This window comes from Sturnira hondurensis, unplaced genomic scaffold, assembly GCF_014824575.4.
Source record: "Sturnira hondurensis isolate 20B ecotype Veracruz unplaced genomic scaffold, ASM1482457v3 Scaffold0015509, whole genome shotgun sequence".
NCBI classification, from domain to species: domain Eukaryota; kingdom Metazoa; phylum Chordata; class Mammalia; order Chiroptera; family Phyllostomidae; genus Sturnira; species Sturnira hondurensis.
In genome coordinates this window covers 9,827,428-10,115,785 of record NW_028088140.1, presented here as the reverse complement: position 1 = coordinate 10,115,785, position 288,358 = coordinate 9,827,428, and the positions used below count along the sequence as shown (strand labels likewise).

General features: G+C 46.0%; 4 protein-coding genes and 2 pseudogenes across 11 annotated transcripts in view; 4 read left to right on the top strand and 2 right to left on the bottom strand.

The window, feature by feature from the left end:
• Positions 1–26,296: 26,296 nt before the first annotated feature.
• SLC6A13 (solute carrier family 6 member 13) lies at positions 26,297–60,833 on the top strand. Its single transcript, XM_037064750.1, has 15 exons — positions 26,297–26,358; positions 28,804–29,010; positions 39,648–39,782; positions 42,269–42,409; positions 45,629–45,713; positions 46,379–46,511; positions 47,371–47,505; positions 53,602–53,705; positions 54,564–54,688; positions 56,965–57,077; positions 57,405–57,542; positions 58,290–58,392; positions 58,874–58,974; positions 59,917–60,087; positions 60,385–60,833. The coding sequence occupies exons 2-15, from the start codon at positions 28,809–28,811 to the stop codon at positions 60,505–60,507; spliced, it is 1,809 nt and encodes a 602-aa protein (XP_036920645.1). The 5' UTR covers positions 26,297–26,358; positions 28,804–28,808; the 3' UTR covers positions 60,508–60,833.
• Positions 32,910–34,745, bottom strand: LOC118999882 (zinc finger CCCH domain-containing protein 14-like; annotated as a pseudogene).
• A 9,899-nt stretch (positions 60,834–70,732) lies between the features above and the next one.
• On the top strand, positions 70,733–90,827 carry SLC6A12 (solute carrier family 6 member 12). 2 transcript variants are annotated; one of them, XM_037064749.1, is made up of 14 exons: positions 70,733–71,006; positions 75,295–75,429; positions 78,441–78,581; positions 78,890–78,977; positions 79,938–80,070; positions 82,257–82,391; positions 83,744–83,847; positions 84,190–84,314; positions 84,843–84,955; positions 85,491–85,628; positions 86,384–86,465; positions 87,900–88,000; positions 88,485–88,655; positions 89,868–90,827. In XM_037064749.1, exons 1-14 carry the CDS (start codon positions 70,793–70,795, stop codon positions 90,009–90,011), a joined length of 1,824 nt encoding a protein of 607 aa, XP_036920644.1. In that variant the 5' UTR covers positions 70,733–70,792; the 3' UTR covers positions 90,012–90,827. The 2 variants fall into 2 exon arrangements, with proteins under 2 accessions (XP_036920644.1, XP_036920643.1); XM_037064748.1 differs by having other exon boundaries at positions 86,363–86,465.
• Positions 80,320–81,958, top strand: LOC118999881 (60S ribosomal protein L7-like; annotated as a pseudogene).
• A 10,519-nt stretch (positions 90,828–101,346) lies between the features above and the next one.
• IQSEC3 (IQ motif and Sec7 domain ArfGEF 3) lies at positions 101,347–224,052 on the bottom strand. 5 transcript variants are annotated; one of them, XR_005069210.1, is made up of 15 exons: positions 223,377–224,052; positions 180,855–180,938; positions 160,500–160,779; positions 147,513–148,657; positions 144,962–145,123; positions 122,596–122,718; positions 121,924–122,090; positions 118,132–118,271; positions 115,779–115,904; positions 113,713–113,812; positions 113,407–113,568; positions 110,358–110,450; positions 108,350–108,399; positions 107,234–108,266; positions 104,844–104,906 (listed from the first exon to the last, which is right to left on the bottom strand). XR_005069210.1 is itself a non-coding variant. In XM_037064746.1 (14 exons), the coding sequence occupies exons 1-14, from the start codon at positions 223,937–223,939 to the stop codon at positions 104,477–104,479; spliced, it is 3,642 nt and encodes a 1,213-aa protein (XP_036920641.1). In that variant the 5' UTR covers positions 223,940–224,052; the 3' UTR covers positions 101,347–104,476. The 5 variants fall into 5 exon arrangements, 2 of the variants coding, with proteins under 2 accessions (XP_036920641.1, XP_036920642.1); XR_005069209.1 differs by having other exon boundaries at positions 104,860–104,923; XM_037064746.1 differs by lacking the exon at positions 107,234–108,266 and having other exon boundaries at positions 101,347–104,923.
• Positions 224,053–277,468: 53,416 nt separating this feature from the next.
• The window catches only part of WASHC1 (WASH complex subunit 1), a 15,671-nt gene continuing 4,781 nt past the window's right edge, over positions 277,469–288,358 (top strand). For 2 of the 3 annotated variants that reach the window (XM_037064743.1, XM_037064744.1), the window contains exon 1: positions 280,923–281,076. In XM_037064743.1, coding sequence (XP_036920638.1) covers positions 280,928–281,076 — 149 coding nt within the window. In that variant the 5' untranslated portion in view covers positions 280,923–280,927. Of the gene's footprint in view, positions 277,586–280,922; positions 281,077–284,843; positions 284,901–288,358 lie in introns of those variants that run through there. The other variant, XM_037064745.1, reaches the window with a different exon arrangement.

The window sequence follows — 288,358 nt, the reverse complement described above, 5'->3', positions numbered from 1 at the left end:
TTTTTGGTCCATTTTCTTGAAAAAGTTATTTCCAACCTTTCACTTTTAGGCTGTGGTGGTCTTTTGACTTGAGGTTGGTCTCTTGTAGGCAGCATGTTTGTGGGTCATGCTTTCTTATCCATTCAGCTATTCTATGTCTTTTAATTGGTGCATTTAGTCCATTTATGTTTAATGTTTTTATTGATAGGGACTTATTCATTGCCATTTATGTACCTGTGTTCCTCTCCGTCTCTCACTTTTCCTTCCTTTCCTTAAAGCAGCCCTTTTAGTAATTCTTGCAGAGCTGGTTTGGTGGAGGCATATTCTTTTAGACTTCTTTTGTCTTGGAAGCTCTTTATTTGCCCTTCTATCTTGATTGAGAGCCTTGCTGGGTAAAGTAGCCTTGGTTGCAGGCCTCTGGTTCTCATTACTTGAAATATTTCTTGCCATTCTCTTCTTTCTTGGAATGTTTCCATTGAGAAGTCCGTAGCTAACCTTATTGGGACTCCCTTGTATGTTACTTCCTTTTTCTCCCTTGCTGCCTTTAGGATTCTCACTTTGTCTTGGAGTTTTGCCATTTTATTGATGATGTGTCTTGCAGTATGCCTCTTTAGGTTCCATCTGATTGGGACTCTGTGATTCCTGGATTCGTGTGACTTTATCTCTTTCTAAATAGGAAAATTTTCCATTATTACTCTTTCAAGTAGGTTTTCTATCCCTTGTTCTTCTTCTTCTCTTTCTGGTATTCCTATTATTCAGATATTATTACGTTTCATATTGTCTTGCATTTCTCTTAAACCCTCCTTATACTTTCTGATTCTCTTTTTCATTGCTTGCTCCGTCTGGGAAATTCTTTCTACCCTGTCCTCTAGCTCACTTATGCAGCGTTCCGTCTCATTGATCCTACTTTTCATACCTTCTACTGTGTCCTTCATTTCAGAAATTGTATTCTTCATTTCCTCTTGGCCTTTGCTGATGGTTTCTATTTCCTTTTTCATGTTGATATAGTTTGCGGAGAGTTCATTGTAGCTCCCCTATAGTTTCTGGTAGCTCATTGTAAGCTCTTTGAATTTCCTGATAATCAGTGCTTTGAATTCAATATCTGATAGTTGACTTGCCTCTATTTCATCTAACATTCTTTCAGAAACTTCCTCCTTTTCTTTCATTTGGGGATTGTTTCTTTGTCTTCCCATTGTTTGTGATGCTTTTCTTGTTGGTCTCAGCTTCTTAAATTGATCTGTTCTGGTTCCCTGGGTTTATGGTGTGAACTTCTCTGGTAGGATACCTGTGAAATTCAGTGGTGCAGTCTCCTGCAGGTATCTTAGTGTTCTCCACTTCCACCTAATCCTCTTACTGGTTTCCAGCGGGTCAAACCTTTTCTTCTGGTCTCACTAGCTGCAGCGGCCTGAGGGGCTATTAGTGTGGCCTTCCTCACTTCTTGGTGAACTCAACCGGTCTCGCCAGTGCCCTCAAGATCCAGACTGGCACCGCTCTCCAGCGCCCCACTGAGAGCAGATTTTCCCCCAGGATTCCCAGTCCTGGCCTGGCGTGAGGGCGCACGCTCCCAGCCAGGCTTTCCTGTTCTCTCAGGCTTAGGCATGGACCTTTCCCACTGCTATGGCAGAATGCAGAGGGCAACTCACAATTCTCCCAAGTCGCCAACCATGGCCTGACTCCTGGCATTTTTCAGTCTGCGCAGGCTAGGTAGGGAGGGAGATGATGACTGGCTCTCTTCCAGGGGCCTTACTAGCAGCCCGAGGCTCCCCGAGACTGTGGCAGAGCTGGCTCAGGCCCTGTGCTATAGGGAACGCATGGGCGACTCTCAATTATCCCAACCCGGCAACCACAGCATGACTCCACAGGTTATCAGAGCTCTCTGGTTTGCTTCCTAATGCCACTCCTCTCTCTGCCACTATAGGCAAACCAGTCTCTCCCGGTGTTTTCCAATCTGTGCCCTGCTGGATAGGAAGGGTGCTATTGACTGGCTCTCTCCCAGTGTCATTGTTGCCTGCCCTCGGCTCCCAGAGACCAAGGCGGCCCGGCCGGGGCCCTGGCGGCCCTGGGCCCGGGGCCCAGATGGAGGGCCTGCAGCCTCTGCGCTCTTCCCTCATACCTTGTTGACCTGTGGTCATCTCCTCTCTTCACCGTCTGGTCATTCGGTGTCCGCTACACTTTCTGGAGTCCTACCTTCCTATATGCTGGGTCCCTGTTGGCTATCTGCTGCGCTCCTCCGCAGATCAGCCCAGTTTTTCTCCGGCACGTGGAGGGAAGCGAAATCCTTTGTCCTACTTTGCCACCATCTTCCCAGCCCCACCACCCCCAAAGTTTGTATTTTTTTAAGTTCTATATGTGTGTGTCTGTGTTGCATACTTTGTTTTAAAAAAATTTTAGGATGTTAGTAGTGGTTAAATCTAAATGATGGAAATTCTGTCATTATTTGGTGTCTTCTTTCAACCAATTTGAATATTTTATGCTTTCTAACATTGATGCATACTGTTATTGTGGAACAATTTAAAATAAAACTATTTGGGAAAATCCATGGGGTTCCAGTTGAAGCAACAGTTTTTTCCCTGACAAGTGTATGTAGTTCCCTTCTCACAAAGCAGCATGCCTTGTAGGTAGATGTGCACAGAGCCAGGACGAAGGCAGATAGCTTCCCAGGCCTTTCTGACACACAATTTGAGGTCAGCCTCTCTAGCCAGGTCAGAGGTGAAAAAGGATGTGACCAGGTTCATCATACCATTATTCTGGCTTCACCCTTTAGTAAAAATTCAAGGAGAGCTTTCCTGCTATGGGGGAGGGGGAGATCATCAAGAGGGTCCACCTTACCTAGGAGGGTGACTGAAGCTGCCTCTAGGAAGGGCTGAGTGTTTCTTAGCAACTCAAAGCTCTGGAATAGTAAATCCCCTAACAACTGAGTTTTGTGTGTGCTCGCCTGAGGAGTCAAAGAGGATTGGTGATCACTGGGGAAGGGGTCTGCTAGGAACTCGCTAAAGACCTGCTTGTAGCCATGTCTCTCTCACTCTGTCCAGAAGCAGCACTGTTTTCTGTCTTCAGTCAGCTTAAATCATTTGAACACTCAGACATTCCAGTCTCCACCCAAATAGTGGACTGAGCAGAAGGTTCATAAGGAGAATTCTGCTCCTTGATACAAACATGATAGGAGAGGAAACAACTGATGGAGTCAGGAGACCCAGGTTTGAATACTGGCCTGACACTGGCTTCAGTTTACTCATCTGGAGAGTTTAAATAAAACCTGCCCAACCTCTTTTGCATGACTGCAAGGATCTGATGGTAGAATGGATGTAGAAGTGCTAAGTGAACTGTAAAGTGCTCTATCTATGTAAGGAATTCAAATTCATAATATTAGAATTACTCATGTTAGTTCCCAACTGCCTTGCTTAGCCCTTACATGTTTACTTTTCAACAAGGACTCCTGAAGTCACACAAGCCACAGATCCTTAGCACCCAGGCAACTGATCTAAAGCCCTGAATACTCCTGCCTCTATCTTATCCTGCCATCTCTAGGCAGAAGGCCTTTATCCCACTGCCATCTACTCCCCTTTCATGATGTCCTTAGCCTCTGAAGGCAGAGATTGGGATGCTAGGAGGATCAGATATGGAGAACCAGGGGCCATCACCCCAAATGTCGGTTGCCAGAGTTTCCTTTTTTATTTTTACAGATAACACACATTTTTATTTGTGATAGTAAAGTGAGAAGAAAAGTATCTTTGCTACATTTATTGATATAATCAAATCATGTAAAAACAGTCCTTTGACAAGTCCCATTGACTCTTCCCCATTTCTCTTACAACCTAATTCTGCTGTCTAGGTTCTTACTTAATCATTTCTTATAAGGAAATGATGAAGTTGCTGATGCCTCACCTGCCTGCAGCCACTGCTTTGCCACAACACCTTAGCTCTTACCATCATCTCAGGTGGGTTGCAAGAGTTTTCTGATGATAAAGAATGAGAATCAAGGAAAGGAAAGATGATGTCTCCTGTCAGCCCTCTCCTCTTTACTCACCTAGCTTGTCACTGAGTCCCTAATGTCAATCTGTGACCTGACTTCCTCAAAGACTCTCACTCACCAGGTACTTGCATGTTTCTTCCAATATGTGGATGTGATCACTGAAGTTGGTATCCTGGAATATCTATGTCAATGCTGGCCAGCCTATCACTTTGTTCCATTCAGGCAGGGCCCTTCCACAGGCCTGTGGGACAGAAACAAGGAAATCCTCAAATCCTCACTTCTATAACTCTGCAGAGCCAGGCCAGAGGCTAAGTGGAAGACCCCAAGTGAAGGTAGACCCCCAAGGGGTTTGGTGGGGGATCAATAGCTGGGATCAGGTGAAACATGGGGCCTTGTCCATGTGAAGGTATGTAAACAGCTTCAAGGAGCAGATCCATATTAGGATAAGAGTGGTGGCACCAGAGAGAGAGTAAAGGTGCTCAGATCCAGTCCAGGGAATGGGACCAAAGAGGTGGACAATGAATGCAGACCCCAGACTTGGCTCATGAAAGGGAACTAAAGGGAAGGAGCTAATCTCTAGCAAGAAAATGTTGAATCACGCTGAGGTTGGCAGGACAGAGGATGCTAGTGCCTCAATTTCATCAGTGTTGTCCTGCAAGCTGAGCAGCAGCAGGACTAAGAAGCTGTTATCTCTTTTTGGAGGGTAGATCCAGGCTTGGATTCTTTAACTTGACTAGTATGTGGCTCAGGACAGAGGTGGCTGAGAAACTCACCTCATCCTTTTTCTGCCATGAAGAGGGAAATAGAGGTTAAAAGGCTTTGGTTTCTCTCTGGCCTTGCCTGACCTGGCTTCCATACTCCCCACATTTCATCCGTCATGTTCAAAGGACACTGATGCCATTGTATTTGCCTACTGGAAATATAACAGGACTTGTGTAGCTCAGGAAATCTCTTCAGTCCCCTAGAGCTAATGAGCCAGTTTCTTAAGGCACAGTGCTAGGGAAACTGAGATTAAAATTTCAATTCCACCACAAACGGTATTTACAATCTGTAACTTCATTTTCTTAGGGGATTTACCTCAAGAATGCCAAATTAAAAAAAACACATAGAATTATCTTAGTTATGCTGTGAATAAAATTGTTTAAATCTATATTAGCCTTAAGTCTATAAATAATTTTATGTAGAGTAATAATTGTATGTATTAATAAATAATTTTATAAATATATAATTGAATATAATTCTTTAAATCTGTATTAACAATGATCACAAACAGTTACACTTTGTACACTTTCAAGAGTATATTACATATTAATTGAAAAAATATTAATTGAGCACCTATCATGAACTGGGCACAGTACTAAATAACAGGCATGATAGGACAAGACAGTCTCTGAATTTGTAGGATATAAAAAGCAGACATTTTAACAAGTTAAATATACACTTTGTCATCTTTTACACAGAACACATAATGGCTAAATAGAGAGGTGATTCAATGGTAGTACTTTAATTTAAAAGATGAGGAGCTAAGATGGTGGTGGAGTAGGGGGAAATAACACTCACTTCCTCCCGGGGAAAACTGAAGTTACAACTAAATTATAGAACAATTAATCTGAATAACCAGCTGAAGACTAGCTGACTAAGAGTCTTATAATCAGTGATTTACAAAGGAGAATGATGGGAAGGGCTGAATTACAGAAAGGGCTGGCCCTGTGCCCACACACAGAAGTTGAGAATATGAAGGGATATCTCACCTATAAAGGTAAACTCTTAGGAGTGAGGGGGTCTCAACCCTCCACCAGCTCCCCAGAAACAGAGATGGGAAGAGAAACCCACCTAACATCTGGCTGTCAAAATTGGCAGGGATTTTATCCATAAGGAGAGAAGGGATTTTGCCAGAAACCCAGGCATCCTCTTAACAGGTCAGCACAAATAGAAAATCTTAAAAACAGCAGGAGAAAAGCAATCAGTTATCTACAAGAGAGCTCCCATATGATTGTCAGCTGGCTTATTAATAGAAACTTTGCAGGTCAGAAGGGACTGGCAAGAAATATTCAAAGTGAGGAAAATCAGGGACCTACAAATCAAAACTACTCCACTCAGGAAGGCCAATTTAAAATTGAAGGGGAAATAAGAAACTTCCCAGACAAGAAAAATCTCAAGGGGTTTATTACCACCAAAACAATATTATAAGAAATGTTAGAGAGACTTCTGTAAGAAGAAGGGAGGAAAAAAAGAGAAGCAGAATTATAAAAAATTAAATGACAGTAAATACATACCTATAAAAAATGGTACCACCCCTAACTGAGAATGTGACCAAGAAGGAGCATAAAAAACTGGCTCTGGGATCTGGGAATAGTTGGTGGCACTGAGTGGGGGCATCTGAATGGTGTTCATATCAGGGCAGCTTAAGGATGTGCCTGTTTATTTCAAGAAAGTTCCTAAGTAGATGTGTTCAGAATATATCATGGGCACAAATGGATTCTTAGATTTTATTTTCCCAGTTAACTCCATTGCCCCACACTGCCTTTGTCCCAGCTGCTTTCTCTGAAATCTGTTTCTTGCTGTGCATTAGTCCTGCCAGCACAGAGCTTTAGTGGAGGCCTTGAGGTTAGCACCGTGTTATACCGGACATATTAGCAGAGCTGGGCCCTCCAAATCAGTCACCAGAACACCTTCAAGGAAGAGCTAATTTCTGTCCTTCACAGAGTATTCCGAAATGGTGGAAGACTTCCAAACTCTTTTTATGAAGTCAGCATCATCCTAATCCCAAAACCAGATGAAGACACAGCAAAGAAAGATAACTTTAAGCCAATATTGCTGATGAACATAGATGCTAAAATGTTCAACAAAGTCCTGGCAAACTGCACCCAACAATACATTAAAAAGATCATAAAACATGAAAAAAGGAATTCATCCCAGGGATGCAAAGATGGTACAGTATTTGCAAATCAATAAATGTAATACATCATATAAAGAAAAGCAAAGACAAAAATCACATAATCATAACAATAGATGCAGAAAATGCATTTGATAGGGTACACCATTCATTTATGATAAAAACACTTATCAGAGTGAGAATAGAGGGGGCATTCCTCAACATAATAAAGGATAGACTATATACAAGAGACCTACAAACAACGTAATACTCAGAGGGCAAAAACTTAAATCTTTTCCACTAAGATGAGGAACAAGACAAGGTTGTCCACTTTCATCACTTCTATTCAACATAGTATTGGAAGTTTTAGCCACAGTGATCAGACAAGAAAAAGAAATAAAAGGCATCCAAATCGGAAAAGAGGAAACAAAACTGTCATTGTTTGCAGATAACATCATAGGGTACATAAAAAATCCTATAAACTGACAAAAAAATGCTCAACCTAATAAATGAATTTGGCAAAACAGCAGGAAAACAAAGTGAATATTCAGAAATAAAAGGCATTTTTGTATAACAATGAAACGTCAGAAGTAGAAATCTACGGAAAAAATTCTATTTAATATAGCAACAAGAAAAACAAAATACCTAGGAATAAACCTAACCAAACAGGTAAAAAGACCTGTACTCAAAAAACTACACAACAACAAAGAAAGAAATCAAGGAAGACACAAACAAATGGAAACACATACCATGTTCATGAACTGGAAAAATTAACACCACCAAAATGTCCATACTACCCCCCAAAATTTACAGACTCCGTGTAATATCTCTTTTTTTTCTCCAATTTTTTTATTTAATTATTTTTCAAGTACAGTTTTCTGTCTATTCCTCCCATCCCATCCCGCCCCCAAGCTCCCCCCTCCCTCCCATGTCCACCCTTCTCAGTTGTTGTCCATGTATCCTTTATATAGGTTCCTCTAAATCCCTCCCTTATTTCCCCTGAAATTCCCTCCCCTCTCCCCTCTGGTCACTGTCAGCCTGTTCTCTATTTCAGTGTCTTTGGTTGTATTTTGCTTGCTTGTTTGTTTTGTTGTTTAGCTTCCTGTTAAAGGTGAGATCATATGGTATTTGTCCTTCAACATCTGGCTTATTTCACTCAGCATAATGCTTTCCAGTTCCATCCATGTTGTTGCAAAAGGTAGGAGCTCCTTCTTTCTTTCTGCAGCATAAAATTCCATTGTGTATATGTACCATAGTTTTTTGATCCATTCATTTACTGACGGGCACCTAGGTTGCTTCCAGCTCTTGGCTATTGTAAATTGTGCTGCTATGAACATTGGGGTGCATAGGTTCTTTGGGATTGGTGTTTTAGGGTTCTTAGGATACAATCCCAGCAGTGGAATTGCTGGGTCAAAAGGCAAGTCCAATTTTAGTTTTCTGAGAAAATTCCATACTGTTTTCCATAATGGTTGTACCAGTCTGCAATCCCACCAACAGTGGACCAGAGTCCCCTTTTCCCCACACCCTCTCCAACATTTGTTGTTTATTGCTTTGTTTATGATAGCCATTCTCACCGGTGTAAAGTGGTATCTCATTGTAGTTTTAATTTGCATCTCTCTGATAGCTAGTGATATTGAGCATCTTTTCATGTGTCTCTGGATCCTCTGTATGTCCTCCTTGCAGAAGTGTCTGTTCAAGTCCTTTCCCCATTTTTTAATTGGGTTAGTTGTCTTCTTAGAGTGAAGTCGTGTGAGTTCTTTGTATATTTTGGAGATTAAACCTTTGTCTGAGGTATCATTGGCAAATATGTTTTCCCATACAGTTGGTTGTCTTTTTATTTTAATGCTGTTTTCTTTAGCTGCGCAGAAGCTTTTTATTTTGATGAGATCCCATTTGTTTATTCTTTCCTTTATAGTCCTTGCTCTAGAGGACATATCAGTAAAAAAGTTGCTGTATGAAATATTTGAGATGTTCTTGCCAATGTTCTCCTCTAGGACTTTAATGGTGTCACGGCTTATATTTAAGTCTTTTATCCACCTTGAATTTATTTTGGTGTATGATGTAAGTTGATGCTCGAGTTTCATTTTTTTGCATGTAGCTGCCCAGTTCTCCCAACACCATTTGTTGAAGAGGCTATCTTTACCCCATTTTATGTTACTGCCCCCTTTGTCAAATATTAATTGACTGTAGAGAGTTGGGTTTATTTCTGGGTTCTCTATTCTGTTCCATTGGTCTATGTGCCTGTTTTTATGCCAGTACCAGGCTGTTTTGATTACAGTGGCCTTATAATACAGCTTGATATCAGGTATTGTGATCCCTCCTACTTTGTTCTTCTTTCTCAACATTGCAGCTGCTATTTGGGGTCTTTTATGGTTCCACATAAATTTTTGAAGTGTTTGTTCTATGTCTGTGAAATATGCCATTGGTACTTTAATAGGTATTGCATTGAATCTGTAAATTGCTTTGGGTAGTATGGACATTTTGATGATGTTAATTCTTCCAATCCATGATCAGTGTAATATCTCTTAAAGTACCAATGGCATATTTCACAGACATAGAATAAACACGTCAAAAAAAATTATGGAACCATAAACAACCCCCAATAGCTGCTGCAATTTTGAGCAAGAAGAGCAAAGTAGAAGGGATCACAAAACCTGATACCAAACTGTATTACAAGGCCACTGTAATCAAAACAGCCTGGTCCTAGCATAAAACCAGGCACATAGACCAATGAAATAAAACAGAGAGTCTGGAAATACAACCAAGTGTCGAAGGTCAATTAATATTTGACAAATGGGACAGGAACATTAAATGGAGTAAAAATAGCTTCTTCAACAAATCGTGTTGTGAGAGCTGGAGAGCAATGTGCAAAAAAATGAAACTCAAGCATCAACTTACACCATACACAAACATAAATTTAAGTTGGATAAAAGATTTAAATATGAGTCATGACACGATTAAAGTCCTAGAGCAGAACATAGGCAGGAAAATCTCAAACATTTCACACAGCAGTATTTTCAATGATACATCTCAAAGAGCAAGGGACATAAAGCAAAAGATAAACAAAAGGGATCTCATCAAAATAAAAAGCTTCTGCACAGCTAAAGAAAACAGTATTAAAATAGAAAGAAAACCAAACATATGGGAAAATATATTTGTCAGTGATATCTCAGAAAAGGGTTTAATCTCCAAAATATATAAAGAACTCACATGATTCCACTCTAAGAAGACAAGCAACCCAATTTAAAAATGGGGAAAGGACTTGAAAAGACACTTCTCCAAGAACATACAGAGCACCTAGAGACACATGAAAAGATGCTCAGTATCGCTAGCTATCAGAGAGATGCAAAATAAAACCACAATGAGGTACCACCTCACACCAGTCAGAATGGCCATTATAAACAAAGCAACAAATGTTTGAGAGGTTTTAGCGAAAAGGGAACCCTAGTGCACTGTTGGTAGGATTGCAGACTGATACAACTACAATGAAAAACAGTATGAAATTTTCTCAAAAAAAATGGACCTGCTTTCAAATCCAGTAATTCTACTGCTACGATTATATGCTAAGCACCCTGACACACCAATCCGAAAGAACCTATGCACTCTAATGTTCATAGCAGCACAATTTACAATAGCCAAGAGCTGGAACCAACCTAGGTGACTATCAGTAAATGAATAGATAAAAAAACTATGGTACACTTACACAATGGAATTTTATGCAGCAGAAAGAAAGAAGGAGCTCCTACCCTTTGCAACAGCATGAATGGAGCTGAAAAGCATTAAGCTAAGGGAAATAAGCCAGATGGCAAAATACCATATGATACCACCCTTAACAGGAATCTAAACAACAACAAAAAACAAACAAACAAACAAGCAAAATATAACCAAAAACACTGAAATAGAGAACAGGCTGACAGTGTCCAGAGGAGCAAGAGGAGGAAATTTTAGGGGAAAGGGGGAAGGGTTTACGAAAACAAGTATAAAAGACACAGGGACAAAAATTAGGAGATTTGGAAATGGGAGGGAGGGGAAGGGCTGAGTAGGTGGGGTGGGAAGAAAGTAAAAGACAGAACCTGTACTTGAACAACAACTAAAATAAAAATAATTCTAAAAATTATGCTACATTTGTACAATGGAATTCTATGTACCTCCTATATAGGAGAGCTCCTACCCCTTGCAAAAGCATGGATGGAACTAGAAAGCATTATGCTAAGTGAAATAACACAGGCGGTGAAACACAAATACCAAATATGCACACCTTTAACAGGAAACTAATCAACAAAATAAATGAACAAGCAAAATGTAATCAAAGACACTGTAGTTGCAAACAGGATGTAATTGTCAACAAATGCATAAGACCGTGTGACCTTAAAAGTAGAATACCTTCCATGGTACAGTTCCTTGCAAAAAATTTATCCTGTGGAAAATAATGAGGAAGCTAAGACATGCATGTACTGTGCAGTACCTGACTAGGATAAAACAGTTGTGAATGTCAGCATGAAAATGAGATGAGCAAACTACTTCCTGTAACCAAGTAAATTTCTCTCCAAAGAAACAGTTGTGAATTGTTGGAACCCTTCTAAATTGCTTGGGTATGAGCATGTTTCTTACAAAGCCTGTTTTAGTCAAACTCTATCTGATGTGTAGAATGTAAGGCAAGAAACTCATTTCAGTAGAACAAATACTGAATGCTATTTCCAGTATCATAGACTTTCCTAGCACTTCTGTTGCAGTATTTTTGTGAAGGGTCAATTTTCCTGGTAAGAATTGCAGCAAAAAACCTACCAAACCACTTTTGTCCCAACATATGAATGCTTTTCTTTTCACTATGCCATCTGTGAAAAGAAAAACTTCTAACCCACAGTTTCCTCCAATCCATTCCTTCTAAGAGAAAACCATAGCCTAACTATGAAATGTAAGTATGCTGTACTACATAAAATGGCATCTAAAGACTTATGAATGTTAAGTGAAAGTAAAATCAAAGATAAACATTGGGAGCTCCACGTGTATTCTCTCTGATTACATAGTAGTGCAGAGAAACTAACCTTCAAATTGAATGAAGAATCAATATTTCATACAAAGAGGGTTTCCAACAAATGCCATCTACACTAATTTGGACAGTGAAAGAGCAACTTAAAGCACTATTTCTTTCTTAAATGTCTCAGTGGGTTCGTATGACCATGTCACTTAAAAAGTAGAAAAGCTTCTACATACAATTTAATCCAAAGTGGTCTTTCTTGTAGAAAATAACGAGGAAGCTAAGACATGCACGTAGTGTGTAGTTCTTGACTTGGACAAAACAGTTTGTGAATGCAACAATGAAAATGAGACGAATGATCTACTACCTGTAACCAGGTGAATTTCATTCCAATGACACATTTATGAATTGTTGGAACCATTTGAAATCACTTGGGAATGGGCATGTTTCTTCCAAAGCTTGTTTTAGCTAAACTCTGATGTTTTTCCAAAGGTAAGGCAAGGAACTCATTCCAGTAGAACAGAAACAGAATGTCGTTTCCGGTAACATAGACTTTTCTAGCGCTTTTGTTGAAGTATTTTTGTGCATTGTCATTTTCCTGATAAGTATTGCACCAAAAGAACTACCAAACCACTTTTTCCCAACATATGAATGCTTGCATAGAATTATGCCATGTGTGAAACTGAAGAAACTTCTAATACATAGTTTCCTGCAAAGCATTCTTTCTAGAAGAAAATCATAGAGTAACTAAGAAATGTAAGTATGCTGTACGACATAAACTGAACTCTACAGATTTGTGAGTGTTAACCAAATGTAAATCTATAGGTACACGTTGGGGGCTCCACATGTATTCCCTGTGATTACACAGTAGGGCAGAGCCTACACTCTTTCAAATCACACACACAAAAAATACTTCGTACAAAGTGGGTTTTCAACAAATGCCATCTACATGAAGTTGTACAGTGAAACTGCAACTGAATTCACTTTTTCTCCCTGAAATGTGTCAACAGATGCATAAGACTTTGTTAGTCTAAAAGTAGGATAGATTCCAAGCTACAGTCTTCTCTGAAGTAGTCATTCTTGTAGGGAAAAAAATGAGGAAGCTAAGACAAGCATGTACTGTGTAGTCCTGGACTTGGACAAAACAGTTTGTGAATGTCACAATGAAAATGAGATGAATGATCTACTAGCCGTAACCGAGTGAATTTCTCTCCAATGAACAGCTATGATTTGTCTGAACCTTTGAAAATTCCTTGGCAAGGGGCATGATTCTTCCAAAGCCTCATTTAGGCAAACATTGTCTGATGTGTCTCCAAAGGTAAGGCAAGAAACTCATTCCAGTAGAACAGAAAGTGAATGCTTTTTCCAGAAACATGGACTATCCCAGCGTTTTTTTTTAAGTATTTTTGTGCAGTGTCACTTTCCTGGTAAGTGTTGCACCAAAATATCTACCAAACCACTTTTGTCCCAACATATGAATGCTTGCATAGTACTATGCCATCTGTGAAATAGGAGAAACTTCTAACCTGTAGTTTTCTCAAAATCATTCTTTATAGGGGAAAATTATAGAATAACTAAGAAATGTAAGTATGTTGTACTACATAAACTGGCCTCTAGAGATTTGTAAGTGTTAACTAAATGTAAAGCTAAAGGTACACGTTGGGGGCTCCACATGTATTCACTCTCATTAGACACTAGTTCAGAGCCTATACTTTTTCAAATCACAAACAGAAAACAATATTTAGTAAGCAGAGGGCTTCAAACCAATGACAACACGAAGTTGCATAGTAAAAAAGCAACTGAAATCACCATTTCTTTCTGAAATGTGTCAACGGATGCATAAGACAATGTCACTTTAAAAGTAGAATAAATTCCAAGCTACAGTCTCCTCCAAAGTAGTCTTTCTTGTTAAACAAAACAAAACAAAACAAAACAAAAATTAAGAAGCTAAGACAAGCATGTATTGTGTAGTTCTTGACTTGGAAAAAACACTTTTTGAATGTGACAATGAATACGAGACGAACTATTGACTACCTGTCACCAAGTGAGTTTCTTTCCAAGGAACAATTATGATTTGTTGAAACCCTTGGAAATTCCTTGGGAATGGGGATGATTTTTCCAAAGTATCATTTAGGGAAACTTTGTCTGATGGGTTTCCAAAGGTAAGGAAATGAACTCATTAAAGTAGAGCATAAACTGAGAACTTTTTCTGAAAACAAAAACTTTCCGAGTGTTTTTGTTGAAGTATTTTTATGCAGTGTCACTTTACTGGTAAGTATAGTAAAAAAAAAAAAAAGATCTACCAAACAAATCACTTATGTCCCAACATATGAATTCTTGCAGAGGACTGTATCATCTGTGAAATAGAAGAACCTTCTAACCCATAGTTTCCTCCATAGCATTCTTTCTAGGGAAAACTCATAGAGAAACTAAGAAATGCAAGTATGTTCTATTGGGTAAACTAACCTCTACAGACTTGTGAGTGTTAAGTGAATGTTAAACTAAAGGTACACGTTGCGGGCTCCATGGGCATTCCATATGATTACACAGTAGTGCTGAGATTTCAGTCCTCTAAATCACAAAGGGGAACAATATTTCATACGAAGTGGGTTTTCAGCAAATGTCATCTATACTGCTCATCATCATATTAGTGTTCTCATTTGAGTAGAACATAAAATGATAATTGTCTCAGATAATGCCATCTCTTTTCAGCACTCGGTTGAAGAATCTTCCTAACATATCAATTTTGTAGAGTGAGTGAGAAAGAAGCAGCTACTGCATTTCTTTATTGATAGCCAATAGGTGAACGCTAGCTTAGGACTATGTAATATTTGAATAACAAGAAGCTTCTGGGGATAACAAGAGATTTCCCGTGTGTCTTTTTTTCCAAGAGAAAAGCATATCCTGATTGAGACATGCAAGTGCAGTCTACGATGTGCTTTGGACACAACAGTGTTGTGACCGCCGCAATGAATGTGAAACGAATGGTCGACATTCTGTCATCTAGTTCATTTTTCTTGGATAAAACAGCAAAGGATTGTTGGAACCCTTAAAAACATGCTGAAAAGACACTGTTTTAATACAACTGGTTCTGAGCAAACAACTTTGGCAGTGTTTATATGTCCAGCACTATAGACTCATTTGAGAAAAGCTGAAGGGAATGAGGTTTCTGATCATACAAAGTGCATTTACCACTTCTGCTGAAGTATTCCTGAAAGGTCCCTTTCCTGGTAGTTGGAGAGTGTAAGAGCAGCTAAAATCATGTTTCCCTTCTGAAACGTGTCACCGGATGCCTAAGACCATGTCACCTTTAGGGTAGAATAGCTTCCACAGTAAGGTTTCCTCCAAAGCATTTTTTCTTCCAGAAAAGAGCGAGGAAGCTAAGACATGCATGTACTGTGCAGTACCTGACTTGGAAAGAACAGTTGGTGAATGTCTAAATGAAAAGGAGATGAACAGTTCACTTCTTTTAACCTAGTGAGTTTCTCTCTGTTGGAAACATTATGAATTATTGGAAACGTTCAAAATCACTTGGGAATGAGCACGTTCCTTACAAAGCCTGTCTTAGGCAATCTCTGTCTGAATTGTTTCCAAGTGCAATGCAAGGAACTCATTTTAGAAGTACACAAACACAATGCTCTTCCCATAACTTAGACTTTCCTGGCGCTTCTGTTCAAGTGTTTTTCTGCAGTGTCACATTTCTGGTAAATATTACACCATTAGATCTACAAAACCACTTGTGTCCCAACATATAGATGCTTCCATAGGAGCATGCTTTCTGTGAAATAGAGGAAATTTCTAACCCATATTTTCCACCAATGGATTTTTTTTTTCTAGGAGAAAATTGTAGCCTACCTGAGAAAAGTAAGTTTGCTGTACTACATAAATTGGCCTCTACAGGTTTGTGAGTGTTAAGTGAATGTAAAAATGAAGGTACACATTGCAGGCTCCATGGGCATTCCATGTAAATACACAATTAGTGCTGAGATTTCAGTTCCCCCAATCACAAGAAGGAGTAATATTTCATTCGAAGTGCATTTTTAACAAATGCCATCTACCCTGTTCATAATCATATTAGTGTTCTCATTTGAATAGAAGATGAAATGGGAGGTGCATCAGATTGGGCCATCTCTTTTCAGCCCTCGGATACAGAATCTTCCTATCATTTTTGTGGGGCAAGTGAGAAAGAATCAGCTACAGAATTTCATTTTGATAGCCAATTGGTGAAGGCTAGCATAGGAGTATGAGATATTTGAATGACAAGAAGTTTTTAGAATAAAGTTTTCTCATGTGTTTCTCTTCCATAAGAAAAGCATAGCCCAATTAAGACATGCAAGTAAGATGTGCTTTGGACAAAACAGTTTTGTGATGGTTGAAATGAGTGTGAAACAGATGGTCAATTTTCTGTCACCTAGTTCATTTTCCTTGGAGAAAAGAGCTAAGAATTGTTGGAACCCTTGGAAATCATACAGGAAAGACAATGTTTCAATACAACTGGTTCTGATAAAAAAAACACTTTGGCAGTGTTTATAAGTACAGGACAATAGTCTTTTTTGGGACAAGCTAATGGGAGTGATGTTTCTGATCATGCAGAGTGCATTTTTCACTTCTGCTCAAGTATTCCTAAATCGTCACTTTCTTACTAAGTTGGGGAATATAGAAAGAGCACCTAAAATCACGTTTTCTTTATGAAGTGTGTCAACAGATGCGTAAGACCATGTCACTTTTTTAAAAAATGCTTTTAAAAAATTTTAAAAAGATTTTATTCATTTATCTTAGAGGGAAAGGGAAGGAGAGAGAGAGGAATATCAATGTATGGTTGCCTCTTGTATGTCCTCTGCTGGGAACTGGGAACTGGCCTGCAACCCAGGCATGTGCCCTGACTGGGAATTGAACCGCGATCGTGTGGTTCACAGGTCCGCGCTCAATCCACTGAGCTACATCAGCGAGGGCTGCATGTCACTTTTAAAACTGAAGAGCATCCATGGTGAGGTTCCCTCCAAAGCATTCTTTCTTGTAGAAAATGACGAGGAAGCTAAGACATTCATGTACTGTGCAGTACCCAACTTGGAGAAAACAGTTTGTGAATGTCAAAATGAAAAGGAGACAAACAGTTTACTTCCTTTAAGCAAGTGAGTTTCTGTCTGTTGGAACCATTATAAATTGTTGGAAACCTTCGAAATCACCTGGGAATGAGTACATTCTTTACTGAATTGTTTTGAAGTGTAATGCAAGGAACTCATTTTAGAAGTACACAAATACAGTGCTCGTCCCATAATGCAGACTTCCCTGATGCTTCTGCTCAAGTGTTTTTATGCAGTGTCACATTTGGTAAATATTACACCATTAGATCTACAAAACCACTTGTGTCCCAACATATGAATGCTTCCATAGGAGCATGCTTTCTGTGAAATAGAGGAAACTTCTAACCCATCATTTTTTCCAATGCATTTTTTTCTAGGAGCAAATCGTAGCCTACCTGAGAAAAGTAAGTTTGCTGTACTCCATAAATAGGCCTCTACAGGTGTGTGAGTGTTAAGTGAATGTAAAAGTGAAGGTACACTTTGAGAGCTTGATGGACATTCCATCTGATTACACCGTCAGTGCTGAGAATTCAGCCCCCCAAATAACAAGAAGGAGCAATATTTCATACACAGTGCATTTTTAACAAATGCCATCTACCCTGTTCATCATCATTTTAGTGTTCTTATTTGATTACAAGATGAAATGGGAGGTCTATCAGACTGAGCCATCGATTTTCACTCCTTGGTTAAAGAATCTTCCTATGAGTTTTGTGGGGTGAGTTAGAAAAAAATCAGCTAGTGAATTTCTTTTGATATGCAACTGGCGAAGGCTAGCATAGGAGTATGAGATATTGGAATGACAAGAAGTTTCTAGAATAAAGTTTTCTCTTGTGTTTCTTTTCCAAGATGAAAGCATATCCCAGTTAAGACATGCAAGTAAGACGTGCTCTGGACAAAACAGTATTGTGATGATTGAAATGAGTGTGAAACAAAAGGTCTATTTTCTGACACCTAGTTCATTTTCCTTAAAAAAAAGAAAAGAATTTTTGGAACCATTCAAAATCATGCTGGGAAGACACTGTTTTAATACAACTGATTCTGAGCAGACAATTTTGGCAGTGTTTGTAAGTCTAGGACAATAGTCTCATTTCAGACAAGCTAAAGGGAATTATGTTTCTGATCATGCAGGGTGCATTTTTCACTTTGGCTCAAGTATTCCTGAATTGTCACTTTCTAACTAAGTCGGAGAGTAGAGAAAGAGCACCTAAAATCACGTCCTTTTTCTGAAATGTGTCAACAGATGCATAAGACCATGTCACTTTTAAAGTAGAAGAGCTTCCACTGTAAGATTCTCTCCAAAGCATTCTTTCTTGTAGAAAATAATGAGGAAGCTAAGACATGCATGTACTGTGCAGTACCTGACAAGGACAAAACAGTGTGTGAATGTCAAAATGAAAAGGAGATGAACAGTTCATTTCTTTTAAGCAAGTAAATTTCTCTTTCTTAGAACCATTATGAATTGTTGGAAACCTTCGAAATCACTCGGGAATGAGCAAGTTCCTTACCAAGCCTGTTTTAGGTAAATTCTGTCTGAATTGTTTCCGAGTGTAATGCAAGGAACTCCTTTTAGAAGTACATGACCACAATGCTCTTCCCATAACTTAGACTTTCCTGGCGCTTCTGTTCAAGTGTTTTTCTGCAGTGTCACATTTCTGGTAAATACTACGCCATAAGATCTACCAAAGCACTGTGTCCCAACATATGAATGATTCCATAGGAGCAAGCTATCTGTGAAATAGAGGATACTCCTAAACCATAGTTTTCTCCAATGCATTTTTTTCCTAAGATAAAATCATAGCCTAACTGAGAAATGTAAGTTTGCTGTACTACATAAGTCGGCTTCTACATGTTTGTGAGCATTAAGTGAATGTAAAGCTAATGATACACGTTGTGGGCTTAATGGGCATTCCATCTGATTACACAGTAGTGCTGAGCTGTCAGTCCTCCATATCACAAGGGGGAACAATATTTCATGTGAAGCGGGTTTTCAGCAAATGCCATCTACACTGTTCATCATCATATTAGTGTTCTCATTTGAGTAGAAGATGAAATGAGAGGTGTATCTTATAGGACCATCTCTTTTCAGCCCTCAGTCAAAGAGTCTTTCTAACATATCAATTTTGTGGAGTGAGTTAGAAAGAATCAGCTACTTAATTTCTTTATTGATAGCCAATTGGTAAAGGCTGGCATAGGAGTATGAGATATTTGAATGACAAGAATCTTCTAGGGTAGAGTTTTCTCTTCCAAGAAAAAAGCATCTCCCAATTAAGACATGCAAGTAAGACCTGCTTTGGACAAAACAGTTTTTTGATGGTTCAAATGAATGTGAAACAAACTGTCAATTTTCTGTCACCTAGTTCATTTTCCTTGGAAAAAAGAGAAAAGAATTATTGGAACCCTCCGAAATCCCGCTAGAAAGACATGGTTTCAATACAACTGGTTCTGAGCAAACAACTTTGGCAGTTTTTATAAGTTCAGGATAATAGTCTCATTTCAGAAATGAAGGGAATGATGTTTCTGATCATGCAGAGTGCATTTATCACATCTGCTGAAGTATTCCTGAAATGTCACTTTCTTAGTATTTGAAGACTTAAAGAGCAGCTATACTCACGTTTTCTTCCTGAAATGTGTCAACAGATGCATAAGACCATGTCACCTATAAAGTGGAATAGCTTCCATTTTAAGGTTTCCTCTAAAGCATTCTTTCTTGTACAAAATAATGAGGAAGCTAAGACATGCATGTTCTGTGCAGTACCTGACTTGGACAAAACAGTTTGTGAATGTCAAAATGAAAAGGAGACGCACAGTGTACTTCCTTTAAGCAAGTGAATTTCTCTCTGTTTGAAACATTAAAAATGAAAAAAACCTTCCATTTTGTGTAGCTCCTGGGAGCTCTTTTCAAGTTGCTAGATGGGATGTTTTCTGACTCATGAATTGCTGAATAAAGCCAATTAGATCTTCAAATTCACTCAGTTGAATTTTGTTGTTGTTGTTGTTGTTGTTGTTTGACAAGCTCTAGCTCTTGGAGATTGAAGAAAATAACGAATTTAAATGTTTCAAGTATCTGCTGAGTGGACCGAATACTAAAAGGGTTTTTACTACTTTCAGGAGATGACACTGTACAGTTTTTAAAAAGCTTCCATCCTAGTGGTGCTAGGTCTGGATTATAATCACTATCAAAATTGAGAAAGTAATAATTTTTGAAGGACTACTGTTGCTGGGAGAAAGAATCATGGGCAGGCCAAATAGATGGGGAGTGATCAAACCAACCCTTTTTTTCCCATTACAGCCTGAGGTCAGCTGTAAAAGAGTCAGAGCTAAAATGAAACAGAAAGTTGATCCAGTCTTACCTCCTTTTTACACACAACACTGAGGACTAGAAAGGGGAATCGATCAAGGTTATGAGTCAGATGAAGGTTATATCCAGGACTAGAATTTGGGAGTCCTGCCTACCTTGCCATCCATTTTTCCCCTATCACACTGAAATTTGCACTTGCCGCATTCTCCATTTATGCCCCTTCTTTTTGGCACCCACCCCACCCACCATGGCCACATAGCAGATCAGCCTATTCCAATAATCTCTTCTTTAGACTTTTGCCTCTTAGTCGGCTAGTGAGTTTGTAGAGTCCTTCAATTGCTGAGCTTCTTGGTTGGTGAAAACCCCAAGAATTCAGTCAGCAAATGCAGAGCTATCGTGGACAGGAGCCCATCACTGGCCCTTCCAAGTAGAAGCATGAGCATCTGGGTACTCTAGCCTGACAGGGTTGCTAAGAACCTGGAGAGAGGGCATCCAGGAGGAGCAGCGGGCGCAGTAGGTAAGGCAAGAGGTAAGAACTCTTCAGAAAGATGAAAGGATTTGTGATCATTTATTTATCTTGGAGAAAGAGACACTGAGGGTGGCTTTTAAAAGAGTGTCAAAGACGAGATCATTGTAGTCCACCTCCCCTGAGGACAACATGAAAAATCAGCAACAGCAAGGGCACATAGGCTACTGAGGTTTTCAACTTTAGCTGCCCATTAGAGTCACCCAGGGAGTTTTTCTTCTCCAAAGATTGAAATTGTTCTTTTTAGATACTGTCACCCTGCCCTAATCCCTCACCACAGCTCTGAGTTACAGTGTCAGGACATAGGAGCCCTGTGGAGAATTTCTCAGTTCACTCAGAGCCCCTGATCACTGTTAATCAGCCAGTGCTTCCTGCTGAAACTAGTTATATAAATGTTGCAAACTCTCCTCTCTCTGTACTCTGAGAATCAGGCAAGAAATCAGACAAACAGGGGTCAGAAGAAACTGGACACAATGGGAAAAGAATGATAATTAACTTTCCGGAATTAGAGAGAAAAGGTATGATTTTCCTCCCTCATTGACAAGGGAGGGCAGAGTATTCTGTATGGGTTGGAGGTGGTCGAGGGGCAGGGGGCAGTGACTGTAGAATACATCCTAATAGGAAGGAGAGGCTTCTCATTAGGTTTTAAAAATATTCTTCAGGTCTGATGAACTTTTCAGTGAAAGTAACATTTTTCTTGTCATTTCATTACTCACCTCTTTCCTAAGGTTATATTTCATCTCACCTGCCAGCCCTAGCTCAAATAAACACAGTGCTAGAGCCAGGCTTGTTATTATTTTCTTGCTCCCCCACCCCCCACTGCCACACTCCCAGAGTTAAAGTACAGCATGGTAGTTACAAATAATGGACTTTAGAATCCTAAGAGTCTAAGTGCAAGTTTTGGCTCTACCATTTTCTAGTTATGTACCTTACGGAAGTCATTTAATTATCTCTAAGACTGTGTTTCTCATCTTTAGAGCATAAAATGGGATGGTGCATGTAGGGCACTTAGCACAGTGCCCAGCATGTTGAAGTTCTTAATAAACATTAGTAATGGTGATGATCGATGGTATTAATATTCTTTGTCATAAGTTTTATTTAAGACCTTGGGCTTATACAATTTAGGCTAATTATCCTACCTGAAATGAAACACAGCAGAAGAGTCAGCAAAGTTTTCAGTAACGCCTATGGTTCCTGAGTGTAATATTCCTACACGTTGCACGGCAAGGTCAAGTACTTTGACTGCAATAGTCAGGGAGGAAACCATAATCCTTTTTTTTTTACTTTATATTTTAATTTTAGAATTACAGAAATCTTGCAAAAACTGTACAGTTTCCATATATCCTATACCTAGCTTCCCCTATTGTTAACATTTACATAATGACAGTGCAATTGTCAGAACCAGGAAATTAACATTGGCTGAGTACTATTAAACTAAAGACCTTGTTTAAGTTTTACTAGTTTTCACACTAGTGTCCCTTTTCACCCTAGATAGGGTGTTCTAGCACCCACCCTATCTAGGATCCTAAACACAATCCCATGTGCATTCAGTTTTTATTTCCCCTTAGTCTCCTGTAGTCTAAAAATGTTCCTGCCCTAGTTGGTGTGGCTCTGGGCTGTGAACCAAGGGTCTCCATTTCAATTCCCAGTCAGGATACATGCCTGAGTTGTGGGCCAGGTCAGGTCCTCAGTGGGGGGATGTGCAAGAGGCAATCGCACATTAATGTTTCTTTCCCTCTCTCTCTTTCCCTTCTCCTATCTCTAAAAATAAATAAATAAAATATTAAAAATAAAAATTAAAATGTTCCTCAATCTCCTTGTTTCTCATAACTTTGATGCTTTTGAAGTGGAGCGATCAGTTATTTTGTCCAATGTCCTTCACTCTGGGTTTGTCACATGTTTTCTCATGACTGTACTAATCTTTTTCTTTTCTCAAAACACCACAGAAATTTTGTTGTGTTTTCCTTAGTACATCATCTCATAAAGTTCATGAGATATTAATGTTCTATTACTGATGATGTTGACTTTGGTCACTTAGTTAATGTGGTTTCTGCCTGAAATCTCTACTTGGGAAGTTACTATCTTTCTATACTTAATAAATATTCTGGGGGAGATGGTTTGAGACTATGTATATTCTGTTCCTCCTCAAACTTTCATCCACTAATTTTAGTATTCACCAGTGAATCTTGTTTACAACAATTACTACAGTGGTATTTGTCTAATGGTGACATTTTTGTTTTTAAGTTTACTATTTGTTATTTATTTATTTTTAAAGTATATTTTATTGATTATGCTATTATGGTTGTCCCTTTTTTCTCCTTTGTACCCCCCTCTTCCCTGCACTCCCCTCCCCCCAACACCCCCGCCTACTTAGTTCCTGTCCATGGGTTATACATGTAACTTTTTTTGCTTTTTCATTTCCTATACTATTCTTAAGCACCTCTATTTTGTACCTACCATTTATGCCTCTTATTCCCTGTACATTTTCCCTCATTCTCCCTCCTCTCTCTCCCCACTGATAATCCTCCATGTGATCTCCATTTCTGTGATTCTGTTCCTGTTGTAGTTGTTTGCTTGGTTTTTGTTTTTGTTTTTAGGTTCAGCTGTTGATAGTTGTGAGTTTTTGTCATTTTATGGTTCATAGTTTTGATGTTCTTTTTCTTAGATAAGTCCCTTTAACATTTCGTATAATAAGGGCTTGGTGATGATGAACTCCTTGAATTTGACCTTATCCGAGAAGCACTTTATCTGCCCTTCCATTCTAAATAAAATCTTTGCTTGAGAGTAATCTTGGATGTAGGTCCTTGCTTTTCATGACTTTAATGGTGATTTTCTATTTCTTTCCTTATACATTTATTAATTAAATTCTAGTGTACAGAAAACTATTTATTTATTTATATTAGCAAAACTCATGAGTGTATTTTATTCTTTGGATTATAATCCAGTACTATCATTATTCATTTCATTGCTGAAATTGTTCCAGTTTTAGAAAACCATAGTTTGTCGTTTAGTTTATTATTTCACTTGTTCCTGTATTTTCTTTCACTGTGATATTTGAAAAGAGATCAAAAAGGTCAACAGGTTTCTCTTACCTGAGATTCAGCAGAACTGTGCCTATTGATGTAAATGTCTCCAGAGGAAAGAACCCACAGCTGTCTAAACCAACCCATTCCAATGTTGAAACTAATGTTGCTCAGAAATATTCTTTTTGAAATGAATCATGCCTCTTCAGTTGTTCCACTCCCAGGAGAGGCAAAAACTTGCTGGGAGAGTACATCATGGCGTACGGCCATTTAAACATGCCCGGGTTAATTGGACAGGAACCATTTTATAGCCTGCCCTTTCCATGGCTCCCTTCGTTTCACACATATGTTTGGGGGGCACAGCCTTCAGTTACCCTTACTAACAATCTCCAATGAGCCTTAAAACTTATGCAGCCTCTTAAATAAGAACTCTCGAATATTGATGCTGTTATGACCTGTTTCCAGGTTTCCAGAGTCTACACCCAAGAGACCAAAGAATGATGGTGGCATGAGGTGGATATAAGGCTTGTCCTGTCTGATTGTGCTAAACTTCAGACAAGGAGCCATGATGAACTGTACTAACACTCACCCACCAATGTTTCTCAGACTTTTAAAAACTGTGGCCAGTCTACGCAGGGCAAAACACTTACCACATCCACTTCTGTGTTACAGAGAAAAAAGAAATTGGGGATAACAAGTATTTGGAGAGAAATAAAATAACAATCAAAATAGTAATTTGGCATCACTTACATAAAAAACAGTAAGATCAATAGGTAAAACCAAACATTCCTTAATATAAGAGCAGCAACTCAAAACCAACCCCGGGCGGGTCCTGATGGTGCCTGCTGATCACCAGGGCTTCCCTGGAAACTGGAGATCCCAGCTGTTGGCATGCAGGGACCTGTAAGGGGCTGGGCACCATCACTGAAGGCTGTATGGTGCCCCAACTTCTTAGACCACTGAATCTGAGTCCTCAGTTATCTGGTAATTTCAGAGTACAAGTACCAGAGTTTCCAGTGGTTAGTAGCTCAATTAATAGGTCGTTAATAAGTAAGCTAGACTTTTTTGAATGAATTTGTGGCATCTCTCAGAGGATCCTTTTGGTCTATTGCTCTATTTCGCACAATTAAATTGGATGTATGGATTGTTAGGAGGGGAGAGGAAAAGGGGCAGCTGAAACATGGGAATAGTAAGTTCCACCAAGCCCCCTGCTTTTATTCCCTAGAGATAAATGAGGGATGAGAGACGGAAACTCCCTTATACTCTCTGCTTTACCCTCCTTTCTGCTCTTCTTGGTCCTTTCAGGAGAGTCGTCCTTATCCCATTTAGTCAGCTGCTCCACCCCCACTCTCACCCTCCACCCTGTGATTTATTCATACTGTCTGTCCTGAGCCCAGCTTTGCTCTGGGTTGCCCATCCCCTTCAAGGAAACTCCCTTGCTCATAGTGAATAATTCCTTAAGGATAAATAATAGCTTCCTTTTGGGGGCTTGCTCTGTATTAGGCCCTTTACGTATAGTACATATTATCTCCCACAACTTCACACAGCCTTGCAAGATAAGGAATAATCTACTATTTTTGTAGATGAGACAACAAGACTTGTAAAAGTTGAGCACCTTGCTCAAGACCACATACAGGAAGGTGGCAGAAACAGGACTCACTAATCCCTGCCTGGACTTGCTGGCTTCAAAGCTGAAGCATCTTTCCACTGTGTTGCACTTTGGCCAGTGGATTCTGCCCCAGGCCCTCCAACCCGACTTCAGCCAGAATGAATGATCCTCACTGCAGCTGCCTTCTGGGCCCCCTGACTACCTCCACCCCCTCTTCACGTCCAATTTCTTGCTTAGGGTGGGTTAGGGCTTTGCCTTGTTTTAAACATCGGCACATCCCTTTCCTTGTTGGTTTAAAAGCATTTAAAAATTAGTTCTAGCACATTATTTAAGAAGTCAAATAATACTGAAGCTTAAAAATCAGATGAAAAATGTCTCTTTACTTCATCTCCTGACTCCAACCATCCTCTCCAAATGTAAGGACTGTGAACCATTTGGTGAATTTTTTTTTCAGGCTTTTCTATATGTATATAAATATATGTGTGTGCTTAGGAAGTTTTTCTGACTTCTTAGAGTTCCATAATCTACGTATCTTTATTTTAAACCATTGCCCATTCCAAACTGTAAACTGCAGAAGGTAAGATAAATGCATTTTAAGTTGATTTACACAGACCTGACCAAAGAAACACATCTTCTTGATGGATTTATGGGAACACTTGAGTTGGATGAAAGGGTGGAAGGCAGGATGCCTCAGGAGAGCCTGAGGTCACTAAGAGGGAAGAGTATGTTAGCTGCAGGGAGGAGAGTGTGCTACGAATAAGCTTACTGGCTTGACCTGCCAGGGCACACACATTCCCAGGGCTGTGAAATCACTCACATGTGAGTTGTCTGTGTCACCTAGGGGAGGGAGTGGGGGTGGCTGGAGGGCGGAATGTGGGCTGGGCCAAGTTTAGGATTACAATTGCCCGGTGGCCTGGGAACAGCACTTTAAATAGCCAGCACCTCCCTCTTCCCTCTTAGATAATTCTTCTTCCCCTTCCTAGACTGGACCTCTGGTAGCAACTTCAAAGAAGGTTGGTAACATTTTCTTCTTTTCTTTTTCTGTTTGGTGGGGTCCATAGGATTTACAATCAAAGGATATTTTGATGCTCTCCTAGAAAATGTCTCTGACACTTATGTGTGTATATACAAAGAGTATACACTCTTTTCTTTACTCTGTGAAACTTCAGTGGCTGTTGACTTAAGGGGCCATGTGATTTGGAGAAAGGGTATCCTAGATTGAGAGGGAAGACATCTGGGGTAAATCTAAGAAAATGAAGGTTTTCTTTGTAAAATGAGAAAAGATCAATGTTGACATGATTGAGTAAAAATAAAATTTGAATGCATGTGATTCTACTAAGTGATTTCATATATATATATATACATAGTCACTTAACCCTTATAGCTAAGTATGTCCTATCAATTCTCACTTTCACAGATGAGCAAACTAATAATTGCTTTCAAAGCAATTATTTTTTCTGAAGTCAGGCAGTGAGTAGCATGGCACAAAGCAAAATCTGGTCAGGTTTGTGTGACTCTATGCCTCATGTCCTTTCAGCTGCATGGTGCTGCTCCTGAGAAGCGGTACTCTGATGAGGCCAAGGACCCCAACAGGATAGGGGTAGTGTTTCTCATGGGGTCTTGGAGGATGAAAAAGTGAAGGGAGATGGTATTCCGTCATTGGAAGACATCCATCAGATGCTAAAGGGAGGTCCAGAATCAGCACAAAACATCGGAAAACCTTCTCTAAAGGACTGAGAAATCTTCTTGGAATCAGCTGCTTGTTTTTGTTTTTGTTTTCCTTCTTAGCCCACAAACAATCTTTGGAGTCCATTCCCTAATTTATCAGCTAAGCCAAGGTGCCTACTCTGCCCTGACATTCTGCATCCCTCCGGTAGCTCAGCTAGGAAGGAAGAGCCCCAGAAGAGTCTGTGCCCAGATGGGGCTCCTGCTGAGTAAATTCTGTTAACAGGAGTTTTTCTTCAGGTGTAGACAAGAGTTTACTTGCCCACTATCCTGGAACAGGGGCCACTGTATACAATCAGGGGAGAGTCATTAGAAGATGCTTATATTGGACATGCTGATAAACCTAGGGAGCCAATGTAATCAAGGGGGAGCCAATGTAATCAAGGGATACAATGGTAAAAACAGGCACAGAGTGAGTTCAAGTCCTGGCAGTGCCATTTGTTAGCTGTATAGCAGCAGACGTTATTTAATCTCTCTGAGCCTCGGTCTCTTCATTTACAAAGCAGAGGTAATACTGCTTACATCTCAGGGTCTTCGTGTAGATCAAATGAAATAAATGTATGTAAAATGTTTAGTCCAGAATGAACATCCATTGTCACTCACTAAATGTGAGCCACATCCAATCTTACCCTCAAGCCCATGGGAGTCCAGAATAGGGCAGCGAAGGGTTTAGAATGTTCTTTATTCATTTTGTGTTGTCTTCTCTACTGTAACAGTTTCCTACATATGTCATCAGCAAAAAAGAAAAGAGTCCTGAATTCGTCTTTCTCTTACGATGATTTAAGCGAGAGTCAGAGGAAGTAGCTGGAAGGCTCAGCTCATCTATTCAGAGCTCCTGGCCCCACTCAACCTCTCTCATTGCTTTGGAAGGAGTTTTTGAAAAACTGGCTTTTATTTTCATATTATAAAATAAAACATATTCTTTGATAAATATGTCAAAATATAGACAAGAAAATATTTCTATATTCCAGACAGTGAGAGAAAAACATTTTGCTGAATATCCTACTCTTTCAGTGCATATAAATATAAAATATTTTCCCAGCATAATTGTATTGTATGTCCTGTTGTACACCTGTTTTCACATCTGAGGAACCCCATTTCATTCAGTATGCTTTCTTCTGCAACGCAGTTCTTATTGATTGTATAGTAGTCCATGGTAGGTATGTGCCATAATTTATTAATCTATTTGTCACTTATGAACATTTCTAATTTTTTTGTCGTTATAAGCAATGAACATTTTCAAGCCCAAATCTTTACCCACAGTCACAATTATTTCCTTAGAATAAATTCCTGCAATGGAAATTGATGGTTTTGAGGTATTATTAAAATCCCATCCTTTCAGGGGTCCCCAGCATACAGAATGGAGAAACTGAAGCACAAGCTACTACGGGCATGGCTAATTGTATGGTGTCAGAGAATTTAGGCAATCCAAGCCTGTGGGAATTCTTCCATGTCCACAACCCCAACCCAAGTGAACATGCGTAGTGGACACAACATCTGTACTTCAGTATCAATCCTTCTCCCTGAAACTGGAAAGGAACATGTTTTCAGCAGCGGTCACCCAGCCTTTACCAATAAGACATGCTAAGGAGGACCAGAGCCTGTAGACAAGGGAACAGGAGTTCACTACCTTTCAGTGCATTCATTCCTGTGGACATTTCCTTGTGAAGGACAGAGGAGGGCTGCCCTTCCAGAGTTCCCAGCAGTGACAGAGTGTCCTGCTTGTTTTCCAGGTGGGATGGATAGCCAAGTCTCGGGCACAGCCAGTAATGGAGAAACAAAGCCAGTGTACCCAGTCATGGGGAAGATGGAGGAAGGTGCCACCCTGGAACGGGGGCACTGGAACAACAAGATGGAGTTTTTGCTGTCTGTGGCCGGGGAGATCATTGGGCTGGGCAATGTCTGGAGGTTTCCCTATCTCTGCTACAAAAATGGGGGAGGTGAGGGCCACTGCACCAACCACCAGCCCTTAGAAGGAGGATGCCTCCATGTCCTGCACTTACCCCCCCCACCCCCCGAGGAGTCCCGCAGACACAGAGAATGCTGAAATTGGAAAGACCCTTCATTAGAAGGCATTAAGTACAACACTGCAGGAGACCAAGACCTAGACAGATCACATTATTTTCCCAGGGGGTTTTCTATTGCAGCATGACATCACAGAAATGTGAGTACAGGCTTGAGACCAGATGGACCAGAGTTTGGATTCTGGCTCTGCTATGTACTCTCTGTGTAATATTGGGTGAGTTGCTTGACGCCTCACAGCCTCAACTGCTACTCTTTTAAATTGAGATAGTAATGCCTGCCTGTCACAGATGTTGTAAGGATTAGAAGTAATGTATGTTAAATGCTTAATAAATGGTAGCTATGTAGAAAATGATATTGATATCAAACTGTCCTGTGGTCTGAAGATTCCTTAGCTATGGACTTGTGTCTTCCTCCTGTTCTCTGGTACTATGGCATTCCCTAAGCTGTTCACTGCCTAGCCCCGCCAGTATCATCAACTTCAATACCAGTGGTGCTTTTTTTACACATCTCCCACTGAGCATGTGTGTGTGGAGCATTAGATCTAACTCTTTACTTGAGCTCCAGTTCTTTGTTGGCTTCTCATTCCCCTCCAGTCTCTCCCCTGGGGTAACTCTGCTACCCCGACAGCAGTGGTGGTCCTTTTCCTGCACTTACTTTCAAGGAGTCCCAGATCATTGCTGTGGGAAGCTCCAGAAGGCTTTCTCAGGAACGAAAAGTTTGGCTGAGCAGTGGGTTAGGAAGATCTCCTTGGCGGTTGGGCTCCCAGGTCTGGTTTTGAAGCGAGGCTGCAGTCAAGGCTGGAGGAAGGAGAAACAAAGGGGCAGGTCACTGGGGAAAATGCTGAAGGGAGTGGTAATTCTATGGGCCACAGGTAAAATGCAGAATACCCTAATGCAACATCTCCCCCTTTCTACATAAAAATTTTTATTGATTGACTTGAGAAAAAGAGAAAGATCAATTTTTATTAAAGATTTTATTTATTTGTTTTTAGAGACAGGGGAAGAAAGGAAGAGAGAGAGAGAAACATTAGGTGAGAGAAACATCCACCATTTGCTTCTCACATGCATCCCTGCTGGGACTGGACACACAACCCAGGCATGCACCCTGATCAGGAATCGAATCTGCAACCTTTTGCTTTGCAGGATGACAGATCCATGTCATCCCAATCCATGCAGATCAGGGCAAAACACTTTTTTTGTTGTTGTTTGTTCCACTTATGCGTTCATGGGCAAATCTCCCCTTTTGAGGAGGGGGGTGGGTAGAAGCCTCCAAAATGCATCAGGCTCATCTCACAATGGTTATAGAGTGAGAGAAAACCTACAATTCAGAGTGGAGGTAGGAGGAATTGAGGAGAGCACAGAGAGGTGCTCTGAGCCCATAGTGTTATTCTCGGGATTGTGGTAATTGGGGATTATCTCTAGGATTGGAGGTTAACTTGTGTTTTTCCAGAGGGGTAGGAAGGGCTTTCCCTCTGGGAGTTTCTGGCCAGCAGCCCCAAATCACAGAACTTTGTTCAGGCTGCACTGTGAAGGAAGAGGGAAGTCTTTCTACTTTTGAGCTAGCTCTGGACACCCCACATGCTTATTTAGGAATTTATGCATGAATACTTTCCCTTCAGAGAATTGGGTGGAGGGTTGGGCTGGTGGTAGGAGAAGGAGGAGTCTGGGGCCTAAGCTGGCCACTGAGACTCTGTACCTGGAACCTACTAACCAGCTTAGGGCCTCACATGGCAGAAAGCTTAGGTAGTGAGATTTCTCTAAGCCTCTCCGGAATTGGGTAAAAGTTGGCCTGGGAATTAGCAGGAATGGCATGAAGACGTGGGAGACAGTAGAGTGATTTCCAGGTCTAGAGCAAAGCCACTAGGCTGAAGAAGGAAAAGTAAAAGGCATAGTGACAAGAGCAGCAGAGTCTAGAGTTTGGGTGGGACAAAGACCTGAGATGTTGATGTAAGTCTGAGAGTCATTAGACTTTGATGGCATAAGAAAATAGAGCAGGACTTTTAAAGATCTTATAGAAGAGGAGGAACCAACAAAAGAGACACAGGAGGGGAAACCAGTAAAGGAGGAGGAAAATCAAGAAAGTGAAGTGTTGGGGACAAGTAAAGCAATGCTCACAGGGAAGAGGGAGCAAGAACTAACCAAATGGCACAGATAGCTTAAGAAAGATGAGAAATGAGAGTTGGTTATTGGATTTGGCAGTGCAGAGGTCACTGGTGACTTTGTCAGAACAGTTACAGTGGAGTGTGGGGGCAAAGGCTGGTTGCAGTGGGCTTAAGAGCTTAGGAGAGAAAAGAATCAGAAATAGGAAATATGGGCTTCTTAGGCAAAACTCAGTAGTAGGTGAAGTTTGTCTGCTCTCTGTAGCTCCCCCTCCTTGGAGAAGTAAGCCAGTATGAGCACTGCATGGTGGTATCTGTGCACCCCTGTGTCTGGCAGTGGGGGAGTGGGTCCCTGCTGATGGAGTTTCTGAGAAGCTGCACATTTAAAAAAAATTCTCACCTAAGGATATATTTATTGATTTTTTGAGGGAGACAGATATTGATTGATTACCTCCCATATGTGCCCTGACTGAAGATCGACCCTGCAAACTTCTGGTATATAGGATGATGCTCCAAGCAACTGAGCCACTTGGCCAGGGCTGAGAAACTGCACATTTGAATTATTTCCCCAGCTTTCCACCCTCAACTTCCTGGAGGGAGAAGAAAACATTATTTTCCCCCAAGGCTTGTCCCATTAGAACTCCAGCCTCAGGGATGCGGAGACTCTGGATAACCTGAGGCTGTGGGGTAAGTGGTAGGAGAGGATTCTGGCAACACAATTTGAATCTGCCGGGGGGGAATTTAAAAGACTTGCCTACCAATCTCAGTTCAGACAAAAGCAAATCATCTGCCAGCCATTTTATACTTAATTTCTAAGTCCAGGATGCTGAAAACCAGAGATAGATGTTGCCTATGCTGAGACTCTTGTTTTTGCAAGTCATAGACCACCAGCTGGAGACCACCTCATGTGAGGACAGGTGCTCCCTTCTTCCTTGCCCCACTTCCCACCCTCTTTCCTTCTCAACTTCAGTCTCTGAACACCCAGATCCTGGCTCCTTGGATCCTGGCTGCCAGTAGACTAAGTTGTTCAACACCTAAAATACCTAGGACTGGAGATTCCTCATGAGGCTACAGTAGAATGTACCACAGCTGGACCTCAAAGAGCTTGGGCTCTCAGAGCAGAAGGGCTGTGGGGGAAAGGAAACAACAAAGTTACCTCAGCTCTAACTGTAGGGAGAAAGAGCATGGGGACACCCCTGTGAAGGGGACTGAATGACAGCTGGCGTCAGGGAACACTATTTTCCTTGATGCTGTTAGTAGGTAATTAAGAACAAAAAGAAACAAGGAGTCCTTTTCTTCCAAAAGAGTAATAGTAGTATGTGGTAATTTGGCACCATTTTGAGTTAAGTACTTAACGCCGGGTACTGGATAGATTAGTGTTGGTTACAGCATCCACAGATGTACATTCATCATTGTGTTGTTCCTGTGGACTGTCATCAGTTTCTGCCTTTTAAAATGTCACCTGGAACATTACAGGTGACACCACAGAGTGTTTCTGAGAAGGGCGGCAGAAGAATGACGCCTTTCTAGGATGGACATGTGGCCTCTCCCATCCCATGGGGAAGAATGCCAGAGCATTGTAGAACCTAGGGAAGGAGATGAACATGGTGGGTATGGGGGAGCAGCAGGTAACTGAACACCAGCTTCCATCTCCAGGACTAACTCCATCTTTTAATGGTGGTGTTGGGGGCTTGGGGGGAAGAGAGGCAGAGTGTCTCACAGGATTCCCCAGTCTGCACTTGAGTCCCTCTTATACTCCACCTTGCCCCACCCTTCTCCACTTTTAGGGCCAGGGGTTCTATCTGGTGGGTATGGACCATATCCCTGTGGCAGGCTGCCCAGGGGCTCAAGGCTGCAGAGGGGCAGGGTAGCAGAACTGACCGCAGAACCCACAGCAGTTAAGCATTGGATTGGCCTATTGGGAAAAAGCAGATAGGATAAAGATGGAGAGGAAGGGCTTGTGCTGGGCTTAAAACTCATAGGTCTTGTACACTGAGCGCTAAAGCTCCAATGTTTCGAATGATAGAAAGGACATTCCATCCTCTTACAAGCAGGAAAGCAATAGCTGAGCTGACTACCAGAAGATAGTGTTGGTGTCTTAACTGGTTTTGGAGACAGTATTGCAGTTCTACTCATCTGAGTGAAGGGACAATGATCTGGCTGAGTACGTTTTGCATCACACTTACAATTTGGATGAACAAACAAACATTTTTTTCAGCAAATTTGCAATTGGAGAAGGCTTTGCAGGGGGAAACAAGGTGATGCTCAGCACGTTCATCCCCATTTTTGCGAGCAGGCCAGTACTGGCAGAGCTCCAGAAGTGTCTCTGGTTTCTGTGCTTAACTCAGTTCACAGGTCTCAGCCTGACAGATCTGCAGTTTGTGCTGTCCCTGAGCAGTCTGCAGCCTGATGACCAGTGCCTCTGCTGAGTTCCTTGACCGTTTTTTTTTTCTGTTATCTCCTTTTGTCTCTTCTTCTTGATGGGGAACTTATTCTAGAGATCCTGCTTTGCCATGGACCATTTTTCTCAGCAGTTCTTGAGAAGTTTGAGTTCTGGGAGCAATTGAAGTGTCTGTTTCTGTGAGACTGTAGAATAGTTAGTTGTTTTTGTGATTCTTGAGCTTCAGATAGAGCTTTCAAAATTAGGTTGTTGTGAGCTTGTTTAGAAGGAGAAGGTGAGTTGCTGGCCAGTGTGGCTCAGTAGGTGGGAGCATCTTCCTATATCCAGAGGGTTGCAGGTTTGATTCCCAGTCAGGGCACATACCTGGGTTTTGGGTCCCATCCCTGTTCCAGCATGTGTGATCCCAGGTCTGAGCACGTATGGGAGGTGGTAACCAGTTGATGTTTCTCTCACACATTAATGTTTCTCTCTCTCTCTTCCTTCCTCTCAAGAAGTAGTGAAAAAATGTCTTCAATGAGGATTTTTTTTAAATTCTTTTTTAAAAGAAGGAATAGCAAAGACTTCCTTTCTGGCTTTGCTGTCTCTGACAGGTTGTTGGAGATGCTTCCTGTTACCGGGCTCGCCACCATCATCTTCCTCCTCCTCTTCTCTGTGACTGATTTTTTTTTTTACTCTAATAATTGAACTTTCCACAGGCAACCTTCTCTTCTGAAACCTTTCTTTCTCAATACTCACTTTTTTTCTGTAGAAGCAACCGTAGGTCTCTTCTAAGCTGTTAAGCACTTCTGGTTCAAACGAATGTCCTGCTTCACACACCCGGCTGTTCTGCATACTGAGTTCCTTGGCAGCATGAAGACTGTCTTGCTGCTATTGAAATTGCAACCTGTTTAAATAAACACCACTCTCTGCAGTTTGACTTGCAGGTGGTCAACAAATTTCAGTAGAAGGGTGAGAAGAAGAACCACACGTAAGTGTCACTGTAGGTATTTCTGAGATAAGGGGTTCTCCTGCGTAAAACTGATGTCTTCATCAGTGAGATCATCTAGTTCTGGCTCAATACCTGTCACATCTTCAGAGGCTGCTGGCTCCCTCAGAGGTTTTACTGTTGGCATCAGTCAGGTTGCAGCTCCATCATTGTAAGTCTGTCTGACATTGCTCCTGTGAACTGGAAGAAACCCTGGACTCTCTTTTCTCAGGTCTCATGCTAGAAACTGCAAGGGGTGGCACTGTAGCTTCCTGCCTTCTTTCATCTCCCCACAGAAACTGTTTTTGTCTGAAGGCATGTTGCTGTCAAATATGTTGGTATCAGACTTTAGACTTGAAGAGTTAGCAAGGTTCATCTAATACACCATGAAGCCATATGGTGAATCAAATCATGTTGTTCTCCAGAAACAGGGACAGGCCCTCTGTCATTTGGTCCTGACTATTCTTTTTTTTAACATTTTATTTATTTATCTTTAGAGGGGAAGGGAAGGAGAGAAGGAGAGAAATAACAATGTATGGTTGCCTCTCGTGAGTCCCCTGCTGGGAACTGGCCTGCAACCCAGGCATGTGCCCTGACTGGGAATCGAACCGCGATCGTGTGGTTCACAGGCCCACACTCAATCCACTGAGCTACACCAGCCAGGGCTTGGTCCTGACTATTCTTGTTGGCCACCATCACCATAACGTGGCCAGAAAGTTCTTCAGTGAACCATGGCAGAAGCAACTGCCAGAAAGCCCAAAACATTCCATATGCAAAATAATTCAACACAAGTTCCTAATTTTTGCAATTTCCCCTTCATGGCACTTTGAACCTTGGGGCGGTTGTCAATGCCACTCTCCATGGCTCCCTGTCAGGCGGCCAAGGTGCTTCTCTTGCCCAGCCCAGAGCTGGCTTGAGGCCCCCAGCCCCATGGCCACAGCTACCACCACTTCTGGCTCTATTGTTCTCAACAGTCTCGGGAAGAGCAGAAATTTTCAGTTTTGGGGAAGTCTAGTTTAATCTATTTACTCTTCTATGAATCATGTTTTTGGTGTCACATGAAAGAAATTTTTTTCTAGAAGTTTTATAGTTTTAGGTTTTACATTTGGGTCTCTGATTCATTTCAGGTCATAACTTTTGTGTATAATGAAGGTATGGATTAAAGTTAATTTTTGAAAAGAGATTTATTCATTTATTTTTTATTGAGAGGGGAAAGAAGGGAGTAGCAGGAGAGAAACATTGATGTTGGAGAGAAACATGGATCAGTTGCCTCTTGTATGTGTCCTGGTTGGGTACTGAACCAGCAGCCGAGGCATGTGCCCTGACTGGGAATCAAACTGCGATCTTTTGCTTCACAGGCCCACATTCAATCCCCTGAGCTACACTAGTCAGGGCTGAATTTATCATTTTTTTGTTGCTAGTGTATGGGAGTACAATAGATTTTCATAGGCTGATCTTGTATCCTAAAAACTTACTAAACTGACTTATTGGTTCTAGTAGCTCTTTGGTACATTTCAAAGTATTTTTCTTTTCCTTTCTTTTTAAAAACAACTTTATTGAGATATGACTGACACACAATAAGCTATACATATTTGCTGTATACAGCTTGGTGAGTTTAAAAGTAATATCTATCACCTCCAAAAGTTTCTGTCTGCCCTCTTCAGTTGTGTGTGTGTGTGTGTGTGCAATGACAACACAACATAAAATTTGCCTTCTTGGTAAGTTTTTAAGGAAACGATAAAATAGTGTTACTGCAGGCACTGTGGCACACAGTAGATCTCTAAAACTTACTCATTTTGCATGGCTGAAACTTTTGACCAATGCCTGCCTCTCTGTTTCCCCCTTTCACAGCTTCTGGTAACCACCATTCTGCTCTTTGCTTCTACGAGTTTGACTACTTTAGATTTCAAAGGACTTTATACATAGACTATCATGCCATTTGAGAATAAAGCAGTTTTAGTTCTTTTTCAATCAGAATAACTTTTAATTTCTTCCTTGATTTGTTTTTGCCTTGGCTAGAATCAATATTTATAGAAACAATGTTAAATAAAAGTGGTAAAAATTAACACCTTTTTCTTGCTCTTGATCTTAGGACTTAAGCAGTCTTTCACCATTAAGCATGTGTTATGTGCGGGTTTTTTGTAGATGCCCTTTATCAGGTTGAGGATGTTCCCTTCTATTCATCATGCAGTGAGAGTTTTTTGTTTTTTACAGTAATGACCATTAGATTTATTAATATTATAAATTACTTTAATTGTTTTTTTGAGTGTTAAAACAGCCTTGTATTCCTGGGTTAAACTGCAATACAAAATGTGTTATTCCTTTTATATATTATTAGATTTGATTTTCTAAAGTTTTGTTTAGAATTCTAAAATCTATGCTCATGTAAGACATTGGTGTGTAGTTTTCCTTTCTTGTAATGTCTTTGTCTGCTTTTGTTATCAGGATAATGCTGGCTTCATAGAATGAAATGGGAAGCATTTCTTCCTTTTAAATTTTCTGGAAGAATTTGTATAGAATTGGTGTTTTTTCTTTGTTAAATGTTTGGAGAATTCACTAGTGAAGTCACTTGGGCCTGGAGTTTTCCTTCAGAGAAGATTTTAAACAACAACCAAAAAATTTTCTCTAATAGAAATAAGGCTATTGAGATGATCTATGTCTTCTTGAGTAAGCTTTGGTAGTTTGTATTTTTTTAGAAATTTTACCTAAATTATTACATTTATTGACATAAAGTTACTCATACTTTCTTATTATCCTTTTAGTACCTATTGAATCTGTACTGATGGTACCTTATTCATTTGTCATACAGGTAATTTGTGTCTCCTAGAAGTTTATCAATTTTATTGATTATCTCAAAGAATCAGCTTTTTTCCCCTTCATCTTCTCTATAGCTTTTGTTTTCTATTTCATTAATTTCCACTCTGATTCTTATTATTTCCTTCAACTTACTTTGACTTTCATTTACTATTATTTTTGTCAAGATGGAAGCTGAAATTATTGATTTGAGACTTTTATTTTATAATAACATTTGATGCTATAAATTCTCTAAGTACTGCTTTAGTGTTATCCCACAAGTTTTGATATGTTGTGTTTTCATTTCATTTGATTTAAATATTTTCTTATTTCTGTTTTGATTATCTCTTTGTTACTTGAGTTATATATAAGTGTATTACCTAATTTCTAAATATTGGAAAATATTCCGAGCGTATTTGTGTTATTTATTCCTAATTTAGAGAACATACTTTGTATGACTTGAATCCTTTGAAACTTATTGAGATTTATTTTGTGGTCCAGAGTGTGGTCTCTCTTGGTAAATATTTCAGGTTTACTTGGAAATCATGTATATTCTGCTGTTGTTGGGTATAGTTTTTTATAAATGTCAAGAAGGTCAAGTTGGTGGGTATGGTTTTCAAATACTTTTATGTACTTATTTATTTTCTATCTACTTATTTTGTCAGTTATTTAGAGAGAGATATTGAAATGTTAGACTTTAATTAGAGATTTAACTGTTTTTCTCTGCAGTTCTAGCATTTTTGCTTTATATATTTTGAAGCTCTGTTACTAGGCACATGTGCATTTAGAATTGTTATGTCCTCTTGTCGACCTCTTCATCATAATGAAATGACCTTCTTTACCTGTGGTAATATCCTTTGCTCCAAACTCTACACTGTGTTATATTAATACAAACACTCCAGCTTTCTTCTGGTGAGTATTAGCATGGCAAAGTTTTTCCTATCCTTTTACTTTTAACCTATTCATGTCTTGATATTTAAAGTGCATTTCCTCTAAGCAGCATATAGCTGACTCTTGCTAGTTTTTTTTTTAATTTTTATTATTGTTCAAACCAATCTGACAATCTCTATCTTTTATTTGGGATATTTAGATTACTTACATTTAAATGTGGTTATCCAACTTCTCCAAGGACATACAGAGGACCCATAGATATGTGAAATAATGATCAGCATCACTAGCCATCAGAGAGATGCAAATTAAAACCACAATGACATATCCCTTCACACCAGTCAGAATGGCCATCATAAGCAAATAAGAAAAGGGAACCCTAGTGCACTGTTGGTGGGAATGCAGACTAGTGCAGCCGCTGGGGAAAACAGTATGGAATTTCCTCAGAAAACTAAAAATGGAATTACCTTTTGACCCAGCATTTCCACTGCTGGGAATATACCCTAAGAACCTTGAAACACCAATTCAAAAGAACCTATGCACCCCTATGTTCATAGTAGCACTAATTACAATAGCCAAGTGCTGGAAACAGCCTAAGTGCCAATCAGTAAATGAGTGGACAAAAAATCTGTGGTATATTTACACAATGGAATACTACACAGCAGAAAAAAAGAAGGAGCTCCTACCCTTCACAACAGCATGGATGGAACTGGAGAGTATTGTGCTAAGTGAAATAAGCCAGGGAGCAAAAGACAAATAACGTATGATCTCACCTACAAGAGGAAACTAATGAACAAAATACACAAACTAGCAAAATAGAAAGGGGACATGGAAACAAGGAACAGACTGACAGTGATGAGAGGAGGGTCACTCTGTGAACTCCCCTGTCTACTTTCCCAGCAGATAAAAATCCTTGGTGGGAACAATGCTAGCACTTCTAGCATCAGTAGACTTGTCTCATCCAATGATTGTGAAAACAAAATCAGAACAAATTACTAAAGAAAAATGTGATTGCTCTAATACTAAGAGCAATCATTTCCTCAAAAAGAGTTATAGTCTATGGGTTGTGTTAATGCTCCTAGATAGCCATTATTCAATTAGCTCATTGTTATTGTCACGAGTTATATGTTATTTAGGCAATAATTGATGCTTGATGAAGAACAAACCTTGGTAGGTATATACTGAAACTTCACAGTGAAAAAAAAAAAGAACTGGTTAGGTTCTAGGTGACTTGGTGACTCTTGATCTGTGATGTGGTTCCAGACATCTGGACAGAAGCCCCCTGCAGTTTTTCATGACCCCCACCCCAGGATTCTGAGGGGCAGTATGGGGTAGAAATGGGAAAAGACAACTGTGGACTGTGAGGAGGCTAGTGCCAGGTAATGGACAGCCTGTTTCCCACCCGCAGGTGCTTTTTTCATCCCCTACCTCATCTTCCTTTTCACCTGTGGCATTCCTATCTTCCTCTTGGAGACAGCACTGGGCCAGTACACAAGCCAGGGAAGCATCACAGCCTGGAGGAAGATCTGCCCCATCTTTGAGGGTGAGTAGCTGTGTGCCTGATTCCAGGGTATCTGCACTTGGGATTATAGACCTTACTTGATTGGGTGGTTTAGCAGTCATGCTGATTGAGATAAGACTCTGTCTTTATGTTAAACCTTCCATTTATGAGCCCAATACTGAGTTAATCACCCAGTCAGTCCATCAAAGAATAGAGAAGTTGGTGATCAGGGTGGGTCAAAGGCTTTAGGTTAAATAAATTGAGTGCAAAACTATTTTAGCTATATATTTTAAAAATATATAACAATGATTTTGTATTTTCAAAATATATTTAATCAATTATAAAGCATTTTAAAGAATTTTAAGTGAAAAAAGTATCATTAATAATTCTACCATCTTGATACAACAGCTATAAATTTAGGGTGTTTTAGTTCAAGATTTTTTCTATGTAAGATTTTCTTAAGTTTGTATTTTGAAATGATTATATATTCATAGGAAGTTGCAAAAATAGTACAGAAAGGTCATGTGTGCCTTTCACTCAATTTCTCCCAATGGTAATATCTTACATAACTATGGAATAGTATCACCACCTGGAAATTGACATTGGTACTATCATCCATAGAACTTACTCAGATTTCACCACTTTCCCTTGCACTCATGTGTATAATTCTCTGTGTGTGAATTTGTGTGACCACCACCGCAATCAAGACACAGAACTGTTCTGTCACCCAAATATCTCTGCCATGCTAGCCTCTGTAGTTACACTACCCCTCCCCGCTGGCCCTACCTCTGGCAACCACTAAGCTGTTTTCTACCTCTATAATTTTGTCATTTGGGGAATGTTATATAGATGGAAACATACAAAATATAATCATTAGAAGTTGGCTTTTGCACTCAGCCTGATGCCCTTGAGGTTCATCCATCCTGTTCTGGTGTCAACAGTGCATTCCTTCGCTCCGTTGAGCACTACTCCATAGTGCAGATAGGTCACGGTTTACTTAACCATCCACCCATGAAGGGTATTCGGATTGTTTAAAATTTGAGGGGTTTATTTCATTCTTTCTGTCTCGATGGGGTTACATATCTATTAATATGGAATATACATAGTTCATATCCCTGTTTTACAGTTAGCATTATTTTCCATCTGCTACGCAATTATTTAATGATTATATAAACTTCGATCAAGTAGTTATATCATAATTTACTTAACTCTTTGTTTTTTGGATTTTTTCTTATGTTCAAGTACTTATAAAATTGTTATATTCTGCTATTATGTATATTTGTTGAGATAGACTCCCCCTGCCTTTTTGGAATTTTTTTTAAGTTGGGGACATAAAATTCTTTCTTTTTTGCTTTTATTTATTTTATTTTTAATTTTTTTATTTAATTATTTTTCAAGTACAGTTTTCTGTTTATTACTCTCATCCCATTAGAAATTATTTCTTTGGCACAAATTTGCAGGATTAGGATCACTGGATCGAATGAATGATCAAATTGATGTCTTTTGATCAGTATGGATTATTAAATTATCCTGAGGAGCCCTGAGCAGTGTGGCTCAGTGGACTGAGTACTGTCCCACAAAGCTAGAAGCTGCTGGTTCCATTCCCAGTCAGGGCATATGACTTTCGATTTTAGTCTGGGCACGTATGAGAGGCAACCGATGGATGTTTGTCTCTCACATTGATGTCTCTCTCCCTCTCTTCCTACCTCCCTTCCTCTCTCTCTAAAAATAAACTTAAAAAATAAAATAAAATAAATTGTCCCATAAAAGTGTTTTACTGACTTACAATGTCACTAGACTTAAGTAAGCATCTTCTCCTTCTGTCTTTAACAACTCTGAGTTATGTGTGGTTCCCAAAACTTGTCTGATATTGGAACTACCTGGGGACCTTCAAAAACATCCTGAGGTTTGAGATTTAATTGGTCTGAGCTCTGGTCCAGGCTTTGAAAGTTTAAAAACATCCTCAGGTGTTTCTAATGTGAAGACAGTTTAAAATTTATTGAGTTATATTATTTGTAAAAAGTTTCACTCAGGCTGTCAGCGTAGAATGGTACCTCATTATTGTTTCATTTTGCGCACCTGAAATTAATCATTAGGGAGGCTCCATTTGTATTTTCTCCTATGTGAATTTTCTTTCCTGCTCTTAACATGTGGTTTTATATTTCAGAAATATATCAGAATACATTCAGGGAACATTTAAGTCTTGGAATCTTGGAGGTAGTCTGCACATTTTAAAAATAACGTTGGGTTAGAACTTCCAGAACCTGGTCAGGATGACATACACAGGGAGCAGGCTAGGGCTGCAGGAGGCTGGGAGAAAGGTCCCCTCCCAACCTGGGAAGGGCTGTGGGAGCATGCAGCACACTGCCTGCTGCGGAGATAGAGGTCAGAGCCAGCGCCCAGGCTCCAGCACTTCTTGTTTTAAGACACCGACTGTGGAGCACAAACCGTCTCCTAAGCAGGGGCGGGTAGTGTGTGGGAGAAATCTGTCTGTTGTTCCTAGCTCAGCCTGCCCGTTACCCTTGTAGGCATCGGCTATGCCTCCCAGATGATCCTCATGTTCCTCAACACCTACTACATCATTGTCCTGGCCTGGGCCCTCTTCTACCTCTTTAGCAGCTTCACCATCGACCTTCCCTGGGGAAGCTGCCGCCACAAGTGGAATACAGGTGAGGTCACCTTGGAGTTCATTTCCTCCTGCTGCTCTGCCGCATGCGCCAGGACTGGGATTGTCCCTGTGTCTCAGGCAACCAACTTCCCAGCCATCATTTAGGACTCACTAGAAATGTGCCCAGTGAATTGTGGAGGTCTTACACCAGATAAGAGTGAGATTTCACCAGCATCACAGGCAAAATGTCAAAGATTTTTTTAAAACTGTATTCAATACATGTATTATGAATTCATGTATTATGCAGATAGAACTAACTGTTTATGTAGTTTAGATATTTATTTATTCCAGTTTGAAATAGTGTTACTTTGACATAATATATATATATATATATATATATATATATATATATTGTTTGTTCATTTTTTTGCTTCTCATGCCTTCTCTCTGATACTATTTTAGGTCTTTCCAACTCACAACTCATCTGGATTTAACCAGGGAATAAGCTGTCTCGTATGTCATCAATATCATTTGTAATAGCAGTTAATTTTCTCCTGTGCCTGTAGGACTAGAGGAGCCACCTGTGGCAGTAGAACTGCTGAGTCTAACACACTGAAGCAACAAAAACTTGAAAATACCTGGGGTAGCACTATCCCAGAGAACTTTCTGTGATGCTGTGCTCTCTGAAATGGTAGCCAACGTGTGGTTATGAAGCACTTGAAATGTGGCTAGTTCATGTGAAGATCTGAATTTTTAAAATTTGTGTTTAATTTTAATTAATTCAAACACAAAGAGCCACATGTGGCTGGTGGCCACCCTTTGGACAGCGCAGATGAAGAGCATACTGGACATACGTCCTGTTGGGGTCTCAGCACCACGCCTTGTGCTCATGGCCCACTTACCTCTCAGGGCCCATCAGTGAGGCCCTACCTGTGCCAGGATTGACTTTTCCTATTCAAACAAGTCACTCAGTTCTTGGCTGGAGTCTGAGCCTTTTGCTGGCCAGGGAGGTGCATTTCATCAATGGTTAGCCTCATACTAAAGGCCCCTCTTGCCTCCAAACTTTATGCTCCCTTTCCAGGCATTCCCTGGCTGATCTATGACACCATTTTTAAAATGATAAGTGAAACCTTGGAGGTACTTCCCCTGCCACCCCAAGGTTCATTAGGTTCTTGGCAATACCTGTGCTGACCCCTGGCCCTGCTGTGGCACCTACACGTTTTTTGTCTGTTTGTCAGTCTGGTTTTCCCACATATCAGCAAGAGCTTGAAGGCAGAAAAGATGTTTCTACCTCTATAGCCTTTGTGCCTAGCACAGTGGTGGCTATGTCATAAGCACTCAAAAATATTTGTTGGATGAATCAAGTTTTAAAAATGTTACATTCTAATATTTTCTTTATATATTTTTCTTCCCTCGCTTCCATTCTTCATCATTTCCTTCCTTCCTTCCTTCCTTCCTTCCATCTACAGGCACTGAAATCACCCTTGACAACCAGCTTGTCAGATGGTGATTTTATCAGACCTCAGTGGAGTTCCTCTTGTAAAACTGTGAGGCTTCAGTGGCACAGGACTTTTGCTTCAGCCTGACTCTAGGTTGATTGGGGCGGGGTTATCTCTGAGATGATTCCGAGGCAAATGCATTCCCAAGTCTTTTGCTTTGTGACATTTTGGACATTTCTCCTAGTGATTCAGGTTTTACTCTGAGCCTAGCATCTTGAGTTGCTTAGGGCATCCTGTCTTGTCAACATGAAACACTTTTCTTGGTGTGCTGAAGCTTCAAGGAAAGTGCCATATCATTCAACAGATATTGCTGAGCTCCAACTCTGCCAGGCTCTGTTCTAAGAACCTGGGATGTGGTAACACAGAAAAGTGAAGGTCCCTGCCTGCATGGAGTTGTCATTCTAGTGACAGGAGAGAGAACATACACAAAATTAAATGAGTAACAGGTGTCATGTTAGAAGAAAACATATGCTCTGGAGAAAAATAAAACAAGGAGGAGGTTTGGGGAGTTTTGGCGGGGTATAATTTTAAATGGGTCATCAGCAAAGGCTTTGCTGAGATGACATGAGTAATGCTGTGAAGGAGGGTAGGGAGTGAGCCCCTGAGACACCGGGAGACAGACACTGGGTAGAAGGGATACCCAGCCAAAGGCCCTGAGACACCAGAGCCTGTAGCACCCAGGGACCAGGTAGGGGTCCATGTGGCTGGAGCAGGTGAGTAAGGAGCAGGGGGAGGTGAGGCCAGAGGTGAATAGGGCCTGGGAGGTGATTATAGGGGTTTTGGCTTTTTCTGTCTTAGTGAGATGGGAAACTCATCAGAGAGTTTTGCACTGGGGTGTGACACAGAACATGACTTAAATTTTAACCATATCACTCTAACTGCTGTGTGGAGAACTGGCTAGGGAGGCAAAAATAGAGAATGGAAGTCCGTTGGGGCGACCAGAGATGATGTTGATCTGCCCCTGGTGGTGGTGGCGATGATGAGAAAGGTCCGATTCTTCATATTTTAAAGATAGAGCATACCCAACTCACTGGACTGGATTCTAGCCCTCCTTTGCTTCGTCACTTATAGGCCAAGACAGGCCATTGCTAAGCAGGCTCACTCTCTTCATGTACACAATGGGGAAAACTCTAGCTGTCCTAATATTTTTGAATAGTATTTTACCTATAAAATGTGAAAAACACTGTGAACATTCTTTGTAAAACTCCAAAGTCATGTTCAGGTAACTAAGAGCCACTATTTACTGAGTACTTTCCAGACATGTTTGCACTTAATCCCCTATCAGTCCTACCAATGGACATTCTGTCTATTTCAGACATGGGGGTGTGAGGCTCAGAGAAACTCACAGGGAATAACTGTAGAGGCAGGATGCCAGGCAGAGTGTTCTTGACCCTGTCCCTTTGCTCTTCAGCAACTTGGCTACGGAACTTCCTTAGGAGGAAGCCTCCTTAGGAGGCTTATCATTCCTCAAAGGTGGTGACTTTATACGCAAGTTACCCGGAAATATTCTAATACTTTGAGGCAGATGCCATGCAGAGCATCTTTCCTGATGTCATCTGATCATCTTTAACGAGAATATGTCCTCAAACACTCAGAAACTGATGAATAAAAGCATATGGGAGAGGGTGACGTAGGTCTGTTGAGGCTGTGTGTTTAAGGATGTTTTGTATAGACAACTTCAGCCCAGTCCCTTCCAGAAACCTTACTCCCATTCTGAAATTTCACACCAAGTACTGGCTAATAATTTTTCTCTTGCTTCCTTCCCTGGGACCCATGAGTAGAGCACTGTGTGGAGTTCCAGAGGATCAATGGCTCCCTGAATGTGACCTCTGAGAATGCCACCTCTCCTGTCATTGAGTTCTGGGAGTAAGTGAGGCCTGTTTTTTATCCCACTGTGGGCTGTGCCCTGGAAAGAGGGGTGTGGGGGCGGGTCCCTGCAGTGGTAACTCTCAGTGGATAACAAGGGAAGAATTTCTGTTGCCTTCTTTGGTGGCCCTGTCTCTGAAGGGGCTTTTTTCTGTGGTACCCATATTCGTGGTTAGTGCAGAACTGATTTCAGAGATGAGAATTTGGCAGCTCTCCTGCCTTTCCTCACCACGTGCCCACTCACATGTTAGTGCACATGCATGCATGTCCACACACCTAACTACCCTCTTCAGCTGCATGGACATTGTCTCTTATCTTCCCTTCCCCCCAATACTGATCCTAATCTAGGACATGACTCCCAATATCAAAATATCCTAAAACCCTGGTTGAGAAAATAAGTGTTTGCACCTCTTTCTCTAGGATAAATTGGTACTCAGCCTCCCAGAGCAAACTTACCTGGGAACAGTTCATATTTGCCTCACTTTACACCTACCCCTATCTCTGGGCAAAGGAGAGCCTCATGGGTTCGGGCGAAAAGAGCTGACAAACCTTTGGATGAGAGCCTGCAGGCAGAGCTCCGCTGCCTGAGACTGACACTGGACACTCGAGCTATGAAATGGAGGCTGGCAGCAAGAGCGGAGCCCAGCCCAACCTTCTCTTCCTAGGAGGCGGGTCCTGAAGATCTCTGATGGCATCCAGCACCTGGGGGCCCTGCGCTGGGAACTAGCTGTGTGCCTCTTGCTTGCCTGGGTCATCTGCTACTTCTGCATCTGGAAGGGGGTCAAGTCCACGGGCAAGGTTCATGTTGGAAAGCTCCTGGCCCTCCCATCCCAGGACTCCCTACTCTCACTGGGGGTACAGTCCCCTGGGAGTTCCCTAAGCTGTAGCCTGGTCAGTGGGAGGGAATGACCCAACAAAGACTCCCTTGATCCTGTGCCTCTCCTGGGTTCCATCTCAAATTCTTCTGGTCTTTGGGGAAATCAAAAGGAGGAGAGTGAGAGTGGGAGAGGGAAAGAGAGAGAATGGACACTTCTAGAGGACTTTAATCTTGAAATATACCACATATGGGGGCATATTGCAAAATGAACACAGTTCATAGCTCCCTAGTTCATTCAACACTTCTTTGAGAAAAAAATTTCGTCCAAACCATCAGTCGCAAAATGACTCCTAGTCAATCCAAGAAGCTGGGGGGCTTTGCCTAGAGTGTATGAGGTGTTAAGAGGGCATTCCGAGTCCTCCTGGACTCTTGCCTTGGAGGCCTCTGAAAAGGCTTCCTTCCTAATCGGGTTGCCTGGTCACACTGAGCTTGTAAGCCCTGTGCAGACAGGGATCAAGTGTTGCAGGTCTTTGCGTACCCAACAACACTTGCCATAATTCCAAGCACAGCTGTAGGGAGAATGCCTAAGTCCATTCAGTCGCTCAACAAATATTTATTGGCTATGTGTCAGGGGAGGGTGAGCCCTTCGGGCTGAGGGCTCACAGCACAGGGGAGGCAGGACTGAACAGCAGCTGGGCTGTGAAGGCTGGAGCAGACAGGGAAGGGGGGGTGCAGAGGGGAGGTGCTCTCCTGCGGTGGGGAGCTCCTGCCCCTGCCAAGTCTCAGGCCCCCTCCCTCCTGACTCACAAGTTTCTTATTTCTCATCTGCCCCTTGGCCAGGTGGTGTACTTCACAGCCACATTTCCTTACCTCATGCTGGTGGTCCTGTTAATTCGAGGGGTGACACTGCCGGGAGCAGCCCAAGGGATTCAGTTTTACCTGTACCCAAACCTCACACGCCTGTGGGATCCCCAGGTAAGAAGCAAGCCACAGACAAGGTCTGTCACATGGCTTTGGAGGTGCTTGGGCTACAGACCTTCCCTGTGCTCTTGTGCCATCACTGAGGGAGTGTCTCAGACATCTGTTAGCCACAGTTTGCAGTCCCTTCCTTGCTCACAGCTGCCAGGAAAGCCGGGGGGCCCTGAGGCCTAGTAATATTTCCCAGGGGCAGTAAATTCATCACTAACAGCCTTTATTCAGAGGCTGGATGCTTTTCCCCACATCTACTCATGCCCTTTTGCATTTTTTCCCTGGCAATCTTATCTTACACCTAGCTTCTTCTCTATTTCTTAACCTTCCACCAGACACCACTTGGTCCCCCTCTGTCAGGAGGCCCATTCCTAGGCCCAGTTCCCTAGCCCCTGCCAGCACCAGCTGGGCTGGGTTGAGTTTCCTGCCAGTTGTCCAGAGGCCCCAGCCTCTTCCCACCCCTCAGCCAGCTTCTGGGTGCCCCTCTCAAGGAGCTGGCAGTGCTGCTTGCTGACTGGAGGGATTTGCAAGGCAGGGCTTGAGAGAAGAAGCTACTACCTTTGACAGGTTTCTTATCTTCTGGTTGGCAGCCATTTTGAAAGCTGGCAAAGCCAGGAGGTGTCAAGGGATGGGGAGCATGGCTCAGCCCCCCATGGAGCCCCTAAGATGTGTTACCCAGCCCCGGGCCCTGCCTCTGCCTCCCTTTGTGCTGGAGAAGGTTCTCTGTCTACAGCCAGGGGTACTAAGGAGACTGTGGGTGGAAGGTGCCCACGACAGAGAAGATGAGCAAGTGGATAGCTGTGCAAACATTTTAAATAGTAAAGTACCAGCACAGTCACTGAAATTACTGAGATGGAGCAAGAGAAAAGAGAATGGCTCACACGTCCACGGTCCCTCAGAGGCCAGGACTCAGCAGAGGCAATGGTTCCCCTTTGTGCCGAATTTGGGGTTATTGAGAAGCTCAATTATTCTCAGTCTCCCATCCTGAGATTCTACCAGGGCTGCCAGGGCTCCTGCCATTAGAAACATCCTCATGGAGTCAAGTAGCCTTGTGTCCTGGATGTGTCTCCGTGATCTTCTAGTGGGACATGAGCTTACCTTTCTCCCCTCCCATTGCTTAGATATAACAGTGAGACAGGTTGCTGCTGCGTCATCTCCATGTGGGGCACAGGGTTATAGTCAGGCTTTGATGTCAAACTGTAGAGCCATAGCCATTGGAGCTAAAGGGCTCCAGAGGTCACCCAGTGTGAACTCCTCATTGCACAGATGTGCAAATGAGGCCCAAGGTCTCACAGCAAGTGGCAGGCCAAACAAAGGGTATTTTTATTTTATGAACCATAAACCCTTTGGCTTATCTGGAACCAATAGGTTGTGGTGGAGAGGTAGTAAGCAGGAATTGTGGGGCAGCAGAGATGAGGGAAGGCTCTGAAGACAGGGGCAGAGTTTGATGTGGCTGCCCTGTATAAAAGGGAGCACTGTGGTTCTGGAGCCGCAGGGCTGTGAACCAGTGTGTGGCTAAGCCACAAAGCCTGGAGGGGTCAGGCTGGGAAGGGGCAGGGGGAGGGGCTGGGGCTGAGAGACAGGCAGGTAGGCTGAGAGACAAAAAGGAGAGAGGGTCCGGTATTTCTGGAACTGATGTATGGACTCTGTGATCAATGCCTTGTTTGTCCTGACTAGTGATTTATAGCTAACAACTAGTGAGTGTTTATGGTGTCCCTGGCACCAAGAGGTTTTACTTTGTTAGTTCAGCTCATCCTCACAGCAGATCAATGAGATATGCTTATGTTGTAGATAAGAAAAGTAAGGCCTAGAGAAATTAAAGAATTTTCCATCCTCACACCCCTACCTGGAAGCCGGGTCTCGACGATAACAAATTCCGCACTTTACGATCTCTTAACGTCAAAGTCCCCACCTGTATGTGTCCTCCAGCAAATATAAAGTTGGTGGTCCAGACGGCTTTCAACTCTGAGAGTTAATAAGGCCATAGTTCTATGTCTGGGTTACTGCAGGGAATAGACGTCTTTTAAACCCCCCTCCAGGACACCGACCTTCCAGCCGCAGCCAGCTGTCAGCTGTGCAGAGAGTATGTCTTCCAGGTCCCCTGAGGCTGTGGCAAGGATGACTGTGTTTCAAAAGCCGGGCTCTTTTTTATAAATTTAGATTTATTTAATTATTGTTCAAGTACAGTTTTCTGTCTTATATTCCCAACCCTGCCCACGCCCCACCCCCACCCCCGTGCTTTCAAGCTGCCTGCCTCATTAGCCGCCTGGTCCTGGTCCCATGCTGAAGAGAGACTTTTGTTGCTTGTGAGCAGAGCAACCCCTGCGAGGTGGGCTGCCCAGGCCAGAGCACTAATTGATGTCGTTGGTGCTTAAGAGAGGTGCAAAATTTGTGCTAACCAACATGAAGACCAAAGACATCTCTCTGGCAAAGACTCAGTGTGAGAGTAGGGAGCCTGGCAGAGACAACGCTGGGTTATCTGGTTTCCTCTTCTTTTTTTGCCAGCCTTTCTGGATACCAGGTGGCTCACTGCCTGTGCTTGTGTCCCCTGGGCTTGTCTCTCACACACAGGGAATAGCCACGGGAGACTCAGGGCTGCACCAGCACAGTGCGTGCTTTGTTCTGGCACTCAGGTCTTTCCCTTTGCCTGTCCTACGGTGCTTTGGCAGGTTGGTAAGGGCAGGGGCTGGGGTGGGGTGTCCAAAGAGCCTTTGTTGGGACTTTTAAATCTCTATTCTTCATTAGAATCTCTAAGCTATTCTAATGAAGGGTTTATTTAGGGAGGAGGTTGGCACTACTAGTGAGAATGAGTCTTTTGATTTAGATACTGTGCATTGAAATCTGTGGGACATCATCATCACTGAGGGTTGCTTTTTAAAATAACCCAGAAACCAACAGCAGCAATAGCTGACACACTGGTCATGTGCTTGTCATTTGCCTGGCACTCCACTCAGTGCGTGACACAGTGTAACCTTCCACTGACCCCGGGAATCAGGGGTCAGCCTCATTTTACAGATGGAGAAACTGGAGCTGAGACGACTGAAGAAATTTGTCCCAAACCGTAAAACCAGCCTGGGAGGGAGTTTGGGTTTCATCCTGAGTAGTCTTTTGGAGTCTGCAGTCTTAGTCACCATGACATTCATTTTCCAAAGAATATGAATTATTTAAGAGTTTTAAGGGCTGTTTTTCATAATTACTCTAGAAAGTGGGATAGGAAACTAACATTTAGCTATGTGTTAGGCATTTTACATACACTATTTTATTTATTCTTATACCCGTTTTTCCTGATGAGAAAAGTAAGGTTCAGAGAGGTTAAGTGACTTGCCTAAGATCACACAGCTAGTAATTAAGAGTTAGTCATTGGACCCACTTCATGTTGACTCTAAAGCCCAGGTTTTCTTCATTACACACTATGCCTTCCTAAATACAGCAAATGTAATAATCTTTGGGGTCGGACTCAGAGTTGAAAATGTCTTTCCTGGAACTTCTAGAATTCTGTGCCCCCAGAGAATTATTTTTTGTCCACATTCCACCAAGTGTTTTTCACACTCGTCTTCTGCCTCAGCCAAAGACACATTGGAGCTTCATTCCAGAAATCAGGGTTCCTGGCGAGGGCAGGGTCTCCTGCTGTGGGAAAAGGACCACTTGCTCTGTTGGTTCCTTCAGCCCTTCCTCTGACCCTGTTCCCACCCGCTAATCCCAGCAGGCTTGTCAGGCAGCAGCTGTACAGAGAGCTGGCCTTGCCAAGCTCCCAGTGAGGGGGCTTCAGTCAGAGGCATCACATCTGACCCTGGTCCCCTGAACTCCCAGCCTCCCTGCTGGGTTTTTCTCTGTTCTTACTCCCCTCTCCTACCAACTCAGTCTTAGTCAGGCCCCCTCGGGGTGAGGCAAACTGCCACACCACAATTTTTCTTCCCAAGCCCAAAACTGTATGAACACAGGACTTGTGCACCCCTGCCAGCATGTGGGCACTCAACAGCTTTCCTGGCGGTGCATGGGAGTGTGGTCCAGCTGCACCCTGTGTGCTGGCAGGTGCACAGAGGGAACGTGGGGCTTGGGAGAGGATGCAGAGAGCCCCCAGGCAGATGAGCTCTGCTCCCAGACTCCTATCTCTGGACCCCGGAGCAAGTCCCTGCCGAGCAGGCTCAGAGCTGCTTGTAACTTGCTGAGTGAGCAGGAAGGAAACTAGAAGAGAGTGACCTTCAGACCAGAGGTCAGTGAGTTTTCCTGAGATGACCATACATACAGTAGTATCTGTGGCAAAGTTTTGGGAGAAAAAATTATTTAAAACACCTCCTTGAGCTGTTGTGGCATCACACCGAATTTTGTAAATGTCCCCATTCTTGTTGGCAAGTTCTTTTCATTCCTACCCTATCCTTCTTCGGAAATAAATCCTGATGACCCCTCCCTTTCCCATTATAATTTCCCTCAAGTTTAAAAAAAATCCCCACTCTGCGTGCTATTTCTTGCTGGCTGCCCTCTTCTGGGTGTGCCCTTATCCTTGGTGGCAGCTTCTGCCTCACAGAATTCCTTGGGGATGAAAGTCACGGTAAGCAGAAGGGACAGGAGGCTGGAGACATTCTGCCCCTTTCCTCTCTTCTCCCTGCTCTTTTCCGGTTCCTGCAGGCAGGGGGATATAACAAGAAGAGTGAGGGCCCCGGTAGGTTTGTGACGCCAGCTGGCGGGGCTGGCGGGCAGAAATCCACACCTGACTGTTCAGTAGGGTTGGCCAGGAAGCTCTGAACATGATACAGATTTCTGGGTTCTCCTTTAGCTCTAGAGATTCAGTATCTCAACTAGGGATGCTGGGGGAGGAATGCATGAGATTGTGATGTAGCCAGCTTGTCGGCTGTCCCTGAGGCCCACAGTAATGCTGAGCAGGGTGAGTGTGAGGTGAGACAGCAGGTGAGGCTGAGGGTGGTGGCCATGGTGAGGGAGGCCAGGAGAGACAAGAAGGGACTTAGGAGCTCTGGACAGCCCGAAGCTGAGGCTTTGGTGTGTGGGAGGCATTGGGAGCCCGATATTGGTGAAAGGAAAGTGGGCACCTATGTGGGGGCTCCTGGGATGGAGCCAGGCAAGAGACAGGGGAACACAGGAATGTTGGACAATGGCTGCCCATGCCTGCACCGAGAGCTCGGGGCTCCTCGTAGAGCTCACATCCTCCAGAGGCAGAACGCTTGGGATGGTGCAGAGCCCCAGGACCCCACTTCCTGCTGATCTACCGGGTCGCTAGTCCTGTTTGCCTTGATGTTCTTTCTCTTCCGGATGTTATTCTAGCTGTTAAACCTAAATCATAACAGGCACAGCCTGGGTCGGCAGCTGAGATAATAACAGTAACAACCACAACCTACGTTTAGCAGGAGAGCTCTTCCCCCAAGGAGTACAAAGACCTTTCCCCATGCATTTCTGACCCTCCTCCCCACTTTTTGTGAGCGGAGGATTACTCTTCCTGTTTTCGGACAGAGGGTTGTGAGGCACGAGGGGCAAAGCTACAAGCGGTGACAGCACTGACAAGGACCCATACCCCTGGAGATCCTGCCTCTGGATTTCTTCCAAATTGGCAAACTGGTCTCACCAAGAGAGCCCAGGCCAGGAGAGAGTGGAGGCAGAACCCGGGCTTTGTTTCCTTGATAACATGGGGCTAGGCCGGGCTTGGTTCTAGAGCGTCCTCCTTTCGCTCACCCTCCTCCACTACGGGCCCTTTAGTCGTGGTCGCATGCCTAACACCGAGAGACCCCGGGAGGGGTGAGGGAGGGGTGAGGGAGGGGTGAGGGAGGGGTGAGAGAGGCCAGGAGAGACAAGAAGGGTCTTAGGAGCTCTGGACAGCCTGAAGCTGAGTCTTTGGTGTGTGGGAGGCATTGGGAACCCGATATTGGTGAAAGGAAAGTGGGCACTTATGTGGGGGCTCCTGGGATGGAGCCAGGCAAGGTTTAGGGTCCCTGGGAGTAGTGCTCTCGGGGGTGGCAGGGGGGCTGCACAGGCTGAGGGCAAGGTTCTTTCCGAAGCGAACCAGAGCCCGGCTCTGCCACGGGCCTGTGTGCCCCCACAGAACCCAGGTGCCTGGCTCCTGCGGTGCGGCTTTCCTGCCTTTTCCCTGTGTAGGTGTGGATGGACGCGGGCACCCAGATCTTCTTCTCCTTCGCCATCTGTGTCGGCTGCCTCACAGCCCTGAGCAGCTACAACAAGTTCCACAACAACTGCTACAGGTGACTGGGGGCCTGAGCCAGGAAGTGCCTTTCTGCAGCACCCCAGGCGTGTGGGGTCCAGGGTGAGGTGGAGGGAGCATGGCTCAGGGATTCGCTCACCCTGCCCTTCACTCCAGGGCTACCAATTGCTGGAAGGGGCCCACCACAGCACAGGCAAACAGTTGGTTGGGGAAGCAGCGCGGGGTTGGGGGTGGGGGCCATGGGGGGCAGCCTGGGACCTGGCTAATGTAGAGCAATCTGACTCAGGAGTGCGAGCAAGCCTGGGGAGTAAGCAGCCATGTCATGTGGTGGGGCCTCAGGTTTGCCCGGCAAACACCGACTCCTCGCCCGCCCATTTTCCTTCACCCCTCCCTCGCTGGTGTCCCCTCCCCATGGTTCCCTTGGCCTACCAGGTTCATATCAGAGAACTTAGGCCAATTTTAATGTTAGTCCAAAGTGTCATATCATACCTTTTGGAATCAAGTTTAGGTAACTAAGAACTATTGGTTGCTTGGAATTATCCAGGCCTGCATCCTGGACATTAGCACGCCACACGGAACTGTGTCAGAGTGATGGTGTCCCAAAGGTGTGCTGCGATATGGTGGGGGCGGGGAGGCTGTGTGGCAGTTTGTAATTTTTAGATAGTATTTCACTTCTTCAGAGCCTCATTCTTTTAGGAAGAGCTGGATTTATTCCAAGTCTGAGCTAGTGGAGTCTGGAGGCAGAACCATCCCTGAGTGCTCATCCTTACTCCGCCAGGCAGCCGCCTCTGACCTGTCTGCTGTGAGGGGCAGGGCTGCCCTGGGGCTGCTGATCGCGGGTGGAGACACTGCAGCCCTTGCTGACCTGCCTGTTTCCACCTCCCCACCGCCCCCGCAGGGACTGCATGGCCCTCTGTTTCCTCAACAGTGGCACCAGCTTTGTGGCTGGGTTTGCCATCTTCTCCATCCTGGGCTTCATGTCCCAAGAGCAGGGGGTGCCCATCTCCCAGGTGGCCGAGTCAGGTGAGTGTGGGGCTGGCCCAAGGGTGTGGGTCCTGTGAGCTTCGAACCTTCCCCAGCTGGCTTCCGGGGTGTCTTTCTACTGCTGCCTTCACTCTTAGGGAGTTGCTTTTCAGTGGATGTCCCCCAGGAAGACCTGGGGGAGGACTTAAAAACAGCAATTCGAGCTTCAAAGGGAGAGTGGGGATTAGTGAAGTTTTGTTCCCACCCCAATGTTCTTAGGCCGCCAACGTTACCGAGTTCATGTTTCCCCCTCCAGAAATAGTTTAGGCATATATGAGAAAAACACACACACATGGATAGACATACACATTCATTTATACATAGGTACATATTTCTATTTCTTACCGCCTTTTTTAAAAAAGGTTTTATTTATTTATAGACAGAGGGGGAGGGAACGAGAAAGAGAGGGAGAGAAACATCAATGTGTGGTTGTCTCTCGCACACTGCTACTGGGGACCTGGCCCGCAACCCAGGCCTGTGCCCTGACTGGAAATCAAACCTGTAACCCTTTGGTTCACGGGCCAGCACTGAGTCCACTGAGCCACACCATCCAGGGCTCTTGCTCCCTTTTTAAAGACCAATTGATAACATAATATATATACTGTTCTGTACCTTGACTTGTTTTGTTCACTTTATTGTTTTTTAAGTTTTTTTAGAGAGAGGGCAAGGGAGGGAAAATGAGAAGTTGACAAACATTAATGTGTGAGAGAAACATTGATTGGTTGCCTCTCTCATGCCCTCAGCCAGGGACCTGGCCCACAACCAGGCATGTGCCCTCACAGGGAATCTAACTGGTGGCTTTTGGGATGCAGGATGCTGCCCAGCCTCCCAAGCCACATCAGTCAGGGCGTCTTGCTCATTGTAATATGTATCTCAGAGATAAGTTTATATTGGCTCATAGAGTTTCCTCCTGTTTTAAGTGAGTGCTTTTCCACCGTGCAATCTTGTTGCTTCCTTTAAATACAATCAGGGACTGGAGTCATCGCTAGGTAAGCTGTGCATGTTTCTCTTGCTCTTCTCCTGTTCTCACAGACCATCCACTTGTACTCTGTAGCAAGGCAACTTTTTATCGTAGCATTCACAAGCTGACCCTCACTATGCGGAGTGCCAAGCACTGGGCAACTGGCATCGCTGACTCATTGAAAGTGATACTATTTCACTTTTATTAAGCACTTACTATATGCCAGGTACTGTGCAGAGCATTCTACCTATGTCATACGATGGACAACTGTGAAGCAGGTGCTGGTCCCATCCACACCTTACCAGTGTGGAGAGTGTGGCTTTAAGAGGTAAAGGACTGCCCTGGCTGGTGTAGCTCAGTGGATTGAGTGTGGGCCTGCGAACCAGAGGATCGTGGTTCGATTCCCAGTCAGGGCACATGCCTGGGTTGCAGGCTGCTTCCCGGTGGGGGACTCATAAGAGGTAACCATACATTGATGTTCTCTCCCTCTCTCCTTCCCTTCCCCTCTAAAGATAAATAAATAAAATTTTTAAAAAATAATAAAAGGACTGTTGAAGGTCTCAGAGTCACACCTTTTTCTCTTTTTTCAAAGGAAGGTTCATATGGCTGAACCCAGGTGCTGGCATGTGAATCTGTTCCTGCTATTTTAAGCCAGCTGAGAGGAACATTAATTTATTTGAGAGACTGAGTGTCAGAGATATTCTGAAATTAATGCCAGAATAAGCATTCTGGCATTCACAGGCTGTAGGGTGACAGGAAGGGCCCCAGGGCAGAGGTGGCCAACCGGTAGCCCTAGGTACCACCCAGTCTTGGGGGTATTTTCTTTGGAACCATCTCCTCTGTAGAAACCACACGGTGAACGCGCAGTTGGCGGAGGAGCGTGCTGGTGCCAGTCAGGCCCTACCACTCCCCACTCTGCCCTGGGCCAGCTGCACAAAAGTACACAAGGGTCCCTGAGTTCTTTTTCAGTTTGAAACCTCTGGTTTGGGGCAGTAGATCTGGAGAGTGAGATTGGAAGATTTGGAGTAGAACTCAGAGAAATGTGGGTGATATAACCCTTTCTGTTTTCCAAGGCCCTTTATACACACAGCCTATAGGTTCTATTCCTGCCAATGAGAGAATTGTGGGTGGTGTCCTGGAAATTCGGGATCAGGGAGAGGTTTGGGTGGCTTCTCCTGGGTGAGGGTGGTGGTGTGATAGGAACGTTGGGCTGGAGTTTCTCCACCTCCACTTGCTCCACGGCGCCATGCTGGGGGCACACATGGCCTGCAGTGAGGCCAGGCACTGGATTGTGTGCCTCTGCTTTCTGCTGCAGGCCCTGGCCTGGCTTTCATTGCCTACCCCCGGGCAGTGGTGATGCTGCCCTTCTCGACTCTCTGGGCCTGCTGCTTCTTCTTCATGATAATCCTCCTGGGACTGGATAGCCAGGTATCAAGAGGTGACCACTCAGAGGCTGAGAGATGGGTGGGTGTGTGGGAGCTGGGGGAGGGGGAGCCATGGGTGTGAGGTTTATCTCGATGCCCTGACGGACCTTAAAACAATTGGGGACCAGGAAAATGTCAGGCGTGAATGCCCTTCCAGGAACCATGAGGAGCTTTGGAGGGTGGGTCCAGACCTAACTGGGCAAGGGCAGCACTGGGTGGCTTTAGACAGGGAGCCTGGCAGGGCCGAGCCCAGGAGCAGCAGGCCAGAGCTAGCTGGTGGGGCTGATTCTGGGAGCTTACCTCCCTCCAACCCTTTTGTCCTGTCATTCAGTTCGTGTGCGTAGAGAGCCTGGTGACAGCGCTGGTGGACATGTACCCCTGGGTGTTCCGTAAGAAGAACCGGAGGGAGGCCCTCATTCTGGGAGTGTCTGTCGTCTGCTTCCTTGTTGGGCTGGTCATGGTCACGGAGGTGAGGATCTGGGAGGCTCGAAGGTGAGGACTGAGAGAGGAGGCAGAGTGAGGTGGACAGCTGCCACCTGTCAGGTGGAGAAGGCTGCTGTAGCTTTGGGGCACTGGAGCCAGTTCCTGTCCCAACTGCAAGAAGTACAAAACAGGCAAGTGCCTCCCTAGCCTTTGGGAATTGACCACCTACTTCTGGGGCTGGGCAAGGGGTAACTCATCTCCATGTTAAACTAAGAGGTATGGAAAGGATAGTCTCTGGGCGAGAAAAACTGCCTCTCCAGCAAGATCTCGTAATTTTCTAGGCAGCTGCACCAGGTTCCAGGGATAAACTTCAAAGGGAGAAGGGGAGCCCTGGGGATGGGTGATATTCTGTGTGATGTCTCAAAAGGGAAGGCGGTGGTTGGGGCTTATCATCTTGGTGACACAATAGCAGTGACAGTCCTAGCTGCATCTTGGCCAAAAAAGTACATATTATGTCTTGGATTTCTGTGTCAGTCTCTAAATGTTCTCAGGGACAATCCAGTCATCACTAGCTATTTCATCTATCATCCATTCAGAAACAATAAAAAAATAGTTATTGCCTCCTATCTGCCTAGTGCCTTACAGCTTACAAACTACCTTCTCTTCTAGTATCTGTCTTCAGTAATCTCACCAACTCCGTTCTACACCCTGAGGGTGTGGAGCTGGCCAGCAAGCGGATAAATGTGTCTGTTTCCTCTGAATAAAGTTCTGTTTTTTATTTCCTCCCCGGCAGGGCGGTATGTACGTGTTTCAGATCTTTGACTACTATGCAGCCAGCGGCATGTGCCTCCTGTTTGTGGCCATCTTCGAGTCCCTCTGTGTGGCTTGGGTCTATGGTGAGTGACTCTCCTGAACCCTGTTACTCACCTCTGTCCCAGGGCCCTTAGACAAAAAAGAGATGTCCACTGCTCACACCCACCTTTTCTTGGGACTTCTCCCTTACCCAGCCTCAAAAATCTCAAGAATCTGAAATTGCTACCATTGAAAGAGCCCTCTACAGGTTGCCTCACCTACCCTCCCAGACATGGTTGCACCTTGACCACCGCAGGTGGTCCCATGCCCTGTCCTATCTAAGCCTTTTCAACTCATAACAGCCTTCATAATCAGAAAGGCAGTGCCTCTGCTGCCCACTGGCATCGACACCCCTGAATCCCAGGGAAGAGCTTTCTTCCAGCCAGGATCTGTAAAGACAACCATGATATCTTCTGCTCATGGGCCCTTGCCTGCCCGGTCTGCATGGGGCCCATCCAGATACTTTGGGCGCTAACCGATGTCTTTTGTCTCCCTTCCTTCCTTCCTTCCTTCTCTTCGTGGTAGGAGCTGGGCGCTTCTATGACAACATTGAAGATATGATTGGGTACAGGCCTTGGCCTCTTATCAAATATTGTTGGCTCTTCTTCACACCGGCCGTGTGCACAGTAAGATAACCTTCAGGGAGGGAAGCCAGGTGAAGGGGTAGAGAGATAGTGGGGCAGGAGGATAGGTAGGCTGTTAGCCTGAAAAGGGACTTCTCTGTGGGGATTGAAAGTCATTTAGATTTTCACTCATCTTCCTGTTGGATTCTAGAAAATGACAGCAAGGTAGATTTTTTCCTTTCCATTTCACAGAAAGAGAAACTGAGGTTGGGGCTGTCAGAGTGTTTGACCAGCACTGCAGTGTGAGTCTGCTGTTGCAGGCAGGACTGAAAACCACGTGCATGGGGCCACTCATAATGACACTGTTAACTACCACAGTAATAACAGCAACTGTTTTACAAAATGCTTTATACTTTTAACTCATTTAATCCTCTCGAGGACCTCACGAAGTAAAAACTACTATTGTATTTATTTCACAGATGAAACTGGAGCCAAAGGGGTTTAGCAATTTATCCAAGGTAGAGAGAATGGGGGTCCAGATTCAAGCCTGGGCCACTTGGCTCCAGAGCTGGGCCCAGAGCACATTGTGAAGCTTCCTCTGGCTTTTCCGTTTGAGTCTGAGGTTCCCCTGAGCACCTGAAACATGCAGGCTGAAAATTAGGCCTAACCTCTGCCACTGAGGTATTTGTACCCTCACCTGATGGTGCTGGCAACTTAAAAAGACAACTGAAAGCACCAGCAGGTACACTGTCGTGTCTTGATTAGGAGCCAACCATGTGTAGAAGAGCTCATGGGCCCGGAGCCCAGGAGCCCAGGGAGGAACAGGATAGGTGCCTTAGAAACAACTACTGGGAGTGTGTGGACTTTGAGCAGAATGTGAAGGAGATTGGAAGCTGATTGGCCCAGATGAGACTGAAAGAAAATCTAGGCTTGGGGTGTGATCTCTGCCAGCTCCCAGCGCAACAGCCCCTTCTCAGCCCCTTTCTTTTCTGCTCTCATCCTCAGGCCACCTTCCTGTTCTCCCTGATCAAGTACACCCCGCTGACCTACAACAAGAAGTACATGTACCCTTGGTGGGGGGATGCCCTGGGCTGGCTCCTGGCGCTGTCCTCCATGGTCTGCATTCCCACCTGGAGCTTCTACAAACTCAGCACTCTCAAGGGCTCCTTCAGAGAGGTAGGGAGTTAGTGGAGAGGAACCCTAGGGGGTGATGGTTGGCTACCTGCCTGGGGTGCAGCCGGTGCACAGGGGGCAGTGAGCCTGGTGTGGGGGTCAGGGAGGGACAGAGTGAGTGCTGAAAAGTCTCCAAAGGAGCCTGGATGCCTCCAAGACAATGGCTGGGATTGGAGAGCCGGCACCTGGAGGGTGTGCCCGTGTCTGGGGAGACAGGCAGACATTGGTGGTGAGGGCACTGGCAGACATGCCCCACCCCCACCCCCAACTCCGCCTCATGGCAGCCCCCTCTCCTTCCAGAGACTTCGCCAGCTTGTGTGCCCAGCTGAGGAACTGGCCCAACGGAGCCAAGCAGGACCCTCTGTCCCTGCCTCACCCAAGACATCACTTCTCAGACTCACAGAACTAGAGTCCCACTGCTAGGAGGGTAGCCCTTGGACAGTGCCTGTGGGGCTGGCCTGGGGACAGCTGCACAAGGAGAGGGTGGGAGCAGCCCCTCTGTGCTTTTCCTGTCTCCCGCCTGGCATAGATTATTAGATACAGGGGGTATTCTGGAACCGCCTGCTCAGCTGGGTGCCTCCCACTCCAACTTCCCTGCCCCAGCCGTGGCTGAGCAGGTGTGAAATGCCAGTACCCACAGCATCACCTTTGAAAGGGGCCAAGGAAGCTGGGTGAGGGCTAGTGGGTGGGCTGAGAGGTCTGTTTGGCTTCTGCCCCTTCTACGCTTCATTCCATTAAATCGAAGTTCTTCCCGCTGACTGCGAGCAGTTTTGCCTGGTTCCTGCCCCTCCACCTTGCTGCCTTGACCCTTCTGTCACTTTAAAGTGGAGGCTTTGGGAGACCCCTGTCTCCTTCCCTCATTGAGTTCTTGTGGACCATGAGCAGAGGGCACTGCTGCGCAGAGAAGGGGGATGGGGCCAGGCTGAGTCCTTTATGACCAGGCACTTGGACTGGAGTGGTGGGGCTCAGGGGGCCGGTCTGTCACACCTCTGTCCATGCTTCCACTGGAGTCCCTTACCACCTCCTTCTCTTGGTGGGACAAGAAAGGCAACAGAGTGAAAAACAAAAGAGGAGACCCGAGCCTCACTAGAGGAAGGGTGTAGAAAGAGTGATTGGGCTACTGCCCATGTTTCCCTTGCTGTGTTTTTGCCTGACCCCATCTGTCAAGCCAGTTACAGTATGGCCTGTCCAGGGCCTGGTGCCAGGGGCATAAAGAGCCAGATGGCCTTGGCTTTGCAGACTTGAGGCAGCAGGTACAAAAAGCCCTGGTAAAGCAGGGCACTACCCTAGCTCAGCCAACAGAGGGACCCCACTTCCTCAGGATCACCCTGCTTCTGTGCTAAGAGGATAGATGCTGGCTGCAGCGTGGCCACAGTTGGCTCTCAGGGCCTGAGGTGTCAGATAAACTGTCAGGGTTAGGCTGCAAAGAATACCCAAGTACATGGCCAAGCCGGAATTACTCAGGGTCAGTGGGCCCCAGAGGACATCACAGCTGTGTCTCTGCAGCCTCATCTCCGAGCTGTGGAGCTGGGACATATGTATCTCTGTGTGTGTAGGTGTGTGTGGCTGAACACACACAACTGCATTGCCCCCTGAACATGTGAAGGCGTTGGTGGCTGTGTCCCCAACTCTGTTCTATGGTTCTTCTGGTGTTATTCCAGGGCAGCATGCAGTGATTCCCAGAACTGCAGGCAGGGGGCGCAGTGTTCTCTGAGCGTTTTCTCAGTTATGTTTTGTTTGCAAGTTAGTGGAAAAAACACCGGAAACTTTTCCAGTCTTCAAATTTAGATTTTTTGTTGTTGCTGGGCAAATTTGTAAGAGTTAGTGACAGCAGCCCTGTCTGTTGCCTGTGGCTACTTCTTTCTGGACAGTGACAGGGTGGGCACCCCACCCCATCACTCCCGTGCGCCAGGCTCAGTCTGAGTCCTGAGACCAGAGAAATCAATCTGCTAGAGAAACATGCGGAAACTCGAGATACCACACACCTGGCACGTCCAGCCATCTGACAATATTCCCAGAACACCTACTGTGTGGCTGTATGTTCATGATACACGAGCAAAAATAGACACAGTTTCTTAAATGACAAACTGTGACAAATACTATGAAAGAAAAGAGTGAAGTACTATGAGAAAGAATTACTGGGGTATACAAGGCACCTGATGGTTTGAGTTAGGTGGTCTGGGAAAGCCATTCTCAGGCAGTAACACCTGTCTCTCCATCCATCCATCTCATCAAAGTTGCAAGAATCTGCTAGGCCCAGGAAGGGTTCTAGGCAGTTCAATAATGGTGATTTGAACCCCACTTGTGAGATGCATTAATGGTGGAATATAGTATGAAATTTACCTGTTGGCTAAGAATTTGGAGATTACCTGCCACTATCTTGCTGTGTGTCTTTTTGGAAGTTACTTGGAATTCGGGTCTTTGTTTTTTTTTCACACGGAGGTGATACTGTGCACCCCACCCACAGGTTTGTTGAAGGGCTCAAATGAGGCAGTGAGTGGGTGAGCCCTGAGGTCATTAAACCCAGGGGGTGGGGGGTGGATGAGAGTGATCTTCTTTGGCAACCCAGAAGGGTGACGGCAGAGGTGCGCAAGAAAAGCTACTTGCCTGGGGCACAGGGTGGGGGAAGGGAGCCAAGGGAAGTGTGGCTGGGGCAGGCTAGTCCCATGCGCTCTCTCTCTCTGCCTGGAAGGACAGACGCCAAATCCTGTGGTTCTTTGAGGAGGAAGACACAAAAGGAAGAGGAGCCCTCTCTTGTTTAGTGGCCACATCTGTTAGAGAAGAATGGTAGAGGAAGAAAGGCAGGCGGAGAGCCTTGCTGCGGGTGAGAGCTCAATGGAGAGACCAGAAGCACAGGAAACCAGAGACTTACCAACAGGGCCCCTGGAGAGAGGGAAGTCACTAATCATGTACCAAGCCCTCTGCGCTGCCTTCGGGCCTCAGATCTCATACCTTGGACCTAGCACACGTCTCAGATCTGTACATGTGCACACAGGCATACTCCTTCATTATCGTCAGATAAATATGCGCAACCTCAGACACTGCCAACAGTGGAGCACACTCCTTCCCAGAGGCTTGCGGTCCTTTGTGTGGGTCTAGCTTCTCACTTTCTAGCTCTGTGGGTTTGGACAACTTAATTTCTCTGATCCTTTGTTTTCTTCTCTGTAAAGTGGGAATAAGAACACTTACTTCATTGTGCTGTTGGTCTCAGGGGAGGAGTGTTGCGCTGGGAAAGCAAATCTCTCATGGCTCTAGCCCCACCACATTGGGTTGTCAATGAAACAGAAAACCCCAGGAGTTTAGAGGCATCCTTGCCGTCCTCTAGCTTCCTGGCTGCAGGTGTCAGGTTGGCCCTGGGCCCCAGAAAGAAGGCTACCCATTTACTGAACTAAGCACATTTGCTAGGAGGCAAGGGAGAGGTAGCCCCAGGATAGCCCTGCCTACTGTGGGCCTGGTGTCCTGTCAGCACCAGCAATGCTGTCCAGGAAAATCAGGACTGAGTCCGCCAAGCCCCAGTCTATCCCCTGGTTTGGGGGAAGCAGTGCCCTCCCAGGAGAGGGAAGGCTGAGATCATTTTTTCCCCTCAAGTTCCATCCATCCATCCATCCATCCATTCATCCATCCACCTATCTGGTAAACACTGAGCACCTACTCTGAGCCAGCACTGTATTCAATGTAAAGAAGCAGAACCAAAGAGTTATGAAATATGACCCCTGCTCTTTAAATATTCAGAGTCTGGGAAGCACTATGCTGCAGTGGAACAAGCATAGATTTTAGGAGCTGAGAGGCCCAGGTTCAAATCCTCTCTCCACTGTTCACTAGCGTATGGCCGTAGGACATGTCAGTTATCTTCTATGCACCCAAAGTTCTCAACTATAAAATGTGGCTAACAATTCCTGCATTTCAAAGCTCCTATGAGGGCTAAACAAGGAAACACGTACGTAGCCTGAGTTAGATTCTTGAGAAATAGGTCCCACACCAGGCCCTCTGAAAGCAGGCGTGGGGGTGGAAGATGAGAAGATTCAGTGGGGCTCATGGTTCTCACTGCAGCAAGATAACTGGTTTACCTGACCATAGTCCATCTTGTCCTGGACCCTCCCCAGTCTAGAAATGGCTCAGTCTTAGGTAGGCTTTCCGGGTAATTTAAGGACCCCACCTTTTGCACAGATGGGGATCTCTGGCCTCCAGGGGTTTGCCAATTGGTCTGAACACCCAGTGGGGTTGGCAGTGGCAGGGGTAAGGGTGGGTGTGAGTGTGTGAGGGCTCAAGTTAAAGGGAGGCCCCGTCAAACAAGGCAGCTGCTCTCCTGCAAGGTGAAGGAGAGATGACAAGGCTGCTGGTCCGTGCGTATCCCCAGGTCCTTGCGTAAAGCTTGACCCACTGTAGGCATGAAATAAAATTTGTGAGTGAATGAATGAATGAATGAGCCAGAAATTCAGCCTCTGCCTAGTCTGATTCTCTTTGTTCTCTCTCCCCTTCATGGAGAGGCTGAGTGGGTACTTTGTTCCGGACAAGCTGCATGGACTTTGATGTCCCCTCTGTAGGAAGCTACAGGGGTGACACATGGTGGCCTCACATGTAGGGACAGGGCAGATACAGCAGTGCAGGCCACACCACCCGAGGTGAACATGGGGGTGAGTTCCAGCTACTCGGCCTGAGCTGACCCAGCCTACCTGTGCTTTCATAGAGGTGAAGGTGAGAACCGAGACTCACTCTGGGTTTCCCCATCAAGGGAAACCCACAGGAGGTGCTGAGAGGGGCCTGAGATGCAGTGAGGGGGTGTATGATGGAAAATTACAAACTGAGTGAGATTCTCACTTAAAGCCCAGCCCTGCTAGGCAGTTCTTAAATACAAAGGGGAAGCTCATGCAAAGGGAAATTTCCCTTTCTCCCCACAACTTCCCCTCCTCCACACCACCTAAAGCTGAAGAAGCATCTTCATTGCCTTAAACGAGACACTGGCTGTTCTGACTGGATGGGCCTGGGACGGCCCTGTCTCCAGCACCGGGAAAGTGTGTTTGGGAATAGCGACAGGACCCTGTTCTGGAGAAGCTCACTGGGCATGTAGCATGGGACACACACACACACTGTTCCACACAATTCACCACTGACAACTGCCCAGCAAACAGACAAGTCTCAGCTGTGAGCCTTGGTGCTGAGAGGTGCCCAGAGCACTGCTACACTGCCTGGGGCCACACACTCTACCATAGCAGCCCCAGCGTTCAGAGGACACCATGGACACCTGTAGCTCCCCTTGAGCACCTCTGAATTATCCTCAGCAGTTTACCCTATTGTTTCAGCCCTCGCAGCAACTCTGCAAAGTGGGCTTTGTTACCTACCTTTTACAGAACTGATAAACAGCGGCTTAGTCCCTTGCCTAGCCGGCACAACTGGTAAATGACAAGAGGAAGAGTCCAAACTCAGGTCTAACTGCAAACCTATGTCCTTTGGGTTCCCTGAGGTGCAGTCTGGGCATTTTCTCTAGGAAAATCCCAAGGAAAGGGGTGGTTGTTGTGAAGTCCAGAGCCTGCCTTGAAACCACAGAGGGCAGGTACTTGGTGGAAAAGTCCAGCATGTGATTCACCCTCCTCCTGTGCTCTGTCACTGAGGCCAACTCCCCTTCTGTGGTGTGCAGTTTCCAGCCTGGGAGTTGGTGGCTCCATCCTTCTGCTCTGGTGAGAGAGGGCTGTCCCCTGCCTGTATGTCCCCCTCTCATTACCCCACAGAAGCAGCTGGTACCAGTACCTGGAGGGGCAAGGTGAGAAGTGGGGAGTGGGGAGGGCAAGGAACAAAAGGAGGGGAGATGAGGTCCGATGCAAGTCTCTGAGCCTGGCTGGGAGGGGTCCACTGGGACAGTGCCATGAGGAGGGCAGCAGGGGCTGCAGAGAGCACGAGTGGAGGTGGGGGCCTCGGGACAGAGGGCTGGACTTGACTGAGGTTAGATGTTGTAATTCTGGTTCGCAAACTTTTGACCTCACTCCCTCCTGTTGTTTGTGGTATTTCTCTGCCCCTTCACTTCCCAATACACTCACACACACACACACACACACACCAGTCGCTTTCTGTCTGGGAGCCCCAGGACATGGCTCAGATGGGATTCTGAGCTGGGCAGACAGGAGTGAAGGTGGAGGACAGCTTCCCTTTCAGGTCCTGTCTCTCCAGTATTCCTGTAGTGGCTTCCCTGGGGCTCTCCTGGGGACCCAAGGCATGGAACTGAGCTGACTACAGGAACCGGGACCCGGGGCTGAGGTGAGCAGGAGGTGGAGGGCTGGGTCTGTCTCCACAGGTTCCATCTGAGAGGGACCTTGGAGAGGCTGCTGGAGTCTGAGGCCTGAGAGGCAAGACTGTGGGAGTGCATGTGTCTGTGGTACAAGGCATGGGGACCACAGCACAGTCTGCTGCCTGGGGTTCTCAGCACAAGGAGTGTCCCCATTCCCTCTCACCCCCACAGCATCTGAGTTGCTTGGGGATAAGCCTGGGGAGAGAAAAGTCAGTAGACGAGGGGATGGCCACAGGAAGTGGGTGAAAGAGGGGGTGATCACCTGACTGAGAGGGAGAAGGAAGCAGACAGTGCCCAGCAATGTGGGAGGGAGAGCAGGTGGAAGAAACCTCGGCCGTTCCAGAAGGCCCATGGTCTGCAATCAGCTGTCAGGGCTCCTGCCCTTCTCCTGCCAGCACAGTGGAAGGAGGCAGCTGTCTGGCTCAGGGGTGACATGGGCATGCGGCACCTGAAGTGGGTAGTGAGGGGCTAACAGAAGGTGCAGGTGGCCACCAGCCAAGTCAAGCAGCCCCCAGGGTGTGAAGGACTAGATGGGAGCCAGGTTTTGGTGCCATGCACACAGGTATGTGTGTGCAAAGGGACGTGACGGGAACGGCACCAGTGTGTGTACGGAAATGCGAGCTGGTATGTGGGTGTGGGCTGAAGCAGGACCTGGGGTGTCCCATGCTGGCCTGGGACGTGATGGGGCTGAGCTGGGGTCCCAGCAGTTCTGGGACTAGTGTTTCCATTCGCCTGCTCCTCTGCCAGACCCTGGCCAGGCTCTGTCCACATGCCTGCCTCCTACAAACAGTTAATTTCAGACTTGCTAGCCTCTTGAATATTTCCCTAATGGGCAGCATTCAGCCCTGTGTGGCTGCTGGTGTCTTCACTTCTGGGGGGGAGGCTGAGGTATGGTGAGGCCCGCTGCATGCCCTTGGACCCGGCCCCAGCTTAGCTGAGTGGGTGGGCAGCCTGGGGAGGTGATGCCAGGGTCAGAGCTGGGGTGGACCATTGGGAAGGGGGAGATCTCTGGAAGTCATCTTGACTGTGGATAACACTGTTGCTCATTCCTAGCAAACGGGCTGAAGTAGAAGCACACAGTGGGGGTGGGGTGAGGGTGGCCAGAGAGCCAGGTATGCAGTCCTTTTGGCTTTTAAAAATAACCCCAAAAGGAGACCTTTGTACAGTTTGTTTTTATGCCTAACATCTTCCTGAACATTTCTTCCCTGAGTCTAACTTGAATCCTGCCTGCTGCAATTTAAGCCTGTTTCCTAAGACTTACCACAGCTCTGGGCCACATTTTCTTTCTTTCTTTCTTTCTTTCTCTTTCTTTCTTTCTTTCTTTCTTTCTTTCTTTCTTTCTTTCTTTCTTCCTTCCTTCCTTCCTTCCTTCCTTCCTTCCTTCCTTTCTTTCTTTCTCTACCATTTAGTCCCCTTATACCTCCCTCACCCCAGCAACACCTTTTCTTTTTAGAAGCCCTTGTTTTCATTCTCCCAGTCTGTTTTTTATTCTTACCCATAAGTAATATCCACCCAATAACTTTTTTAAAAAAGATCCTCACCCAAGGATATATTTATTGCTTTCAGAGAGGGAGGAAGGAAGAGAGAAACACTCACGTGAAAGAGAAACTCAATCCATTGCCTCCAGTACACTCCCCGACCAGGACTGAACCCACAACCTAGGTACGTGCCCTGATGGGGAACGGAGCCCACAGCCTTTGGTGTTCAGGATGACGCTCCAACCCTTTGAAACACCTGGCCAGGGCTTAACGTTTTTTGTGGGGTTTTTTTTTTCAATGTCACATTAGTGTCAGTTCATCATGTTCTCTTTCTCTACCCGCTCTGTGAGACAGCCCAAATCCTGTGCCCAAACTGGGTTCTGAGATCTGCTTCCCAATCCCACACTCTCCTCTGGGTTTTCCTTCATTTACTCTTTTCCCCTTCACCAACTGCCGAGGACAGGTTGGCCCTGAAGTAGCTGCCTTTGGTCTGGGAGCAGTAAGGCTTGTCTTCTGACCGTCCCCTTGGCGACTCTTGTGCTTGGGCTCACCCTGAGCTGAGCCACCCTATGCCTTGGCAAGCCAAGGCAATCATCTCTCCTTGTCTTATGTCGATCTTATTCTTTTCCCTGCCCCCTGCTGAGCGGGGTCCTTCTCTCCTCCAGGGAGGCCTGAAGCCTGGGGAGGAAGAGTGAGTTGCCTAAGGGCACACAGCAAGGTAGAGACTCAGTTCCACACTTACTGTGTTGACAGGTTTCTTCAAACCATTAAAAAAAACTTTACTGAGCACCTGCTTAGTGTCAGGTCTTGTTCTTAATTTCTCTCAGCATTTCCTCATGTATAAAGTGGAGTTAATAGTAATGCCTACTTTAAAGATTTATATGAGGATGAAATTTAATAATGTGTGTAAAGATGTGTGTGTTTTTAGGACAGTGCTTACTCAAATGTTAACTTTGCTTACTATTATTAGCTAGGTCTGGACTTGGGTTTCTGTCTTGTGCTTTTTTCATCAATGTATTTTAAGAGTTTTTAAATTTATTTCTAGAGAGAGGGGAAGGGAGGGAGAAAGAAAGAAACATCAATGTGTGGTTGCCTCCCATGTGGCCCCCCACTAGGGACCTGGCCCGCAACCTGGGCATGTGCCCTGACTGGGAATCGAACTGGCAACCCCTCAGTTCACAGCCCACATTCAATCCACTGAGCTACACCAGCCAGGGCTCATCAATGTGTTTTAGTTCATCCATTCACTCATTCACTCACTCATTTCATAATGATTCAGAGGCTGTTCCTCAGGGTGCCCCAGCCCCAGTTCTGTAGCAGCATCCACATTGGTTCTGGTATCACCAACCTTTCTCCTGGGGCCAAACTACCCTGTTTTTTCAACCTGAGGCTCTGGTTCTCAAGGTCTGCTGCTTACTCTGAACCTGCAGCTCGCTCCATTCCCTTATTCCACTCCTGCTCCCTTATACCAGAGGCTGAGGGCCTCTGGTTTCCACTGGGTGCCTCTCCCCTCATCTTCCCTCCTGGACTGAGCTTGCAATAGAAACCTTTGCGTAGGTGCCAATGCCAGAATTTCACCCTGACATGCTTTCCCATTCCTGGGATGACCTGCACCCTTCAAGTCACCTTCAAAAATTTCCATAACCTCAAATGCTCCTGCCACACCGTTTTAACCAGCTTGGGCTTGGGCTGTTGCCTGGGTTAAAAGGACTAACAAATAAACACAGACTCTTCTTTTAATAAAAAGGATTCTTTGTGTTTCTCTAGAGCCTCGGAGGAGCATGGAGCACTTGGTAGCCCCCAGTCCCTTGATGCCCCAGTGCCCTTCGGAGGCGAGGGGCAGTGGGTGGGTGGGTGCTCACCTCTGCAGCCTGAGCACTTCCTCTTGTCAGTTCCCTGGAAACAGAGGCAGAGGTAGCCTCAGGGAAATTGTGGGGTGCAGGGGAGAGAGGGGAAGGCAAACAGGGATTTTTAGATACAACACCAGGGTGCAGCCCTTGTCTTGTGGCAGTTGAAAAACAGACAGCAAGCCGGCAGAGTAAAACTGGGAGGGGCGCACATCATTTTCCTGGAAGCCAAGAGAGTTTGGGGATTTTTCAGAGGGCAGGGAGCAGGGAAGGACAGTGACCTGCATGGTGAGCAGCCACTTCTGGGTCTCCCTTGGAGGGACCACTCTGATCTGGAGAAGACCACCACCCAAGTGAGAATTGCTCTGGGAGCCCCTTCTACCAGGACCCCACCCCTCTTCTTAGGACAGAAGTACAACCAAGAGAAAGAGAACCAGTGTGCCCTGAAGGTCTACAGTCAGCCCTGGCACCAGCCCTAGTCCTCATCTGGCCTTGTGCAAGGCCCCACCTACCCCTACCCTCCCAATCATCATCTCCAGCTAGTGGGCTCCCATGTTTACCCTGCCTTGGTCGATCGCCCTGGCACAGGGATGAGCACACAGGCCAGGGGATGACCATGCAGTCACCTTGGCAATACCTGCCCTCTGGCCTCCTGTCATCCCTGGCCTTTGATCCCTTCCCTCCTAGAGGCTGGAGGCTGAGGAGACAGGTGGCTGGCTGTCAAGATCAAAAGAGACTTGGAATAAAAAGTCCCAAACCTGGGTTTTAATACAGTCCCAAATGGTTTTAGGCAAGTCACTTCACCTGTCAAGGCCTGGATTTTCCCATCTACAAAATGGACACGCAGCGATTTGGTCCGTCTTCGTTCTCAGAGTTACGACCGCAGAGCATAACTTTAGGTGTAAATGTCATTGACGGCTTTGGAAGCAAATCAATATTAAAGCAATATTCCAACATTAAAGTGAAGATTAAGGTGGAGGAAGTGGGGGTGGCCCACATGTGTCGGTCAGGGTGGCACAGCTCATCCCTTCTCCTCCCACCAGGCTGTGCCTCTCGCCGCCCTGCCCCCGCCCAGCTCAGCGCCTGGGATCCATTCCGTGGCTATGGACATAAAAGTGGCAGTCCACGAGGATGGGCCTTCCGTGCTGTCCTGGGTTCCTGAGGAGAGAGAGAAGTTGGACCAGGAAGGCGAGGACCAGGTGAAGGATCGGGGCCAATGGACGAACAAGATGGAGTTTTTGCTGTCAGTGGCCGGGGAGATCATTGGGCTGGGCAATGTCTGGAGGTTTCCCTATCTCTGCTACAAAAATGGAGGTGGTGAGTTCATTTTGAGGTAGGCGTGGTGGGGAGAGCTCTGCGCTGAGCACCAGGCAGTGCCTACCTGGGCGCCTCCTGCCTGGGCAGCATGGTAAAGTCAAGGAGCCTTGAGTGGAATTGGAGGACTTGAGTTCGAGTTCTAGCTCCACCACTGACCTCAGTGTCCCCCTTGGTGATGTGCCGGTGGCACCCCGCAGGGCTACGGTAAAGATGAAAGGAGGCAACAGCAGGACCCAGGAATCTGAGTTTTGAATAAGTTCCTTCATTCCTCTGTATAAATGTCAGCTGTTGACAGGATTCATTCATTTACTCAACTAACATCACTGTGGGCCTAGTGTGTGCCAGCCGCTGTGCTGGATACAAACCAGAACACATTCTTTGTTTTGTATTCTAGCGAAGGGTGGCAGATGGCAGGCACATAGTACAATATGTGGTATGTCCAGGGGTCGTAAGTGAAAGGGTGAGAAGCAAAACTGGGAAGAAGGAGAGGAATGCTGGGTTGAGGGGCTGAAGGGAGGGGTTTGAAATGTAAAATAAGGTACCAGGAAAGGCTTCATTGAGGAGGTGACATTTGAGGGAGGTAATGGACCCCCCCTGGGGACGGACTCCAGGTGAGGGGCATTCCAAACAGCAGGAACAGTGGCTCAGAGCTTACAGGCTCTGCTCTGAGTGAGCTGGAACCACTCAGGAATTTTGATTAAAGAAAAGATATTATTATCTTGTCTGTCTATGATTTTTAAATTAAAGAAACATAAATTTATTACTTTTCAGCACTGGTAGTAAGAATGAGCAGGGACAGGGAAGGGAGGGGCTGGGATGATTTTTCTAATTGTACAATGACACGGGTTTTAGTATACTCGCAGAATTGTGCAACCATCACCACCATCGATTTTCGGGCCTGTTAACAGTCACGCCCCTTTTCTTCGCCAGCCCCGCCAGCTGCTCATCTGCCTTCTGTGGCTCTGGGTCTACCTACCTATCTGGGATGTTTCATAGTTCTCTGAAGTTACTTGTGACTGGCCAGATCCATTTTTGCTTTTTGAAATAACTGCATTCTTCTGGTGTAAATAGTTTATGTTTATAGTGAATATTAGAAACGTTCTGAAGGTAAAACAAAGAAACATTCCCATTTAAAGATAATCATTGTTTAGAAAATTCTTTTAAACACTATTATATTTAATATGACAAAATTTTACTGGGTAAGTATCTATCACATATCTTGCACTGTGTTTTAAAACTTATAGTTATTATTACAAACCGCCTGGAGCAATGACTGCAAAGAAATAGAAACAGGATTTGCTGGGCAGGTCAGGGCTACATTCGGAGCCAAGACTGGGAGTGAGGCCTGATGCTGGGCCAGAGATGAGGGGAGGCAGGAAGAAGGGGTGGGGTGGTGACCTACTTTGTCCCAGGCCACAGTTTCATGGACACATAGGATGTTAAGAGCTAGAGCTAAAGATGGTCTAGGCTGAGCCCTCATTTCACAGAGGGCACAGAGGGTCAGGGAGTTCAGCGGTTTTCCCAGAACCCTGGAGCTGGGTGGTCGCAGTAGGCTATAGCAGCAAGGTTTGCCAGCTCCCACATCACTGCGTGCACCTCACCCTGTCATCTGAACAGAAGGGGATGCAGCCAGGTTCCAGTGCCCGCCCTGCCTGTTGGCTGCAGCTGTGGCCGTGACCTCTGTACTGGCTGTGGGCAGGGTAGAGAGATAAGGACCTATGACAGTGACACCAGGATGAACCTATGTCATCTGTGAAATGGCAGGACCAGGCCACATTTCCTAAGCAGGGTCCGTGTTCATCTCTGTCACCTGTGCTCTTGCTTTGCTCTGTTCCAACCTCACCACTTGCCCCTATTATGCATCCATCTGGAACAAGAGGAGCTAAGTGAGGTCAGGGGTCCCCATCAGGGCCACTGGTCCTTGGGGTTCTAGGAAGATAGTAATGAGGGTCCAGGAATTCATTTCCTTGTCCAGATGGTGTAATAGAGTTCTGTGGGCACACAACTTCACAGACCGACCCAGATGCCAATTTTTTGCTTTAGGCTAAAATTGTATTCACTGTGGTAACATAGTTTACCTCCAGCTGACCATAAGCCCTGGTTGGCAGTTAAATATAGTTTTGACTAATATATTAATAATTAATAATTAATTAATAACAGCCAAGGCTTATTAATAAGCATTAATTAAAATTGGCTTTAATGAATCATTAGTTAATCAGTAATTAATTATTAGTTCATACATAGTTCTGTAGAGAAAAATCTTTCAAAATGCATAAAAAATAATAAATTCATTGGTATAATAATTTTTGGTCACCAAACCAGATCATCCTCAAGAAATGATTCACTCTAAAAGAGAGTTTTATGTCAGTTTCTGAACTTCCTGATGGCCGGGGGGCGCGTGGCAGAGAGAAGGAGGCACACCTGAGTGCCGAGTGGTGCGAGTTCCCAAGCCTCTGGTCTCGGGATGAGCAGAAGCCCCCGAGGGCATCACGAACTGCCAGTGCCGGTGGCCTGGACAGGGGCCTGGGAAACTATGGGCCGGGACCACCTCCAAAGCAAGGGTTCTGAGAAGCTTGCAGAGGGGAGGGCATTTGCAGGGACCATGCACTGGGGATCCAGTGGTTTTTCCACTGAGAAAACCAAGGATGGAGGACACCAGGGTCTTGGGCAGTTATGGCCCTTAGGGCCTAGAAGACCCTCAGTGCTTCTCTCAGGCTGCTGATGGAAATGTGGGTCAGGTACTCACATTCGGGTACTCACATTGTGGGTCAGGTTCGGAGGGCAGTTTGGAAATGCATGTCACAGACCTTAAAGAAAATGTTCATACCTGAAATGTGGAAAGAGCCCAAATGTGGAAAGTGCATGGATATATGGACAAACAAAATGTTGTCTGTATATAACGGTCATGTTATTAAGCCTTAAGGAGGAAGGGCATTCTGACACATGCTACAACATAGTTGAATCTTGAGGACATCATGCTAAGTGAACTAAAAGGATAAGTCCTGTGTGGTCCATTGTACATGAGGCACCTAGAACAGGCAGATTCAGAGAAAAAGAATGGGGGTTAGCAGGGGTTTGGAGAGGAGGAGGGGGAGATGGTGTTTGATGGGGACAGAGTTTCAGGTTGGGATGGTGGTGGTGACGGTTGTACAACAGTGTGAAGGTACTTAATGCCACTGAAGTACCTTCAGTAGTACCTTTATAATTGATTAAATTGGTAACATTTATGTTAGGTATATTTTACCACTAAAAAAGCAAAAAAAAACCCCAAAAAACTGTATGCCCTCTGACCCACCAATTCCTCTACTGGAAATTTATACTAAGGAACAAATTAGACAAGTGCACAAGGGTGTGGGTGAGGGTCTGCCACAGCAGGAAGCACCAAGAAAGTGTTTCGTGTTACCACTGGGAGCTAAACAATAGCCATCCACCCCTGGCATACTTCAGAGGTGAGACATGCATCTTTGTGACTGAAGTGGGTACCGTGGGCTTAGGGCTGCCTTCAAATCCACTCACATGTAACTTGCTGTATATCTTTCAGGCCTGGCCTCCTGCCAGGGCCTGTAGGTCAGTGCCTGATCGCCTGGCTGGCTGACAGCTCAGTTCCTGAGAGTTGGGCTGAGCAGAGGAATGGCCTTCTCTGTTGAAAGCCCAGTTCAGATCAGAACCGGGAGGAGGGAAAAAAATCCTTCTGAAAATTATTAGAAGGAAAGTAATTTTTACAAGGTGGTATTGTTTTTTTTAATTTTAAAAAATATGGTTATTGATTTTAGAGAGAGAAAGAGGGAGAGAGAAGCACTGCTGTGAGACAGAAGCATCCATTGGTTGCCTCCCATATGCAGCCTGACTGGGAATTGAACCCCCAACCTTCTGGTGTAAGGGGAGACACTCCAAGCAACTGAGCCACACCAGCCAGGGCTGCTTGTTTGTTTTTCTCTAAAATGTAACACACTTGATAATTTAATAAACTTATCAAATTATATAGGACACATGTTTTTGTTTCAAAAATAATAAATTGACTAGATCTATAAATAAAATTGTGAAGCACACTGAGCAAATAAATGGTGCATGTATTAGGATTCCCACGGAAATTTCCTTTCGGAGATCTTTCTTGTCCTGAGTAAGGTTCAGACTGGAAAATTTCTGCTGCTCCCTGGCTCAGACAGGAGGAAGCCACCGTGTCCCTGGGAGGGGCAAGGGGGATGTGAAGATTCTGGGCTTGGAGCACAGGTCTCTGGGAGGGACCTAGGGCTGAAAGGCTCAGCACTTGCCTCTCCCTCCTCTGCAGGAGCCTTCTTCATCCCCTATTTCATCTTCTTTTTCACCTGCGGCATCCCAGTGTTCTTCTTGGAGGTGGCATTGGGCCAGTACACCAGCCAGGGGAGTGTCACAGCCTGGAAGAAGATCTGCCCCCTTCTCCAGGGTGAGTGTTCCCCCTTGCTTGCCTCCATCTCTCAGCCAATTCTCCCTTCCTATTGCCCACTACCCTGTCATCCCTCCACTCTCACCCCATGCTAAGTGCTGTGGGGGACACAGGAAGTCGAATCAGGCTTTGTGGGGCCCAAAGCTTATAAATCCCGAGGAGGAAGGCGCTCCTCAAGAAAGTCAGTGCAGAGTCACAAATGAAAAACCAGGGCCAGAGCCTTGCAAGGGGAGGCCCTGAAGCTTCATCTTCAGCAGCTTCATGATAAACACATTCCTGTGTGCAGGGTGTGGCCCCAGACGTGCCTCCAAAGTGCGTAACACTAGTGATGATGACGTGGCTAGTATCTGTTGAGCCCTGCCGTGTCGGGGCTCATGCCAGCACTTCCCGTGCAGTTCCTCATCTAACCCTCCAATAATGACTCGAGTTGCCTCATTTTGTAGGTGAGAAAAATGAGCTCATTCACTAAGGATTTGAACCCAGGTCTACCCAAGCTGAAGGTTCATGCTCTTTCCTTCCTTAGGGACAGCTTCTGCCCTCCCCTCCGTGCATCTGTTGGCACTAATGTGAGCAGCTTGGGGTGTTCGTCCACCACCACCTCTAGAGTTGATTAGGCCAGTCCCCTGGGGGCCAGTCACAAAGAAATCCAAGGGGTCTCCGTGTCCCTGAGAGTTTCCTTGAATATTTGAAATCAAGAAAAGACTCTTTTCCTCACATCAGCCCCTAAAGGAGTCCCAGAGACCAGGCTATCTAGGACACTGACCAGCTTAGTAGGCAGGACAGAAGTGAGTGTAGCAGGGGGCCCTGCTCCTGAGCAAGTTCGGAACCTGACTACTGATTAGGGGTGTGGGGTAGGGCAAAGCTGGTTCCTCTTGGGGCCTCCATGGGGCTCGTGTAAGGGCACTGTGGAGCTTGGCCAGCCCCGGTTCTGCTCTGGGATTCTGGCCACCTGCAGTAGGCTAATTCCCACAGGGCCAAGCCAGCTCATGGAGGCACAAGCAGAGCTGGCCTCTTGGGCAAGCAGGTGCTAACTTCAAGGAGGGCACCATGGACAGGGGAACAAACCCAGCATTGGAAGGATATTCAGGAAGGCACTGCTGCTCCCTCCTTATTTTCGCAGTTAAAGAGACCCCAAGGTGTAGGGTCTCAGGAGTAGCTCACTCAAGTTGTGTGCACCTATGTGGGTTAGATGGCCCAGGCTGCTTCCTATACGTGCTCTCCACCTGCCTAACTGCCCCCATCCCATGTCATCCTTCCCAGGGAGCCTGTGCACATGCAGCAGGGCACCCACACCCACCTCCTCCCTCAACTTACACACAGGTTCAAGCTTCTTCCCCAACCTCATTCCCACCCTGAGTTGGGTGTGCTTTTTTCCAGCCTGGCACCAGGCCTCCTAGTGTGGATCAGGCCACGGGGATGGGTGGGTGGTGGGGGCACGGCCCTCCTGCCACACGGTGGCTGCTTGTTTGGTGTGTGGGTCTATGAGCTCTAAATCCCCTGCCCGTGGCTGCCAGCCACCCCCAGGAGCCCTGGGGACCACTCCTATGGATGCCCAACCCCAGGCTGCCCTAGGTCCCTGTCTGCCCCACCCCAACAGCCTGGATGCTTTGCAGAGACCTTCCCTCCCCGCCCCACCCAAAATCCAGCGGCAAGAACCCTTCCTACCTCCGGTGCAATTTGCCAGATTTTCCAGGCCAATAGGAACAGACATTCCAGGCCTGCTGGTCAGACACTGGGTGGGCAGGGGGGCGTTGTTGACACCACCAGTTGTTCAGCCAGCTCTAGGGCTGTCTGTAGCTCCCAGCCTTCTTCATTCTTTAGCTCTGGAGGGGGACTTCCTCTGGCACAGGAGGCAGGTCCAATGAGCTTCTCCCCAGGGCGCCGCCCTGCCCCCCACCCTCTCCCCACCCCCCTGTGAGGGCTTTCAGGTCTCCAGACTCATGATACCTTGGTGGCCTTGATGTCATGATATCTTTAATTCTGCTGTGGCGAAGACCTCCGCTCTCAAAGGATGCAGGTGGGATGGGTGGGGGACTGCACCTGCCCTTGCCCCTTCCCACCCCAGACTGGTCGGCCTAGGATACAGGCTGCACCCAAAGCCCCCACTGCTCCGAGGTGTTAAAAAGCATTCTTTAGGCTCTGCCCACATTTGAGGGGTGGGGTGGGGTGGGGTGGGGTGGGGTGGGATGACTGTGGCAGAGGTGGGCATGGTATTGAGGCTGGGCAGGCTTCCGTGGTCTCCACAGCCATCACAGCTATGTTCCTTGCCACTTTCTTCTGGTTTTGGCTCTTATTTTCAGAATGATTCTTACCAAATTTTCCCTACTTACTACTGTGTCCTTCCTGCATTTTAAAAAATTTTACAGATAATGCATAATTGTAATAGAAAAACTAGACAATGCAGATAGGCAAAAAAGAGGGAAAAAAGCTTTAAACAGTGAACTCAAATCCTACCACCTAGAGCAGTGATTTTCAACCAGTGCAGGGCAGTGTCTGCCTATGTAGTCGGGGGCACAGGCATCTTTTCCCTACCCTGTCCAATAGGAAATGACAGCAGCCAACACAATAGCTGTCCAGTGTGAATGAATAAAATTTATACCTATTTTTGTCAGATTGGCAAAAAATATATATTTTTGTTGTCTGCAGAATCTTAGTCATTAGTTTATGTGTGCCATGAGATATAAAAAAGTTGAGAATTGCTGGTCTAGAGAACCACTGGTTAACTATTGGATGCTGGTCCTTCCAGAATTTTCTCATAAAAAAAACAATATGCATTCGAATACAGATTATAAAAATGGGAGGATGCATAGGATATTGTTCTGGAATCTGCTTTTCTTACCCAGAAAAATAGGTTGCAAAGGGCTTCTCAGGGCAGTAAACCAGCTGGTGGTCACCCTTGTGTAGCACTCAGGACCCTAATCCAACTGGCAGCTCCTAGGTAACTTTTTTTGGCTGACATTGATCTCTTGGATTCTCTTGGTTTTTTGGCCCCTCCCTACCCCACCTGGAAGGCATTGGTTTGGCATCTGTGGTTATTGAGTCCTATTTGAACATCTACTACATCATCATCCTCGCCTGGGCCCTCTTCTACCTGTTCAGCTCCTTTACCTCTGAGCTGCCCTGGACAACATGTACCAATACCTGGAACACAGGTATTCATTGTTTCAGCCCCTGGGATGTGGGCTGTCCCCAGGGCTCGGTTTGTGGTGGCTGGATAGAGTTGGAGGTTGGCAGGGTGGAACCAGCAGTGTCAGGCACATGGGAGGGGGCCGATCCCACAAACCACCTGAGCAGCCAACTCTTGATACTTCCAGGGTGGGGGTTCCAAAAGAAGCTCTTGGTAACTGAAATGATGGAGACCACCAGGCTGAAAGGCCACAGGGTCAGAGGTACTAGGGCATGAGGGCATCTTTCCTCGTCTTGTCCTTGGCTAACTCATTCCTCACCTTGTCCCCAACAGAGCATTGCATGGACTTTCTGAACCACTCAGGAGCCAGCACAGTGACACCCTCTGAGAACTTCACCTCCCCTGTCATGGAATTCTGGGAGTAGGTGTTGGCCTGGTTGCCAGGGGCCAGGGGACCTCAAACAGAGAAAGTTTTGATTTCTGAGGCCTAGGATTTGGGGTGCAAGTTCAAGGCTCTCTGTGTGCATTTTTCAACATTTGCCCCACCCCACACATCACTGAGAGATGAGGGTATGCCCACATCTACCCACAGGTGTCCAACCACAACTCCTAAATCCCTTCCTGTACACCCAGACTCATACATTTATCCATGTCAGCCAGCATTCTCACACATGCCTCCCCACACCTGCACATTCCCTACACCCCACATACCCGCCAAGACTTCCACATCTACTCACACATATCTCCTGGTGTGCTGGAAATAGTCTGGACCAGCTTGGGAGAGCTGATTATGCACATCCTTTCCCAACTTCATGTTCAGTCATGGTGGCCATGGTGGGAGTATTTACACCATGGAAACTGGCAAACCTTGCACTCACACATTCACCCTCCCACATGACCACTTAGACCCTCACACCCACCTGTGCCCACACACATCCACTTGCACTCTCACGCATTTCCACCACCCCCATACGCCTCTTTAGACACTATCACACACTGGGCCCACCATTTGATAGCCATACACTTGCTCATTGACCTGAAGCTACAAATGTTTACCCTCCATATACTCATTCATATATTCATCCCTTCTCTTCTCTTCTCTTCTCTTCTCTTCTCTTCAACCTCTCTCTCCCCCAGACATTCAACAGAAATGTCTGGGTGAATTAGAAAGACAAAGACTCTATGGTATTACATGATTTGGTCTTCAACACTCGGGGACACAGACAACAGGCAAACACAGCAGGGCCATGGGAAGGTGGAGTGTGTGGGGGCAGGAGAAGCCTAGAATATAAGATCTGTGGGGTCAGCTCTAAGAATCGGAAGACTTGATGACAGAGGCAGGTTGTCCCCTTTAGCCTTTTACTTGGTCATTTACCATTAGGAGACGTGTTCTGGGCATCACCACAGGCATCCATGACCTGGGAGCCCTGCGCTGGGAGCTGGCCCTCTGCCTCCTACTTGCCTGGGTCATCTGCTACTTCTGCATCTGGAAGGGGGTCAAGACCACGGGCAAGGTGAGGTGTTCTGCCTTCTGGTAAGCTCTCTGTGGCCCCCAGAATCCTCAGGGATGTTTGCAATATCTCTCTGGAGAACTGAAAGAAAATGTAGTTAAGGGAGAGGCCTGGTGAGAATAGGGGAAGTTGTTGAAGGTAGAGTTTAGTTCAGTACAGGAAATACAAGGAAAGGCTTTCTTTTTCAATATGATTTTAAAAGACCTGTTTACATAAGTAATACACAGAGCAAAATAAGAAACACAAAAGCACATGGTTGGAGCTGAGCACCACATGAGCGCCATCAGCATGCAGCAGGTTGGCTCCGCGAATCCCTCCTGAAACCTTCTGCTGGGTTGCCTTCTTGTTTCCTCTACATGTGCAGCTGTATCTTCACCTGCGTGCATTGCACAATTAGATCAGACATTCTTATGATCTGCTTTTTGTGTTTAACAACAAATACATCAAGACAATGTTTAGCTTGATCTAGCACACAGAACTGCCTTTGAGGTGGTGAGTTTCCAGTCACTGAAGGGGTCATAGCCAAGAGAGGACAAAGGGGCTTATTGTATGGACAGAGACAGCTCGGTTTTGAGCTTTATTTCCAAGGCATAGAAGCTGAGACTGATGCTTCATGCTTTTCACAGCCAGGAGTAGACAGATACCAACTTCTCTGGCTGGCCTGCGACCACAGCCACTGCCCCCTTCCATGGATCGTGGAAATAATAATAATAATAATAATAGTGATAGCAGTGATGAAAGTAGGAATAGTAATAATAATAACACAGGCAATGCCACCTCGAGGAAGGGGCTGAGTGTGGTCAGGGGCAGAGCTGGTCTCCCTCTGAGTGTCCCCAGTAACCCGGAGCTCAGGCCGTTAGTGCTCCCCCACCTGGAGCCTAGAGAACTCCAGTCTCAGTTTCCTCACAGATCACAGTGCATGTCTGCCCTCCCCACCCCCCGCCCACTTCCCAGGGGACATGGGGAGAATAGCCAGGATAAGGAGTTAGGGGAGACCAGGTTCTGGATGTAAAAATAGTCCTGGGGCTTTTTTTTCCCTGTTGGAACCACAGAGGGCTCAGAAGAAAAGAAGAAGGTCCCCACTGTGCCAGAAACCCTTAAGAAAAAGTGAAGGAATTTCGCAGAGCAGAAAATCAAGTGCCCGAGAAAGAAGTTTGCCCAAGAGGTGCTTCGAAAGGCAAGGAGGAAGTTTATCTATGAAAAAGCTAAGCGCTATCACAAGGAATATAGGCAGATGTACAGAACTGAGACTCGAATGGCTAGAATAGCAAGAAAAGCTGGCAACTTCTATGTACCTGCAGAACCCAAATTGGCATTTGTCATCAGGATCAGAGGCATCAATGGCGTGAGCACAAAGGCCCCAAAAGGTGCTGCAGCTTCTTCATCTTCTCCAGATCTTCAATGGCACCTTTGTTAAGCTCAATAAGGCTTCAATTAATATGCCGAGGATTATGGAGCCATATATTGCATGGGGGTACCCTAACCTGAAGTTAGTAAATGAATTGATCTACAAGTGTGGGTATGGGGAAATCAACAAAAAAATGAGTTGCCCTGATAGATAACACATTGATTGCCTGATCTCTTGGTAAATATGGCATCAGCTGCATGGAGGATCTGATTCATGAGATCTATACTGTTGGAAAATGCTTCAAAGAAGCAAACAACTTCCTGTGGCCCTTCAAATTATCTTCTCACGAGGTGGAATGAAGAAAAAGACCACCCATTTTCTAGAAGGTGGAGATGCCGGTAACAGGGAGGACCAGATCAACAAGCTTATTAGAGGGATGAACTAAGGTATCCACCATGGTCATTTTTGTAATTCTGGTCAATTAATAAACAGGAACTGCTTTAAAATTGAAAAAAATAGTCCTGGAAATGTTACAAGGCTGGAAACTGGTACCCCCGCTGTCTCTCCCTCGTGCTGGTACCTCCTTCCTCTCCCTCGAGCCCTGCTGGTGGGTATCTCCTACTCTGCTGGGGGAGCCCAAGGCCCACTGGGACGTAGAAAGGAAGGTGTGGAAAGTTTTGTGTCTTCGCCCGTCTCAGGTGTGTCTCAGAAGGTGTTGTACACTGAGCTAGGTATGGCTCATGCCTCCTAGGAGAGGTGACTGGAAGACCGCAGCAGATTCCCAGTCACCTCCTGGCTTCTGTGATGTACCAGGAGTGACTCGGACCTGCTTTCCTTCCAGGTGGTTTATTTCACAGCCACATTCCCCTACCTGATGCTGATCATCCTATTGATTCGTGGTGTCACGCTTCCTGGGGCATACGAGGGCATCATCTACTACTTGAAGCCAGATCTGTCTCGCTTGAAGGACCCACAGGTAGGAACTCTGCTGGGGAACATTGCCCCAAATGTCCCTTGGTGCAAACCAGGTTTGCGCTTTTGAAAATCTTTATTACTTCCCTCTTGGTTTAAAGACAATAGATGTCCACTAAAGAAAAATTAATAGGGAAGAAAATTATGAAAAAAGAACTGAAAATCTCTTGTAAACCCACCACTGAGCTGCAACCTCTGTTAGCATTTTAGTATATTTCCTTCCAAAATCTTGTCTGTGTGTGTGTGCATGTGTGATAAGATAGTTGAGATAATTATATATAGGGATACACTTTTTTCACTTAAATTATATTGTAAACATGTTCCATGTTATTAAATTTATTTGTAAGTGTCATTTTCAACACTTGCATAATATTTCCTCTGTTCATCATCTCTTCATTTACTCATTCAACCAAAATGTCCTGAGGCTCCATTAAGTGCCAGGGATCTCAGTGGTGCCAGTGCGGGGCGGCGGGCATGAGGGGCCAGGCTCTGCGCCTCTGAGCGCTCACGCCTGTGGCCAGGGCCACAGCTTACTCAACTCCCCCCATTCTTGAACATGTAGGTCAGGTATTTTTATAATTGTATATACAGCTGCAACAAACACCTGTGTTTAAATCTTTGACCACATCTCTGATCGTTATCTCCTGACAGCAGTTTGATGTGAAATTACTAAGTCTCAAAGAGTGTGCACATTTTAAGGTTCTTGAACTGTGCTGGCTTTAGAAAAAGGCAGACTGTCACTGCCAGTGTTTGACGGCCCGTGAGAGAGTCAACTATAATTGATTTCAATCTTTAATAATTTGACAGGTCAAAACAATAGCACGCTGTTGGTTTAATTTTATTTTTTACTACTGCAAGGTTGGACATTTTCCCACATATTTATTGGCCTAGTGTTTCCTGCTCTAGGACTTGTCTGAGCACATTCTTGGTGTCCACTACCCACCCTCACACCAGGAGTCTTGGTGGTTTTTTCTCTACATTATACTGGCTCAGGCCCCTATGCCGGAGCAGGGCTGCTAGGGCACACTCTGCTGGAGAATGGGTGCAAATGCAAAGGCCTCTCAGCTCCCCTGCAGAGGATGCTGCCCTTTCTGGAATGAGACCAGGGGTGACAAACTCCACCTAAGAAGTTCAGTAACATGCTCTTATTTGGTGCTTACTCTGGCCCGAAGAACCAGGTTAGCAATGCGCCCTGCTTGTGAGAGGGGGCATGTTACTGGAGAGTTGGGATGTAAGTCACTCTCAGGGAACACTGACCAGACCAGCCAGTTCTGTGTGGTGAGGGTCTGGGCTTCCGGTGGCACCAGCTCCAGACCCTGCAAGGTTCCCTCACTACTCTCTTGGGGTGTCCCTTAGGTGTGGATGGATGCGGGCACCCAGATCTTCTTCTCCTTCGCTATCTCTCAGGGGTGCCTGACAGCCCTGGGCAGCTACAACAAGTTCCACAACAACTGCTACAGGTAGGGGCCCTGGGGAACTGCGCCTGCTTTGGCTGAGGAGAGCAGGTCCTGGCGCTAGGCCCAGCCTTCCTCCTTTATTATGGGGCAGCTATAGGGTGTGGGGAATTGGCATTATGGGCTTATTTCCCAAACTGAATTTCTTTCTTCCTCCTCTTTCTCTCTCCCTTTCCTCCCCTCTCCTTCTGAAACCCCATTTTCTCTTTCTCTCCCCATTTTTGTTCCCATTCACTCTTTCTTTTCTCTCTCCTCTTTATGCTCTTACTGTCTTCTGATCTCTTCTCTCCTGGTGGATTTCTTTCTTCTTTCTTCTTCCCGATTTATCTGCATTCACCCTGTCGGCAGAGACTGCATTGCCCTCTGCTTCCTGAACAGTGCCACCAGTTTTGTGGCCGGGTTTGTGGTCTTCTCCATCCTGGGCTTCATGTCCCAAGAGCAAGCAGTGCCCATCTCTGAAGTGGCTGAGTCAGGTAGGTGCCCCTTTTCTGTCTGGAGCCTGAAGGGAAGGAGGGTCAGAGAACACAGATCCTCCTACAGAAGAGCAGGGGCCCCATGGTCCTCTTAGCATCTGAGGCAGTGCTAGGCACAGAACAGGGCCTGCATAACCATGGGAGGAAGGGGGGAGGGAAGGGGTGGGTGGATGGACCCATAGTTGCCTGCATGGATGGAAAAGTATGTGGATGGATGGACAGCATGCTCCCCAGAACCTAAGAAGAATAGAATAATGAAGGGAATCACACTGTCCTCTTGAACTACCCATATTACACATACATGCACACATGCATTCATGCACACACATACACACCCTTACGCATACACTTGTGCACACACTCAGGCACACACATACCTGTGCACATGCACACACTGCTATGCACACTCGTACACATTTATACATACACTCTCACACACACACATGCACACACAGTGCCTCCAGAGAAGGCCCTTCCCCGAGGACAGTAAGAGCCCATGGCTCTCCTGACTGTGCTGTGTCCTGGCAGGTCCCGGGCTGGCCTTCATCGCCTTCCCCAAAGCTGTGACTATGATGCCCTTATCCCAGCTGTGGTCCTGCCTCTTCTTCATCATGCTCATCTTCCTAGGGCTGGACAGCCAGGTTCGTCACCCCAACCCAGCCCTGCCTAGCCCTGCCCTGGTGACCAGCTCTTCAGCTTCTGCATTTCCTGTCTTTACCTTCCTTCGAATTCCCTCTCTCTTACTGGACAGTCCCAGGCCCTTCCCACTGTCCAGGGCTTGTCCTTGGTGTTAGTTGGGTGGCCCCAGACCTCGAGACCCTCTTTGGCTAGGGGGTCACTTGCTTTGTTCCCTTACACTGAACCTGCCCCAAACGTGGCTGCGCCCTCCCAGATGTCCCTCCAGCCTCCTTCCAGCTGCTTTGCTCAAGTGGCCTACCCTGCTCCTGCAGTCTCAGGGACAGAACGCATATCCCCTCTCCAACTGTCGCTGCTGAAACCTCTGTTGTAGATATGTGACCGAGGGCAGAGTTGGCCCAGTTTCTGCGCTTTGCACCCTCTCTGCACTCCTGTGAGTTGGCAGGGGAGAGCGGAGTGACAGGAGGGCGGGCAAGGCTGTGCTGGGGAGGCCCACAGGCAGGTGGCCCCTCTCACCTTAGCTTCCCTCCCTGCCCACAGTTTGTCTGTGTGGAGTGCCTGGTGACAGCCTCCATGGACATGTTCCCCAGGCAGCTACGGAGGAGAGGGCGGCGAGAGCTCCTCATCCTGGCCATTGCGGTCCTGTGCTACCTGGTGGGGCTCCTCCTGGTCACTGAGGTAAGTGGGGGCAGTGGCCACAGGCTGGGCTCTGCAGGGGAGGGAGCCATGGGGAACCCTGCTGACCCTTCTCAGAGCCACACTTTTCTCATCTGCTAAATGGGTAGTTGACACCCTTGAAGTGAGTCTGTAGGGACGACACAGGGGAACCCACGTGTGTTCCACTTAGCTCTCTTTTGGTTTCAGGTGACAGAAACCAAATGCAAGATGGCTTAAGCAGAAAGGGGGATTCGGAAATCAAGTAGAGATATTTTGTTTTAGGTATGGTTGGACCCAGTTGCTCTGATGACATGGTCAGAAATGCCCCCCCTCTCTCTCTCCTGGCTCCCCTCCCCTCCAGAGACTGCATTCTCCTCCAGATTGCCCTCCTGTTGTTGAAGAAGGCTTACCCTCTGCCCTCTGTGGGCCCTGAGGAGAGAGAGCACCCTTTTCCTGAGAGCACAGCTGGTACCCAGCCATGGCCCTTCTTCAGGGCTGGTGCAGGGAGAGCGCTGGTGGGCGGGTGAGACAGTGTGTGCCCACCGCAGGCCCCAGTGCCCTCGCGGGTGCCAGAGTCGTTGTCCTAATGTTAAATGAGGGGTCAGGAGGCAGGGGGAGGTAGGGCAGACTCCTTTAGATGCAAGAAATAACTTCCCACAGGCCCAGGTGGTGTTTGCCCTGCCGCTCTGTGGTGGGGTGTGTCCCCTAACCCCACTGCCAGAGGCCTCAACCCCCACCCCCACCCGTCTCCACAGGGTGGGATGTATCTCTTCCAGCTGTTTGATTATTATGCTTCCAGTGGCATCTGCCTACTCTTCCTCGCGACGTCTGAAGTCATCTGCATCAGCTGGGTGTATGGTGAGTGGGGCAGGAGAGGGGAGCCTCTGTATGTTTTTGTATTGCCATCCTGGTTCTTTTTATTTGGGAAGTTTATCCAACACTGGGAACTTGGGTGTTTCTCGTTAAACAGGTAGAGCAGGGATAATGGCCACACCGAGTGTCTTGAATGGGGAAGGTCATTATAAATAACAGTGGACGGTAGTTTGTTTGTTTTTGATACAGAGGCTGCCAGAGGTTCTTCCCCAGTGGGAGCTGTCATTAAGAGGGCCACTTATTCTGATCCTCCGCAGATCCCCACAGTTCCTTTCAAGTTTATCACCCAGACCTTGCTTGAACACTGCCATGAACAGGAAAGCCATTCCTGTGTTTTGAGGTCCCTTCTCCATGGTGGCTGTTGTGCATTTCTTTCTTACACTGAGGTGGATTGTGTCTTCATTCACCTCAGTCTATTCACCTCATTTCTTCCCACATCCCTGGTCCCTCCGCTCTGAGATAACTAACCAGGGCACTAAATGCCATCATACCCATGCTGTAATTGTGCCTGGTAACAGTGGGGGGAGAAGCCTGTAGCTACTGAACCCATGCACTGCTGCGCGCAAGCACTTGCCACCTCACAATCCACACGACAGCCCTTTACAGGGGACAGTGGGGTACAAAAGGTTTTGGCTCTCCCGAGCTCACACAGCCAGGGAATGGAGAAGCTACCATCATTCCTCAGTGCTGCCAGGTTCCACAGTACCAGGTTGGATGGACACATTGCCAATGTCACAAGGCTCAGGGCAGAGAGAGTAAGGGGTGCTATGTACTGGGGCCACAGGACAAGCAAACGTGAAAACCTGAGGATATTCAATAAAACCAAACAAAACCAGTCACTGTTTTCACGCACACAAATGAACCCTCTCACCACACTGTGCTGAGAATGCAGAGGGTTCCTCCGGAGTCTGGAATCAGACTTCCCAGTAGTGACCTGGCCCTCCCCTCCCCTCCCTATTCTTTCTCTCCCTTTCCTCTCTCCTCCTCTTCCTGTCCCTTTGCAGTAGTGACCTGGCCCTATGCTTGAGCAGTGGCACACTTGCTGTTTTGCCATTTTGACTTGAAACCGAAGTCACCTTTGGTCTGCAGATAAACAAATATTTACACAGTGTTGAACCCTGTTTCAGCCTCACACCCTCCTCTGTGGCTAGGACAGTGGGGTCTTCACCCCAGGACAGGGGACAGAGACTGCGTTGGGGGGTGACTCCAGGGCCCCCGGCTTGTTGGCAGCAGCTCCTTCTCCATCCGCAGCTCCCTGTGCTGTGTCAGGGTGGCAGGCACCCATCTCATTCACATGCCCTGACCCCATGCCCCTCACAGGGCGGGGGCAAGTGCACAAAGCCAAGTGAGTCATTCCCAAATACCCATGAGCTGTTTTCCACCCTTCTATTCTCATTCTTCCCCCACTCTGCCTGGCAGGAGCAGACCATTTCTATGACAACATTGAGGACATGATTGGCTACCGGCCATGGCCCCTGGTAAAGATCTCCTGGCTCTTCCTGACCCCTGGACTTTGCCTGGTATGTGCTACCCCTTAATTCTCTCCTGCCTCCATCAGACTTGGGGAGACAAGGAGTATGATGCCTGGGTTCTGGGCTCTGTCCCTGACTGTCCAGTGACCTTGGGAGGCTGGCTACTCATTCCCTCTGAAGTATTGGTTCCTTGCCCTTCCTTTCTGGGGCCATATCTCCATGTGTCTGCTTTACTTTCATTATCGTCTATTCCAATTCCTGATTCCCCCTTCCCCGCAGCACCTCCACCTACCTGCCTGACTCCCCATTATCGCTCTCCTTGTCTGCGTAGAGCTCCTCCATCTCCTGTCCTTTCTCAGTCTTTAATGTGAGTGGTGCCTGGGCCCACGATTTGCAAATGGCTTTTGCTCTCCCACCGCACCGAGGTGCCACAGTGGTTTAACGTGTCCCGTGTCACTGGTCACTTAAGTCGGCGAGGAGGGAGTCTCAGCAGCTCGCTGTCTCATCTGCACCTGCCCCTCTGCCCTTCTAGGCCACTTTCCTCTTCTCCTTGAGCAAGTACACACCTCTGAAATACAACAGCATCTACATGTACCCTCCATGGGGATACGCCATTGGCTGGTTCCTGGCTCTCTCCTCCATATCGTGTGTCCCACTCTTCATCATCATCTCCCTCCTGAAGACCCAGGGCTCCTTCAGAAAGGTAGGGGCTTGGGGAAGCGACACACTAAAGAGGGTGCAGAGCGAGGTGGGACACAGGGCAGCAAGCAACCGTGGGGCCAGCTCTGGGTGTCGGGCTGCCCTTCGGTCTAAGGGAACCTGAAAGAGAAGGGTCTTTGAACAGCAGTCCAATAGTTTCATTTTCAGAAACATTCAAAAGTTTCAGAGTCCTAGACCTCCAGAATATGATCTCTAGAGGATCACCTGGGCAGGTTAACCAACGGTGAACTACCAAAGGGTTAGGGGGAAACTGCACAAAAAAAGAACATATAGGGCCCAGACACAGAGGTTTATAGAGCAGATTCCTTGCTCTCAGGAAACTAATAACCTAGCTGTCCTGGCTCCTTCCACACACAGTCTCCTGGCTTCTTCCCTTACCTTAACCCCGTCTGGGGAGCCGTGTGCAAAAGGCTCCCTGTTTAGAGGGAGGGATGTGCCTTCCTAGAAGGGTATATAGCCAGTGTCCCACAAAGACATTATGTCTATCAAAATCTATGTGGCCTACAAGTGGCAGAAAGCTCAACCTGCAGTCAGTAATGAGGCTTATTTTTTTCTTACACATCAAGATCAGAGACAGGGGTTGCTGGCATTTTATTGAGCTACTTAAAGGGGCCAATAGGGAACAGACTCTTCCTGTATTTCTGCACTGCCATCGTGATCATATTGTGTCTTCATCCTATGCTTGCTTTCTCATCATTACAAGAAGGTTGTCATGACTCCAGCCATCACATCAGTAGTCAAGGCAAGAAGAGGGAAAAGATGATACCAAAAACGCCAATAACGATAGTCATATAGTAGTCATACTAGTAAAAACAATAATAGATATTGAGCATATAATAGTAATACTATGAAAAATAGTAATAATAATAACAAAAATAGATAGTAATTGATTACTTATCTTGTGCCAGTCACTGTTCTGTGAAGTGCGCACTCTTATTAGTCTCATTTCTACAGATGAGGCAGAGAGAGGTTAAATGGGCTGCCTAAGATGGCACAGGTAACAGAGGAGAGATGGAACCCAGTTCACACTCTTAATCACTATGTTATTGCCTCATCTCACAATATTTATTGATTTATTTGCTCATATGGTACCGAGCTGCCCCCATATTCCTGGCTCTGTGCAGTCCTGGGAGATACAGACACAAGGAAACATCTTTGTCCAACAACTGCCCCTCATTTCCTCTTCTCTCCACAGCGCCTGAGGCAGCTCATCACCCCTGACCCCAGCCTGCCACAGCCCAAGCAACACCTGCATCTGGATGGTGGCACTGGCCAGGACAGCGGCCCCTCCCCAGTAAAGGAGGGACTGACATTTGGGGAGAAAGAGACCCACTTGTAGGATGTGGCTGAAAGCCAGGTGGCTACTGAGCCAGGAACCTGGGTCAGGGCCACCCTCTCCCGCAGTGGACAGCCTTCACCTCTGTCCCTGCCACAGCCCTGCTGAGAACACCTGTGATGCCTGTGGGCAGCCCCAGCTGAGGCAAGACTCTCTCCTCTCCTCTCCTAAACTGGAGCAGCTTCTCTTGGTGGGCGTAAGAAGGTCCTGCTGGTACATGCCACGCTGTGAAGTGGCTCCCTATTGGAACACACACACACTGTCTTATTTATAAAGGAAGGTGGTCTTCCTGGAGCTCACCATCTGATTATAACATATTACATTGTGAGGGATCTCTCATGGCAGGGGTGTTTCCTGTTAGAGTTTACCATATTGTGCCTTGTGAAAATGGTGCTAACTGGAATCCATATCACGATCTGATTCAGAGAGAGTGATGGAACACACTGTGTTGGAAGTGGCAACTGAACACACCACATTGGGTTCTGACATTCCATGAGTGGGTGTCCTTCACTGGGTTTAGCATCGTGGAGTCTAGGGCCAGGGGATAGATGACCAGCCAGGAGGCAAACATTCGCATGCTGTTGTTGTGTTTGGTTTTCCCAAAGGCAGTCTCTCCAGGTGCTTCTAGCTCTGAGTTAGTCCTACACTCTTCCCAGAATGTTACTACCACCTTATGGAGAGTTAGAATGGAAGGGACTAACAGATGATCCCTGGACTTTGGGAATATGTGTTGTGTATGTCCTGTGCCCAGGACAGACATTGCTAATTGATCATCAATTCTTCCCCACCTCATAATCCTTCCAAATACAGTGCTCCAGGCAGCTCCGTTTGCTGTTCTTCTTTTATCCAAACCCCTGACTTCATGGATGAGGACTAAAGAGACAAGTGGCTTTCAAGTTCACATGCCTCAATACCAAAGACACAGCCAGAGCCTGGTCTTCTGGTTCTCAGGCCAGTGTGGCTCCCACTACCCACTCCTGCCATAGTTAGCAGGCACGTACAGACCGCCTGCCCCATGCACTGCTGTCTGTACCTCTTCCCCCGTCTGGTCAATCACACCGTCTTGGGGTAGGAGGGAGAGAGTCCCCTCCTTTGAAGGGTGAGTAGCTCTACCTAGATTGGTACCCCCATCATGGTATTTTCTCTGGCAGCCCCTACTCATCTGACCAGATGAGTAGGTCTGGGTCCTTCATTCTTTTCTTTTTAATCCTCACCCAAAGATGTGTATTTTTATTTTTATCTTGACCTCACCCAAGGACATTTTTTTCATTGCCTCTAAAGAGAAAGGAAGGTAGAGAGAGAGATACATCAATGTGAAAGAGAAACATTGATTGGCTGCCTCCCATATGAGTCTGGACCCAGGATTGTACGCACAATTGTGGGCACAACCTAAGTATGTGCCCTGACTGGGAACCAAACCCACAACACTTTGGCTATAAGACATCACTCCAACCAACTGAGCCAGGGCCAGGGCTGAAGAATATGTTGTTATTGCTTTTAGAGAAGAAAAGAGAGAGGTTGAGAGAGAAACATCAGTTGGTTGCCTCCAGTACACGCCCTGACTGGAGATCTGAGGACCAAATCTGCAACCCATCCAATCAATGTATGGGATGATGCTCCAGCCAACTGAGCCACCCCACCAGGGCTGAACCCTTCATTCTTCCCACTCTCTATCTCTCTCCCCCAGGCGAGTCTTTGGGGTCTGCCAAAGCCCCCTGGTCTCAAACAGAGAGAGAATTGTATGTAGGTAGGTTGCTCCTTTCCCCTTGTTCCTACCAGGTCACACAGGTCCTTCCCTGCCTGGAGAGGGCCTTCTGGAGGGGGGAAGGCAGGGCGTGTGTTCAGAGAGAAGTGAGGAGAGGGAGTGGAGGGGGGCACTCAGGATGGTTTTCGAGGGCAGGGCCTGAGAGATAGAAGAAAGGAAGTCCCCTGCGGGGACTAATGTGTGGGTAGATGTCACCCAGAGCCAGTGCCCAGTGGCTGGAGTGAGAAAAATCTATGGTCTAGCCAGGAAGAGGTCTGTCTCTGATAGCCCCAGGCCATCCCCAGGTCACTCACCATCCTTTGCCTAGATATGCAGGTGATTCTCAGCTTGTAAGAACAGGTACTCTGGCACACTGGACACAGTTCCTTTTTACATCCCTTTGTACTGTTCCATGCACCTGTATTCACCTTTCTTGGACTAGTCAGGGGATCAAGAATTAGGTACAGGAGAAAGGGATGGGGAGAAGCTGCTTCAATCAGACCACCCTCATCCCTGAGGCTGGAGAGCATGAGTTGGAGCAGGCACGGTGCTCTCTGCTGCCGCCTGATGGTCAACAGGCGCAGTGTGTCCTCCCCTGCCCTCTTCCAGATCGCCCTCAGATCGCCCGCAGATCGCCCTCAGATCCCCCTCAGATTGCCTCAGCGCTGTTTACAAACAGGAGAAAAGTTCCCTGATCCCTGTCCTCAGGATGGATGGATAAGCTGAGCGGCTGTCCTTTTCTGTGTAAGCTTTCACCCTCTGGAATACAAATGCTTCCCTCATCCTTCTCCACATGGCCCCAGGAGGGATCCTTAAGAGAGGCAGCTTGCTTCCGGGCAGCGGCTGCAGAGGACATGCGGGCGGCTGGCCAGACTTCTGAGCTACCTGTCGCTACTCGCAGTGCACCCTGCTGTGTAGCCCTGGCTCTGGAAGCCTGGAGAAGAGCACTTTCTGTTCTGGGCAGTTCTGCACATTTGTGGGGCACAAGCTGTCTCCAGCTCACAGGGCCCTGAATCTCAGTCTCCCTGTCCCTGAGGACCGTTCACAGATGCCGTTGTCCTCTCCCACCTTCCTCACCCCACATCAGTCCACCCGGTCCCCTGACTGAACTCATGCCCGTCGTTGCAGGTCTCTGCTCTGGCTCAGGCACTGCTGTAGGCAGCGTGCTTTCCAGCCCCAGCATGCAGCACAGTGCCGCCAAGGCCTGTGGGTCCTGGGGATCTGGATGGGGAAGCTTGGCCCTGGAGGAAACAGGGAGAGGGACTTGGGCCAACTTCACCTCTCATAGGAACCCACTTGTCCTGGGTCTGCAACACGGGCAAGGAGCAGCAAGCTGCCCCTTTGAGGTGCCCGGAGCACTGACACACGTGTGTGCACACAGAGTGGGAGAGCAAGTTTGGGGTCAAACTGGGGATCTGTTTCATCTCACCTCTTAGGCTGAGTTTCCTACTGGCAGCCAGAGGCCTTGTCTGGCAGCTACGATTTGTTTGGCCAGTATGTTATACATAAAGAAAAAAATTTTAAGTGTATGCCTTTTGGTACTCTCCAGTTTGCTGCAGTCTCCACCACTCCCAATGACCAGACCTGCTCTTCTCACACAGTCTTGTCTCAAGGCATTTGCATGAATAACCTGTGCCTTAGGGGATGGACTGAGGAGCCAGGCAAGGCAGGAACCAGAGCCCTTGCTTGAGCAGGAGGGAACAAAGGCCAGCAGTCTCAGGGGTCCACATGCATGGCCAGGGGTTAGTCATAGGACAGGCACCAGCTCTGGCTTCTTCACGTGTGGACGTCCACTCAGCAGATCCTCTGGTATTTATGAATCCTGGTGGGTTCTCCCTCCCACCCAGGCTCTTCCCTTTCCCAAAGGGAGTGTCAGACCACCACAGCGCCCCTCCCCACCCTTGGCAGAGCAGATGGCAAAGCCACAAAGAACTCGGTTGGTTTTTCCAATCTCACCAGCACATCCAGATGTACCCTCTCTCCCCTTATTTTAGACAAAAGCACATGACCTGACTGTGGCACTGGCTTCTCCATCTGTGAGGCTAAGACTGTGACCCCTTTTCTCTGCAACTGAGCTCCTCCTGGGATTCCTCACACACCCCCCACCCCCACCCCCACACACACACACTCTCAGGCTGGGCTTCCTGCAGAGCTGACTCTCCCAGGCGCTGGTGCCTTGGGGTTTGCAGCTGCCAACCACTCACCTTGGTTTTCCCCTCTATCTCCCTTGAAAAGGCAGAACCTGGGCTTGGATACTTCCTCTCCCGTCTGGACTGGGAGCCCCTCCTCCATCCAGGGTTCAGGTTGCCTAGGTGGGAGCTGAGTCAGCCAATGTATGCTCCGCCCCCTCCACTCCCAGCACCAAAGCCAGGAGAGCTCCGGGAACTGAAGAGGGCCATGAACTCTGCTGAGATTGAAGCCCCGACCCCTGATGAATGGACTTGCCCCATGTAAGATTGTGGTCTGTGTGTATTAGGTTGAAAGGGCATTGGCCTGGGGGAATTGTTCCCTATCTAGCCTGGCATCCCACCTGTACAGCCTCCCACCCTATTCCATGCAGGGCCCTACAAAAGAGGGCCTGGCTCTGGTTTGAGGCTTCCAGGTATCGGCTGGGCTCTGCCTCCAGCTCACCTTCCAAACCTCCCTCTGGGTCCAGGCCACCTTCTGGCTGACCCTAACTTCCCGCCAGGGTCTCATGCCCGCAGCCCCCTGGGGATATGAAGCACCAGTTGCACCCTTCTGGGCTATCCCGGTGCTGCCCAGGGACTGGGCAGGTCTTGATCCTCAGATCAGACCTCCTCCCACTCCCACAGAGGGAAAGAGAATGTAAGCCACCCAGCCTGTCAGCCTTGTAATTCCCTAGCTGCCAAGGTGAGGGACAAGGCTATAGGCATAAGATTGCAGGCAAGAGAAAGGAACAGAATCACGTGGTAGCCAGAGGGACATAGGTTGTTAGGAGTCCTGAAGGAGGGAGGGGTGGATCTGGGAGGAAGGAGCCAGGACTGGGCTTTGTGGGGAGTGCCATAATCAGAGGGCAAGGCTCAGCTCACAGGCAGGCTGGCACTGATGGGATGCAGAGGGAGGTCCCCGGATAACCCTGTCAGCCCTTCTGCCTCCTCCCCTTAGGGGCCCAGGCTCCTCACCCCTGCTGTTCATACCCTGACCCTCAGTGCACGTGGGGAGGAGGAGAAGGACACCTGCAGCGATGCCACAAAGGCACCAAGAGTTCAGCACCTTGAACTCTTGGATCGCTGATTCTGGGGGTACCCAGAGCGAGGGACCCATGCCACAGGGACACTCCAGCAGTCCGCTAGAGAGGCCCACGTGGAGGGAGCTGAGCTGCCACCAACTGGTCAGCCAGGTGAATGACCGCTATAGAAGTGCATCCTCCAGCGGAGGTCAAGCCTTCAGATGACTGCCAGCCTGGCTGACAGTGACTGCAACCTTATGAGGGGCCTTGAGCCAGCACACCCAGGCAGGTGGGCCCCGAATCACTGATCCATAGTGAGAGAGAAACGGTTTATATTGTTGTTTAAACTATGGAGTTTTGGAGTACTTTGTCAGCAGCAGTAGGTACCTGATTCAGGTCCTTGGCTTCCTTAATTACAAGAGCCACCCTCTCTGAGGGGGTTGTGGCCCCTCATCAGAGCATGGTCCCTCAGCCTCTTGGAAGGGGGGACCTTGCTGGTGTTCTTCTTGTCCGAGCCCTTTGCTCATCTCCCACGACCTCACCACCTCTGACCCTCCATAGCCCTCCATACCCTGGGCCTGGCCCTCTTCCCCCTGCTCTGAGGCAGGGGAGGCCTGTCTGCCTCTCTCCCTACCACCCAATCCTGGCGTGCCTGCCTGCCCCCTGATGACCCAGCACATGTGGCTTCCCTGCCACTGTAGCTGCTCAGGGAAGTAATAAGAGCTGATTGGATTTGACAGGGATGAAAATCTCGTTAACCACGCATCAGTCCCTGGGTTTCTTAATAATACAGAGAGGTGGGGGGAGGATAGCAGGGGACTGATGTGGCCAAGTTTGACAGGTCACTTGGGGCCAAAGTGGGTTGGTGGCCTGGGTACTGGCACCCTGCACTGAAGCACACTTTGCTTCTGGGTGATGACCAGCACAGGCAGGTGGCTGCTGGCGTGGTCCGAGGAGCCTCCTGGCACCAGGAAGGTGGGGAAGGCGAGCACATCACTGTTAGGTGGGGCACTAGACAGAGAGAGCAGGGCTCTTGACAGCCTGGGCCCCTCCACAGAGTCTCTGCCCAACTCTAGGGCTGCAGCGAGAATTCTGACAGTTCTCCCAATACACTCACGCTCCGAGGCCCTCCACCCACACCATGTCAGTGACCCGCTGAGGGCAGCTGCAGGGCAGCAGGCAGGGCCCTCCCTGGTCCCGAGGCCAGACTCCACATTCTACATCATTGGCAACTTCGTAACCAGCAGAGGACAGGTCCCTCCCAGCTCCACTCATCCCCTCATTTCATCTCTGTGGGATGGGAAGGGGGTCTGTGCCCTCCCTGTCTAGTCTGTCCTCAGCAGGTGCAGTTGGAATCTAGGTCTGTTGCTGAGAGGAGGGGTCTGGGGGGAGGGTAGGGATGAGGGCAGAGGAGGGGCGGCTGCTAACCCACGGCAGGCTTTTCCTCTGTATTAACTCCCACCTTCTTTTTTTTAAACATCTTGATTCTTCAGGACTTTTTATGTAGATAACCAGACTTTTGGAAATAATGGCAATTTTATTTCTTTGATCATCATTCCTTACATTTTTTTAACCAAGGCATCCTTACCTCCTTCCTAATTTTGAAACTAATTTCACTAATAACTTTAATAGTTTATGTAGATTTTTTTAAAGTTGCCTCCTGCATGTACTCTTGCTGGGACTTGAACCTGCAGCATAGGTGTATGGTCTGACTGAGAATTGAACCTATAACCTTTTTTTTTTTTTTTTGGTGTACAAGATGAGGCTTCAACCAACTGAGCCACCTGGACAGGGCAAGATTCAGTTTTGGAATAATTTGTTTAGAATTTTGCTTTTTTGCTCATAAGCGAGAGTGGCTTATAATTCTTTCTCATATTGTCCTTGTCTGATTCAGGTTTTTGTTTTTAAGGTTACACTAACTGTATAAAAAGGAGTTTGGGAATTTTCTTTCCTCTGAAAGAGTTAATAAGATATTGAAACTATCTTCTCTTTGAATGCACAGTAGATTTTTGTTAAATCATCTGGCCTGGTGTTATGTAGGGGTTTTTTTAGAGGGGGGTGTGGGTAGGTTTTTTTAACTGCATATTCAAATTTCTTCAAGGGGGATACATCTGAAATTTCTATTTGTTTTTGAGCAAGTTTTGGTGAGATATTTTTCTAGGACAGTGTTCATTCTGTGCAGGTTTTCACAGTCCCTGTCGTGAGTTTATGGTTTATCTGCAGTATTCTATGTAAAAAGCATTGCTGTGGTACAGGGGCACGCCCCTGGTTGTTTATCTGTGTTGACTCTTCATGGTTAGTCTTATCGGGGGCTTGTAAGCTTGTTAGGCATTTCTTAGAATTAACTTTGGGCTTTGTTATTTTTTCTTTTGTTGTATACGTATTTTTTTATTTAATTGTTTCTACTTTCATTATTTCCTTCCTTCTACTTGCTTTGGGATTATCCTTCTGTTCCTTTTGTAACTTCTTCAGTTAAATAGTCCCCTTGTCTGTAAAAGGAGGAAAGGAGGCAGCTGGACCGATTCGCCTGTCTGGCCCCCACCCCCCACCCACCACTGCGGGGTCCCATGGCTCCCGTGCCAGTGGGAACAGCGCTGCGCGCACTGCCTTCTGTTCCCTGTGGACTTAGGGAGGGGCTACTTCTTAGCCCAGATGTCTTGGAGGGTAAGGGGGCAGCAGGTCTGCGCAGGGAAGCTGGGCATATGGGGACAGCCAGCTATCCTGGTGGTCTCCTGCCTTCCCTGTGACCAGTTCCCACAGTTTTTCCAGAGCTCACCTTGGGTTCTTTAGGGTCATGGGAGTAGGAAGCACTGAGAGGCAAGGGGCTGGCTAGTGGAGCGAGGGTGCCTGCTTCTCTAGGGAAAGAAGCCATCTGGAGCTGCGGGGAGTCGGGGCGGGGGGGCGGGGGGGGGGCGNGGGGGGGGGGGGGGGGGGGGGGGGGGGGGGNGCTGGGCATATGGGGACAGCCAGCTATCCTGGTGGTCTCCTGCCTTCCCTGTGACCAGTTCCCACAGTTTTTCCAGAGCTCACCTTGGGTTCTTTAGGGTCATGGGAGTAGGAAGCACTGAGAGGCAAGGGGCTGGCTAGTGGAGCGAGGGTGCCTGCTTCTCTAGGGAAAGAAGCCATCTGGAGCTGCGGGGAGTCGGGGCGGGGGGGCGGGGGGGGGGTGAAGAATTCCCATGCTTCCTCCCCACCCTCTGAGCCCAGCCCCTTCATCCTCCAGTCTCTTCCAGAATGGAATTTTCCTTTAGACCACTTCTGACGCAGAGCTGGGGTGTGAGGCCTGTCCCTGGGCTTGGCTACCTTCCTGGGCAGCGGTGGAGAACAGATAAGGCCTCTCCCTGTGACCCCAGGCCACTGGATTCTGTCTGGGCCTCGCCTTCACCCTGAGAGAGCGCCTTGCCTGCCCCCGAAAGGCCTCTCCCAAGCCTGGCAGTGCCTGGCTGTGGCCTCTCTGGGCCATGCTTCGTGTGCCCTGGGATCAAGAGCCCCTCTGAGAGACTTCTCCCCCGGCATTCCTGATCTGCATCTGGGACCCCAGCTACCATATTGTACCTCCGTGGCTCCATCTCTGGGTCAGAGTAGAGGGCGCTGCTAGGCGGCAAGTGGAGAAAGTGAGGGGACCCGCGGGACAGGGGAGTTGACGGGCTGCCAGAGTAGTGCGGAGTTCTCGAAGAAAGTAGCTGTGAGCATCGCTAGGGCAGAGCGCTGGTGAGCTAAGGAACAAAGCAGAGCTTTTTCCTCGAGCTGAGAACAGCCGGCCGAGCCCGAGCAGCGTCTGCTGCAGTTCCTCACGGAGCTTTTCTTCCCGAGACCCTGGTTTCACAGCCCTCAGCTTTAACCCTAAAACCACCTGCATCCAAAATGCCTTCCCTCAAGAGGCTCAACGAGGATGACAGGGCTGGGTGGCAAGTTAATTTCATCCTGGGTGTCGACATGCATTACTTGGTGGTAACTCCCAGACAGCTGAGATCAATTAGAAACGCCAGTCGAAGCTTGGGAAAGGCGGGCAGATATGCCCAGGCCCGCAGCAGCGGTCTGCCAAGCCCTGGTGGGAGGAATCCACACCGCCACCATTTTATGTAGTTCATGCTGAGGCCTGTAGGAGGTTGGCAGCCCCAGGAGCAGGTGGCTAGTAGGCTACAAAGTGCACCCCGTTATTATGATAAACAGCAAATGTGATCTGCTTGGACTGGGGTGATGGGGGCGAGGTGGGCAGAGCGCTGCCTGCAGGCCGCTGGGTGCCGGGTGGCTCCTCCCCAGTAGAGCTGCTCTCAGCTTGTCCTGACTGCTGCGCTTGTCTCCCGGGGTCTGAGCAGGTGGTCTGGGTCCTCCAGCCGCGGCCCAGCCTCTAATGTTACCTTCACCCACCTGCCTTCTGAAGCCGCCTGCCTGCCTGCTTCCAACCCACTTCCTTCCCCATTGATTATGGGGACCATCTGTCCCCGCTTTTCTAGAAGCCCAGTTTTATTATTTCCTTAATATGGGTGCTTTTAAAATGCATCTAAGTAAGATTAGGAAGAATTTTCACGTAAGTAAATTCATACGTCAGGTAGTCCCATGCAGACCATGCCCGTAGAGGTGGTATCTGAACAGCTCCCCTGTCCTCTGGCCTGACCTCCACCCTGTGGAACCTGCATCCTTGGGGAGGCCTTCCTTGAGTGCTCACTCTGAAACAGCCCCTCCCCTTCACCTCTCATGTACCAAGATCTGCTGTGTGAAAATAGCTGGTTCCTTGTCGATTTCTGCTGCCCCCCCCCCCACCCCGTGGGAACTGTGGGAGAGCAGGAACACCATCCCGTTCATGGCATGTCCCAGCACCCAGGTCAGCACCCATGCCAGGTGTTCCCGGGCTTGTTGGGTTTCCCCAAACTTCCAGCACCGGCATCTTGTTCTGGCCCACTGCTTTCAGCCAGGAACCTGTAAATCCCGGACACCTTCCAGGAAACATTCCTCCAAGTCCTTAGCTGTTGCCTTTGAGTCATCAGGGGAGCTGCACGGACCACAGCTGTCTGTTCTTATGGCAGATGGACCCAGAGGGAGCTGGGACACCAGCCGGCTCTCCAGGGGCCCGAAGACTTGGAGAATGGCAGTGCTGCCCCACAGTCCCGCACAGACAGCAGCAGGTCCTCCTGACCCTCGGCCCTCACCCAGGCCTCTCAGGGAGCCAGTCCTCAGCTTCCAGGGTCAAAGAGTTCCCAGGATGTGACAGGTCAAAACCGGTCCCAGGCTTCTCCTGGAATCTCCCTCGACCTGGGAAGAGGTGGAGGTCATGTTCCCTTTCACTTGAACAGGGAATGAGGGGATTCAGTCTGGGGAGCTCTGGAGGATGTTCAGAGCTCCAGTTGCCAAGGGAGCTGGGTGCTGTCTTTGTAGTGTTCCTGGACCAGCTATCTTGGCCAGTTGCTTTTCTCCCACAGCGCAGTGCCTCTGACAGATCAGCTCTGCTGGAAGGCTTTCTCCTCTCTCCAGGCCGCAAATCGCTGCACTGAGCTCCTGGGTAGAGGCTGGTCTAAGCATTGCCGGTAGCAGTGAACACTCGCCAAACACCTTGTGTGTGTCTCCCCAGCCCTGATTTCAGTCTGCTCTCCTGCCTCGAAGCCCCTTGGCTGCTGTCACACCCCCTCTGCAGAATCTTGGGATCCCTTCCAGCAACAAGCAGGGTATCCAGGCGCACCGTGGGGCTCGGTAAACGTTTGCTCAACAGCACTCTCTGGCTCCATGCGCTTTCCCCCCAACACCCCGGAGTCCTTTCACCTGAGTCTGCTGCCCCCGCCCACAGAAAGAGTGCACCCCAGGGCTTGCCAAACCAGCCACTGTGATAAGAGGGTCAGGCTTCAGAGCTGAAGTCTGGTGACAGTCCCCTGAGGCTGGTGATCTAACAGTGGGACCCTGACCCCCAACACACCCTTGCTCCCATGACAGAAAGCCAAGCAGGGCCCTTGGGGCCCTAGCCCCTCATCCCTCACACTGCGGGGCGCACACCGACCATCACGGTGCTTCCTCCTCCAGAGCCGCCCCTGGTCTCCATTGTAACGTGCTCTCTCAATAGCTTAAAGCTGAGTGTGAGTGTGTGTGTGTTAGTGGGGGTCACCTCTCTGGCCCTGCATCCCTAGCTCCTACTCAGTGCCCCCCATCAGATGGCACCCCTGACTAGAGCTCCCCAGTCATGCCACAGCCTGGCTCAGAAGTGTGTCACCCTGGGGTACAGGGCTGACGCTGCTGTGGCCAGAGCAGAGAAGCCTGGCCACCCAGCTGCCCCCCAAAGACCCCAGGGCTGGGGGCGTCAGAAGGTCCTCTGGCTCCGGAATCTCACCAGTTAGATGCTCAGAGTTCAGGTGGGCCCTCCCTCTCATAGAATGAAAGAAATACAGCTGACACAGTTTGCTCAAGAGAATTATTTCAATATAATCTCTAAAACTCTATGAATTGAACAGATAAAATACTTCTGGGCTATTTTGTTACAAAATATTTGCCATTTGGATTAGTTGCTGGGAGCAGCTACCCTGCCTCTCCCTAGAGAGGCTCCTCTCGGATGGGGTGCAGGGGTGTCCGCAGGGAGGGGTGCAGCAGGGAGGGTGTGCAGCCCAACACGGGGACAGACAGATGGCTATCAGGGAAGCCTATCGGGTACAAAGAGACATTCTGGCAGGCTATGGGGGAACAGGTTGGGTGGGGTGGGGTTAAGGATTTCAGGGGTCAAGGCCCCAGGGCTGATAAAGGTGTGTGCCTTTGGATACAGGCAAGCAGGCTGGCAAGCTTCTAGGTCAAGCTGCCTGGGCAGGTCTGGAGGTGGAACTTGCCCAAAAGTGGGTGAAAAAGCTAGTTTCATCTCTCTCTACTCCTAATTCTGGAGTTGGAGCCAAATAGATAAAATTGAGAGAGGGGCTCAGGTCCCCCAAATAAGGCCTAGAGAGTTGATGAAGTGGGACATGTCAGGGTAACTGGGCACACACCCAGGAGGCTGTGTCCAGTGGCTCGGCTGTCGAGCACTGCCCCTCAGTGTGGAAGAGCAGGAGGGCCCACGCACATCTCCGGCTGGGCCTCTGCAAGGTCGGGAGGCTTGACCAAGGCTTCTGGGGGCCAGGCCCTGGGAGTGGGGACGGAGGTGGGTCCCAGCCTTAGCCTGTTGGCCTACCGGGGGAGGGAGGACACAGATGCTGGGGACTCTTGCCCTTTTAACAGTTAGGAGGGCCAGCTGCACCTTGCCCCGGGCCACTGGGGATTAAAGCCTCACACCTCAGGCTTGGCCCCATGTGCTGCTGAACCTGGGCAGGTCTGCTTCCCAGGCCAGGACTCCCAGTGCGGCAGGTGGGGCCCAGGGAGTCACCAAAGTGCTGGGGTTGGGGGCTGAAGCCCCATGACCTGAGCATCCGGGTTCTCAGAGAAAGTCAGGGATGCAGCCAAGGTGGGAGAGAGGGGCCAGAGATGCTATGCCCACCGACAGGGAGGACGGCACTTTGTCACCTGGAAGCACTGTGTGAGCAGCTGACAAGGGGCCTGATGGCCAGGGCTGGGCTCCTTGCTCACCAGCCCCTGGCACTCACGGCCCCCACTCCACAACACATTCAGCCACATCAAACCTCCTCTTCCTTCCTAACACCTCCTCCCTGATGTCTGTCCATAACTCTCACTCCATTTCCGGACCCTCATTCAAGATCCCCTCGCTCCCACCCCCACGACTCTGCCCCTGCTGCCTTGCTCTTGCCCTTCATGGGGGACCATGCCCTGGCCAAGGGCGTCAGATGTGTCTGAATTCATGCGCCCCACCTGTCAGCCACCCTGTTCTGAAAGGTTCTGATTGTAGTGTCCCTGTCACAGGAAAGACACAGCAGAGGGGACAGGACAACAGGACAAAAACAGCTCGGCTGTGGAGCCACAGTGGAGGAGGCAGTAACTGGTCACAAGTTATGGAATTCAGGCTAACAAAGACATGGCCAGAAACAAATTCGCTGGGTGACATCGTAATGACATTTGGTGACTCCACAAGTACAAACACAGCTAGGTCACCTAAAAGCACAGAGAGCGGGAAAAGAACTGGGTCTCCTTGCTGGCCCAGGGGACTGCAGTGGACACGGGGTGGGGTCTGGGAGAAGCATGTTCACCTGGTCCATGTTCACCTCCATCGCTTGGGCTGTTTGGATGATGGGCTCCAAGGAGGAGGGAAGCCCAGTGAAGGCCAGCCTTGGGTGATGGCCCTGGGCTGAGGAGTCCAGACTGGCTTGGGTCAGATACTGCCTGAAAGGCATGACCGGAGCCAGGGGCCTCCTGCAGTCTTTGAGGGGGGCTGTCCAGGCTTTGTGGGTCACCTAAAGGATGACTCCCCAGTGCTGCTTAGTCCTGAGGGGGTCAGAGAGCCCCACTTTGCTCTCCTTTGCAATTTCGAGGGTATAGGAACTCTTTTAGCGCCCTCTGCAGGAGGTAGACCTGGTGCCTTCCTCGGGGAGACCTGGAGGTGGGAGATGTAAAGGCTGAGGGACAAGCTTGGGATGGCAGCACGGGAAATGCAAGTGCCCGTGGAGCACCTGCTTCTCTCACCCACTTCTGCACCCAAACCCCCATGGAGGCCCCAGACGTCATGCAGTGGGGAGCCCTGTCTCGCTGGTCGCATCTGTCCCCGGGACAGATGCTGCTCCTTCGCCCTGTTCTCACGTCCATGGTGGAAGAAGTTCACCTAGTTCTCACTCATGTTTATGTTCGAGCCCAGTGTGCACTTTGCATTGGCTGGGTATTATTTGGGGCTAGGGAATAAAACTCTAAAAATGTTCATTTTGTAGACATATGACCTCACGGTACCACAGCCCTGTTGAATTGACCTAGAGTGAGCTGAGACTGGTACCCCTCCCCTCATCCCTTCGTCAAAGCTTTCTTGGAGCCTGGGCATCACTGGGGCAGGCAGGGCCCAGCTCCAGAGAAAGAGCAGCGGGGAGGAAGTGGTCAGGACAGCCAACACCCAGGGGGACAGACCAGCAGCCTCCTGAGCCTGTCAGGCTTGAGGAAGGCCGGGGCAGTGGAGAAAGTCCCCTCCTCACCCTCCCACTTTCCTGGTTCCTCCAGAGATCCAGGGCCAACCCTCCTCAACCCAGGGTAGCACCTAGTGCTGAGCAGGGAGCCAGGCCACCTTCTGTCTGGTGCTTGGGTACTGGCCTCCAGCCCCTGTACCTCCCTCCCAGCCTAAGGCCCAGGGCCCAACAGATGTAGGATCCAGAAGGTGGGTAGGCCCCCAGTTCCTATTCTTTCTGGTCCAAGGTCCATGTGGTGAGTGGTGGCAGGAGGATGAGGAGGCCTGGTTGTGCCTGGCTGTGCAGAGCCCAGGAGAGTGTGGTGGTGTCTCCAGACTCAAGAAGAGCATGCTCAGCTGAGTAAGGGAAGCCTGATCAGGTGAGGCAACTCCAGGTGCTAGGGACTGGGGTCCTCTTTCCAAAACAACAAGGACGGTGACCAGGAATGCAGAGTGCCAGGGTTGGGGCACAGCAATGGGGTGGCAGGGGCTCTTGGCAGCAGCCCTCCTAGGATAGCAGGGTTGGGGACAGTCTACACCAGGCTCCTGGAGCCACTGGAGTAGCGGCGCGGGTGCAGCAGGGAGCCTGGTGGGCAGTACTGGTGAGGGTGGTTGTAGGGGGGCGGGGGTGGGGGCAGCGGGGGCTGGTGGATGACCTTGACCGGGGAGCCCAGGCAGCCCAGGGGTGTAGAGGCGCAGGAGTCAGAGGAAGAAGAGGCGTAGCAGGAGAGAGCCTGGCTTAGCAGAGGCTCCATGCGGGCCAAACAGGGCTTGTCCAGGACAATGACCTTGACAATTTGCTGACACTGCACCAGGGTTCCTGGGGGCGTGGGTGGCAGCGGTGGCAGCGGTGGCAACGGCGGCGGGGTCTGCTCTCTCAGGGGGCTAGGCTGCGGGTCTGGCAGTGGCACCGGAGCTCCCCTCTCGGCCCCCAGCCCGGAGTTGTGCTGGGACGTTTGAAGCCTGTTGTGAATTGACACCTAGTTTAGAAACAGCCAGAGAAGCATGAAATGTTACAAGACTAATTCCCAGCTACCAGGACTGGCTACCCTGAGCCTCCCTTCTCCCCTTCCCTGGCTCCCATGCACGTCAGGGGCTCTCAGCCCTCACCTTGACCCACTCCCCATCTCTCCACCAGAGGAAAACTGGCAGCCGACAGAGGTTCTGACCCTGGGTGCACTCAAGAGACTGACATGTCCTGCCCCCGACCATAAGTAGCCTCAGTTCTCTAGGCCTCAGTCTCCTCGTCTGTGAGATGGGCAGTTAGACCAAAGACTCTCAAGCTCTGCATAGCTCTGCATTCTGACTTCAAGGATCTGCTGCGTGCCTTTGGGGCCATGGGTACACTTCTCCCCACCTTTTTACCAGCATCTGAGCTTGAAAAGCAGGGGTGAGGGTCTTTGCCACCACCCCTCTGCCTCCCAGGGGTGTGCTGAGGACAAAGGGAGGACACAGGGACAGGGTCAAGCACCACTAAGACTTTCCAGCCCTCTCCTCCCTCTGACCTGGTTACAGAGGAAGCCTCATCGTCACTGTTGATGTCAGGAAGGAGCCCAACCCCCAGAGTGCCAGGAGCCCTTGAGAGGTGGTCTGGACACACCCCATCTTCTCGAGACTCCCCTAGGCCATGGCCACACATTCAAGAGCAGCCCAGAGAACAAAGGCCAGAGTCAGATCTCCAGCTGCCTCTTTAACCCAACCTGAGTCCTGGTTAAATTTATTCTGCTGCAGGAGGGGGTACCCAGAAAAGACTCTAATCTTTATTTCCTAGGTGAGGAGTAAGGAGGTGGACCCCTCTCTCCAGTCATGGAGGTCTCTGTGGACCCGCTTAGCCTCCTCTTGCTGGCAGGGGGAGGGGGAGGAGGAGGACATGGGTGGAAGGGAAGCTAGAGAATTCTGAAAGGAGAGGGGTTTAATTCCTCATCCCCTAGGTGTCTAGATGCCACAACCCCCTTCCAAGACCTGAGTCCTTTGCAGGTGGCAGGGACCCTTCTCTCTGAGGATGCTGCCTATTGTCCTTGTCACCACTGCCTAGGACAGGCTTCTCAGAGCACAGAGAAGGTCCAGACTGTAGGGAGGGACCCTCATCTCCAAGTCTAGACCAGGATGGTCCAGCCCCAAACTACCTCACAGCCCTAAACCAGCAGATCTTATGCTATTTATTGGCAAAAGGTGCAATTGCAGGGACCCCTTCCTGCGCCTGTACACTCATCCCTCTCCGCAGCCCCCCAAGCCCCTGTTCTCTGCCCTTCAACATTCACAAGCCCCACACCATGCTCAGTGGGGTGCAGTCTTTATTCTTCATTCTCATTTTCCATCCTGGCAGCACTCTCAGGACTGAAGCTCCCCCTGAGCTAATGTGGGGTCCCTGAGCCCTTCACAGTCCTGCCAAGACACTGGGCAGGCAGAGAGCATGGCAGAGCCTCCTTCCTCCTGGGCAGCCCTCTGTGGTCCTCACTTGGGCAGACTGGCTGCTTTCCCCACTTGCTCATATGGTAACTTCTTCCTCAGGAGAAAAGTGGCCAGGACAGCAGGGCAAGCTGGGTCCCTCCTGTTCCCCCCACCCCCACTTCCCCTCTGTAGCGGCCCCTGCCCAGGCAAATGCCTAGCTGCCCCAGTCCAGACTCACTGAGCCCCCTTCCCCTTCCTCCCTGCTGCCCCCCAAGTCGCCCGCAGCCCTTGCCTCACCCTGCACGGCCTCTGCACCTCCAGCTTCCTGATGCCACCAGCACTGTCTCACCTCCCTCCTCTGCACCCCGACCTGACCCCTTATCTTTCATAGTAAGTGAAAAGCAGGAAGTGACAGCAAAACATTCTCTCATTCTGATTCCCTTCTCACCTCCCTGCTGATGAAAGGGTGGGGCGGAGGGGGAGAGAAACAGAGAGAGAGAGAGAGACTGAGGATGGAACATGAGTAGCAGATCTGAACAGCTCAAAGATGGAGAAGCGCCTGCCAGAGGGGCTCCGCCAGGCAACGAGAAAATGACAGAGGGCAGAGGACAGGAGAGCTCGGGGTCCAGCTGAGAGAAGGGGCAGCGAGGCTGCCCCTGTGCAGGGGAGCAGAGGCTGGCAGGGCCCTGGAGCTAGCTGGGGGTGGCAGCCTTGCAGATAGTCACATGGCCCTGTGGGCAGGGTCAGAGGGAGAATAGGCCATCAGGTTGCTTGTCCTCCCCATGTAGGTCAGGCTACGGTGCGGGCAGGGCTGTAGCTTTGTGTGTTTATCTGCAAGGCTAGAGAATGGGCAGCTGCAGGAAGATGGTGGGAGGAAGGGCAGGGGATGGAATACCCACCCTGGGGGGTTGTCAGCTTCTGGGGCAGGAAGCTCCTCCGAGTAAAGGTGCCTCCTCCAGACACAGGTGTGTGAGGAGTGGGGGGCATGGGGAAAGAGAAGAAACTGGGTTCCCCTGGAGTGTCCTGGGGCTTCCTTGAGCTTAAGCTGGTGGGTGGCAGGGCTCCTCTCTCAGACCTCTGCATGAGGGCTTCTCCAGCTTGGGGGTGTGGTTTGGGAAAGGCTGTGTCTGTGTGAGTGGCTAGTGGTCCCTGGAGGCTTGGCAGAAAAAAAGTGATGGGGCTCATTGGGGTTTGAGGGGAGCCAATACAGGACAGGGACCCAGAAGGGCTTGCAGGGGCAACTGCATGCCCCTCAGGTGACACTTTTGGGGCCTGGGAAGGACTGGCTGCTGCCACTCCTTCCCCAGTCCCTTCCTATGTGGCTTGAGGATGGGCCACCCTTCCCTCAACAGGGACAGTCTTCAGAAAGATCGCCTCCCTCAGGAAACCCCTAAAACAACCCCAACCCGACTCTGCCTCCTCTTCTACTGTGCACACCCCTAGCCCGTGGCCAGCTTTCCAGATGGACCAGCTGCTCCAGAGAGAAGCTCCACCCTCCCGGCTGTCCCCACTCTCAAGTCTCCAACTTCTCCAAGAAGCATTCAGGAGGGCAGTGTCCACCCTGGAAGGGGTGGCTCTCTGGAGGGGGTCCAGGCTATCCTCGTGGAGGACAGGAGGGCTCGGGGGAGGGGAATATTAGGCTCTCTGACATATAGCAAGTATTAAGGGATCAATGAGCAGCGTGCTGGGCACATGGGCCTGGGGGTGTGTGGGAGGGAACGCCGCAGGGGGCTTCGTGTGCATGGTGTTAGTCTGAGAGCTGGACCTTGGAGGGCAATCAGCTGGGGCAGGCCAGGCTGGGGCATGGGAGGAAGTGCTGCCGCCTGGTTAGGTGCTGGAACAGTGGCATCACCCATGCTAGCAGTGACTTTTAATTGTATCTCTTGAAATTGGTAAAATGGTGAGTCGGGCTGGGGAGGCATTGATTAATACCTGAGAAGAGAAACAAGAGACGGTGAGAAGAAGGACAAGTGGGGCACAGAATCACTCACCTGGGCAACCAGGCCTCCACTTACCTCCACCGTGCTCTCCGAAGGCCTCTCACCCAGCGCGGCTTCCCTTTTGGCTTTGAATGCAAAGATCACAGGGCTCACTTTCCACCCTCCCAATACAAATCCCTGCCCCGCCCCCACCTCAAACTGCGCATGCCTGCAACTAGAGGGCGTGGTTGCTGAGAAGGAGGGCCTCACCACTCCTGACAGAGGCAGCCAGGTCAGTGGACTGGCAACTGGAGCCCAGTTCTCTCGCTTAATAGCTATGTGACTGTGGACAGGATGTCACACCTCTCTGCACCTCCCCAGACCCGAAGATCTCTGACACGCTTTCTCACATAGGCACTGTTGACCCTAATTTACCCACAGTGAAAGCCTCCCCAACCAGGACTATGCAAGCTGGCAATGAGCTGGCATTGGTTCTTGGTTCCTAGAAGCACAAGGAGTCTCTACTGGGCATTTGTGGGCACCATGTTAATCTGTCTCCTTCAAATACAGGCTCCTTGCGGGAGGGGCCATGTTCCTTTTTGGTTCCTATTTCTGCTGCTTAGCTGAGGGTGGGGGCTCAGTGAGGTGAGGCCTGCACAGCACTCACCCCAGGGCCTGGCTCTGTAGTTGCCACAAGGTTTCCTAACTGGCCTGGCTCAGCACCAGGACCCTTCGGACCCCCAGCGACAGCTTGATGACCTTCCCCACCCAGTCACCTCCCTCACACATCCACCCCCACCACCTGCCCAGCAGGCATTTCAGGGCTCCTCTGCTGGAGCCTGTCTCGTTTCTCACAGTCCCTGGGGTGGGGGAAGTTGCTGGTTCCCACACTGGTCCTTCCTGTAGCACAAGAGGATCTGGGACAGCCTTTGGGGTCAGGAGGCACCCAGCATGGAGGCCCCTGATGACAGCCCTGGAGACGCAGCCTGGTCTGGCCAGGGACTGCAGCTGAAAAGAGGCAGGCTGGGGCGTGCCGTGTGCAGTGGGCTGTCAGAACGAATCACAGCTGAGACTCAGCTCTGGTGTATAAATGGCTGTGAAAACACACAGCGACCCAAGTACTGTGACCTGATAAAAATTAAGGGGCCAGCTGAAAAGCAGGGGGTGGGAGAATCACAAATGCCTGATGGCAGGTCACACTCAGGGCAGAAGGTGCCATCACAGTAAGAGTCTCCACACAGTTCAAGGAGCCCTGAGTCCTGCTTAGAAAATGAATCTGTCTCCCAACCGGTGTTCCCCACCCTGCAGTGCGGTCCCTCGCAGCACCATGGCCTCCTGGCCATGACTGAGGGTTGCGGACCTGCGTGAAACCCACTGGAGTTTCTCAGCTCACACTGATGTCTTGCCAGGACCCTGGCTCTCCAGTGCTGGGCACAGGGCACACAGCAGGCTCTCGGTAAGCATTCGTTACATGTAATATAAGTTCCCAAATTGACTAATGAGTGCATAGTTCTGGGTGGTTTGCTGAGGGCTTATTGGGATGGGATTTAACTCTCATGTCACCTCTCCTTCTAATTCTTTTTCATTTGGGTGAAGGTGGAGGTACATCTCCCTTGCTCCCAGTAGGGTGAGTAAGGGGAGGAAAAAGCACAGGAAGATAAAAGGTATCAGTGGGAGGAAGGAAGCAGGCCTAGAGGATGTGGCCAAAGCAGGTACAAAGCCTGGAGCTGGATTCATTCGTCTGGACAGTGCCCCCAGTGAACCAGGAGTCTTCATAGAGCAGGGTTGTGTGAGGGTGGAAGGTACCTCATCGGGAACAGGATTATCAGGACTCCCCGCCTGACTCCTCCAGGCAGGACAGTGATGGAGCATGGGGGACCCGGTCCTAGAGCATCTCTCATCTTCCTTCCTACTCCCACAGCTAAGGCTCCAGGAGATGAAGCCTGGAGCTCCTCAGCAGGAAGGATGGCCGTGGAAATGAGCACTTCCCTCACCCAAATCTCCCAGGAATCCAAGCCCAGGGGCCACAAGTGGCCTCCATGCCACCTGGGCCCCAGCCATCAGGGCCAAGGGTCTGCCACTCTGGAGCAGAGCCACGGCTCACCTGTAGGCGATCCCTGCTTCAACTGTGGGTCCACCTGGGCTCCTCCAGACTTGAAGGAGAGTGTCTTTGCTCCCTGCTGCTTCTCCAGCTCCCCTAGGGAATGGAGAGGCTCATGAACAGAGAGAAACCCTAAGCTTCACCACACGGAGGCGAAGAAGGAAACAAGGAGACACAGCAGGAGGAGGACATGTCCCTAGCATGTGCCACAAAACATGGGCCTCAGACTGGCCCTACTTCACGGCAAGTTACATGCCCTCTGGAGCCTCCATGTTTTCATTTGTACACAGGATGACAGTGTCTGCTTGAGTGCCAGACAGGCAGTAGAGAGGTTAAGATGAGGAAGGTGAGCTGTGTGGGTTTGAATCCTGGTTCTGATACTTTCTAGCTGTGTAGCTTTAGGCAAGTTATGGAACTTCTCCATGCCTCACCTGAGGGACAGCAGTGCCCACTTCAAAGTGTCCTTAAGGGGGTTTACATGAAGAAATACATTAAGGCACTGAGGAGGCTTGTGGCAATTGCTCAATAAACACTAGCTTTTATTACAATGTGTAAGAACCACTTGGCACAGCAGACCTTGGCAGTGGCCACTGCCATCTGACCTGCTCACCATGCTTCCCGTGGTGCTGAGCCCCCGGCCTGTTGTGCCTGTGTGGGGTTCAGAGCTCTCCCCAGGAGGGGCCCCCTGTGCCCAAGGGCCTGTCAGTGCCACAGACCTGTGTGGCCCAGCCTTCTGTCTTGGTATTCAATTTCACTGTCGCTCTCTTGACTGCAAACCCTTCCTTCTTGTTCTCTGGGTGCTGCTAGAGAATGGCCAGTGATCATCCCTGGAGATTTGACAGTCATTATTAAATCACTCCTTCAGCTTCTCTTTTCCAGGAGACACAACTCAAGTTCCTTTTATTCAAGTTGTTCCCCCGGGTCCTGTTTTCCACCTCGCTGGTTATCTGTAGTCCAGGAAAAGCACACTGCAACCTCCCAACCAAAGCTGTTTGTCCTGATTGCCTGGATCACAGCACAGCATCAATCAGTGTGAAGCACTTCTACTGAACTGAGATGTGTCCCTCTCCCCACAGAGCGGTTTCTTGGCTTCAGAGAAATGAGCAAGGAGTCCAAGGGACCTGGGCACAAACGTTGTTTTGTCATTGACTTGTGAGCTTGGGCTTCCTCCTTAGGCTCTGTTACACCCAGTTTCCTTATCTCTAAGATGAGAATACTACTACTCACCTCGTGGAAAGTTGTGGCAAGAATTACATAACACAATAGTCTCCGCATTCATCCCAGGTCTAGGCACGAAATTAGTGCTCAATACAGAGTCTCTGTTGCTGATTTTCATTTTCTCCTTCCTATTTGCCTCCCTGCCCAGCCCTGAACCTTCCCTCCGCTGCCCCTCCCCTTTCTCCCCATCTGAAGACTAAGAGCCAGATGTGAGCCTCTCTCCCTACTCCCCTGCTCCCTAGACAGCAGGAGAGGATATTCACCTCCTGACATGCACGTTCTGGCAGTATCTGCTCCTTTGTACTCTGGGGAGATACACAAAGTGCTGCTCCCAGGCTGATGGGGAAAAGGTGCTTCTTCCAGCAATGCTGGTGCCTGTGGGTTCACTGTGGTTCCTTGGGGCTGTGTGGAGCCACCTGCGACATTTGGACAGTGAGAGAAGTGAAGCTGTTTCAGGGTGTGTACTTGAAAATGTTCAAGATCAACAGTGGAGGTTGCATCTCGGAGCATCCAGCCCAGTCCTCTTAAAGTCTGCTTGTTATACTGGTGAACTCAAGTGCACCAGCGGTGCAGAAAGTGGGTTCACACAACTGTCCACCCAAGCAGTTGGTGGGGATGTGTTTACTGTTTGTTTTAACTTGATTTAGTTTTGTTTGTTGGTTGGTTTTGGAAACTATCAACAAAACCTCTTCTGTCCCTCCCATAATGGGAAATACGTGAACCTCAAAGTCAGACTTAAATGCACATTCCAGTTCCTTTGCTTTCAATATGCATGACCTTGGACACACCCCTTAATCTCTCTGAGTCTTATCTGGCACATGAGGACAAAGCACCTACTGTGCAGCATCACTATGAGGATTAGCAGAATAGGAACACACTGCCTAGTGCAAGGTAAGTGATCCAAAACAGCGACTAAAAAGCCGCTCTCCGCCATCCAGCTCCCTGCTCAAAAACCCCCTCTGCCTTTCCGGTGCCTAATGGATTTTTATGAATTTAGAAATACTTTTCAACTAAGTAGCCATACAAGGCAGAACTGCAGCCTAGTTTTATGTTTTGTTTTACTTTCTGAGTTCATTCTTAGTTAATTGCCTTAAGGGCTATCTGAAGCCGTAGCAGTGCTTAGATAGTAAAAGCTTGCAAATGGGCATAGGTCGTAGGTCATTGCTGCCCTTTTCTTAAGCTGGAAAGCAACCAGTAAGCCACCCGGATGTCTGAAGAGACCCATGTTTTCTAAAATGCCTGAGTTGGAACAATCAGGAATCAAGGCTTTGCTTAGCAATAGAAAGACCAAAATGATGGACAGTCAGAACACCAGTCTGGGCTCTTCTGAAAGATAATGTTATGAAAAATTAAGTTGGGGGACTATTTCAGATGAAAAGAGATGGGAGAAATGAAACAACCAGATGTAGTATGTGAACCCGGACTGGGTCCAGGGGAAGAGGCTGCACAGGGAGTTTGGTGGGAGAGACGCCAGGCCGCACTCTAGTTTGCATTTCTGTCTTGGTCAGCTGGCCCAGTGTCCTGGTCCTGCGCAGTGGAGTTCTCAGCTCCGAGGGGCTCCTGGTCGCCCCATGTGTGCATGCTCTAATCTACCTCACCATAGCTATGGAGAAACAGAAGGACATTGCACCCACGGAGACCATGGTGGTGCAGTGAGCTGGGGGAAGTTCAGCACGGCAGAAGGGTCCTTGGCTCACCCCACACTCACTCCAAAGTGGGGGAAAAAGTCAGAGCCCTGTCTGTCTACAAGCTGACTCTGTCCCTTGCTGACTGGGGGCTGGCCCGCCCTCCCTGCCAACCACCTCAGAAAGCCTGGAATGCACTGTGTCCTTACATTCTATCCGGATCTGCTCCAGCTCCGTCACTTCTGCAATGGACTCCTTCAGGTCCTCCACAAACTTCTGCATTTCATCCGAGCCCAGGGCACAGAAATGCAGCACCTGCCTCTTCTCAGAACCCAAGAGCGGGGTCACCAGAGTGATGCCATGAGAGTAATCTGGAAACCAGACCCCAGGCCGGAGGTCGTGAGCAGGAGGTGAGGCAGGAGCTGGTTTATCATGCTTGCCCCCTCCCCCATCTCTGCAGCCCTCAACTTCCCCCAGCCATCCTCTGCCTCATCTCCAGTCCCACCCAGACTCACATTCATTCTCAAAGAGGTGGAACTGCATGCCCAGCAGGCCAACCGACTTGCAGAAAGTGTACGTAGAGGAGCTCTTCTTCTTTGGGCAAAGTTTGAGAATCTGTCCAGGAGAGGGAGACAGAGATGCACTGGTGGGTGTTCACAGGCATGTGGCTGTATGAACTCCCATGGACAACCCTGAACTGATAGGCAAACACATGCAAACATACATGCACATGCACACACACTTATATACTTGGGATATGTTCACACTCATGTGCATATACATCTGTTGAATACATCTACACATGCATATACAATCAACACCCACTCTCTCAAAATACGGTTCTTTTCCTGCATAAAGCCCTCCAGTGGTTATTCCCACTGCTCTTAGAAGAAGCCAATCCTCACTTCCTGCCCCACCAGATCTGGTCCCTGTCTTGCTCCGGCTCCTGCTGAAGCCACACTCTCTTCTTTTCTGTAGCTTGAACAGGGCAGGCTCAGTCCACTGCAGACCCTTTGCTCACATTACTCCCCTTCCATAGCTCTCCCTGAAGCTTTCTGCAAAGCTGGGCTACTCTCATTACTAGATCTTACATGAAATGCCACCTCCTTACAGGTTCCTTCCTTGACGATCCTAACTAAAAAACAAAAAAAAAGTCCACCTAACACCAGTCACTGTCTATCCTATCACCCGTGTCACTGTCTTCACAGCACCTTCCTCTCAACTCGATACCAACTTCATTGTTTGTTTTATTACTTATCATTTATCTCCCTTCTCCACTAAAATGAAAGCTCTATAAGCTGGTTGCTCAATACACGAATATTTCTTGAGCACCTTCCATGAGCTGGGTTCTGGAGAGCCAGGAAAGCGGGAGACAGGGGGTGCCCAGCCCTCAGGGCACTCCTGCTTCAGTGGAGGAAGACCAACACAATAAAAACAAGCGAACAAACAAAAACTAAGAGGAAGGAATGGAGAAATAAGGCAATTCTGGAACTGAGAAGTATTCTGAAGAAAATGAAAGAGTAAGGATCAGATAATTATTGGCAGGCTCCCTTGCTAGGTGGCAGGGAGGGCCTGTGTAAGGAGGTGACGTTTCAATTGAGACCTGAATGAAGACAGGGCAGAGGTAGGGAAAGGTTACGGGGTGGGGGTAGGTGGGATGAGAGGGAGAGATTTTCAAGCAGGAACAGCAAGAACAAAGGCCTGAGATAGGATGAGCCTGGCCCGTGGGAAGCAGGCTGCGGGCAAGGTGCCAGAGCAGCCAGGGAAGAAGTGAGGGCATGAGGTCCGAGGTCCTGCAGGCAGCAGGCAGGGAGGTAGGAAGTCCTTCTCCTGCACAGGAAGTGGGGTCAGGTCTGAAGCATGGCAGACAGGCCTGACTTGCACTCTGGAAGGATCACTCCTGACTCTGTGGCAGACGGACCTTAGCACAGGATCATCAGATTTGAGATCATTTTAGAGGTGGTGCCTCTATGACTCACACATAGAGAAGATATGGGGTCTGAACGAAAGACAGAAACCAAAGCCTGTTCACCACTGCTTCCCAGCACTTACAACAATGCCTGGCACACAGCAGACATTCACTAAACACGTGTGGAATGGATGCCTGTTTTCAGGTGCTAAAGACCAAACTAGTGCCATACAGATGTGGATGCACACAGATGCAGGTGTGAGCCCACACACACGCACACACCAGCATCCCTCCAGGCCCAGTGACAGTGCCTACCCTGTTTAGGTCCAGCAACCACCACTATATTCCCTGAAGTGGGACACGAAGCCCATCTCTGTACCCTGCCTGCCCCAGGCTTCTACAATATGGAGAGAAGGAGGGTCTGGAATCTAATTCATTTCCACCATGATTATGGAAATGACTTAACCTCTCTATATCTTGGTTTCATAACTTATGAAGTAGAAATGCCCCTATCTGCTTGAGCTACCTCACACCCCATAATGTGAAAGTGCCACCAACAAGGTAAATCAGCCACTAAGTACACAGCATCCTGTGTGCAGTCAGGGAGGGCCCCTTCCACTGCTCTTTACCAAGGCTGAGCACGGCAGCAGTGCCCTGGGCCAGTCTACTTACCACCAGCAAGTCATTGAAGAGGAACACCTCCCTCTGATGTGCAGCCTGCTTCTGCAGCTTGTTCACATCTGTCACCTCGAAGAGCCGGCTGCAGCAGACCAGGCGGCGATGGGGCACTGACAGCACCTGGGGAGAGGCCCAAACTCAGCAGGTGACGCCAGAGCTCCCAATCCCCCATGCTCGACAGCACCCATGTCCCAGGAGAGCTGACAGAGGCCTGGGGTTTATTACAAGGCCTGAACTTGACCCTAAACTTCCTTTCTCCTCACTGGGGCTCTTGCCCCCTCATTGTGTTCCTTAGGGAGCAAGGCTGGCTTATTATGCTGGAGTAAAGGAGGAGGCGAAGGGATGGGAAATACAATTGATAAGCACTTTCAGACTGTTGACGCCCAGTTGCTGTCAACCCATTTCCCACCAAGACCTTCTTGAGGCCTCAGCCTGCAGGATGGCACCCACCCCTTCTCCACTGCACACCTAAACACAAGTAAGCAAGAGGGAGGGGACTACAGGGACACCTTGAATCTGCTCCAGGGTGTAAAACGGTCTGCTCCAGTGCTGTCTGCAAACCCAAGAGATGCTAAAACCTCAGCAGTATAGGCTCTGGGCCCTGGCCAGATGCTTAGTTGGTTGGGGTGTCGTCTTGTACACCAAGAAGTTACAGGTTCAATCCCAGTCAAGGCATACACCTACATCACAGATTTGATCTCTAGTTGGGGCGTGTACAGGAGGCAACCAATCGATGTTTCTCTCTCTCTCTCTCTCTTTAAATATATCCTTGGGTGAGGAGTTAAATATACATGTGGGCTCCAGGCAGAAAAAGGCCATCGTTACACAGACTGAACAGAGAGCCAGTGCACAGCCTCAGATGAGGTCTCCAAAGTGACCCCCAGCAATTCAGGGAGCAGCAACTGAAGACAGACCCCAGAACCCACTCCACACCCTTTGTGATTATGGCATAAAGAGCCTCCGATGTCATGTAAGCAAAGTAGTAAACTGCAGAAAACACCTTAAAAATCACTGCAAACTCACAACATACTGCCTGAGACACAGGTCACAACTAAGGGGTGCCCCAATGATTTGAGACGCCACAGTCTAAATTGTACGTTAGCCCATTTTCTGTGTTCTATCCAGTAGGACCATCCAGGACTGCCCAGTGTCCACCCCATCCTATACCTCCCTGGCTGGCCATGGGGATGCTTCAACTATAGAGCCCTGGGCAGCATTGCCCAACACCTCACCTCAGTCTCTCCTGCTGCAGCAGCTGGGAGCAAGAGGGGATGAGGAAATGAGACAAGGAAAAGAAGAGGGTGCAGCACACAGTAGGAACTCAGTAGTTACTAAGTGTATGAATGATGGAAAAGTGTTTTTGAAAGGCAAGGAAGAGAATGGGAGTGTTGTAGACTGCTCTGCCTGGTTTTAGGCATTGTATCTGTACCCCTTATGGCTAAGGGTGAGGGAGGACCTCTGGAATGCGAGCTTCAGGAGACAAAGCTTGTCTCTGGTAGCAAATGCTGCCTCAGTTTTCTCTCTCTGCCCCCAAAGCTTGGTCAGAAGTCAATGACAGATAAGACTCCTCACAGCAGGGGGCAACCTAAGCCAGACTTGATCACTTGGGAGGCCTTCATGGAAGGACTGGGCTGGGGGCGGGGGTGTTGCAACAAACAGCAATGGACTCTCGCCCCGCCCCTCCCCAGCTTTGTCAAAGCCCAAGTCCCCATGTTCTCTGGGAGATGCGCTTCCTGGCTCTAATCTCCTTAAGCCTGAATACTTGTTGGGGAGAGGTGCAGCTCCTTGCCTTGCTAGAGTATGTCCTGGGGAAAAATCTGGCATCACAAAGACTTGCTGATAAACCGGTGAAATCTGCTCTGCTAAGAGTGCTTTCATTCATATGATAAGGGTCGGAGAGGAAATGAGTATGTCTCCCAAAGTTTCTGCAGCTCTCTTCCTGACAGACACTGACTCAGACTCTGAAGCCCTCAGATATCTTTGAAATGTTATCTACTGCTTGATCCTTGCCGCCCTGTATTCCTGTGTATTACAACCCAGTAAAAGACTATGGAGCAGAGAGCTCTGGGCTTTTTTCTCCTCGGAGAAACGGCCGCCGAGGGCCTTTGTCTCCCCTGAGAAACTGGCCACAGCTCACCTCTCCTCCCCAAACAGATCACGTTGTGTCTCAGACACATTCACTTTCTTCCGTGGCACCTGGGGAGACTTGCAAGTAAGTCGCCCCCATATGGGAGCAGATGTCAGCAAGAAAGAAATGAGAGGAGGTGGTGGGAGAAGGGAGAGCTTAGCAGACACAGGAGAGGATGTGACACCCACAGAGGAGTACTGTTCTGCAGCAGACACTTACTGTCTTCATGCCCACGATGGACTTCTCCACCTTGGTGACATATGTGACATGGTCCTCATTGGACTTGAGCTCCTTCTGCTGTATCCTTTCGTAGATGCCAACCACCAGCTCCCTGGGGATGTCAGCACCATCATCCACACCTGGAGTGGGACAAGGGGGGCAGAGAGGTGGAGGAGGGAGATGTCAGACCTGGAGCCAGAGAGGGGAAGCCTCCTCCCAGACAGAAGCTCCTAAAGGGTGGCCTTCATTTTGCCCTGTCCCTTCTCCAAACCCTTCAATGGTTGGCTCCCCATAGCCATTAAGTTAAGGACAAACTCCTTAGCCAGGCTAAGCACATTATATCGCTATAATATGGCCCCAACACACATTTCCAGCCTCATCTCCTGCTGTTCCAGAACCTCCACTTCCACTTCCCAGGCCTCTGTCCTCATCTCCAAATACAGCACCCATGGTCCTGCTATGTGCCTTTGCCTCTGCAGTCCTCTTGTCTTCTGTGCACTTGTCTAACCTCCCCTCCCCCACCCTGCCAGGAGAGCATCTTGAAGACTAATGCTCTGTCCTGTTTTCCTTTTAATTTTCACCCCTTCTCAGGTTTTCCCCTCCCTTCCAACAGGGAACATGGTGCTCCATGATTAGTTGTTGAATGAGTGACAAGATTCTACCCCCACTGGGAATGTGGTAGGAGCTGGACATCGACTGAAGAGGAGCCCCCTGTGGCAATGCCGGTGAGGAGACCCTATACCCATCAGCTACTTCATAGTAATGGTATAACTTTGGTAACAAATATTATTAGCAGGAAATATAGCAAGAGGGTATATTGACTGCGTAGCTTGGTTGGTTAGAGCACCCCCCTGATATGCCAAGATTGCGGGTTCAATCTCTGGTCAGGGCACATACAAGAATCAACCAATGAATGCCGAAATAAGTGGAACAACAAATCCATGTTTCTTTCTCACTCTCTCTCTCTCCCTTCCTTGTTTTCTCTAAAATCAATTTAAAAAGTTTTTAAAAAAGAAATATATCAACCTGAAAACAAATTTCTTTGGAAGCAGAAATAGAGGCAATAAAAAATCTACCTTTTCTAAATCTTTAATGACAATATGCTTTTTGATAAGAGGAAAAAATTGAAAATAAAGTAACTTTGGCAAATGTCTTCAAAGGAGTTTTCGTACCACTGAAAAGACATTCACCTTCTATGAGCAACTCTCTGTATTAACCCTATTTCTTCCACATCTGTACCTGGTTCTTTTTTTTTTAGAGAGAGATTTTATTTATTTATTTATTTTTAGAGGGAGAGTCTACCAATTGGTTGCCTCTTTCACACCCCCAACCATCACCTGACCTGCAACCCAGGCATGTGTTCTGACCAGGAATTGAACCAGCGACCTTTCATATCACAGGTCAGCACTCAACCGACTAAGCCACACCAGTCAGGGCTGTACCTGGTTCTTAAAGGTAAGCTAATGGGCCATGCAGCACCTCTGGGGACATGAGAGAAATCAGGCTGGGGGTAAGAAAAAGCAGGACTCCAGACTGAACACACAGAGGCTAACAGGTAAAGATGGCAGGCTGCATGCCTCTTCATGAATATTCTGGTGAAAAGGAATTTTAAAAAGAGGCCACACCCACAAAGGGTGAGGAAGAAGTGATGGTACCATGGGGCCTGAGAAACAGAAGAGTGAATGAATGAACTAGCAAACCTAAGAAACTGGACATGGAAGCATGACAACTTAGAGGAGTTCTAGAATTGGTGGCAAAAGGATCTCTTAAAGTAGAGGTGAAGGTGGGCTCAAAACAGGAAAATAGGTTGAAAATCTAGAAAACATTGAGATGTGCCTATCCCTTCCTCCACTGCAGAAGAACACTGAAGGTTAATCCTGTGGAAGGGGTGAACCAGAAACTCAGGGCTACGGGACCCCAAGCCCAGCCAAAGGTGGGAGTCTGTACTGGATACTGGAGGATGGAACTGATGTGTATGTATTAAGAGACCCCCTCAACCCTGTGTAATTGCAAAGATCTCAGGATGTTGGCAACAAGACTCATAGCATCTGGACAACAGATTGGACATGTCTTTTCTGGAGAATCAACCAGCACAAGAGGAAACATCTAAAGACACCACAGTAGGGGCCCCCCAATGGAACAGCTTAACTAAACCAACCCCATGAGAAAATCCGCCACTCCGCAGCCCGCCTGTACTCAGAGTCTAATCAGTTGTTTAGTGGCTCACTCTTAAATATAAATGGACAACCAAGCTCCATCAACTGTATATGAGAAAGAAGTATGGGAAAAACAGAAAATGGAAGTCAGAAGAAATAGAGGCAAGCAGGAAGAAACTGAAACAAACAAGTAAAAACATTATTAATGCTTTCAGGGGCATATAAGAAGATACTGCATTTACAACACAAAAATAAAATGCTATAAGAGAGGAACATTTAGAGAACAAAAAGAGTTATTGAAAAGGAAAAATGTGATAACAGAAATGAAAAGTTTAGTAGGAGACTTCAAAGGTAAAGCTGAGGGATAGCTTCAAGAAAGTCAACAGGAAGACAGAGACAGCAGATAGAAAACCATAACAATTAGAGAATCAAACTAGGAGATCTAATGTCTGAATAAGAGTTCAAGAAAAACAGTACAGAGACAATGGAGGGGGAAACAAATATGATATTTAGAAAACATCCCACAATTGGAGGACTTGTGATTCTAGACTAAAACAACAACCTGGTGCCTAGTACAATAGTTGGAAAAAAAATCATAACAAAAGTCACATCATGATGACAATTCAGACACAAAGGACAATGAGAAGAACCAATACATTTTCAGAGAGAGCAAGCAAAATAATAGCCAAAGGTCAGGAACTGGAACAATGGAGAATTCTTAGTCAATTAGAACAATTAGTCAATGTTGATGAAAAGACCAAGTTTTACTCTTGGGCAGGGGTATTGAATGGAAAGGAACATGAAAGAATGTTCTGAGGTAAGGATGGAAATCTCTGCTCAGCTCTGGGTGTGATTATATAGAGGAATATGAACATTTGCCAAGATCTCAGATTTATAGACCTTACAGTATGCATTTTTATACCAATGAAAATATGAAAAAGGAATATGAAAAAAGAAACAGAAGGAAGCACATTGTTTAGTGATGTAGAGGAAACCTAATAGAGAGCAAGAAAAAAGTGATTACCTCTAAGAAAGAATGGCAAGAGGGGCAGGACTAATGGTTTTTAGTAAGTCTCATAGAGTTATTTGATTTTATTAAATTATGTTCATGTATAACTTTTATTTTTAAGATGCTAAAAAAGGAAACAGTCAGCTGAGTACATACCACACCCTGACAGTCTTCCTTAATGCCTGCTGGGTGGTGCACTGCGTCAGTTAGAGGGGGACCTGGCTGGTAGGTGCCATATGTCACCTGTAGGGCTGACTTAAATGGACCCAAGACTTAAAAGCCCTCATAAGTTGTGTAGCGGGGAGGGCTGTGCCACCTAGGCAGCAGCTATGGTACCAGGGGCCTGGAAGTAAACCAATGGAGGACAATCCATGCTGGGCAGGGGGCACTGCCCAGGGGCACTTGCTGCTTGGCACAGGGCAATGGCAGTGGCTCCTGGAAAGTCCTCACACGCCTGGAATGCAAGCAACTTCCCCAGGTTGCTATGTGTGGCTAGACCCAGGGAACAGCATCCAGTGTGCTTGGCTGCTGGAGTGACAATCTACAACTGGGCTCAGAGGCACAGAAATAGCACCCAACAGAACAGGCCAGAGCAGTGGCCTCACCCACCTGCCCCCACCTCCTTACCTCGAAGGTTTCGGATGAAGTCCTCTAGCATCATCTTCCGGTCGGGCTTAATATTGGGGCTGTACATGTCAGTGTTGAGGAGGATGATGGCAAAGGCCAGGATGAAGATCGTGTCAGGGTTGTGGAATTGCTGCACCACCTCGGGGTTGCACATGCAGTAGCGCTGGCTGTGGTGGAGGACACAGAGTGGGGGCTGAGGCCCCTCCCCCGCCCTCCCCAGCTCCAGCAAGGCTTTAGGTCTGGGCAGTGCCACCCCCCCCACTGTCCCAGCCTCCCCATACTCTGTTGATTCCACCCACAGCCTGGTCTTCTCCCCTCAGAGGGGACATGACAGGTGTCACACACCCACAGATCCCACGGCACCAGCCCTGCACAGACTCTCAGTAAAGATCTGTACATTGATGGGTGAGTGAGGTGCATGCAGGCCACCTGGAGGCTGCTCCGTCTTGGAGAGCTTGAGGGCTCTGTCCCTTTTCTTTCCTTTTCTCCTTTCTACCTAGCCCACCTCTCCCACCTCACCATAAAGGCTTCTCCCAGCCCTTGACTGACTGACCCCCCAGCACCTCTAGCCCCCAGGCCCATAGCAGTTCTTCTTCCCCAGCCTCCGCCATACCCCAGGTGTACATTTTGAAGGGTGTTTGAAGGGACAGGGGCTGCAGAAGGGGGTGCTACCTGAAGGCCTCTATGAGCCGCTCCACTTTCTGGGCTTCCCCCTGCACACGAATGTGAGCCTGGAACTTGCGCAGGGCCTCATCCAGCTCCATGCTGGAGAAGTCCATCTCGTCCACCACACAGCTGAGGGCAGAAGGGAGGAAGGTCATGAGGAGAGGTGGCTCCCAAACTGCCCCGTCTCGCTGGAGCTGAGGAGTGAGGTGCAGCCTACCAGTGGCTGGCAGACCCCACTCTGCTGGGGTGACAGAGGGCCTTTGGTCCCTGGGACCAACTAGGAGGGGACTGGTGGGGCCTCCCAGGCCTTACTCACCTGCCAGGTGTCTCCCTTTAATAACTTCAGAGACCCTTTCTCATACCTCTCATCTAACATGATGGCCTGAGAGGCAGATGGCTGACTGATGTACAAACCCGAGGCCCAGAGAGGCTAGCTGGTTGCCCAAGGCCAGTGAGCCAGCAGGAGGCTGAGCCTCCAAAGGCCAAGTCCTTTCCTCGCAACCTCAGAGCATCTCAGGGTAAGACATAGGTCTAGGATGTATGTAAATGCAGCTTACACCTCTATTCTTCCAGCGACCTACTGGGAGCCCACGTGTCACCCTAGCTTCCTTTTCTAGGTCTCATTTGGGCTTCAAGGTGGTGGGACCTCCTCCTGTACCACCCTCCAGTTCTGCCGTAGGCTTACAGGTCCTGCATGTGCAGCCAAGGAGCCCCAGCAATCAGGGGAAGCTGTGGCCACTGAGAGGAAATGACAAATTGGCCTAATGTGGGAGGGGACAGTGTGAAAGACACAGCCAGACTCTGGGCCTGGGCTGACCACTGAATTTTTTGTAACTTTAATTTAGACTCACTTCTTGGAACATTAGTTTCTTCTGAGGAAGAGGAGGTCAGAATTCGGCTCCCCAAGGGCCCTTCTACCTCTGAAACGCCACCTCTAATCCTGGAGAGTTTGCCCTTTGGTGTGTGGGGGCAAGAGGAAGTGGGGGGCACATGCCAGTCACCCCACTAGGCAGTCTCACTTTTTCTTGGCCTGCTCCTGGGGGACCTTCCCTTCCACTGGGTCCTGCCTTGACCTCCTTTGCCCCAGGACTGTGAGCAGAAAGGCAGGAATCTAGGCCTGGCCAAGCTGCAGACCTAATTCTCCCTGAGAATTGAAAAGGCTTATCCCTGCCAACAAGGCTCTGGGAGCTGACCCCTCCCCTCTCTACACCCACGCTCTGTTCCAGTCTCCTCTCTCCTGGTCATTTTATGGCAAGCCCATCACTGCCCTCTGCTGGTGAAGAGCCCCACTCTGCTCCCATAGCCTCTGGGGACTCCAATGCAGTGTCGTGACCCCCAGGCATCAGGGTCCCATTCACTGCCTACCTGCCAGCCCACGGAGGGCTTGAGCTCAGAGTGTGGCTCAGGGCCCAGCAGCCAATGGACTCAGAACAGTAGCTGCCTGAGGGGAGGGATGAGCCCTGAGCAGGCCCCACTCCTGCCATCATCCTGGCTCCTGTGTCAGGCCACTGCTTGTGCAGAGATCCTGACTCAGCCCTGGCTCTGCTGTCAGTTTTTAGTGGAAAGCAAGCAGAGATGCCTGTGCACGAGGAGGTGATCCTGGACCACTCCTTTCAGGGGGACCATGGGGAAGAGAGCATCCCCAAGGACTTCTAGAGAGGAAAGAACTGGTAGAGGCTCTGCTTCCCCCACCCCAGGGCAAGGAGGACAGCTGTCTTCATGCTGGGAGCCTGTCCTCATCTTGGTCAAACCCAGCTTTCTCTCAGGCTTGTCCAACTGGATAGTGTGGGTGAGAGAGGGGTTGGGAGGGGGAGGCAAGAATTGGGCCCAAGCTCGAGAATTGTCAATGCCAGCATCTGGGCATTTGACACAAACAGCCAGGCAGTAGGCGCCTCCAGGCTTAACCTAGTTTCTTGGCAGCCCTCTCACCTCCTTTGGTGGAACGTGACCTCTGAGATCCACATCCTGGTGCCCACATCTGCATGTCCCCGTAGCCCAGCCCAGCCAGGTAACTCCAGCCAGGAGTTATAAATCCAGCATGACTGAGACATAAAGGGATACTGTCTGTCCGGAGGAGGTGAACCCATCAGTCTTGAGCCAGGGAGACAGGAGTGGGAGGGAGGAGGTAGAGATACAGACAGTGGGAGACACAGAGAGTTAAGTGAGAGAACAGACAGAACAAGGAAAGAGAGACAGAGGGAAAAAGACACTCAAAGAGAGTAAAAGAGAGGCAAGGAGGTGAAGAGGGAGAGACAGTGACAAAAAGAGTGGAGAGAAAGAGAACAACAGAAAAACAGGAAAAAGAGGAGAAAAAATGGAAGGAGGGAGAGGGAGACAGAGGAAGAAAGAAGGAGGAGACAGGACAGGACAAGACAGAAGCAACGATGGGAGTAACAGAGCAAAGATTGGCCCGGGTGGGCCTGGCCATGAAGTGGGGGAGGGGAAGCCATATTGTAGCCTTCCACTCCAGGGACTCCCATCCTGACTCTTTCAAGGCCATGCACAAGGGCAATGAACTCCAGCCTGGCCAACCCTGTCTTCAGAGCCTGCCCCTCTGGTAGACCCCAGAATGACCCCTAGATCCCTGGCCCGGCATCTAACTGCCCCACCCCCCAAGACTTGCCTCTGTCCTTTCCCTACAGGCCCCTGAGCCCTGAGGTCCTACACCCTGCACCCTTCATCGGTGTCCCTTCCAGACCCTCTGTGCATGTGTCCTCTGCCCCAGTGCTCTGGACAAGCCCTCACCCCATGATGAGGAGGCAGGTGCCCAGAGGCTCCCGCACTGTGGGCAGTTGATAGGAGGAGGCAATGGAGCAGCTGGGAGAGGGTGGGGTCTGCTTGGCCAACCAACTAGTAGGTCTAGTTTCCTACTCTTCACTCCGGTGACACAAAGCCAGCTCACTCACTCAGGGCTGCAACTGAGAGCTCCAGTAATGAGCCCAGAGCCTGAGAGTTGAGGGTTGGGGTAGGAGATGCAGCGAGGGGGAAGCATAGCCCATGAATGGGGAGTGCTACCTAAATCAGTCACCACCACGGGGATGACGCCTTCTGGGGAGACTTCTGGGCTGTGGGGCAGGACAGTCTGTACATCTCATATCTTTGGAAGGAGGCTTATTAAAATGTAGATCCCATTTATGAAGATGGCGATGGAGTAGGAAGGAGCAGATTCCAGTTCCCGTACACATGGGAGAAAATCCTGGCAGATCTACTGAGGAAGAGCGCAATCAACCAACAGTTCCCCAGCATTTATGAAAATAAGAGACCAGAGATTGTGATGGATGCTGAAGGACCAGACAGCAGCAGGTCAGTGGGGTCTCGGGGACCTGAGTAAAGACAAGAGCAGTGGTGGTGGTGGCCGGCACCCTCGGCCAGCGCCTAGCGGCCTCGGTGCCACCACCACGGTTGGGGTCCAGAGGCATCGGTCTGAGAACAGTGCGGGGAGCGTCTGCCATGAACTCTTTGGGAGCTGGGCACTCGGCAGGTCGACAGCAAACTCTTTGGGAGCCTTGGGCCTGCTGCAGGGTCCTTGGGAGAGAGCTGGGTCATCAGCTCCCTCCCTCCCCGTCTAAGCAAGGCTGGGCAACACCAGGCAGAGACCTGTCTGCTTGAGTTTACCGAGAGGGTAACAAGGACAAAGGGCCATGTTCAACTGCGGACTTTGTGGTCACCAGCCTGGGAGAACTGAGAGGAGCATTGTCATCACCAGTCTGGCTGGGAATTGAGCTGGGCTGAAAGGCAGGCTTTCTGGGGGTTTTTTTTTGAAAGTGGACTGAGGTGCTCTCCTGCAACGGCAGCTTGGCTTGCTTCCCACCCAGCCTGGCAGCGATCCAGAGGAGGGGTGGAAGCACTTGAGTTCCACCACAGGACTGGGAAGGACTGTGCCAGGTCCTGCGGGACCCAGGCAGCCTGGCGGGCCCGTGGGCGCCTGCACCCCAGCCCACAGAGAGGACCCCCGGGAAGGTGCTCTGAAAAGAACCTAGATCCCCTTCATAGAGCGCTGGGGAGAGACTAGCTCTTGGGAAAGCACTCTCAGAAAGACTACATCAATTGACCTTCAGCTTGCTACAACCAGAAAAACAGGTTTGGAAAGTTTGAAACCAGTAAGAAACATTTTCTTGGTTGTTTTTTCTTTTCTTTTTTTTTTTTTTTGGTGGCCTTCTTTTTTCCCCTTTGGTAACTTTTTTTTTTTAGTAATCTTATATCTTTTTAAATTTATTATTGTTTTATCTTTCAATACTTTTTTCCTCTCCTTTCTTTTTTCCTGTTTTAGTCCTTCTTCCTTTCTTTCCAAACTTATCGCTTCTTCCTCCCTTCTCCTGCCTTTTTTTTGGTTTCTTGCTTTGTTTTCTCTTATGCACAAGAGACATGAACAACTGGGAATGGCAAAAAGACCAGAGTAGGACCCAAAAAAGGAGCATCCCAACAGTAGAGACATAGAGACAAATTTCACTTTGTTATAGCAGAGAAGCCACAAGTTGCTGCATACTTGTATTATTTTTTCATTATTCTCACTTCTTTTATATTTTAATAGTATCTTTGTATTCCTCCTCTTTCTGTATAGGCTTCTTAGTCTTGGTTGGTTATATTGTATTATTTGACAGGTTTCCCCTGTTCTCTCCTCCACAATGCATTGCTAATTTTCTATACTTCATGCCACTTGTTTCCCTTTAGCACACTACCCAAAGCTCTATACCCCCTATTCAGACAGATCACATAGAGTCTGTCATATGATTGTTGCTCTAATGTTATTATAAATGATAGCTGTTGTATACAACCATAAATACTTCACAACACATCTCTTGGATCTTAGCCCACTGTCCAGGTTCCTGGATTCTATTACAGTAGTGATTAACTCTACTTGCTCACACACTACACCTATTTACTATTCTTTACTCTCACTTTACCTCAAAATCTGACCACCCCCAACCTCACTGCTTTCTAGATCAAACTCACAACCCTTCCCTCCACAACAAGAGGCTTATCCTTTGTCCATCCTTTCTTAAAAGTAGCTAATTGGGTTGAAGATTACGGTTAACACTATATATAGCCCACAGATCTTCTATCTCTTTTCTACCGACTGTGACTGTAAATACCATAAAGTACTCTCCTGCTGTCATAAACCATTTTGCTTCCCCCTCCAACTGATCACACACACACACAAAAAGGAGTAGGTGGAAGTGGAGAACATCAAGATACCTGAAGGAGACTGTACCACTGAATTTCACAGGTATTCTATCACAGAAGTTCACACCATAAACCCAGGGAGTCAGAACAGATCAATTTAAGAAGCTGAGGCTAACAAGAAGAGGCTCACAAACAATGGGAAGACAAAGAAACCACCCCCAAATGAAAGAAAAGGAGAAAGCCTCAGAAAGAATGTTAGATGAAATAGAGGCAAGTCAACTATCAGATATTGAATTCAAAGCAATGGTCATCAGGAAATTCAAAGAGCTCACAATGAGCTACCAGAAACTAGAGAGGAGCTACAAAGAACTCACCGCAAACTACATCAACATGAAAAAGGAAGTAGAAACTATCAGCAAAGGCCAAAAGGAAATGAAGAATACAATTTCAGAACTGAAGAACACAGTAGAAGGAATCAAAAGCAGGTTCCATGAAGCAGAAGATCAGATCAGCGAGTTGGAGGACAAAGTAGAAAAAAACTCACAGAAAGACCAAGAAAAGGAAAAAAGGCTCAGAAAGAATGAAGGGCTTAAGAGAAATACAAGACAATATGAAATGTAATAATACCTGAATAACAGGGATACCAGAGAAGAAGAAGAACAAGGGATAGAAAACCCACTTGAAAGAGTAAGAATGGGAAACTTCCCTAATTTGATGAGAGAAAACGCCACACAAATCCAGGAATAACAGAGTCCCAATCAAAAGGAACCCAAAGAGGCCCACTTCAAGACACATCATCATTAAAATGGCAAAATTCCAAGATAGAGAGAGAATCTTAAAGGCAGCAAGGGAGAAAAAAAGAAGTAACATACAAGGGAGCCCCAATAAGGTTAGCTACTGACTTCTCAATGGAAACACTGCAAGAAAGAAGAGAATGGCAAGAAATATTCCAAGTAATGAGAACCAGAGGCCTACAACCAAGGCTACTGTACCCAGCAAGGCTCTCAATCAAGATAGAAGGCCAAATAAAGAGCTTCCAAGACAAAAGAAGTCTAAAAGAATATGCCTCCACCAAACCAGGTCTTCAAGAAATACTAAAAGGACTGCTTTAAGGAAAGGAAGGAAAAAAGAGAGAGAGAGGGGAACACAGGTAAAATAATGGAAATGAATAAGTACTTATCAATAATAACCTTAAATGTAAATGGATTAAATGCTCCAATCAAAAGACATAGAATAGCTGAATGGATAAGAAAGCTTGACCCACACATATGCTGCCTACAGGAGACCCACCTCGGGACAAAAGACCATCACAGACTAAAAGTGAAGGGCTGGAAACAAATTTTTCACGCAAACAAACAAGAAAAAAAAAAGCCAGGGTAGCAATTCTCATATCAGACAAAGTAGACTTCAAAAAAAGACCATCAAGAGAGACCCAGAAGGTCACTTCATAATACTCAAGGGAAGAATCCACCAACAAGACATTAACATAGTAAATATATATGCACCCAATATAGGAGCACCCAAATATATAAAGAAAATCTTAGAGGACTTCAAGAAGGATATTGTCAACAACACAATTATAGTAGGGAATTTTAACAGTCCACTGTCAAAAATGGACAGATCCTCCAAACAAAATATCAACAAAAATATTGTGGCATTAAACAATGCCCTGGATGAAATGGACTTAACTGATATATATACAGCCCTTCATCCCAAAGAAGCTAAGTACACATTCTTTTCAAATGCACATGGAAAATTTTCAATGATAGGACACAAAATGAGACTCAACAAATTCAAGAAAATTGGATCATACCAAGCACTTTCTCCGACCACAAGGGACTGAAATTGGAAACCAACCCCACAGGAAAAAAATCAAAACACCCAAAATCATGGAGACTGAATGGCATGCTATTAAACAATGAATGGGTCAAGAATGAAATTAGGGAAGAAATGAAAAAGTTTCTAGAAACACATGAAGATGAACTCACAACAACACAAAACTTATGGGACACAGCAAAAGCGGTCCTAAGAGGGAAGTTCATAGCAATACAGGCTTACCTAAAGAAGACAGAAACATTTCGAACAAACAACCTACCCTACGCCTACAAGAACTCGAGGAACAACAACAAAGACAGCCGATGGCAAGTAGAAGGAAGGAAATAACCAAGATCAGAGCAGAATTAAATGACATAGAGACTAAAAGCACAATTCTAAGGATCAATGAATCCAGGAGCTAGTTCTTTGAAAAGATAAACAAAATAGACAAACCTTTAAGTAGGCTCATCAAGGAAAGAAGAGAGAGGACACAAATAAACACAATCAGAAATGAAAGAGGAGAGATAACAACTGACACCACAGAAATAGAAGGGATTGTAAAAAACTACTATGCAGAACTCTATGCCAAGAAATTTGAAAGCCTGGGTGAAATGGACAAATTTCTGGAAAAATATAATCTTCCAAAACTTTTCTACTGTTCAGAAGTAGAAAGCCTGAACAGACCAATAACAGCAGATGAAATTGAAGCAGTAATCAAAAAACTCCTGTCACACAAACACCCTGGACCAGATGATTTCACAGGAGAATTCTACAAAGCATTTAAGGAAGAGCTATCTCTTATTCTTCGCAGACTATTCCAAACAATCCAAAAGGAGGGAAAACTCCCCAACTCTTTTTATGAAGCCAGCATCATCCTAATTCCAAAACCAGATAGAGACACAACAAAGAAAGAAAACTTCAGGCCAATATCACTGATGGACATAAACGCTAAAATCCTCAACAAAATATTGGCGAATCGCATCCAGCAATATATTAAAAAGATCATACACCATGACCAAGTGGAATTCATCCCAGGGATGCAAGGATGGTTCAATATTCACAAATCAGTAAATGTAATACATCACATAAACAAAAGCAAAGACAAAAAACACATGATCCTATCAATAGATGCGGAAAAATCTTTTGATAAGGTACAATACCCATTTGTTATAAAAACACTCAGCAAAGTGGGAATAGAGGGAGCATTCCTCAATATAATAAAGGCCATATATGACAGACCTACAGCCAACATCATACTCAATGGGCAACAACTAAAAGCTTTTCCACTAAGATCAGGAACAAGACAAGGTTGTCCACTTTCACCACTTCTATTCAATATAGTATTGGAAGTTTTAGCCACAGCAATCAGACAAGAAAATAAAATAAAAGGCATCCAAATCGAAAAGGAGGAAATAAAACTGTCATTGTTTACAGATGACATGATAGTATACATGGAAAATCCTATAGACTCTACCCCAAAACTGCTCAACATAATAAATGGATTTGGCAAAACAGGAGGATACAAAGTCAATATCCAGAAATCAAAGGCATTTTTGATGCCTTGAAGCAGCAGAAGCTGAAATGAAGCAGCAGAAGCTGAAATCAAGAAAAAATTTCATTCAATATAGCAAAAAGATAAATAAAATATCTGGGAATAAACCTAACCAAGGAGGTAAAAGACTTGTATGCTGAAAACTACACAACACTGAAGAAAGAAATCAAGGAAGACACAAACAAATGGAAACAAATGCCGTGTTTATGGATTGGCAGAATTAAGATCATCAAAATGTCCATACTACCCAAAGCAATTTACAGATTCAATGCAATACCTATTAAAGTACCAATGGCATATTTCACACACATAGAACAATCACTTCAAAAATTTATATGGAACCATAAATGACCCCGAATAGCAGCTGCAAAGTTGAGAAAGAAGAACAAAGTAGGAGGGATCACAATGCCTGATATCAAACTGTATTACAAGGCCACTGTAATCAAAACAGCCTGGTACTGGCATAAAAACAGGCACATAGACCAATGGAACAGAACAGAGAGCCCAGAATTAAACCCAAGTCTCTATGGTCAACTAATATTCTACAAAAGTGGCAACAACATAAAATGGAGTAAAAATAGCCTCTTCAACAAATGGTGCTGGGAGAACTGGACAGATACCTGCAAAAAAATGAAACTTGAGCACCAACTTACACCATACACAAAAATAAATTCAAGGTGGATAAAAGAGGTAAATATAAGCCGTGACACCATTAAAGTCCTAGAGGAGAACATTGGCAGGAAAATATCAGATATTCCACGCAGCAACATTTTTACTGACATGTCCCCAGAGCAAGGGACATAAAGGAAAGAGTAAGCAAATGGGATCTCATCAAAATAAAAGGCTTCTGCACAACTAAAGAAAACAGTATTAAGATAAAGAGAGAACCAACTGTTTGGGGAAACATATTTGCCAATGATACCTCAGACAAAGGTTTAATCTCCAAAATATACAAAGAACTTACATGACTTCAGTCTAAGAAGTCAAGCAACCCAATTGAAAAATGGTCAAAGGACTTGAACAGATACTTCTCCAAGGAGGACATACAGAGAATCCAGAGACACATGAAAAGATGCTCAATATTGCTAGCTATCAGAGAGATGCAAATTAAAATCACAATGAGATACCACTTTACACCAGTCAGAATGGCCATCATAAACAAAGCAACAATCAACAAGTGTTGGAGAGGTTGTGGGGAAAAGGGGACCCTAGTTCACTGTTGGTGGAATCGCAGACTGGTACAACCACTATGAAAAACAATAGGAAATTTTCTAAGAAAACTAAAAATGAATATGCCTTTTGACCCAGCAATTCCACTGTTAGGAGTATATCCTAAGAACCCTAAAACACCAATCCAAAAGAACCTATGCACATCAATGTTCATAGCAGCACAATTTACAATAGCCAAGAGTTGGAAGCAACCTAGATGCCCATCAGTAAATGACTGGATCAAAAAGCTATGGTACATTTACACAATGGAATTCTATGCAGCAGAAAGAAAGAAGGAGCTCCTACCCTTTACAACATCATGGATGGAACTGGAAAGCATTATGCTGAGTGAAATAAGCCAGGCAATGAAAGACAAATACCATATGATCTCACCTTTAACAGGAACCTAAACAACAAAACAAACAAACAAGCAAAATATGACCCAAGACACTGAAATACAGAAGAGGCTGACAGGGACCAGAGTGGGGAGGGGAGAGAATTTCAGGGGAAAAGGGGAAGGATTCACAGGAACAAGTATAAAGGACACATGGACAAAATCTATGGGGGGGTGTGGAATGGGACGGAGGTGGGGAGCACTGGGGGGGGGGCTGGGATGGGAGTATAAGACAGAAAACTGTACTTGAATAATAATTGAATAAATTTTAAAAAAAGAAAAAATAATAAAATGTAGATCCCTGAACCCCAGAATAGCAGAATATCTGGAGGCGAGGCCTGGGAGTCGGTGTTCTTCAAAGCTCTCCAGCCAGTTCTCACAGATTGAAAACTAATAGCTGAGCTAAGTGCAAGGGGAGGTGGGGTCCAGACCACGTGGAAGCTGTTAAAATGTGAGCCCAGTGACTCATAGGCCACCAGGGCAGCAGCTCATGGAGGCACATGCATCCCCACCAGCTTTTGTGGGAGCTGATTTTGTGGTGGGAATGGTGAGGAAGGATGGATGGTGGTGCAGACAGATGCTGCACCCCCCAGCCACACAGAGACACACATACTTCATGCCTTCCTCCTTGCAATCGCCACCACAGGGTGGCAGTGTTTAATGGGCAGCTGTTGCCCTGGGGTTCTCAGATTCTAGGAGGAAAAATCTCAGCATTTTCTGCAGAACCCCCAGATGGAAGGAAGAAGCTGTGTTGGATGGCGGAAAGGCACTATTAGCCCCTAGCAGACAGATGTCTTCCCCGCTGTAGGCTCGGGTTGGACCAGGCAGCCTCTCAGGACTCTGCACCCTGACACTCTCTGCCAAGGACCTGAGCAGAGATGGCCCGCAGTCGGTCTCCACAGGCTCTGAAGTTGCTCAGGGATGTCAGGACACTGAGCATCAGTTCTGGTTGGCTTTAGAACACAGTTCACAATGACTGCTTCTCCCATGCCTCCCAGAGAATCTTCCTGGCAGGGCCTGTGCCTTCTGGGGCAGATGGCTGGACCAAGGCTGCGCTCTCCAACAAACCTCAGGGGACTCCCATCATCCTGGAATCACCCACTATCCTGTTCCTCCCCGTGGCATGATTATTTCTGGCCCTTAGGTAGAAGCTTCGGCCTGCACCTTGACCTCTGTTGTTTTTCCTCACTTCTCATCCTTTTCCGTTACTTCTATTATTTTGTAGCATCTACCTGCACTTAAAATCTCCCCTTCCCTGTTCTCTTTGTCACTCTGGAATTCTTGTGGGGAGCAGATTGTTGACAGTTTTTCAAATTCATCCTGTTGCCTTCACCCAGAACAGCCAACTACGATCTCTCCTCTTTGATCATCTTTAAGGTGAGAAAGAGCACGTGTTTCTGGGTGGTATTTTCTGGTGTGCAACCTCCTCATATTACAGAAGGCAAAACTGAGACCACAAAGGGACTTGCTCCATGTTTCCACAACTACGAAGAGCAGGTATTTTGGCTTCCTGCTCGGGAGGCCTCTCCCCTGCTCTGAGCCCTCTCCACTTCACTGGGGTGGGGGGTTCCTAACGCTAGTGGTGGGGGATCTTTTCTGTACTCTCATTCACTGAGTACTATTCTTAGTGCCGCACTTAGTGTATAATGACAATCTTCTCAATCCTGTGATATTAACCATTATCCTGTTATTTTTCTATCCTGTTATTTTTTATTGTATGTATATAGGAAACTGAAGCTCACAAGAGAGGTGGCCCTGCAGGGGGACTAGGCACGTCAAATTCCTTGCTGGTATCTCCAGGTCCAGGCAAGCCTGCCGGCTTCCTCTCTCAACATCCAGCCCTGATGGGTCTTCCTGGAGGCTGCTACCTTACCCAGATGCCTGATGGGAGCCTGTGAAGGGTCGAGGGGGGACAACCAGCCACAGCCAGTCATATGTGAGGAGTCACTTCATTGTCAGTAGTCAGCATGAGTCTGTGTGGCCACCCTGCAGTTTCAGAGCTGGCTGGGCACACGGGTCACAGCAGCAGACTAAATCCTTGACCTCCTACCTTCCCCTTTCTGGTCTGCCCTTCCTCCCTCTCTCCTTCCCTTTCTTACTCCTTTCCTCCCCCCTTCCTTTCCTCCCTCCCTTCCTTCCAACATGCATTTCATACCTCCTGTGTACAAGATGCTATGCTAGGGACCTGGTGAAAGTACAAACAACACAAACACAGATACTGTCCTGATGAGAGAGAAAAACCAGGTTTAAAGTAATCATTTCATTTTAAGCGTGACAAGTCCTATGTAGAGAAAAACAGGGTTCTACGAGAGGACAAAGGAGACATAATTTTATTTTATATTGGTATGCCCAGAGAGGCCTCTTTGAGGATGTGACTTTTGAGATGGAACATGACTTTTGATATGACTTGGAAGATGAGTAGGAGCTGACCAAGGGAAGAGGAGGAGTGGGGAAGAGCTCTCAGGCAGAATAGGGAAAGCATATATGCCAAGGCCCTATGGTAGCAAAGAACTCCCAAGGATCTAGAAAGGGTCAACAAAGTTGCAATGCAGAGAGTAAGGGGGGGTACAGAGAATGGCAGACTATGGGGCTGGGAAGGTGGGCGGGGGTTTGACCAGTCAAGGGCTTTGTAAGTCACAAGAAAAATTTTGGAGTTTGTAATGAACACAGTGGGAGACAATGGAAGGGTATAAGCAGAGGAGTGATATGATTCAGTTTGTTTCAAAAAGTCTTCTCTGGCTGTTGGGAGAGCATGAATAGAAAATGGAGGGCAGGGAACAAGAAAGAAGCAGGGGCTCAGCTGGATGCTACTACAGAGGTCCAAGTTAGAGAAGGTGGGGTTTGGGCTAAAGTGGAAGCAGTGGAGACACATTGAATGGACAACCTGAGATACGTCCCAGAGAAAGACCATGTGGAACTGGGTGATGGAGGTGTGTGGGAAGTGAGGAAACGGAGGAGTCAGTCATGAGTCTCAGGGCTCTGGCTTGGCACCTGGGGGCCTGGTGCTCATTATCAGGGTGAGCTGATGATAGGGTGGACACAGGTGCTGGAGGAGAGATGGAGACTTCAGTTTTGGACACACTATGTTTGAGATGTTCTTTCATACAGTATCAGTTTTTCCTCTCTACTAAATTATTCTCATTAGCACCTAAATTATTTTCTATTTTACAAATGAAAACCCTGCTTTGACCTTTTGCTTTCTAGAACCTACTCCTTTTCTCTATAACTCTTTAGAGCCAAACTTCTAGCCAAGCCATCCCTCCTATGCTGACTCAACTTTCTCAAACCCATTCACTTTCTTTCACCCAGCTCCAGCCAAACAGCTACCCACAGCATTCTGTTAAACCTCTTGTCAAGGCCACCACCAGCTGCCACATTGCTAAATATAATAGCACATTGCCAGGTCCAATGTCCTTGTTCCACCAGCCTCCTGGAAGCCCTCTACATGGTTTATCACTCCATTCCTAAAACATTCCTCTCTCTTGCTTCCACCACACCACTCTTCCCTAGGTTACTCTTTCCTCTTGGAGGCACCCTCTCCCATCACAGGTGTCCTCCCCCTCATCCACCTGCCCTCTAACGGGGGGCTGGCCGCTAGGCTCCCTTCTCCCCTTGACTGCTCTTCTCTAGGGGGCTTCACCCATTCCAAGTGCTCCCCATGCCAACTGCACGCTGACCACTCTTGTGTTTATCTCTTGTGATGAGTTTATCTTTATTACTTTATTATTGTTCCCTAACTAGTTATTGTTCTTTTCTGTTGATCTGTATTATTTATAAAAGACCATTTTAAGTAACTGCCTTGCTGCGTGTGGAGGGTTCATGTAAACTCAACTCTGTGCATTTGACTGGAACTTAATCAGCCCACTTCTGAGTCTGGCCTGTGGAATGTGTCTAGCTGCTCTTGTCTGAGTGTCAGTCATGGGCAATATTCACATGGCCACAGGTTGTGCTAGCATATCTGGAAGAGAACTCAGGTTGTATACACTTTATGTTTTACTTGGCATTTAATATTCTAACTTGTTCTCAGTAAATATTTGATGATGTCTGGTTTGAGGAATTCTTCAAATTAAAGTCCCCAAATCCAGCATCTTCCTCCCCTCTGAAACGGAAGATATATGGACGTTTATTTAGTGTAATTTGCACACATGCTTGTCCTGGGCCCGAAACACAAACACACCATGTGCAGAGACTGAGTGCACTGAGATCGCAGTGCTCAGGAGGCTGTCCACTGGGGTCTGGCCGCCAGGCCCACTGCTTCTCCATGCCTCTGGGCTCCATGGACTCGTACCCTCCCTGAGGCCACAGCTGAGATTTAGGGCATCATTCTCTCCACAACATGACTACAAGAGCCTCCTAACCAGCCTCACTGCCTCCAAATCATCTCCAGAACAACCCTTGTAGGATACCATTGGCCCTGTCACTCACTCCTCTGATTATATTTTTTTTTCAAGGGCTTCCTGTGTCCCATATAGAAAATCTGGGTTCCTCAGCAAAACCACCAGGCACTGCTAGCTTCCCAGCTTCTTCTGCCCCTTTGGCTCCCCTCCTGCTGGCTCACTATCCTGCCTCCACACTTTTGCACACGGTGTTCTTTCTTCCTGCCCCCCACCTCTGACCTTCTAGGTCTCTGATTAGTCGTCAGTCTCTCCAGGAGTTTTCCTTGACCCCACCCAATGCTGGACATGTATTCTGTCTACCAGTGCACTTGTATCCCATGTCTTAACAGTTCCCTGCCTGTCTTCCCACGAGGCTATTGCTCCTGCAGGAAGAGGCAGTGCTCTGAATCCTGCATCCCTGCCATATTTATGAATCCAATAAACATTTGTAGGATGAGTGAATGAGTGAGACCCTGGGCAACGTAGATGGCTGTGGAAGGACCCAGCAGCCAGTGCCTTTGGAAGCTCTGGCTGGTGATCCAGGATCTCTGGGCCTACTGGCTTGCTGTGCAAAACCATCTGGAGCTGACCTGACGCTTAGATGAGCCGCTAGGGTCATGGGCCTGTAGATTCCAGATGGCAGACAGCGTGGCAGTGTGGAGTGCACGTCCTTCCCTCTTCCCGCAGCTGCACAGGCAAGTGAGTGATGATATCCAAGCAAACTGACTGACTGACTGACTAGGGGCTGACTAGATGGCTTCCACTTGACCTCGTCTGGACCTGCCTCGGCAAGGGCCACTGATGGGCTAGTGCACTGAGATTGGTGTGGGGCGGTTTCTGTGCAGGCCTCCCTCTTTCCTGTGGGCATCTGGGTATCTGCAGCAGCTGCAGCGAGTACCCCACAAGGGTGGGGGAAACATCAGCACAGATGTTCCCTACATCTGTATGTAAAGAGATAACTGAGAAAAAAATGGCTCAACACTGATCTGTGTGTGGAATCAGTTGGTATTGCAGGTAGATCAAAATAAATTTCGTCATCTTGACTATTTCATGACTGTTAGACAGTGTCTGGGAGACAAAGGAACTGGTTGGGAGCCGAAACTAGATAATGATATCTGCAGGGATCTTTAACTGGCCTGAAGAGAGAGCAGACAAAGATCTGGAAGTTGAGGTGCAGGCCAAGACCAGGCGGAGGTATATGCACTGCAGACCTGGGACCTGTGGTCTGGGTGGAAACTGACTTCAGGTCAGGAGGAGGGTGGAAAACAAAACCGCCCAGTACCATGGGATGTAGAAAACCTTGTTTTATTTTTTGCAGTCCTTGGCTCATAAAACTCAGTGAAAAATATCCCCATTCACCAGAGTTATTTTTGTTGGTCGGAACTCATAACATGGCCAACAAAGGTCAGGGCTTTTCAGAAAAGTGCAAAGTGGACGAGAAAATGGAGTGGAAGGAAGCTGATGTAGGAGGACCTGCCAGCATTTCTGGTGATGACATGAGGACAAAGAAAATCTTGTTTGAGGGTGTTTACGGGAGATGGCTGCCAGTCACACCTTGAGGATTCAGGAACCAAAATAATTCAGCTTCAACTACCCAATCACATTAGAAGTCAGTGTGGATTCCTGAGATGATTTTTCTTTTGCTGGGCCTGGCAGCATCCCTGATTGCCAGCGGACCTCAAACTTGAGTGGGCATCCAAATCACCTGGCAGGCTTGTTAACATACAAAGTGCTGGCCCCATAGTTGCTGATGCAGAAGGTGGGGGTGGGGTCCGAGAATTGTTGCCACAATCAAGTTTCCAGGTGCTGCTGCTGCTGCCGCTGCCACCGCAGCCACCGCAGTTTGGGGCCACATCTGAGGACCACTGCTCTGTGAGTGACAGTGGGTGAGATGGGATGTCAGGCCTTTGGTGTCAGGTGCCCTTGGGTTTGAATCTGGTTTCTATCATTCAGCTGTTCATTCACTTAGCCTCTCTGTGCCTCACTTTCCCCACCTGTAGAATGGAGCTGATATCTATAATACCTAATGGGCCGGGTGGCAGACTTTTAAAGGAGACAATGTATGTAGAGTTCCTAGCATAGAACAGAGCTTAATAAATGATAATATTCATTACATACCTGGAAACCAAGTCTGAATTGACATGCCAGGTAAGTAAGAGGACTTGAAGTTCCTTCCTTCCAGCACAGGCATTAAGGCCCTTTCCCTCACCATCAGTTAACTCTGCCCAAAATCACACCATTAGACACGCCCACTGACCATTTAAACTGCACATACACCAGAGAGAGGAAAGTGAATCTGGCACAGACTTCATAAGGTTTATGGATCAGTTTCCCAGGCCCGCCTTCTTCTCGGATGAGAGGGTCAGAGCATAGCAAATAAAAGTGAGTCAAAGGATAGTACCTGATTCCATTCAATTTCTCTGCCACTGGCCAGGGGACTGTCCTTTCTTCTCTCTGAGCCTCGGTTTCTACCTGGGAAAATGAGAGGGCTGGACTCGCTGAACATCTGAGGGGTCTTCCAGCAGCATGAGTCACACTGACGGGGACTATAAAGGCATGAAGGCCGCACTTCTCTGGGGATGAAGTACAGATGCAGGAGACGTTGGCCTAAGAGCTCAGCTCCGGAACATTCTGCCTGGCTTCAGGTCTCAGCCATCGATTAGCTGTGTGAGTGTGGACAAGCCACCTGACCTCCGTTCCTCAGTTCCTTCACTCGACACAGTTTCACAGCACTCACCTCAGAGTTGCTGCGAAGATGAGATGAGGTTTTGCATGTTATGGGCTTTGGAACAGTGCCTGCTGACACAGCAAATGCTTGATATTATATGTGAGCTGTCATTGTTGTTTCTCAAGGCCTGCTCACTCATCTACAGTCACCCTAAAAACCCTCAGGAGAGGGAAACTCCCAGGAAACCTCTTCTTAAGTCCCACTTCTAAGAGCGGCCAGTTTCAGCCACACCTGAATATCACATGGGGCTTGAGAGAGACCCCTCCAGGACTAAGGCCTGAGTGACCAGGAAGGAATTGGGCAGTAGGTATGTTCATTTGGGGGGAAAGCCCAGTTTGTATGATAAATGTGACCAAGCCAAAGGGAGTCTCAACTCTGGACTTGTTCACCCCACATTGGGGGTCCCAAGACCTCCACAGGAGTAAATGGCTCTTAAATGCTCATGACTCTTTACTGTTAAGGGGAAGGGGACTCTTTCATCTATGTGTTGTGTGTATGTACCTGTGGGGGGGCAGTAGGTGAGGGGGGTAGGTGGATGGGTGGGTTGGGGATGGGGGAAGGGCACTGGAGAGGTAGGAGGTCAAGGCTATAAACCCCAAAACATCACTTTTAGAAGAGACCTCCTCTTCCATTCCTCTGGGTGGTGGCAGGGTCTGGTTTTCAGAGCAGTGGAAATAACCCCAAGTCTCTATCCCTTTCTGCCTCGGGCCTCTCTGCACCTTCCCCCAGACACACCAGGGCCCTCAGACTATCTTCCTCGTGGAATTCCTCAACTGTTCTGAGGCCCCACACGGCACTATGGGCAGGATGTTCTCAAATAATGTCTTCCTAGTGATGAAAGGCCCTCCAGCCTGTTGAGTTTGACAGACAATCTGTCTTCATTTCTGAATGTCCCCTAAAAAGAACAAATCTGTTACGCGCTGGCCAACACATTTCTATGAAAATGAAATCTGACTAAAATGGCAAACTGTAATCTCTAACAAAGAATGAATTAGACACAGAGAAAAGGAACACTCAGGAAATTTCCTTCTGGCAGCTCACGCCAAAAGCCGCCCTTCATGCATTTCTGTGGTAATCACAGATACCGATGCCCTCTGTGTGTGAGACCCACAATGAGAGAGACCACCCGGGCAAGGAAGGAGACTTCTCACTGCCGCCATGGCGCAGACCCCATTCACCGGCCTTCAACCCCACTGAAGTGAATAGAAAGGAAATAGAGCAGAGCCAAATTTCCCAGCCATGTGAAAACCGCAGGAGCAGCTCTCAGGCCCACAGGGTCTTAATCCCAGCTGCTGTCTGGACCCTGCTGCTGGGCCAGCCACTGCCCTTCTCTCCTCAGCACTGGGAGGACTTCCCCAGAGTCCAGCCTGGTCCCCAAATGAGCTCCCTCCCTTCCCCAGAAGCCCACAAATTCTTGCTGTCTGAGGAGTGGACTTGGTCTCAAACCAAACCTGAGGAATCTGTGGTTTCCCTGTGTTGGGGGTGGGGCATATATGTGTGTGTGTTGGGGGGAAGGTGTCTATCTAATGCCTTGTGCTTTCAAGTGGGAAAGATAATAATAGAAATGGCTAAAGTTTTAAAAAGAACTTTCTAAGCGTCAGGTGCTAAGTTAAGTACTTTATACGCATTTAAAAGATCTAATTCATATTATTCCCACTTGGCAAATGAAAGTAAGGCTGGTTTCTCTTTAAAAAATCAAAACACCCTTTCCACGTAAACACTAATGGACACGATCCTTTGAGCTCAGAATGCCACCTATTATTATTTGAATAGAGCCTGGTTGAAGACATTCCTCCTTGGAATGTGTCTTCTATGGAAGTAGGACACAAAAGGATAGAGTTCAGCTCCTATGAGCCCCGAGGGCCTGATTCTGGAGGCAAATGTTACTGCTTCTGTGATGTTGATGCTTCTGTGATTCTCAGACACAGGTCAGAGCTGAGGCAGATGCTGATAGCCCTTCTTCCTGTCCCCACGGGCAAAGAATTAGGATGGGTCTCAGGGGTCCCACCTTCTCTCCTTCCAGAGGCTGTCAGCCTCTCCCCTTCCTGTCCTCCTGCTTCCTGGAGAGTGTTGTGGCTTGGGTTGTCTCACTCTCCAGGGGGATGGGTGATTTACGTCCTTTTACTCAGCAAACAGCTTTGTACAGAATGGATGCAACTTGCTGAATGTCACCAGGTGGGGGCACGGGAGCTGTGTAGAATCCCAATGAAGCCTTTCAGGCCTGGGCAAAATGGCACTGGTGACTTTTCTTATGTGTTTTCTCTGGTGAGAGTAAGACACAGGCAGAAGGCCCTGAAAGGTAGCAGGACGGTTGGCTTGAGAAGCAGGGAAATGCCAAACCGCCCAGTGCCTGGCTCTTCCTGCTACTCCACCTTCTCTCTTCTGGCCCTTTACTGAAGACAAATTGGGTGGTCAGCAAACTGTGGACTCCGGGAAGGAGGGCTCCTTTCTGCTTGCAGAGGCTGAACACGCTGGGACCTCAGAGCCCAGGGCTTGCATGGCTGCAGGACAAAGTATGAGGGACCAAGGCATTCACTGGGGTAGAACTAGAGCTCAGCCCTGTCCTGGGTGTTGCTCAAACCCTCAGTGTCCGCTGGAGCTTGACCAGCTCCCCTGCCTCCCTTTCCAGGCTCTTCCATTCTTCTTCCCAGTTGACACCTGGTCTGTAAGTTCCTTGAGGTCATGAGCCATTCCTAATCCTCCCTCCACACCCACCCCTGCCACAGAACCACCAGCTCAGCCCCATTTCCTACACAAGGTAGGCACTCAGTGTATACTGAGTGAATGATGAATGGTTGCCCTGTTCTCCCACGAGCTCGGGTGCCCCAGCACTATCCTGGAGCCTGAGGGATGCTTCGGCAGGATGACAAATCATAGCCTCCACATTTAGGGTGAGCGATGCACAATGCCAGTGGGCTACAAATGCAGTGAGCAATGGGAAAAATAATAGATTCACAGGGATTGGAGGGACCTCTGAGATCACACAGCCCAACCCTCTCGCTTTACGGGTAAGAAAACTGAGGCCTAGAGGACAAGTGCCTCCCAAAGCTGCACAGCGTGCTAGGGGCAGAGCCGGGTGCAGAGGCAGGCCCTTCCTCTGAGGTCCAGCCATCCCTCTGACCTACCACACTGCCTCCTCATCCCAGGCCTGAGCCTGCCTCAGCTGCCAGACCAGTCCTCAGCCTCCATCCCCTGCCAGCACAGGCTGCACGGCGGGTCTCAGTCTCCAGCCCACACACTCGGTCTCCCAGGGAAGATGGCAATTAGTTTTCATTGTGTTGGGCTGCGTGACCTGGGCTGGAGAACCATGTGTTCCCAGCATTCTAGGTCAATATGAGCCTGACAGGTTAAAATTCTAGGGCCAGGTGATGTGGGGACTTGGGAGGCAGAAGAGCATAGAGCAGACAGTCAGGGCCTGCCAGTGAAACAGTCGCCTCTGTCCTCAGAGCACACGGACAAAGCAGAGTCACCCGGGGGAGTGTGGGACAGAATCATAGGGCACGACACAGCCGTTCACTCTCCTACAGAGTGGAAAAGGGACAAACGCCACTGAAAAAGCCTGAGAGGTGAATCAAATGAAAACAAAACAGGGAAAGTAAGGTGCCTGGAAAACTCCATCTTTCTCTTCTTCCTGTCATTTTTGGGGCACCGTCAGCAGGGCTGGTGGTGAAGGGAAAGACGAGCCAGAGGTAAAGGGAGAAGAAAGGAGGGTGAGAGGGAAATGCCCACCTTCATCAGCTTACTTTCCTTTGCAAGGCACTCAGAGCATCTCAGCCATCGGATCTGAGGGGGACAGCAAACTGTCCAAAGCCACCAAGAGTTAGAGGCAGGAGCTGGGTTCTGGGGATTCCATGGTCCCTCAGATGGATCCAAGCCCCCACTCTTTGACTGCACTTGGTCAGCATGTTTAGGAATGTGACAAGGATTCCAAAGGGCAACTGGTCCACCCCTCATAACCCAGAATCCCCACTCTGCAGGTGCGTTAATGCAGGCCCAGAGGGCAGTGACCTGTCAGAAGACAGGGCACCAAGACTGTTCCTTAAACTGACCCAGGTCTCTGAGCTTCCACTCCAGGAACATTGACAACCTTGCCAGCTAGGCTGGGTGACTCTCATTCTTCCAAACCCTTGATGGGGAGCCCTCTGCCCCTGCGTAGCAGGCCCTTGCTGCTCCAAGAGCCAGGACAAAAAGGAGAGGCTCTCCTAGGACCCCAGGGGAAACAGTTCTGCTGACTGTATCCAAGGAGAAAGGAGGGAGGGAAGTGGGGCTGACTCCCTACGGAACGATGACCTTCAAGAACAACTGAGCTTAGGGATCAAGTGGAAGAGAGAGGGAACATCTGGGGAGTAGCAGGGGACTGGAGCACACTTCCTGGGGCCTCACCCTCTCTTTGCCAGGGGAGGGGTGCTGCAAGGCCCTGCTGCTCAGCCCCAAGTAATGCCACCTCTGCCCTGCAGCTCTGGCCTGTTCATACCCACAAAGTGGCACATTAGCCCTTGCACCCCACTCCACCTCCCATCTATTTGACTTTAAAGTAATTTTCTTTGATTGTTGTGATTTGGGTGGTCAGTGTATCATTGTGGTATTTTCCCATTTCAAACCCTCAGTCTAACCCCTTCATTTTTTTGGTCTCGTATTTGCCTCCCCTGGTATAAAAATGATCCTGGGTGGGGAACAGGCAGATGCCTGTGTGGGCCTGAAGGCTGGATGGGTGGAGGGGACAGGGTGGACTGAGGAGCCTGTCCCCCAGGTGGAGACGGCCCCAGCATGGGCAGTTCTCTTCTTTTCCAGACTTGTTCTCTTGCCCCTGAGGGTGGCCTTTCTGTCTCCTTTGACTATTTCTGTGCTGATGGCACCCTGCACACATCGTGCTCAATGAAAAACAGACTTTCCAAGGGAAATGGGCCAGTCAGAATGCAGGGATGGACTAAAGGTCATGGGAGTTGACAACTCCCTCCCATAGGGAGTTGTGGGTCCTGGGACCAAGCAAAGAGCTGTTAGGACCAGAGAGGGGATTTCTGGGAAATAGATGAGACTGCAGATACCCCGACTCTCTTCCCTGAGTCTTTCTGCAGCTGAGGACTCGACTCCTCCACATATCCTGGGCAGGGGAATGGAGGGAGGGCCAGGAGCCTGGGGTGGGAGAGGAACCCAGAGATCAGTGGGGCACTCACTCCAGCACATCGTGGTTGAACTGCTTCTTGCTGTTGCCCAGGAACTCTCCAATCATTTGCCGGCTGAGGCCTTTACGCTGGAGCAGGAAATGGGCCACTCCGATGGGGGTGTCAGGGATGAAGCCACGAGAGATCAGGAACTGGATGCCTTTGTCAGGGTTTCTGGGGGTGTGGATGGGGGTGGGGAGGAGTAGAGAGTGAGTCAAGGCCATCCATGATTTCTTTTCCTGTTCTTCTAGCCCACGGAATCCATAAACAGTGCCAGGAGGTCCTTGGAAAGAATCCTCAGGAAATGCCAGAACTCCTCCCATTGCAGAGGGGTTCCCCATGGCAAGCACCTTTCACCAGGGCCACAGTCTCCTGAACCTCCCCACGTAGGAGTGAAGACAGTGTGGGGCGGGAAGGGGGAAAAAGGAGGTCTAGCCAAATACAGTGAATTCCAGAGCAGGTAAAGAGGTGTTTTCTCTCTTCCTGTCTCACCCCCCTGGATCTTACCCTGAGGTTCCTAAGGCCTGCCAAGAGGTCCCCAAGGTCTTTTCTATCTGTGTCCTGTTGCCTATAGCTCCCCTGAAATCTGGAGAGGATGAGATTGGGAAGCAGCGGTGTGGTCTCCCCCATTGCCCTTCTTCCCTGTGGATGGTGAAGATACAAGAATCCTGTTCTGCAGCATTTACTTCCCCAGGCCTGAGTCTCTGTAGGTGGGTATGGGTGTGGGTGCTGTGTCTTAAGGCAATTGTGCCCATGGTGCAGTCTGCAAATCTACGCTGCTCCCCAAACTGTTTCTTACTGCTCCAGGATAAGATATGTGAAGGAACAGAGAGTAAGCATTTTGAACCTTTTATAACAGGGGTCCCCATCCCCAGGGCCCCAGGCTGTTAGGAACCTGCTGCAAGTGAAGGTCACCTGGGCTCCGCCCCTTCTCTCCCCTTCCATGCTCTAGGAAACCGGTCGCTGGTGCCAAAAATGTTGGGGACCACTGTTTTATAGTACTTTGACATTTTCAGGACAATCAAGCATGTTATTGTTTTTCTAGCAGTTCATTTTCATTGTATTTTACACAAGTATTGACCCACAATGTATCAGGTACAAACTCAAACCGGTTTTTCACTACAGATAGGGTGAGAACAACTGTCTTGAGGGATCCGAATAGCTGTGTGAGCATCTGTGTGCGTGCCCAAGTGATGACGCCATGGATGTGTCAGGTGGGGGCTGCGCTCACCAGAGGGCAGCCTGATGCAAAAGAAAGAGCAATGAATCGGGAGTCTGACAGACCCGGCTCACCTGTCTGCTACCTACCAGCTGTTTCACAGGGCACAGCTCACCTCCCTAGTGTGAGCCTACTTCCTTTCTATAAAATTGCATAACGACACTCTCTCTAATATTGTTAGAAGAGTATAGATGCAATTCTCCCTATGATATATGCTTCTTGAAACCAGGCTATGTGTCTTACTCATCTTTGTGGCCATGATGCCCAGCACTCAATAAATAACGTGTGTGTGGGCAGGAGGAATATTGTGCTTCCTGGTTCAGGGCTATGAGGAGGGCTATGAGACAGGAAGAGACTGGAGGGTGGAGACCAGAGCCTCATATGCTTGCAGCTTCCACACATGAGCCCTCTTCCTGCCACCAGCCGCACGCATTCTGGTAGCAAGAAAAGGTCCAGGTGGGGACTCCAACAGTCATTCATTTCTCTCCTTCTGTTCCCCTGTTCTCTTCGTGCTGCATCTCTGCTTGCTTCAGACCCTCTTCCTATCTCTTTCTCCCGCTTTGTCCCGCCCATTCTGCTTTCTACCTGCACTTGTTAAAGCGGGCCTCTTCTCTTTTCCCCATCCAGTCCTTCATTCACCTTACCTCATGTTTTGCTTTGCCCACTGTCTGTTTCTGCTCTTCATCAGCCCCACGGGATTGCTGTGTGTCCCTAACTTCATATCCTATCAGAACCATTTCTGCTCAATCCTCATGTTACCTGTGCTATTATTTACCTAATACTGTATTTTCATTTATATTCTCTCACTTTTCAAGACCTAGCTTCATCTGAAGCAGTAATAGTGGTGAAAACAAGGATTTGAAATGTTATTTTGTTTCTATTTTTTAATAAATTAATAACAATTAGAACTAAAATCTGTATTTGTAGCCCTGGTCAGGTGGTTCAGTTGGTTGGAGTGTGGTCCCATACCCCCAAAAGTTGCAGGTTCGATCCCAGGTCAGGGCACATACCTAGATTGCAGATTATATCCCTGGTCTGGGCACTTAGGGGAGGCAACCAATCAATGTTCCTCTCTCACATCTATATTTCTCCCTCTTTCTCCCCTCCCTCCCTTTCTAAGATTAATGAATACATCCTTGGGTGAGGATTTAGAAGAAAATCTATATTTGTACACAAGTATCTCAAGGAGAAGGCGTGGCTCATACACCACCCAGGAGGGCACTGGGGTGATGGGCTAAATCACTTGGCACCCTGCTAATCTGTCAGTGCAGGTCCCACCCCTTGTTTCCTATGTCCAGGACCTCCCCAGGACTCATTGTCACTCTGGAGCCAGAGCTCACTCACATGTTGAAGAGGTTGAGGCCAATGCGGTAGAGGCGTTTGCGCAGGGTGTCTGTGGAGAGCGTGGGCGACTTGCAGCTGGCGGGATTCTCGCAGTGGTAGCGCGGCAGGCTCAGGATCATAGCCTGCAGGGCCTCCTTGGAGGCCGAGGCGGAGACTTCTGAACCCGACTTGGCGGACTTGGTGGATGTGCTGCTGTTGCTCAGTTTCTCCAAGTTGTTGCCGGCCTCGGTCTCAGCCTCAGCCTCGGCCCCTTTTCCCTCCTTTCCTGTCTCCTCCTCGTTTTCTTCCTCCTCTGCCTGCGTTGCCCGGGTCTCCTCCAACACCACATCCTTGGCCCTAGGTGGGATGGTGCGCAGGACCCCATCGGCTCCCTCCTCTGTGTACGTGATCTCAGCTTGTACATCTTCCTGGCCTGAGGCTGGGGCCACTGGAACCTCCTGTCCTCCGGCCTGGTCCAGCTCAGCTTGGCCTGCCAGGCTCTCTATTGGGGCCTGCGGAGTCTGGGCACCCAGACAGTTGGCCACTGACAGAGCAGTAGAGGAGGAGACAGAGATGTTCTGGTTGGCAATCTGCACGGTGACATCCCGGAAAGCCATCATCAGGGTGCTGCTGTGGCCCTGGGACAGGCCCAGGCCGGCAGCCTCTGCAGCCTCTTCCCTGAGCCCTAGGCCGGCACTATCGGGCTCTTGCACTTCCGCCTCAAGGCCAGGCGGCCCAGTGCTTGTGTGCAAGGCCTGGTGTATCTGGTAAGAGCCGCTCTCCTGCAGGGAGCACATGGTTTTGAGGCTCCAGGTGCTGAGGGCGTCATCGATGGACTTGGCCAGGGACTGCACCTGCTCGGTGAAGGAGTCCTCCAACTCAGTGAGCGTGCCCACGAAGGTGGGCGGCAGGGAGGGCGAGCGCACCAGCGGCAGCCCCAGGAGGCCATAGCCCTCCATGAGGGCCTTCTCAGCCGCCAGGCTCTCGGCGGTAGGCGCACGAACCTTGCGCAGGGAGATACGACGCGGCAAGCGGCTCTCCAGGAGCGAGTTCCGGATCTTCTCGAAGTTCTTGCTGAGCTGGTATTGGCGGAAGGCGGTTTGGATGGTGCAAGCAGCGCGCCGGGATACCAGGTGGCCCCCGTACTTGTGTTCTAGCATTTCAATCTGCAACAAGGACAGAGAGGAGAAAGAGCGCAGTTAAGGAATGGGCGTTACCGCTCTTCTGAAAGATGGTGCTGGTAACTGTACTTTAAGGCAGGGTGTCACTGGCTCAACTTTGCAGGGACCCAAGAATGCACAATTGGGGGGTACGGAGGGACTCAAGTCTGAAAACTAGCATGTCATGGCAGGAAATACCAGGTCTTTGTCAAGAGCCCTAGAAGTGTAGGTTGTAGGGATAGATTCCAGTGCTTTTTGAGGCTGCAGGGTAGGAGAGAGAGGGGTTGCAGATTGCAGTAAGATGTTGCTGGTTTGGTGGTGATTTAAAATGTTCCTATCAGAGATGCGTAAGGAGGTATGTATGGGTGAAATGCATACTATCTTGAGTTTGTATTAAAATGCTCCATCAAAAAAGTGGAAGTGTTAGATGAAACAATATTAATAAGAATTGTTGGAGCTGGGTGATGGTTGTAAGGCAGTTTATTACACTATGCTTTCTACTATTGTGCACATTTTTAAATAATTTAAAAATAAAACAGAAATGCTAAAAATTGCAAGCTAGTCCTGGTCACCTGCATTCCCTCTCAGCATTCATGTCACTGCATTGGGGCGTTCCCTAGGGCTTCATATGGGTTGGGACTGGGGTTCATCTCTGTGTTCCCAGTGCCCAGCCAAGGGCTGGCACATGGTAGGTGCTCAATGAATGTGAATTTAACCAAAAGGCTGATGGGTGGCTGTTTCCAGAGTGGAAGTCCCCCCAGGCTATCATGGTTTACAATTGAAGTCACCTCTGTTCTAAAAAATGTGAGCTTGGTGGAGCTGGCCAGTGGGGGCATGCCGCCTCCTCCAGGTAGATCTGAACCCAAGAAAACATTTGACAAGGGGCCCATTTGTCTTCAAGGTCTTTCTTTACTTACCTCTTCTCAGCTCTGTCTCCTGTCTATGGTCTTTTCTACCCTTTAGGTTATGCTCTTACTTCTCTCTTATCAGAATCGCTCAGGACAGGTCTAGAAAGATGTTCCTCCCGAGATGTCAGTGATCAATAACATTTAACCACGCCTTTACTTTAAATAAGGACAAGGGCTATGTTTAGAGGGTAAACAAATGGTAGCCTTGTGGGCTCCAACCAGTCCTTGGGGAAGTTTGGGAAGTGAGACAGTGTTCCTGGGCCCTGAATTATGTCCTATTCACACCCATACACCCCACTTCCACAGTTCATTCCTGAATGAAATATCAGGGTAGGTGGGCTGAGATACACAACCCAAGGCAAGAGCAGCAGCATCCCTCCCGTGTTCCCCTAGGGCCATGGGTGGGGAGGGGTATAGATAGAAAGGCAATATTTCATTCCTCAATAGAAAGAACCATTCTACCCACTTTCTGCTTGACTCAATGCAGCAGAGATTACAGCTGGAATGACTGCCTCCTGACACCCCCAGCAATCCCCTCACTGTGCAGAAGTACCCTCCTACCCCAGGAGACATCACAGATATAAACCCAATCCTCATGGACAATCCCAGGAAAAACAAATGCCCTCAATTCTGTCCTTAGGATGCCCTCCTAGTCTAACCATTCAGTGATTTTACTCATCCTCGATCCTAGTGGCGTTGTGCTGGCTCTCCCCCTACTCCCAATCTCCTCTCTGAAGATATTCCGAAAACATGATATTAAGGTTTGGATGGCCAAAAAGGCTTCCTATATGGCTCCTCCCAGAAAGAAGTATTTGCATTTCACAAGGTAAAAGGCCTTAAGCAGAAGGCAGGAAGCGCTCCCTGTCCTTATTGATGTTCATATTGTCGGGGCATTCAAGGTGCTCTTAAAAACAGTTACATAAGTGTATGTTATCTGTTGCTACATAGCAAGTTACCATAAACTTAGCAGCTTACAACAACCCCCATTTATCTTCTCACAGTTTTGTATGTCATTAGCCTGGGCACAATCCAACGGGCTTCTCTCCTTGGGAATCTCACCAGGGTGCAACCCAGCTGTCAGTCTCATGTAAAGCTCAGAGTCCTCTTCCAAGCTCACTGGTTTTGGCAGTTCCTCAAGATCATAAGACTGAGGCCTCAGTTACTAGAGGCTGCCTGCTGTTCACAGCCACATGGCCCTCTTCACAACAGGGTGGTCTGCCCCTCCGAAGCCAACACGAGAGAGTCTCTCTGATGCTTCACCTTGTTTTAAGGGATTCACCTGATTAGGTGTAGTCAACATCAATGGATTGGTAACCTAATCATGACAGTGATCTCTCCCCTTATTCTCTAGTCCTGCCCACACTTGGGAGGGCTGTTATGCATGATGTGTACACTAGGAGGCAGGAGTCTCAGGAGCCCTCTCAGAATTCTGCCACCATACCAATTGGACAATTGCCTACTGGGTCTTTATCTAAGTATGACCTCATGTACTCAGGATCTCCAGAGACACACCTGCTTTCCAGGCATTTTGTTCCTGCTTTTGCAGAAATCATGACAGAAGGGAGAGAGCATTGTAGCTCAACTGTTCTCCCTGGACAACTCTGGCAGGCTTCCTGAGGCCTAGAATGCAGATTGGCCTTGGCTTAGGCAGGAAAGTCCTCCAAGGGGAAGTATAGAGTGAGGGGGACTGACCACTTACTGGCCCCCTTCTCCTCAATTTGTCTCCCTCCTACCCTTCCCCAAGCACCAAGAGAAACTGACACCAAACAGGAATTCACACCTCTTTCCTACCTGGTCTATTCATACTTTTAGGGAAACCCTGTACCTCAGAGCATTCTTTTTAGGTAATGAGGGTCTATTGGAAAAGGTAAAGTGTGAAATCCCATTGCCTGACATGTTTCCAGACCAATGAAGAGGCCAATCCCCCTTTCATAGTCCATCATCCTGCTTGGAGTCAGAGGCTGGCTGAGATAACCCTAGGAAACTTCTACCAGCCACTGTCCATGCTTCAGCCACCCAGAAAACCTGATTTTTTTTTAAATATATTTTATTGATTATACCATTACAGTTGTTCTATTCCCCCCTGCATTCCCCTCCACCCGCACACTCCCGCCCCCACCATTCTCCACCCCCTTAGTTTATAACCACATGTCTCAAATTCTTTAGATTCTATATTTCTCCTACTATTCTTGCCCTCCCCCCTATTTTCTACCTACTGTCTATGCTATTTTCTGTACCTTCTCCCCCCTTCTCCTCCTCCCACTCCCCTGTTGCTAACCCTCCATGTGTTCTTCATTTCTATGGTTCCACTCCTGATCTAGCTGTCCTCTTGGTTTGCTTTTGTTTTAGGTGTGGTTGTTAATAACTGTGAGTTTGCTGTCCTTTCACTGTTCATATTTTTCATCTTCTTTTTCTTAGATAAGTCCCTTTAGCATTTCATATAATAAGGGCTTGGTGATGATGAACTCCTTGAACTTGACCTTATCTGAGAAGCACTTTATCTGTCCTTCCATTCTAAATGAAAGCTTTGCTGGATAAAGCAATCTTGGCTATAGGTCTTTGGATTTCATGACTTGGAATACTTCTTTCCAGCCCCTTCTTGCCTATAAGGTCCCTTTTGAGAAATCTGCTGACAGTCTGATGGGTACTCCTTTGTAGGTGACTGTTCCCTTATCCCTTGATGCTTCTAGGATTCTCTCCTTCATTTTAATCTTGGCTAATGTAATTATGATGTGCCTTTCTGTGTTCCTTCTTGGGTCGAACTTCTTTGGGACTCTCTGAGCTTCCTGGATTTCCTGGAAGTCTATTTCCTTTGCCAGACTGGGGAAGTTCTCCTTTATTATTTGTTCAGATAAGTTTTCCACTTGTGGCTGTTCCTCTTCCCCTTCTGGTACCCCTATAATTCGGATGTCAGAATGTTTAAAGATGTCTTGGAGGTTCCTAAGCCTCTTCTCATTTTTTGAATTCCTGTTTCTTCATATTTTTCTGTTTGTTCATTTTTTTCTTCCTTCTGGTCCACTCCCTTGATTTGAGTCCCAGTTTTCTTTCCATCACTATTGGTTTCCTGTGCATTTCCCTTCATCTCAATTAGTTTAGCCTTCATTTGTTCCCCTAATTTGTGACTATAATCAACCAGTTCTGTGAGCATCCTGATAAACAGTGTCTTGAACTGTGCTTCTGATAGGCTGGCAATCTCTTGGTCACTTAGAGTTATTGGCTCTGGGACTTTGAGTTCTTCTTGAGCCATATTTTGGTCTGTTCGTGCCTGTTATGTATGAGGAGCGGAGCCCTAGGTGTTCACTAGGTCAGGACAACTCAGTCACTGGGCAGTGATGCTGTATGTGGGGGCGGGGTCAGAGAGGGGCAATGGCAGACTCCTCTGCTGCTTCCTGCTGTGGGGGCCTGCACGGTCTGTCTCACTGCTCGCTCCTTCACTGGTTTATCTGCATGCAAATGTGTGACTGCGGTCAGCCTGCCCCCTTGCCCCCTCACTGGGTCCTCCTGTTGCTACCCCACACCTGGGATCCGCTTACAGCTGCCTGCGCACCTGGGTTGGGAGATCTTTCCTGCCTGACCCTGCTCCGCTGCTGGCTCTGCCCCTCTTACCAGTCCGGGTGAATGGTTTGTTGTTGTCAGACTTCCATATAGTTCAATTTTCTGTGTTTTGGCTGCATTTTTGTTACTGAAACTTTGTTGACTTTAAACTTGGTTGTGAGAGGAGGCACAGTGTTTTCACCTTTGCCTCCATCATGGCAGAAGTCCAGGATAAGTTTCTTAACTTCTCTGTCTCTCAGTTTTCTTACCTGTTAAATAAGGCTAATAATCATGTTGACTCTGTTGCTTGTTGTGAGGCTTAAGTTATTTCACAAAGCACATGGTACATAGTAGGTGATCAATAAGTGGTAGCTATTTGATGACAATGATGATTATGAATGACTCCCAAATCTCCATTCTTAGCCTTGGCCCTGCATTTCCAACAGCCCGTGAATCCCCTAATCCACCTATGCAAAGCCATTATCCTTCCCTGCCTCACCCAAACCAGCTTTCAGTGATTTCCTTATTTGCCTAAAAACACCTTGGCTGTATTGCCATCAGGTCTGGAAACTTTTCATTTGTCCTTGGTCCTCCTTTGCCCCACCCCCCACATATGTCAGTCTCTAAGTCCTATAGCCATGCCCCCTTCAATATCTTTTGCAGTCATCCTGACCTTTCCACCACACTTGCCACAGGTGGAGGACCCTCTTTGACTCCCCACCTGGACCATACTGGCAACCTCCTTATTGCCTCCCTGCCTCCCTCTCACCCCCACTATCTACCTTACCCACTATTACCCTGACTAATGCTCTCAAAACGCAGCTGTAAACACAGGCTTTCCATTGGTTGAGACCAGGGCCCAAAAGAAGTTTATGTCCTTCCTCCCAACATTTTGAAGCTGAGCAGTCTGGTCTGGCCTGCTTCCCAGCCTCTACTACACAAAGTCCATGAACACAGCAGTTCAACTCTGCTTGGCTCTCTTGCTCTGAGCATTTGCTCAGCCTGCAATGTTCTCACCACCCTCAAATCCCACTCCAGTCCCCTTCCCTCCAGATAAAACGTGTCTCCTTCCTCCAAGACCTGTGTGAAATGTGCCTCATCTATGAAGTCTTCTCAGAGAGAAGGCTTCTTCCCCCAAGAGATGGGGTCTCCCTGCCTTAGGCCCCCGTGGAGAATATTGTTTCCCCCACTAATCTCTGATATTTACCTAACCCCTTATCTCCCCCCAGAGTCCAACAGAGCATACATTATTCAAGGCCTCTGCCATCCTCTGGATATGCCTTAGTCATCCTCTGATCCATGTATAGCACCACGATAGAGCCTGGCACAGAACAACTGCTCACTGTGGTATTTGAATTCAGTTGTTGGGTCTTCTCCATTTGCTCCAGTGCATTCAACACAACCATCTCTCATTTATTCCAGCCTTGTGCCTGCTGCATCCCCAGCCTGCAGTGGCCCTCACTGCTTCCTTCCTGCCCTCAGTGCTCTCTCTCTTTGCATTTACAGACTGTACCTACAGGCAGGACAGTATTATCTGCCTCTTCATCTCTGGTGCTCAGAGCTGAACCAGAGCCATGGTGGAGGCTTAGTAAATATTTGCAGATATGAACTAAACTGAATTCTCACCTGTGTCTCAGGGGAAAGAAAAATCCAGGCTCTCTTCCAGATCTGGGCTTGGTGTCAAATGCTGTACTCCATCCCTACCCCTCCCTGTGCCCTCCCCCAGCCTCTCTGCCCCACTTCACATAGTGCTTAGGGACTTGACAGTGCCCCAGGTCAACTCCATCCACCCTAACCCTGTTCTTAACCAGGGCCAGGACAGAGAGTGAGAGATCGATGTGGGAGGGGAGGACAGTCCCAGGGAGCAAGGGGCCTCTGGCCCCACTGGCTAAGGAGCAGCTCTGCTCTCTTCTCTCTAAACTCCATGAATCATGGGTAATTTTGCCCTCCTGTCCTCCCAAGAGAGCAATATCTTAGCTTCTGTCAGAAGAAGCAGTAGAGGGGAGCTCAAGGGCTCTGTCTCTCTAATGAGCCTCTAAGTGTTAATTAGACTATGCTCCCTCTTTTTTCATGTTGTTACCAAGAGGTGGCCACCAAGTCAGTGTAGAGAAGGAAGAGCTGCTGGCTGGGCAGCCACAGTGCTGAGGAACGTTGGGAAGCCGGGTTGGCAGGGGCATGCTACAGCTCAGCTACTCCCGGGTCACAGACTTCCCGCAAGTGAGCTGCACTGGGAAGCCTGCTTTGAACCCCAGGTTGGGCTGTTGTCCTCTCTGGTGCTCTCCTAGTGCCCTGGGTGCCACTTACATGGAACTACCCTTTGCTGTAACAAAGAAGATAGTGGCGGGTGCTCTGTTAAAATGCTAGACTGTCCAAGCCTCGGCTGCATGGGGCTCGGATGCCCCATACCTGGGATGTATCCTCTGAAAAGTTACTTTATATCACTAAGCCTTAGTCTTCTCATTCTTAAGTGGGGAGAGTAATAGTACCTAGCTCACTGGGAGATGGTGCAGATCCAAGGAGATAATGTGTGGAAAACACCCAGTGCTGTGCCCAACACATAGTTCCCTTCATGCCAGCTATCACTGGTTCCATGTCAGCACCCGTGGTGGGAATGTGGGATCCCTGAGCACTGGGATTGTGCCTTTTGCATTGTTGTGTCCCCAGATCTCTCACAGGCCCCAGACAGAGCAGCTGTGCAAAACCGTTCCACTGAGCAGAGGGCATCCCTTGGTCCCCAGGCCCACAGGAGAGCTCTCAGCTTCGGAGCAAGACGGTCCCCAGACACATCCAATACAATCCCTTGTTTCACAAATGTGGAAACTGAGGCCCAGAGAATTGGAAACATAGCCACCACTTCTGCTCTTGAGAGGTGCCCCATGGTGAGGCTAGCCCTTGAGGCTTGGGTATAGGGGATCTACTAGAGAAGGGGCTTCTGCCCAGGACCGCAACTTGGGGAGCAGGCCTGGACACTACTGACGATGGCTCCATGGCCCCCTGTTGGATGGCACAGAGAGCTGTGGATGTAATAAGGGCATCTGAGATGGGCTCCAGTGGGCTGTTCCTCCACACTGGCAGGGGTCAGGATGCATCTTTCCACAGAGCCTGAATGCATTTGGAGATCACTCCTATGCCCTCCATATCCTGTCACAGACACTTTCCTAAAGGGCTCCCCAGATGGATCTGTATAACCCCCAAAGTTGCAGCCCTAAGGATAACAGTGAGGCAAAGTGAGCGAGGAAGCAGAGGATGAGAGAAGCTGTGCAGGAGAACCTGCTCACTCTTCAGCTATGGGGGAGGAGACCTGGGGCAGGGAAGCAGGGAATCCTGGGGTGGGCTTCATTCATTCATTCATTCATTCATTCATTCTTTCTTTCTTTCTTTCTTTCATGTATTTCTCCAGTCGAGAGCATTTCCTAGGTACCAGGGACTATGCTGGGTACAGGAAAACAATGGTTGCCAAGGGCAGGGCAGCACCTAGTGCACAGAGTGTTGGCTCCTCACACAGACTATGAAGCAAGTAGCACCCCTGGAGGTGTTCCGTGTACAATCTGCTCAACTTTGTGACAGCCCTGAGAAAGACGTAATCCTTGCCCCTAGAGTGGGACAGCAACTGGACAGCACAGCCAGCAGTGGGGCACTCAGTCAAAGCACACAGCCAGACTCAAGGACAGCTGGTCTGACGCCTGAAGTATGAGGAGAGATCACCCATTCAAAGGTGACTGGGGGACAGGTGGGGAGTATTCCCAGTAGAGAAAATAAAATATGTGAAGGCCCAGAGGCAGAGGATGGCATGGAGATTTGGGGAAAGATAAATAGGAAAGGCAGGAACCCCAAGTGGGCCGGGACGTAGGCGATAGAAGAGCCTGGAGAAGTGTTTGTCGTACACATCTAAGGAGTCATGGAAGGCTTTCATGGCAGAGGAGTGTTTTAATCAGATGTGCCCTTTACAAGCGGGACCCAGCTGCTGTGTGGCGATTAGGTTGGAAGAGGCACAGCCTGAAGCAGGGGGATCTGCGGGGATTTTCCCAGGGGTACAGACCAGAGATGATGGTGGGCTAGCCTAGAGTGGGGGCATGGGGCAGGAGAGAGCAGGATTTGGAAATAGTTAAGAGGTAGCATCAGTGGGGTACGGGGATGGAGCAGCTGTAGGAGAGAGAGAGGAACCACAGAGAATGACTGGCTGATGGAGTGGACTGGCAGGCTGGTGGACTGGGGAAATAATGATGGTCCAAGATTCCATCCAGCCCAAGGACTATAGGATTTGTGTGACTGGAAGAGATTGCAGGATTAGAATACTAAATCCTACATCTCAAAGAAAGCTAGAGTCCAGTCAAGTCCTAGCTGAAGTCTTCATGCTCATCCCTATCCTTCTCCAGGTCACTGAGTTATTATTTTTTCCTTTTCCTCTTTCCAGCATCTTCTTCATGCCAGGCACTGTGTCCAGCACTGGGAATATAAGTCAAGGGCCCTGCCTCCAAGAGGGAGTCAAGTAAATAGAAAATAATGATATAGGGCTAAACAGCTGTGACAGGGAAGGTCTGGACAAATTAAACATTGAGAAGGGACATCCAGAGCAGTGTTGGGAGGTCAGGAAAGGCTGCCTAGGAGAGGAAGTAGTACTGAAAGTGAGTCCCAAAGCAAGAGAAAGAGTGATGGAGGCCAAGTGCAGGAGTGTGGAGGGAATAGGAATATCAGCAGTGGAGTCAACAGGAATGGCAGGTACAAAGGCCCAAAAAAGTATGAGGCCATGAGGCCCAGAGAAGTTAAGCAACTTGCCCAATGTCACACAGTCAATTTGCAGAAGAGAGAAGAGCAGAGCTCAGTCTCTAGTAAATGTGTGCCACATTTTCAATCACTGTGTTCTATCTAGCCCCTCAATCCCATTTGCCCCTTCTCCCTACCCCTAGTGTAGGCTTGGCCCAGAGAAATACTTGAGCCAGGGAGTGAGCTCCTTTCCAGGACCAGGTCCATCTAGTGTGAGGACCCCATCACCTCTACTAACCCTCACTTCTCCTGTCCCACTCCTACTGGCCTTACATGCAAACCCATATATTAGAAACATGTCCACTATAAAAAAAAGGTCCATGGTACTAATCGGCAGCTTGACAGCTCTCCATATCCCACCTAGTCATCAGAACTAAAGTCGTTTTCCTGACCAAGCCAAAGTCTGTGTCATCTTGGCTGTTACTAACTAGATACTCCTTTAATTGAACTGTAATCTCTTTGAGGTACAGGTAAGGACCATGCTTCTTTTCTTTTCATACCCTACTCCCTTGTGACTTTGCACATTGCAGTTATTCAAAAATACTCATTCAGTGAGCTCTTCCTATGTCCAAGACACTCTGCTAGATGCTGGGGGGGAGGTGAACAAAAGATGAATAAGAGGTACTCTCTGTCCCCAAGGAGCAGAGTCATGGGGAATTGAGAGGACTCTCTCTTCCTGGCCAACTCTCCTTGTGTGAGCATTTCCAGGAGCACAGAACTCACTACCTCCCAAGTTAGACATGCTTTATGTGCAACAGCTCTAACTGTTCATCGAACTAAAAGTTTCCTCTCCTATAGCTTCTATATAGTAGTCATAGCACAATTTTGCCTGGAATGATAGAAAATACACCTAATGCCTTTATCACATGCCAGCACTTCCATATTTAAAGCTTGTTTTCATGTCTACAGTTTCTCCATATGACTCCAATCCTATTCTCCTTCTTAGGAGAACCTCAGGATTCTCATCTTTCCCCTTAAGTGAAGTCCCCTGAACCAAATACAGACTCCAGACAGGCCCTGACCAGTGTGGAGCTCTGGCTGGCTGTTCCTTTTTCGGGGGCCTTGCCCACCCCTCTGTGATGGCTGTTGTGCTCCTGCTCCCCTGGCTGTTGATTCACCTTAAGCTTACAGGGAACTGAGGTGCTAAGGCTCTTCTCCCAGGACTGAGCCTGCCCATCCTATACTAGTGCCATGGGCTTTTCAAAACAAGGAGCAGAACTTCAGCTTTTTCTCTATTTCATTTGATTTGTTTCATTTAAAACATCTTTCTGTCCTGATGAGATATTTTTAAAATCTTGGATTCTATCATCAAGGTATTAGCTGTCCCCTATTAGCAGTGTCATCGGAAAGCAGTACCTTGTTACACATGATTGAACTGTGCAAGACCAAGTATAGCACCCCACTCACACGGGAATTGGCACCGATGGGAAAATAAATGTTTTGGAGAATTCTGTTTGAGAACAATCCACCTGACTATACTGTGATCTAATTTACTTTCTATCATGTCTACATAGATATCATAAGAGATTTTGTCAACTTCTTTATACCCCAAACTACAGCTGGCCCCTGACCTAGGATAATAGCTTGGCATAGATGCCTAAAGAAAGAAATTAGGTTGGTTTGGCTTGACTCAGCCTTAGTGACCTTTCTACTGGCTTCCACTCCAAAGACTCACCTTGTGACTGGGCTAAAGATTGGTTCTTCAGAATCTACCCATTTCAGAGCAAAAAGGACTTCAGAGATGATTCAAGGTCAGATTCCCAGTTTTGCTGTCCAGAAACTGATGCCCAGAGTGCTTAACTGGCATTCCTGAAGTCACAGAGTTAACTAGAACAAGAACAAGAATTGGATGCCCTAGCTATGGCTCCAAGTTCAATGCTCTTTCTTAACAACACGAAGTCATGATAACTTTCTCTAAGCATGCGTGTGCACGCACACACACACACACACACACACACACACACACACACTTATAGATCTTCCTTCAGGTATCTTCATTGTCCAACAAGAAAAACTGTGGCATTGCCATTGAGAGGAGTTGGGCGGGGACCCCTGTGACTGATCATTTTCTTCTCCTGCTTCACAGATTAGAAGACGAGGCCTAAAACCCCTCAATAGGACTTGTTCTCCAAAAGGGGAGCTCTGGACTTCCCCCAGTCTGGCTTAATCTTGGGAATCCTCAGTCTTTCAGAAGACCACTCTCTTTGAACCTCATTTGAGCCTGTGTGTGCCCAGATGTGGGACTTGCCCCTTGAGTGAGCATGTAAGCTGGGCCATCTCAGATATCTAAGTAGCAAGTGTGGGTGGGACTTCCCCAGAGAACAATGGGCCATTTGCCTAGTGCTTTTAGGCTTCCTGCATGTGGAGAGACAAGCACAGCCCTGGACAAAGTGCCAAAGGGCCTGACTTGCAAGGGTGTGACCCTTCCCTGAGAGGCTGGTTGCATTGGGTCCTGGGCTGTGGGAAAGGGCAGATTACTTAGCTCAGTTTGAGAGGACTAATGGCAAAAGAGCTGTAGCTATAGCAGAGGTGGGCCCAGTGGCTTCACCTCACCAGTTTGGGAGATCTGTGGTACCCTGGACAGTTCCCAAAGGTATGGCCCCTTCACCACCCTTCCCACCCCCCTTGGAGGCCCTGTGTACCTGTTTATTCTTTAGGTCAAGGGAGAGTTCGTAATCAGAGGCAGCAGGGGCGTGAGAGCACAGCGCTGTCGCCAGGGCAGGCTGCTGCTGGCCAGGTGAGGCCTCGAGGTGGGGGCCAGCCCTCGGGGAGGCACCCCCTGTCCCTGGCCGCTCCTCCTCCTCCTGCAGCTCCTGGGCTTGAGCCTTCAGGGCATGGGCACTGGGTCTGCTGGCTGCCACCGCTGCCGCTGCCACCACGGAGTCCTCCATGCCCCCACTGGCCTGGGCGCAGGAGCCGTCACTGTGAACAAAAGGCAACGGTGCTCGGTGCTCGGTTGGGGGACTGGGTGCATGTGGGGGTGGGGGAGAAACTGGGCACCCTGGCAGTCATGGGCCTTCCTACTGGTGGGGGCTGGTAGAGGTGTCTCCTGCAGCCCCCTCTAAGGAGGAGCAATATTGGTAGGGAATAGCCCCAGTCAGGAGGAGGATCTAAACTTGGGGAGGATAACCATGCAGACAGAAGAAGGAGCCACAACCAGAGGTCATTGACCCCTGCTTAGAAGCAGTAGAGCCAAGTGGTTAAGAGTAGATTGCCTAGGTTAAATAAAATGTGGGCTCTGACTGTTAGCTGTGGGACTCTGAGCAGAATACTTAACCTTACTGTACCGGCTTCCCCCATTTGTAAAATGGGCATAATAGTAGTATCTACCTCATAGAGATGGTGGAAGACTTAGTTAAAATTCTTAAAACAGTGCCTAGTTCATGGTAATTGCTGCATGTAAGTGTTAACTATCATAATTTATCAGTAGGCTAGCTCCCTGGCCATTGGCTTAGGTAGCCCGAGGGAAGTAACCTACATTGAACAAGCTCTACTTTTGCCCAGATGAGTATGGGGAATGGAGTGATGCCTATAGGCCCGGCTCAGGAATGAAGCTCCCTTGGGGCAGGTGGACACCAGCTCTTTTAGGCTGTGTCTGTGAAGAAGAGGGTTCTCGCCTTGCTGGTATGGGGAGTGTCTGTTCCTCCCTGGCCCCTCCTTTTCTCCTGCGAAGCCACCAGCAGGCTCAGCTGTAACTGCTGCCAACCTGACCACTAGAAGAAGACACCTGCTTCCATGGCTGGTGCTGCTCAGTGGACTGAGCACTGGCCTGCAAACCAAGGGGTCACTGGTTTGATTCCCAGTCAGGGCACATGCCTGGGTCATGGGCCAGATCCCTAGTTGGGGGTACATGAGAAGCAACCACACACTGATGTTTCTCTTCCTATCTTTCTCCTTCCCTTTCCCTATCTCTAAAAATAAAACAAATAAAATCTTTTTTTTTAAAGAAGTCACCTGCTGCAGTCACACCACACCCCAGCATGCCCTGGGACATTAGTTCACTTAGGTTGCTCCCTTGCCCACTCAGCTTCCAAGTTCTGCCCTTCCCTCAAGACTCAGTGCTATCCCACCTCCTCCAGGAAGCCTTCCTAGGTGACTCCAGCTTCCCCTGCTCTATCTGCTGGAGTACTAGGAGCTGCACTTAGACAGTAACTGTCTATTTCACAGAGGAGAAGAAACATCATTTCTCACAGTGTGAGCTCCAACCCAAGCTCTGCCACAGTGTGGCTTTGGTCAAGTTGCTTCTTCTCTGAGTCCTGGTTGTCTCATTTTTAAAACGGAGGTCCTAGTACCTACTTTCCTGGGTTACGGTGGAGGGAGTAAGGGAGTCAGTATAGGTAAGGTGTTTAGCACAGTGCCTGGCAGAGTAAGTGCTCAATCAACATTAACTCCTTTTTCCCCGCATCTGTCCTCTCCGAGAGGTCAGGGCCCATATTCAATTTGATTCCTTCTCCCACTTAGTGCTGGGCAAAGTATGAGAGCTCAGTAAGTATTTGCAGATGACAGAATTGAAGAAAAGCCAGGGGCCAGAGGATGGCCTCTGCAGTGGACAATGATGGTGGTCAGGACTAAAAGGGACCCTCAGGTCATGTAGTTCAGGCTTCTGATCTCCCTTTTTCACAGAAGAGAAGCAGGGGCCCAGGGAGGTGGGGTGGCCCTAATCAGAAAGCTAGGCAACCTCAGCTTCTTCCAAGGCTTTGCCTCCATGTCAGATGCCCCCAATCACACTGGACACGGGACCTCTTCATGTTGCTTCCACCTAACTTTGGCATCTCCTGGTGTTAGAATAAGCAAGGGCAGGGTGAAGGACAATCTGTCCTGTCAGTATTCTCCTGCCCCCCACCCCCGATGAAGGAGAGCTCATTGGCCTGCCCTGGAACCAGTAGCCTGCAGCTCCCTAAGGCACCTTGCTACTGTGTATTCCTATGCTCTGTCACTCTGTCATTTCTTGTGTGGCCACCAATAAAGCCACATAGTTGGATGAGTTCTAGATATCTTTTTTAACCAATATCACCAGGAGGTTCTTTCAAAGCTCTAACTTCAACTCCTCTTGCTAAGTATATGCCCATCTCCGTCTGTGAGCACAACCTGTCTCAGGGCCCCTGGAGGGCAACATTCAGTCTCACCCATCTCCTTTACAACTGTCCTTGGTACTGATGCCCAAGGACATAACCCCAGAACGTTTCACCCCCAAAGGTTTTAAGACTATAGAGAACTGGTGGCTACTCAGGGCTACAGACACCTTTAAAAATAGCCCTTTGTTTTCTTTGATTGCTGGAGTGTGCTTGGCAAGAGGTTCTGATGAGGCTAGTAGGTAAATACACCTGCTTCCTCCTCCCTTGGGCAAAACAATTGCGAGGCATATTCCACACCATTTCCCCAAAGTGCCTAGTGCACCACAGTATCAGTTGGCCAAAGCATGGCCTGACCATTAATGAACCTGTGTTGGCTTCCTTCTTTTCTGTATCTCATTCCTAACTCCTCTATTGACACTTCTTAGAGTCACCTTGTCCCAAATAAACTATTTCTGTTAAAACAAAAAAAAATTTTAAAATAGCCTTCCTTGTGGGCTGCCTCTGTGGATATAGACAAGGGCTGCAAGGCCTTCTCACCTGAACTCATCCACAGGGCCTGGGAGTTTGGCTGTCCTGGCTGCCTTCTCCAGCATATGCACATGTGTGCCCATGCATGCATGTGTGCATGCACACACAGTGCCTCTAAAGAGCTGTTAGGCTCTGAGAAATTCACACCCTCCTCCTGGGTCAGTTTCCTTACCAGTCACATGAGAGGGACTAACCTGTCTCTCAGGAGCCTTCCAGCTTCTGTGAAGTTGGATTTCAGTCCAATGAGACCCACCAAGTCCAAGGTTCCAGGCTCTCTGGCTGGTGGAACCAACTCCATTTTTTCCCACCTATGTGCACAGGGATCTGAGAGACTGTGGCCCTCCCTGATGTAATGGAGGGCAAAGAATATGGGCTTTGGTTTCAAGAAGACCTGGGGTAGAACCCTGGTCTGCTACAAACTATGTGACCTTGATCAAGCTACTCAACCTCCTCATCTACGAAATAGGCATCCTAATAACTCTTTGGCAAGGCTGCTGTGAGAAGTAAGTATAGCTTGCAAAGCACCTAGTACAGTGCCTGGAGCACAGTAGTCCTTGGTAAGTGGTGATGGCAGTGGTGGCTGCATTCTGAGTTGGAACCCTACAGTGTGGAATCTCAAAGGAATCTCCAGAAAAAAAGTATGGAGAATTCATAAGTGGAAAGTATCCTCAACGTTTAGTTTTCCTGTCATCCTTCATGAAACAGAAAAAAATAGTGTTTTTCACCATACCTCCAGGCTTTTCCCAGCCATCCCAGGGTTTCTGGAAAAGACTGAAGATGGACTGGCTTCCCTGAGGCTTCTTCCCACCCCTGTTCTCCAATCACGGAAGCAAAAACACAGTGAAGGGCCTTGCTCTGGGATATCACCAAGTCATGGGATCCATGGCTTCTGAGGAATCTGTGTATACTCACCACCTACAGGCAGTCCCTTTAACTATAGCCACCACAGTGTGGGCATCCCCTGGGTTGGCATTTGTCCAGTGCCCGTTGTGTGGATTTGCGCTTTGGTCACTTTGTCAGGGAGCTGTGGAGGCCTGAGTGTTCAGCACCTCTCTTTAAAGACTGAGCATCAACAGAATGTTCCCAGCTTCTGTTCCACTCTCTGCACTCCATCTATAAAAATGGTCCAAGGAAAGAGGTTTGAACCTTCATCCTAGGCTGTCACAGCTGGAAGGACTATCTCCTTCAATCCACGGTCTGTTATAGAATTGGAAGCCCATTGTTCCAGCGCCTGATACATGATTCCTCCTGACACAGTCTGTATGTCCCTTAGGCTTCCAGAGTTTGCTGGGCTGACCTCAGACCCTGAAGCTGCCACCCTTAGTGGATCAGATTTCAGGAAGCCTGGCACTTGGACAGGAATCATGTGGAATTCACTCTGTGACCTGCATAGCTTTTTGTAAGCCCCTCCCTCGAGCTCCTGGTGATCATGGCTGCCTTGGGCTCCATGTCCAGCTGCAGAAACAGAATCCTTAAATGGCAGTCCACTAGCCTGGAGAAACTCAAGGTCACTGCGACAAATGGGAGAACACTAGTCACAAGAGTCTTCCCCTGGCTGGGGCATGCACTTGAGAAGGTAAAGAGTAGACTGTGAGTGGCACCAACGTGAGAAAGCTTATTAGGCTGATGCACACACAGGGGCCCAGACCATCCATGGCAGTTATTCCACACACGAGAACACAGGATTTGAATATGGGCAATGAAAGTCTTTGAGAAATTGAGGGAATAAGAGTTGCTCAGAAGAATACTATATGTGCCTAGAGCCAGAATGACCTGTATGTTGGAACTGAACGTCCCATCAGGGAGGATCACTTGTGTGGAAAGCCAGCTTGTGCTCAGAGGGATGCTGGGTGCCTGCTGAGCATGCCTTGTTTTGGTGCATATATGACTCCCCTGAGGTTCCAGCTGACTTCCCAAAATGCAGACACTTTAATGCCAGCTCTCTGCTCAAAACCCACCAGTGACTTTCCAGTATGGCTGGAATAAAGGCCACCAGTGTGGCACTCAAGAGTATTCATGATCTCACCCAAATCTCCCTTTCCAGCCTTATCCCACTGAGTGGCCATCCACACTGAAATGCGCCCCAAACCTGCCAAGCCCTCTCAGATCACCATGCCTCTCACATGACTTCCTTCTTCCTGAAACGCCTTCTCCCCTCCATGCCCCTACTCTTCCACCCACTTCTTTCTCTGACTTGTCAACTCTTTCAAAACTTACTCATTGCCTCAAAAAAGAGTCTGTCCACGCACCACTGCAATATGATCTAATAATTCCTGGCACTTGCCTCTCTTCTAGCAACAACACCATTTTGTGCTCTAATTATTCATTGATGTGTCCTTCTCCTCCACCAGACTGTGCCATGTATACCTTTTTCTCACAGGTGCTTATCACAGTGGGCTGGCTCATGAAGTATGTTTAATAAATTTTAAATGAATTGGATGATGGATAGACATCTGGGTGGATGGGTGAATGAATATCATTTCATCTGTACTACTTTCCCAAGGGCAGAGATACTGAGGTGGGTTTGGTGATGCACCACCCAGACCCTCCTTTAAGGAATGACTTCTTGCCATGCTTTGGGAGTGCTATTGGATGCTGCCTTTAGTGGTCAGCCCCATCAGCTACTTCAGGGATTGTCTCAGTTGAAGAGAGATACTAGGCCTAAAGTCATGTCTTTCCCCTGAGTGACTGCATTTCATGATGAATTGAGGTGGTAATACGAGGACTTAGCCATTTGGACCCAACATGAGGTAAGTTGATAGGTCACTGTCATTCCAGAGCTGGCCACAGGATTGGCCAAGTCTTCGGTTGCACCTCCGTTGCATTTGGGTTCTCCCTTTGCTCCATGCTGCGTTCCTCTTCTCCCTTCTGTGGGTGTTGATCCTAAATGCATCTCCTAGTAAACATTGGGCACCCTGAGCTCAGTGTCTACTTCCTGGAGAACCCAATCAGTGACAGACACCGAGCTTTTCCTTTTCCTTCCTTTTTTCTGACAGCCAGGACTACCCTGGTCTCCCTACCCCCAGACCTGTGAGCCTTTCTGGGTTCTAGCACCTTTGACAAGAACTTTGGGCTCTCTTCCCAGAAAAATGCACATTACTTCATGTATGCCAAATTTTACCTCCACATTCAGAGGTCTTACAGATTCCATGGACCCCGTCTAAAAACACTGTATTGAAGAGATAATCATGGATTATCTCCCTTATGCCGAGGACAGTGCCAAGTATTGTAGGCAGCTCTGGTCATATGGAGAAACTATTTGGATACCACACACTATAGAGCTTTCAGACATTCATCACTATTGTCCTCAACACTAATGAAATCCTCATTCACAAGTAAGAAGGCTTGAATTGAGAGAGGCCCCTGGCTCTGCAACTTAACTAGTTGGTGATCTTCAGGAAGATACCTTACTCTTCTGCACCACAGTTTTCTCATTTGCAACATGAGGATGTGAATATCTCTCTTCCAAGAGAGTGATGAAATGAAATGGCTTCCTAGATTGGGATGCTGGCCACCACAAGATATTTAGCCTTTTTATAAGAGCAACGAGTGACAAGGAGGCCACCTGGCAGGACCCTGGCATCTGTGCTTCTGCAGCCCCTGCTAGGAAGCTGAGTCCCTGCAAGAAGCTGGAGGGGACAGGAGTGACTAAAGAGCTGTATGGGGATGAGGAGAGGGTGTGGGCTCTGCTTGGAGAGAAGACATCAGGGTCAGGGGCGCCCAGACTCACACTTCCTTACCAGAGGCTGGCTTGGCTGGTGGTGGCCCTCGGCACAAAGATGGAGAAAAGAATGAGGAAGAGTTGGAGGGCCAGCCCTGAGGTAACAAACCTGAGGTACTGATGGTGGTGAGCAGCTTGGGGGTGGGTGTGGGGAAAGCTGCTCTCCCATCTGCATGTGGCTACAACAGTAATTACTAGAGACTTGCTACCAGTGTTTGGAAGGCTGCAGGCCCCCTCAGGCTGGAAGATTCCCCCACACTGGATTATCCCAGACTCTGCCAGGCTTTTTAAAGCCCTTCTGGGACAAAGGTAATGAGGCATTTTCTAGAAAAAAGCTAACACGCCTCACATGTCAAGATTTTTTAGCCTTTACTGAAACACTTCTGTCTTTCCCTTGTCTGAGTCAGTAGAGTGATCTTAGATGGTCAGAATAGTCACCAACCAAGAGAAGCCAAGCATTGGCTTCTTTGAGGTCCTTTGAGGTCCCAGATGGTACTGGGGAGGGCTAAGGTGAGCAGAGGCCAGAGGTAAAAGCCTCTGTGCTGATTCAAAGAACAGGATGGAAAATGCTATCCAAGGTGGTGTAAAGGGCCCTGGGAGTCAGGGTCCAATGTCACCTCCATCTGCAGCATTCAGTATGACCTTAGGAACATATGGCTTCTCTCTGGACCTCTGCTTCCTCATCATAAAGTGGACAGTTAGAGCAAGATGCTGTGACATCTGGAAGGAAAGTGGGGCCTAGCTTCCCCTCTCACCCCTTCCTTCTGCACCAGCCCTGCTGATGTGTACCAGTCAGCCCTCAACACCCAAGACACAAGCCTCCCCTTGCCTCCCTTCTGTCATTTAATCCATGCCAGCACCTCCTCTGGCCCATGGCTCCTTGATCTACATTATCCAAGCTGGAAGCCAGGTCTCAGAATAGAAACCCCTGGAGGAAGGCAGCTGTGGCTTTCTGGCCTCATCCACTCACAGAAGCTGCCCTGACTTCATTGGTTTTGACAGATGTCTCCCTCCCATTTCCCCAGGGCTCTGAGAGAGTAAGTTATTTTCTCCTGTCTGCTTCTTGGAAAATCCAGCCTCTGCTCTCACAGCTGTTCCAAAAGGTGCTGGCAAGTTTGGTTTGTTAGTAGGGCTTTCTATCAAAGGGAGGCATTTCTGTCAAAGGGAGTGCATTTCTCTGAGCTTGCGCCCTCCCCAGATGTCCAATGGGGAAAGCACCCCTGCTTAGCTCACCCCACAATGGAACACTAGCGCCTGGGCATGTCAGAACCTTGTGCACCCCAGGGAGGTCTTATCTAGAAGCTTCCTCAAGACAGCTCCCTCACAAGCTTCCAAGCTGGCCACACTGACCAATGCCATCTTGTTGCCTCTGGAATCCTAATATTTTTGAGTATTTTATTTTCTCACAAATAGACATGGATCTGTAGCAAAATCAAGCTTTAAGCACATCCCGCCCTTTTCCTGCCCCTGCCACAGCACACAGTTTCATAAGTGCATGCTTCTTCTAACCCCGGCAGACAGAACTTAGTGTGCACCTAAATACACCTCGGATCTCCTCACCTTTTATGTCTGCTTGCATCATTACCCCTAAGATAAAATGTTTCTCCTCCCAGTGTTCTCATCTTACCAACCTTAAGATGAAGTTCTGGAACTGCTCCCCTTAAAACCACCCCTGAACACACAACCAAAGTAATCTCACAGCTGGTACAGATTGCACTTAATATTTATTGCCCAGTGAATTCTGGCTTTTATTTATTTTTTCTTTTATTATGAACTAGTCCATAATGCAAATAAAAACAACATATGTGTCCTGGCTGGTGTGGCTCAGTGGATTGAGTGCTGGCCTGCAAACCAAAGGGTCACCAGTTCCATTCCCAGTCAGGGTACATATGCCTAGGTTGCCATCCAGGTCTCTAGCTGGGGGCATGTGAGAGGTGACTGATCCTCTTCCTCCCTTCCCCCCCTCTCTAAAAGTAAATAAATAAAATCTTAAAAATACAAATATGAATAACATATGTGAACTTAAAGAAACATATATACTTGTACCTAGCTCAAGAAATAGCACATTTAGAAGCCCTTAATACCCCGTACATTCCTCCTTCCCTCCTCAGAGGAATCCCTGTCCCAAATTTGTATTTATCATTCCCCAGATTTTCCTCCAGGGAAGATTCCCTCCTATTTTTACATAAGCAGTGGTGGCTGCCCAGCAGGAGCACCAAGAGTTGGATGGGGAGCTGGGTGAGGAGGCCCAGGAACACTCTAGGTCTTGCCTATTATTCCAGCAAGGAAGACTTTCAGGAAAGAAAATGGACTTGTCCCCTGAGGACCCACCCCCTGCTGGTTCTTTGTGGCCTGGGCGTGTAATGATCTCCAAATGGACCACGGTGACTGCCAGGAACCACGCAGGTGATGCTGGGAGTGGTGTCCTGAAGAAAGGAGTCAGCCTCTCACCAGCTGGGAACCGGACTCCCAGTGTGAGTGCCTCTGGAGCCCCTGAGAGGAGGGAGCACATGAGGCCACAGGCCGCGCTGGCCGACTCCTGGTCGGGGCAGCACTGCGGCAGCTCCAAGTGTGGGCTCGGGGCTAGGTTTCATGGACCAGAATGTTGGCTGAGCCTTTCACCTGCCGTGTGCCCTTGGGCAAGTTGCTTAACCTCCCTGTGCCACATGTTCCTCTCGATGAAAGAACTAAGTTGTGATATATGTCAAATGCTAGATAAGGCCTATCTAAGTGGTAACTGTCTTTTTCCTTTTTAGGATATCCCACATGCTATTTTGCTAAATAAGAAAAATTGTTAAAAGCACTCTTCAGTTTCCCTATAATATGATTAAAAAATTAAAAGTGTAGAAAGGATGTTATTTCAGAATGAAGAATAGTCCTTTAACTTTAACTATCATTTTTTATGTGTTTGGTGTCTTGTACTAGAGTTCTTTAAGTGACAAAACATTGGACTTTTCTGTACGGTATTACTACTAAAGCTCTGGATTAGAGATGATGCCAAGAGAAGCTGACCAGAAGGCAGTAAGAGCCGAGAGGAATGTAATGAGTATGAGATTGAGAACCAGACACACTGACTTCGGTTAAAGTTTGGCCACTATTTTTGTGGCATTGGGCTAGTTCCTTAAGTTCTCTGAGCCTATCGCCTTGTGTGTGAAGTTAAGATACCTACCACATGCTTTTGCTGGAAGAGTTAGTAAAATAGTGTCCATAAAGCCCCTGACACCTATTGGATGCTGGGCAGGTGTAGCTTTCCTACTCTAATCTGGGCTTGCTGTGCTTCACCAGCTTCTGGCTCAAGAGCGATTACTCCCTGGAGAGTAAAGGCTTCATCTTATTCTTCTTGGATTTCATGGAGAGCCCTCTGAGGGTCACCTACACAACCACGTGTGCACACAGCCCCATGCCTGCCAGGGCATGAGACCTGAAGTCCCTTCACCCACGTCCCGGTTCAACCCAGATCAGCCCTACCTCACTCCAGCAGAGTAGATGTTCCTTTCCAGGGAAGCATATCTTTCCACCTCCTCACAGGCTCAGCTGCTGCACATGCCAGGAGAAAGTTCTCTGATAGCCTACAGGTGCTTATGGCAGTCAGGTGTGTGTTTGCCAAAACAAGAGTCTTGTGACACAAGAGATGGAAATGGCAGAATTAAGGACATCCATCAAGTTAGTATGGAGAAAAAGTTCTACCTGTTTCCCTATGGTCACCTTCCTTATTGTCACCTTTCTTACTGGAAGTCCTTCCTAATGTCTAGCTTCAATCTTACTTGCTGCAGTAGGAACCACTCACAAGCTTTCAATAACAGAATGGCCCTGCCATTTCCCACATGTGTGTGGGTTTCATGGGTCCCTTACGAAAATGTTTTGAAGGAACAGGCAATGCAGGACACACTGGCTTTGGGGAGAAGCCTCAGAAATCTCAGCTTGGAGAGCCCTCCACAGGCAGGGCAGGAGTCAGTACCAGGCCATAAACCTTCCCCTGAGGTGGCTAAATGTTCTCCTTCTCTTAGGAGAATAGGCAGCCAAACTGGCAAGAAGATATTTCTGATAAAAATGCTTCTGCTCTTTAATCTCGTCCTAGCCTGCCCCGTAACAGTCTAGTAGTGGGTTAAATCATATCCTCTTGTGCCTCTTTGTCTAGAACAATCTTTTTCCCAGCCTGTAGCCCTGCCTCACTGGCATTCATCTGGGCCTTTAGCTCCTCCAATCTCTTCCCCAAACTGGTTCCTCATTTCTCAGAGTCAGTCTCTCTCCCTCTCTCTTTCTATCTCTGTCTTTCTCTCAGATACTGGGCTTTTCCAGTCAATGCTCTATATTTCATGGGGCCAGGCTTGAATATAAACATCCAAAAAACTGCTCCTCCTCCATGCCCATCACCCCCATCTAAGGGAGGCAGGGAACCTGTCCATGAAGGGCAGGGTTCAATGGCCCTGAACAACACGCAAGGTAATGTGTCCCTCACTACCTGCTATACCAGATCTCTGCCACCAGGACCCCATCCCTGAAGCAGTGAGCCATTCTCTCTAAACTGAGTCTCTAGCCCCTACTCCTGGGACTCCTGGGTCCTAACTGGCTTCCCCTCCTGCTCTTGAAAAATCCAGCTTTAAAATAGCTGGCATTTATTGAGTGCTAACTATATACCAGACTTCTTGCCAAGCATCATCTCATTTAATTCTCCCAACCACTCTAATGGTAAGTGGTTAGAGGTAAGTGGTGTTGACATCCCCATTTTACAGATAAGTAAAATGAAGGTTAGAACACTTAAACAATTGAACCAAGGTCACAGAGTTTGTAAGCGGCCAAGCCAGGACCAGAACCCAGGACTAGCACCATATTCAGTGCTCCCTTGAAGTCTTTCTGAGCTGGTCTTCTATCTAGCTCAGGGCATTTCCTTCCCAGCTTTTCTCCTCTCTCTTCCTTTCCACCCTAAAAGGGATCCACGAAGATCATCTGGCACTCAGCCCTCTGCTCTTGGATGAGAAAGGGGACTCGTATTTTAAGTTCTTTATTGATCAGTAATTAAGAGTATCCTGTTTAGTAAACTCATGCTAATATGCTACCTCAGTCTTTCATGAATTTGTCTCTGGTGAGTCAGTTTCCCTGGAATCAGAGGGCCTAGGATAGCCTAATTGATCTCCAAAGCTGCAAAACTTTGGCATAGACTTAGAACACCGTGACTTCCCCATGATCCCACCAGTCTGTGTGGATGGTAGCACCGGGGCATGACTGAGGCAACACATTCAAACAGTGACAAGGAGGAGGTAAGGCCTTCACATCACTGTGCTTCGTGTGGCTGTCATCTTAGCCTCTGCCAGGATCCACCTTGAACAAATGGCTCCTCTTCTCTGAGTATTTCCTTGACTATAAAATGGACACAATAATTCTTGCCCCTGTGACCTTTAACAAGTTGGTGATGAAGCTGAAATAATGAGTGAAAGGACAAGAAGGAGCTTTGTAATCTGGAAAACGCTGTACACACATGAGTCGTTAAGGTCATGGCTGACATTCCACTTCAGCCTCCTTCATTTCCCATCATTTCTGTCCTGGGAGTGACAGAACAGCATGTGGGTCTAGGACCAAAGCTGAAGCCCATGGTATGGAGGAGGGAAGGGGGCACCACTCTCTCCCTTCGTACTCTGGGGGCCCACCGGCTAGACTGGGCGGCCCAAATGTGTGGATATAGGGAAAATGAGAGCAGGCACTTGTGCAAGGACTATAGGTTATGAGTGAGGTGAGGATTTTCTCATTTTTAAAACAATAAGCAAAATAGAGAAAGAATAAACCCATGCACTAGTTTTTTCTCACATATGCTCATACTAGTTTGAGCATTGCCTTTCCCATATGCCTCTTGGGTCTACCATCTGTATAACATCATTTGCCCCTTGTTTTGCTTTATGGATGCTCCTGGTCTCTCCATGTGTCTGTCTCCTCCATGACCAAGGCACAGTGCCTTCTTAAAGAATCACTGCTAGGATGGCCTTGGGGATTAGACAGTTCCCCACCCCATGTTATAGCTGAGGACACCGAGGCACAGAGAAGGTGGGTACCTTATCTGAGTCAGGTTTCACCAGAAAGCCTGACTTCTTCCTTGTTCTGCACTTCACCAGCTGGGAGACCATGGGTAAGGCACCCTTGTCTGGTCCTCAGTCTCCTACCTATTCAGTCAGGGCCGCTGCATCCCTTAGCTCACCTCCAGCCCTGATGTCCTGAGGTTCTAAGTCAACAGACCCTTCTCCCTGTTCCATCTGGGGCCTCTCCTTGCTGGAGACCACAACACAGGCCAGTCTTTCCCCAGAGACAGCTGTCTTCCCCAGGTTGTTTTTTAATTGTCACCAAAGAAATGTCAGACTCTGCTTTCTTAAGCCATCCCAAGGTCTCTCAAAGGCAGTAAAAGTCTTTAAGAATGCCTGGTATGATTAAATCACACTTGCTATAGATTAAGATTATTTCATCTTTTCTGATCTTGTAAAACAAATTTAAAACCCTTTTGTCATACATCAGAAACACATATTAGAATTACAAATTATTTTCATTGTCATAGTGTTGGTTAGAAGATAAATGAATAAGTAATGATGCCCTTTCAGAGGAGAAAGACCAAACAAAACAAGAAAAGCACAGGAGATAGTGAGGTCAGATAAATCTCTAGGCCTGATGGCCAAGAGAGGCGACTCTCTGGGAACAAAAAAAAAAATCCAAAAGATTCAAACAAGAAGTTTTCAGTTAATAAAACAAAAATGTTTCCCAGAAAATTGGACAAAACTCTTCATTAATAAAGGCTGACTGAACAGAGATGGCCAGACATTCCTTGTGGTGTATTTCATTTGGTTGTTCTGGAAGTATTATCTTTAGTTATTTATTTTTAAAATAATAAAGCCCAGAGTTTGGGGGTTTTGTTTTTACCCCTAATAAATATTCTCTGGGTCATCTTCCTCCTCAACTTGGTTGCTCCAATGTGTTTTCTTAATTTGCCTGGAGTCTGAAAACAGCCTCCTGCACAGGAGGGAGGGCAGGAAAGAAAGGCCTGACCTTCTCAGTCCTTGAACTACAAGTCAAGTTCTCTGAAAGGAGCTGACCTCAAGCAGCCTGCTTCCTGTGGCTGGGGAAGTGGGAGCCAGCTGCTCACTCGCCCTGCTGCACTTTCACTTCCTGTGCTCAAAAAACACCTCCATTTTGTTATCTGACTCCAGGGGCAGAAACTGCAGCGGATGCTGGGTTCAAATCCTCACTCTGCCGTGTACCAGACATTGGGAACTTGGATAAGTCATTCATTATCTCTGACTCTCAGTTTATTTGTTTATGACATAGAAACAATCATAGAAACATTTTATAAGCTTTTAGCGAGAATTAAATACTACTTGTGTAGCATATAGCAAGTGCTCAGTATATGACAGCTAGTGTTCTCTTTCCCTCTCTCATGGGTGGGGACACAAAACTCAAATATTGAGTGAGGAGAGATTCTCTGATCACCTCTCAATGTCACTGACAAGAAGGTGAATGTCTTAACAAGCAGCTCTTTGAAGGCCAGCCCCAGCCTGGCCTTACCCACACTGTGTAGCCCTCTGACTTAGGTAAGAAGGTCTCACTTGTGTAGGCTTAGGTAAGTTTCCTAAGTCCCTCTGGTGATAACCTAGGTTTCATGAAGAGACCAGTCTCAGAGGATGGCTCAAGGCCTGGGAGGGAAAAGTACACAAGGAAATTGACCTGGACAAATACTTGACTCCAAACATGAGTTTCACATCCCAGCTGAAGAATGTCTTCTGAACAGAAAGTCAAACATCATGACAAGACAAAGCTTTCCTAATGCTTTCTGGAATTGGTGGGGGTACCAACTGCTGAGGTATCACAGTATTTTGATATGTGCTTTGTTTTAGTACCTACCAGGTCTGGCAGGGAAGACACAGGTGGGGCAAATTGCACAGAAAGGTAAAGTGACAGGTCACACAGTTCATTGGGGGACAGATTTCACTAGCTCCTGGACCACTCTTCTGCCATCTTGTCGTGGTCACCCTCAGATATGGAGCCTAGCCAAGGTGAATTCTGCTGGAACCACAGGAAATCCTCAGAAGACTGGTCAGCAAATCTGCTCAAAAAGCCCACATGAGAAGGAGCAAGCCTCTCCCCTACCCCTTCTGTGTCCCACACCAGAGTCCTCAATCCCCAGAGTTCCACATGGGCCAAGCAGGAAGGATGCTCCACTCCAGGGCAGGACATGGGAATTTCTACAGCTCTGGCTCAGGTCCCATGATCCCAATCCTTGCAAAGGCCTCTGGGAACTAGACTCTGAAGGAGACCAGACAACTTCCCCTTGGTCTTTCCTGCCCCCACACAGAACCCCTACCCCTACCCCAAGGCCTAGAAGAGAAGCTGAGGCTTTTACGTGCCTCTCTAGGGATTTGGAAAACACAGTCTGCAGCCCCTCCCTTTTCCACCAGTGGGTGGGGCAGGTTTCCCAGCATCCTCTGAGCCTCAGATGTGACAAAATGGAGTGGGCACTGACACCAAAGATCCCAAGCCCTGCAGTTTGATGACTAAACTGTGTTGATTGAGAATTTAATTGCTCCATAATGGCTGAGTAAACACTGGCTGGTCCATTGATCGTGCCTCAGGCCAGCTGGGGAGAGAGGAAAGGCAGAGGGAAGCACAGGACAACACTAGCAGAGTGCTCCCCTGAAGTCACTCTTGGAAAGGTGACCCTTCTTCCAGAGCCTGAAGTCACTGCCATATACACCCTGTGGGTCTGGGGGCTGGCAAGCAGGTGACATACAAGAGGGGCAGAGGCATCAGGAGATTCTGGTTATTGGTTAGGCAGGAGGCTGTCTCAATGCATGCAGTGGGAAATGCAGGCTACAAAATCCTTCCTCCCAATTAAAAAAAAATCCTTTTTAAAGGATTAAAAAATCAATTAAAAAATCCTTTTTTTTTAATTGGGAGGAAACATAAAATCCAGTGCATAAAAAAGTAAAACCCCAGATGATAACACACTAATATATTAAGAGAAGTTAATTTTGTATGGCTGGATTCAATTTTTATTTTCTTTTTATTCCTGTATTTTCCACATTTCCAACAACTAGCAAGTGTAACTTATAATCAGAGAAAATAAACATTATTTAAGATTAAATGAAGTATCATGAAGTATTTCTCCTATGCTACTTTTTTAAAGAAATCCTAGCAGCAGCTGTATGGAAAGAGGATGTGTTTGGAGTTAGGCCTGGGCTCACCCTCTCCAGCCCCAGAACTGATTCCCAGTGGTCCCTCTATCAAGATACCCAATTTCTCTCCATCTAAGATTCCTTATTTGTAACTGGGAGAAGCAGCTATCTCTCAGAGAATTGAGTGAGATAAAATGCTGAGAGTGCTGCCCTGGCTGGTATAACTCAGTGGATTGAGCACGGGCCTATGAATCAAAGGGTTGCTGGTTCAATTCCCAGTCAGGGTACATGCCTGGGTTGCAAGCTAGGTCCCCAGTAGGGGGAGTTCGAGAGGCAATCACACACTGATGTTTCTCACCCTCTCTTTCTCCTTTCCTTCCCTTCTCTAAAAATAAATAAGTAAAATCTTCAAAAAACAAAAAACAAAAAAAATATTGAGAGTTCTTAGTACAACACTTCTAGCATGTTCAATAAGCATTGTGTTCAATGAATATTAGAGTCTATTCCATTCTGGAGTAGGGCAGAGTCCTTCAGGAAGAAGGTCCAAACACTGGGGGTAAGTCAGTTCAGTCTGCTGGGGTCCAGACTGTACCCCATCCCCACTGTTATCTCCTCCTCAGCAGGCTGGGGGTTATTCTGTTTCCTCCCCAGCACCTCCTCTTTCTGACCTGCCCCCCAGCCTTTTGTCATTATCTTAATAGAAGCTGATCTTCCTCATATCTCTCCATTGCCACCCACAGAAACAAATGGACTGCCATTCTAGATACTAGGAGGCAGCTGGCCAGCTCTAGGGTCATTGTTCCAAATGTCACTGAGAGCCTGAGGGGGGGTGGGGGGGAACCTGTGGGATAGAAAGTAGGGCTGCAATTACTAGCCTCCTCAATTCCCCAGAATAAAGCCCTTGCCATCAACTAGCAGCAGGGAGGAGGTGGGGAAGGCAGATAAAAGAACCTGGCATGGACTTGCTGCCCTCTGGCTGGCACTGGGCCCACTCTCCAAGTTCTCACCTGAGGGCATATTACCCTGGTGAGCACAGGCTGTTTGACTAGGGATGCGTGAACCTAAGCACAGTGGAGCCCATGATAACTGCTAGCCCCATAGCTGTTCCATTGTATATCAGTCCCTGATGCCTACCACTCAGCTTCCCGTCTCACAGACACACAGCTTCCAGACTTGCTGAACCTCAGGGAGCATCACTGCCCACTTCTGGGAGCATCAGTTCCTAGGAGGCCCCAGGTCCTGAGATTTCTCCTGACCCCATGCCCCAAAGGCTGTCTGTCCTACAGATGGGGAAACACAAAAGAACAGGACTGGAGTTTCTCCCTCTTTGGGATGGAGTGAGGATCTCTCCAGGCCCTGGGGCTCATCAACCCTGGCTGAGGGTTTTTTCTCCCCACCCTATAAACCAACCCCCTCCTCCTCTATCAGTTTATACAGATCAGCAGCACTGCAGCCCCGAGGGCATGACCCTGCAGGCTCAAGGAAAGGAATTCTTGCTCAGCCCTTCAGCTTGGATGTGGGCAGGGAGGGGACAGACCCCTCAAACTTGTGCTGACCTTGGTCACCACTGGCTTTAGGGTACAGTGGAAGAAGGTGAGGGGGCCTCTGTGGCCAGCTCTGTGATGACACAGGAAAGGCCCCAGTGACCCTGAGATCTGATGATTGGTTTGGATTCTTCATTGGTGTCCCCTGTAGAGATTAATTGGCTCATTCCTAGAAATGCTCAGAAGAGGCTGATGGGGCTGGAGGCTGGCCTAGCTGGTGGGAAACCAGACTGGCCTATGGGGAGGAGCCTGGCTTGTGTTAGAGTGCTCTGTGCTGGCCCTCAGCTTGGTCTCTGGTCTCTGACCTCTGAATTCTTGTAGAGAAGCTCACAGGGAGGTAGGACACCTGACTAAAGAGTGGGGATTAAGGGCTGGGAAGGAGTCAAGGACAGGGTTGGAAGCAGGGATGTGGGACCTTGAGTCTGATGGCAGGCAGAAAACTTATCTCAGGATGGAATTCCCCCACGAATCCAAGAATAGACAGACAGATTGACACATACACTGTCAGAAAACATCTAGATAGGCTCTTTCCAGAGAAGGCAGGAAACTGTCATCAGAGGCACAGACAGACAGAAACACACTCTAGGAAACTACAAACCAGACAGACAGAACAACTTAGAATAACTGGGAACAGAGATAGAAAACAAGTGGACCAACTTGAGTACCAAACTACCTGCCCCACCCAGAGGGGAGGGCTACAGTAGGCAGCACCTATAGGCTCCCCCATGAACCAACATTCAAGAAAATCTGCCACCACCCACCCTCCCTCCTTAGAGAACCCTTGCCCCAAGGTTGGGGCCTGCCCTTCAAGGGGGAAACTAAGATAATAGGTTTCCTAACACCTCACCCCAAATCTTGGAAGAGAACCCTTATTCCCTTGGAGCCCAGACCCCATGAGGGGGCAGCATCCCTCCTTATCCCCACATATACCCTCCTCTCTCCCACCACTTCCCACCAGGAGCCACGTAGCTGGGCCAGGGTGGGTCTGGCTAGGCAGAGGAGGGTTGGCATGTGAAAGAGTGGGAGGGGTGAGTTTGAGAGAGAAGGACCAAGGAAAACCCAAAGGAAGATTCCTGTTGTTGGGTTTTGTGAGGGTATGGTGTTACTCATCTTCACCAATGCTTGGATGGCAGTGATGGGGTGGGAGGCAGACCTGATAGTTTCCTTACTGCTCCTCTCTTGACAGGGAGGAAATTTTTAGAAGACATGGGAAGAGCCAGGGCCCACCACATCTTTCTTCCCAGACCACCCTTGTGCCACTCCACTCCACTCTCTACTTCCTCCTACTTACTTCCTCCTCTCTACTTCCTCCTTCACTTTCTCATTCTTGCATTTCCCTCCTTCCTTCTAGTTTCCGGGTGAGCCATTCTCAATTTGGAGGCATCACAGTGCCCCCCCCCCCCAGATGGGGGCCTCCTCAAGGACCCAAATGGTCTTCCTTGTCATTATGTCCCAGCACAGCACTTAGCACAGAGACCACCCAGGGCCTCGTACAGAGCCTGGTCCTTTCCTTTGCCTTCCATCCTCCAATTTGGTCAGCTGCAGGGAACAGCTATGCCTCCTGCAGCCTTGGATTGAAGGATCTGGAGGAGTTACTGGGGCCCAACTGCCATAGTTTCCTCGTCAGAGTCCTGCCTTGTACCCAACGCCCTCTGAATTCCCTTCAAGGAGAAATGAGTAATAATGCCTTTCAGGGGGTGGTTTTCTGTCCTTAAGCTTGATAGCCACCATCTCTAATTATTACCTAGTTATTATCCAAGGAAGAAAGGGAAAGATCGTGGAATGGTTAGATCCTAAACATGGAAGTGGTGAGCAGGGGAAGTGAATGCCTTAAGTGTGTACCTGGGCGTTGGTATTTACTGGCTGTATGACTGTGGGCAAGTCCCTTGAGTGCTCTGGACCTCACTCACCTCTCACGTAAGACAGTGATTATAAAGCCTGCCTGGTCTTATTTCCCTGAGCAGGTGAGAGGCCCAGTGAGGCTATATGTAAATGTTATGTTCTAAATAGATCAACCCCTTCTGTATACAGATGAGGACACTGAGGCCCAGGGGTATTAAATTGCCCAAATTCATTCTGACAACAGGAAACTGTAGATGGGGCGAATTTTAGTTCAGAATGGAAGAATCATGACTCCGAGTAAAGTAAAGAACAGGAGAAATGTGCAGAACTGTGAGACAGAAAAATTGATAGAAAAGAGAAGAAAACAAAGTGTAATGGGGACAGAGACTGACAGTACACACAAATCAAGATGAGAATGAGAGGAAATTGATGTGGGCAGGGAAGAAGGGACGGAGGAGCCGAAGGGCAGTGAGAGAGATAAATGTGGGAGGAGAAAGGTGAGAGCATGATGGAGAGAGAACACAAGGAAAGGAGACAGGAAAAAAGAGGGCATATGAATAACTCAAAACAAGACGAAGGAGAAAGCCTGGGACAGTGACACCAAACCCTGACTTTTCAATACTCCCCTTCCTTTCCAGGTTGTCAGCTAACTCAGCGAAGTTTGTAAAATGCTGAAATTAAACTCAGTCATCTTGGATCCTTTATGGAAAGAGAAAGATTAGGAAAAATGTAAATACTTGATTTAAGAGGAAGTATGGGCACTATCATTGATTGAACAACTATTGATTGGCAGACAACCTACTGAGTGATATATATATATATATATATATATATATATAAACACATTAATTTCCCTTGACATTTAGAAATGTACTTCATATAGGCCATTTAGAGGGGAGGAGGATAAATTTGGGATTTGAACAAAAGGGTATAATATCCTCAAAAGTTGGGAATGGCTCATCTGGGGTCCAGAAGAAGCAAAGAGAAACAAGTATGAGGAAGGAGGTAAAAACAAACAAATGAGCAAAAATACAAGACCCAAGAGGAAGAGGCCAAATGGCACAATGGTGTATGCTTTGCTCTGCTCGGGGTAGGACTGTGGGGGTGGGGAGGGCAGGACCACCCATCAATTACTGCGCACCTGTGGGAGGCCAGGTCAGCACAAGAGGGCTTTTGCTCGGCATCAGCGGCTGGGCAGCAGAACTGGTGCAGCACGGTCTCATTCCTGCAAGCAGAGCAGAGGGAGAGCATCAGAGCTCAGCTGACACAGGCTGGGCTCAGACTGGGTTTCTGACACCAAGGCACTTCTGTCCTGAAACCTTGCCCTGTGTCACTGAAGTCTCCAGCACTACTCCAGGGAAGGAAGTGCAGCATCGATTTTCTGTCATCAAGGCCTCTTCAGTCACCCATTAGGCCCAACTCAATCACCACCTCCTGCTTGCATTGACCTCTTGTCAATGGAACTCTTCCTACTTCTGCACCTCTATCCCCTCAGTAGCTCCTCTATTTGTATGAGCCATTTTTTCCCTCTATCCTTGGTCATTATCATAGTTCTTTATAACCCTGTTCCCCACTAAGGTCCGGCAAGGCAGAACTAGTCTATTCATCTGTGGTGCACAGAATTACATGCAGTAACCATTTTAAAGCTGTTCACATGCAAAGATACAAAGCACTCCTACAGAAATTTTAGTGTTGCCAGATGAAAATCCAAGGTATGGTGCTTCATGGATTTGTTTGATGCAGATGAAAAGCCAATCCAGGAAGCAGAGACCTGGTTCTAGTGCCAGCTAGCCGGCTGTGTGATACCTAGTTCACCTCTTCTGGATCACAAATCATTTACTGATGAAATGATGGAGCTGAGCTAGAAAAGTGGTTCTCAGCCCCAGCTGCTTATAAGACTCACCAGAATATTTTAAAACCTACCCTGCCCAGGCCCTGCCTACCCTACCCCCAAGGACTGATTCACTTGGTCTGGCCTGGCTCCTGAGCACCAGGAATTTTTATAAGCTCCCAGGTGATTCTAAAGGCAGCCAGAATTGAGAGTAATTAGACTAGATAATTTCCAAGTTCCCTTCCACCTCTAAAATGCTGCAATTCTAATATCCACTTTGAGCCAACTTGGGACTTAATGTTGAAATTATTTTTTCATAAAGTAATACTGTCCATTGCTTTCTCTCTCTTAGCAAGCAGTCACTGCACTGGGCCTTATGGAGTCAGACAACACCAGGCCTGAAAGGGCCCCCAAAGATCACCTGAAAGAGATTTTTAAACTTATTTAGCTTCAGAACACTTTGTCCAAATTCAGTCTTTACTGGAAGCTGCTAAATTTGGCTATCCTCGTGGAAGAAAGTAACACTGAAGCCTACCCTAATTTGACAAAAATAAATTCCAAAGAGATTGCGTGTTAAAATGATAAAAATACAAGGGAAAATAAAGAAGGAAACTTGGGAATATAGGCTATATGTTAAGGAGACATAAAACAAGAAACTGAAAAGCCAGTAAAAAAAGATAAACATATCTGACTACACAGAAGAAAAATATCTGTTTTGAAAAAGATACCCTATTAAATTTTTTAAAAAGCCCTATCAGTGTGGCTCAGTTGGGTGGGCATTGTCCTGCAAAGTGAAAGTTTGCTGGTTTGATTTCCAGTTAGGACACATACCTGGGTTGCAAGTTCGGTCCTTGGTTGAGGCATGTGCAAGAGGCAACTGATCGATGTTTCTCACCCTCTCTTTCTCCCTCCCTTCCCCGGTCTCTAAAAATAAGTAAATAAACTCTCTAAAAAATAACTCAAAAGACAAATGGCAGAATGGGAAAATATATTTGCAACACGTATGACAAAAGGCACATTAATATCCTACTTTGAGCTCAGTAGAAAAAATTGGTAAAGGATATGAATTCTGGTTGACACAAGAGGAAATCCAAAGAGCCAAAAAATGTAAGGAAAGATGTTCCACCTTATAGTAATAGGCAAATGCAAATACCCCATGCTGGGGTGGGGCTGGGAAGCTGGGCAGGAGAGGAGCAGAGCGCAGAACAGTTGGCTCAGGGGATTTCAGTCATCACCCAAGCAAAATGGGCATTAAAGTTCCTCAAAGAAGACAATGTGGACCTGAAGGCAGAGGGGAACCTCGGGCTCAGCCAGAAAAGGACCTTGTTTCTTAACTAGGAAGCCCAGGAGACAGTGGTGGTGGTGCTGCAGCAGACCTGAGGGGCCAGCTGGCTGGCTGGAAGGGGAAGAAGCCAGGCGCTGCAAGGAGCTACTTAAAGCTTTGCCAGGGCCCGGGGGGGAATCATGGAAGGCTGTGCACCTGTAACTCCCTGCATCGATATTTTGTTTGAGACTCGGGAGTCCACATAAGGCTATAAAAACAGCTGAGTAGTTTGGAGGAACTGATGGTGTGTGCAGTCCTGCTGTGGATGAAGCTGGCAGAAGAATGAAGAAGGGGGTTCCCAGCAAGAGAATCAAGAAGGAAAAGTTGGAACCCACTGGGGCAACTGTGAAGGAAGAAACCCTGCTCCACTTCACCAAACAGGAGGCAGCAGATCTAACCCCCAGTTTTTGAAAGGAAGCAGTCAGGAAATGTCTCTAAAGGTGCTGTCTTGTACCCTGGCTGGTGTGGCTCAGTGGATTGAGCACAGGCCTGTGAACCAGGGGATCGCAGCTCGATTCCCAGTCAGGGCACATGCCTGGGTTGCAGGCCAGTTCCCAGCAGGGGACGCACGAGAGGCAGCCATGCATTGATATTTCTCTCCTTCTCTTCCCCTCTAAAGATAAATAAATAAAATATTTTAAAAAAATATAAAGGTGCAAGGTGCTGTCTTGAGCTCCAGAAAAAGGGAGACATCATAAAATCATTTCCAGTCATCTCCCCACCCTTACTCACCCTGGTACCACCATCACTAACGCTGGTAGAGCCTGAAGATCGGCTGGAAGGGGAAGAAGCCAAGTGCTGCAAGGAGCTACTTAAAGCTACTTAAGTAAAGCTACTTCCTTTTTTACTTTTCCACTTTCTCTCAATTTTTTTTATCTCCTCCAGTAAGCCTTCTCTATTTAAATATGATGAATAGAAGGAAAAATACCCTCATTTCCTCAGCAGTCATGCCTATTACAAGGAGTGGTTGGGGGCAGGGTGGGGAGAGAGGCTAGATATCCAAAACAGCTTTGAAAAGCAAGAACAAGTTGTAGGGCTTACACTGTGTGTTTTCAAGACTTAAAGCTACCAAAATTAAGGCAGTTTGGTGTTGGCATAAGGATAGACATGCAGATTGACTGAACCAATAGAGGGGCTAAAAACAGAAACAAATTGTATTGATTCTTGGTAAAAGTATCAAGACAATTTAATGGAAAATAATAACCCTTTTAACAGCTAGTGCTGAAATAATTGGATGTCCACATGCAAAAATGCCTTTAATCCATACCTTGCCCCATATATAAAAATTAATGTAAAATTAATCATAGATCAAAAATAACAGATAAAACTATAAAGCTTCTCAAAGAAAACATAGAATGAAATCTGCAAAGATTTTGTAGCTAGGACATGAAAAGCACAACCCATAAAGAAAAAAATTCATAAATTAGACTTCATAAAAAATTTAAAACATTTTCTCTTTGGAAGATGCTATTAAGAAAAGTAAATAATTCTTTTTTAAGTTTTATTTTATTACAGTTGACATTCAATATTATTTTACATTAGTTTCAGGTGTACAGCACAGTGGTCAGACAATAATATACTTTACACAGTGACTACTCCCACATTTCAACCACCCATCTGACACCATATATAATTATTCTATATTATTGACTATATTCCTTATGCTGTGCTTTACATCCCCATGACTGTTTTATAACTACCACTTTGTCACCCAACCTCTGCCCCTACAACTATCAGTTCCTTCTCTGAATCTATGAGTCTGTTTCTGTTTTGTTTGTTTGTTTATCTTGTTCTTTAGATTCTGCATATAAGTGAAAGCATATTGTATTGGTCTTTCTCTGTCTTCTTTCACTTAGTATAATACCCTCTAGGTCCAACCATGCTGTTGAAAATGGTAAGATTTCATTCTTTTTTATGGCCAAGTAATATTCCATTATATATGTGCTACAACTTTTTTTAATCTAGTTGTCTATTGATGGACAGTTGGTCTGCATCCATACCATGGCTATTGTAAATAATGCTGCAATGAACATAGGGCTTATATATCTTAAGAAAAATAAATAAGTTTTAAAACTCACTCATAAAAATACAAAAATTTTATAGAAAAATATACAGAATATATGAACAGATTATTTACTAAAAACATAATTTATGACATTATTAGTCATCAGGAAAATGCAAATTAGAACCACACACTCACTACAATGACTAAAATTTAAAAGTCTGATAATACCAAGTGTTGAAAAGGGTATGGATTACCCTTTTCATACCCTTCTTATACACTTCTGGTGGGAATTTAAAATGATGCAATATTTTGGAAAGCAATTTGGTAAATTTCTTATAAAGTTAAACAGGAATTACTCTATGCTCCTGCAATTGCATTGATAGGTATTTAATGAAGATAAATAAAAATATGTACTGACCCGACTATTCCTAGCAGCAAATGTTCATAGCAGTAAAAAACCAGCAACACTACACATACACCTTTGTCACATGATCTTTGACAAAGGTTCCAAGAGTGCATAATGAGGAAAAAATAATCTTTTCAACAACTGGTGTTGAGAAAACTGGATGTTCACTTACAAAAGAAAGCATTTGGGCCCATGTTTTACTATACAAAGGGTCAACTCACAATGGATTAAAGACTTAAACATAAGACCTGAAACTATAAAACTTCTAGAAGAAAACATAAAGGGAAAGTTTCATGACATTTGTCTTGCAATGGTTTCATGAATATGACACCAAAGCATAGGTAACAGGTACAGAAATAGACAGGTGGGACTACGTTACACTGAAAAGCTCTTGCACAGCAAAGGAAACAATCAATAGAGTAAGAAAATCAACCAATAAAATGGGATAAAATAAAAATTTTCCAAATTATATGTCAGATGAGGGGTTAATTTCAAAAATATATAAGGAACTCCCACAACTCAACAACAAAAAATTAATAACTCAATTAAAAAATGACCTCAAGATTTAAATAAACATTTCTCCATAGAACACATATAAAAATGGTCAAATGGGTGTATGAAAAGATGCTCAAAGTCACTACTCATCAGGGCAATGTAAATCAAAATCATACTGAGATATTACTTCATACCTGTTAGGATGGCTATAATAAAACAAACAAATAAAAGACAAGTGTTGACAGGGATGCGGAGAAATTGGAATCCCTGTACACTATTGATGGGAATGAAAATGGTGCTATGGAAAACAGTATGGAAGTTCCTCAAAAATTAAAAATAGAACTACCATATGATCCAGAAATCCCACTTCTGGGGATTTATCCAAAAGAATTGAAGTCAGCATTTCAAAGAGTTATTAGCACCCCAATATCATTGCAGCGCTGTTCGCAATAGCCAAGATTCATAAACAACCTAAAAGTCCATTGATGGATGAATTAATAAAAAATGTATATGCATACAATGGAATATTATTCAGCCTTAAAACCAGAAATCCTGCAATATGTCACCCTATGGATAAAATCTGAAGACATGTTAAGCAAAATAAGCCAGTCACAGAAGGACAAATACTACTACATCATCCCACTTACATGCCGTATCTACAGTAAGATAGTCAAACTCATAGACAAGAATGGTGATTACCAGGGACTAGGGAGAGTAGGGAATGGGAAACTGCCAATCAACAGGCATAAACTTTCAGCTGTGCAAGATGAATATGTTCTAGAGATCTGCTGTACAACATTGTGTGCCTATAGTTAATAATATTGTATGCTACATAAACATTTAAGATGGGATATCTTGTGTTAAATGTTCTTACCACAATAAAACAAAATAAAAGAAAATTAAACATCAGTGGTTTGGGTTTGAAAATTTATTTTGTGAGTTGTATGATTAAAGTGAGTGGCTCTCACTTTGTGGCTAACTGAGCCCTAGGCAGGAGAGGGAAGCTGGTTCAGAGTTGATACAAGAGGTACACCAATGCATATGCACACAAACCACTGTCTGTATATCCTGCATACATATGGAGGTATTTTCTAAATGTACGTAGAGATGTTATTGTCAACAAAACAAAGATTCATGTTAAAAAAAACAGCAACAACCTAAGTATCCATTAACTAAGAATTGGATGAACAAATTGTAGTACACTTGTGTAATGGAATACTAGTGAGCAATAAAAAGGGGTGAGCTTACTCATACATGCACCAATGTGGATGAATTCCAAAAGCATTATTCTAAGTGAAGGAAGCTAAACACAATAGTCTACACACTGTATGATTCCATTTATATAACATTCTTAAAAAGGTAAAACTATAGTGACAGAAAGCAGATCGGTTTCATTGACATGGGAGGGGAGAAGTTAAACTACAAAAGGGAACAAGCGGTCATTTGGGGGTGAAGGAAAGTTTCTATAGCTTGATTGAGATCATGGTTATACAACTGTAGATATTTGTCAAACTTATCAAATTATACACTTAAAATTAGTAAATTTTATTATATATAACTGTACCTTAGTACAGCTGACATTCTTAAAAGACTGAAATAATTTTATTCCCCTTCTCACTTCTTGATACCTCCTCAAGAGGCTTTAGAATAATTTCTTTTATAACTTCCCTTTTCTCATTTCCCCCAATGATTAACCCCTCCGCTAGCAGCAGGAAAAAAAAACACCGTATTTTCCCTTCTTTCCAATGGTTAGATTGGATTTTCAGAGACCAGATGGTTTATGACTGAGCCAAAGAAGTCCAGGGGACCGGAAACTGGGACAATAAGAAAATTACGGGTGGGGAAGTTGGAATGAGAAAAATTTTGGACCTGGGCCTAGGGGCTGAGGGTCTTCAAAAGTGCAATAGCAATAGTGCTGAGAAGGAGATGAAGACCTCGCCCCCACTCCACTTGTGCTGGCCCTCAGGAGGGACAGTCATGGTAAATGAGACTCCCATTCCTGCCTGGTTTATTTCACTGAGTTGTGGGGATTCATTTAGTAAGACTTTGAATGTGAAACCTCCTTTGGAAAAACATAATAAACCCTGCACAGATGCAAAATCCTATTGTGATTATTATTGGCATTATTAGAGTTTGCCACCACGGAACTCAGCACCCACAGCTCTACTGCAAGTAGAGACCTCCCAGGATGCCACACTGACTTCGTTCTCCTTAGTTCCCACCGCTTCCTCCAGGCCTCAGGGTTAAGAGACAGAATTCCTTTGCTTACTGGTAGAATCTGCCACTGTCCTCTTCCACAGGAAGTTGTGGAGTGATCTTAATAAGGCAAGTGATTACAGATGTTCCAACAACCAGGGACAAAAGGTGACAGAAAACATTACCCTGATGGTGTCCTGGTCCCAAAGGACAACCAGACCCAGTGTTCATTGTTCAGTCCTGACTGGGTCGGAGATCCCCATGTGGACCTCACACTCACTAGGAATTTCTTCTTTCATTCTCAGATTACTTTCCTTTGGGACAATTTTAAAGATTACCTAGTCCCTGTCCCACAAGGAATAGAAGGTTATAGACTCCTAGAGAGAGCTGCCTGCCTCTCCTTTTCAGAGAGCTTTCCCCTGAAAACACACTGCAGGCTCTTCAGATGTTTATATGAAGAAAATGCCTGTGGTCTTGCAGTAACCCTGTGCTTCTCTCCTGTGTTCTCAGGATCCCCAGGGAAAAGTGGAGTGGGCAGATTACAGAACCTTACACTTCAACCCAGCTCTGATTTGGTCTGTTTTGCCTACTAGGGATGCCCATTAGGTTTAATATGAAGGGAAAATTTCCTTTTTTCAAAAAAAGAAAAAAATAGCTGGGAAAGCTTTTTTCCAACCCTACGCCCTCCTACTGCAATTGCTGAAGCTCCCTAGATCTCATCCAGTCACAGATCCTCTGGGAGAAGGGCTGCTTGCCCCTCTCTTTCTCACTGCCTGGAGGAAGACTTCTTGAGTAATCCTACCTAAGTCCTCTGTACAAACTCTGCCTTGGTGTCCTCATCTGTAAAGTGGAGTTAGTAATAGAACTTCTTTAAAGTATTGTTCTGAGGATGAAATGACTTAAGTAAAGCACTTAATAGAACTCGACTGACATAGAGTAAATGCTTAATAAGCGTCAGCTCTTATTAATGTCCCACTTCGGTCACCTTGCCCCCCTCCCTTTGATCTTCCCTCTCCAGCACCCATCCAGTCGAACACTCTTCCTCTTCTGTCCCCCACCTCCCACCACCAGTCTTCAATGCCCTAATTTCCACGGGCCTTTTCTCTTCAGCACGTAAATATGCTCCAATCTCTCATCCTAAAACATTATTTTCCCTACAACTTTTCCCTTCCTTCTGTAACGGTGGGGAATTGTAACCCCGCCACCATTCTTTTAAGATCCTTTCTCTGCCCTGGCTGGTGTAGCTCAGTGGATTGAGCACGGGCCTGCAAACCAAAGGATCGATTCCCAGTCAGGGCACATGCCTGGGTTGCAGGCCAGTTCCCAGCAGGGGATGCATGACAGGAAACCATACATTGATATTTCTTTCCCTCTCTCCTTCCCTTCCCCTCTAAAGATAAATAAATAAAATATTTTTTTAAAAGATTGTTTCTGTAAGTGCTGACTCTGACTAATATTTAGCTTGTAGATAAACGACATGTTTATATAAGAATACCAGGAACTAACTTCAAAAGACACCAACTCTGACCTTCGATCATTCCAGCTTTGGGAGATTGCTGACCTTCAGCCATAAAATCAGGATGATGTAAAACCAGGATGATGAAAACGAGGATGGCACACACCAGACCATCACTTGGCCAGTTTCAAGGTCCTTATCATAATGGTCTTTGCTAGTCTGCACAGAGAGCCTTGAGAGNGATAAATAAATAAAATATTTTTTTTAAAAGATTGTTTCTGTAAGTGCTGACTCTGACTAATATTTAGCTTGTAGATAAATGACATGTTTATATAAGAATACCAGGAACTAACTTCAAAAGACACCAACTCTGATCTTCGGTCATTCCAGCTTTGGGAGATTGCTGACCTTCAGCCATAAAATCAGGATGATGTAAAACCAGGATGATGAAAACGAGGATGGCACACACCAGACCATCACTTGGCCAGTTTCAAGGTCCTTATCATAATGGTCTTTGCTAGTCTGCACAGAGAGCCTTGAGAGCTTTTCAACCTCGCCTCTTGATCTCTTTGCTTTTCTTTCCCTCTCCCTCCTTACAAAAACCTCTGCCTGCACTGAGATGTTGAGAAGGGCTTTGAGATAAGAGTCCCCCATTGTCTCAAGATACCAAAACTACAATAAATCACTTTCCTTTTCACTAGCACCTGTCTCACCACTTTGATGAGCAGGCAAATTGGCTTTAAAAAAATTTATTTAATTTGTTCAAGTACAGTTTTCCATCCCCCATTCCCATCCCAGCCCACTCCCCCTGTGCTCCGCACCTCCCTCCCATTTCCACCCCCCTTAGTTGTTCTCCATGTGTCCTTTATACTAGTTTCTGTGAATCCCTCCTCCTTTCCACTGAAATTCTCACCCCTCTCCCATCTGGTCCCTGTCAGCCTGTTCTGAATTTCAGTGTCTTTGATCATATTTCCCTTGCTTGTTTGTTTTGTTGTTTAGGTTCCTGTTAAAGGTGAGATCATATGCTGTTTCACCGCCTGGCTTATTTCACTTAGCATAATGCTTTCCAGTTCCATCCATGATGTTGCAAAGGGTAGGAGCTCCTTCTTTTTTTCTGCTGCATAGACCATTGTGTAAATGTACCATAGTTTTTTGATCCATTCATTTACTGATGGGCATCTAGGTTGCTTCCAAATCTTAGCTATTGTAAATTGTGCTTCTATGAACATTGGGGTGCATAGGTTCTTTTGGATTGGTGTTTTAGGGTTCTTAGGATATAATCCCAGCAGTGGAATTGCTGAGTCAAAAGGCAGATCTATTTTTAGTTTTCTGAGAAAATTCCATACTGTTTTCTACAGTGGTTGTACCAGTCTACAATCTAACCAACAGTAAACTAGGGTCCCCTTTTCCCCACAACCTCTCCAACATTTGTTGTTTGTTGCTTTGTTTATAATAGCCATTCTGACTGGTGTAAAGTGGTATCTCATTGTGGTTTTAATTTGCATCTCTCTGATAGCTAGCAATATTGAGCATCTTTTCATGTGTCTCTGGATCCTCTGTATGTCCTCCTTGGAGAAGTATCTGTTCAAGTCCTTTGCCCATTTTTCAATTGGATTGCTTGTCTTCTTAGAGTGGAGTCGAGTAAGTTCTTTGCATATTTGGGAGATTAAAACTTTGACTGAGGTATCATTGGCAAGTATGTTTTCCCAAACAGTTGGTTCTCTTTTTATCATAAAACTGTTTTCTTTAGCTGTGCAGAAACTTTTTATTTTGATGAGATCCCATTTGTTTACTCTTTCCTTTATGTCTCTTGCTCTAGGGAACACGTCAGTAAAAATATTGCTGTGTGAAATATCTGAGATTTTCCTGCCAGTGTTCTCCTCTAGGACTTTAATGGTGTCATGGCTTATTTTTAACTCTTTTATCCACCTTGAATTTATTTTTGTGTATGGTGTAAGTCGGTGCTCAAGTTTCATTTTTTTGCATGTAGCTGTCCAGTTCTCCCAACACCATTTGTTTTTTACTCCATTTTATGTCATTGCCCCCTTAGTCAAATATTAATTGACTGTAGAGAGTTGGATTTAATTCTGGGCTCTCTGTTCTGTTCCATTGGTCTATGCGCCTGTTTTTATGCTAGTACCAGGCTGTTTTGATTACAGTGGCCTTGTGATATAGTTTGATATCAGGTATTGTGATCCCTCCTACTTTGTTCTTCTTTCTCAACATTGCAGCGCTATTCGGGATCATTTATGGTTCCATAGAAAATTTTGAAGTGTTTGTTCTATGTGTGTGAAATATGCCATTGGTACTTTAATAGGTATTGCATTGAATCTGTAAATTGCTTTGGGTAGTATGGACATTTTGATGATCGTAATTCTGCCAATCCATAAACACGGCATTTGTTTCCATTTGTTTGTGTCTTCCTTGATTTCTTTCTTCAGTGTTGTGTAGTTTTCAGCATACAGGTCTTTTACCTCCTTGGTTAGGTTTATTCCCAGATATTTTATTTATCTTTTTGCTATATTGAATGAAATTTTTTCCTTCATTTCTGCTTCTGCTGCTTCATTGTTAGTATACATAAATGCTTTTGATTTCTGGATATTGACTTTGTATCCTCCTCTTTTGCCAAGTTCATTTATTTATTACGTTGAGCAGTTTTGGGGTAGAGTCTATAGGATTTTCCATGTATATTATCATGTCATCTGCAAACAATGCCAGTTTTATTTCTTCCTTTTCGATTTGGATGCCTTTTATTTTATTTTCTTGTCTGATTGCTGTGGCTAAAACTTCCAATACTATATTGAATAGAAGTGGTGAAAGTGGACAACCTTGTCTTGTTCCTGATCTTAGTGGAAAAGCTTTTACTTGTTGCCCACTGAGTATGATGTTGGCTGTAGGTCTGTCATATATGGCCTTTATTATATTGAGGAATGCTCCCTCTATTCCCACTGAGTGTTTGTTGAGTATTTTTATAACGAATGGGTGTTGTACCTTATCAAAAGATTTTTCTGCATCTATTGATATGCTCATGTGTTTTTTGTCTTTGCTTTTGTTTATGTGATGTATTACATTTACTGATTTGCGAATATTGAACCATCCTTGCATCCCTGGGATGAATTCCACTTGGTCATGGTGTATTACCTTTTAAATGTATTGTTGGACGCGATTTGCCAATATTTTGTTGAGGATTTTAGCGTTTATGTTCATCAGCAATATTGGCCTGAAGTTTTCTTTCTTTGTTGTGTCTCTATCTGGTTTTGGAATTAGGGTGATGCTGGCTTCATAAAAAGAGTTGGAGAGTTTTCCCTCCTTTCGGATTGTTTGGAGTAGTCTGTGAAGAATAAGAGATAGCTCTTCCTTAAATGCTTTGTAGAATTCTCCTGTGAAATCATCTGGTCCAGGGTGTTTGTGTGACAGGAGTTTTTTGATTACTGCTTCAATTTCATCTGCTGTTATTGGTCTGTTCAGGCTTTCTACTTCTTCTTCATTGAGTTTTGGAAAATTTTATTTTTCCAGAAATTTGTCCATTTCACCCAGGCTTTCAAATTTCTTGGCATACAGTTCTGCATAGTAATTTCTTACAATCCCTTCTATTTCTGTGGTATCAGTTGTAATCTCTCTTTCACTTCTGATTGTGTTTATTTGTGTCCTCTCTCTTCTTTTCTTGATGAGCCTACTTAATGGCTTGTCGATTTTGTTTATCTTTTCAAAAAAACAGCTCCTGGATTCATTGATCCTTAGAATTGTGCGTTTAGTCTCTACGTCATTTAATTCTGCTCTTATCTCTGTTCTTTCCTTCCTTCTACTTGCTCTGGGCTGTCTTTGTTATTGTTCCTCGAGTTCTTGTAGGTGTAGCGTTAGGTTGTTTGTTTGAAATGTTTCTATCTTATTTAGGTAAGCCTGTATTGCTATGAACTTCCCTCTCAGGACTGCCTTCACTGTGTCCCATAAGTTTTGGGTTGTTGTGAGTTCATTTTCATGTGTTTCCAGAAACTTTTTCATTTCTTCCCTAATTTCATTCTTGACCCATTCATTGTTTAATAGCATGCCATTCAGTCTCCATGATTTTGGGTGTTTTGGGTTTTTTCCTTTGGGGTTGGTTTCCAATTTCAATCTCTTATGGTCGGAGAAAGTGCTTGGTATGATTTCAATTTTCTTGAATTTGTTGAGTCTCGTTTTGTGCCCTATCATATGGTCTATCTTTGAAAATGTTCCATGTGCATTTGAAAAGAATGTGTATTTAGCTTCTTTGGGATGAAGGGTTCCATATATATCAGTTAAGTCCATTTCATCTAGAGTGTTGTTTAATGCCACAATATTTTTGTTGATATTTTGTTTGGAGGATCTGTCCATTTTTGACAGTGGACTGTTAAAATTCCCTACTATAATTGTGTTGCTGACAATATCTTTCTTGAAGTCCTCTAAGATTTTCCTTATATATTTGGGTGCTCCTATATTGGGTGCATATATATTTACTATGTTAATGTCTTGTTGGTGGATTCTTCCCTTGAGTATTATGAAGTGACCTTCTGGGTCTCTCTTGATGGCCCTTTTTTTGAAGTCTGCTTTGTCTGATATGAGAATGCTACCCCGGCTTTTTTTTTCTTGTTTGTTTGTTTGAAAAATTTGTTTCCAGCCCTTCACTTTTAGTCTGTGATGGTCATTTGTCCTGAGGTGGGTCTCTTGTAGGCAGCATATGTGTAGGTCAAGCTTTCTTATCCACTCAGCTATTCTATGTCTTTTGATTGGAGCATTTAATCCATTTACATTTAAGGTTATTATTGATAGGTACTTATTCATTTCCATTTTTGTACCTGTGCTCCTCTCTGTCTCTCTCTTTTTGTTCCTTTCCTTAAAGCAGTCCTTTTAGTATTTCTTGTAGAGCTGGTTTGGTGGAGGCATATTCTTTTAGACTTCTTTTGTCTTGGAAGCTCTTTATTTGGCCTTCTATCTTGATTGAGAGTCTTGCTGGGTAAAGTAGCCTTGGTTGTAGGCCTCTGGTTCTCATTACTTGGAATATTTCTTGCCATTCTCTTTCTTGGAGTGTTTCCATTGAGAAGTCAGTAGAGAATCTTATTGGGGCTCCTTTGTATGTTACTTCCTTTTTCTCCCTTGCTGCCTTTAAGATTCTCTCTCTATCTTGGAATTTTGCCATTTTAATGATTATGTGCCTTGAAGTGGGTCTCTTTGGGTTCCTTTTGATTGGGACTCTGTAATTCTTGGATTTGTGTGACTTTTTCTCCAATCAAATTAGGGAAGTTTTCCATCATTACTTTTTCAAGTAGGTTTTCTATCCCTTGTTCTTCTCTTTCTCCTTCTGGCATTCCTATTATTTGGATAGTATTACGTTTCATATTGTTTTGCATTTCTCTTAATCCCTCTTCATTCTTTCTGAGCCTCTTTTCCTTTTCTTGCTCTTTCTGTGAGTTTTTTTTCTACTTTGTCGTCCAACTCACTGATCCGATCTTCTGCTTCATTGATTCTACTTTTGATACCTTCTACCGTGTTCTTCAGTTCAGAAATTGTATTCTTCATTTCCTCTTGGCCTTTGCTGATAGTTTCTATTTCCTTTTTCATGTTGATATAGTTTGCGGTGTGTTCCTTGTAGCTCCCCTGTAGTTTCTGGTAGCTCATTGTGAGCTCTTTGAATTTCCTGATAACCCATGCTTTGAATTCAATATCTGATAGTTGACTTGCCTCTGTTTCATCTAACATGCTTTCTGTGGCTTCCTCCTTTCCTTTCATTTGGGGGTTGTTTTTTTTTTGTCTTCCCATTGTTTTGTGAGCCTCTTCTTGTTAGCCTCAGCTTCTTAAATTGATCTGTTCTGATTCCTTGGGTTTATGGTGTGAACTTATGTGGTGGAATGCCTGTGAAATTCAGTGATGCAGATTCCTTTGGTTATCCTGGTGTTCTCTGCTTCAACCTATTCCTTTTTATTTATTTTTTTTTTGTGATCAGTTGGAGGTGGAGGCAAAGTAGTTTATTACAGCAGGGGAGTATTCTGTGATATTTACAGTAACAGCCGATAGAGAAGAGATAGGTGATCTCCTGGCTATGTACAGAGATAACTGTAATCTTCAACCCAACTAGCCACTTTTTAGAAAGGATGGAAGGAAGATAAGGCTCTTGTTGGGGAGGGAAGTTTTGTGATTTGGAACTAGAAAGGAGTGAGGTTGAAGGAGGTCAGATTCTCAGATAAGGTGAGAATAACAGATGGTAAATAGGTGTAGTGTGAGAGAGAATAGAGTTAATCACTACAGTATTATAGTTCAGGCAACAATGGAGTGAGCTAAGATCTGGAGGGGGGTGTGTTGCGTAGTATTTACAATAGTATGTAATAGCTATTATATACAATAATATTAGAGCAACAATCATATGACAGAATCTATAATATACCAAGATTAGGAAGTATTGGACCTTCAATAGTGTGCCAGCTGGGCAAGGGGAAGTGAAGGACAGTAAATTAGCACAACACTATGATTGAGGGGACATGGAAACCTGTCAAGTGATACAATACATCCAGCCAAGGAAAAGAAGACTATACAGAAAGAGGGGGGACACAGAGATACTATTACAATAAAAGATGTAAGAATAATGAAAAAATACAAATATGCAGTAACTTGTAATTTTTCTGTTATAGCAAAGTGAATTTTGTCTCTCTGTTTCTATTGTTGGGATGCCCCCTCTTTTAGTCCAATTCTGGTCTTTTCACCTTTCCAAGTCTTTTGTCTCACTTGGGAGGGAGAGGGGCAAAAAGAAAGAAAAAGAGAAAAAAAGACGAAAAATGGGAAAAAAAGGGGCAGAAGATGGGAGGAAAAAGTGGTAGGTTTGGAAAGAAAGGAAGAAGGAATAAAACAAGAGAGAAGAAGAGAGAGGGTAAAAGTATTGAAAGATAAAAGAAGAATAAAGTTAAAGGAATAAAAGATTATTTAAAAATAAACAAACAAACAAAACCTCTTATTGGTTTTCCAGCCGGTCAAACCTTTTCTTCTGGTCACACTAGCTGCAACAGCCTGAGAGGCTATTAGTGTGGCCTTCCTCCCTTCTCAGTGAACTCAGCCGGTCTCACCACTGCCCTCCCAAGATCCAGACTGGCGCCACTCTCCAGCGCCCCACTGAGAGCAGACTTTCCCCAGGATTCACAATCCTGGCCTGGGGTGTGGGCGTGTGCTCCCGGCCAGGCTTCCCTGGTCTCTCGGGCTGGGGCGTGGACCTTTCCCAGTGCTATGGCAGAACACACAGGGCAACTCTCAATTCTCCCAAGCTGGCGACCACAGCCTGATTCCACGGGTGATCAAAAGTCTCTGGTTTGCTTCCTAGTGCCCACTCCTCTCTCTGCCACTCCAAGCAAACCAATCTCTCTTGGCGTTTTTCAATCTGCACCCGGCCGGGTAGAGAGGGAGCTGATGACTGGCTCTCTTCCAGGGCCCTTGCTGGCAGCCCGTGGCTCCCAGAGTCCCCGGCAGACCTGCCCCAGGCCCAGTACAATGGGGAACACATACGTATGGTCGACTCTCCAGTCTCCCAAGCTGGCAACCACAGACTGACTCTCTGGGTTATCAGAGCTCTCTAGTTTGCTTCCTAATGCCCACTCTTCTCTGACACTACAGGCAAACTGATTTCTCCTGGCATTTTTCAACTCTGCACCCAGCCGGGTAGAGAGGGTGCTTATGACTGGCTCTCTCCCAGGGTCCTTGCTACCAGCCCTGGGCTCCCAGAGACCAAGGTGGACCAGCTGGGTGGAAGATCTGCAGCCTCTGTGCTGTTCCCTCGGGCCTTGTTGACCTGCAGTCATCTCCTCTCCTCACTCTCTGGTCATTCAGTGTCTGCTACACTTTCTGGAGTCCTACCTTCCTATATTCTGGGTCCCTGTTGGCTATCTGCTGTGCTTCTCTGTAGATCAGCCTGATTTTTCCCCGGCACATGGAGGGAAGTGAAATCCTTTGTCCTACTCCACTGCCATCTTCCGAGCTCTCTGCAAACTGGCTTTTGATGCAGCAGGCAGCCAGACATGCATTTCGTCACACTTCTACAGCCAGCTTTTCAGGAAGAGCTATCTGCTTTCAAGGACTTCCTCTCATCTTGATTTTCTGCCAGCTTGCTGAAATACAGTTCTTCCCCTACGGCCCTAATAGAACTCTCACCACGGAGGTCCCCAAGCATCTGGTTGCCCACTCCAGTGGAATTTCTCAGTTCCTAATTGACTTTTCGGTAGTACTGATTGGCCAAACCCTCCTTCTTCTAATATCCTCCTTTTTTGACTTCCAGGGAAGTGGTCTGCCTGTTCTTCCTATTACTACCTTGTTTTCATGGCAGTAAGAGAAAACCAGCCACCATGCTAGGAGAAGCCCAAACGAGTCCATGGAGAGGTCCATGTGGAAAGGAGCAAACAACCACCACCAATCCACCATCCACTTGATGATCATCCTGAAAATGAATCTTCTAGCCTTGATTGGGCTCTCCAACTGATGTAATGTGGGCAGAAAAGAGCTGTCCCTAACAAGAAGATTTCTAAGCTAAACAAATGGTTATTGATGTGTAAGTTCTGGGGTGGTTAGAAGACACTAAATTTGGGTTGGTTTATTATGCATCTCATAGTGGATTATGGTTGTTGGCCCCTCTGTCTCTCCAACTATACTATAAACTACTTCAGGGAGACCTATCTCTGTATCAGATACCAACTGAATTAATATAGTACTTCCATGCATATTAGCCCTGTGGGGTAGGTACAAATGTTGCCATTCCTTCCTTTCCCCTATCTTTAAAAAATACTTTACTGTTACTCTGTTACTGTTGTCACAATTTTGCCCCTTTACCCTTCACTGCCCAGCCCACTCCCCACTTCCACAGTCATTCTTCACCCCGTTGTCCATGTCCATGGGTCATTCATGAATATGTCTCGACTAGTCCCTGCCCCTTCTTCCCACGCTCATCCCCCTCTTCCCTCCCCTCTGGTCACTGTCAGACTGTTCCTTGTTTCCATGCCTCTGGTTCTATTTTGCTCATTAGTTTATTTTGTTTATCACATTCCTCTTATAGGTGAGATCATATGGTATTTGACTTCACTGACTGCTTACGAGGCTGGGAGAAAAGAAGTGGCTCAAATTGAACTGCAAACAGTGGACCCTGCCCCCTTTTCCCATTTCCTTACGAAGGCATGAAAGCACCCTTTCCCCAACAGAAAGGTTCATCTCTTCTCCTTACTCGGTGTCTCCCCACTGAACTCAGAAGATAATGAATACTCTGTAACTGCTTGCCTGTCCATTTATTTACTGAGCCATTACTGCCTGCCAGGACTTGACATACAGTAACTATAAAACAATAGACTGAAGAGGTAGATACCATTATCACCATTTTACAGATGAGTAAAGAAACTTAGTAACAAGGTTAAAGTTATACTACTAGGAAGAGGCTGAGGTGGCACTTGAATCCAGTCCTGATCATGGCCCCCCACACTCTTCTGCTGCTACAGAAAAGGCTGTGCTGTACAGTGGGCCAAACAGGAAGTCTGAGTTCAAATTCTAGAGACATCTAGCTGTGTGGTTTGGGGCTAGTCACTTGAGTTCTCTGAGCCTATTCCCTGATCTGTGAAGTCTTCCAACTCACTGGGTTGCTTTGAGTGTCCTAAGAGGTAACCGGCATGAAAGCTCTGTGCATGACACAGTGCAGGTAGCATGGGATTGCATGTTGTTACTGCAATGGCCCATCTCATGAATGACCATACACTCTTCTGAAAGCATGATTTAATTCCAGGGAGGCAGCAGGCACAGGGGAATGACTTTGGCTTAGAATCAAACTGATTTGCATACACATAGAACCTTTGCCATTTATAATTCTGAAACTTTGGGAAAGTCTCTGAACTACTCTGAGCACTTCACTTGTCTCTCAAATAGGCATAATGATGGTAGAACCTCATTTGATAGTTAAGAATTAAGTGAGAAAATGTACCTTATGAATTCAGCCCACAGTAGTGTATACTTAATGATAGTCTATTGAATTAGTTGCTGTATTTCTCAATCAAATGACATGCTCCATGCCTTGTGTGTCCCTCTGTCCTCATGAACATGCACAGGCCTACCACCGATTACCTGTTCAAAATTTGCTAAGCTAAGGGCAGCATCTGCATGGTCAGCTAAGTTTCTTTCTCTTTTCTTTCCCAACTTTTTTTATTATTGTTCAAGTACAGTTGTTTCCATTGCCCCCAACCATGCCCCTTCACCCCATCCCTCCCCCCCACCCTCAAACCTACCCCCTTTGGCTTTGTCCATGTGTCCTTTATACATGTTCCTGAAAACCCTTCTCCTCCCCCCACCCCCAGTTATCTCTCCCACCTCCCCTCTGGTTACTGTCAGTTTGTTCTTAATTTCAGTGTCTCTGGTTATATTTTGCTTGCTTGTTTGTTTTGTTGATTTGATTCCACTTATAGGTGAGATCATATGGTATTTGTCTTTCACCACCTGGCTTATTTCACTTAGCATAATGCTCTCCAGATCCATCCATGCTGTCACGAAGGATAGGAGCTCCTTCTTTCTTCCTTCACATGTACAATACAGTGTTATCGACTATGGTCATTGTGTTTTCTATTAGGTTTTCAGACCTTTCATTTAATAGCTGAAAATCTGTACCCTTTTACTGAACTCTCCCTATTCTGTCATCCCTCGGATCCTGGCAACCAACTTTCTCTTTGTTTCTAAGTTTGACTTTTTTTTTTCTAAAATTCCACATATAGGTGATGCCATGTACTATTTGTCCTTCTCTAGCTTATTTCACTTAGCATAATGTCTTCCAGATCCAACCATGATGGCACAAATGGCAGGATTTCTTTCTTTCTTGTGGTTACATAGTATTCCATTGTGTGTGTGTATGTGTATCTCAGTTTTTCTTTACCCATTCATCCACTGATGGCCACTTAAGTTGTTTCCATGTCTTGGCTATTACGAATAATGCTTCAATACACATGTGAGTGCAAGGAAGTTATCTCTTCCAGGTTGTGTTTCCTATACTTATATGTAGCCAGAAGTGCTATTGCGGGATCATATATTATTTCTATTTTTTAATTTTTTGAGAAATCTCTATAGTGTTTTCCACAGTGGCGGCACCAATTTACAGTTCCACTAACATTTGTTATCTCTTGCCTTTTTGATGATAGCCATTCTAACAGGTGTGAGGTGATGCTTCATTTTATTTTGATTTGCATTTCCCTATGATTAGCAATGTCAAGCATCTTTTTGTGTGCCCATTGGCCAATTGTATGTCTTCTTCAAAAAAACATCTATTCAGATTCTTTGCCTATTTTATTTATTTATTTATTTATTTATTTATTTTTGCATTTAAAAATGTATTTTATTGATTATGCTATTACAGATGTCCCAATCTTTTCTCCCCTTTATTTCCCTCTGCCCTGCACCCCCCTTCCCACCAGCATTTCCCCAACTTAGTTCATGTCCATGGTCATACACATAAATTCTTTGGCTTCTCCATTTCCCATACTATTCTTAACTTCACCCATCTATTTTGTACCTACCATTTATGTTTCTTACTCACTCTACCTTTTCCCCCATTCTCCCCAACTCCATCTCCCTGCTGATAACCCTCCATGTGATCTCATTTCTGTGATTCTGTTCCTGTTCTACTTGTTTGCTTTGTTTGTTTATTTGCTTGATTGTTTTTCAGGTTCAGTTGTCATTAGTTGTGAGTTTGTTTTCATTTTACTGCTCTTATTTTTTATCATCTTCTTTTTCTTAGATAAGTCCCTTTAATATTTCATATAATAAAAGCTTGGTGATGATGAATTTTTTTAACTTGACCTTATCTGGGAAACACTTACTCTGCCTTCCCATTCTAAATTAAAGCTTTGCTGGACAGAGTCATCTTGGATGTAAGTCCTTGCTTTTCATGACTTGAAATACTTCTTTCCAGCCTCTACTTGCCTGCAAGGTTTCTTCTGAGAAATCAGCTGATAAGTCTTATGGGATCTCCTTTGTAGGTAGGCAATTGCCTCCTTTTCTCTTGCTGCTTTTAAGATTCTCTCCTTATCTTTCATCTTGGGTGATGTAATTATGATGTGCCTTGGCATGTGCTTCCTTGGGTCCAACTTCTTTGGGACTCTCTGAGCTTCTTGGACTTACTGGAAGTCTATTTCCTTTGCTACATTGGGGAATTTTTCCTGCATTATTTTTACAAATAAGTTTTCCATTTCTTGGTTTTTTTCTTCTCCTTCTGGCACCCCTATGATTCAGATGTTGGAACATTTAAAGATGTCCTGGAGGTCCTAAGCTTTTCCTCATTTTTTAAAATTCTTATTTCTTCATTATGTTCTGGTTGAATGCTTCTTTCTTCCTTCTGGTCCAAATTGTTGATTTGAGTTCTGGTGTCCTTCCCTTTACTGTTGGTTCCCTGTACATTTTTCTTTATTTCACTTTGCATAGCCTTCACTTTTTCCTCTATTTTGGGACCATACTCAACCATTTCTGTGAGCGTCCTAATTACCAGTGTTTTGAGCTCTGAATCTGATAGGGTAGCTATCTTTTCATCACTTAGTTGTATTTTTGGAGCTTTGATCTGTTCTTTCATTTGGGCCCTATTTCTTTGTCTCTGCACACCTGTTACATAGTAAGGGGTGGAGCCTTAGTTATTCTTCAGGGCAGGACAACTCACATCACTGAATTGTGGTGCTGTACGTAGGTGAGGGGTCAGAGAGGGAACAATGCCACTTGCTAGGCTCTCAGATGGCTTTCAGTCATTTCCCCCACTACCCACAAGCAAATTTGGCCCTTCTGGTACTAATTCCCAGGTCGGTGGGTGGGTTTGTGTATGTTCTGAGACCCTGTGGGTCTCTCCAAGGAACTCACCTCTGAGGCTGGGAGTTTCTCCTGCTGCTGCGACCCCCATAGGTTTTTGAAGTCAGAGGGTTTTGAGGCTTTATTTCTCCTCACTGGAACCCCAGGTTGTGTGGTCTATCCTGCTCCCCAGTTTTTCCTCCCAGTTTACCTGCAAGCAAATGTGGGACCACCCAGTCTGCAAGCCACTGCCTTGAATGGTCTGCCAGCCACCACCTTGCCACAAGTCCTCTCCACCTGGCTGCCCACTCTGCCTCTCCTACCAATCTGGATGAATGTTTCTTTTTTAACTCCTTGGTTGTCAGACTTCCACATAGTTTGATTTTCTAGCAGTTCTGGTTATTTTTTATTTTTAAATTTATTGTTGACCTTCTTTTGGTTGTGTGAGGAGGCAAAGTGTTATATCTACACCTCCATCTTGACCAGAATTTCCCCCTTTGCCCATTTTTAAATCATATTGTTTCTGATAATGAGTTGTCTGAGTTCTTTACATATTTTGGATATTAACTCCTTACCAGATATATGATTTGCAAATATCTTCTCCCATTTCACCAGTTGCCTTTGCATTTTGATGGTTTCCTTTGCTGCACAGGAGCTTTTTAGTTTGATGTAGTCCCCCTTGTTAATTTTTGCTTCTGTTGCCTAGTACATTATTTGTCACAGTAGTGAACACACAGTACTGCTGTCTCCTTTGTTACAGCACTTCACGGTTTATACAGCATTTTCTCACACATGTTTTAATCTTTGTACCACCTTGTGAGTTACACCTAGGTGCTCCCCTTTGCAGATGAGGAACAAGGATGTGACCTGGTTTTCTTATGGTCACACGGCTGGTAAGGGGTGGAACCAGTATTGCACTCAGGTCCTCTAATCCTAGGAGTGCTCCACCATGGAGCAGTGAAGGAGGAACACATATTCAAAGGAGGAATTTCATTAAGGGCCCTTTCTCAAACCAGAGGAAGTAGCATTGTTCTGCAGAAAGCCAGCAGGTTATAGGCTTGGCCACCAGAGTGGCTAGGAATCTTAGACAGATTAGCTGACCCTTCTCAGTCTCAGTTTCCTCGCCTATAAAGGGGAAGTCATAAAAGAAATAACCTCATAGGGTTTTTGTGAAGGTCAAACAAGATAACCTATATCATGCTTAGTATGCAATGTTTAACACATGGCAGGACAACACAGAGAATCTATACCATGCACTGGTATGGGGCACAGGAAATCTAGTGTTCAAAGCCCAGTTTTGACACCTTCTAGTTAATAATATCTTGGCCTGCTTGAGTCTCAGTTTCCTTACCTGTAAAATAGGGCACTAACAGCATTTGCCTCCAAGTGTGATCATGATGGTTAAGTGAGTGAATATATCCAAAGTGTTAAGAACTGTGTCAGGCTCAGTTGGTACGCTCCTGCTGCTTCTGGACCCAAAGTTTGTCACCATCAGTTGTGGGGACAGCACAGCTTCTATCTATAGCCAAATTTTATGATTAGGAAATACACTAAAGTGGATGGAAGCCTCAGCTGGAGATCCCAGCCTGCCTCAATCTTCAAATCTCCAAATTCTGCCCACCCTTCAGAGCCCAGCACCAAAGACATTTCCCCTCCAAAGTCTTCCCCCACTCTTGCTCATGCCTCCCCAACCCTTCCACTGCCCCTGCCCAAGCTGGAAACACTCACATCTGGGCTCCCACAGCAGCCTCCCTAGCAGACTCCAATGTCAATTTTTCCCACACTGTATTGCTGACGTCTATTACATGTTGCATTCCCCTACACTAGAGTCAGCTTTCTGAGACAGAGCTATGACTGTGGCCAATTCTGCCTACATCCAGTACCAGATGTAGCCCAGCTCATAGAAACTCAATGCATGAATAACTTTCTACTACTGAGGACGCTACAGAGAAATAGGAATTAAACATGCATGTACATGAAATGGGAGCATGCATGGAAAAAGCCAAAGCATGCACCATAGAGACATCATCATCACATGTGCAAGGCAGTGTGCAAGCCCTTTATTTCACAGATTGAACATTCTGTGAAATAAACATTCCCTTATTTCACAGATTAGGAGACTCAGAGAGACTAAGACACTTGCTTAATATCACACAGCTCTGGCATCAACCCAGCAGTCTTGGGTTGATGGGCTTAACTCAGCCCAGAAAACTCAGTCTGTAACTTGAGTGTGTCAGGAGACCCCAAGATTCTCCTCCTATATGCTCACCACCCCAGCCCAACCCTAGAACTGACAGGCTTCCTCTCAGGCCCCAAGCTGCACACTGCCCTCTCTCCTTCCTGCCCAGTAGGGTGGCACTGCCAGAAACCCCAGAGCCATTCAGTTGCCTACCTCAAAGCCAATTTGAAGTCCAATACCTTTGCAGGGAGCCAGGAGGGTGCTCAGCACTAGGCAGGGTAGCTCGGTGTGAATGACAAAGCTGGGAGCTTGGCTGCACTTTGCCGGCTTCCCTCACAAGAAAGAGTGAGGATAACTCTATATTACCTGGCAGAAAGGTAGCTGGCTGACAGGCAAAGCCAGCTTGAGAGGACACACCAAGTCCATCTGGCCTACGCCAGGCTCAGAGGCCACTCACAACACGGCCCGTCCCATGACTCCAGAGCAACCTGCCCACATGACACCAACTCACCCACTCTTAACTATGGGCACACATTGTTTTTCTAGGAAGAGTAAAGATAAGTCCAGATCGATAATAGGACTACATTAGTGCAGTAGTTCTGATTTATGGAAAATGGTAGTAATAATAATATTATAATTATAATAATTAATGTTAATATTAATGCCACTTGACTGATGAGGAAACTAAGGCCAAGCAAGGTTTTGTGACTTCCTTAGAACCTACAGCTGAGACTCTAGCCCTCGGTGTTCCAATGCTGTGTGCTACCCCGGCACCCACTCCCACTATACCACTGACCCTCACAGCAGGCATCTGCAGGGGAGGAGACCACTGGGCTGTGAATGGAAGAGCCTTGATCTTGCCCTCCATAGCACAGGCAGATTCTTGGGGGCTTAAACAAAAACATAAAACCTCATCCAGCCAATCTCCAATCCCACAGCTTCAATGGACCTCCTAGACAGCTGCTCATGTGTACCCATCCAACTCACATACTTACAGAAACTCCTGTTGCTTCTGATAAACCAGCTACATGCTAACATGTAATATGCTTTCATACACCTGCTTGGGTGTGCAAAGACTCATACACATACACACACACATGCTTCTTGTGCACGCACATACCTTAACACACACACCTTACTTCGTGAACACATCCAGGGCTCTCATAAAAATGTACATCTGTCCTGAACACACAGTGGTCCCTTGGTGTCTGCAGCAGATTGGTCCCAGGATCCCCCACAAATACCAAGATCTACAGATGCTCATCTCATATATATATATATGTAGTGTTAGCATATAACCTGCACACAGCCTCTGGTATGCTTTAAATCATCTCTAAATTACTCACAATTCCTAATACATTATAAATGCTATGTAAATAGTTGTTATGCTGTATTGTTTAGGGAATAATGGCAAGATAAAAAGTCTGTTCATGTTCAGTACAGACAAAGCCATGCAGGCCTACTACACAATACATGTCAGCAACAACATAAATTTTTTCTAGCAAATATTTTTGATCCATGGTTAGTTGAATCCATGGATGCAGAACCTGCAGTCCCAGTCTCACACTCAATATACACTCCCCAAACCTATGCACACATGATTCTGCACACACCTGTACATGAATGCACACACACTCTTAGATGTTCAGATACACATATACATGTTTCCACACACTGCCCTGCATGTGTAGGTATGTGCACACACATTCACACACTTGCAGGCCTGAGACAAGAATGTTCTATCCCCGATGGGAGCCCTCCAGAGCTTGTGGGCCATGGAAGAATGTCATGTCCTGTAAGCACCTATAATTCATCCACCTTCTGGCTAACGTGGATGTCATTCTTCCTCTAGTCCAGCCTTGCATGGCATGACAGAGATGAGTTGGCCAAGGGCCAAGTTCAGAGCTGCAGCAACATGAACAACCAGCATATGGGCATGGNTGTGCACACACATTCACACACTTGCAGGCCTGAGAGCTTGTGGGCCATGGAAGAATGTCATGTCCTGTAAGCACCTATAATTCATCCACCTTCTGGCTAACGTGGATGTCATTCTTCCTCTAGTCCAGCCTTGCATGGCATGACAGAGATGAGTTGGCCAAGGGCCAAGTTCAGAGCTGCAGCAACATGAACAACCAGCATATGGGCATGGTGCCCCCAGTCTTCTGGATCAGGTCTTGCCTGGAGCAGGCACTTCCCACACCACAGGGCACCCCCCACGACTAGAGTGGTGATAGCTATGTCAGAGCTTAAGAGGCTAAGTTTGTGTATGAATATTGAAGATGCCACTTTAGCTGTGCAATCTTGGGTTGGTCACCTTAACTTATCTGAGTCCCAGTTAGCCCGTCTGTGAAACAGGGATAATACCTTTCTATTAGGATTGTGTGGATTAAATGAGATAATAAATGTACACAAATGCCTAACACATAGCAGAAATTAGTACGTGGATATTAAAAGATTGAATAAATGAGTATCAAATGATTGTGATTTGCACTCCAGTGCTCTCTGTGCAGAGCTGCTGTCCCCCTTTTGCCCTTTGAAATGGTTTTCTGTAGTTGTGGGTCACACCACTTACCTGCTCAAAGAAGTCCCCACACCCATCTTAAAGAACAACTGTCCCTCGCCAGCCATCACCCCATTTATTTACTCCTCATTGTAGCAAAACTCATTAAACAGTTTTCTATACTCACATTCTACAATTCCTCTCATTCTGTAATCTTTTAAAGTTATTAGGGAAATTTCAAATATATCTTTGCCAGTTTTCTAGACCCAACAATTTTTTTTTGAAAATTTTAAAAAGATTTTATTTATTTATTTTAGACAGAGGGAAATGGAGGGAGAAAGAGAGGGAAAGAAACATTAATGTGTGGTTGCCTGTCACACACCCCCTACTGGGGACCTGGCCTCACCTGAAACCCAGGCATGTGCCCTGACTGGGAAACAAACCGGCAACCCTTTGGTTTGTAGGCCAGCACCAAATTCACTGAGCCACACCAGCCAGGGCTGTCCCCAACATTTTTGCTGCAATACTTAAAGCAGGGGTCCCCAACCCCCCTCTTTCTGGTTGGAGGACACCACTTGCATCATTACTTGAGCTCCACCTCTTGTCTCACCACCCCCACCCCCAACCCTGGTCCATGGGAAAATTGTCTTCCGTGAAACCTGTCCCTGGTGCCAAAAAGGTTGGGGACTACTGCTTTAAAGCATGACTCAGAAATAATATCCTTGCACCCAGAATGCATCTCTAATAGGTAAGAACTTTAAAAAAGATGTAACAGTATCATTATTACTCCTAACTAAATTAACAACAATTCTCTAATATCAGCTGATATGTTATCTGTGTTCAAATTTCCCTGATTGCCTTAAAAATGTCTTTTCACAGTTGTTCCATCCGAATCAGGACCTAATCAAGGTCCACATGTTACATTTGGTTGGCTTGTCTCTTAAGTCTCTTTTCCCTTCTCTCTTAAACCCACACTAACCAAGCTTCCACCCCCACAACTACACTTTTCTGGGTCACCAACTCCCTCAGTGTTGCTAAAGCCAGTGGACAGTTCTCATTCCTCACCCTGCTCCAGGGTTTAATTTTATGTTCCTGACTTCCTTGCTGAAATACCTCTTTGCTAGAACACAGAGTGGTCCTTCAAGCTTTCCCCCTCCCTCTCAGCTTCTGTCCCCACCTCTTGATATTGGAGTGCTCCAAGGCTCCATCTCTGCTCCTCTTCAGTCTTCTTTACTCACTCCTAGGGGGTGTCATCCAGTCTCAAGGCTTTAAAAGCCATCCCAAATTTATATCTCCAGTCTCTTTCAAAAGCCTACTGATCGTCTCCTCTTGAATATCTCATAGGCATCTCCACCTTAACGTGTCTGCTTGTAGACACGTTAAGGTGTCTACACCCCTCATCTTTCCTCCCACAGACCTCCCCAACTCGTTCTCCTGATAACTTTGAACCAAACTCTCTGACTCACCCTCTACTTGTCTTTCTCTCACACCTCACATCAATTCCTGAGGAAGCACTGTTGCTTCCATCTCTTACTGGGACTTTGCAACAGTCTCCTATCTGACCCCTCTGCTGCTGGTTTTCTTCTACCTTCAGTCTATTCTCAACACAGACTCAACCAAGCAGCTGAAGTTTCCTGTAAGCATTCTCTGTTCAAAACTATCCAACTGTTACTGGAATTTCTTAAGGAAAAGCCAAATTCTTCACAACAAACTCCAAGACCCTACCAGTATTTCTCAACAAGAAACCCTGTTATTTGGGGCAGGAACACTCTTCCTTGTGGTGCTGTCCTGTGCACTTTTGGACTATTTGACAGCACTTGTTCCTCCCATGCCAGCAGGGAAACACCTTCCCCTCACATGACAGGTGTGGTTTCGCTGTCGCATCTTTCCTACAAGCATTTTCACTGCAAACATTTTCACCCCATAATTAATTGGAGGTAAGTCAGTTTTGCTGTAAAAAAAAAGGATAAAATCATAACAAATAAAAGAGGAATATTAAAATGAGTAACAAAATGAAAAGGTTTTATTGTGAAATACAAAATGTTGAATACATTTAAAATGTGTAGATTCATGGTAATATAAAACTGACTTTATATTGTGCTTTGTACTTAAGCACTTGTCTTCATTCTATGGGAAGTGTGGGTTCAACTCAGTGCCTTCTCTCTCCTCCTAGTGTAGTTTCAAAATAAGAAACCAATTAGCTCTCGGTGTAAAAATCCTCCTGTGGAAGGAAGGCTATTTTAAAACACTGCTATGACTATTTTCTCTACCACTTCCTCAATGGAGAAATGATACCAACCTGACCAACCCCCAGTCCCTCCCAACAATAACAAAAAACAAAAACAGAAAAAACTGTCAACCAGTTCCTTTATCCTTTTTTACAGCAAAATTGCCATACAGCCAATTAATTATGAGGTGAAAATGTTTGCTTGCAGCAAAAATGCTTATAGCAAAGAAATCTGTGGCAAAGATGTTATCATGAAAATACCTAGAACCTCCCCCTTAACCCTGCCAGCCATGTGACAACTAAAATGTCCCAACACATTCCCAGCTGAGAATCTCTTACAAGACTTGCTGCACCCTGGCCCTCTCCTGCCCTCCCTACACCCCATGGATGGCTCTGATTTTGCCTCAGACTACTCTCCCTGCACCCCCTCTGCTATCTCACTGGGCCAGACAGGCAGGCTCCCATTCTGGGCCTTTGTGCTGGCAGTTGCCCCTTGCAGAGAGCACCCTTCTCCAGGTCTTTGCATAGGTTTATCTTCTCAGTGAGGCCTGCCCAGGGCACCTGCCCAGGGATTTGTTTGAAATGACAAATCCCTTTAGTCCCAGGCCCCCTTCTCTATTTTTCTTCAGAGCACTTATCTCATCAGATGTACTTACTATGTGTGTTCATTATTATGCTTGTTTGGTTTTTGTCTGTAACCTTCATGAAGGGATTTGGGGGGTTTGGGTTCACTATTGTACCCAGTGCCTGGAATGGTAATAGGTGCATAGTAGACAAGCCCAATAAACATTTGCTATGTGAAAGAAAAGATGCAGATGCCATGAACATATAAACTGATATAGAGAAGAAAACAAGCACTTTTACATAACAGGAATAAAGAATTAATTTCATTCTTAGAAAGGACTGGAGTATGCTCAGTCTGAGGTGGTAAATAAGGGGAGAGGCTATGAGAACCTCAATTTATTTCTCATATCAGTTCAGGAAGACTTCCTGAAAGAAATGGGGTTTCAGCTCCTTTCAAAACAGATTATCACACCCTGGCAGCTCCCCCAACCCCAGGGAACAAAAGTGAGCCAAGCTAGAAGAGTGTTGAAAAATTATCAGGCTGGGAAGAATACTCCATAAATCTTATTTCTGATGTAATTTACCAGTATCTATAGGAGACTAAAGCAGCAAGTGAGCAGCTGCAGGGCCAAGCTCAAATGGAACCCCTCAATAATGTCTACCTATTCCCATCCCTGCATCTTCAGAAAAGGCCACCCCAACTGATCACACAGAGGCAGGCTACCCAGATTTTGCCTCCCAAGCTCTCAGCAGGCAAGAAGAAAGGACCCAGATACACAGCCATTCAATGAAATCCTCTGCAGCTATTAAAAACAATGAGGCAGTTCTTATACCTAAGATGGAAGGGTCACCAAGACAAATTATTAGGGGGGGGAAGCAAGGTGCAAACCAGTGTATAATATACTACTATTTGTGTCAAGGGACACATATGCGTGCACACACGCACGCACACGCATGAACATACACAGAATTCCCTGAAAGGATATATGACAAATTGCTAACAGTAGCTGCTAGTGGGTAGCAGTGGGAGTGAGTGGGTTGGAAACAGGTAGGGAGACACTTTTCATTGTAAAGCCTTGCATCTTTAAAATATTGTACTATATCAATACATTACCTACTTGAAAAGAGGGAATTTTTCAAAGAACACAAGATTGATAAATTAAAAACCAATAGGCCTATGTGAACAGTTCAGAGGTTTTGGTATAAAAAAAAGGCACGGGCATAACGATACTTAGCCTGAAGTTGGCAGATAGTCTGAGTTTCAGAAGGAGCCTAGGGGCTTTAGCTCACCTGTCCCTTCTGTGGCCCAAGACTGAGCAAGCCAGTGGGTTCCTAGGTGCCATCCAGAGCCAGGCTGGGTCAGAACTTGCATGGTTGAGGCAGGGGGTTAAGGAGTGGTCTAGCTATACCCTGCTGGACAAAAGGGCTCTCTCCAGGCTCTGGTTCTTGGAGAGCAGTGAGGAGATTAGGCACAGCAACCCACAAACACCTGTGCAGCAGGAAGAGGTAAGCTTAGGTGTGCTCTCCTGAAAGAAAAGGAGACTGGGGGTCCAGAGATAGTGGACAGGAAGGCCAGAGGAAGGAGATATGACTTCCAATGTTTGAGGGGCTGCCAAAAAGGAAAGAGGAGCCCTGTTCTGAGCCCTCCAGAAGACAGAAGGGTGAGAAAGTGTGCTCTACCTTCAGAAGCACTTTCTGGCCCAATTCTTGCCAGAAAGGTCCCAAAATAACAGCAACAACTCTGAGTCCTCACTATGGGCTTAGTCACTTGGATTACTTGGTGATTTATTATCTTAATTTTCACAGTAATCCTACCAGGTTAGTGTTATCCCCACTTTACAACGAAGAAAACCAAAGCTGTCACTGCTCAAGATCACACAGTAAGAATTCCAACCCAGTGCCACACTCTGTGTGCGTGTGTTGCTGAGATGAAACACTCAAAGTGCTTTTTCATGCTCAATAATGCAGCTTTGTGGGCTGAGGACTGGACTGGTCAAGGCAAATGGAAGCTGAGGACTGGAGAAGAGGGCTCCTCATGCTTATGGATGGATTTAGTGTTAGTGTGGGCAGGGATAGGAGGGTGCTCCGGCTGGACTTTGCCAAGACTGACATCCTCACAGTAACCTGAGTCTGAGGAAGAGACCACCAATGCTATATCGCTGCTTTGTTCAGAGGGCATCAACCCCCAGCTCCCACAGGGAGCCAACAACTTCCCACTAAAAACCCCACTACATTCCCTGCTTGGGCATAACTTTCCCGGCCTCATCCTGCAGACCGCGGAACCTCGCCCTGGCACACATACCCTAATAAAGCTCTTTATTGCCTACTTTATGGCTGACTGGCATTTCTTTCTCGGCGGAGCCTAAGAAAACCATTTAGGATAGGATCCTAATCCATTTAGGATAGGATCTGTTAGCTGAAATGCTTCATGATAGGCTGGCCCAGAATTCTAAGATTATGTGATCTATTAAATTCAAATATAAACATGGGGAGGCTAAGACAGAGCTGGGATTCTCTTGCCAAGGTGTCCGGGGAACGAGAAAGGTGGATGCTGAGCAGAAGTTGGGCCTCGGTGACACCATCCTTAATCCCTGACCCTCTTAGTGGTCCTCACCACCCGCCTTCTTCTTCAAAGGGAATCCACGCACAGCAGCCTGGGCTGAGACCTACGGAGGCCAGGGAAAGGAGCGCACATCAGCTCCGAGGGCCAGCACCGCTGGGGGAGCAGCCCGGGCAGAGGGTGAGCGGGTCACGGTCTGGATCCCAGGATGCCGTCAGGCTCCCGGGCTATGGCGGCAGCAACTGCAGGTCCAGGCGATGACGCAGCACAGAAGCCCCCTTCCCTCCCCTCATTCTCAGGCGAGGTCGGGAAGCCTCGGCTGCGCAGGGGATGCACCCAGACGCCGTGGGTGGGCGGGCCTCGAGCCCGCAAGGGCGCTGTGGTGGGGGAAAGACCAAGGGAAACAGCCACACTCCGGAGACTGGCCGGACGGTGAAGGCGGGAACACGGGGGAGCACCGAGCCCCGGAGACCGAGAGGGGGCACCGCGACACGCTAGCGCCTGAGCGCCCAGGTGTGGTGCGGGGCAGGAACGGCGCCTGAGCTGCGCTTCCTGATCTCGTGACTCAGCGCTGCCTCTCTCGGTGGGGGCGTGGGGGCGCGCACGCGCGGGGCGGGGGGGGGGGGGGGGGGGGGTGGGGGNGGGGGGGGGGGGGGGGGGGGGGGCGGCTGGGGTGCTTGGCTTCCCCGCGCTGAGGGGCCCGCCCCGCGTGGATGCACAGAGGGGTGCGTGGGCCCGGAGATTCTATTCTGCCCGTCAGCAGCTCTCTGGCCTGCCCACACAACCTTAAGCACGACTGCGGGTTCCCTCCCCAATGAGAAGCCCCCGGGAACGTGGCCGGAGGAGGACGGGCTTTCCCCAGGCTTTCGGAGCGAGTTTTGGGAGCAGGAGGGGAGACAGGAGGTCGGAAGTGGGCTGGATCCTGAGCGCTGCCTTCCAGCTGCTTCCGGATTTTCAGCATTAATGGCTGGAAGGAGCCCAGTGGAAATTCCTGGGGTATTTAGAACTGGAAGCCCCTGCAGAATTCACGTCATCCTTCCTGGACCTGCAGGGCCGACCCAAGTGGGGCCCACCGGTGTTTTCTTTCTTTAGAAGGGAGAGTGAATTCAGTCACAGTCGGTCCCCCATCCTGAGGTCCCTTCCTAAGGTTCTTCTTATCAGTTGGAAGTCACTTTTTACATTTTGGCTAGGTCCTTTGTGGCAACCTCTTAACTTTGTGAGCGGATCGGGGAGAGGGGCACAAAGTCATTGTTCCTCCTCAGCCTATGGAAGGGGAGTGGTTTGTTCCAAGCTTTCACGTGAGGGTCTGTGAGGGTGGGCACCTAATGCAGGAGTCCTGACTTCTCAGTGGAGACCAGCTGAAGTATCCCCATTGTCTGTCTGTGGAATTACCTTTGGCCTTTCCTAATGGGCTCTTATGAGGTAAGTAGCTCCAAGAATGTCAAAGATGCAAATGAGCCAGTCTGGAAGCATCTGGGGCATGTTTATGAAAACCAGGCTGTGCCCAGGAACCAATGAAACTAGACACAGCAAAGAGACTCCCAACTGCTTTGTAGAGTTTTTGTTGCTGTTTTTAAAACAATCATTGTGCTGAATTCATGTGTGAAATGAAAATTATGGTCAATACAAATCATTTGTCAAGAAATTATGGAATTACCTTGCCTCTCTGCCTGGTATGTAGGGTGTGTTCCTCATTGGAAGCAAGGAGACAGCTGTTTTGAATGAAGCACCCAGAGCCATGAGAGGCCGTGTGGCACAAGGATGTGGCCACAGCTAGGCCAAGTCAGGTGCAGGGAAACACCACACTGCACTTTTTCCTGTATCTTATATCTCCCTGCTGCCTGGTACCTGAGCTTTTAAACATAATATCTCAATAGAGAGGCCCAGATGGCCCACCCCTGCACCCACCCACCCTGCAGGCAGCCTTCTCCCAGGAGCTCACAGCCTCCAGGGACCTGGTCTCCTTCTTGCTTGAAACAGAGTGAATGATAGGAAACCTAGAGCCAAACTGTATAAATTCACCGCATTTTACAGAGGGGAAGAACCAGGAGGAACTGGCTAGACAAAAAGGGAGATGAGACAAGCCATGCAGAGTAAGAAGGAACCCTGAGTCCTGACAGGGTGACAAACCAGTTTTTCATGTGGAGGCAGGAAGAAGGCCTGTGCTGAGCTTCACTGTGAGAGCCATGCATCTTCTGTATGGCATGGGTGACATCCATCTCCCCCAGACCTAGTCAGCAACATACTCACCCATGCGCAGTCCCACACACACATCCAAACCATACACACATCCACTCACCCTCCCATTAGTGTTCTAACATTTTCCTGGACAGAGATGACACTGCCTGATTGAGAAGTAGGAAGAGAAGTCCTAGTGCCTGGGTTTTGGTTTCTGTTGCATCTCCAGGTCAGGTGGTAACCCCAGAATCCAGCTCTCCTCTGTCCCTTTATACCTGGAAGCATGATGTGGCCATAATTTAGGCTTTCTTTCCTTCCCATTCTCATAGACCCATTGCCCATTTCTAGTTCAACCTGCTGCCAAGGCTGTGTGTGTGTGAGATGAAGCACTCAAAGTGCTTTTTCATGCTTAATAATGCAAGCTCACAGGCTGAAGACTAGGCTGGTCAGAGGCAAACAGAGGGAGATGGGGGCTCGTCATGCTTATGGATGGAATTAGGGTAGGATCTGTTAGCTGGGAGAAGCATCCATGTCCCCCTCACTCCCCAACTAGCCTTAACAGCTGAGCCTCAGGTACAGATTTTCGCACATGCTCAGCTGCAGAAACTGCTGTTGGGCCTAAGCACACCCTACTTGCCCAGTGGAGCCTCCCTCCAGTTGAGATCTGACACCATACCCTCTTCTCCCTCCACTCAAGCATCTGTGAACTTGCCTGGGCCCTACGTACTGATTGTTTATTCACTCAAGAAGTTTTTATTAAATACCTCCTAGATGTTGACTTAGCCTCTCATCCCCCATCCTCTTCAGGCCCATGCAACACTAATCTTACTGCCTGCCAGCCCTTACTGCCCGTGTCTTCCTTCTCTGTAGCAAACTCCCTAGACTTGTGTGAAATTTTGCAAAAAATTATTTTAAGATCCTAGAATGAATCAAAAGAACTTACCAAGCACCAGAATATTCTTTAAATTCCTGCCTTATGACTTTTATACAAGAAGCTCATTGGGAATTATGTATGACCCAGATAATTACTTTTCTAAGACAAGCCAATGAGAGCATACCCCAGGGCCCTCCTCTTTGCTTGCCAGGTCCAGGCAAGGAAGTTCTAATTCCCTGCAAATATATAGCAGAGATAAAGATCATTTAGGTTCTGGACAATTGCCTTCATGAGCCCTTCAACTCCTTCTAAGCCTCTTGTCCTGGCCCTAAGACAACCAGTGTCACCATGGCAACCTCCTCCCTTATCAAACCTACTCTCAGACCTGGTTCAAATAAACTCCGTCATACTGAAGTGTAAAAGGCGAATATAGCTAAGTGTGTTGTTTTTCTCCTGTCCTGGGAAAATTTACATTTTAACAAGGGCATAACCTTGAAGTACTCAAAGGAATCCCTGCCTAATATCTGGCATAAGCAAGATAATCTGGAAGGCAGAGAGATCTTCTGAGTCCCCTAAACCCCCATAACTAGCTGTAAGTTTGGCCTTGTGCACCCATAAAGCAGTCCTGCCCAGTTCTTTCAGTACATCACTGTGTATCATCAAGAGCACTGGATGAAGAGTTCTGCCACTAACTAGTTTGGAAGCACCAGTCACTTCTGTCTCAGGTCATAGTTTTCTCATTTTCTAAATGAGAAGTTTAGGTCAAATGACCTTTTATAGGACCTTTCCAGCTCTGACATTTACCCTACTCCCCAAAGGGAAGGGGGACCCTATTCCATTTCCTAAAGCCCCCCTAACCCCTGCAGCTGTAGTCTAGAGGGAGGGAATGGCCTGATGCCAGTACAGAAAGTGGGCAGAGACTTGGGAAGGTCTGCATGCCCTCTGTCCACAGTAGCCTGCTCACTGGCCAAAGACAAGAGGTACCACTCAGTGCATACACCAGTCCTGCAGAGTTACATAACCCTCCCAGATGGGATATTCCAAACAAAGAGTAAGAGCAAAACAGCCCCAACAGACACCCACAGTGATCTTTGCCTATCGTGGCCTCATAGCCACAACCACCCTGAGAGACAAGTTTAGAAGCCCACCATCTTTTCTTTTCCATTTGTTTTGTTTTTCGTAGAAAGTATTTCATCTGAGAAAGTCCTTATGTGAAGAAATTCTTACACATGCTGTGCTCAACCAGATAAAGCAGAGTCCTCACCTAACCTCCACTTCCACCAATCACCACCAAAAACCCACAACACATCAGGCCTCTCCTTTTCTTGGTTCCTAGCTGTAAGCACTTGCCCCTTTCTGACCTCAGTCCTGCAAAGAGCAGGTCTACCCTTTCATATCCAGGACAGAAAATTTTGGAGAAGTGGATTTAGCTTTCATTCATTTCAAGAGGGAGGCATTTTCCTGGTTCAGGCTCCATTCCTCCTACCTTCCTTTTTTGTCCTTGACAAGTTCATATACTAGATGAAACTGTGGTTTCCCCATTTAGTAATTGGGGAGACTCTTACCACCGAGGGACATTGGATGATAATTCAGATCCTTTTGATGTCTTTAAGAAAAGTACAAATAATCCCAAAATGCAACAGTTGAGATTCAAAGTGAGCTGAAGGAAACACTTCCCAGCTCTCAAGGTGTAAGCCTTCGTCACACATCACTAATGGGTGGTGGATTGGCCTGCCTGGCTGAATTTCAGTGTAAGCTTCACATGCATGTGTCAAGAATAGTTTGTGTGCACATCGTCCAGAGGTAGAAGGGCACATGAGGAAAGGGCAGGTGTAGATAGCTGACCTGGAAGAAGGGATGGGGTCCTTAACCTGGATTCCAGTCTATCACTATGGTCTGACTGTGGGTGAGCCCTGGGCCCTGGCTTCCCATCTGTAGAAATACTACAATGTATTGAGCTTACTGTGTGCCCAGACCAGTACGAAGCATATGATACTATTTACATTTTAAACTTTACAACAATCCTTCAAAAGTACATATTTTTTAAAAAAATTTATATATCAATCTTTAGAGGGGAAGGGAATGAGAGAGGGAGAGAAACATCAATGTATGGTTGCCTCTCGTGCATCCCCTGCTGGGAACTGGCCTGCAACCCAGGCATGTGCCCTGACTGGGAATTGAACTGCAATCCTTTGGTTCACAGGCCTGCGCTCAATCCACTGAGCTACACCAGCCAGGGCAAAAGTACATATTATTTATTTTATAAATGAAAAAAACAGAGGCTCAAAGGAGGTAAATAACGAGTGTAAGGTCTCATGCTGGTGGTAGGAGAGCAGGATTCATTCTCAGCTATGCTTGACTCCAAAGCTTATGTTCTTAACCACCTAGATCTTGAAAATTTTGTGATTCTGTTTTTCTTAAGATCCTTTCAGCTTGAAAGATCTAATTTCCCCTTCACTCTACTCCTCATCTTTTTCTGTTTGCTAATTCCTTCATTGCATGTGGAGATGATTACCCTCTTGCTCCACTGAAACAAGAAATCCTTCGCAGCCTGTGTGGGAACCTATGGAGGAGGAAGGATCTGCAATGTCCCAAGCTTCAGAAACCCTGCCTTATGGCCTTGTATTTGGGGATCTGCTAGATACAGTGAGAGTTCCAAGAACCTCTTACTAAGAAACACCTAACTACATTGATGATACCGTGTGTCCAGGATCACTGAAAGTATGTTTGGGACCCCAGTAAAAAAAATATTTAGGCTCCCCAGCAAAGCCAGTCTGTCTAAAAATCTTTACATGGAATTTGAATTCAGGATCTGAGTCTCTCTCCAGACAATGGTGAAGCTATTTGTCCCAGCTCCCCCCTCCGCCACTTCCTTTTTCATATCACCCTCCCTTTCATTGGCTCTCTACCCAGATCTGACTCCATCTGCCTTTTCTCATGAGTGAGACCTTTGAAACTCAGGCTGCACAGATATTTGCAGAATCAGCAGGACCAAATGCTGCTCGTCTTGCTTGGTTTTAAGCCACATGGAAGATGTTCCAGAATGTCTTGGCCAGGTAGGTCATTTGGTTAGAGTGTCAACCTAATACATCAAGGTTGCAGGTCCAATCCCCCCATTCAGGACACATACAAGAAGCAACCAATGATGCATCAATAAGTGGAACAATAATAATTAATGTTTCTCTCCTTCCCTCTCTATCCCCTCCTCTCCTCTCTCTCTGAAATCAATAAAGAAAAAAAGAAAATGTTCCGGGATGCCTTCATGATGCCTTCGTGAAAATGTTCCACCCCTATAGTATTGACTGTGTGGGCCTTGGAAGGGCTCATAAGTGAAGAAGAAAAGAGCAGGGGTGGAACAAGGAGAAAGGGGGCTGGTGAGGAGGAGAAAGGCCATCAGCATTTCCCAGGAGCCAGGAGTGATTTGTTTCTCTAAAATTGTGTTCATTTTGGATGAATGGGAAGGAAGAACATAGTCTGGGTCCTAAGAAAGGAGTTGGACAGCAAATCTTTGCAAGTGCCCACTCCATGTCAGCTTCCAGGTGAGGGAGGGAATGATGCTCACTATCTCCTTTCAATGAGCCTTCATTCTGGTCTCATTTTTCAGCTTATGAGTTAGAGTCCTCTCCTTGCTGTGGATAGAGGAAGAGAGGAGGATAAGCAGGTGGATGAACATCGGCTATAATATTGTTTCCTCAGCAACCAGGCTTTCTAGGCATGAGATAGACATGGACCCTGAGTACTGGAGCTCTCCTTACCCTGTTGATAGGGTTTAGCCTAGTGGGAGGGGATTGGGGTAGTGGGGGATTGTACCACAGAGGATGGGATGATATGCAGATACAGTACAAATATCTCCTTCCTGCATTGAATATTCTTGGCTCTGTTCTCTATTCAGTTATCCTTGACTCTTACTGTTCCTGACATAAACCCTTGACTCCAACCAAGAAAACCTTCTCTGGGGTCTGAATGTGATTTATATGTTCACCCCTTTTACCATGCTGTTCTAATAGAGGGTAGCTCTAGATGGCTGCAATCTACTTATACTTGTTTAGATATTTCCAGATATGTGTCCCCTGAGTGTTTAACTAGGACTGTTTGCTTATTTCCCGTTTCCACAGCTCAGAGTGCAGGGTTTTCAATGGACTGAATAGTTGATACAATAGAGTTGACTGACTGACAGACCATCATACTCTTTTAATAGCTCCCAGGATGGGCCAGTCACAAGCTACACCTTCAAGCACAGACACCCAGTCCAACCAGCACCTTAGATAACAGGGTAAAAAGCACATCCAACGATCTTCTCAACATCCTCCAGACTCCCGTCAGTATGAGACCACAGAGCTCAAATGATGACCCAAGATTTATTTTATGCTGAGAGGTGTGAGTAGAGAGAAGGAAAGGAAATTTCCCTATGTATAGCAATGTATAGAAAGAAGAAAAATGGGGGAGAGAGTGTGTGTGACGGGAGGGAAGAAAGGGGAAAGAGAGTGGGAATAAAAAAGAAAAGGGGGGAATACTGAGGAAGAAGCGTATAGAAGATGAAAGAGAAAGGAGGAAAGAGGACAGAAATTACTGAGACATTTGGATTTCACAGCTACTGGAAGGTGGGGAGTTTGGGGTGGGAGGTAAATTTGAATTATAATGCACAGATCTTACCCAGCTTCCAATAATTCTCTACCCATGTGCTTGGAGACATGGGCAAGCTCTGTCTCCAAGAAGCTCTAAAAGTATAACTGGGTGGCTAGACAAACCTGTGCTGAAACAGAGAAGCTATGGTCACACTGAAGCCAGTAACTTCAGGTAGGGCCATGTGCTTCCAAGGCAAGGAGGAGACTTTGCCAGGTCAGGGTGAGGAGTTGGCTCCAGCCAGGAAGAGATAATCAATTCTGTAGATGTGGTGGGCCTTGATTGAAAAAATAAAGAGGAGGAAGCTATGATTGCTGCTTTCATTAAAAGGCAAAAGCAGTCGGGGGCTGGAGCTTAGCAAGAGCCAAGACACATGCAGAAAAACAATTTTAACCCCTTGAGCCTCTTTTTCCATGATGTCTCTGCATTCACCCATTCCCTACTTTCTTTTCCCTTGGCCTGAACTCCAAGGCCACCACCCTTCTATCTCCTTCAGCTGAAAGAGGTAGGGAGGCCAAGATGCATATTAATGCAGATCTGGTGACAATTAAACAATTCATTATTTCCCAATCCCTGGTTCCCCAGGACTCCTGCTTCTCCTGGATTTGGGCAAGAAGAATAATTCTGGGGATAAGAGACAAACTGTGTGATGAGATAAGGCATCTAACACAGGGCCTATCCCCTGATAACCCCCACCCAGCCCTGAGCAACCTCATCAGGGCCATAGTCTCACTATAATGAGGTCAAAGAAGGGAAAGTAAGTATTGAGAAAAGATTTCAGGGAAATTATAATCCAAAACCCCCTTCTGCCATCTCTTCCTTCTACTTCAGCATCACCAGTAGAGAACTGATTCAGCAGGGAGTTCCCCAGGAGAAATGCCAGGGAGAGAGCTGCTGTTTCTGCTCTTCTTCTCCTCACCTCACCCTATCTCTTATGGAGATCTCTCCCTGACTGCTGGCAGCATCTAGCCCTGCACCGTGGAGAGGTATGAGCAGAGGAAGACAGACATACAAAATGAGGGTCATGGATAGAGAGCAGGTTGGGGTCAAACATGTAGTAAGCAAAAATGATTCTTTCCTGAGGTTCTTGGGGCGGGGGTTGAAGTTAGGCAAACCAGTGGGGAGAAATTGGTGCTTCAAAGACACTCAGTAAGCCAACATGCCCATGATTTCACATCTAAGAGGAGATAGCACCAAAGGAAGAAGAAGAGGCATACATGTCCATGCCCAAGCTCTTTAAGTTTTTGGTGGAGAGATTTGGGGAGCAGGAGAAAAGGCTGGAGAATCTGGAGAAATGAAGGAGGTACCAGTGATATTAACCTTTTAGTGTCTGGCACAACTTCCTAAGTGAAGGATCTCCAACAATTTCCACTCTCCTCCACCATTCTAATTATTTCTTATTTTTGTTCTTCTTTTTGGGGAAGTAGAAGGAAGACAAGGGAGGAGGAAAAAATGACATATCCTCTTTGGTTTTGCCATGAGATGCTGGATGGAATACAGGTGATTCTTAAATCTCTGAATTCCCAGCAACAGAGTTTGGGCTCTCTAAGCCACTTTGGGGCCCACAGAAAAGTTATTATCCAAGAAAAATTATCTTTTCTCAACCCCTCTTCCCACATAGGGATGCCAAAGAAGTGGAAGAAAAGGAGACAACGAAGGGCATCAGGTGAGGAATCAGATGAAGAACCATCATTATTGGGAAGCTGTGGCTGCCCCGGGGAAAGGGAATAGAATAGTTTTTTCACCTTATTTTGGAGAAAGCCATACAGCATCTTGGATTTTTTTGATGAGCTATGGGCATGAGGGAAAACTTACTCTCTGCTTTTTATGCTAGATAAGGAAAGAAAATTGTGGAACCGAAAGAAGCGCAAATAGATGATGAAAGGAGCTGGGGAAGAAAACTGCATCTTCTTGGGGCTTGAATCAGATGCTTTAGGTTTGCCAAGTCAGATCACTCTAGATATTTCCCCATTAGATCTCGTCTCATGGTTCTGGTCAAATCAACCCTGTGAGCTAACATGTCCTGACCAAACTTTTCTCACTCTATAGTAGGTGTGAAGAGAAAAATGAGATTTTAGGAAATATATCAAATCTTCACAAGTATCCTCAGACCTAAAGCACATCGAGGCTGGATGAAGATGAGATTCTTGCCCCCTCCTACCCACAACCAACTCCTTTAGCATCATCACTGTCGGGGGTAGGTGCTGATCCACCCCCTGCCCCCATCATTGTTCTTCCATGCATTTTTCTATCACCTGTCTAATTAGAGAGAGGCAGCTGACATGATCACAGTTTTCCCAATGCAGAGGAGAGAATATTCCAGTCCCCTTTCATTTCTACTTCCCATATTCCTTATTCATGGATGTTGGGAGAAAGAGCCCAAGGTCCTGGAGTCCCTCATGGGGGGTTAATGAGCATATTTCTCTTTGGACTCAATGTGCGATTTCAGTCATTACCAAAAAAATAAAAGAAAAACAAGGTTTTCAGTCACTAGCTACAACAGAGAGATTTAAACAGGAATTGAACTCAAATACCAACTCCATTTGTCAACTGTCTCTCTCATCATTGTTCTTGTTCCATGGTTGCCAACCACCCTGCACAGAAATCCTCCTTGACTCAAAGAGAAAGGTATAACCACACTGAGTCCTTACACTATAACTCAGTCCTCTGCTGGCTTGGTTGGTTGTTACCTTGCACCCCTTTGGCACGGTAAAGAGATTCATAAGAAAGGCACCCACTCAGGTCAGAGCAGAGTAACCTTTTCCAAATGAGCCACTCCTAGCTTCGACTTCCATTGCATCAATTAAAAAGCCAGCTCGTTCCTCTGGGAAATGCTTTCTCTCACCCTTCATCTTCTTCTACCTCCAGATACCCTCACCCCCGACTTTTTACATCATTCCTGCTTTTCAACCTTATCCTCTGCCTCCTGAATTCCCTCAGGTCCCAACACTACTCTTCCAGGACCCCAGCCCTTTTAAAATTCTTAACATGCCTGTTTGCCAAACCTCTGTGTTTTTCATCTCTTACTCTCCACTCAAATAATTTAATACCCTGTCTTTCAAGATTTTTCTAACTTAAATACATTATACAACTATTCTCTTTTCTTCAGCTTAATCTTCACCCTAACTTCCTCTCAGTCTTGTTCCTGTTAAAACTGGCTAGTTTCCAACACCCCCAATCACTTGAACCAATTTATTTCCTCCATTGCCCCCAGTGATGGTCTGAATATTCTCTTTTGCTCCAACAACCCCCCCAACCCTCTCAAACACTGATATCATCACCCTCTTCGCCCAAATCTCCTTGACACACTTCTACCTCCAAACATCTTCTCACTCCTTCACTTCACGTTTCCCCAGTCCTTCAGACTGTTAGGCGCACTCAGTTTCCCCCAGTCCCCTCCTAATGCTCATTTGCTTTCCTTTCTCCTACCACAACATTCCGCATCCCCTCTTCCCCACTCACTCAGTTCTCCTGCTCAGTACGCCCTTGCAGAGGGCAGCAGGGGATTTGTGCTGAAGGAGGGTTCCAGCGGCAGCGCAACAACTCGGGGAACGCTCCTTCTCCTTGTTGGTGACCGCCCCTGGCGCCAGTGGGTGCTGGTGGGGTGACTGGGGTGCGTGCGCCCTATTGCTGGGGCCCGGAGTGGGGTGTGCCAGGAACTGTCCGTGGTGCTGAAGTGGTGGCTGCCCGGGCGCGGTCTGTGGCGAGGAGGACGGGAGCTGTCCTTGGTTCTGGAGCGGTTCCTGGGCCACTGCAGCGGCGGTGGCGGCGGTTGCGGCGGTGGCCGGGATAGACGGCAGCGGGGATGGCGACTGGGGTACGAGCCCAGGAGGAGGCTGGGCTTGCAGCAGCTGCTGGTGCTCCCACAGGCTGCGGTTTTCAGCGCTCAGCTCGTCCAGCCGCCGCTCCAGCTCGTCGATGCGCTGACGCTGGGTGTGGATGAGGCTCTGCTGGTTCTGCACGATGGCCGTGAGCTCCTTGAGGTAGAGTACAGCACGCACCGGATTCTCCAGCAGGCTCTCCATGCCTCCCGCGGCTGCCTTTGCCCTGCCCGCGCCTCGGCGGGCGGCAGGGAGCGCGAGGGCGCGCTGGAGCAGAGCAGCCCCTGCGAGGCGCCGCTTTCCTCTCCTGCGGGCGCAACCTCCTCCTCTTGGCCGGCGCAGCGTCACCGACACACAGCCACACACGCACCGAGGGGCGGGCCCCGGCGCCAGACCCACCCACCCTTTCACCTCAGGGCTTCGAGAGACGTCTTGGCTTCCTGCAGGGCTCCAACAGGAGGGAGGGGAGGGAGGCGAGTGAGAGAGTGGATAGGGGAGAGGATAGACGAGAAAGAGCCAAGATGGATAAGCTAAATCTAAAGAGAGATGGAAAGCGGGAGAAGCAGAAGTAGAGATACTGGGAAAGAGCGGTGTAGGAGAAGACAAGCGGATAAGAAAAGAGGAAAAGAAGAGGAAGAGGCTGAGAGAACGAGGAAGCAGAAAAAGGGAAGGTGGCAAAAGGAGAGATGTGTTTAAAAAGAGGAAGTCATGGGTACTCTGAAAGCGTCTCTGATTCTTTCCCCTATGTCCAGCCACCCCAGAGAAAGGGGGTCCATCTTAAAGACCTTCTAAGGACAGGTCACACTTGCCTCGTTTGTACTCAACAATCTATCCTGCTGGGGAATTCCCTGGAAGACAAGGACCATAGGACGATAAGGGACCCTGGAGAAGACTTAGCCCTACTCCTTCATTCAGCCAAGAGGAAACTTAGAATACCAAGGTTGTTTATGCTGGGCTTTCTCTGGGAATTGAAGCTCAGGACAGTTTCGACCACTCTAATAAGAGCACGCATTAAATAAAACAGGCCCTCTGTGTCATGAGCTAATGCTTCCAGAAATTTCTGAAAGGATCATAGAAAGGTTTGAAAAACAGTTTTAAAGTGCATACTACTACCCACAACTGGGGGAGGTGTTGGCAACGTAAGGATGACTAGAATGAAATCTTTGGCTTCTTTATGTTTATGGATAAGTGGGTGAAACAGGTAATAAATATTTAATTTTACTATATGGTGGCCGTTGTAAGTGTTAAGATAGGGATACGCCCAGAGTGCTATATAAGCCCAACGGCTTGGGGATCTGGGGAGACATGTCGGAGGAAATAGTGCTTTAAGTGGGAAGGATTCTCCAGAAGAGGGGGGCAGCATAAGCAAAAGCTCAGAGATATGAATGAGCATGGACTGAATCATTCACTAATTTCTACAATAAAATACCTGCTAAGTTCTAAGTAAACTACTAGGAAGTATGCAGGTTACACCTAGCATAGATAATAAGTTGTAGTGCCTATAATCAACAAGATTACAATCTGGTAGAGTAGATAAGGCCTGGACAGAATGACTAAAATATAAATCAAAATTTCTGTAAGAGCTCTTCAGGCCAAGTGCCATGACGCTGCGCCGGCACTGAGTTCCGTCACCAAGCGTCACCAAGCGTCGGCACTGAGTCACCAACTGAGTTCCAGGGAAGAAGAGCTGACTATGGGAACCTGGTAAAGAGGAGATGTCATTCAAGCTGGGCAATGAAGGATGAGAAGGATTTCAACATGTAAACTGAACGGGGGGCCACCACACATGTCAGACAGAAGAAAAGACTAAGGATGGAAATAGAGCACTGTGGTTTAATTTTTCAGGAAAATGACCCTTTCCTTTGGGTTTTGAGTGCTCTTAGAATATCTACTGTAGTGCTGTTCTTTTTTCCACATAGGTGTTCCATCAGGCTCCCTGGTGGCCTGCTATTCTCCAGGGAAAGCATGTCTGTAGATACTATGTGTCAAGTGACTCAGGCCAGCCAAGCCCAACTGGCACCAGACTTGAATGACCTTATGGGAAGGAATCTGTGCTCTGAAAATATACTGGTGTCTTTCCCTTGTTATGTGTGTTTGTTTTTATTTTCTCAGCAACTTCCTTTTGTAAAGAACAAGTGGAGAAAGCTTATCCACAGCTGAGTCAACAATTGAGAGAATAGAGCACTCGAGAGGATACTTTAGTAGTGATCAGTATTACAGCTAAAGAGTCGAGGTTGGGGGATGGAATGAGGGCACACAAAACTCAAACATTTTTCCACTGAATTTTTTTCACTTGCTTGGTTGATTTGTTGTCCAAGAGTTGGGTACTCATGGAGACCAATTTTATTTCTAAAGTGAAACAACCTGCAGAATAATTTCCTATGGGGCTTGTTTAAAATGCAGATTTTGGGGCCCCATATTAGCCCTGCTTTGATGGGGCCCAAGTGTTTTCATTTTTTAACTGTTTTTTTTTAATTTTGTCAGAATAGTCAACTTTGTTGAATTACTATTTACATGTAATAATATACACCCACTTTAAGTGCTCAGTTCAATGAATTTTGACAAGTATTTACACTCTATAGTTAAAATTTCCATCACTCCAAAAAGTAACCTCATGCTCCTTTGCAGTTGATTGCTCTGCCCCAGTCAACTGCTGATCTGCTTTCTAACAAGATAAGTAAGTTTTGCCTATCCTAGAAGTTTATATAAATGGCAGTCATAGAGAATCTACTCTTTCTTTTTTTGTTCAGCCTAATGTTTTCAAGGTTCATTTATTTTATTATAGGTATCATTAGTTTGTTACTTTTAAGGGGTAATATTCTATGGTATGTATATACTATAAGTTATCTATTTACCAGTTGATGGACATTTTGATTGTCCAGGCTTTGATTATTTGAATAAAACTGCTACGATCATTAGTGGACAATATTTTGTGTGGACATATGTTCTCATATGTTCTGTTTCATATGTTTTATGTGGACATGTGTTTTTATATTTTGTCTGGAGAAAAATCTAGAGTTGGAATTGTAGAGTCATATACAAAGGATATGTTTAACTTAATAAGAAACTGTAAAATTGTTTTCTAAAGTGTTTATTCTATCTTTTATTCTCATCAGCAATATATGAGAGGTTCAAGTATTTCATATCCTTGCTAACACTTAGTATTTTAAAACTTTTTTGATTTTTATCAACTCAAGTAAGTAGTAGCAATATTAATATGGCTTTAATAAATGATTCCCTGATGACTAATGCTGCCAAGCATTTTCTCATATGCTTATCAGCCATTTCTGTATCTTCTTTGCCCACTCTTTCTATTGAATTGATTTTCTCCTTACTGAACTGTAAGAATACTTTGTTGATTCTGGAAAGTAGTCTTGGTCAGATATATACATTGCAGTCAGTAGCTTGCCTTTTTATTTTCTTGACATTATCTTTTTTTTCAAAAAGATTATTTATTTATTTTTTTAGAGAGAGAGGAAGTGAGAGAGAAAGAGAGGGAGGGAAACATTGATGTGAGAGAGAAACATTGATCAGTTGTCTCTCAAATGCACCCCAAATGGGGACCAGGTCCAAAACCTAGGCATGTGCCCTGACAGGGAGTTGAAACAACAACCCTTCACTTTGCAGGATGATGCACAAAAAACTGAGCCATACTGGTCAGGGCTTGCCATTGTCTTTTGAAGACCAAAGGTTTATATTTTGATGAAAAAAACAATTTTTTTTATAGTTCATGCTTTTTGCGTCACATCTAAAAATTCTTTGCCTACCCCAAAGCCAAAAATACATTCTCCTATGTTTACCTCTATGCATTGTATCATTTTTACTGTTATGTTTAGGTCTATGAACCATTCCAGAGTAATATTTGTGTTTGGTATAAAGAGTCAAAGTTCATTAACAAAATTAATCATTGAAGCCACATCAGCCCAGAGGTTTCTTTATGGGAAGATTTTTAACTACAAATTCAAGTTCTTTACCATATATGGCGTTATTAAAATATTCTATTTCTCTTTGTATCCATTTGGCCATTTGTGGGACTGGTAGGCCAAATGATCTCCAAAAATGTGTATGTCTTAATCTCCAAAACCCATGAATGTATTATCTTACAAGGCAAAAGTGACTTTAAATGTGTGACTAAATTAAAGATCTTGAAATGGGAAGATTATCCTGGATTATCTGCATGGATCTAATGCAATCAAAGGAGTCCATAAAAGTGAGTGAGTGTGTCCAAAAGGAGATTTCATCTGAGTTGTCAAAGTTGTTGGCATGAAGTCATTTTTAATGTCTGTAGGCTGTGTAGTGATGTCTTCTTTTTGATTCTTGATTTTGGTAATTTGTGTATTTTTTAAATCAGACTAGCTAGAGATTTATCTATCTTTATAATAACTTCAAACAACCAGTTTTAGGTGTCATTGATTTTTTTCCATGGTTTGTTCATTTTCTACTTCATCAATATCCTCCATTACATTTTTTCCTTTTTCTCCTTATTTTTGTTTCAATTTTTTCTTCTTTTACTCTCTACCTAAGATGGAAACTTACACTATTGAGTTTAGACCTTTCTGATTTTTTTATTTTTTTAATATATTTTATTGATTATACCATTACAGTTGTTCTATTCCCCCCTTCATTCCCCTCCACCCACACACTCCCTCCCCCACCATTCTCCCCCCCTTAGTTTATAACCATGCGTCTCAAGTTCTTTAGATTCTATATTTCCCCCACTATTCTCGCCCTCCCCCCTATCTATTTTCTACCTACCATCTATGCTATTTTCTGTGCCTTCTCCCCCCTTCTCCTCCTCCCACTCCCCTGTTGCTAACCCTCCATGTGTTCTTCATTTCTATGGTTCCACTCCTGATCTAGCTGTCCTCTTGGTTTGCTTTTGTTTTAGGTGTGGTTGTTAATAACTGTGTGTTTGCTGTCCTTTCACTGTTCATATTTTTCATCTTCTTTTTCTTATATAAGTCCCTTTAGCATTTCATATAATAAGGGCTTGGTGATGATGAACTCCTTGAACTTGACCTTATCTGAGAAGCACTTTATCTGTCCTTCCATTCTAAATGAAAGTTTTGCTGGATAAAGCAATCTTGGCTGTAGGTCTTTGGATTTCATGACTTGGAATACTTCTTTCCAGCCCCTTCTTGCCTGTAAGGTCTCTTTTGAGAAATCCGCTGACAGTCTGATGGGTACTCCTTTGTAGGTGACTGTTCCCTTATCCCTTACTGCTTCTAGGATTCTCTCCTTCATTTTAGTCTTGGCTAATGTAATTATGATGTGCCTTGGTGTGTTCCTTCTTGGGTCCAACTTCTTTGGGACTCTCTGAGCTTCCTGGATTTCCTGGAAGTCTATTTCCTTTGCCAGACTGGGGAAGTTCTCCTTTATTCTTTGTTCAAATAAGTTTTCCACTCGTGGCTGCTTCTTTCCCCCTTCTGGTACCCCTATAATCCAGATGTTGGAACGTTTAAAGATGTCCTGGAGGTTCCTAAGCCTCTCCTCATTTTTTTAGATTCTTGTTTCTTTACTATTTTCTGGTTGGATGTTTCGTTCTTCCTTCTGGTCCATTCCATTGATTTGAGTCCCAGTTTCCTTTCCATCTCTATTGGTTTCCTGGACATCTCCCTTCATTTCAATTAGTTTAGCCTTCATATGTTTCTCTAATTTGTGACTGTAATCTACCAATTCTGTAAGCATCCTGATAAAAGTGTCTTAAATTGGGCTTCTGAGAGGCTGGCAATCTGTTGGTTGCTTAGAGTTATTGGCTCTGGGACTTTGAGTTCCTCTTGCGCCATCTTTTGGGCTGTTCGTGCCTGTTAAGTAGCAGGATCAGGCAACTCAGTCGCTGGGTTGTGACGTTGTATGTGGGGGCAGGGTCAAAGAGGTACAATGGCTTCCCTCTGCCGCCCGCTGCTGCGACCTCCACCGGCACCACAGCCACCACTGTCACCAGGCCCACGCGTTTCGTTCCACTGCACTCGAGTGTGCCACCGCTGTCAGCCCTCCACCACTGGGTTCGTCCCCTGGGGCCTTCGTGGTCCATCTCACTGTGCGCGAATGTGCGACCTTGGTCAGTCTGCCCCGCACCCCGACTGGCTTTGGGCTGCCCTCGCGCCTAGCGCCTAGGTCGGGGGATCTGTCCTGCCTGACCCAGCTCCACTGCTGGTTCCACCTCTCTTACCCTCCCCGTTGAACGGTTTGTAGCTGTCGGACTTCCGTATAATTCCATGTTCTGGTCTTTGGGTGTGTTCTAGTTCTCCAAAACTTTTGTTGTAGTCAAACTTGGTTGTGAGAGAAGGCACAGTGTTTCCACCTATGCCTCCATCTTGGCAGAAGTCTGATTTTTAAATATATGCACTTAAAATCTCTAAAGTTACCACTGAGTACTAGAAATTTTGTTTTCACTTTTACTCAGTGCAAAATATTTTATAATTTTCCTGTTACTTTCAAATCTTTCTATTTGAGTTCTAATTTTATTCTTTTATGGTCAGAGAACATATCCATATGAGTTAATCTTTTAAAATATATTGAAACTTTTGGAACTTTTATATGGCACAATTCATGCTCTATTTTAATGAATGCTGCATGTGCAATTGTCTGATAGCCACTCCAGCTTGCTCATAATTAACGTTTGCATGTGTAGTAGGAAGAATTATGACTCCCAAGAGTGTCCATATCCTGTCTTGGGAACCTGTAAATATGTTACCTTACATGCCAAGACTTTGAGGTGGGGAGATTGTCCTGGATTATCCAAGTGTGCCCACGTAAGCTGCATGTATCCTTAAAGATGAAAAACTTTTCCTGGTTGTGGTCACAGGGAGATTTGACTACAAAAGAATGGTGAAAGTAGTGTGATGAGAAAAGGACTAGACCCTCTTTGTTTGCTCTGAAGATAGAGGAAAGGGCCATGAGGAATGTGGTGGTCTTTAGAAGATGGAAAAGGCAAGGTAACTGACTCTCCCCCAGAGCTTTCAGAAAGGAATGAAGCACTGCTGACACCTTAATTTAAGCTTAGTGAGACTCATGTCGGATTTCTAACTTACAGAACTGTAAGATAATTAATTTGAATGGCTTGAGCTACTACATTTGTGACAATTTGTTATAGTGGCCACAGAAAACTAATACAGAACCTTAAACTTTTCCCCATTCTTTTACTTTTAAATTTAAAGCATCTTTAAATTTAAAGTGTTTTTTTGTTATAATCAACATTTCATGGGATCTGGCTTTTTTTTTTTAAATCCAGCCTGACAATATGCCTTTTAATAAAAGTGCTTAGATCATTTACATTTAATTCAATTTATCAATAATAGTTACATTTAAATCTACCATTTTACTCTGTTATTATTTGTCTAATTTGTTCTTTGTTCTTGATCACCTTTCCTGCTTTCTTTCAAATTAAATATTTTCTGGTACTCCATTTCATCTCTACTTTTGGCTCATTGACACTACCTGATCATTTATTTTTTTAGCAGTTCTCTAGGGTTTACTATACCTGTTAAGTTTTCATTTTCTAAGGGGATGGACTCACATGAACAAGTAGAAAGGACACATGGACAATAACGAAGGGTGGGGGGGCGGAAAGGGAAGGGAGGCGGGGAGCATGGGGCGGGGGGCGGGCAGGGTTGGTAATATAAGACAGAAAGCTGTACTTGATCAAGAATTAAATAAAAAAATTATTTTAAAAAAGTTTTCATTTTCTGCTTTCAAGTATGAAAATATTTCACATATGAAACCAGACAACAGTTTATTTCCATTCCTTCCTCCTCTATGTTTTAATTATTTTAGATTTACATCTAGGCATTCTCATTATTTTTACCTTAAAGAATCAATTATCTTTTCAAGAAATTAAAAAATATTTTTATATTTACCCACATATACAGACTATTTCTGCCACTTTCATTTCTTTGTAGATCCAAGTTTCCATTTAACATAATCCACCTAAAGAATTTTCTTTAACGTTTCTTATATCCAGTTCTGTTGATGACAAGTTCTATCTTTTTCTATGTTGAAAAAAAAGTATTTATTTCATCTGGCCAAGATGGAGGCATAGGTAGATATACTGTGCCTCCTTGAACAACCAAAATAAGGACAACAACAAATTTAAAAACAAAAAACAACTAGAAGTGCCAGAAAATCAAACTGTATGGAAGTCCAACAACCAAGGAGTTAAAGAAGAAACATTCATGCAGACCAATAGAATGGGTGGAGACTGGCAGCAGGGGCAGAGAGGACTTGCAGCAAAGCAACAGCTGGAGGACCAGCTGGTGAAGTGTGCAGTCCCCCATTTGCTTGCTGATAAACTGGGAGCAGCAACTAGGGAGTGAGACAGACCATGAAACCCAGAGTTCCAGTGAGGGGAAATGAAGCCTCAAAACCTCTGACTGAAAAAAAACTTATGGGAGTTGCACCAGTGGGAGAAACTCCCAGCCTCACAGGAGAGGTCACTGGAAAGACCCACAGGATCTTAGAATTCATACAAACCCACCCACCTGGGATCAGCACCAGAATGGCCCAATTTGCTTGTAGATAGCAGAGGAAGTCACTGAAAGCCAACTGAGAGCCAAACAAGGGGCATTATTCCTTCTCTCAACACTCCCCCACATACAGTGCCACAACACATTGATGAAAGCGTGGGTTGCCCCACCCTGGTGAATACCTAAGGGTCTACCCCTACTATGTAACAGGTGCATAGAGAGAAAAAAATGGCCCAAATGAAAGAACAGATCGAAGCTCCAGAAAAAAATTACAACTAAGCAATGAAGAGATAGTTAGCCAATCAGATGCAGAGTACAAAACACTGCTAATCAGGATGCCCACAGAATTAGTCGAGTATGGTCCCAAAATGGAGGGAAAAGTGAAAGATATGCAAAGTGAAATAAAGAAAAATGTACAGGGAGCCAACAGTGAAGGAAACCGGGACTCAAATCAACATTTGGACCAGAAGGCAGAAATAAACTTTCAACCAGAACAGAATGAAGAAACAAGAATTCAAAAATTGAGGAGAGGCTTAGGAACCTCTGGGACAACTTTAAATGTTCCAACATCTGAATCATAAGGGTGTCAGAAGGAGAAGAGGAAGAGTAAGAAATGCAAAACTTATTTGAAAACATAATGAAGGACAACTTCCCCAATGTGGCAAAGGAAATAGACTCCCAGGAAGTCCAGGAAACTCAGAGAGTCCCAAAGAAGTTGGACCCAAGGAAGCACACACCAAGGCACATCATAATTACATTACCCAAGATGAAAGATAAGGAGAGAATCTTAAAAGCAGCTAGAGAAAAGGAGATAGTTTTATCTACAAAGAAGTTCTCATAAGACTTAGCTGATTTCTCAAAAGAAACCTTGCAGGCAAGAAGGGGCTGGAAAGAAGTATTCAAAGTCATGAAAGGCAAGGACTTACATCCAAGATGACTTTATCCAGAAAAGCTGCCATTTAGAATGGAAGGACAGATAAAGTGCTTCCCAGGTAAGGTCAAGTTAAAAGAGTTCATCATCTCCAAGTCCTAATTACATGAAATGTTAAAGGGACTTATCTAAGCAAAAGAAGATAAAAAATACGAGCCGTAAAATGACAACAAACTCACAACTACCAACAACTCAACCTAAAAACACAACACAACACAACAAAAACAAACTAAGCAAACAAGTAGAACAGGAACAGAATCACAGAAATGGAGATCACATGGAGGTTTATCAGCGGAAAGGTGGAGTGAGGAGAATGGGAGATAAGATACAGGGAATAAGAAGCATTAAGTGGTAGGTACAAAATAGACAGGAGAGAGATGAAGAGCAGTATAAGAAATGTAGAAGCCAAAGAACTTATATGTATAACCCATCAACATGAACTAAGGGGGATAAATGTGGGGTGGGGGGTGTAAAGGACAGAGAGGAGTAAAGGGGCAAAATGGGACTATTGTAATAGTATACTCAATAAATACACTTTAAAAAACTATTTATTTCTTCTTAATTGTTGACATTTCTTTTTTCCTGGGTGTAGAATTCTAAGTTGACTTTTACTTTCTTTCAGCACTTGACAACGTTGTTCCATGTCTTCCAGCTTACATTTTCTGACAAGAAGTCTGCAATCATTCTTATCATTGTTGTGATCCACAATGAGGAGAAAAATAATAGAATGAAATATTTAATGACAGAAAAGTGTAATTAGCAGACAAAGTTTTTAAAACAGCTATCATAAATACAAGATGGGGCAAAAGTAGGTTTAACATTGTATATGATACAGTTTATTCTTGTTTTATTTATTAATTATTGTGTTATTTTCCACATGAACAACTATAAACCTACTTTTGCCCCACCCTGTATGTTTAAAGATTTAAAGAAATACATGAGCACAATGAGGATAGAAATGGATGGTATTAAAAAGAACTAAACAGAAATTCTAGAAGTTGAAACTATAACATCTGAAATGGAAGTTTTACTGGATGGGATTAAGAGCAGACATATACTACAGAATTTTAAAATATCAACAAACTTAAACTTAAAATATCAACAAACTTAAAGACAGCAACAGAAGCTATCTAAACTGATTAATATGGTTCTACAGGTCACTGAGTCTCTATTCATTTTTTTTCTCTCTATGCTTCAATTTGGATAGTTTTACCTCTAAAACTCAGTTCTTTTTTATATCTTTTACTTCTTACCTCATTATGTTTATGTTTTCTCACAGTTTGGGATTTCATTGTCCTGCTTCATCACATTTCTAGTAATCTTTTATTCTCTGCTGAAAATTTTGAATGTGACTCTTGAGTGCTGAAATTTGTTGCATTCTCTTAAAGAGTGTTGGACTTAGACTGTTTTTGCAGATAGTTAAGTTAGCTGTTAGCTGTTTTTGCAGATAGTTAGTTAATCTTTTCAAGAATTATTTTTAAGCTTTTTAAAGGCAAGTCTAGGGTAACCTCTACTATAGTACTAATTTATTTCTAGTACTATGGTGTGATCATCCTGTCATCTGACTGAATTCCATCAAGGTATTTTCAGTCTGGCTGGTCAGAACCCTGATCTCTTCCAGCCTTGTGTGAGCCCTGAGAATTTTTCAGCTTAAAACCCCTCAGTCAATATTTGCTCAATCTTGTGAAGTTCCATGCTATACATGTGCAGTTTGGTGTTCAGCAACAGATTCAAGGAGGGCTCTCTGCAGATTCCTGGAGCTCTCTCTTTATATATCTCTTCTCTGGTACTCTGCCCTATAAATTCCAACTACCTCAGCCTCCCCAAACTTCAGTCTCTGTGTTCTCAACTTGAAGAGCCCATTACACTCTGCTTTGGCCCCCTATCCCTGCACTGCAACCTTGAAAGTTCCTTAGGTAGTAAGCCAAGGAGATTGTAGGGCTCTCCTAGTTTCCTTTATTCAGGAATCATAGTCCTGTGAAGGTAGGTCTCCAATGTCAGAAAATTAGTTTTAAAATACGTGAATATGTTGGAATGTAACAATTTTTGTTATTGATTATAAGAGGGTAAATACAATCCCAATTTTTGGTTTCTGGCCAATTTTTCATAGACAAAAGTCAACAACTAAATTCTTAACAACATGGTAGTCCTGGCCAGGTGCCTGAGTTGGTTGGAGCATCGTCTCATATGTCAAATACATTACAGGTTTGATTCCTGGTCAAGGCACATACCTAGGTTGTGGGCTAGATCCCCTAACTTCATCAGGGCCCATATGGGAGGCAACCAATCCATGTTTCTCTCTCACATTGATGTTTCTCTCTTTCACTCTCCTCCTCTTCTCTCCTTCCTCTTTCTTTAGAATCAATAAACATATCCTCAGGCGAGGATTAAAAAAATCAAATTTGAACCTGATCAAGCTTCTATATTCCACTATTAACTTATAGAATTGTTTAGAACAGAAACATGTCAAAAAATACCTATGGAATGTAACCAGCAAAATCCAGGCTCAGGGAAGCTGTACAGGAAAACAAATACAATAAAATAACATGGTGGGACATCTGTGTATATGTGAACTTTTCTACAAGTATATATATATATATAATCAACAATAAAATGTTTCAAAATTGAGACTATAGAACAAGGTCATTTGTGGATTTTCTCTTAGCTATGACATACACATTTGTAAAATCATAATTCCGGGGTAATTTGATGGGAGCAGAAAGAATAATGATGAGAGGTTTAATGTTCAACAATCACCTGCAGGAACAGCAGGTTTGGTTTTTCTGGTCCAGGATATTAATTCAGTGCTTCTCTTCTCCCCCAGCTACCTGACAAGAACAGAAGGTGCTGCCAACTCTGCCCACAAGCTGCATCACCCTAAGGGGAAATCCTCTCACTTCAGCACAGAAGCTCACAGATTTCACACCTGGCTCTGATTGGACAGTTCTCCAGGATGGCAGGTGGGGCTTGGGAAGCAACAGTGGCTGTTTCTGCTCCTGCCCTGAAGATTCAATGTATGCTAGAGAGCCCTAGCATTCAGAATAATTTTGCCCCGCCCTCAACCTCTGTGCAGAACAGTAGCAAAGCATTTACCCGCTGCCAGAAGTCCTCTTGGCTGACATGTTTTTTATGTATTCTGTTGCAAGGACTGCATCTAAACCAGGCTATCAGCCTACAGGGAAGTAAAGCAAATATGGCTTCTCCTTGTGACCTTTTGGATCTATTTTCACAGACGTTTGCCTTATTGTTATTATAATAATGGTGATAGTAATCTTAGCCAGCATTTGTGTTTCACTTCACAGTTTTAAATGTAAAATATCTATGGGCATTGGTTTCCTCACCTGTAAAATTAGAATAATAATTGGATCCACATCATAGATTATTGTAAGGATAAATAAGTAATGCGCGTAATATACAATCACTTTGATTTTCAGTGAGTGGCGAGCAAGACATGTATGTTTTCAGATGTGGCAAATGAGGCTCAGAGAGGATGGGTAGCTTTCTTTCTTTCTTTCTTTTTTTTTTTTTTTTTGCCACCACCGCTGCCAGTGGGTAGCTTTCTTGAAGTTACACAGTCAGCAAAGGCAGAACCAGGACTGGAACCCAACTCTCCTAAACCCTACCATTTTTCTTTTCTCGTCACATATTAGCACATCTAATATGGAGCAAATACGTTGGAAACAGAGGAGGATCAACAATGACCTTATTACTTGTGTGTGTGATTAAATGAGGCAGCACGAGAAAAGAACTTAGGACAATGTCTGGCACAGAGCATATGTCCAATACAAATCAACTTTATTCCTGAGTGGCTAACACTGTATTATGTATAAAAGACTTTCACAGACACACAATCTCATTTAGTCCTGACCAAAAGCCTACAGAGTAGTTTTATTAACCCCATCTTATTAAAAAGGGAACAGGGGCACACAAGTAAATAGAAGAGCAGAGATTTCACTTAGACCAGGCTGTTCTAGGTTTTTCAGCCAGGGATCTTCTTAAATGCAGCTCTGGAGGTGACTTTTCCAGACCTCACATAGCAAAGGTCAGTTGAAAAGATGCACTTCACAGCACAAGCCTTAGAAGGAGCCTCTGGGGCTGTCTTGGAGTTGTGTTTGAGGATGGGAAAGCCCTATCCATACCTAATTGCCCACCTGATGGATCAAGCCTGCTCTACCATGTTCTAGGACATTTTGAAGGCACCCCAAGCTTTCTGGTTGGAATGGAGTCCTTCTCCCAAGACACTGCTTGTTCTCTATAAACCTAGAGGTTTCTCTGGATTTGGGAATGGAATATAGTCAGAAAAAAAAGAACATGGGTCCTGGGTAGTGTGACTTAGTGGATTGAGCATCAGCCTACAAATAAAAAGGTCACCAGTTTGATTCCAGGTCAGGGAACATCCCTGGGTTGCAGGTTGGTTGATGTTTCTCTTCCTTTCTTTCCCTCTTTATTCCTCCCTTCCCTTCTCTCTAAAAATAAATAAATAAAATATTTAAGAAGAAAGAAAAAGAACATAGGTTTTGGAAAAAGCAGACATAGGCTTGAACCCTCACTCTGCCCCTCCCTACCTATGTGACCTTGGGAAAGTTACTTGACTTGTCTGAATCTCAGTTTCCTCACATGCAATGGGTGTCATGGGATTCTGATAGCATAATACCTGGCATAGATAAATGATTATTAATTTTTAGCATGTAGTAGGAGCAGTGAGATTTCCCTGGAATCTGAAGACTGAGTTCACACCTCTGGTCATGGGACCTGGGTGAGTCACTTATTCTCTCTGACTTTCCCCATCCTTGCCTGTGAAATGGGTCAGTATAGGTATCCCCTGAGTTCACATCTGTGAATGTTCTACATGAACAGGAAAGTGTTTGAGACATAAGCCCATATCCAAACAGAACCTGTGGGTCCAGGTGAAGGTGGGAATACTCCTTCCTCATTGTTTTCCAAGCAATAACCAGCCTCAGATTTGGAGAAGGTCATAGGCCTCCATATAGGCACATTGTGACAATCTAGAAAACTCTGTAGTAACAAGGGCATGGAGGTAATTATATCTTTTCTTTGAGGGTAGCACCATTGGGGTGTCATTGAGAATATTTGAGACACCCCACACTGTTGGGGTCTCGTTGAGAATATTTGAGAAATTTTCAAGTGGGAGACACTTTCTGAGAACTCTGGTTACTGGACCTAATCTACCCTTTTGCACCTGACAAGCTAGATGAGCTGGGGCCAAGGTCTGCCCTCCTCTGCCTTCTCTGGACTTCCACAGTGGAGTCAGGGCTGGGGTTAGAATCACAGGATCTAGGAGAAAGAAGGCCCTGGGAGCTCACCTACTCTAGAACACTCTGTCACCCAAATGCAAACATCCCCACCACTTCATTCCTGATCACCAGACCCTGCCCCAAATTTTCCAGAACAAACAGGTTTCCACAATCACAACATGGTTACCTAGTTTTACGATGACAAAAGGGCTAGGAAGATTTTTTTACATTGAGCTGTCATCTGCCTGCCTTTCTCCCATTGGTCCAAGGTTAGTGTTCTTGTTTTTTTAAATTCTCTTCCTGTTTTTCAATATTTTTTATTGCCCCTGGTTGGCATAGTTCAGTGGATTGGGCACGGGACTGTGAACCAAAGGGCTGCCAGTTCTATTCCCAATCTAGTAGGGCACATGCCTGGTCTGCAGACCAAGTCCCCAGTAGGGGGCACATGAGAAGCAACCACACATTGATGTTTATCTCACTCTGTTTCTCCTCCCCTTCCCCTCTCTCTAAAAATAAATAAGTAAAATCTTTAAGTACATATATATATATATATTATATATTTTACGGCTCGTATTTTTTATCTTCTTTTGCTTAGATAAGTCCCTTTAACATTTCGTGTAATTAGGACTTGGAGATGATGAACTCTTTTAACTTGACCTTACCTGGGAAGCACTTTATCTGTCCTTCCATTCTAAATGGCAGCTTTTCTGGATAAAGTCATCTTGGATGTAAGTCCTTGCCTTTCATGACTTTGAATACTTCTTTCCAGCCCCTTCTTGCCTGCAAGGTTTCTTTTGAGAAATCAGCTAAGTCTTATGAGAACTTCTTTGTAGATAAAACTATCTCCTTTTCTCTAGCTGCTTTTAAGATTCTCTCCTTATCTTTCATCTTGGGTAATGTAATTATGATGTGCCTTGGTGTGTGCTTCCTTGGGTCCAACTTCTTTGGGACTCTCTGAGTTTCCTGGACTTCCTGGGAGTCTATTTCCTTTGCCACATTGGGGAAGTTGTCCTTCATTATGTTTTCAAATAAGTTTTGCATTTCTTACTCTTCCTCTTCTCCTTCTGACACCCTTATGATTCAGATGTTGGAACATTTAAAGTTGTCCCAGAGGTTCCTAAGCCTCTCCTCAATTTTTGAATTCTTGTTTCTTCATTCTGTTCTGGTTGAAAGTTTATTTCTGCCTTCTGGTCCAAATGTTGATTTGAGTCCCGGTTTCCTTCACTGTTGGTTCCCTGTACATTTTTCTTTATTTCACTTTGCATATCTTTCACTTTTTCCTCCATTTTGGGTCCATACTCGACTAATTCTGTGGGCATCCTGATTAGCAGTGTTTTGTACTCTGCATCTGATTGGCTAACTATCTCTTCATTGCTTAGTTGTAATTTTTTTCTGGAGCTTCAATCTGTTCTTTCATTTGGGCCATTTTTGTGTGTCTCGGCATGCCTGTTATATATAGTAAGGGAGGAGATGTAGTTATTCTCCAGAATGGAGCAACCCACATCAGTGCCTTGTGGTGCTGTATGTAAGGGAGGGGTCTGAGAGGGAACAGTGCTCCTTGCTCATCTCTCAGTTGGTTTTCAGTCACTTTCCCCTCTACCCACAAGCAAATTGGGCTGTTCTGGTGCTGATTCCTGGGTGGTGGTTTCATATATGTTCTAGAACCCTGTGGGTCTTTCCAGTGACCTCTCCTGTGAGGCTGGGAGTTTATCCCACTGCCACAAAACCCACAGATTTTTACAGCCAGAGGTTTTGAGACTTTATTTCCCATGCTGAAACCCTGGGTTATGCAGTCTGTCTTGCTCCCCAGTTGTTCCTCCTGGTTTACCCGCATGCAAATGGGAGACTGCCCTGTCTACCAGTGGCCACCTGACCTGGTCCTCTAGCCACCGCCTTGCTGAGAGTCCTCTCTGCCCGGCTGCCTGTCTCTGCCCCTCCTACTCATCTGGATGAATGTTTCTTCTTTAACTCTTTGGTTGTTGGACTTCCATAAAGTTTGATTTTTTGTCAGCTCTGGTTGTTTTTTGTTTTTAAATTTGTGGTTGTCCTTCTTTTGGTTGTTCTAGGAGACACAATGTATCTACCTATGCCTCCATCTTGGCCAGAAGTCCGAGGTCAGCATTCTGAAGTCTCATTCTTTTACTCAGTTCCTAAACTCTCCACCTCTGCCATCCAGGGAAAAATGGTGACATAAGAAAGAAACAAGGAGAGAGGAAGCCAGATACAAACCATCTGAGCTTTCTTACACAGCATGTCTACACTCAAGCTGTGCTATCATGTTTACAAATTATTTTCAAATATTCTCTTTTTCTGATTGTTGTGAATACTTCCTTACCCCCACCCACAGAAATTGCTCTAAGAATGACCCAGGAAGTGGACAGCAGTCATAGAACCCCACCCCCTGGGGCTTTTCCAGTTGGAAAGGTGATATTCAGTAGGGTTAAAAATTTTATTATTAATAATAATTTTTAGAAGAATACTTTTATCAAACTCTTACATGGAACTCAGATGAAATAATGGATGGGTGGATAAATGGATGAATAAGTAGGTAGATAAAATGGGAATGGGAAAATGGGAATAGTTAAGAGGTACTCTAGAGCCAGACTACAAGTTTCAAATTCCTGCTGTCATTTACTAGCTGTTTGACCATGAGCAAGTCACTTAACCACTTAACTCCTCAGTTTCCTCATCTAAAAATGAACAAAATAGTTAAAACCTATCTTATAGAAATATTGTGATACTGAATGAGTTGGTGCATAGAAAGCACGTATGCTAACACCTGGAACAGTGAGTGCTCTATAAGTGTCTCTTATTATTATTGTTATCAGTATTATTATTACCACTGACTAAAACTGGGGAGACTCCCTGCTTCCTTCAACCACTGTGATTCCTGAAACATTGGCAGTTCTAGGAACACTACTTATGAACCACTTATATAGTTCATTTTCTCATTTTACAAAGAAGAAAATGATGTCTGGGGGGGAAACATTATTTGCCTATGGTCACACAATGGAGTGTGTATAGTAAAGCCAGATCTTGAGCTGAGGTCTCTTAACTTTTGGCCTTTGCAGCTCTCAGAGACTTTTCTGCATGTGCCAAACTGTGCACTGGAAGTCAAGGCCCAAAGCAAGGAATTTGGGCATCCCCCAGCAGCCAGTGGGTCTCACCTTGGCTGGCTGCCCTGCCTGCTATCTCCTCTAGGATGGGTCCCAGATGTCCTCCACTAATGAAGTAGTGATTCCAGCTCTCTTGGAGCCAGGGTGGAGGCTGGAAGGGATGTGAAAGAGTAGATGAAGGCAGTGAGCTGTGAAAATTAATTCACACTTAGGCCATGTCTTTAGAACTCAGGCTACAAGGTGTTACATGCAGTGTGTGTTAAGTGTGGTAATTGATTGACAGGCAAAACTCATCAGGTTTCTTTGGTCCTCTCACTTTCTTCTCACTCTTGCTCTGAAATAGTGGGGAAAATGTCTCTCCCCAAGACAGGGGAGAGACAGTGGTGCTCCTCTGAAGTTTATGATGAATCTTCAAGGTGTAGAGGAGTGTTGTTTAATAAAAACCAAATGAACTATTTCTCTTCTATCAAGTAACAAGCCTTCATTTATTCTTTTAACATATTTATTATCTACTGTATGTGTTAGGCAAGACTGCCTCTGTGAGTGTGTGATATCTGCCTCTTCTCAGAAGGGCCCCACACTTGGTTTCAATGCTCTGCTGCTACCACCTTGAGATTAATAACACATTTATTTTTACATTTGAGTTTTGTAAGTGAAATCCAGTAGGACAGTGGAGCATGTACACAAACAGGAGAGTCAGGCCATGTGGGGGTCCGCCATTCCTTGTTCCCCCCATCCACATACAGCCTTCTCAATACCCCATGAGTGCTGCATCCTGGTGTACCCACACCCAGAGTTAGTGCAGGGATGCTCAAATTGGGAGGAAGGGAAGAGGTTGGGTCTATGACTGTTGGAGTGAAATGCTCAAAAGCCTAAGGAGCCACGCTTTCCATTCAAACCAGAACTTACTCTGCACACAAAAAGAAGGCAATGGCATTTGAAGAAATGGAAATCACCAAAGAACTCCATCATCTCCTTTCCTACTGTTATTAATCCCTGTACATATGCTGAAATGATGACATGGAAGGAAAAGGAGGGGCTGGAGTGATATATAGCTCCTTTCTGTTCAGTCCTGTCTCATTCATCAGTACCCTAAAAGTAGAGTGTGTGGGTCAAGAAGTGAAGTAGAAACATCTGAGTTCATTTTGTGTTCATTCCCCCTGTTCTGGTAGAAGCAAAATACACACACATGGATGAGCTATAAAATATGAATTGTGTCATTTGGTGATTCCACATATGAGTTAAATGTTCATATTTCCATTTAAATTTTGTACCATATAATATAAAGATGAATGCTAAAATCCATGATAATGCCCTTACTTTTTAACTTAGAATTATATTAGCAAATAAAAATATCATGTGTAGTTGAGAGAGAAACCAAACACAAAAGAAAGGAAAAAGCTGTATATTTTAGTACTTTCTTTTTTTTTAATTTTTATTTAACTCTTGTTCAAGTACAGTTTTCTTTCTTGTATTACAGCACTTTCTCTTGCTTTTTGCACAAGGGCACATTTTTATTTTGCACTGGGCACCACACATTATGACCCTGGGTTGAGGTACCAAGGACATGTGATGAACAAAATACAGCCCCTGTACTCACAGAGCCTGCTAGTGTAGTGAGAGAAACATGGTAATTGAATCATCCCAGAAATATATAATTATAAGCTTATAGTGCCAAGTAAGAAAATTATAGTTCTCTGAGGGCATACAGCAGTATAGTAGCAGGACCCACTATAGCCATGGGGCCTGGGGAGACTTCTCTGAGAAAGTGGCATTTGAATTGAGATGTGAAGAATAAGCAGGTGTTAGTGGGGTAAAGAAGATGGAGTGGGTGTTCCAAACAGAGGGGACAGTATGTGCAAAGGCCCTGAGACAGAAGAAAGCCTGGCTGTATAGCTAAAAGATAACCATCTGGTTGAGAGAAACATGGCCCAGTCTTATAAATCACATTAAAGAATTGATCTTTAGCTGAAAATTTATGGGAAACCATTAAGAATTTAAATAGGAGAGTAATGTGATCAAATCTGTGTTTTAAAAAAAGTTACATGTGACTGTTACATGTTAGAACAGCCTGAAGAGAGCAAGACCAATTAGAAAGGAGGCTGTTGCACTAATCCAGGTGAAAGATGATAGTGTTTTAGGGTATGGTGGGAATAGAGAGAATTGAATGGGTTCAAAAAATAGGTAGAAAGAAAAGTGATGGGGTGGGTGGGAGTGAGAAGACTTAGAGAAAAGGTATCAGGAATGACTTTTGGTCTGTGTCACTTTGTGGATTGGTGAAGCCATTTCTGTGTGTGTGTGTGTGTGTGTGTTATAGAGGCCAACATCTGAGAGGAGAAAGAGTGAGGGAGAAGGTTATGAGTTTACTTTATGGCCAGTTGAGGTCCCTTTGAAGCATCTAAGCAGGAATCTTAAGAATGCAACTGGCAGCTATCATCAATAAATCAACAAACAGCAACTGTTGGCAAAGACGTGGAGAAAAGGGAATCCTCATGCACTGTTTGTGGAAAAGTAGACTGGTTCAGCCACTATAGAAAACAATATGGAGCGTCCTCAGAAACTTTAAAATGGAGGCCCTGGATGGTGTGGCTCAGTGGATTGAGTGCTGGCCTGCAAACCAAAGGGTCACAGGTTTGAATCCCAGTCAGGGCACATGCCTGGGTTATGGGCCAGGTCCCCAGTGGAGGGTGCATGAGAGGCAACCACACACTGATGTTTCTCCTTCCCTTCACTTCCCCTCTCTCTAAAAATAAATAAATATTTTTTAATTAAAAATGGTACTGCCCTGGCTGGTGTAGCTCAGTGGATTGAGCGCGGGCTTGCAAACCAGGCGATCGCGGTTCGATTCTCAGTCAGGGCACATACCTGGGTTGCAGGCCGGTTCCTTGCAGGCTAACTACCAGCAGGGGATGCACAAAAGGCAACCATACATTGATGTTTCTCTCCCTTTCTCCTTCCCCTCTAAAAATAAATAAATAAATAAAATCTTTAAAAAAATAAAAAAAATTAAAATAAAATAAAAATGGTACTGCCTTATGATCCAGCAATTCCACTTATAGGTATATAAGAATATATTTGGATATATATTCCACTTATATATCCAAAGAATCCCCAAACACTAAATTTGAATGAATATATACATTTTTATGCTTATTGCAGCATTATTTACAATAGCCAGATATGGAAGCAATCTAGGTGTCCACCCATAGACAAGCGAATAAAAAAGCTGTGAGATATACATGCACACACACACAATACACAATGGGATATTACTAGGTCATAAAAAAAGAATGAACTCATACTATTTGCAGCAGCATGGATGGACCTAGAATGTATTATGCTAAGTGAAATAAGTCAGTTAGAGAAAGTCACATACTGTATGATTTCACTTGTACATGGAATCTAAAGAACAATGTAAGTGAATATGCAAAATAGACACAGACTCATAGATACAGAGAATAGACTGATGGTGGCCAGGGTGGGTGGGGAGTTGGGGGACTGGGTGAAAAAGGTGAAGAGATTAAGAAGAAGAGGTTGAAAGTTACAAAATAGTCATGAGGATGTAAAGTATAGCATAGGGAATATAGTCAATAATATTGTAATAACTATGTAAGCTGCCAGGTACTTGAAATTTTGGAGGATCACTTTTTAAGTTATGTGATTGCCTAACTACTATGCTGCACACCTGAAACTAATACAAAATAATATTGAATATAAATTGCAATATAAAAATAAAATATCTTAAAAAATTAAATGCCATTGGCATATTCACCTCGAGCCCAGAAAGGTTTAGACAGAAGGAGTAAATTGGCTAATAAAAATTACCACTTGGAAAAGGCTTCATAGGCACTTCACAAGTCAGATTATCCAAATCATCAATAAATGCATCGAAAGTGTTCAACATCAATAGTCATAAAGAAATGCAAAATTAAACCCATAGTAAGATATTACTTCATTAAAAAGTTTAAAATTTTAAGAGACAAAAGCAGAGTGAGGAACAACCAGAACCCTCATACATTAATGGTGGACATAAAAGATTGCACAGCCACTGCAAAATAGGCAGTTTCTTCAAAAGGTAAACATACACTTACCATACAGTCCAGCAGCTGTACTTCTTGCTATTTACCCAAGAGAAGTAAAACATTTGTCCACACACACTTGCAAAATAATTTTCATCAAAGCTTCATTCGTAATAACCCCCAAATGGAAAGAGCCCAGTGTGTGGCCATTGTGAATAAAGAATAAATTGTGGGATATCTGTACAATGAAAAGCTCCTTGTTCACAAAAAGAACCAAACTACAGGTGCATGTAACAACATGGACAGATCTCAAAAATATTATGCTGAATGAAAAAAAGTCAGATAAAAGAGAGTGCATATGCACAATTCAATTTATATGACATTCAAGGAGAGGCAAAACTAATCTTTAGTGACAGAAATTAGATCAATGGCTGTGGGGAGAAATCAGATCACTGGTTGTTCGGTGGGTCGACTGCAAAGAAGACTTTTGTGGGGCGATGGATCTTTTCTGTATCTTCATCATGGTGGTGGTTACATGACTGCATATATGTGTCAAAACTCACAGAACTGTAAACTAAAATGTATGACTTTGACTATGTGCTAATTATACCTTAATAAGAAATATTTTTAAATTAAAGCCATGAGTATAGATAAGATTTACTAATTGAAGAGGGTTGAGTGAGAGGAGAAGATAACTGGGTGCTACTGATCTCATCAACAAGTAAGAGCTGTTATCCCCACCTTACACATGAGAAAAACAAGTTTCAGCCCTGGTCAGGGTGCTCAGTTGGTTGGAGTGTCATCCTGTGCACAAAATGGTGGCAGGTTCAATCCCTGGTCAGGGCGCATATCTAGGTTGCAGGTTCTCTCCCCGGTTGGGGAGCATACAGAAGGCAACTGTTTGATGTTTCTCTCTCACATTGATGTTTTTCTCTACCTCTCTCTTCCTCCTTCTCTCTCAAAAATCAGTAAATGTATTCTTGGATGAGGATTTAAAAAAAGAAAGAAAGAAAAATGAAGCTCACAGAAGTGATGCTACTTCCCCAAGAACAGAGCTACTATGTAGTAAAGCTGGGGCTCAAAGGCAGGGCCATCTGATATTAAGGTACATGTGCTTTTCAGTGCCTCTCATCAACAAGGCTGGGTTCATGGATGAGCATAATGGCCAAGTAGGAGTAGGACCCCAACTTAGAGGAGAGAAAGTGCTCGAGGGTTGGTCCTGAATCTAGAAGACCATGTTCTGTCCTTTGCATATGAAGAAAATGTTCCTCACCCCTCACTGAGCATTTATGCACAGATGCTTAGAATGGAGGATATGGAGATTACACGATGAACAGCCATATTCTTTGCACTGATCCTCACTGTACCCACTGGGAGCCTCAGCAACATTATATACAAGGATGGGGTTTCTGCCTGGGTCTGCCAGACACCCAGAAAGCCATGGTGAGATCTGCTCCAAAGGAAAAAATCATACCCTGCCCTACTCTGCCAGGAACCTCAACATTGCTACAGCTATTCTTACTTTCCAACTCCAGAAATATTTACTGAGACAACTACATGAACCCTATTCTGGGCCCTGGCTCACTTGATCAATCCCAGCTCTCATGGTCTGATCTCTCCCTGGGACTGTTACCACAGCTTACAGTCACTAACTTCTCATCCCACCCCTCGTCTCATTTTGTGTCACTACCTTCCCCCCCAAATCTTCAGTGTTTTCCACATTGCCTCCACAGTGCTTTGCAAAACACAGGGAGTACATCATAAAATTAATGTAATGACTCACTTAAAAATATGAAATAAAATAGAACAGAAAAGAAAGTCAAATGCATCAGGTCATAAGGTTAAATATATCTTGAAACTTTTGATTCAGTTAGACCTACCTATTCATACATATTTGTGTTTCTGTACTGACTAGAGATTCAACTAACAGTGTCTGGCACATTGGAATCACTGGAGAAACACTTATTTAATTGAACCAAATCTTCAGACAGCCTTATGAGATGGGTATTACTATTTTGCACATAAGATAAACAGAGCTCAAAAAAGTTAAGTGACTTTCCCGAAGTCAAACAGCTTGTTTGGAAGTAGAACAGTGAAAGAGGACAGGTCAATTGGTTTTCTCACACTGCAGTCCTGACCCTTGGCTGTGCTCTCTCTCTCTGGAGTGTGGACCCCAATGCAGACTCCTCGGGCACCAGCTTGGTCAGAGAGAGGTCTGAGCGAAGTGCTCCCCAAGCACAGGAATGACTCCAGTCCCTGCAAGTATTCTCCACAGTCAGTTGAAGCTCCCCACAGACCCATCCAATCTCTAGGGTTCAGGGTGGGTGAAGGTGTGTTGCCCAGGCAGAACCTGGGCTTGGAGGAGAGGCTGAGAAAGATGGGGAGGGAGCAGCAGACAGAGCAAGCAAGCAGGAGGTGGGAAATATAGACAATGAGGCAGAGATGAACACCATAAGGGACTAAGAAACCCAGAGAGATGAAGGCAAGAAAGAGAGCAGAGAGGAAAAGAGAGAAAAGGGGAGGAAGTAAGGCAGAAGAGGGAAGGAAGGGCAGAGAAGAAAGTGTACAGGAGGACCAAGCAGAGAAAGGCCTACTGAGGCCACCATGGTTCTCCAGTCTCATCTCTGCACTGCTCCTCTGTGGTTCAGGACTTCTTGCCCTTCCGTGTGTCCACTGTGGGCCTCTAGCTTCTGGCAAATGGCAGCTCTCTCATCATTTATTTGGTTAGAAAGTGACTGGCATTCAGCTCAGTGGGCAATGTCACCTCCTCTCCCAGGAGGAGAAAACTTGCCCAGGGTATGTGACATTTTGGTGGCAGAACTGGGTTTGAATCCACAGCTCCTGCCTCCCACTCCAGGTGGCCAACTACTCCTAGGGAATGTTTCCCAGTGAGCAACTTTCTCCAGCTCTGGGCTGTGAGGCAAGAGACCTCCTCTCTGGTTCCTAGATTTGGAATGAAATAACCGAGTGATCTTGGTGAAGTTCACTTACTTCTCTGGATCTGGATGTCCTGATGTGTGTAATAAGGGTCAGAAGAGAGGCCACTTGCTAGGTATAATGTTGTGTTACTCTTTCTACATACCTCAAATAATTAGATGTGTATAGTCATTGCTATTTTGTAGAACATGGGAATAGGTCCACAGTCCATTCCCCACCTGCTGGATTTTTTTTCTATAATAAAGAGTTTGTCCAGAAAAAGTATTTTAGAAGTTGAACTCTATAGAAATCTGCCAAACAGAAAATTTCCTCCAGACTTACAGTCTGTTCCTCTTCATTATCCTAACCATCCCCAGCATCCACAAATCTCCATGGTCCATTTATTTTCTCTCTAGTATGTAATGAACACTTCTCATGTTCTGAGGATAAAATTGTTAAAAAAGGCAAAAATGGTGATAAAAGCATTGGAGAAAAATAAAGAAGAAAGGGGGTAGGGGATGTTTGGAATTAGGATAGAGAAGAATTGCAATTTTCTTAAAGGATGACCCAGGAAAGGGTCATACCTGTGATGGCAAAATGTAAGCAATAATCTGAAGGAGGTAAGGGAATGAGTCATGCAGTTACATGCAGGAAGGACATGCCAGGAAGAGGGGACAGCAAGTGCAAAGGCCAGGAAACAGATGTTTGTCTAGTGGTTTTGAAGATTATCAAGAGGCCAGTGTGGGGACAGCAGAGTGAGCCACGGGTGGAGTAGCATCAAATGAGGTCAGAAAGATGAAGTGAGGCTAAAATTGAGAAAGGCCATCAGTTCTCCATTACTGTGTAATGAATTACTACAAACCTAAAAGCTTCAAATAGTACACACCACCTCACAATTTTCACTAGCCAGGAGTTGGGCAGAGCTTAACTAGGTGCTATGTAAGGCTGCTTTTAAGTTGTTGGCCAGAACTGGGTATTCATCTGGGTCCTGACTGGGGAGGAATCTGCTTCTAAGCTCACATAGCAACATTCAGTTCCTTGCAGGCTGCTGGAAGTGTTTCTCAGCTCCTTGCTGTAGGGTCCTTCCTATATGGCAGCTTGCAACATAGCCTCCCACTTCTTCAAAGCCAGCAAAGGAGACAGTGCCCTAGCAAGACAGGTGTTATGATTTTACATAATGTGATAATGAATGCATATTCTTATATATACTATAACCTATGCTGCTCTTTGTTGATTAGACGCAAGACACAGGTCCTGCTCAAACCCAAGGGAAGGGGATTATGTAAGCGTGTAAACACAAGGGTGGGGGTCATTGGGTTGCCTTAGTGTCTGTCTACTCTGCCCTCTGTCCCCCATTGACTCATTTTAATTGCATTTTCCTAATACATTCATCACCCCCAGCCCTCAATATTCCATAAGGCTCATCTAAATCAGGTTTAGGTATAGATGAGGTTCCTGTAGGTGGTCCTCTTACTTGATCTACAAAACTAAAGATACAAGTTATCTGCCTTCACACCCAACATATGATGGTGGGATAACAGCTATAGACATTCTTGTTCAAAGGGGGTAACATGGGATATACAGAGCAATCACTGGTCCATAGCAATTTTGAAATCCAGCTGGGCAAATATTGGGTGTCCCTTAGGTTTTAAGACCTGAGAATAATTCCATGTCCCAGAAGCTCAGAAGGCTTCTGTCCTAGGGGTCATCCTTCCCTATTGATGAAAGGTAGCACATGTTTGCTGCCGAGTAACTTTTTTAAAAAAATCTTCACCTAAGGATATGTTTATTGATTTTAGAAAGAGAAGAAGGTAGAGGGTGGGGGGAGAGAGAGAGAAACATTGATGTAAGAAAGAAACATTGATTGATTGCCTCCCATATGCACCCTTACTGAGGACTGAACCCACAACACTTTGATGTATGGGATGACTCTCTTACCAACTGAACCATCCGACCATGGCTGCAGCTGAATAATTTTATCAATTTTCTTCTTGTCAGGAGAATTTAGGGTATCCTAAAGCCTCTTTTCATTTTTCACTGTCTCTGTCCCTCATAGTTAAAGATGGCAGTGCTCTTGCTGAAAGAGCTTTCTCATAAAAAGTGTGTCTAGTGTAAATGTCAGTGGGGTTCCCTCCATTAGGCAAAGGCCACACCCAGTATCTTTGTGAGAAGCTCCTCCTGAAATGGCCGAGTGACAGCTCAGCTAAACTTCCTTGAGGCCTGTTGTTGGATTAAGAGATTCTGGAAATCTTATCCTTAATTTCTTGAACAGCCCTCTTTTTGACTCAATTCTACTCTGATCCTTTCATCTTCATGATATTTTAACAAAAGATTGTATCACACTTTCTGTTTTTTCCTTAGACTAGGGCTTATCTCTATTTCATGTGCTTGAAAGACATTTCTTCCCCAACCCCTCTTTTTAAAAAATTCCCTTTTTTTTTCATTTAATTGATCTTGGAGAGGGAGGAAACATCAATTTGTTGTTCCACTTATTTATGCATTTGTTGGTTGCTTCTTGTATGTGCCCTGACCAGGGGTTGAACCCACAACCTTGGTGCATCAGGACAAATGTTCCAACCAGCTGGGCCACTCAGCCAGAGCTTGGAAGCCACTTTTTAATTTTAGCATCTTTTGCCACGTGGAGAGGATGAGAATTTTCAAAATTATCAAGTCCTTCTTTTCAAGAGTTTTAAAACCACTTTTCCCCTCAATTTATCTCTCTCTTCTCACATTGTACTATAAACAGCAGAAGAAAGCTGGCAGCACCTCAACGTTTTGCTTGGAAATCTCCTGAGTATATTAACCAATTTATCATTTACACATTCTGTTCCCACATAACTGCAGGAGACAATTTTTTTCAAAGCTTTCTGCCACTGCCCAACAAGGATCCCCTTCCTCCCATTGCTATTAATAAATCCGCACTTTCTCTGAATCCTTGTTGGCAAGCCCTCCAAGTCCACATTTCTACTAACAGTCTAATCAAGGCAATGTAGGCTCCCTTTTCATGCTCTGCAAAATTCTCCCAACCTCTGCCTACTGCACAGTTACAAAATCACTCCCACCTTTTTATTTTTTTAAAGATTTTATTTAGTTAAATTTAGAGGGGAAGCGAAGGAGAGAGCGAAAGAAATATCAATGTATGGTTGCCTCTCATGAGTCCCCTGCTGGGAACTGGCCTGCAACCCAGGCATGTGCCCCACTGGGAATCGAACCACGATCTTCTGGTTGGTAGGCCCATGCTCAATCCACTGAGCTACACCAGCCCAGGCCACTTCCACCTTTTTAGATACCTGTTACAGCAGCACCCCATTTCAGGAACCAAAATCTACATTAGTTATCTATTGCCATGTAATAATTTTACCCAAACTTAGAAGCCTCAAACACCACGCAGTTAGAATCTCACAGCTTCTATAGGTCAGCAGTCTGGGCATGGCTTAGTGGAGGCCTCTGTAAGGCTGCGACAATGATGTCCATGGAGATGAAATAGACTTGAGGTTATCAGGGGCCAGGGGAATGGGGAATGACTGCTAATGGGTACAGGATTTCTTTTTGGTGTAACAAAAGTATTTTGGAATTAGATAGTGGTGATGGCTGCCAAACTTTGTGTATATGTCATAAAATCATGGAATTATATACTTTAAAGGGACAAAATTTGTGGCACGTAAATTATTTCTCAACTGTGAACAGTGTTAGCCGGGGCTGGGTTCTCATCTGGGGCCTGACTGGGAGGGATCTGCTTCTCAGCTCATGTGGAAACATTCAGTTTCTTGCAGGCTGCTGGATGGAAAGCCTCAGTCCTTGTGGGATGCCTCAGCTCCTTGCTGCACGGCTCTCTCCATATGCATCTCAGAGCATGGCAGCCTGCTTCATCAAAGGCAGCAAGGGCTTGCCCCTGGGCATTACAGTTTTACAGTGTTATGTAAGTAGCATAGCCACGTATATGTAATCACACCTGCCCTGACACCTTTGCTGGATTCTCTTGATTAGAAGCAAGTACAGGTTCTGTCACACTTAAGGGGAGGTGGTTGCACAAGGGTGTGAACAATAGGCAGTGGGGATCTTGAGGGTCACCTTAGAGTCCATTGCAATATAGGTCAATTTAAGGGACTAGGGCTTTACTCTGACATGCAAACAGTCATCGAGAAGTAAGGTAGGATGTGGGCTGTTACTAGGTTGACAAAGACACAGTTCCCTTCTACTCCTTAGGGGTCCCCAGAACTTCCCCAGGGGATCATGACTCTTCTCACCCAGCAGGCTTTAGCCTTCTGCCAGGGCCCTCGTCCTCTTTCCTTAAGGTCTCTTCAGCCCAGTGCGCTATTAGTCAGCCCACTATAGCAAACAGCAATTTGGTTGCTGTTCTGTCTGTCAGCAAAACGTTATTAAGTGTCTTGTAACTAGAGCATGATGTGAATACTGAGAATACAAGAAGAAATAAGGCCCAATCTATGTGCCAGAGAAGTTTATGGCCCGGTGACAGCTCTGCCACTGTATGTGAGACACATACTCTGCCAGCACATGAACAAGGATAGGGGAGAGGCACAGGAGGCATTCCAGACTACAGATCTAGGGGAAAGTAAGAGACACCCAAGCTTTGCAATATAAACTAAAACATATGGCCTGCCCCATGAAACACATTTTTAACATTGCCAGGTTGAGGTGTCTCTACCTGCTCCCCAGCCTCCATTCCCTTCCTACCCTCACTCCCACCAACAAGCTACCTTTGGCTCTACTCTTGAGAATCTTCTGCACCCACCTTTCTAATTCTTCCCTTCCACCAGAACCCAGAGTTATGTCTCTCTAGCAGCCTTTATGTCTAGAGAACAGCTGTCTGCTAGAAATACAATATGAGCAATGTGTGATTTTAAAATTTCTAATAGCCACATTTTTTAAAGGTGAAATTAATTTTAATAACATATTTATTTAACCCATACATCCAAAACATTGTGATTTCAATATGTAATTATATAAAAATTATTAATATGGTACTTGAACAATTTTTCATACTAAGTCCTAGACAAACATCTCAATTTGGATGCTAAATTTTTATTGGGAATATGCAGTCTGCATTTAGGTTTCACAAAGCTAGATTGAAAAAGTAAATTTAGATTTCCCACTGAGATGGAGGCATAGGTAGATACACTTTGCCACCTCGCATAACCAAAAGAAGGACAACAACAAATTTAAAACAAAAAAAGAACCAGAACTGCCAGAAAATAAAACTGTATAGAAGTCTGGCAACCAAGGAGTTAAAGAAATGTTCATCCAGACCATTAGGAGAAGTGGAGACAGGCAGCCATGGTAGAAAGGACACACAACAAGGTAGCGGCTGGCAGATGGGGAAGTCTCACATTCTTGTGCAGATAAGCCAGGAGAAACAACTGGAGAGTGAGATAGACCACGCAACCCAGGGTCCCAGTGCAGGGAAATAAAGCCTCAAAACCTCTGGGTATAAAAACCTGTGGGGGCTAAGGTGGAAGGAGAAACTCCCAGACTCATAGGAGAGTATATTGGAGAGACCCACAGGGTCTCAGAACATACACAAGCCCACACACCCAGGAATCAGCACCAGAAGGGCCTAAGTGGCTTGTGGAGAGCAGGGAAGAGACTGAAAGATGGCCAAGAATCAAGTAAGCACGATTGTTTCCTCTTGGACCCCTCTCCCACATACAGCACCACAGCACACCAACATGGGTTGCCCCGCCCTGGTGAATACCTGAGGCTCCTCCCCTTACAACATAACAGGTTTCCTGAGACAAAAAAATATGGCCCAAATGAAAGAAGAGATTTAAGCTCAAAAAACAGAACTAAGTGGTGAAGGGGATAGCCAACCTATCAGATGCAGAGTTTAAAACACTGGTAATCAGGATGCTCACAGAATTGGCTGAGTATGGTCCCAAAATAGAGGAAAAAGTGAAAGATATATGAAGTGAAATAAAGGAAAATGTACAGGGAACCAAAAGTGAAGGGAAGGAAATCAGGACTCAGTTCAACAATTTGGATCAGAAAATTGTTGGAAGAAATAAATATCAAACCAGAACAGAATGAAGAAACAAGAACTCAAAAAAAAAAAAAATGAGGAGAGGTTTAGGAAACTCCAGGACAACTTTAAACACCCCAACATCCAAATCATAGGAGTACCAGAAGGAGAAGAGAAACAGCAAGAAATTGGAAACTTATTTGAACAAATAATGGAGAACTTCCTTAATCTAGAAAAAGAAATAGATTTCCAGGAAGTTCAGGAAGCTCAGAGAGTCCCAAAGAAGTTGGACCCAAGGAAGCACACACCAAGGCACATCATAATTACATTGACCAAGATTAAAGATAAGGAGAGAACCTTAAAAGCCGAAAGTCAAAAGGAGAGAGTTATCTACAAAAGAGTTCCCATTAGACTATCAGATGATTTCTCAAAAGAAACCTTGCAGGAAAGAAGAGGTTGGAAAAAAGTATTCCAAGTCATGAAAGACAAGGACTTACATCCAAGATGACTCAATCCAGTAAAACTATCATTTAGAATGAAAGGATAGATAAAGTGCTTCCCAGGTAAGGTCAAATTAAAGTAGTTCATCATCACCAAGCCCTAATTATACGAAATGTTAAAGGGACTTATCTAAGAAAAAGAAGATGATCAAAAATAAGAGCAGTAAAATGAAAACAAACACACCTATCAACAACTGAGCTTAAAACAAAACTAAGCAAACAAGTAGAACGGTAACAGAATCACAGAAATGAATATAATTATATATGTAGGGTTTTCAGTGGAAAGGAGGATGAATGGGGGAAAAGGTACAGGGAATAAGAAGCATAGATGGTAGGTACAAAATAGACAGAGGGAGGTTAAGAATAGCATGGGAAATGGAGAAGCCAAAGAATTAACAGGTACAATCCATGGACATGAACTAAACAGGGGATGGGATGCTGATGGTAGGGGTGTGCAGTGTGGAGGGAAATAAAGGAGAGAAAAAAAATGGGACAACTGTAATTGCACAATCAATAAAATATGTTAAAAAGAAGAAAAAGTAAATTCATATACTGAAGTTGTTTCACACATACTTGTTTTTCAATAACTGAATGGAATATCAGCTTTAAAATTTGCTTTAAAATTAATTAAAATTAAGCACTTTAACACTTCGGTTCTTCAGTGGCACACACAAACCACATTTCCAGTGCTCAATACCCACATGTGACCAGTGGCTACCAGAGCAAAGGCCTCTCCTGTCTGGGCCCCAGGCCCACCACTCAGCTTCTGCTTTCTCCAGCCACCCAGTTCACCCAGATCCTGCTGTGCTCAGAGTCTCTCTCCAGACAGACACTTGACCCTACTGCCTCCTCTTCTTCCCTGCACCCCCATCTCCATCCAGCAGAAGCCACCCAGGACTCATACCCATCCCTGGCTCCCCTGGCCCACTTTTTACCAGGTCCTCCTAGCTAGATTACCATCTTATACATAAACATCAGCACACCAGAAAGCCAATTTGCATACTGATTACTTCTGCCCTAGTCAAATTTACACAGTTTCAGGATCAGGAGGCCTCAGGAAATCGGATCTTGTCTTCTGGTCACCTACCAGAAGAGGTGGAATTTCAGTATTTGCTTGGTTTATAAAATGGGAAGGAGGAAGAGAGAAGGTGCCTGAGCATGGGTGGTAGTGTGAGTGGGAGAGAAGGGGCCTGTTGGGATGTGTGGGTGGGGAGAGAGGACGTTTCACATAGGGTTCATTGTGTTGGAATGATTTGGTTGTTAAATAAGCACCTTAAAGGATTACTTCACATTCATACTTGAAAATTTTTATAATTTGAATTCTTTCCCCCAAACTGGGTTTTCTCAAGCTTCAGATGTCTGGCTGGAATTGGCCTTATTTGCATAACCCCACCTCTGAGATTTAGCCCCGTCCCTCAGAACCCCCTCTTTGCCAAGCCCTGCCCAGAGGCATTTGCTGGGCATTTGCCTTCCCCAGCCTTCCCACTTTGGGCAGCCACCCTACTCTGGCCTCCCAATTCCTGAAAATGGGCCTGTGGTGCTGCTGCTGAGAGGCTGAGATAATCCTCCCTGAGCTATTTCAAGGATTAGTCCTACTGCCCAGTGCCCAGCTCCCACAGGAGTGGGATTCAGAGCTGTGTACACTGTGTCAGGAAGGGAGGGGCACAGCTCTGGGAATGCAGGTCCATGCGAGGCAGTGGGCACCAGACTCTAGGCTTCAGGATCCTTGGAGCATGTCACAGTTTGTGGGGTTTAGAATAATGGACCCTGGCCGCCTGCAACCTTAAATCTAAGAGCTGGAGAATTGAGAACTCCAAGTCCTGAGTGCTCGGTCTTTGCCTTGAAAACACACACACATCTCTTATTTCCCCCCTCACCCTTCACTTTCACACTCCAACCTCCTTATGACTTTCATAGACTCAGCACATTGCCTTCATGGGGACCTTATCTATACAAAAAATATATTTGAAACAACACTTTATATTGGCACACAGATGAATATGTTAATCTTATATATTACAATATCTTCTTCAATCTAAAGTTTTTCTTCTGATTTTAATTAAAATATTTTCGTGTGTCCTTAAAATATTGTGTCTACAGTGCCTAAGGGATAAGTCAGCCCTGTGTACAGACCTGTGTGTGCTCCCCTGGTCTCTTCCCACAGCTGCAGAGGAGGCCAGAATTGGGGGTGGCAGGGGAGCCCTGAGGCCCTCAGGTAGGTAACTTTGTGCACAGAGAAGGGCACTAAAGTCCCCTGTCCCCTCCCTCTGAAAATGGGGAGCTTCCTCACCTGGGAGCCAGGTGCTAACCAAAGAAGGATGCATTTATGGTTTCATGAAGTCCTTCCTGAGTCCCTCTCCACTGTATTGGTAAGTCTGAGCAAATCTAAGAGAGCCCAAGTTTGGCAACAGAAAGAGATGGTTCAAATCTAGACTCCTTACTGTGGCACATGAGACCCTTTCTGAGACGTAATAAAGTAATAGTGAATGAGAGTGCTTATAAAGAGATGGACCTACCTGACCTTGGATAAGTTCTTAAACCTCTCAAAGCCTCATTTTTCTCCAACTGTACATAAGCATGACAGGAATATATTCCTTGCCAAATTTTTATGAGTATTCAGTATTGTATATGTACACATGTTGTGCACACAATGAAGTTCTACACACTTGTTAGGAAACAGGAGTGTTATACAAAACAAATATGCAGAGATCTCTTACCTCTCCTCCACAGGTCAGATACCCTACCATATTTGAGATTATGTATGTAAAGTGGTGAACTCTTTGCCACTTTAAGAGTGGCAAAGAGACGTAATATAGTAATAGTGAATGAGAGTGCTTATAAAAGCATGGAGTGGGGGTTCCAACAATGGTACCTAGTATTGTGGTCTGGTTCCTATTTACTTCTCTAATCTCATCCCCACCCCTCTCTGACTTGAACTTCAGCAACATCAAACAGCTTGTGGTCTCATTCATTTCCCACTCTACACCAAACTGTACATTTTCTCACCTCCTGATCATCATAGCAGAAACTGGCTAGCTCTTCCTCCTGGGAACATAGATAATCTTTCCCAGCCTCCCATTTAGCCAATGGAATGTAAATGAGAATGATAGATGCTGCTTCAGCATCTATTCCACAAAACCTCCCACCTGATCTTCATGCTCTTTCCCCTTCCACCTTGGAAGCCCAGTGTTTTAGATGGTGAAGCCATTGATGAAAAGCAACTGGGTCCCTAAATTAAAGTGTGAGGGAGATTCATCTACTGTTCCACTAGTGAGAAATAAATTTCCATTACGCTTAAGCCATTGTACAGTTTTTAGTTTGCTGTAGCAGATAGCCTTACCTTAATTAGTACACTCCTGTTGCTGCCTGCCCTTGGAATGCCTATAACCTCACCCTACTTCACTGAAATAACTCACCCTGCTTTATCCTTTATCATCTCTGGCATCACATGCTCCAGAAAACCTCTGAGCAACCTCCAAACTCTCAAGGAAGGGTTATGTGTATCTAGCAGATACTTGCACAGTTGACTACCTTTTGTCCATTCCCCCCTTCTTCCTAATAAAATCCCAATTTTATTCAGGGCAGTAATGTACCCAGTTGACAATACCCATTTCACAAGACACCCTTACAGCTAGTAGGAGTTATATGATCCAGTCCTGGCCAATAAGATGTAAGAGGAAGTTGCTGGATGAAGATTCTTAAAGAATTTTTTAAAGGAGTATATTGGGCTCGTATCCGCCTTTCATCTTTTTTCTTTGTGCTTTCTTGCTTCCCATCTGAAAGTTGGCTGCAATGCCCAGGAATGCAGCACACATATTACAGGATAAGGAGGATAGCCACGTGATAAGGCAGAGTAGAAAGAAGATTCTAGCTTCCTCAAGGCACCACAGACATACCACGTCAGCCCTGTTTTGCCTACCTCCAGTTCTCCTTTAATGTGGAAAATAGATACTCTCCATGCGTAAGCTCTGAAAGCACCACTGTGAGCAGTCTGAACTGAATGTGTGCCCTGCTCCGTACTCCAGAGCACTCTGTGCTTTCCCTCCACTGCTCTCAGCAAAACACAACCACACTCTGGCAATCATGTGCTTAAGTGTCTCTTTCCCTGACTTGTTTGAAGACACAGAGCAAGCACTTAATGAAGGGTGCTGAGAGAACGGTGACAAGGGACACTGTTTTGTTTTCCTCATCCTCATTCTGAGGAAATAAAAAGGTTTTCCTGGAGGACACACAGAAAAGGCACACAGCCAGGGTGCGGCCTCCCTACCCCCGTGCTCCTCTGTCAGTAGAGCATCACTCTGTGACCTCTGGGGTCTTTTCAGCCTCTCGCACTCTCTGATTCTACCTCACACCCAGTATATTCTCCACACCAAGGCGTGTAGGAAAGTATAGACACAGGCCTGGCCTGGCGCTCATACAGCACTTCTTACTCCCAGCATTGTTTTCTTTTTCTTTTGCCACTGGAGGTCACTTTTCTCCAGCGGCAATTTAATTTATTAAATTGAGGTGAAAGTCACATAAAGTTGACCATTTTAAAGTGATCCCTCCAGCGGCATCTAGCACATTAACAATATTGTGCAACCACTACTTCTATGTAGTTCCAAACATTTTTATCACCTTAAAATAAAACCTTGCACCCTTTAAGTAGCCGTTTCTCATTCTCCTTTCCCTGAAGCTCTTGGAAACCACCAATCTACATTCTGTCTCTCAGGACTTACCCATTGTGGATATTTCATATAAATGGGATGACACAATGGGCCAATAAATGCAGGTAGGGCCTTAGTGACCACAGATTAGAATAACATTCATCTTTTCTTTATCCAGGGTGAGGTCAAGGATTCCCATTGCAGTTTGAGGGGCTGAGGTCAAATATCTTTGCAATCCATCTCCTTGGAGATTTTCATTTGCTTTTCTTTTTTTAAACATATTTTATTTTTCAATTACAGTTGACATACAATGTTATATAAGTTTCAGGTATACCGCATAGTGACTAGACATTTATATAACTTACAAAATGATCCCGATAAGTCTAGTACCGACCTGACACCATGCATGGTTATTACAGTATCATTGACTATATCCCCTATGCTGTACTTTACATCCCCATGACTATTTTGTAACTGCCAATTTGTGCTTCTTAATCCCTTCACCTTTTCTACCCATCTCCACCCTCCATCTGACAACCATCAAAATGTTCTATGTACCTATGAGTTTCTATTTTGTTTGTTCATTTACTTTTTTTTAGATTCCACATATAAGTGAAGTCATATGGCATTTGTCTCTGTCTGACGTGTTTCGCTAAGTGCAATACCCTGAAATCCATCCATGTTGTTGCAGATGGCAAGATTTCCATGGTATATATGTACCACTTCTTCATCTATTGATAGACACTTAGGTTGCTTCCATATCCTGACTATTGTAAATAATGCTTCAGTGAACATATGGATGCACATCTTTTCAAATTAGGGTTCTGGGTTTCTTTGCACTGATAAATACACAGAAGGGGAATTGCTGGATCCTTCTTTGTCTTTCACGATAGCCTGTTTTGAAGTCTGTTTTGTCTGGTATACGTATTGCTACCCCAGCTTTATTTTGTTTCCATTTTCATGAAATATCTTTTTCCATCCCTTTCCTTTCAATCTGCTGTCTTTCAATCAGAAGTGAGTCTCTTGCAGGCAGCATATGTAAGGGCCTTTTTTTCTTATCAGTTTAGTCACTCTATGCCTTTTGATTGGAGCACTTCATCCATTTACATTTAAAGTAATTGTTAATGGATATGTAGTTATTGCCATTTCATTATTCATATTTTTATCTATATTTTTCTTCTTTAAAAAGTTCCTTTAACATATCTTACAATACTGGTGGGGTGGTGATGAACTACTTGTAAGCTTTTTCTTGCCTGAGAAGGCAGTTTTTAAAATTGGGTCTGGGATGAGCCTATCAGTAGATTAGGTAGAGACTTTTATGAAGTGAAGAGTGAACTGTATGAAGGTGAACTGGCTGGTCTTCACCCAGGAGCACTGTCTAGCAGCACTCTTTTGAGAAAACACAGTTAAGTTTGACATGTGATATGGTGTACGTTTGTGTGTCTATATGTAGATAGACACCCTTGAACATATATAAATTTCTTTTCATGCTTGAATATATTATAGAGATCACAAAGCACTTTAATATCTAATGACAGCTCACAACAGGAGGCAGGGCGAGCACTGTTTTTTTAATGATTTTTTTTTATTTGAGAGAGAGGAAGAGGAAAAGAGAGAGAGAGAAACATTGACCTGTTGTTCCACTTATTTATGCATTTATTCATTGTTGCTTATATGAGTCCTGGCCAGTGATCAAACTCGTAATCTTGGCATATCCGGACAATACTCTAACCAACTGAGCTACCTGGCCAGGGCCAGGGCCAGCACTCTTAACCCTAATTTACAAAATGGGGCAACTGAGGCCCCATTAGATAACTTGCCAAAGGTCGCACATGGTATGAGTTGTGGAGCCCCCAAGCCTGTGTGGTCTCCTCTGGCACAGCGTATTTCCCCTTCTTTGATGTGTCCTGGGTACCTTTGACTACTTGGTCACTGCTCTAGGAGTGAAGAGGAAAATGTTCTCAGGTTGTATCAGTTAAAAACAAAATACTATAGCCTGAATGGCTTAAAAAACATAAATAATTATTTCTCATAGTTCTAGAGACTGGGAAATCTAGGACCAAGGTATCAGTCAATTTGGTCCTAAGGAGAGGTCTATTCCTGGCTTGCAGACAGCCAACTTCTCTCTGTGTCTTCATATGGTGAAGAGGAAATGAGAACAAACTCTCTGGTGTCTCTTCTCAGGAGGACACTAATTCCATCATGAGGGCCCCACCCTCATGACCTCATCTAATCCTAATAACCTCTCCAAAGGCTCTGTCTCCTAGTACCATCTCATTGAGGGTTAGGGCTTCAATTTGTGAATCAAGTGTGGAAGGAACCACAAATATTCAGTCTCTAGTACAGGAGGACACCACAGCTGGTGGAGACCGTACATTACAGGTGCTGATAAAGTAAAATGTTCTTGTCCAAAAAAAAAAATTCAACATAACTTCCCCAGAAGGAGGGGCAGGGAAACTGGGCAAGACTCAGAGAGTATAAGGAAGAAAGTAGGGTTGCCAAATTTAGCAAATAAAAAATATCAGATGCCTATGTTATCTTTTTAAAAAATATCTTACTGAGTATGCTATTACAGTTGTCTCATTATTTCTCCCCTTATTCCCCTCCAACCTGCACCATCCCCTCCCACCAGCATTCCCCTTCTTAGTTCATGTTCATGGGTTGTACCTATAAATTCTTGGGCTTCTCCATTTCCTATACTATTCATAACCTCTCCCTATTTTGTACCTACCAATTATGCTTCTTATTCCCTGTGCCTTTTCCCCTACTATCCCCCTCCCCCTCCCTGGTTATAACCCTCCATGTGATCTCCTTTTATGTAATTCTGTTCCTGTTCTACTTGTTTGCTTAGTTTGTTTTTATTTTGTTTTGTTTTGTTTTTAGGCTGAGTTGTTGATAGTTGTGAGTTTGTTGTCATTCTACTGCTCATATTTTTAATCTTCTTTTTCTAAGTCCCTTTAACATTTCACATAATTAGGGCTTGGTGATGAGGAACTACTTTAACCTGACCTTATCTGAGAAGCACTTTATCTGTCCTTCCATTCTAAATGAAAGCTTTGCTGGATTGAGTCATCTCGAATGTACGTCCTTGTCTTTCATGACTTGGAATACTTTTTTCCAACCTCTTCTTTCCTGCAAGGTTTCTTTTGAGAAATCATCTGATAGTCTAATGGGAACTCTTTTGTAGATAACTCTCTCCTTTTGACTTTCGGCTTTTAAGGTTCTCTCCTTATCTTTAATCTTGGTCAATGTAATTATGATGTGCCTTGGTGTGTGCTTCCTTGGGTCCAACTTCTTTGGGACTCTCTGAGCTTCCTGGACTTACTGGAAGTCTGTTTCCCTTGCCAGACTGGGGAAGCTCTTCTGCATTATGTTTTCAAATAAGTTTTCAATTTGTTGCTCTCCCTCTTCTCCATCTGACACCCCTATAATTCAGATGATGGAACATTTAAAGTTGTCCCGGAGGTTCCTAAGGCTCTCATTTTTTTCTTGAATTCTCATTTCTTCATTCTGTTTGGGTTGAATGTTTATTTCTTTATTCTACTCCGAATAATTGATTCGAGTCCTGGTTTTTTTCCTCTCACTGTTGGTCCCCTGTACATTTTCCTTTATTTCACTTGGCATAGCTGTCACTTTTTCCTCTATTTTGGGAGCATATTCAACCAATTCTGTGAGCATCCTGATTACCAGTGTTTTGAACTTTGCATCTGATAGGTTGGCTATCTCTTCATCGCTTAGTTCTGGTTTTTGAGCTTAAATCTCTTCTTTCATTTGGGCCATATATATATATATATATACTTTGTCTCAGTGAGCCCATTATAAGTAAGGGGAGGAGCCTTAGGTATTCACCAGAGCGGGGCAACCCAGGTTGGTGCATTGTAGTGCCATACATGGGGGAGCCGTCACAGAGGGAACAATGCTGCTTGCTCAGCTATTGCCCAGCTTTCAGCCACTCCCCTCGCTTCCCACAAGCAAATTGGGGCCTTCAGTGCTGATTCCGGGTATGTGGACTTGTGTACCTTCTAGGACCCTGTGGGACTCTCCAGTAAACTCTCCTGTGAGTCTGGGAGTTTCTCCCACTGCTGCAACCCCCACAGGCTTTTGCAGTCAGAGGTTTTGAGGCTTTATTTCCCCATGCTGGAATGCTGGGTTTCACCATCTATCTTACTGCCCAGTTGTTCCTCGTGGTTTATCTGCATGAAAATGTGGAACTGCCTGGTCCACCAGCTCCCACCTTGCCACGTGTCCTCTCTACCCCAGCTGCCCATCTTCTCCCCTCCTACCAATCTGGATGCATGTTTCTTCTTTAACTCCTTGGTTGTCGGACTTCCACACAGTTTCATTTTCTGGCAGTTCTGGTTATCTTTTGTTTTTAAAAATGCTGTTGTCCTTCTTTTGGCTGTGTGAGGAGGCAAAGTGTATCTCCTAATGCCTCCATGTTTCCTGGAAGTCCAGATCTATGTGATTTTCAATTTCAAAAGTAGTAATTTTTGAAGGAAGATTGCAAAGAAGTAGGATGGAGCAGATTCCATTTCCCATACACGTGGGAGAAAATCCTGGCAGACCTATGGAGGAACAGTGCAATCAACCAATAGTTCCCCAGCATTTATTGAAAATAAGAGACCAGAGATTGTGATGGACACTGAAGGACCAGACAGTAAGGAGACAGCTGCAGCTCAGTGGGGTCTCAGGGATCTGAGCAAAGACAAGAGGAGCAGCGGCGTAGGCCAGTGCCCAGCAGCCTCAGCCAGGGTCCAGTGGCCTCGGTCTGCAATCAGCGCCTGGTGGGTCTGCCACAAGAGTCCCAGCACCCAGCCACCTCAGTTGGCGACCAGCGCCAGGAGCGTCTGCCATGGACTCTTTGGGAGCCCGAGCACCTGGCCGGTCCACGGCAGATTCTTTGGGAGCCTTGGGCCTGCTGCAGGGTCCCTGGGAGAAAGCTGGGTCATCAGCTCCCTTCCTCCCCGTCTAAGCAAGACTGGGCAACACCAGGCAGAGACCTGTCTGCTTGAGTTTACAGAGAGGGTAACAAGGAAAAAGGGCCATGTTCAACCACGGACTCTGTGGTCGCCAGCCCAGGAGAATTGAGGCTCACTGTCAGGCTCTGACTCTGACAGTCATCAGTCTGGCTGGAGGATTAGACTGGGCTGAGAGGCAGGCTTTCTAGAGAAATTTGTTTGGAAAGTAAACTGAAGGATTCTCCTGTGACAGCTGTTGAGGGCAAGGGGGAACTAGCCAGAGCGTAGCTATAAGGAAGTAAAAGTTGTTTTGCTAACTAATGCAAGGGGGCTCCGGGACACACCTGAAGAACAGGGTGTTCCAGGATGTGGTGCAAGAAAGAGAGTTAGGCAGTTTAGCCATCTGGACAGTTACTAAAGAGGAAATTTTTACCCCTGTGCACAAGCTCCACTGACCAATCAAATAAAAGAGCAGGAGCCAGTGCACAAGTTAACTCACCAATCGCTAACTGCCACATTGTGCCCCTGAGCCAATCACTAACCGCCACATCTGCTTCTGTATCCAGCTTGCTTGCGAGCCTCTATAAAACCCTGAGCCTGTAAGCATTTAGCGCGACTCTCGTTTGCAGCCCTCTCGCGCCGTGTCCTTGGACACCCTGAGAGTTTGCCCCTGCGCAGGTTAAACTTGGCCAATAAAGCAACATCTTTGAACCCCTGAAAGTCTCCGACGTTTGTTCTCGGGGTTTTGAATACGACAACAGCAGCTTGGCCTGCTCCCCACCCAGCCTGGAAGTGATCCAGAGGAGGGGTAGAAGTCCTTGAGTGCCCCTACAGAACTGGGAGGGACTGTGCCAAATCACGCAGGACCCAGGCAGCCCACAGACAGGACCCTCGGGGAAAATGCTCTGAAAAAAACCTAGATCACCTTCCTGGGGCAGTGGGGAGAGTCGCTGGGCTAGCTCTTGGGAGACCACTCACAGAAGGACCACACCAATTGACCCTCAGACTTCTGCAGCCAGAAAAACCGGTGGGTTTTTTTCCTAGTAATTTTTTTTTAGTAATCTTGTATCCTTTTAAAATTTTATTCGTTTTATCTTTCAATACTTTTCCCTCTTCTTTCTTTTTTCCTGTTTTATTCCTTCTTCTTTTCTTTCCAAACTTACCGCTTTTTCCTCCCTTCTCCTGCCTTTTTGTTTGTTTGTTTTCTTTTACCCACAAGGGACAAAAACAACTTGGAACCATGAAAACACCACAGTTGGACCCAAAGAAGGGGCATTCCAACAGTAGAGACAGGGAGACAAATTTCACTTTGCTATAGCAGAGAAGCCACAAGTTGCTGCATATTTCTATTATTATTATTATTATTATTATTATTTTCATTATTCACACTTACTTTATATTTTAATAGTATCTTTATATTCATCCTTTCTGTGTAGGTTTTTTTGCCTTGGCTGGTTATATTGTATCATTTGACAGGTTTCCCCAGTTCTCTCCTCCAGAGTGTATTGCTAATTTACTACCTTTCACACCACTTGTTTTCCTCTAGCACACTACCCAAAGCTCTATAATCCCTATTCATGTTATCCAGATCACATAGAGCCTGTCATATGATTGTTGCTCTAATATTACTATAAATAATAGCTGTTCTATACAACTGTAAATACTTCAAAACATATCTCCCGGATCTTAGCCCACTTTACAGGTTCCTGAATTCTATTACAGTAGTGATTGACTCTATTTGCTCACACACTACACCTATTTACTATGCTTTACTTTCACTTTACCTCAAAATCTGACCACCCGCAACCTCACTGCTTTCTAGATCAAACTCACAACCCTTCCCTCCACAACAAGAGGCTTATCCTTTGTCCATCCTTTCTTAAAAGTAGCTAGTTGGGTTGAAGATTACGATTAACACTATATATAGCCTAAAGATCTTCTATCTCTTTTCTACCGGCTGTGACTGTAAATATCATAAAATACTTGTCTGCTGTCATAAACCATTATGCCTCCCACTCCAACTGATCACACACACACACAAAAAGGAGTAGGTGGAAGTGGAGAACATCAAGATACCTGAAGGAGACTGCACAACTGAATTTCACAGATATCCTATCACAGAAGCTCACACCATAAACTGAGGGAGTCAGAACAGATCAATTTAAGAAACTGCAGTAAACAAGAAGAGTCTCACAAACAATGGGAAGACAAAGAAACAACCCCCAAATGAAAGAAAAGAAGGAACCCTCAGGACTTCCGCCAAGATGGAGGCATAGGTGGAAACACTGTGCCTTCTCCCACAGCCAAGTTTGAATACAACACAGGTTTGGAGAACAAGGACACACACAAGGACCAGAAAATTGAATTATACGGAAGTCCAACAACTTTGAACCGCTCAACAGGGACGGTAAGAGAGGCAGAGCCAGCAGCGGAGCTGGGTCAGGCAGGACAGATTCCCCGACCTAGGCGCACAGGAAGCCCAGAACCAGTCCGGGCGTGGGGCAGACTGACCACGGTCGCACATTCGCGCACAGTGAGACGGACTGCACAGGCCCCAGGGGGTGAACCCAGTGGTGGAGGACTGATGGCGGTGGCACACTCGAGTGCAGTGGGACGAAACGAGTGGGCCTGGTGACGGTGGTGGCTGCGGCGCCAGTGGGGGCCGTGGCATCAGGCAGCAGACGGGACACAATTGTTACTCTTTGACCCCGCCCCCACATACAACGTCACAACCCAGCGACTGAGTTGCCCTGCTCTAGTGAACACTTTAGGGCTCCGATCCTGCTACGGAACAGGCACGAACAGCCCAAAAGATGGCGCAAGAGGAACTCAAGGTCCCAAAGCCGATAACTCTAAGCAACCAACAGATTGCCAGCCTCTCAGAAGCCAAATTTAAGACACTATTTATCAGGATGCTCACAGAACTGGTTGATTTTGGTCACAAATTAGAGGAACATATGAAGGCTATACTAATTGAAATGAAGGGAGATATCCAGGAAACCAATAGAGATGGAAAGGAAACTGGGACTCAAATCAATGGACTGAACCAGAAGGAAGAACGAAAAATCCGACCAGAAAGAAATGAAGAAATGAGAATTCAAAAAAATGAGGAGATGCTTAGGAACCTCCAGGACATCTTTAAATGTTCCAACATCCGAATTATAGGGGTACCAGAAGGGGGAAAGAAACAGCCACAAGTGGAACACTTATTTGAACAAAGAATAAAGGAGAACTTCCCCAGTCTGGCAAAGGAAATAGACTTCCAAGAAATCCAGGAAGCTCAGAGAGTCCCAAAGAAGTTGGACCCAAGGAGGAACACACCAAGGCACATCATAATTACATTAGCCAAGACTAAAATGAAGGAGAGAATCCTAGAAGCAACAAGGGATAAGGGGACAGTCACCTACAAAGGAGTACCCATCAGACTGTCAGCGGATTTCTCAAAAGAGACCTTACAGGCAAGAAGGGGCTGGAAAGAAGTATTCCAAGTCATGAAATCCAAAGACCTACAGCCAAGATTGCTTTATCCAGCAAAACTTTCATTTAGAATGGAAGGACAGATAAAGTGCTTCTCAGATAAGGTCAAGTTCAAGGAGTTCATCATCACCAAGCCCTTATTATATGAAATGCTAAAGGGACTTATATAAGAAAAAGAAGATGAAAAATATTAACAGTGAAAGGATAGCAAACACACAGTTATTAACAACCACACCTAAAACAAAAGCAAACTAAGAGGACAGCTAGATCAGGAGTGGAACCATAGAAATGAAGAACACATGGAGGGTTAGAAACGGGGGGTGGGAGGAGGAGAAGGGGGGAGAAGGCACAGAAAATAGCATAGATGGTAGGTAGAAAATAGATAGGGGGGAGGGCGAGAATAGTGGGGGACATATAGAATCTAAAGAACTTGAGACACGTGGTTATAAACTAAGGGGGGCAGAATGGTGGGGGAGGGAGTATGCGGGTGGAGGGGAATGAAGGGGGGAATAGAACAACTGCAATGGTATAATCAATAAAATATATATATAAAAAAAGAAGGAACCCTCAGAAAGAGTATTAAATGAAATAGAGGCAAGTCAACTATTAGATACTGAATTCAAAGTATTGGTCATCAGGAAATTCAAAGAGCTCACAATGAGCTACCAGAAACTACAGGGGAGCTACAAAGAACTCACAGCAAACTACATCAACATGAAAAAGGAAGTAGAAACTATCAGCAAAGGCCAAGAGGAAATGAAGAATACAATTTCTGAACTGAAGAACACAGTAGAAGGAATCAAAAGCAGGATCCATGAAGTAGAAGATCGGATCAGCGAGTAGCAGGACAAAGTAGAAAAAAACTCAGAGAAAGAGCAAGAAAAGGAAGAGAGGCTCAGAAAGAATGAAGAGGAATATGATCAATGACACTCAAATAGGGAACAGGCTGACAGGGTCCAGAGGGGAGAGGGGAGAGAATCATAGGGGAAAAGGGGATGGATTCACATGAACAAGTAAAAAGGACACATGGACAATAATTAAGGGTGGGGAGCGGAAATGGGAGGGAGGCGGGGAGCATGGGGCGGGGGGTGGGCAGGGTTGGAAATATAAGACAGAAAGCTGTACTTGAACAAGAATTAAATTAAAAAATTATTTTTAAAAAAAGAAAGAATGAAAGACAATATGAAACATAATAATATCTGAATAACAGGGATAGCAGAAGAAGAAGGAGAAGAACAAGGGATAGAAAACCTACTTGAAAAAGTAATGATGGAAAACTTCCCTAATTTGATTAGAGAAAAAGTCACACAAATCCAGGAATCACAGAGTCACAATCAAAAGGAACCCAAAGAGGCCCACTTCAAGACACATCATCATTAAAATGGCAAAATTCCAAGATAGGGAGAGAATCTTAAAGGCAGCGGAGAAAAAGGAAGTAACATGCAAGGGAGCCCCAATAAGATTCGCTACTGACTTCTCAATGGAAACACTCCAAGAAAGAAGAGAATGGCAAGAAATATTCCAAGTAATGAGAACCAGAGACCTGCAACCAAGGCTACTTTACCCAGCAAGACTCTCAATCAAGATAGAAGGCCAAATAAAGAGCTTCCAAGACAAAAGAAGTCTAAAAGAATATGCCTCCACCAAACCAGCTTTACAAGGAATACTAAAAGGACTGCTGTAAGGAAAGGAAGAAAAAGAGAGAGAAACACAGATACATAAATGGCAATGAATAAGTACCTTTCAATAATAACCTTAAATGTAAATGGATTAAATGCTCCAATCAAAAGACATAGAATAGCTGAATGGATAAGAAAGCTTGACCTACACATATGCTGTCTACAAGAGACCCACCTCGGGACAAAAGACCATCACAGACTAAAAGTGAAGGGCTGGAAACAAATTTTCCACGCAAACAAACAAGAAAAAAAAGCCGGGGTAGCAATTTTATATCAGACAAAATAGACTTCAAAAAAAGGGCCATCAAGAGAGACCCAGAAGGTCACTTCATAATACTTAAGGGAAGAATCCACCAACAAGACATTAACATAGTAAATATATATGCACCCAATATAGCAGCCCCCAAATATATAAAGAAAATCTTAGAGGACTTCAAGAAAGATATTGTCAGCAACACAATTATAGTAGGGAGTTTTAAAACCCCACTGTCAAAAATAGACACATCTTCCAAACAAAATATCAACAAAAATATTGTGCATTAAATAATGCCCTACATGAAATGGACTTAACTGATATATATAGAAAGCCCTTCATCCCAAAGAAGCTAAATATACATTCTTTTCAAATGCACATGGAACATTTTCAAAGATAGACCACATGATAGGACACAAAACGAGACTCAACAAATTCAAGAAAATTGGAATTATACCAAGCATTGTCTCCGACCACAAGAGATTGAAATTGGAAACCAACCCCAAAGGAAAAAAACCAAAACACCCAAAATCATGGAGACTGAATGGCATGCTATTAAACAATGAATGAGTCAAGAATGAATTTAGGGAAGAAATGAAAAAGTTTCTGGAAACAAATGAAAATGAACTCACAACAACCCAAACCTTATGGGACACAGCAAAGGCAGTCCTGAGAGGGAAGTTCATAGCAATACAGGCACATTTCAAAGAAGCAACCTAACGCTACACCTACAAGAACTCGAGGAACAACAACAAAGACAGCCCAGAGCAAGTAGAAGGAAGGAAATAACCCAGATCAGAGCAGAATTAAATGGCATAGAAACTAAAGGCACAATTCTAAGGATCAATGAATCCAGGAGCTGTTTTTTTGAAAAGATAAACAAAATCGACAAGCCATTAAGTAGGCTCATCAGGAAAAGAAGAGAGAGGACACAAATAAACACAATCAGAAATGAAAGAGGAGAGATTACAACTGATGCCACAGAAATAGAAGTGATTGTAAGAAATTACTATGAAGAACTATATGCCAAGAAATCTGAAAACCTAGGTGAAATGGACAAATTTCTGGAAAAATATAACTTTCCAAAACTCAATGAAGAAGAATTAGAAAGCCTGAACAGACCAATAACAGCAGATGAAATTGAAGTAGTAATAAAAAAAACTCCTGTCACACAAATGCCCTGGACCAGATGGTTTCATAGGGGAATTCTACAAAGTATTTAAGGAAGAGCTAACCCCTATTCTTCACAGACTATTCCAAAAAATCCAAAATGATGGAAGACTCCCAAACTCTTTTTATGAAGCCTGCATCATCCTAATTCCAAAACCAGATAAAGACACAACAAAGAAAGAAAACTTCAGGCCAATATTGCTGATGAACATAAACGCTAAAATCCTCAACAAAATATTGGTGAATTGCATCCAACAATACATAAAAAATATCATACACCATGACCAAGCGGTATTCATCCCAGGGATGCAAGGATGGTTCAATATTCACAAATCAGCAAATGTAATACACCACATAACCAAAAGCAAAGACTAAAAAATCACATGATCCTATCAATAGATATGGAAAAAGCTTTTGATAAGGTACAGCACCCATTTATGATAAAAACACTCAGCAAGGTGGGAATAGAGGGAGCATTCCTCAATATAATAAAGGCCATATATGACAGACCTACAGCCAACATCATACTCAATGGGCAAAAACTAAAAGCTTTTCCACTAAGATCAGGGAAAAGACAAGGTTGTCCACTTTCACCACTTCTGTTCAATATAGTATTGGAAGTTTTAGCCACAGGGATCAGACAAGAAAAGAAAATAAAAGGCATCCAAATCAGAAAGGAGGAAACAAAACTGGCATTGTTTGCAGATGGCATGATAGTGTACATGAAAAATCCTAGAGCCTCTACCAAAAAACTGCTTGAACTAATAAATGAATTTGGCAAAACAGGAGGATACAAGGTCAATATCCAGAAACCAAAGGCATTTTTGTATACTAACAATGAAACAGCAGAAGCTGAATTAAAGAAAAAAATTTCATTTGATATAGCAAAAAAATAAATAAAACATCTGGGAATAAACCTAACCAAGGAGGTAAAAGCCCTGTATACAGAAAACTACACAACACTGAAGACAGAAATCAAGGAAGACATAAACAAATGGAAACATATATCGTGTTCATGGATTAGAAGAATTAACATCATCAAAATGTCCATACTACCCAAAGCAATTTACAGATTCAATGCAATACCTATTAAAGTACCAATGGCATATTTCACAGACATAGAACAAACACTTCAAAAATTTATATGGAACCATAAAAGACCCCAAATAGCAGCTACAATGTTGAGAAAGAAGAACAAAGTAGGAGGGATCACAATACCCAATACCAAACTATATTACAAGGCCACTATAATAAAAACAGCCTGGTACTGGCATAAAAACAGGCACATAGACCAATGGAACAGAACAGAGAGCCCAGAAATTAACCCAAGTCTCTATGGTCAACTAATATTCGACAAAAGGGGCAGTAACATAAAATGGAGTAAAATTAGCCTCTTCAACAAATGGTGTTGGGAGAACTGGACAGATACCTGCAAAAAAATGAAACTCGAGCACCAACTTACACCATACAGAAAAATAAATTCAAGGTGGATAAAAGACTTAAACATAAGCCGTGACACCATTAAAATCCTCGAGGAGAACATTGGCAGGAAAATTTCAGATATTTCACACAGCAACATTTTTACTGATATGTCTCCTAGAGGAAGGGACATAAAGGAAAGAGTAAACAAATGGGATCTCATCAAAATTAAAAGCTTCTGCATGGCTAAAGAAAACAGTATTAAGATAAAGAGAGAACCAACTGTTTGGGGAAACATATTTGCCAATGATACCTCAGACAAAGGTTTAATCTCCAAAATATACAAAGAACTTACATGACTTCACTCTAAGAAGACAAGCAACCCAATTGAAAAATGGTCAAAGGACTTGAACAGACACTTCTCCAAGGAGGACATACAGAGGATCCAGAGACACATGAAAAGATGCTCAATATCGCTAGCTATCAGAGAGATGCAAATTAAAATCACAATGAGATACCACTTTACACCAGTCAGAATGGCCATCATAAACAAAGCAGCAAACAACAAGTGTTGGAGAGGTTGTGGAGAAAAGGGAACCCTAGTTCACTGTTGGTGGAATTGCAGACTGGTACAACCACTATGGAAAACAGTAGGAAATTTTCTAAGAAAACTAAAAATGAATATGCCTTTTGACCCAGCAATTCCACTGTTAGGAGTATATCCTAAGAACCCTGAAACACCAATCCAAAAGAACCTATGCACATCAATGTTCATAGCAGCACAATTTACAATAGCCAAGAGTTGGAAGCAACCTAGATGCCCATCAGTAAATGAATGGATCAAAAAGCTATGGTACATTCAAACAATGGAATTCTATGCAGCAGAAAGAAAGGAGCTACTACCTGAAAAGTTTTTTGAGACTCGGCCGAGGAAAAAATGCCAATCAGCCACAAAGTTGGGGAATTTAGAGCTTTACTGTGGTATGTGCGCCCGGGCTAAGTTCTCCGATCAGCAGAGTAGGTCAGGGAAGTTCCCACGTGAACAGGGAAAATGGCAGGGCTTTATTTTTGTTGGCTCCCCATGAGAGCTGGGGATTGGTCCCTTCTGAACAAAGCAGTAATACACAGCATTGGTGGTTTCTTCCTCAAACTCAGGTTGCTAAGTGGATATCCGTTTTGTCAAAGCCGCTCTTCAGGCTCTCTGGTTTGATGTCAGCCATATTTTCCGAATTGTAGTCTGGTCAGCATTTTGATTGTGTGCCATTTTTATTGTAGTCCAGCCACCGTTTTATCCTACCTCACCCATCCTAACACTACCCTTTGCAACCTCATGGATGGAACTGGAAAGCATTATGCTGAGTGAAATAAGCCAGGTGGTGAAAGACAAATACCATATGATCTCACCTTTAACAGGAACCTAAACAACAAAACAAACAAGCAAGCAAAATATGACCAAAGACACTGAAATACAGAACAGGCAGACAGGGACCAGAGGGGAGAGAGGAGAGAATTTCAGGAGAAAAGGGGAAGGATTCACATGAACAAGTATAAAGGACACATGGACAAAAACTAACGGGAGGGGAAATGGGAGGGAGGTGGGGAGCACTGGGAGGCGGGGTGGGCTGGGATGGGAGTAAAAGACAGAAAACTGTACTTGAACAATAATTACATTTAAAAAAGATTTTTTAAAGTAGTATTTTTTAGTATAAGTATGTCCTGTACTTAGTTTGAGATAGTAATGTATACACATATACATATATCATATACATTAAGTATGTAAAATTATACACATACTCACATATATGATCTGTCCAGGTGGTATCCAGGCACATAATATGAAAAAATAGAGACATTTGTTGAAGATACAAAATACAAGAAGCATTGTACATAGGACAATGATACCTCAGTTCCCTTCAAAGAAGGCATCTTGGGACCTCACATAGTTCTCCCAATTGCCATCAGCCTCCCCATCATATTTTCCTGAATCTCATTGTCTGAAATCTTTTCCCTTTCAAAGGTAATTTGAGTTTTTTTTTGGAAGAGCCAGAAGTCACAGGGCACCAAATCTGAGCTGTAAGGGGGGCTGAATCACCTGGGTGATTTGATATTTTGCCAAAAAACTCTACACTAGAATGATGCATGAGTATGTTGTCATGATGAAGCTGCCAATCACCAGTTGCCCACAGCTGCAGCCTTCTGAATCACCTGAATAGTTTCTATTGAGGAATTTTCACGCTTGATGCAAAATTTGATGCAGATTCATTGCTCTACTCATTTAGTCATTTTGTATGCAACAGCCACATAGTACACACGCTCAATCGATTGCAATTACCTCCCCACAGAGAGGACTAACACAGAGAAGTTGTCATCGTTCACACATGCGCATTCTAGTCCACTCTCCTTGGCTGCCAGGTTACACTGATGTTGCACAAACCATCCTCATTATATTAACAATGGCTAGTTTTTAGACAGACCTCATATATTAGTGTAAGTATGTAAATTTTATGTAAATTTTAAATTAACTTGCTGTCAGTATTTTTCTCTGGCAACCCTAGAAAAAGAGGAGCCAAGAACTTTAAAGCAAGCCAATGAACTCCAGGAGGGACTACTGCAGGACCTCTAGACTAATGCTTCCTTTATATATTTAACTTTAAAATCTCGTTTTAAAAAATATCTAACATTTTTTGTGTGTGTGGTAACATAAACCCAACAAAAAGCAACATTTTAACCACTGTTAAAGGTACAGTTTAGTGGCATTAAGTACATTCATGCTGTTGTGAAACCACCATCTCCATCCATCTCCAGAACTTTTCCACCTTCTCAAACAAACATGCCAAAGAAAACCAGAGGAAGGAAGGGAGGGAGGGAGGGAGGGAAGAACCTGAGCTGTACAAGCAGTTAAAGTGGTGAAAAAAAATTTTTGTCAGGGCTTTGCAACAGGGTTACAACCTTGTTACTGAACAGAGGTCCAAGGTGGGGGCAATACTTGGCCCACTGAGGAATGCCAAAAAACTGCTACAGAAAACAGGGGCCCCTCCCAAAAACGGGATACTAATACCTACGGGGCTCTTCTGTCTGTCACCAATTGGAAAGACATCTCTCAATAAAAAAGGTTTGTGGAAAGGAAACGAAATGTTTATTTAATGCTATTCAGACCTAACGCCTCCATTAAAATATCAAAGACCTTTAGGGTATACACCTACACACACACACACACATACACACACACACACCACTCCCTTCTCCCCCTGTCCTAACTCTGGGTACCGTAAATCGGGAAAAGAGCACACGTCCGTTTTTCCAGGCCACTGGTATCATCAGCTGTGTTGACTGTACAGGCAGGATCTCCAATTAATCCAAAGTCATGCCACTCATGACTGATGTGTGGCTTTCTTCTTTCACCCCGCAAAGAGGGGGTCCTCACTCTGCCCCAAACTGCATGGCTTTCTCTTTCACCTGGCCAAGAGGGGACCCTTACTCTGCTGAAACCACATGGATCTCTCTCCTTTACATGACTGCAGGGGTCTTAACTGCTGAAACCGTGTGGCCCTCCCCTTCACCTGGGCAAGAGGGGGGGGGGTCCTCACTCTGCTAAAGCCACATGGCTCTCCCTAATGACTGCCGGGTCTGGGTTTAAATCCCCACACCCATCCTCCTTTGCAGCCCCATTTCCGACTCCTCCCACAATCAGTTACACCTGCCAGTATTTCTGTATTATTACAAGTTTACTGGGCTGCCATCCTGGGTCTGGGCAAGTGTGGCCCCATGGCGTGCAGCCAGTCCTCTCCAAGCTCTCAAGCAGGTGCTGTAACTCAGGGAACCAGCCCCCAGTTATATCCCGGGTAGAAGCCACTCCCTTCTCCCTGGCTCAGAGCATGGCCACAGCTATTTAACATATCTATGAAACCAGTTAAAGGTTATAGATATGTTAAATGACCATTCCAGAGGTTAGCTGTGAAACTGTTGCTAAGCATAGCAGCTCTCAATGGCCTTGCTCCATTTCTCCCTTCCCCCAACTGACACCTGGGGGTTGGGGGGGACAGTGAGGACATCTTAGTATTTCCTGGACACCTTGAGCTCTGGACCCCATTCCAAATTCTTTTGGGGCTCCACTATTGGCTGTGCCCTGTTACATCACTACAATTTGGTGATGCAAGTAGAGGCCTCTCTAACTAAAGTTTGGTCAGAGTCTTTGGTCAGAAACTGTACCCATTAAACAATTAACTCATCCCATCCCAAATTGCTTCCCCGTCCCTGGCAACCATCATTTTACTTTCTGCCTCTATGAAATTGACTCCTCTAGCTACCTCATATAAATGGAGTCATACAGTATTTTTCCTTTTGTGTCTGACATACATTTGGTTTTTAAAGGGGGGTGGAACTAAGTGAACTCTATGGGGAGAACAGCCCACAGAAGTCGACACAAGAAAAGGGCGTCCTAAAAGACGTATTAAATCAGTCAAGTGTGTCCGGCTGCAGGGGAGGAGTCTGTTTCCGACGCTGTACTCGGGGTGGGGCACAGGAAGCACAACGGACAAAACAAGGGCGACCGTGAGCGCAGGGCAGCAGATAGCCCAGATGCGGGAAGCGGGGAAGGCGGTGAGGGAATAGGTGCGGGTGCCGAGTGGTTCGAAGCTGCTCCGAGTGAGGGTTCCACGCGGGGGTCCAGAACTTGGGAGCCCAGCGAGCACCCAGAGGCAGAGCAGAGAGACGGCGTCGCCAGGACCCGGCAACGCAGAGCAGCAAACGCGTGACGGGCGGAGCAGACGCAGCACAGCGCGCAAGTGGGGAGCAGAGCAGGTCACCCGAACCACTAGGACCGCGCTTCCGTCCGGAAGGGCTAACGTGGCCGGCGCTGGGTTGTCGGGGGCGGAGAGGCGGCGGGGGGGGGGGGGGGGGGGGGGGGGGGGGGGGGGGGGGGGGGGGGGGGGGGGGGGCGGGGTTCCGGAGAGGGCCGGGCGCAGACCTCAGCTTCCGGGGGGCTGTGCGCGAGCAGGAGTTGCGGAAGGGATCGCAGAATCGACGCCCTGGTTGACTTCCGATTGTGCCGTTTGCGTTGCTGCCCACCAGTAAGACGGGTCTCCAGCCCTGTTGGTCTCGGGCTTTTCTCCCCGAGCGCTGTAGCCCTCCCTCAGCTCCGACCCTTCCCCGCAGGGAGGTCGAGGCCCGGGCGCGGGAGGTCCCAGCTGGACCACCGAGGTGGGAGCTGCGGGCCGCAGCCCTCATTTCCTCTCTCGGCCCCTCCCCGAAACCCTCACGTGCCTTTCCGCTGTCAGGCTGGGCTCCGGTGAGCAGTCACTCCTCAGACCTTCTGCAGCTCCGGACCCAGACTTCGGCGGTTTAATGCTCCTACCTCCCTGGCCCCTCTTAGTTGATTCCATACTGCCGACAGCATAGGTTTTTGCTCTGGGATATAGACCTTGGAGCTAGGTGTTTGGGAGGGTTGGATTTCATGCACTTCCGAAGTTATAAACAGCATTATGAGAGACGGGTATGGTGTAGATTCGTTTTTCTGAAAGCGTCCAGTTTTTACCAGAGTCTCTAAGGTAGTGCTGGTTCTTTAGAAATATGTGATTCTGAAAGTAAAAAAAAAAAAAACAGTGAAATTAACTTAGTAATATATATTTTCAAGACAGTATAGCTAAAATATGATCATTTCAGCATGTAATCACTAGACATACAGTCGTGTCTGTCTGCCCCCCGCCCTGCCTCCCTGCTTAACCCTGGGTTTGCTTTTTGCGGTCTCAGTTAACCTGCGGTCAGGTCAACCGACCGTTTGAAAATATTAAAATGGAAAATTCGGGAAATAAATTTGCATTCTGAGGAACATGATGAAATCTCGTAGATGTCCTACTCAGTCCTGCTCTGCCTTGCCTGGAATGTGCACTGTCCCTTTGCCCAGCGTGACCATGCTATAGATGCCCCCCCACCCCTTAGTCACTTAAGAGCCCACTCGATTATCAGATCAGCTATCAAGGTATTGCAGTGCTTGATTTCAGGTAACCCTTATTTTGCTTAATAATGGCGCCAAAGCCATTCACCTTAACTTTTACTGTAGTATCTTGTTATAATTGTTTTAATTGTTGTTAATATCTTACTGTGCCTAATTTATAAGTCAGACTTTATCATAGGTATATATATATATGTGTGTGTGCATATATATATAATACGTATATATAGGGTTCAGTTCTATTTGAGCTTTCAGGCACCCACTGTGGGAGGGGTCTTGGAACATATCCCACCCTGACCCCCCACTGCCCACCCCAGTTGAATAAGGATTGTAAGAAATCTTAAAACATCTTACATTCTTTTTTCCTATTAAGTCTTTGAAATTTGATGTACATTTTACACTTCTGCTACATCTCAACTCAGAGTAACCACATTTCAGAAATGCTCAATAGCCATAAGTAGCTAGTAGCTCCCGTGTTGGATAGCACAAGTGGAAGGAGATTAGTCCAAACTCCTTGCCATGGTATTCAGTGTGTTTACAATCTGACCCTTATCATTGTTTTTCCTGCTACTTGGCCAAGGATAGTTATACCCTCACCATTCAAGGCCACTTGCCATTACCCTATAAATCTTTGTTCAAGCTCTTCCTTCTACCTGGAATGCTCTCCCTGGGCCTATTAGGGAGGTTCAGCTTCTGCTAAGAGGCTCTTCCTGAGTCAACTAACCTGAGAAGGCGTTGACTTTATTATACTTAATAAAGTCAAGGGGTTGACTTCTTTATTATACTTAACTAAGTATTTCCCTACTACTGTATATATGGCTGGTTTAGAGCAGTTATCACATGCTATTTAATTGTTCTCGAGGCTCTCTCTTTGGCTAATATAGTTTCCTCTTCATCTTTGTTGTAATCATGGTGGGCACCTAATAGTTGACCAGTAGATGTTTGCAGACAGAATGATTACACAACCAACCAGCCATACTCACTCTCTTCATTCTTTTTTTTTATCTTCACCTGAGGACATTTTTTTTTCATCGCTTCAGAGAAGGAGGAAGGGAGAGAGAGAGAGAGAGAAACATTGATGGGAGAGAAACATCAGTTGGTTGCCATCTTGTAAGTGCCCCAACTGGGGATCAAACCCGTGACCTTTCGGGATGATGCTCCAACCAACTGAGCCACCCCAGCCAGGCCAGTCTCTTCATTCTCTAATGGATCTGTTACTTCTTTATCCGGGAGATTTGTGCCTGAATGACCACCTTGTACACGTGTGTACATACACACACAGATGTGGATTCAAGGCAGGTTCAGGTCTGAGAAACTGAAGATGCCACTGCTGGAAAACAAGTTGGAAGGCCAAACAGTCATCTGAGATGACCAAAAGTGCTGGCCTGAGAAGGGTAGGAGAGGACAAGTGGGATAGAAGGGAGGGCTGGGAATGCTTGCAGAAGGAGCAGAGAAGTAAGCATACCTGCTTGAAGATGTTGGTGCAATACATTGGGAATAACCACTTAGCAGTGCTACTTTCAATCTGTAGAATGGGAAATAGAATCAGATATTCAGAGAAGGCAAGCAACTTACACAGGATCACACAGCAGTTTAAGCTCAAATAAAGCCTCCTAAGCCCTCCCTGCCATACTTAACATGGGCACAGTGACAGGCCTGATTAATGTCTTCCTCACCATCTTCTACCAAGAGGCTGTGATTAGGCCTATTTATAGGGGCCTGGTGCCTTAATATTCTGCCTGGTGCATCTCTTGCCAATCAAATCAGTGTGTTCTACAGTGTGATTGCTGCTTTAGTGGCACCAGGGAGTGGAGTTAATTAAACTCAGTATAAATAGACTCTGCCCTGTCTTACAATTTGAAGGAGTGTTTTTCCTTCCTGTTTTCCTGTCTCCACATGCCCCTTCTTCCTCCTGGCCCCCTTTAGCTCTAGCCTGGGTGAGCAGTGCCGAAACACCTGTATCTAGAGTCACTAGCCACTGCCTGTCCTATCTCAGGAGTAGGCCCTGAGTTCCTCACAGGGCAAAGTGAGTAGAACCCAGGAGTCCACATTCTCTGGTTTTCCAGACCTGGGTATCATTGAGCAGTTAAGTGGCAATTTTTTCACTCTGCAGCAAGGGATTCTTTCTTGTTCATCTAGGCTTAGGAGGTTGGAATGAGGTAACATATAATGAGGGTATCTAGCAGGGTCCCAAGCACCTAATAGGGACAGTCATTGTAACTTCTTTGAACCCTTCTCGTCAACCTCTGTTGTCCTTACCAATTTCACTCCTTCGTTCACTCACTAAGCAGCAGAAGACCAGCTCCTGTGGGCTCCTGGCCTCCTGTCAATGCTGTGTCCCCACCTGCACAGGCTGAGCCTGTGGCAGACAGTTGGGTGAGGGGCTGGGCTCTCTTTTCTCATTACCTAAAGCACTGTGGTAGGTGTGCCTCTGATGCTCTGGTTCCCACCCACAGGCACCATGACTCCCATGAGGACCCAGCACTCATTGGCAGGTCAGACCTACACAGTGCCCCTCATCCAGCCAGACCTGCGGCGAGAGGAGGCCATTCAGCAGATAGCAGATGCCCTGCAGTACCTACAGAAGGTCTCCGGAGACATCTTTAGCAGGTGGGTGCTGCTGGCCATCCCCACCTGATCAGGGGCTTCTCCCTGCCCTGGGAGTCATCTCTCCATTCCCAGTAAGGCACCCTCTAGAACCAGGCCTCTGGTAATTCTTGGTCACAGGGGAGCAAGGGACAATTGGCTTCCCTGTGCCCAAGATACCCAGCTTAGAAGTTTTTTCTCACAAGAGCTGCCTACTGTCCCACTTAGCTCCCTGGGTTCCCTGTGGCCCCCACCAGCCCTGATGGTGGTACTGCTCTTGTAACTCCTCCTCACACTGGGGGTCCTGTTCCTTCACTTACTCCTGCAGTTAGCAAATATGTATTCAGTACTTCTTGTGTGCGAGGCACTGCTGCTCTGCTTTGTTACAGCAGTGAATAAGGCAGCGTCGCTGTCCAACTAGAGGATATACTGTGGCAGGAGAGGTAGGCTGTAATTAATCACTTGCATGTTAGTTTTTAATTACAGTTGTGATAAGACCTATTTTTAAATGATTTTGTAATAACTAATATTTATATAGCATTAACCATGGACCACCATTGATCTGAAGTGCATTAATTTATTTAGCCCTCACAACAACTTTATGAGGAGCTGCTATTGTTATCTCCATTTTATAGATGAGGAAACTGAGGCACAGAATGGTGAAGAGACTTGCTGAAGTGGCAGAGCTGGGGGTCACGGGTATTGTGGCTCTAGACTCTGGAGCTTTTACTGTCCTTCTGTGAAGGGAAGGGGAGGGGAGGGGAGACCTGACTCAGTCTGGGGGGATCAGAGGAGGCATATGTAGGGGAAAGATTTGTGGTAAAATCTGAAGGATGAGTGAGAATTATTGTGAATGGGTAGGTTGGGAAGAAGAATGTTCCAGAAAGAAAGAAGAACATGAGTTGAAGCCCTGAGGTTGCCAGTCCTGAATGGAAGCCAGTGTGGCTGGGGCAGGGAGAATGAGGAGAGCTGGTGTGGAGGTGGGGCCTTTGAGGTCATTGCAGATTTTGAGTTGGTGGGTGGCAGCTTTTTTGTTATCGCCAGCACTAATCTAGCACAATCCTTGGGCTAGATTGATTTTTCATCAGTGTTTATTTAACCTGAGTGAGCTGTGTTTGCTATTTCCTTGCAAAGATCCCAGGCTTTGTCTTTCTGTGGCCATGAGCAACCTGGGATGGGCTTAGATCCTCTTCCTGGGTGCCCACGTCATGCCTCACATAGGAACCCTTTATCCCGCCCCATGTAAGGTATTTCACTACTTGACTCAGGTTCATCTCATGGTTCAAGTCATTCCCCACCCCACCCCTGCTTGCACCACAGTCCAGGGATCCCCTTTGCATCACTAGGCAACCTCCTTTTCCGTCAGCCGGGGGTCCACCTTTTCCTGAAGCCTCCCTCAGTGGGAGCAGAAAATAGGGTCACTGTCTTCAGTTGGACTTGGTATAAATACCAGATCCTCTGGACTCTTCTGCCTGTTACCTTCCCACTGACGTACCTGCCTGCCCCAAGCCTATCCAAACTATCAGTGTAACCAGTGGGTGCTTCCCAAGTGTTCAGGGGGTTGACTCTGGAGCAGATGCCTGGGCTCCACCTGGCCTCCTCCTTTGCTTGCTCTGTAACTTTGGGAAGGTTCTTTACCCTCTCTAAACCTCAGTGTTCTTATCTATGATATGGTAGCAATAATGATACCTTCCTCATAGAATTGTTGTAAAGATTAAATGAATTGATACTTGCAAAGGAATTCCAGGGCCATGTAATTACTAAGCATGCAATAAATGTTCACTCTTAATATCATCTCTGCTCATGTACTGCCTACAGTGGTCCTTCTTTAACCTGCTATCAGTTGTTATAGAAAGGGTTAGGTGCCCCTTTTGTGCTTATTTTTGTGTTAAATATGCCCAAGGAACACATAAGCAAGAGAACGCAGGCCTTTAAGAGCTGTTAGTTCCAGATTATGGCCACCCCATGCCCAGTGATTGAAATGGATGGGAAAAACAATCCACCAGAAATATTTGTGCCTCCTCACCAGGATTGTGACTATATGCTTGCCTTTCTCCAAGGAGAGCTTTGGAGTTTTAGCATGCCTCAGTCTCCCTTCCTGGCATTTGGCACCTGTAGTCTGTTTCATGGGATGAGGAGAGGGCGGGAAAGCCATCTCCGGGGCACGGATGAGTTGGTTGAGCATGTGTGTGAAGAAGAGGAGGATGCTGCTCAGGAGTCTTCAGAATCAGGCTCCAGGTCACCCCATTGGCCTCCCACCATGTATCCAATTGCTGGCCCCTGAGAGGCACTGAACATGTGTAGGGCATCGTTCCCATCCTAAAGGACCTTATAGTGTGAAGTGGGAGAGCAGCAGGTCTTGGTTGTTTCTTAATTGCCTAGCTTGACCTGTGTTGGGCAGCACTTAGGGTCTAGAGAAGAGAGAAACAAGTAAAAATTGATGGCATATTTATCCATCAGAACTCCCCAAACCAATTTAAGCAAAAACTAACCAATCAGTACAGCGGGCTTTGGAGCTGAAGGGTGTAAATTATGTCATCAGGACCTGGTTTTACTTTCACTGCCTCCCAGCTCTCTGCCTCTGGGTTGGCCCTTTTCCCAGACAGGCCTTGCTTTTGGGTGGCAAGGTCACACCAGTAGGATCTGAGCTCCTAGGTTCAAGTTACATTCCAGCATTTCCTCAGAAGTTCCACTCGCCCATTGGCTTGTCTGGGTTCTCATGTCTGTGCCAGAGCCAGTTGCTGGGGCAGGAGAGGCGTGACATACTGACTGGCTCAGACCTTGGTCCCTTGCATTATCAGGAGCCCCGGGCTTAGCCCCACCTGAAGTCCAGGGACTGAGTGTGTGGAAGTGGAGAAAACAGGGACTGTTACTTGAATAAGGAAGAAGTAGATGGTAGCGAGGAAAACCACATGCCTCCTGCATGTGACCAGGGAAGGCCTTCTGAAGGACAGGGGCATGAACTAGGCCATGGGAGGAACATCTGTGGCTAGGCAGGACTGGGAAAGTGGGCCTGCAGGCCGTCTGGTGGAGTCTGGAAATGTGTGCCAAAGGCTTAGAGGCCAGACTGTGGAGTGTGGTGTGTGTCAGAATGTGGTATTCCCCAGCTTCCAGAGTACAGACACTGCTGCCTGTCCCATACATACATTCAGCTTCCTACTGCAGAATAGAACAGGGTGTGAAAGGCAGCTTGCCATGTGTCTGTGGGTCTTACTTCCCCCTCCGATCATGCACCCTCGGGAGCTTGCTTCTGGCTTCTCTGTTCTGCAGCGCTGTGGCAGTGCCCCATGGCAGAGGGGTGGGGGAGAGGGAGGTGGGGGAGTGAAAAGTTGGGATAAGTCAGGACCCATGGGGACTTCTCTGAACAAGGCAGAGCTTGATCCTGGGGTTTCAGGGAGGCTGGATAGGTGCTTGAGCAAGAGACATGGTGGGACAAAAGAGTTTCAGGGAGGTTCCAAGGGTCTTTTCATTCCTTGTGGGTTTTTGTGGTGGGGATGGGACCCCAGCTTGGAAATCTCTCCCCGTAAATGTGCTTCTTCTGCTTGTAAACCTTGCAGAGAAGAGATACTTTTTAAAAATGTTTGTTTTTAGAGAGAGAGGAAGGGAAGGAGAAAGAGGGGAACACCAGTATGTGGTTGCCTCTCAAGTGCCCCCTACTGGGGACCTGGCCACAACCCAGGCATGTGCCCTGACTGGGAATCGAACCAGCAACCCTTTGGTTTGAGGCTGGCACTCACCACTGAGCCACACCAGCCAGGACTGGATACTTTTTATCTCTCCTCCCATTTTAGGCCCAGCCAGGCCTGGGCCCGTTGGCCCCACTGGAGCTTGTGCCCAGTTCTGCAGGTAAGTGAGCTCATGGAAAATTAGCATTCCAATCTTGTGTTCCTTCCTCCTGCTCTGCCGCAGTGGGAGCTGTGCAGAGTAGAAAGAATGACAAGTACCTCTCGGGCTTCTCCTGAGCCTCTCCTTCCTTCCCCTGGCTTCTCTTCCTGACTAGCAGATCTCTGTGGTCCTCACCTGCCCCCATCTTCACCTGGGAGAAGCCAGGCTCAAAATATCTACCCAGAGATGTCACCTGCTTCACAAGACTTAGATGAGGCAGAGGGCATTGCAGTGGCATAGGGAGAGGAGCTGTACAGGTTCCGCAAGTGGAAGTTGGGATGCTGTCACTCACCATTCCTGTCAGCCCCACTCTTCCCTTTCTCCTCCCTTTCTCTCTATTGATTAGCACCTGGTGACTCCCAAGGTTAGGAAGCACTCAGTCAGCTGCCTGCATAATTAGCAGATCATTCTTAATTATCCCTGTGAATGGAGAAGATAAAGATGAAGGCAAGAGCCCAGATTCAGGGTGTGCTGTGCCCGGGGACAGGACAGGCCAGGGGAGGAGAAGCAGCAATTATGGGCAGAAGTGGGTGCTTCTTCCCTTCCCACAGCCTCTGCAGACGCTGATCTGATTGTGAGAAGCTGCCGCAGCACTGCAGAGGGCCTGCTGGACTTTACAGGAAGGGGATGGAGGGTCAGCTTTGGAGGTGGAGGGACAGGGCACCCAAGTGCTGCCCTGGCCAACCTGTCCCTCTCCTGCTGTCACACCAGGAGGAGAGTGGTCCCTAGATGCCTCCAGGAATGCCTCCCACTACAGTCAGGGAGCTGCTTACTGTTGTTCTCCCTCCCCTCCACCCTCCAGAGCATTCTCTTGCAAAGTGCCCATTGCAGCCTGGAATTTCCTTCTCTGTGTCACCCTCTTCTGGCTTTCCCCTGAATGCCTAGAGTCCCTCATCCCTCCCTCCACCTTATGGGTACTAATAGCAGATGTTAACCGCAAACTTAGGGTATGTTGGCTGGTACAGGAACACTTGACACATATTCACTCATTTTTAACCTTTACAGTAATTCCATGATGTAGAAATTCCTATTCCCACTTTTCAGCTGAAGAAGCTGAGGCCTAGGCCAATTAAGTGACTTGTCCAAGGTCTCTCTGCCACTAAACAGATGTTAACCCAGGTATTTGGGACATTGTAGTTATTTATCTCCCCAGTAAACTGGAATCTCTTTGAGAGCAGATGTGTGTTATCTGATTCATCTCTGGTCCAGGCTCCGAGCAAACTGACTGAGCCGGTTCTGTCCCCAATGCTGACGGGGGTAGCACTTCCTCTGCTGGGGTCTGAGCAACATGTTATAGGGACATAGCTTCTGTGATGAACTTGGAAACTTACCTAATTTGAAGCTGGCTGCCAAGCCAAGGGGCTGTAGATCAGGAGTGGCAAACAATTGCCCTTTTGCCACCATGCCCCGCCCTCGTGGTAGGCATTGCTAATTCATTGTTGCAGTCAGTTCCAGCCCCAGTGCAGCCTAACAGTCCTTCCTAGCACAGGCTGCCAAAGTCGCCACCAGTCAGCGGAGATGCCATGTGGACTGAAAGCTTTCTCATCTGGGGCCTGTACTATTCTGAGCATTGTGGTGCATCACTGTAAGAGATTGGACTGCCTACAAGCTTTGTCAAGAGACTAGCCATTACTTATACTTACAGGTTTTTGGATAAGAAAAGAACCCTGGAAATCCTGTCTTCCATTCCCCTGCCCCACACAGGCATCTCCCTCGAAGTATTCCTGGACGGTGGTCATGCAGCTGGAATCGGATTGCTTTGCAAAGTTTTTCAGCCCTTTGTGAGAGTTCTTATGCAGAACTGAGTTCTGCTTCCTTGTAACTCCACCCACTGGTCCTTATGCTGCCCTTTGGGGTGACAGAAGAAGCCTGATTGTTTTCCACCTGGCAGGACTAGTGGTATTTTTTATATTTGGGGGGAATTATCATATTCTCTAAGCCAGCTCGTCTGTAGCCAGACATCCTTCAGTTACGGGAGTTTCTCACTCATCACCATCCTCATTACTCTCCTTTGGACACTCATTAACTTGTCACTTTTTATTCAGCCAGTGTTTATTACATCAGCCACTGTCCCAGGTGCTAGAGATACAGCAGTGAGAAAGGGAACAGTCTTGGGTGGAATTGAGTCCTCTTCAAATGTAGATCCAGTTTGAAGGAGACACAGCTGGGGATGAGATTGGTGCCTGGCACAGGTTAAGTTTGTTAATTCAGGGCCCTGTTTCCTCTCTAGTGTTTCTAAGAGAGTGGATGCTCCCTGTTTGTTGAAGAAGATAGAAGAGGGACCTGGAGCTGTCTGTCATAAGACTGTAGTTCCTTTTTAAGCTGCTGAACATGCTTTTAGCTCATCCTGAGTTTATGCTTAACCAAACCTCAGGTCTTTCTCCCCCTGAACTACTGCTCAAACTCCTGCTTCTGTCTTTGTGTGCTTGACTTTTCAACCTGAATGCTGGGCTGCACGTTCACTTCTTGTCAGTTTTATCTTGTTGGTTGTGTTCCGTTCCTTTGGCCTCAGGATTATTTGAGTCTTGATTCCTTCCTGCAGACCATATTTGACCCTCCCCCCATTTGATAGCTCCAGTTTGCTGATCAAGTGGTGAGGGCACCAGATGGGACCCTGCCACGGACCTTTGTGTAAGGCTGAAGTCAGTCCAGTTTTCAGCATTGCCTTCCGGACTGTTGCTCATCTGGCCCTGATTTTCCTACATGGACTCCTCCAACCCCACAGCCTGATCTGTCCACAGGATTTTCTGAGAAGTTGTCAGAATCCTTGCTGAGTCCAGATGCACTGTGTTTGAGGTTCTCTTCTGACACACCAGTCTGGTGACCCTGTGAGGGAAAGGCATGCTGTGCATTTGGAACAGTGCTGGCCCCTGGGACCTGCCTCTTTCTAAGTATGTACAGACCCTCTGTTTAATAATCCATTCTGGAAATTTGCCAGGGTTCATTGTTAAGCTGGTTATTTACAATTTTAAGAAATGAGCCCTTCTCTACTTAATGGAAGAACCAGAACAGAGCAGCCTTTGTCCATGTCCAGGTTTGATGTCCCTCCCTCTCCACATCGCCTTCAAGTAGAGTGCTTATGTAACCACAGAGGTTGCTTCAGCGCCCAGGCCAGAGTGGCAGAGTGGGAGCCGGAGGGCAGAGTGGGAAAAGCTTGTGGCCGAGAATCATTTCCCTGTGGATGAAGACCTTTCTCCCTGCCAGGAAACATGGAGCTTGTGCTGGAACAGATGGGTAGTTCTGGGTTCTGCTGTTGGAAGGAAACTACCCTCTTGTTCTTTCTCTGCATTGCTGCCTGACTCAGACCAGTCTGTCAAGGAAAACTAAGCTGCTTTGGGGGCCTACTTGCACCCCAGCGCCCATCTCATTTTCCACCTCTGACACATGAGAAGTTGGGAGTAATAGAGAGACTTCATCAGGA

Coding starts and splice junctions, on each gene's coding strand:
- SLC6A13 (XM_037064750.1), top strand. CDS start 28,809: ATGGATAGCCAAGTCTCGGGCACAGCCAGTAATGGAGAAACAAAGCCA. Junction 29,011..39,647: donor CTGCTACAAAAATGGGGGAG/GTGAGGGCCACT, acceptor TCCCACCCGCAG/GTGCTTTTTTCATCCCCTAC. Junction 57,078..57,404: donor TCCTGGGACTGGATAGCCAG/GTATCAAGAGGT, acceptor CCTGTCATTCAG/TTCGTGTGCGTAGAGAGCCT.
- SLC6A12 (XM_037064748.1), top strand. CDS start 70,793: ATGGACATAAAAGTGGCAGTCCACGAGGATGGGCCTTCCGTGCTGTCC. Junction 80,071..82,256: donor GGGTCAAGACCACGGGCAAG/GTGAGGTGTTCT, acceptor CTTTCCTTCCAG/GTGGTTTATTTCACAGCCAC. Junction 88,001..88,484: donor TGACCCCTGGACTTTGCCTG/GTATGTGCTACC, acceptor CTGCCCTTCTAG/GCCACTTTCCTCTTCTCCTT.
- IQSEC3 (XM_037064746.1), bottom strand. CDS start 223,939: ATGGAGAGCCTGCTGGAGAATCCGGTGCGTGCTGTACTCTACCTCAAG. Junction 145,124..147,512: donor GGCCTCAACCTCTTCAACAT/GTGAGTGAGCTC, acceptor CCACACCCCCAG/AAACCCTGACAAAGGCATCC. Junction 118,272..121,923: donor CTTCATCCGAAACCTTCGAG/GTAAGGAGGTGG, acceptor GTCCCACTCCAG/GTGTGGATGATGGTGCTGAC.